The sequence below is a fragment of the Mastigoproctus giganteus genome, chromosome 3 (genome assembly GCF_048544385.1).
Source record: "Mastigoproctus giganteus isolate SK-2022 chromosome 3, ASM4854438v1, whole genome shotgun sequence".
NCBI lineage: Eukaryota > Metazoa > Arthropoda > Arachnida > Uropygi > Thelyphonidae > Mastigoproctus > Mastigoproctus giganteus.
Genome location: NC_143577.1, coordinates 251,464,717 through 251,753,074, shown reverse-complemented (window position 1 = coordinate 251,753,074; position 288,358 = coordinate 251,464,717). Strand labels below are relative to the sequence as shown.

Sequence of the window (288,358 nt, the reverse complement as noted above, 5' to 3'; positions counted from 1 at the left end):
GTGAAATATAAATGTAAGCGTATATGAATCATCGTTGATCCGACAGAGAATGTAATTTAATGATTAAAATAAGATTAAATATATAACACATACCACATATTCCCTGTATCTAGGACATAATGCAATAGTCGTCAAAATAATGTGGTGCCCCCTATGTGATGGATACGGTAAACATAAATATAAATAAATCATTAAAGTTAAGGCAAAGAGAAACATGCAGATAGTAAGAAGAAAAACTAAAGGAGTAGGAATAATAGAACCTGAACTCCACAAAGGCGAAATATAGTGGTGTAGATAAGAATAGTTTCTCCTACGTCCTCGGATTGCCCTAATAATTTCGGAGAAATAAAAATAAAGAGCGTAGGACAGTTTAAAGACATTACAAGATAAGTTGTGGCTCGGGTATGCCCGGGAACTCAAACCCGTTCCTATAGTAGGACCCTGAGCTGAATTTGCATGTTACCTCAGCGTTAACTTAAGTAAATTGAAAAGAATTTAACTATATATGTGTGTGTGTGTATATATATTTTAAAAAAAATGATACCCTGTAATTTGCAAGCCGGTGGGTACAAGTTTTCTACGCCAGACACCAATAAAGCAGTGTACCCTGTGTATATATATGTGGCATTAAATATGACAATTGTATAGAAAATTATATTGAAACAATAGGCTCAGAAAACAAATTTTTAAAGTTAATTATGTTTATCGCCTTTCTGACGTGATATTTGAGGTAAGCGATAGGGAAATTATTATTAATCAACTTGCCATACAACGCTGTTAAGCCCGCTGAACAGTTTTTATTACTATTACAAATATAAGCAATCCTTAGACATTGCGATAAAATTACATTAGCGTGTACTGATTTTGATATATTAGATCGATATATTCAATCTTATTTTAATCATTAAATTACGTTCTCTGTCGGGTCAACGATGATTCATATATGCTTACATTTATATTTTACTTATTTCTTACATTTGATTCTAATAATTCTAAAATTTCTTAACTTTTTATTTACATTCGATTTATTTATATTTGGCCTATACTGGTTTTTATATTTGGTTTAAATTACTTATCATATATTGATCATCACAGAAACGGAGAACCTCTTATCGTTTTTTTGCCCTCAGCCTGGGTGGTTGGCCCCAGTGGAAGTCATCTAGATTGTCGGTAAATGGCGATAATTTTTTTTTTTTTTGCGTTTTCTTAGGTCCCTAATGGTATTTTTATTGGATTGATTTAATTTTTCTAATAATTTTCTATTATCCTTAATATTTTATAGACATTATGGGTGTATTGCATGATTGCTTACAACTGCATTGACCCATAAATATTACTTACAGTTACTGTCGTTTTAACTTTCTTTTCTTTTTTTATCACTAATATAATTATAAACATATCTATATATAAAAATGAAAAACCTTACAACGCGCTCTTTGAGTGTCCAATACCACGCTTCCCTTTATTTTTTACAATGTCGTATACGGTTTGGTCAGCAACATTAAAGAAGGAAAGATCCTTCCTTATGTTAGATATTTGATTTTACTTCTTTTCTTGTGGGCCCACAGCTAGGTTTGATATAGTATTATGGATGTTGTTTGAGCTAATTAATAGTATTAGCTTATTGTTTTACGCAAATTATCATATGCTAATTTTAAATAATGTTTGCTATTTTGTGTTCTGGAAGTTTCCAGGATGACTTTCTGTTGATTTGATTGTTTAATTATTGAGTCGCATTAGTTTTGTAGCTTGCTTCCCTTGTTTGTTTTCATTTATTTTTAAAACATGTTGGTTGATTTGATTATAATAATTTTTTAATTCGTTAAGTTACCCTAAGATAAATAACAATATTGGTAAATATTTAATATTGATTATGGTTTTAATTGAAATACATCATTCTATAAGAATATTTTGTGTAATTGCTAAATAATGAATTTTCTGCCTGTCCGGCTTTCTGGCAGGCTAGAGGTTATTGTTCCTTGTTGAATTGATGTTTTTTATTAGTGTCCGCCTATTTAGGTTGACATTGAGTAGCCATCAGAGCTTGTTTGGCTGGTTGATTTTTTTTAATTAAAAAAAAAAAATTATATGATAAGTGTTTTGGGTAAAACTCCAGAACACGGTGCCCCTTTGAAAATCACGTGCGTAACCTGCTATGGTTAGCGTTAGTTAGGGTGTTTATCCCACCCTTGCAGCTGTTTTAAAATCGGGAACTCGTTTTCCTATTTTAAAACAGCTGGAAGAGGGGGAATAAACACCCGAAGACCATGGCAGGCTGAAGGTGCACCATGTTCTGGAGAATAGCGGTGTTTTGCTTCGCTGTGGGTACACAGTTCTGTATTCTGTTATTTTTTAATGCTTTGCAACAACTCATTTTAATTATCCTTCTTGAACTACTGGATTTTAAATATTATGTCATTTTATTTTTGACTATTTATTGGTTCTGACAGAATGTCTTTTGTTTTTTTTATTGGCTTCCTTTGATCCTTACTTTAGATTATTTAATTAGTTTTGGTGGGTTTGAACTCCTAACCAGAAAATTAACTCATAAACATCATTTACTTCCAGATACTCCGTAAATAATTTCTTACCTAGGTTTCTTTCTAAATTTCTTCACCAAAATACTACTCATTGTATTACGAATTCCTTTTGTTATCTGCTAATTTTAGGGTTACTCTGCAAACACATTCTCTTGCTGTTTCTGGTTGGGTATTCTTGTTTGCCATATGTCTTTACTGCTGTAGTTTTTTTTTTTTTCCGGGATACTAATTCAAATTCCCCCTTACTTCGGCTAGAGTAGTTCCTGGCTGCCTCCTCTTGGCTAGGGATGGGGCGTTTCTCTGCCCTCGACCCCCTGCTGCTAAAGCCAGGTGCCGGCAATACATACAACATATTACTGAACACTAGCTAACAAACTGTTTTTGATTACTATCACTCTTATAATTTTTTTTTTTTTTTTTTGACGGCTTTTGAAAAAATGCATTATTAATACTGCGGTTTTAGTATTAGTAACGGCCGCATGGTGCAAGAAAGCCTATGGCTTATGATGCACCAGCCAAAAAAAAAAAAAAAAAAAGGGAAATTAAACATGTCACCCTATGCGCTTTACTTAACCGAAAGTACTATCCAGATGATCTTTGAATTTCTCCAAACTGTCGGCCTCTACCACCCATGAAAGCAACTTATTCCAGTAATTTATAACTCGCTGGCTAAAATAAAACTTCCTGCAGTTCAATCTAAACATTTTCCCCCGTAACTTGAATTTATGTCCCCTAGTTGTAGCATCATTTATAATCTTGAAAATTTTGTCCTCATTCATTTTACTGATGCCTCTTAGAGCCTTAAACACCTCAATCAAATCTCTTCTAATGTGTCTAGTATCCAAACTTTGCAACCCACATATTCGAAATCTTTCTTCATAAGGACGCCCTTTTGCCGATTTCACCAGGCGAGTTACCCTTCTTTGCACCCTTTCAAGAAGCTCGATGCCTTTCTTTATGTCCGGTCTCCATACTTGAACACAGTATTCCAAGTGTAATCTAACATAAGCCTTATATAATGGGATTATCATGTCCCTATCTCTATTTGCAAAAGTTCGATAGATCATCGATAGGACACCATGGGCCTTCCTTTCAACCTGTTTACAATGCTCAGAGAATTTCATGTCTGACCGTATCGTAACACCCAAGCCCTTTCCTCCAGTACTGGATTTAGTTGAACTTCAAGTGAATAAGTTTTTTTGGGATTACTGTTTCCCAGGTGAAATACCTTACACTTTGTTGGATTAAAGCACAGCTGCCATTTTTCTGACCATTCCTGAAGTCTATCTAGGTCTCTCTGAAGAAGCCCAGCTTGACAGTGATCATTAACTACTCTACCAATTTTAACATCATCTGAAAATTTAGACATCACGCCCTCTATCCTTTCATGAATGTCGTTTTATGAAAATTAAAAACAACAATGGTCCTAATACTGATCCTTGGGGAACCCCACTTGTTACATCAATCCAATTATAGGGGAAACCCTGGTTGCCGCATTAACTCCACATGAATACTTTGCAACTTCTACATCCTAGACAACGAGAATGGATTTTAATAATGATAATTATTAAAATCCTGGCCAACGAGGATATTTTTAATAATCATAAACTTTCCTGCAACTTCTACACCCTGGCCAGCGAGGATGGTTTTCGGTATTGATAGTCTTTCCAGAAACTATTACGTCCATACAGCAGCGAGAAAAGATTTGATACTGATAATCTTTCCTTCAACTGCTACATCCTAGGCGCCTCAGTAGCCATGTGGTCAGGAGCGGTAGTGCGTAGCACACCCTTCTTGATTAGACTGGGTTTTGAGTCTGTAACCAGCAAATACAGAGGATGCGGAAAGGACAGGGAATGACCACCTCGGAGCAATATGGCCTTAGTTGCTAATGCTCCTGAAAACCAAATAACAATAGCTACATCTTAGACAGCGAGGATGCTATTTTGGTATGGATAATCTTTCCTTAAAATTCTACATCCTTCCCAGCGAGGATAGTTTTCTGGTGTTCATAGTCTTTCCTGCAACTGCTTTAGCCTGGCCAACGAGGATGTTTTTTAATAATCAAACTTTCCTACAACTTCTGGACAACGAGGATGTTTTTTAGTATTGATAATCTTTCCTGCAATTTCTACGTCCCGCCCAGCGGGTATGTTTTTTAGTATTGATAACCTTTAATGCAACTTCTATAACCTGGCCAACGAGGATGTTTTTTTTATTATTGTAAATCTTTCCTGCAAATATTATCCTGGCAAGCGAGGAAGTTTTTTAGTAATGATGAACTTTCCCGCAATATCTGGAGAGCGAGTTAGTATTTTAGTGTTGATAATCTCTTCTGCGAGAGTTTTTTTTTTTTTTTCTTTTCTTTTAGTATTCAAAATCTCTCCTGCAACTTCTGGCCAGCGAGAATGGTTTTTTCTGTAAGTTTTTTTCTTTCCTGGAACTTCAACGTACTAGCCAGCGAGGATGTTTTTTCTTATTGATAATGTTTCCTGCAACTTGTGGCCATCGAGGATGTTTTGTATTATTGATAATGTTTCCTGCAACTTGTGGCCATCAAGGATGTTTTGTATTATTGATAATCTTTCCTGCCACTTGTGGCCAGCGGGGATGTTTTTTTTTTTATTGATAATCTTTCCTGCCACTTGTGGCCAGCGAGGATGTTTTTTTTTTTTATTGATAATCTTTCCTGCCACTTGTGGCCAGCGAGGATGGTTTTTTTTTTTTATTGATAATCTTTCCTGCCACTTGTGGCCAGCGAGGATGGTTTTTTTTTTTTATTGATAATCTTTCCTGCCACTTGTGGCCAGCGAGGATGTTTTTTTTTTTTTATTGATAATCTTTCCTGCCACTTGTGGCCAGCGAGGATGTTTTTTTTTTTTATTGATAATCTTTCCTGCCACTTGTGGCCAGCGAGGATGTTTTTTTTTTTTTATTGATAATCTTTCCTGCCACTTGTGGCCAGCGAGGATGTTTTTTTTTTTTTATTGATAATCTTTCCTGCCACTTGTGGCCAGCGAGGATGTTTTTTTTTTTTTATTGATAATCTTTCCTGCCACTTGTGGCCAGCGAGGATGTTTTTTTTTTTTTATTGATAATCTTTCCTGCAACTTGTGGCCAGCGAGGATGTTTTTTTTTTTTTATTGATAATCTTTCCTGCAACTTGTGGCCAGCGAGGATGTTTTTTTTTTTTTATTGATAATCTTTCCTGCAACTTGTGGCCAGCGAGGATGTTTTTTTTTTTTTATTGATAATCTTTCCTGCAACTTGTGGCCAGCGAGGATGTTTTTTTTTTATTGATAATCTTTCCTGCAACTTGTGGCCAGCGAGGATGTTTTTTTTTTATTGATAATTTTTCCTGCAACTTGTGGCCAGCGAGGATGTTTTTTTTTTTATTGATAATCTTTCCTGCAACTTGTGGCCAGCGGGCATGGTTTTTAGTATTGATAATGTTTCTATCAACCCTACATCCTTGCCATCGAGTTTGTTTTTAGAACTGGTAATCTTTCCAGCAACTATTAGATCCTGGCTTGTGAAATTGGTTTTAGTACCGATAATCTTTCCTGCAAAGAGGTTGGTTTTTGGTACTGTTAATCTTTCCTGCAACATCTAGATTCGGACAAGCGAGGACGGTTTTTAGTAATGATAATCTTTCCTGCAACCCTTACATCCTAACCAGCGAACAATGCTTCAAATCGCTGAAATTTCTCTTTGAATTGATCTCCAGATAGTGCATTAATTGCGTTTAATATCGATTACCTTACCTCCAAATTCTGGCCAGCTCGGATGATTTTTCTTATTGATAATCTTTCCTGGAACTTTAGCATTAGTAGAGGCATGCATTTGATGCAAGAAAGCAAGCTTATGCAGCATCACCCAAAAAAAAAAAAAGTCTTCACTTCACCCCTCTGTTCGTTCAAAATACCTGTCCAGCTGAGCCTTAAACTTATTTAGGCTATTAACTTCCACGACAAGGGATGGAAGTCTGTTCCACCAACCAACCACTCGCTGGCTAAAGGCAAATTTCCGCACGTCTATCCTACATCTGTCTTTCCTCAATTTGAATTTATGCCCTCTCAGGTGATTATTCTGAGCAAGAGGAAAAAATCCCATCAGCATTGAGCATGCTCAAACTATTCAATGCTTTATACACCTCTATCAAATCCCCTCGTTGGTGCCTAGTCTCCAGACACTGTAATTGGCAAAACTTAAGCCTTTCTTGGTAAGAGCACCTCTTTGTTCCATTCACTAATCTTGTTGCCCTTCTCTGTACTTGTTCCAGCAGCTCTACATCCTTCTTGAAATGAGGCCTCCAGACCTGTATACAGTACTCTAGGTGTGGCCTCACCATTGCCTTATACAAGGGAATAATCACCTCCTTATCCCTGCTAGAAAAATTCCTATATATCATTGACAATACACCATGAACTACGTTTGCAGCCCGTCTGCACTGCTCAGAGAACTTCATATCTGCCTGCACAATTACCCCCAGGTCCCTTTCATTCTCTACCACTGTCAGTGTAGTACCACAGAGTTGATACGTTGCCCTGTGGTTGTGTTTCCCATGTGTAGTACTTTACATTTTTCAATGTTAAACTTCATTTGTCACCTCTCAGCCCATCTGCTCAACCTTTCCAGATCCTGTTGCAGCAGCGTAGTGTCCTTGACAACCCTGCCTACCTTTTGTATCATCTGCAAACTTCGACATTAAGCTTGATATACCATCATCAATATCATTTATGAATACAGAAAACAATAATGGACCCAACACTGAGCCCTGAGGGACTCCACTAATAACATTACTCCACGACGAGCAGTGTCCATTGATTACCACTCTGTCTTCTCCCCATCAGCCACCCCTTTATCCACAGCAGCAGTTTGCCTCCAATGTCACACTGCTCCAATTTGTGCAGCAGTCTTCCATGTGCAACAGTATGAAAAGCCTTTCTAAGCTGCAAGTATATAATATCAAAGTTATTCCCTGCATCCAGTTCTTTTGTGACTGCATCATAGTATCCAATCAAATTGGTCAGGCAAGACATCCCCTTAACAAAACCATGTTGTGTCCGAGCTATAACTGAAGTCTTGTCTAAATGATCCTGCAGTGCTTCTTTAACTAGTGCCTCCATTAATTTTCCTGGAACAGAAGTTAAACTCGCAGGTCTATAATTGCTTGTATCAGCTTTTGATCCTCCTTTGTGAATTGGGGTCACATTTGCACATCTCCAGTCTGTGGGTACCTCCCATGAGTCCAAGGAAGCTCATAATTATGGCTAAGGGTTTGCTTACTTCCTCTGCTGCCTCCTTTAATATAACTGGATAGATCCCATCCACCCCGGGTGCCTTTCTTGTGTTTATCTTCAACAATTTCTCCTCCACTTTACTCTCAGTTATTACACGATTCTCTAGCTTACTGCTAGAGTTGAATACACCTCTGGCTTTCCCCTCGGTAAATAACTCCTCATGTGTGAATGTCGATGCAAAATATTCATTTAGTTTGTAAGCTACCTGAGCAGGATCATCAACAGTTGACCCATCGATATCAAGTGGACCAATCTGATTCATCCCCTTCCTTCTAGAGTTTACATAAGTAGCGGCCAGCCAGGGTGTTTTTTATTATAGATAATCTTTCCTACAACTTGTGGCCAGCGAGGATGTATTTTCTTATTAATAATCTTTCCTGCAACTTGTGGCCAGCGAGGATGGTTTTTTTTTGTATTTATAACCGTTCCTGCAACTTCTAAATCATGGCCAGTGAGGATGTTTTTATTTTCTTATTACATATTTCGGAAAGGGATGTCACAACCCTCCCTTTGAAAGAATAGAAAATTTTCAATTTGACATTTTAAGAAGTCATTGAAATGTATGCCAAAATTCTGGCACTAACTCTCCATGGGCAAGGGAAATTCTTCCATTTTTTAAAGTCTATTGCAGAAAATCTTCCAGTCTGGATACAGGTCCACCAGTAGTAGTCTGCATTATTTTTGGGAAAATTCTATATATATTCCGTACAGGAGTTTGACAAATTGATTTCTGTAAGTGTTATGCGAGGATCTTTTTCAGTATTGATAATCTTTCCTACAACTGCTACATCCTGTCCAGCGGGAATGTTTTTTAGTATTGGTAATCTTTCCTGAAAATTCTACATACTGAGCAGCGAGGATGGTTTTTAGTGTTCATAATCTTTCCTGCAACCTCTATTGACAATCTGTGTAGCGTTTGCTTAGTGATGTTGTGTGGTACTTAGTGTCTTGGAATTTATCTCTTAGAACTAGTTTGAGGTCATCACTCCCTGTAAATTTGTGCGTTCGTGAAAGTGGAAGATGTGGTGAGTGAAGTGATAGTATTTTTGTGACCATCTGAGAGGAAATGACGTTTTGCTAAACAAAAACCATTCTTCAGTTTCATCGATAATATCTTGCTGCTTTAACAAAAAAAATGGCTGCTGGTTAACATGGATTTTCTTCTCAGACAGTATTATTTCTTGTGTGGTGGCTCTTGACCTCTGTACAGGGGTGTCTAGGATTTTCTTTTGTTTTCTGGCATACCAGGGTGGCTGTTAGTGGCACTGTGGTCCCAGTTTTGTGTTTATTTTGCACCAAATGCCTGCCGTATAGAAGATATAAAAAATTTTAAGCTTATTTTTTGCATTCCATTCCTTTGTCACTGCATCAGTATCAAATCAAATTGGTCAGACAAAAAACTATTTCGACAGCACGTACTGACGGCAGTAAGCTACCAAGACTGCAATTGCTCATGTCGCCTTTTCACCCCTCTTTGTGAATTGGCGATACATTCTACAGATGTGCAATCACAAGGTGTTTTAACCTTTACAAAAACAAAGTTAAAATTCTTGCTATTTTAATTTGTTGCGAAATTATTTTAATAGAAAACTGGACATTAAACTAAATTTTTAGATAATAGATTCACTCATTGGTAATAATCCTCTTGCGATTGATTATGTTCTTCAGTAGGGTAAAATGAAACTAAATATGGACAATTTCCAAGGATCAAGTTCCCGATATCTGGAAATCTTGCCCACATTCCAATTATCAGGGCAGTTATATGAAATGCAGTCTCGAATTTCGAAGAAACCTGAATGTCAACTCCTGCATCCTGGCCAGGGAGGATGTTTTTTTCTTATTGATAATCTTTCCTGCAACTTGTGGCCAGCGAGGATGTTTTTTATTATTGGCAATCTTTCCTGCAACTTGTGGCCAGCGAGGATGTTTTTTTATAATTGGCAATCTTTCCTGCAACTTGTGGCCAGCGAGGATGTTTTTTTATAATTGGCAATCTTTCCTGCAACTTGTGGCCAGCGAGGATGTTTTTTTATAATTGGCAATCTTTCCTGCAACTTGTGGCCAGCGAGGATGTTTTTTTATAATTGGCAATCTTTCCTGCAACTTGTGGCCAGCGAGGATGTTTTTTTATAATTGGCAATCTTTCCTGCAACTTGTGGCCAGCGAGGATGTTTTTTTATAATTGGCAATCTTTCCTGCAACTTGTGGCCAGCGAGGATGTTTTTTTATAATTGGCAATCTTTCCTGCAACTTGTGGCCAGCGAGGATGTTTTTTTATAATTGGCAATCTTTCCTGCAACTTGTGGCCAGCGAGGATGTTTTTTTTATTAGTGATAATGTTTTCTGCAACTCGTGCATCCTTGTAGTGAGGATGGTTTTTAGTATTGAAAATCTTTCTGTCAACGCTACATCCTTGCCATTGAGTTTGTTTTTAGAATTGGTAATCTTTCCAGCAAAGAGGTTGGTTTTTGGTACTGATAATCTTTCCTGCAACATCTAGATTCTGACCAGTGAGGACGGTTTTTAGTAATGATAATCTTTCCTGCAACTCTTACATCCTAACCAGCGAACGATGCTTCGAATCGTTGAAATTTCTCTTTGAAGTGATCTCCAGATAGTGCATTAATTGGCGTTTAATATCGATTACCTTTCCAAAACTTCTGGCCAGCGAGGATGTTTTTTCTTATCGATAATCTTTCCTGTAACTTCTACACCCTGGCCAGCTCGGATGATTTTTCTCCTGCAACTGCTACATCCTGGTCGGCGAGGATGTTTTTAGTATTGATAATATTTCCTGCATCCTGGCCAGCAAGGATGATATTTTGTATTGATTTTCTTTCTTACAACTATACATCCTGGACAGCGAGGATGGTTTTTAGTATTGATAATCTTTCTACCAACCGTACATCCTTGTCAGCGAGTTTGTTTTTAGAATTGGTAATGTTTCCAGCAACTATTATATCCTGGCTTGTGAAGATGTTTTAGTACCGATAATCTTTCCTGCAAGGAGGATGGTTTTTTGTACTGATAATCTTTCCTGCAATATCTACATTCTGACCAGCGAGGACGGATTTTAGTAATGATGATCTTTCCTGCAACTTTTACATCCTGGCTTGTGAAGATGGTTTTAGTACTGATAATTTTTCCTGCAACGGTTACATCCTGGCCAGCAAGGTTTGTTTTTTGTTATTGATAATTTTTCCTGAAACCTCTGGTGAGCCAGGGAGTTTTTTAGTATTTTTAATCTTTTCTGCAACCTCTACATCCACCAACTGGATGAATGGAAACTTTTGCACTTCTCTCTCTTGCAACCATTCTTACCCAACTTGAATTTATTGTCTCATTGCATATCCAGCTACATAAAGGAAATCAAATAATAACGTAGTTATCTGTTCTTGGCTCTAGATTTAAAGTTGTTGCTATCCATCTCCAGCCATACCACAATCCATGCGGATGGGGCAATTTGAAACCTGGTTCGAGTACACTCTGAATGACTGCAGGGTATAATCTCATGATTCCACCCATACTCTTAAGGAATTTGTAAGGACCCGTCCTTACATTAATTAATAAAAATTGTTAAATATTATGAGAATTTAACTGTAATACGAATAGTGGTTTTCTGGTAAAAACAACATGGGTTAAGAAGCACTGGAATTCAAAAATACCTTCCAGTCACTCCCTGTTTAGTTGTAGCTTATTTGTATGGAAGTTCTTTGACGAGTCAGTGAAAGTAATATACCATGACAAATCCCCCATTAAGACAGAGGCAGATGCACCATAGAAAGGGCCAAGAGTGCTTAAGCTGGCCCTCTTAAAGATTTCACGGTGAAACGCTATTAGAGGTAGGCGACGTCACCAGGTGTGCACGCGTGAGGTCACGGGAGGAGCTGTGACGCTTCTCAGTTGATCGGAACTTCCGCCTCTCTTTCTAGATTGTTCTCGTATGTTCGAAGCTCACGGAAGTTGGGACACAGAGTAAAGAAGACCCGCCCACGGAAGAGGAGAGGAGACAAATGAGAACACAGGAAAAAGGATGTGCAGATTTGCACATCCTTTTTCCTGTGTTCTCATTTCCTGTGTTCTCAAAAAGGATATTGGCCAGGAAGAAAATAGAGGGAATTTTGAGAAGGGCATTCTGAAAAAGTTTTCGCAGCATTCGGAAGAAGTTTTCGGAGGAGTCGGAAGAAGTTCACGGAGCGGTCTGGTGAATGAATTGAAGGAGTTGGAGAACGATACTAAACAGAGCAGTAGTCTAATTTGGGTGATAGCTGCAGACCTGAGGTAGATGGAAGCAGTGATAGAAATTCTGCATATCCCGACAGCCAGTAGGAATGTTCACCTGTAAACATGGAAGCCGTAGTGAGGAAGAAGGAAGAATCACACCCTGAGAATTATATTGGCAAAGCCAGTCGAATGAGTGGTCGAACCATTGACCTACTCGAAGACCCCTCTATCCACGGAAGAAGAAATGCTGACCTGTAAAGAGTATGCGACACTGATTGATTCCAGCCGTACAGTATCCGGTAGGGAACACACCGTAATCACAGAGATCCCCAAATGAGCGCCCCCGCATTCCAGTACCTGAATGACCGATATGAAAGGAAGCTGAGCAGGGAGGAAAGTTCCAGGCCAAGCACGTAAGTGCTGGAGAGTTTACCGAAATAGGTGTACTTAATTTATTAAAGAGAGGACTTTAGGAGAAATATGTATATATAGTTAAGGAGGGAAATTTAAGTAATGAATATATGTATAAAAGTGTAACGTATTTAAGACGGACGTAGCCTATAATTTGAAGTGAAGCTCCTCATATAAATGCTTGCTGGAAGGAGAGGGTATAATAGATAACTGAGAATTGTTTAAAGTTGGGAAGGGTTTTTATAATATGTATGAAATTGAAGGTTGAAGTTTCAATTTATTATGAGTTGATTTGTGGAGAGTATTTCTGATTTGAGTAGGGGCTAATTTATAAGTGATATATAAAGGTATAGAGGATTAACTGTTCTGAAGGGTAATGTTAAATTGAATTGATTAATATTTCCTGTTGACCTGATTGCAGAAAGGGTGTCTGATTGAATAAATGCTATTTTCTTACAAATTGAGACAAGAACTCTGAAGGTTTTGTGAGCCAGTTCATTGGCTGGTAGTTGTTGGTTTATTATACAGACTGTTCAGAAGAAGAGTGGGAAGAATCTATGTAAAGTGTAGGACACGACCTATTGAAGTCCCTGTAAAGAACATGAAGAGACACCATGTCATAATGAATAATAATGTGTATTAGAATAGGATATCTGATGATGAAACAATTGAGTTTGAACAAGATATTTACACATATAAAGGTTAATGAAATAACAAGTCACCAGCCAAATATAGTTTGACTAAATGCTATTGCTAGTCTCTGTATGATATGTTAATAAACATTGTTTTATTTTACATTCATGTGTTGGAGTCTGTCATTCCGAAACTCAGCCAATCCGGTAGAATAATACCTAAAATAATTGGGGTCCCCTTTGAGTCTGGTAATCTTCTGAGAACAAACAAGTCAGATGCTAAGTGGGAGGATTGGACTACGGGGATATACATATAAAAAAGGGGATAAATTACAATAATTAAAATATAAAGAAAATTAGGGCAACCAAGAAAAACAATAATACCCCCAGCCCCAAAATTGGCGAGAACAACCCCCACAAATTTCACCTGGTCTTCAATAACGCCATCTGAGTACAGATATCCTAGAGATCTGGAAAAAACAAAGAAAAATTGTTTTAATGCAAAATGTAATGCGAGACTGAAATTCAATTGTTGATTTAATATAATAACCAAATATTAATATTCATTTTTAAGTGCCTAATAACGTGCTAGGTGTATAGAAACTTTGATCTGAAATTAAAGTTTTTAAATAAGTCTTTATCTGTGGAAACCTACTTTAATAAAGCTCCATGGGTAGCATTGGTGTATCCAGGTATTTTCATAGGGGGAGGCATGGCAACAGAGCTTTCGAGTTTTTAGAATGCCTCTTGCAATCTTTCTTCAAATTTTTGGTTATGGGGCTGGTATTACTATCCTTCTGGTCACCTAGAACAAATGCTTTGCTTGCATTGTATTCCTGAAGGGCACGAATACAATACAAACAAAGCTTTTTTACTAGTCATTTGCTATACTAGGATGATGTTTTAACTGTGATAATCAGATGAAAATTAGTATGGCCGTCTGTCTCCATCTGATTGCCAAAGTTAAGGCAGCATTAGGTCTGATCAGTACTTGGGAGAAGTTACAATATGGGAATTCCAAGTTTCGTTGTTACTCTTTTTGCTAATGCCATATAAACTTTGCTTCCGTGCATATTTTGCAAAGACCAATATTAAGATACTAACCCACACTAAAAATATTATTTCTTTTATTAAAAAGAACTCTGCTCCTACAATGAAATGAATTTTACCACTTTCCCAGTATTTTATTGATCAAACACAGTGAGACTGCATTTAAGAAAAATAAACTGCTTTCCTGAGTGTTGGTGGTTGTTGTTCCTTATAGGCGAACACTGTAAGATTACACAGAATTATCCGAAAAAACAAAACAAAATCCTCATTTCACCATTATCGAAATCCACAACAACCGAAGTTGCTGCAACAATCAGTGACCTGTTGGTTGAAGAAAAATTCCCATAAATCTATTTTGCAAACATTGTTCCTCAATTTGAATTTACATCTCCTCATGTGCATAGTCTGAGCAAGGCGAAGAATCCTTATCAGTACTGAGTTTACTCAAGCCATTCAAAACCTTAAACACTGCACTCCTCTGTACTAGTTACAGCAATTGTACATCTTTCTTAAAACAATGAGGTCTCCAGATTTGTATGCGGTACTGAATATGTGGCCTACCCACTGCCTTAGACAACGATTCTGCTAATAAAATTCCTCCATATCAGTGAATAAACCGAATGAACTGTCCTGCAGTCTGCAGGTTAATCTGGGATTATCACTATCCATATGAAATTTAAGACGGGCTCACCATTTGTCAGCTCGTCCTTTTAATTTTTCTACCTTTCTTTCAGCAGCATACATCAGTAATAAATATAGAACAAAAAAGTAGACTCAGCAGGGAACCAAGGGGAATTCCACGAAGAACATTAGTCCAAGAAGAGCAAGACTATTACAACTGATAGCCCCTTTCTGCCTTCTTCCACTCAAATATCCCTTTCTCCACAGCAGGAACCTTCCTCTGAATGCCACATTGCACCATTTTGAGTAGCATTGTTTTTATGTGCAATAGTATCAAAAGCTTTTCGGAAATCTAAGTAAATTATGTCAAACTTATTTTTTGCATTCCATTCCTTTGTCACTGCATCATAGAATCAAATTGGTTAGAAAACCCTCCATTAATGACAGCACGCACTAACGGCAGTACGCTACCAAGTCTGCAATTGCTCATGTCACCTTTTCTTCCCTCTTTGTGAATTAGGGATACATTCCACAGATGTGAAAATTAAGGTTTTTTCCTTTGAGAAACAGCTGTTTTACCCTTTACAAGAACAATGTTTAAATCCTGGCTATTTTAATTTGTTTGAAAATTATTTGAACAGAAAACTACACACTAAACTGAATTTTTAGATAATAATAGTTTCACTCACTTGTAATAATCCTCTTGTGACTGATGTTCTTCAGGAAAGTAAAATTAAACTAAATATGGACATTGTCTATAAAAGTTTCCAAGGACCAAGTTCCCAATGTCTGGGAATCTTGCCCACATAATTATTAGGGCAGCTATGGGAAAAACCCTCTCAAACTTAGATGAAACCTGACTGTCACCTTGTGCCTATAATAAAATAAAAAGGTCAGCATTAAACAGTATAATGACTTTTATTAAATATTTAATATTTTAAATTGACAAAAAAAAACAACTACTTTTTGGTTTGTTATTCAGGGTGATTCACTACCAGTGCGACAAACTTGCAGGAGGTGTAGGGGGTACAAAGACGAATGGGAATCACATAGCATTGCAGGGTCCGAAATGCCTTCGTCATGCGGTAGAGGACGTTGAATGGGAGGTCGCGTGAACAGCGATCCCGCTGGAAGTCAGCATTATAAAAGCTGACGTTGATTGTCCTCTGAAAACAAGTGAAGAGATGCATGAGATACCAATAATTTAAAGCCAGACATTAAATACTTAAAGATAGATTATCTCTCCTGCAACTTCTATATCCTGGCCAGCGAGGATGGTTTTTAGTATTGATAATCTTTCCTACAACTCCTGCATCCTGGCCAGCGAGGATGTTTTTTTGTATTGATTTTCTTTCCTGCAACTGCTACATCCTGGCCAGCGAGGATGGTTTTTAGTATTGATAATCTTTCCTACAACCCCTGCATCCTGGCCAGCGAGGATGTTTTTTTGTATTGATTTTCTTTCCTGCAACTGCTACATCCTGGCCAGCGAGGTTGGTTTTTTGTTATTGATAATTTTTCCTGTAACTTCTTGTGAGCCAGGGAGTTTTTTAGTATTTTTAATGTTTCCTGCAACCTCTACATCCACCAATCAACCACCAACTGGATGAATGGAAACTTCTGCACATCTCTCTCTTACAACCATCCTTACTCAACTTGAATTTATTGTCTCATGAAGTGGAAGAAGGCCGTTAACATTCAGCTTATTGAAGCGAGGCTTTAAATACCTGAATCAGAGCTCCTGACAGGAGCTCTTCTAGAAACCGTGCAATTTGCTGAATTGAAATCTTTCTATGTAAGAACACTTTTGTTCCCTTCATCACTCTGGTTGCCCTTCTCTGCACCAGTTCCACAAGTCCTTCCTAAAATGAGTATTCCAGAAGTGTACCCAGTACTCATGACGTGACCTCACCACCCTTACTAAAGTGAAGCCTCCAAATCTGTGTACAGCCTAAGTAAGTCTATCCCAAATGGATAAGAAGCACCGACCATGGTGAAAAATTCCCACGGGCCTTGCAGAATCTCTCAATATACCTAATAAAAAAAAAAAGAGAGCGAAGAAAACCAATATACGCACAATCGTAATACCTAACAGAGTTGGATTATTACTTTCAGTATGCATGACCAAATCGGAGGGTGGCTAACTTCTTGATAAATATGCTTTTCTTAAAAAAATTTACAATTTAATCGAAATAAAATCTTTATTTTCCGTAAGGCTAAAATCCTTTATTACTAAATTAAAAATATACAAAGAAATTAAATCTTATATGATGGATTTACCAGGTTATGTTAACTAGTTATTAAATTTTTAATTACCTTCAACAGTTTCTTGATCAAGAACGAAGACTTCAGAAGTGTTTTTTTCCTTAATGTTTTCTGAGGAGTGCAGACACGGTGTGTTGCAAAAATTGATGATTGCAATTTATATCTTTCAATTTCTTTTGGAATCTTTGTGGTAGCTTTTCTGTATTAAAAAAAATGAATAATTTTTATTAGAATATAATTAAATATTTATATATTTTTGTTGAGATTTTAATTGCATATCCACATAATGTAGGCTCAGAAATAATGAATTTTAGCTTTTAATGAACTAAGAAGTGTACTATTATATTTATAAACACACACACACTACACTACCATTAATAACCAGACACCCTTCCATGGATGGGGAAACAGGTCGTGTGCACGCAAAACGTAATAGAAGCTGATATATACACACTGGGCTTCTAAGAGACATGAAAAGGAGGCCGCAGGATGACACATTCAACAAAATTAAGACTTCCAACGTGGAATAACAGTAAATTGCCACATAAGCAAGCTTTCTGTGCGAGACATTGCAGTCCCTCTGGGGATTTCTAGGTCAATAGTTAGTGACGTCATACACAAATAAGAAAGAATTGGGACTGAATCTGCCAAAAAAAAAAAAAAAAACCGCCTTCTAAACCCCAAAAAGTAACAGAACGGGACAAGAGAATGCTGTGAAGAACTGTGCGCCAAATCGTAATTTGCCATTGTGTCAACTCACACAAACCCTCTGTGAGAGCATTGAGACTAATGTCAGCACATAATTGTATCAGCGAGACAACGCATCAGACCATACTCCTAGGGTCGTAGCAGAGTGCTTTGAGCACTTAAGTGTGGAAAAGTTGGATTTGCCGGTCCAGAGACCTCATCTGAATCCTATTGAGCATCTTTGGAATGTATGGGATTGTCGGGTACGTGCACGTGAAGATCACCCAAAGAACATGGCAGAACTGGTGGCTGCGTTAAAGGTCGAGTGGAGGAACATATCACCTGACATTTATGAAAAGCTGGTTGAGATTAAGTCGAGAAGATTGAAGGCAACCATAAAATCAAAAGGTCTGTGTACAAAATAATAAATGACACAATAAAAACTCTTTATCTAAGGAATGTGTCCGGATATGCAAGGTTGGGCAGTGTATAAAAATATAGCATTAGGGTTAAAGCCAAATTTTAAATTAATTACAAAGAGGTCACATGTTTGTCTTGAAGACTGTCGGTAAAATGAACACAATGACACCAAATGCAATTAGTGACTCTCAATCAAAGGCACAAAGTCGCCACCTCTGTCTCAAGCTCTATTAAGAAATTAAAAATTAGAGTGGATTAATCAAGGAAAAATTAACATTCAACTGACACCCACATCCAGTTGTGCAAATGTGCGGCTCTGTGCTGAAGGAGACAGAGATACACCCTTAACAACAATCAAAGAAGAATATCACCATTTACAACGAACTAAAATAAAATCACAAGGGCTGCTTCTGTAGAGAAGATGTGCATTGGTGAATTCCTATACAATCTAAATACAGTATAAGAAAAATTTCAAACAAACTAAAGAAATTAGGCTGGCCATAAATCCCGTTTTCAACGGGACAGTGCTTTTATTTTATATATCCCGGACGTCTTGTCGTTTTAATAAAACGATCATTTTTCCCCGTTTTTTAAAAAAAACTTGAAAAAACGCTTCAACATCCACATAATGTGTGAATGTAATAACCACTTGTTATCACACTCGAACGTTTTTATTTTATGAATTGGAGAATATGGAGTCAAAAAGGGGATATTGCACATTAATCGAAGACCATCAAAAATAATTCAAATTTATTGAATTGAACAATTGGTATATTGATAAAAAAAAAAGAGTGGTTTGTCAGCATTGTAATGTTAAATTTTTCTGTTGCTCATGGAGCAACATCTACGTAACTGAGAAAACTTTGAATTCATTTCAAAGCATCAGCTCATTCCCCGTATGACGTGATGATGGAGAAAGATTGAAACTGTTTCCGATTTTTGAGAGGTACTTTTTAGTTAAGTGTAGTGTTAAAGTTAAAATTATAGATTTTATTCCTTTACCTGGTGAAACATCCGAACTACAAAGTATTCTGATGAAGAAAATAATAGCTAAATTGTCTTTACAAAAAAAAATCATTGCTCTGTGGTGATGAGGCCAACACAAATGTGAGGTTGTAAAGGAGTCTGTAATAATAATGTATGGAGAAAAATCGAAAATGATTTGGAGCGAGAAATTATTGGTGATCATATTCAAAATTGTCTCGAGTGTGCTGTTCACTGTCTACTTATTGATTGTTTTGCAGTTAAAATATACAAATACTTTTTCTGTCCATTAATTGACAGGATTCATTCATATTTTCTTTTTCAAGAGAAAATTATTTGAAAGTCCCTGTTTGAAAATATGGTTGTCATTCCCAAGATATCAGAATTCCAAACATCTGCTAGTTTTATCGAAAAAGATATTTCTATTATATATTAATTATGTTATGAATATTGAAAACCTTACGAACATGTTAGAAGACATGTTTTCTTAGAATGATGTAAAAATAAACTAAAAGATATTAATAAATGCATGTGGAATTAGTGTGGTCCAAGTTTTTGAAGTAGTTAAGAACTTTTATGGAACCAAGTTAGACTATGTAAACTAATGGAAATACAGCTTGGGAATACTGAAAAAATTAAATAGGTATAACTGGGAATGGTACCTGAATGGAAAGAAATACAGGACAGTTTTAAGGAGGAGCTTATTACACGAAAAGGAGCAGAGAAAACTCTCATGTTTGGTCAGTGGACACATAAAAACAATAGTTGTCAGGCACTTGGACACATGAGTAGGAGTGATGGCACTTTGAACCAAACTGACCACGGGGGGGTGTAAACTGTGTCGGGGTGTTCCCAGGCATATGCCCATCTCCACCTAATTCATTTAGATAACAGAAAAACTGTAAAGTGGGCCTGAAATATAGCTAAGAAATAGAATATTCAAAACAAGGAAAATTTTGAGATGGTTAGAAATTTACACAAATATATCTAAATATAATAGTTACATTTTGTATAGGAAAGATTAAAATTGTATTAAAGAAATGTTTGTGTATTTAGTGTGTTGTTAATGTCAGGTCACTTTGCCATCAGGAAGCAGCTGCCAACTGATGCCCGACACGTGGAGCGGGACCTGCTTCTACTATTATAATCTATAGTGCCAAATCACAATCCTCACCCAACAGAAGAAGTGCAATACTGTTGGGTGCCTACATCCCTGGTCTCAGGCCACCCAAACCCAAGAACCAAGGAGGAAAAAAAAAAAAAAAGTGGTACATGTTCAGGCACATCACCGGACAAATAGCCTCCCGGTCTGAAGCTCCCGAACCCAGATGCAATCATGCGTAATTCACATACTCTGCCAACTCAACATCTGATAACCTCTGCAAAGCATGGAAAAATAGATGCATCGTTCAAAAGGACCCTCACGTTATCCTCAGTAAAATAAGAAACCTCTTCAAAAAGACGCCACCGCTCAAACCCATAGAAAGGACAAATAAACAGTACATGCTTTCAAGTCTCCGCCTCACCGCAAGAAAACCACGGGTCCGGCTCCAGTCCTCTTGAAATATGGAGGCCAACCCTCCCCCTCTCCGAGCAGCGGTCTGCCTCCTTCCCCCTTCCCACCGCTAGGTGGCGCTGCCATAGAAACACTTCGAACCAAACTGACCAAGGGGGCACATGTCAAGACTTTCGCGCTCCACCCACCAACCCTCCTCCTCCGCGCTCGCGGTCTGACTCCCCCACCCTTCCCTACCCCTGCACACTTTGAACAGAATTTCACACCGGGTGGTCTCGAGACCCTCCACCCCTCCCTCTACCCCCGAAACATTTTGAACCGATTTTGTCAGCGGATGGTATTCCATCCTCCATCTCCCCACATACGCCGCCAGGTGGCGCTGCCATAGAAACACTTAACCAAGCTGACCAAGCAGTTTTCCACCCTCCCTCTTCTCAACCCCCGCCAGGCGGCGGCACCGTCGCACAGTGTTAAACACGTGTATATTTTAAAAAGAATTTTAAATGAGAAGACTATTTTAAAGAACATGTTATTTTTAGGCAATAAATTAATTAGTGCTATTCGTGAACAAATCAAAGGTATTATTTGAACATAATTAAAATATTCATGACGGATATTTTTAACCAATGGTATTTTTTAAAGTATTCATGAAGAAAAATCAATGGTATTTTGTGATTTGCAAGCGATTTTCAATATAATTTTTAATGACAGATTTTAAAGACAGATTTTAACGGATGACTTTTTTTTTTGAATACTGAACTACACTTGCTTTCGAATAGATTTGAATAAATTTGTACATGAACATCCTCGTGAATATTGTTGTTTGCCGTACAACGAACAGTCAAACACAATCATAACAAGATTTCACTGGTTCTCTTTATTATAATTTGATTAGTGTTATTACTTGAATGCAATTAATGTGTTTTTTCATAATTATAGAGTTCGAAATTAATTTAAAATGGTTGAAATTTAAAAAGTTAAAAGAAATTTATCAAAAGTTGTGTTAAAATTACAGGGTAAACATCGAAACTCCTAAGCTGTATAACATTCTTACTATTCTGGTTAGAATTCGAAAATCTTCATTGCAGACATGGTTTAAACGAGCTTTTATCGGAATTCTAAAGAGGTCTTTACTAATAATAAAATCTCAATTCAGATTACATACTGTTATGAGAACAATCCATTTTTTGTTTTCCCGTATGAAGTTTTCAAGCATAGTTCCAGAAAGTGTTCAGCATTTACAGTATGGAAAAAATTTTCGAGCACCACAAAAATAGACCGGTGATGCTAAATTTATTAGCAATTAAATTTAACTTATTTACAAAGTTTTCCACTCACCTAGTTTTATTAGTTCACATTTTGTCTTTTCAGTTAGCGAAATTTTTTACACACACCCAGCTGAACGAGAATGGTTTGAATTTGAAATTGTATGTTACCCAGAGCCACAATCCTTGGCACGTTGTCTTCCTTTTGCTGCGAATATTTTATCAATTCTGGACATTTCTTCTCCACTTTGATAACTACAACACAAGAATCTGAATGGAGCATTGAAAAATTCACTAAACGAACACGAGCAATCCATTTGAAGATACAGAAATTGTATTGATACCAACCCCACGACTAAAGGCAACTGAAATGCTATAATTATCACGTGGGAGTTTAACCAATCATAAACCAGCTTTGCACGATAACAAGCAACAATTTAAGTGATATCCACAATATTTTTCCAAAAATGTTTCCAACATTTGTGCGAAACGTAATCTGTATACTAATATGTCCATAAGCCTGAAAACGCAAGATAGAACGTAGAACTCTGAGAAAAAACCCCAAAACAGCAGTGCCATAAACCTCCGTTTACGTCATAATCCTTTGGTTTAATTCCAGGAACACAATTCCCAATTAAACATCATAGTTTTACATAATTGTAACATGTCTCTGTAGCCAATAAAAAATAATTTCATGTCTATATGAACGCAATAATAATTATTGTGATCCTGCGATTGTGTTTTTCCCAAAACACTAAGACATTAGTATCTATTATCAATAGTTTAACAATTAAAACTCATTTTCTCTCTCAATAATAGTACTAAGACACAGATAAAATTCGCAAATGAATAAAAACTTATTTCTCTATCAATAATAATGTTAAGGAACCATAAAGACACGGATAAAAGTTACAAAAGAATATCCTATTTTATTCTTAAAAAAACTAAAGAAAGATACAAAATACTTACAACTAAAGATTCCCTAATCTAAATAAATCAAGCTACTGTAACCACCATCTGTTGTTAAAACATCGTTACTCCGAACATGCCAGAAGATGGGCACGGTGGAAGCACCGGACGTGGAAAAACCGCTCTCGTCAACGGCATAGGGATTCCGAGGACAACCAACATTTACATTGTCCTCTTCTTCTTCATACTCCCTGACAATAATTATGTCCGGTGAATGAACCTCACGATCAACGTATGCCGATCCTATTGACACTTCCGATGCGACCGTGAGGAGTTGGATGCGGATATATCACCATCGTACGAAAGATGCAAACTTGCAGAGGTTGAAAATTTCATAGACACATCCCATGAACAGAGGCTATCATTCAGCAATAGAGATGAATTGGTGTAATCGATACAGGACTGCCCCGTACTAATGGGAGTTGAGCTCCGTGTTTTTGGAAAATATGTCGAGGCATTCCAGTCAAAGACCTCATAACGGTTAGCAACGTCCGAAAGGTCTATGTCGTCGCAGGAATCCAAGGGAGTTGAACTCCGTATTTTCGGAAAATATGTCGAGGCGTTCCAGTCAAAGGTCTCACAACAGTCAGCAACTTCCAAAAGGTCAACGTCGTTGCAGGAAACCCACTGGTCACAACACTCTGAACTTTTATCATAACAGACACCTGACCCTGAACACATGCACAAACTGTACCTACACAACATTGTAAAGACGGAAAGAACGTGAGAGTAGCATGAAGAAATTAACACAAAACTAGCCCTTTTAAACTCAAGCAGGTTCAAATGTTAACCCAATACAACCAATCAGATTGGTAGGGAAAGCTGAAAAATTTAACCAATGAGATGGGTTCATGAACGTGACTACGAGCCCGCGTGTACGTACCGAAATCATCGCATATAATACTGTTGCTAAAAACAACTTATTAGTTAACGTGCTCCTTTTTACATAATTTGTTAACACACATTTTGTTGGATCTGTGAACTGCAAAGATTTAGAACATATTTTTCTGATATAATTTAAAACTTCATAAATGAACGTTCTGTTATGGTAATAGAAATGAGAAAATACAGATGTATGGTGTTTTGCCCTCATCTAGTATGTTGTTTTTGTCTAAGAAATCTTTATTGCAATAATAATGATAATAATGATACAATTCGATAGATTGCAATGTTGCCCTTCACGGCCACCAGGCCAGGGGTTAACAGTAATAATACAATATAAATAGGGAACATTGATATATAAAACATAGGAAATGCATATGCGGAAGTACAATTCCAAACTCCAAGTATCATACAGTTATTTACAATACAATATATAAAGAAGATATGGGCGGAAACGGATAATTTCATATACATATAGTAGTATAAACAGGCAACGTTCTTTGCACTGAACAGAAGTAATTAGTGCATCATTACTAACTGTCATACTGAAGAGTTAGTATACCGTCTTCACATCAAGTGGTGTTGATGGCTTGCAGCATTAAGACGAGCTTCGAGGAGAAGGATCAGGGACAGGGACAGGGAAGTACAATTCCAGGGTGCGACGTCTGTATTCCCTGTCAGAGCCCAGATTTATATACTACCTTCCTCCTGTCGGGTCATGGAAGCATAAATGCAAGACTGCATGCTCTGGGGCTGGCTGATTCCCCCAACTGCAGATGCGGGTCACAGGAAACCGTACAACATATAATGCTCGAATGCATAAACTACACAGACCTGAGACAACCATTCCAGCTTGTAACAGAAGTGTATCACACTGAGGATTTCCCCAAAGTGCTGGAATCACCAGATAACTTTCAAGCATTAGTAAACTTTGCAACAAGTGCATTCAAAAGAAGAAGAACCCTCCTCGGTATGCCGAAGTAAAGCAAGAGGCAACACACAAGCCCATACCTAAAATTGGGAGAGAGGACACAGCATGGATGGAGACTAACCTACGGAAAGGGACTGATATATATTCTCAGTACCCATGCTAAAAATACCACAATAAAAAGGAATACATGCTGACTGCAGCACTGTCATTTCAGATAGTCATAACAATGGACATAAACTGTACATGTACCATAATAAACAGTACCAGGAACAAAAGACCAGTCAACCCCAACATGGCAAAAGTCTAAGACACAACAAGTGAGTAAGGGAAATGGAGAGTATACCCTATGCCACAGAAATATGACAATAACAAGAAGTAATGATTGCAACATGGAAAACAACAAAAATAAATTCAAGGGCATGGTACTGAACTACATCCTCAGTGCCCATGTTTCAGACAACACGGTGCACTTACCACACAAGTAGTTTAGCACCATTAAGAAAATACATGTTGACTACAATAGTACCTTCTTAGGGAACCTCAACAACGGTCATAAACCTTATATGTACCACAAATTATCAGTACCAGGCTCACTCAGACCAGTTAACCCTGTCAGTGCCTGGGCCTAGGGCACATCTGGTAGGTATAGGTAGCAGTGAATAATTGTCCTAGATCATGGTAGTAGTGAATAAGTGTCCTAGATCACAGTATGAACCACAAACTATTAGTGCCAAGCTCACTAAGACCAGTTAACCCTGCCAGTGCCTGGGCCCAAGGCTCATCTGGTAGGTATAGGAAGTAGTGAATATTTGTCCCAGATCACAGTAGCACTGCAAGAACAAGAAGGAATGATTGAGGCATAGAAGACAACAAGAAGGGAGGAAAGGGAAGGAAAGAGAGTAGAAGGAAAAGGGGAAGAAGAGAGACAGAATAAAATCAAGGGGCAGGTCACTGAATCACATTCCCAGTGCCCATGCCTCAGACATCTCACCCTGCAAGCAGTTAAGTGCCAATGAGAACAAAGCAGGTTGACTGCAACACTGACATCACAAATTACACCAAGGGCCAAAAACTTTGTACCTCACATCAACAGTACCAGGCACAATAAGGCCAGTTAACCCTAACATTGCCAAAGCCAAAGGCACATCAAGTGAGCAGAGGTAATGGGGTGAAATTCCCAGGTCACAATAGTATGACATGGACAACAAGCAAAGATTGAGACATGAATAACAACAAAGAAGAAGGGAAGGGGAAGAGAAGGAGAAAAGAGGAAGAAGGGAAGAGAAGGAAGAAGGGGAAAGGAGGGAAAGGGAAAGAAGAAGAACAAGAGGAAAAGGGAAAGAAAAGACTAATACCAAGGGGCATAACACTGAACAACATACCCAGTGCCCATGCTTAAGACTGCATAGGAAAAGGTACACACAAGGACATATCCAGGAGGAAAGAAAAGAGAGGGAAGAAGGAGGGAAGAAGGGAAGAAAGAAGAAGAAGGAAAATGGAAGAGAGGGGAAAAAGAAAGACAAGAAGAAATGGACACTACCATGCCAGATTGTGTACCAATATGAACTGATCACATCATTCCCACTCTTGGTCAGGATTGAGCCCTGCAAGAGATGGAATAGTACATCCCTCCCACTCTTGGCCAGGACTGAGCCCTGTGAGAGATGGGGTATAGGGATATCGAAAAGTAAATGATAGTCCTTATATTATTATAGTTTAATTTATTTTATTTTATTTATTTTATTTTAATATATTTTACTTTATTTTATTTATTTTAATTATCTTATTTTATTTTACTTTACTTTATTTTAATTGTTTTATTTATTTTATTTTACTTTACTTTATTTTAATTGTTTTATTTATTTTATTTTATTTTATTTTATTTCATATCTAAGGGGAAATAAAACCAAAAAAGTGTGCCCTGGTAATTCTGAGGGGACCTTCCCTGATGCATTACCCGGCCACACAGGATTAACTTGATGGGACATCAGACGTCCAAAAACTTAACCACAGGACCGGATCAGTCCGTGTCCTCTTAAGATAAAGTAGATCCTGGCTGCCTCCATGTGGCTAGGGATGGGAGTGAGGGGCTGTGACACAAACCTGCCACAGCCCCCTACTGCTAAATGCCAGGTGCCGGCTAACACACAACGCAAACACAACACTAATGCACACCTAATTACATATTTCATCTATCAGATGTATTTTTTTTTTTTTTTTTTTTTTTTCTTCTCAAAATTCAAAAACTTAAAAAATTTAAAGAATTTTTTTTTTTTTTTTTTTTGTGTTAAATATATACGTGAAATTTTGATGCTCTTTTAAGTTCTTTTCTAAGCCGGCAACTTGGCAAAAAGCCTAACAAACGGCGGATATAGGGGGAACCCTGGAAGCCGCTAATAACTTACAAATACACTTTCTGTACACATGTCGCGAATGGATATAAGTAGGAGTGGGGTCACTTTGAACAGAATTGCACAGCGGGTGGTCTGGCGACTTCCCCCCTCCCCCACCCCAAAACACTTTGAGCAGAATTGCACAGCGGGTGGTCTGGCGACTTCCCCCTCCCCCACCCCAAAACACTTTGAACAGAATTTCACAGCGGGTGGTCTGTCGACCCACCCCCGAAACACTTTGAACCGATTTTGGTTGCGGCGGTCGCCGCTAGGTGGCACTGCCATAGAAACACTTAAGCTAGCTGACCAAGGGCAGTATTCCACCCTCCCCACCCCCACACACAGATGTTGAATCTTTGATTGTGATGACATCACCAATCACGTGAATCCTTCCCATGATAATGTTATTTTTAGGCAATAAATTATTTAGTGCTATTTTGAATTGTTTTTACTTTAAAGTATTCATGAACAAATCAATGGTATTTTTAAAGTATTCATGACCGATATTTTTAACCAATGGTATTTTTTAAAGTATTCATGTACAAATCAATGGTATTATTTGAACATAATTAAAGTAGTTTAACCAATGGTATTTTTTAAAGTATTCATGAGCAAATCAATGGTATTTTTTAAAGTATTCATTAACAAATCAATGGTATTTTGTCAGTTGAAAGTGATTTTAAAATATAACTTTTAAGGAAGACACAGAATTATAATGAACGAAGTCTTTTATTGAACACTGTTAACAAAATTATTTACAAAGGAATCATTATTCTGATAAAATCTTGACACAGCTCTCTTTTCAAGGACAGTCCACAATTCTCCCATTACAAAAAGTATGAAAAGTACTATAAAGGTAAGTATCTTCTGTTCCAGAGTTAGTGTTGTTTTACCTGCAATAAAGAGAACATGTTAGAAGATTATTATAATCCTACTGTGGTGGGGAGCTTTGCTAGTGTTAATGCTTTACAAAAACATACAAAATTACCCAAACATACCGTGAAAAAATGGTTATCGGGACAGCCCACATATGTGAGACACAGACAGCAACGAAGAAATTTTCCTCGTAACCAGATGAAAGTTCCTGGTCTTCACCATACATTTCAATGTGATTTAGCCAACATGTCAAATCTTGCTAAAGCAAATAATGGTGTTCATTTTCTTCTCGTGTGTATTGATTGCTTTTCACGATATGGTTGGGCAAGACCATTAAAATCTAAACATTCACAAGAAGTAGTTAAAGCTTTCAAATCTATTTTTAAAGAAGAAGTACCATTTAATATTAATAGTGACCAAGGAAAGGAATTTACTAATAAACAAGTGCGTGCATTATTCAAATCTAAAAATATCCACTTTTACACCACTAGAAGTGAAAAGAAAGCTTCTATGGCAGAAAGATTTATTCGAACATTAAAAGAAAAAATTTATAAATGGGTTACATATTCAAAAAATGATAAATATATTCATGTGCTGCAAAAATTAGTGAAAACTTATAATGAAACTGTACACAGATCTATTGGTATGGCCCCTGCAGATGTCACCATGCATAATGAAGAAATAGTTTATGCTAAATTATATAGACCCCATCCAAAAGTTTCGGAACCCAAGTTTAAAATCGGTGACCATGTTGTTCTTAGTGATGATAGCCATAATTTTCGAAAAGCGTTCAGAGGGAATTGGTCTGAGGAGGTGTTTTTCATAGCTCAGGTAATCAAAAGGCACCCTGTAGTATATAAGGTTAAAGGGAGAGATGGTGAGGTGATAGAAGGTACATTTTATGAACATCAGCTACAGAGAGTTAGTTTTGATAACGAGGTACCTGAAAACGTGTATCTGATTGAAAAAGTACTTGGGAAGCGTACAGTGCGTGGCCAGAGACAGTTACTTGTGAAGTGGCTTGGATACCCTGCATCCTACAATTCTTGGGTACGAAGCAAAGATGTTTTACCTAACCCTACCAAGTAATGCAAGTATGGACATGTATCCCGATAACACCCAATCACGTTTCAAAGTTCAATTACCCCGGGAAATTAATCTGAGTGGGAAGTGGGTGGTGGCACTTTCTGAAATCCATCTACCAGGAGTGTGGAACAATATCACAAAAGGATACGATGAATTTCATGTACTTCGCGATGATTATGACTCTGAACAAATTTTACATGTGCTTTCTTTAAAGTATAAAGATTATCAACATCTTTTAGATGAGTTAAACAGTGTTCATCCCCTTATTTCATTTACAGTACACACAAAGACTGTTGCAAAATATCAATTTTCAGTGAATGTGCATGGAAAAGGTAAAATACAATTGCCCGAGAAACTAGTAAAATTATTTGGACTTCAAAAAGCAGGTGTACGGGGGAAAGGCTGCCGTGTATTTACAGATACATCTGTTGGTGAGAGTGTATTACCTATCAAAGGTCAAATTTCTTTTGCCCCAAGCGCAAGAGATGTTGTTTTTACTCTTGTTACTGGTGGCAGTTACCAGATGTGTGTGCTTCCACATGGAAACTATAAATCAATCTCTAGTATTCTTGATGCAATGTTGAGCATCTGCCCGAGTTTAAGTGGAAATGTTAATTCAGACGATACCCTGACTTTACATATAACAGAAAACTTTTCATTAGTGTTTCCACAAGATTCCCCAGGTTTAGGTCTTATGCTTGGCTTTCACCAGATTGGTACTAAATTGAGTGGAGCTGTCAGTGGGAAGTACCCTGCAGATATAAAACGGGGTGTCTCAGCGTATTTTGTTTATTCCAACCTGATTCAGGACCAGATTGTAGGTGATACGTGTGCTCCACTGTTACGTGTTGTTCCCTGTATTGAACAGAACACATTTACATACGAAAACCCAGACTATTACCCCCTTTTGAGACATAGGTTTCACACCGTGTCCATCAGTATTTGTACAGACAGTGGACAGTTTCTAGAGTTCAGAAGTGGGAAGACTTTAGTGAAGCTGCATTTTCGTAAAGATGAGTGAATACATTGATTACTACACGGTACAAGCGGGAGGTGGTAATGCATTTGCCGGACAACCTTTGCAGCGTGGGTATGGACTTGGTAGCATTTTTCGTTCAGCATTCTCTTTTCTAACACCACTTTTGAAACCCGCTGCCCGTTTTGTGGGTAAGCATGTTTTAAGAGCAGGTCAAAACGTGATTGGTGATGTTTTGGAGGGGGTGCCCCTCAAACGATCCTTTATAAACAGAGCATCGGAAGTCGGTCAGTCCATTTCAAACAAGGTTCTGAACCAGAAAGGAAGAGGGAAGAAGAGGAAGCGCAGAGATATTTTTTAAACATGGAGCTTATGATGTCAGAACTAGATCTATTTCAAAAACCGGCTATTAACCTATCTATCGAACGTTCATCTTATGTGACTTTTCAACCACTAGGCAGTGTGGATAGTGGAGGCCCCATCGAATTTTTTATTCCCGGTACTTCAGAAGAATATTTAGATTTTGGAAAAACATTTTTACGTCTGAAAGTTCGTGTTACACATAGTGACGGGAAAGAGATAGATGCCACATCTGTGAGTGTGGTGAACAATTTTTTTCATTCCCTTTTCAGTCAGGTCGATCTGTTTTTACAAGATAAATTAATCAATGCATCAGCGGATACTTATCCCTACAGGGCATATTTAGAAAAACTTCTGAATTACGATCGCGGTGCCAAATGTACCCAATTAACAACAGAACTCTACGTGAAAGATGACGTTGCGGATGTCAGTGAAATGTTCACCAAGACAGAATGCGGGATGTGTAAACGACAGGATTCAATTGCAAAATCAAGGAGTGTGGAACTTCTAGGGCGCCTACATCTGGATTTGTGTCACCAGGCAAGATATATCGTTAATAATGTGTCACTACGTATTCGTCTAGTGCGAAGTAACCCAGAATTCTGTTTATTGGCTGTCACCACAGACATGAAATGCAGAGTTCATATTCAGGAAGCAACCCTCTTCGTGCACAAAGTGAGATTAAATCCTAAAGTTCTGTTAGCCCACTTGACTGTGCTTGAAAAAAATCCTATTCACTACCCCATAAACAGGGTGCAAGTCAGCTATTACTCGATTCCTAAAGGTATGAGTGATTCTACAAGAGACAACATCTATCTGGGCGACATTCCCTCTCGATTAGTTATAGGTCTAGTTGCAAGTGAAGCATTCAATGGTTCGTACAGTCGCAATCCATTCAATTTTGCCCACTTCAATTTATGTTATCTGGTAGTGTCAGCTGATGGTATTCAGCATCCAAGTCAACCTCTGACACCTAATTATAAAGAGGGTCATTACACCCGATCATACCTCTCTCTTTTCACATCACTGAACAAGTGGACACGTGATGTGGGTAATGATATTTCCTATAAAGAATACCTAGAAGGTAATGTGTTGTATGGATTTGACCTTTCTCCTGACCATAATGCCGTAGGCGAACACATCAATACTCACAGACGAGGAAGTGTACGTATCGAACTGAAATTTTCTGCTCACCTACCCGAGAACGTTACAGTGGTGTTGTTCGCAGAGTTTGAAAACATCCTTTCGATCACCAGGGATCGCTCGGTACTTCTGGATTATGAACACTGAACAGATTGAACAGATTTTACAGATGGATGTCTACACACGGAAATTTCCATTGGGAGTGTGTGCACGTGATGAACTACCTACACGGATGCTACCAAAACCGTGTCTCCTTGTAGTCAATACAGATCCCTCACATCTACCTGGGCAGCACTGGGTTGCCTTATTTCTACAGGAACAATGTGGCGAATACTTTGACAGCTATGGTCGCAAACCAAAAAAGGACTTTGTGAAATTTTTAACTAAACAATGTAAAAAATGGACGTATAATGCTACTGTTATCCAACACAGGTTGTCTATAGCCTGTGGTTTACACTGTATTTATTTCCTTACACACAGGTGTCGTGGCTTAACCATGCACCAGATTGTTAATGTGTGTTATTCTCCCGATTTGTGGATGAATGATGTTATTGTAACTGTTGACATAACAGAACATTTGTTTCTAAATAAAAATAATTTTAAATAAAAAAAGATGTTTTTTTTTACTTACATTCGAACCCAATTCAGCTTTCTTGCTCTCAACCGCCTTGGGGAGGGTAGGAAAAAAGATGATTTTTTTCTTTTCTTCACAGGAACATCTTCAACAGGTGGGGGTGGTGGCATTTCTTCCGTGTGTACTGATGGTGCAAGCTGTCTTTTTAGACCTAAATAAGTCTGTAAAGTGGTTAAATATTCTCTAACTTTACTTTCAACATCCAAATCTTTCCTTTGAAGAACAGATGACATTTTGTCATCCAAAGTTTCAATTTCTTTCTGCTCTGGGGTGTTTAGCAGTGTGAATTTTTTATACAGCTGATTCATTTCCTTATGAGGGATGTGAGCAATGGTACTATTATGCTACCAAGTAGGGGAAACAAAGCACCACCGTGCTGATGAATAAGTTTTCGCCTTTGTATGAAGGGCACCTGTTTATTTCCTAATAATCTCAAGATTTTCTTTTTCTTGGAGAGCTGTGAATGCTGTTTGCTACTTAGAGGGATATTGCCACAAAGGAGATTTTTACAAATTTCACAAAGAGATGTGATTTGTGCTGGCGTAGTGTGTTTTAAGACAGCTGTGGCTTGTTTTGGAGTGGCTTCAGAAATAAACTTGATGAGGTTTTTGTGCTTTCGGAGTCTAGAAGCCATATGGGTACATAAACAACGTTGGGGGCCTCTTCTGGCAAAATATTACTTCGCAGACGGAGCACCTCAGGTGTGTCCTGTTTAAAATCTAGGAGCAAATAAGAATGTGCTCGACTTGTTGCTTCTTTATAAATGTCAATCAGCACACCCGACCGTCCAGGAAAAACTTGTGTGGCAAGATGAGAAAATTGCCGAGAGTCACGTGGGTTTTTGAAAACTATCAAATAGTGTGCGTTAAGACTGATAGTTCTAAACTGTGTACCCTGACAAAATAAATTTTGTGTTAGCAGAATCACACTTAGACTCCTGTGATGTGACCCTTTTATAAAAATTTCGGCTACTTCGGTATTGTCTTTAGCCTGATGAATTAAATCATCGATAATTAGCAAATTTTCAATACTTGGGTCAAACTGTGGTGGTTTTAACCCGTTTACAAACTCTACTTCTAGGAAACTGCTGAATTTTTGCTGGTACTCTGAATAGCAGTACACGATTCTTTTGGGTGGTGGGGTTATTAATAGGTTTCTATTACGAATGAGGGATAATACAAATGTTGTTTTCCCTGACTGGATGCCCCCTGGACAATAGATGTAAACGGATGTACAAACATTTTAAAACTGGTTGTTGTGAGTGGGAGGATATATATATATATATATATATGTGTGTGTGTGTGTGGATACCGTTGTAGGTGAGAAATCTTTACACACGGAAATAACCATAAGGGTAGGTTCGAGTGTCTTCCCCCACCACACGTTTTGTAAATGTGTACCTAAATTTCTTGGTTATGGAAGTTTCCAAGAGACGGCAATTCCACTTGTCGCGATGAACAGCAAAGGGGACAGGCACAGAAATATCTGTTGGTTCTCCCATAGCCGCTGAATACATGGATTCTATGTTAATCAACTTGTTAGCATAGGTGTTCAGCGTGATCCCCTTGCATTTTGTTACCATCTTATTCTTGTGGGTTCTGTAGGAATATGATTTAGGGCCTGTAGTGACAAACTCGACAATGTAATCACCACTGTCAAGTTCGTTAGTGAGCTCTCCTAAAGAATGACCAATTGGTGGAGCATATTCACCCGGTTTTTGTGTGAATATGACACTGTCGGTGTCTGAGTACAAGACACGTTCACGGAGAGAGTCTAGAGCCTCATAAAGCTTTATCCTACCATAGGCAGCAACAAACGAAGCAATAACAGCATTACCTTTCCTGTATGCCGGTTCTTTTCCAGCAACAGGAGCAGATGCAACCAACATTTTTTCTTCTGTAACAAGTCTGGCATCATGAATAATCTTTGTGTTGTCCAGAAAGAGTTCAACAAGGTTCTCATAAGAGGAAACAACCTGTGTATTCACACGCTGTGTCCTCATACCAAGTCTTCCCCACAGAGAATTAAGGCAAATTTTAGCAAGTGAACGCTTTGCTGGATTTTTCTTAATTTGGTCTACATCTAAAGTGACACCTTCTCTGTTTTTAAATTCCTGAATATATTCATCCCGATTCTTACCCTCGGGCCAGCCTGAAGCTTCTTGTTTCACCTTGAGGAAAGTGTCCATGTACAGCCCGAATAAATTTTCGAATTTTTCAGAAAAATGCCATACTTCATAAAATTGTAGCACTTTGTAACCGTGGGATACTGCAAGGTCAAGTTCAACTGTACACCATGTTCCTGTGAATGATCGATCTGAATGAGAGCACTGGGGTAAACATTCATTAGCACACTGACCACATAGTGGGAAAACAAGCTTACCATTGCTATTGATGGGCAAAACAGGTAACAGAAGCTGATCAGGAGCAACAACACGGGCATGGCAAATGCCAAAGTATGCCCCTGGTGCGTAATCAAAGTTTTCAAGTATTACTTTAGGGTGCCCACGAGGAAAAACACCATATTTGCACACCCATGGATAAAGGGAGCAGAAATCAAGATAGTGGATTTCTTCACCCTCTTCAACCTTGTGATAAAGTTTATAACAGTCTGTTCTTCCTCCTTTTAAGGCACTCCTAGGTGTCAGACCTTCGAAATGAATGGCCTCATCTGCATGTTGTTTTAGCGTTATATCAGTGTTAACCAATTCGTCAAACTGACACTCCCATATGGAGACCACCTGAAAACCTTGTGACTCTAAATATGCCTCTCTGTCTAATGTTGCTTCATAGAGAGCACCCATTGTAATATTTTGGTGTGACTGTTGTGTGTAGGGCTTATAACATTTTGGACACCCGTGATAATAGCATCCGTTAAATTCATACACCGTTTGTTTATACAAACCATCCACAAAGTATGGGCCAATTTTAACTTCTCCACCTACTCTGCGTGCGTGCTGAATTGTAATATTGTGCTTTTTTTCTAAATAAGTGAGCCATATTAAAGCTTTACGACTCTGTATGTTTTTTCCCTTGTAACCTGCAGGTGGCAAGATGGCCATCGTGTTATGAGGAAGAAATTTCTGAAGGAATACCCTATTGCAAACACCTGCAATGGTAATGTCCTGGTGGAAAGGGTCAACACCTGTAATTTCTAAAAAAAGAGAGCGGAACTTATCACAGGCACCTTTCAGGACCCTTAAGTCATCTTGGCAGTAGCGAAGCAGTTCAGATTTCAGATTGTAGGGCTCGTGTGTCCGCTGTTCGTACCATGTTTCAAACTCAGCTAGGGTCTCTTTCCCCATATATTCAGGTTGAAAATACTGCCTAGCAGGTAATGGGCCCTGGTAATCACCGGTCTGTTCAGTGTGAAATATGTAGGGGAAGAAACCCTTTCTGGCCTCTGGAAGTTCAAACATGGCAGGTAATTTGCGAAGTGGGAATGCCAAATAAGAAAAACTGTCGAGAAAGACTATATTCAACTGGTCATGGTAAATACCAAGGATTTTGGAACCATCGTACACCACTCGGGGTTCATAAGCCTGGCCGTAAAAATACTCAAGGACGAAATAGCCATCAAACCCCTTAAAGTTGTGGGCTAGAACCCTGACATTAGTATATTTTGGTCCGATGGTGCGAATATTCCTACCATCACGTGCACGCTTAACTGTTTCCTTGACAGCAAATAATTCATTCATAAATTGTCTAACACAGTCTTCTCCCCAGAAGACATGTTCCTGGCTCCCAAACACAGCCACACAAAGAACAGCCACGTGCTGACCCTGCTTTAGAATAGTCTCTGTATCAAAGTATATAACTGAGATTTTGTCCTTTGGTGGTTCTGGTTTGAGGACAAAACAGTGTTCGGGTTCATGTTCAACCTTACAGTAGTGACAATAATCCTGTGATATGCAAACGTGCTCTTTGTTTGATGAAAAGGTGAGCATACATTTGCTGCAGCGACGGAACTGAGAACATATATTGTTTGTCCTATGTGTTTCCAAACATTCGCGGCCATGAAAATATCTATTACAAGACTCACACAAGAGAGAGCGCTCTCCACTATGATAGGCTTTCGCCCTACAGCGTGTACAGACCTTGGGACATATGTGTGTGGTTAACCTCTCAGCTGTTTTAAAAGTTTTCAAGCAATCTGGACAGTAGTATACACCACCGAATAACGCTTTAGGGGATCGCACCAAATCATAATGACTACTGTGATACAGGAGACAGATTTGTTTCTTGGCCTCTGAACCCCTGTAAATAGTGTTAAAGCTGTCTTCGGCAGAAAACACTATAATTTGATATTCGGGGGCCAGATGTTTCTGAAATAAATCCAGCTCCTGCAATCCACACTTGATCAGAGGCACTCCTGCAACCTTATGGAGCTTGACAGCTCGATTTTTCTGAGCCCCTTTCCTGTCTTCCCGTACCTGTCTGTACGTTTGCTTGTCATCCTCAAAACCAGAAATACCCACCACAATCGCTCGGGCCATACAAAGATTATCCGAGTTTTTTATATGGATTACTGATTTTTTCGAAGACAAAAATGCTTCCAAATTGAGTATTGCCCTTGTTTTAACGTTGTTACGACCTCCTCCACGATTAGCAATATTAATTAAAATTATATCAATTTGCAAATCCTCAGCCAGGAGAAACTCACGTTTCGACTGCTCCACAGCAAAAAAAGCATCAAAAATGCGGTCAAGTGTGAGGTCACCAATTAACATGAAAGGTAAATTTATATTGGTGTCAAGTGTACTGGCCCTCACACACAGTCTAACATGGGAAAAGGTTCCTTCCTGGCTGAGAAGCCTAATAACCTCCTCAAGAACCTCTCTGAAAACTGAAAAAAATGTCCCTTCGGGCAACTGGTCAAGGTCTTTGTATTTTGTTGTATATGTAATGAATTTTGTTTTATATTTGTGAGAAATTTTTTCTACGCCAGCACAAATATCATAAAATCTATTAAAAGGGGGAGAAATAGTAACACTCTCACCGTTGTGGGTCCCTTCACTAGCATTATCATCTTCCTGCAACCCCCTGCCTGTTTGATTCTCATTACCCTAAAAATTAAAAAAACAGTATTAAATACCAAAAGAATTATTGTAAAAACCAGTATTAAATAACAAACTAAATCACAAAAGAATTATTTTAAAAAAATTAAGCAAAAAATAACAAAAGAAATGTAAATACACACCTGATCCAGAGAAATGGCCACCTCAGGGATTATATCACCTCCTGGTTGGTTGAGAGTCTCCATCTCATTATCCTAAAAAACAGAGCTGTATTAAATAACAGTCTAAATCACAAAAGAATTGTTGTAAAAAATTTAAGCAAAAAAAATAAAAAATTAAAAAAAAAAACACACACCTGGTCCAGAGAAAAACCAAGATTAAAATTGGGGGAATCAACCGCCAATATCAACTCTTTTTCAACCGCCGATATCAACACCTTTTCAATACCCTATTAAAAAAGAAATTCGGCAAAAGGTTATTCTATGAAAACATAAAATTCAAATCATTCTTAACATGCACAAAATCGTGAAATTTATTGGTTGAAAGTATTACCAATAATCCAGGTTTCTTAAAAACAATAACTATTATTTAATTGGGGGTTTAAGAGAAAATATTAGGAATAAACTAAAATTAGTTGAATAAATTTACACTTAGCTTAATACTAATTGTTCAGAGATGTTTGTAAAAAAACAAATTGCCTGTTCAAAGTTTATAAATAGGAATTTCAAACAATAAGATCGATCCGGAAATATAAACACAGCCTCAAGTGTTCTAAAATATAATTTACATTATAAAATTCACCCTTTAGCAATGCTTAGGTACGTAAAATAAATCTATGTAGCTAATTGTTCACAGGTATTTGTAAAAAAAAGCAAATTGCATGATTAAAGTTTAAAAATTTCAAACAATAAGATCGATCCGGAAATACAATTTCCGTTATAAAAATCACCCTTTAGCAATGCTTAGGTGTTTAAAATAAATCTATGTAGCTAATTGTTCACAGGTATTTGTAAAAAAAAAAAAAAAAAAAAATTGAACTGATAACCCACAGAATTTCAATAAATATTACTGCACACAATAAACTAGAGATGGTCACTAACAGAAATGTAAATGCGTTCAGTCTTGTAACCAAACGCTTCTATATTATCGAGACACAGACAAGTGTTAATACAATTTATATATTAGTTATAATTCTTGGAACGAATAACCAAAAAACAATGCGTTCACACGGTTTCAACTTTGAGCAGCCATAAAAGCAAAATATACTTACCACGTGTTTGGGATCCTCGTTCGCAGTAACAATTTCATTGTTATCAATAGGATCATATTCACTAACGGCATTAATTAACTGTTGTTCAACTTCTAGACTTACATCTTCAAAAATCTATAAAAATAAATTTTTGATTAAAGTACAAACCAAATGCTGAAATAACACACAAATTCAGACTTTAGAAATAATACTTACAGTGCTGGATTCCATAATTCCAAGTACAGCCAATATCCACCAAATAAGCACAAGCATGAAAGTAGGCAAAAACGAAATGTGCACATTCAGTCCCCCAAAGGTGTTTATATAGGTTATAGACCTACCAATCATCAACTACAATGACCATCAGGTGGTGTAATAGCGCTGGTCAATCATCAACAACTATCACGGTCACGTGATATATCAGCAGTGGTCAACGTCAACTACCCACAGGCAGTTCCAGGAAATGACTCAAAAATCAGCTGGGGATTGATATTCAAATGTTTCTAAATTCTCATGGAAATTATTTTATAAAGGATGTTGCGTTTTTTGACGGTGAAAATTTATTTAGCAAAGAAATGTACCCACCATGTGGGTGGAAATACCAAACGCAATTAAGAGACAAAATATTTGGATTTTTTAAAATTGCCATAAATTACCATTGAATTCGGGTTTCATTCAACATAAAGATTTAAGGACGTGGTTGGATATGGTCACTACAAAGTGTAGTATAATTTATGTGAAAGGGGAAGAAAAGAAACACATTTTGTCAAAATATACCAATGCATCTGTAATTAATTTAGAAAAAATGGTTGTCCACTCAGTTTGAAACGGTCCCTTATTTATACGATCACAATACTTATTTTTGCGCTCATATAAACGTGCAATTATTTTTTTATTGGCTACAAAACAAATTAAAATAAAGTAAAAAATAAACTATTTAATTATGAATTGTGTTGTCCCCCAAAGGACTATGACGTCATAAGACTGGTAATATACACTGTATGGGGAGGAAAACCTTTCTCTTTGAATTCCAAGAATTACCCCAAACGATTATGACGTCATAAGGCTTGTTACGCCGTGTTTGGGGAACAGGTTAAAATATTGGTCATGAATACTTTATGTTCAAATAATACCATTGATTTGTTCATGAATACCTTAATTTATTGCCTAAAAATAACATGTTTAAAATATTGGTCATGAATAATACTTTATGTTCATATAATACCTTTGATTGTCCATGAATAGTTTAAAGTAAAAACAACAATTTAAAATTAACATGTTGTTTAAAATAGTCTTCATATTTAAAATATACATCTGTTGCCATCCAGTAGCAAAATTTAAAAAATCACATTCAAATGCATGGGGGAACAAAATCCTCTCTTTGGATTACACCAAAGGATTATGACGTTTTAAGACTTGTTAGACCATGCAAAGGATTTTAATCACGACTGAACATGTTTGTACGCACCTGTTTTTGATTGGCTGAAAACTAGGGTGATATTTGGTTTAAAAGGGTTTATGATCTGTGCTCATTTCAGTTCTCTCTCTAGCCATGGCGTCTAAGTTTTGCTATTACAGTTTCTATCGCTCTGTGTCTTCAACATGGCTTGTCCGGGTTGGATTTGTAAATTTTAAACCCTGTGTTCAGTTGGAGTCCGATTCTCAAGTAATTGTTATTAAGTGTGAAGAATGGATGCTGTTTCAAAAGAAACTTCCGGAATTTACAAAATATTTGAACCAAAAAGAAGACGCCGAATGCAGAATAAGTGAAAATCTGGCAACAGTGTGTGGGAATGGTTTTTTGACTATTCGTTGTATAGAGAACAACGATATTCACGATGTTAAACTCGATGATTTAGAGGTGGAAATGTTATCAGTTAAAACCATATCCATTCAAAAACGACTGCAGCTTTTACAGGAGGAAGTGGCTATCTTCAAACTTATGGGTGATATTATTGTTTCACGTTTATATCAAGCTCGTGACGTGTTCCTAAAAAGGAAACTCTTCCAAACCAATACTTTCTTGAACGGCGCCGAGGATGAAAATTTCATCGATATTTATGAATTATATTTAAAGACTGTATATCCTTATGATGTTGTTCGTGAATTTGACGGGGAAAAGAAAGGTAAAGGACTCTTCTCGCAATTCGATTCTTATCAAATATTCAATGCTGTAAATTCGATGTTATCTGAACTGAGATCCATGTTGTTAGACCAAGCACGTGCTCATTTTTATTATTAGTTTCCATTGTGCGTATTGAAGAGAGAGCTGTGTCAAGATTTTATCAGAATAATGATTCCTTTGTAAATAATTTTGTTAACAGTGTTCAATAAAAGACTTCGTTCATTATAATTCTGTGTCTTCCTTAAAAGTTATATTTTAAAATCACTTTCAACTGACAAAATACTACCATTGATTTGTTAATGAATACTTTAATTATGTTCAAATAATGCCATTGATTTGTACATGAATACTTTAAAAAATACCATTGGTTAAAAATATCGGTCATGAATACTTTAAAAATACCATTGATTTGTTCATGAATACTTTAAAGTAAAAACAATTCAAAATAGCACTAAATAATTTATTGCCTAAAAATAACATTATCATGGGAAGGATTCACGTGATTGGTGATGTCATCACAATCAAAGATTCAACATCTGTGTGTGGGGGTGGGGAGGGTGGAATACTGCCCTTGGTCAGCTAGCTTAAGTGTTTCTATGGCAGTGCCACCTAGCGGCGACCGCCGCAACCAAAATCGGTTCAAAGTGTTTCGGGGGTGGGTCGACAGACCACCCGCTGTGAAATTCTGTTCAAAGTGTTATGGGGTGGGGGAGGGGGAAGTCGCCAGACCACCCGCTGTGCAATTCTGCTCAAAGTGTTTTGGGGTGGGGGAGAGGGGAAGTCGCCAGACCACCCGCTGTGCAATTCTGTTCAAAGTGACCCCACTCCTACTGATATATATGTGAGAATGTATATAAATTGTATATAAATCTTGTATCATGTACATATAAATGGATGTATATAAATCTTGAGAATGTATATAGAATTGTGTGTGTAAATAAATGTAAATGTCAGAAGCGAACTTGTTAAGGTCAGCATCCAAGGACTGGGCACACAAAAGTAGCTGAAAAGGCAGAAACCTATCAGATAGGTGGAGACGGCTGTGATGTGGGCATAGAGTTGGAGTCGCTCTGAGGGAAGACTGAGGGATTCTCCATGAGCACAGGTCCCAGAATGATGGTGCCGAAATCTCGCCAACCATCATTTTGATAGTCGTGGTAAGACGTTTCACCCTAATCAGCGTGGGGAGCCTGTGAATTTGAATTAAGCTGGCCATTTCGGTTGTCCTGAGCTGTGGAGGCAGTTTGTGTTTGTTTATGGCCCATTTTAAGAGCCAATATTCAGCAGAAAAAAGTGGCCTGATTGTGCTAGTTGCAGCTGATGCCCATATCTCTGCAGCGTATAAAAGCGGAGAGTATACAGTGGTTTTTATATATTTTCTAGTAGTTGTGACTTCATTTATATAATGTAGATGCTGTTTGGCAATCCATCGGAGTCGAGCTGCCAGGGTGAGGAGCTTGTCTATGTGGTAACTGAAGCAGAGCTTAGGATCAAACACAACCCCGAGATCAGTATGCTTATTGACGATGGGAATTGGAGAATTACCATCATTTTGATAGTCGTGGTAAGACGTTTCACCCTAATCAGCGTGGGGAGCCTGTGAATTTGAATTAAGCTGGCCATTTCAGTTGTCCTGAGCTGTGGAGGCAGTTTGTGTTTGTTTATGGCCCATTTTAAGAGCCAATATTCAGCAGAAAAAAGTGGCCTGATTGTGCTAGTTGCAGCTGATGCCCATATCTCTGCAGCGTATAAAAGCGGAGAGTATACAGTGGTTTTTATATATTTTCTAGTAGTTGTGACTTCATTTATATAATGTAGATGCTGTTTGGCAATCCATCGGAGTCGAGCTGCCAGGGTGAGGAGCTTGTCTATGTGGTAACTGAAGCAGAGCTTAGGATCAAACACAACCCCGAGATCAGTATGCTTATTGACGATGGGAATTGGAGAATTACACAGAATGGGCTGAATATAAGAAGGCGTTTTCTTTAAAGAGAATATCATAAATTCAGATTTCTCTGGGTTTATTTTTAATCCGAACTGGTTGAGGTAGTTTTCAATTTCCGTCAGTGTATTATTAATTGATCCTGTTATCATGAGAAGATCATCGTATGGAGAAATCGGTGTGAGGAGCTTTATATCATCTGCATAACATAAGATATCATACCTGGACTCAACAAGTGGAGAGATAAGTGCTGTGAACAAGAGCCCAGATAAGACACCACCCTGTGGCACGCCTGAAGAGATACTTCGCTCATATATGTGCCCATGGACAATAAGCTGGATTATTCTGTTTCGAAGGAGTGACGTGAGGAACTGTAAAGTGTCTCCCTTGATCTGGTAGTGGTCTGAAAGTAGCTTCAGCATTGCAGGAACGTTTATAGAGTCGAAAGCTGCTTCAAGGTCTACATAGATGACTGCAAGCTCTGCTTGGGATTCAAATGCAGAGAGGATAGAGCTGGTGGTGGCTAAGAGGTTAGTCACAGTGGATCTATGAGGAAGGGAGTAATGGATTTGAAGAGGCTGATGTGGAAGAAGTTGTTTAGTTAGAACGGGGAGAAGTACCTTCTCAAGGAGCTTTAGAAGACTTGAGGCGTTGGAGATTGGCCGGTAATGCTTAAGAAGTGAAGGAGATTGAGTTTTGGGGACAGGCTTCACAAGGTAGATGTTCCACTGCTGGGGAAAGAAGTCGTTTGACAAAACAGCATTAAAAATAGTTAGAAGGGGGTCCAAAATATATGGGCTGAGACATTTAATAATGAATTGGGGGATTCCGTCAGCACCTGCCGTCGCAGAAGCTGATGTAGAATTAATGGCGGCAATAAGCTGTTCCCTGGAGATTGATACTGCCGACAGAGTGTCAGGCGGGATTCTGGTTGTTGGAGTATGAAGATCAGGACATTGTTCCGTGTTCGAAGCAAATCTTGATATGAAGTCAAGCCACTGGTCAGGTTCAAGATTTAGGGGGAAATCAGAAGGCCGCTCAGAGTAGGGACATTTTCCGCTACGAAGGGTTCTATCCATATAATGCTTAATTGCTGTTGACTTCTGCTTATTAAATGTTGCGCGAGCTGTGGAGTAGGCTATCCTGTCTTGGATACTGTGCGACTGCTTCCACATTTTGTGCAGATGCTGCTTTAACTTGAAGCTCATGTTAAGATGGGGAGTCCACCATGCTCTGGACCGAGGCATGATGGAAATTCTCTTTGATGCTGCAAATGTCGCAATAGTCTTAAGCCAGCTAGTCAGCAAATTCACTGCAATTTCTAGGTCACAATTTTCTAAGACTGTCCATGGGATGACAGAGGCAGCCTCAACACATTTAGAAATACTCAAAAACCTGGGACTTACTATTACTTTGGTATTAGTCGAATGCACAATATTGAAGTTTGGAGCAGGTATGTGTAAAAGAACACCAATTGGCTTGTGGTCCGAATTGAAATAAGTCTCTGGCAGGTAATCAGGTGTGCAGGGAAAAGAAGCAAGGATGAGATCTAATTGGTTGTTACCTCTTGTCGGGAGATCGTTGATCATTTGTAACCCTGTACAAGATAAGTTTGATAGGAGCATTTGCTGAAGGTTAGCTAGCTGAGTAGGAAGATTAAAATCTCCACAGACGAAGTGCAAGGCTGAAGGATGAAGCTGGTTGATGATCCAGTTAGATATTTCATGGATGGCTTCGTAAGAAGGTGCTGGGGGTATGTATATAACAATTACATCTATGAGAACCCTATGGTAGCTGAGAGTAACGGCAAGCGCTTCGTACGCTGATGTTTGGCTAGAGACTTGATGAATGAGTGAGGTTTGTGAGCTCTTAAAGAAATTTGCAACACCACCTCCTCTTTGCCCAACTCTGGAAGTGAAAGCAGATTTATATCCAGCTGGAACACAGGATATAAAATATTCCTGGTCTTTATCCAGCCAAGTCTCGGTGACACAGAGGATATCGATATCACTGGCGAGGAGAATTTGGTCAACGGTATTCAGCTTATTGCGAAGGCTTCTAACATTCTGGTACAAGACTCTAACTGCATAATTCCGGGGGATCTTTTTTAAGGCACATGCCTTGTTTTTATTGATGTCAGGCTTTCGAGTTCGTCGAATCGTGACCCATGTTGGGATGAGCATTCCCGAACTGTTTGTTACTGGTGATCGCAGGGCTGGTGGAATCAGTTTGATGATGCCGATGTGGTTCACCACTAGTATAATTACGATTTATGCTGCGCACATTTTGAGACGATACCCGGAGCGTGAAGCATTCATACTTGTCTCCTTGAGGCCTTGATTGCTATAGATGAGGGTGAATTAGTTGAGATTGTTGATGGGGTCTGTTTTCCTCAGAAAATGGTCTGATATAAATTCCTTGGGGCCAAGAGGCAGGATCTACAACCTTTTTGTAGACAGCGGGTGAGCACATTATAAGGAAGGAGGCATAGGATGTTTGCCGACTTTTAAGCCGTTTAACCTGAACTGAGAGGTTATGCTCCTTAATAAACATTCTCTTAATAGATTCAGGAGAGGTTCCAGGTCCAAATCTGGAGGCGAAGATCTTGGCTTTGGTGGGAACGACGGAGATATTATATTTCTCGGCCAGTGTCAGACGAGATTTGGAGGCTGTTACTTGGCGGGATAAAGAGGCCTGGTTAGTGATAACAGCATGATGGGGAGGGCGGTCAATATTGGCAGCTCGGCGGCATCCTGAGGAATATGGGGCGGGGTTGGCTGCTGGAATGAGGGAATTTTGTATATCTCCAGATGGGACGTAGGTATAACTAGAAGGGCTGTTAGTAAGCACGCCGGCATATGAGGTAGGCAAAACATAATGGGCGTTAGTTAGATTATTGTTTTGTTCTTGAGCCTGTAGGGAGTCTTTATTTCCTGGTCGGTTCTCTCGCTGGGATACTTCTTCAATAGCATGAAGCTGTGGTTGCTCACCAGCCACTGAGTGTGTGAGTGTGTCTTTCTGATGAGTGCATGATCGGTCCGTGCTAACATGCTCAGTCGGAGTGTCTGCAGAACTCCCTAGTGATTGTCTTGATTGGATTTGGGTGTGGGAGCCAGGCTTTATAAGGCTAGGAGGCTTTACTGGATGAGTGTTTTTTTTCCTTTTGGGTATTATTGGTGCCTGAGATGTCAGCTTGCCATTTTGGCTGGCCAAAGAACAGAGGTCCGAGAGCATATGAGTGATGTGCTTATTTTGGTTTCTCAGTGAGTAAACCTCATCCTTGAGATCTTCAATTTGGGACCTTAATTGGTAAATTAGGTGGATCACGAAATCTGCACTGTCTGGCTGAAGGGAAGGCGTCGACATTGTAATTTCGGCATTAATTCTTGGAGAATTACCTTCGACTTGGAAAGTATCTGTTGTGACTAGTGACTGGCTTGAGGTGGAGAATACGTTAGCGTTCGAGGCACAATTTTGATCATTATTATGATCTGATTGAAAATTGGAGTAATTAGTGCTGCATATAACGTGATTGGCAGTGTCGTCATGTGACGTTGCGTTGCCCACTGCTTCAACGCCTGCGACGGTCATGAGTGAAGGTTCAGGCAAACCAGTATTTGACTGAGCGTGTTGATTTGGATCAGGGATTGTCTGGTCACTAGGGGCAGTTTCAGTCCGGGAGAGATGAAGTTCAGGTAATTCAGAGACATCTCCAAGGCATTTGTCACATGCGAACTTTTTCCGACGTTGTTTGAAAAGATGTGCGATGTCTGTTTTAACCGAGTGGGCACAAAAGGTAAATTTGCATACATGACATCGGATGGTTGGTTCCTTCCCGTCGCGGCAGGCTAGGCAGACTGATTGTTGCAAGTTATTCTGTTTTTGTGGCATGCCTGATTTCGGGTTTAAAATCACTTGGAAGCAGTAAACAAATGCTCACTTTTAGGAGTTAATCTTTAATTCCTCGTAGTTTTCTCCCTCTGACACTGTGAAGCTTGCAATATTCGCGTTCCACAGTGATGACTGTGAGAACACAAGAAAGCTTAAATGGTTGAGACAGGTGTACTTAACAAAAGATTGAGGAGAGGGAGTATTTCCCTAGGGATCTGGGTAATGCGATGCTTTGTGACTTGGTCAAGGTTGACGCATTGTCATCTTATGCCTTTAGGGTAACGGGGCGTTTGCCTGGTTCATGAAGGCTAAAGCGCTATGCATACAATGTAATGGAGGAATTCAAAAGTGAGCAGGAATATTTAAAATTAGAAATACTTGTTCATTATATCACGAAGATGATACCGTATCAGGCTTGAGCAGAGGAAGAGGAATTCACTGGTGGGCGAATCATTGTATAAAGTTAAGTATAACTATTTAAAAACTAAATTTATATCAGGAGCATAAACGGACACCGTATGCCACAACTCGCGCACTATCTGGATTCAGCTTTGTTAAATCAAGATTTTTGTCTCAAATTACTTTTGCACCTCTTTTGTATGAGTGTGTGCATATGAAAATTCATCAGTTGTTATACCGATAGATTCACAAAAGTATATCATAAAAGTTTCTGTTGTCATTGTTAATTTTACAGTGTGTTCTGTGTATTTTCTGCTCCAACAACAGATCCAAAAATTGTTAACATTTCAACTGTTCAGAGTACTTCGAAAAGTTTTTTTATTATTAAAAATATCATCTTTTTACTGTTTTGCTAGGTAAAAACCAGCAAAGTTATTTGTCTATATGTCGCACACATGCAAATTTTCAACTTTTGATTGTAAATAAGAAAAAAAACGCTTTTTTATTTGAAAAAACCCTATTATTTTTCACTAATTCTAATATGTTCCCTTGATTCCAAATGTGTAATTTTTGAAATTTTGAGGGATGATGGAATTCCTGGAAACACAAAAGATCTAAAATGTGGTTATTTCAATGATAATGGTTAATATTTTTTTAACCTTAGGTGCGTCTTAACACCATAATCGTTTTTAGGGGGGTTGTTAAGAACCTGTGTAGTTGTGGCTGGGGTCTGAGGGTTGAATAAATGTTGAAGCTGTATTATTTAAGATGTTTTTACTTAATTTTCTTATATTTCTTTCTCTTGACAGTGTTTTGTGTGTTTCCACCCTGATTGTACTGTGATGAATGAATTTCATGTTTTGACAGCACAAAAATGTTCTGATGTGTAAGTAAATTTTAATTAAAAATCTCACAAACACATCCCATGGGTACATGGGAAAAAGCCGATTATTTTCTCTCTTTCTGATCATTTTCTCTAATTTTAAAGGGTCCATTAATTACTTGTACACAGATTCCGTTGTTTTTTCATGTTTATGTGTAAGCTTACTGGAATTCTGAGAAAAAAAACCCAAGAACGTTATAATCGTTATTAATCCCCTTGAGTTGGTGATGACACTCTATATATTTTTGAATCATGAGGCTTTAATCTGCTGTGACACCGTAATCCTCTTGTGTGGGTGGGGGGTCTCAATCTTAAATAAATGTTGAAAAACATGTTATTAAGATTTTTTACATAATTTTTCTTAGATTTTCCAAGGTTTGGCTGTATTTGTTGGAGTTTTACGCTATTTGGGGATGTTTTTTATGATTTGAATGAGCTGTTCAAGTTCAAATTTATCTTAGAGTACACGGAAAATGCTTAAAATTAAGAATTTTAAGTTGATTATTTCACATTTGTTTTGAAAAGGTTACAAAGTATTGATGGATAACTGAAAATTTATTAAAAATCTCAGCTTTTAACTGTTTTGGATCCATTCGCAGTTGCTGAGATTGAATGTTATTTTTTCCCCTCCATCAGCTTGTCAACAAGTGTTGATTTTAAATTACCAGTCAATGTAGCTTTATGATATTTATTTTTCATAATTTCAATAATTCCGACGAGTCGGTTGGGAATAGTTTTACAGTCGTTTTGCGTAATTTTTTGAGTTGGAATGCATAAAAAACCTGAGGGTTTTCCCGTTGGACATGCAAAATATCTAAAGGTGCCATGTGATTTTTCTCAAACTTCTCCATTTTCAGTGAAGATCTTATGGACAAACAAAGGCTATCTTTCGTAAACTTTGTGAAGTTCCAAGCTGTGCTATCCCGTAACGGCTAAAATATACATTTGACACCTACAAATAGGTTGAGAAAATTAGAAAATCCTTATTTTTAGGGGTATATAACTGTATTTCTCATTTCTATTACCATAACAGAACGTTCATTTATGAAGTTTTAAATTATATCAGAAAAATATGTTCTAAATCTTTGCAGTTCACAGATCCAACAAAATGTGTGTTAACAAATTATGTAAAAAGGAGCACGTTAACTAATAAGTTGTTTTTAGCAACAGTATTATATACGATGATTCGGGTACGTACGTACGTACACGCAGGCGCGTACTCACGTTCATGAACCCATCTCATTGGTTAAATTTTTCAGCTTTCCCTACCAATCTGATTGGTTGTATTGGGTTAGCATTTGAACCTGCTTGAGATTAAAAGGGCTGGTTTTGTGTTTATTTCTTCATGGTATTCTCACATTTTTTCCGTCCTTAAAATGTTGTGAAGGTACAGTTTGTGCATGTGTTCAGGGTCAGGTGTCTGTTATGATAAAAGTTCAGAGTATTGTGACCCGTGGGTTTCCTGCAACGACGTAGACCTTTTGGAAGTTGCTGACTGTTGTGAGACCTTTGACTGGAACGCCTCGACATATTTTCCGAAAATACGGAGTTCAACTCCCTTGGATTCCTGCGACGACATAGACCTTTCGGACGTTGCTAACCGTTATGAGGTCTTTGACTGGAATGCCTCGACATATTTTCCAAAAACACGGAGCCCAACTTCCATTAGTATGGGGCAGTCCTGTATCGATTACACCAATTCATCTCTATTGCTGGATGATAGTCTCTGTTCATGGGATGTGTCTATGAAATTTTCAACCTCTGCAAGTTTATCTTTCATACGATGGTGACATGTCCGCATCCAATCCCTCACGGTCGGTATCGGAAGTCAATAGGATCGGCATACGTTGATCGTGAGGTTCATTCACCGGACATAATTATTGTCAGGGAGTATGAAGAAGAAGAAGAAGAGGACAATGTAAATGTTGGTTGTCCTCGGAATCCCTATGCCGTTGACGAGAGCGGTTTTTCCACGTCGGGTGCTTCCACCGTGCCCATCATCTGGCACGATCGGAGTAACGATGCTTTAACAACAGATGGTGGTTACAGTAGCTTAATTTATTTAGGTTAGGGAATCTTTAGTTGTAAGTATTTTGTATCTTTTTTTAGTTTTTTCAAGAATAAAATAGAATATTCTTTTGTAACTTTTATCTGTGTCTTTGTGGTTCCTTAACATTATTATTGATAGAGAAATAAGTTTTTATTCTTTTGCGAATTTTATCTGTGTCTTAGTACTATTATTGAGAGAGAAAATAAGTTTTAATTGTTAAACTATTGATAATAGATACCAACGTCTTGGTGTTTTGGGAAAAACACAATCGCGGGATCACAATAATTATTATTGCGTTCATATAGACATGCAATTATTTTTATTGGCTACAGAGACATGTTACGATTATGTAAAAAATATGTTGTTTAATTGGGAATTGTGTTCCTGGAATTAAACCAAAGGATTATGACGTAAACGGAGGTTTATGGCACTGCTGTTCTGGGGTTTTTTCTCAGAGTTCTACGTTCTATCTTGCGTTTTCAGGCTTATGGACATAATTAGTATACATATTACGTTTCGCACAAATGTTGGAAACATTTTTGGAAAAATATTGTGGATATCACTTAAATTTTTGTTGATTATCGTGCAAAGCTGGTTTATGATTAGTTAAACTCCCACGTGATAATTATAGCATTTCAGTTGCCTTTAGCCGTGGGGTTGGTGTCATTACAATTTCTGTATCTTCAAATGGATTGCTCGTGTTGGTTTTGTGAATTTTTCAATCCTCCATTCCGATTTTTGTGTTGTAGTTATCAAAGTGGAGAAGAAATGTCCAGAATTGATAAAATATTCGCAGCAAAAGGAAGAAAACGTGTCAAGGATTGTGGCTGTGGGTAACATACAATTTCAAATGCAAACCATTCTCGTTCAGCTGTGTTTGTGTGTAAACATTCCGCTCACTGGAAAGACAAAATGTGAACTTTAATAAAATTAGATGAGTGGGAAAACTATGTAAATAAGTTAAATTTAATTGCTAAGCACTTAAACTTAGCATCCGTGGTCTATTTTTGTGGAGCTCGAAAAATTTTTCCATACTGTAAATGCTGAACATTTTCTGGAACTATGCTTGAATACTTCATAGGGGAAAACAAAAAATGGATTGTTCTCATAACAGTATGCAATCTGAATTGAGATTTTATTATTAGTAAAGACCCGTGCGGTCTCTTTAGAATTCCGATAAAAGCTCGTTTAAACCGTGTCTGCAATGAAGATTTTCGAATTTTAACCAGAATAGTAAGAATGTTATATAGCTTGGGAGTTACGATGTTTACCTTGTAATTTTCACACAACTTTCGGGAAATTTCTTTTAACTTTTTAAATTTCCCCTTAAAATTCAACCATTTTAAATTAATTTCGAACTTTATAATTATGAAAAAACACATTAATTGCATTCAAGTAATAACACTAATCAAACTATAACTGTGTTCGAAATAAAGAGAAGCAGTGAAATCTTGCCATGAATGTGTTTGACTGTTCGTTGTACGGAAAACAACAATATTCACGAGGATGTTCATGTACAAATTTATTCAAATCTATTCGAAAGCAACTGTAGTTCAGTATTAAAAAAAAAGGTCATCCTTTAAAATCTGTCTTCATTAAAAATTATATTGAAAATCACTTTCAAATCACAAAATACCATTGATTTCTTCATGAATACTTTAATTATGTTCAAATAATACCATTGATTTGTTCATGAATACTTTAAAAAATACCATTGGTTAAAAATATTGGTCATGAATACTTTATGTTCAAATAATACCATTGATTTGTTCATGAATAATTTAAAGTAAAAACAATTCAAAATACCACTAATTAATTTACTGCCTAAAAATAACATTAACATTGGAAGGATTCACGTGATTGGTGATGTCATCACAATCAAAGATGCAACATCTCTGTGCGGGGGTGGGGAGGGCCGAATACTGCCCTTGGTCAGCTAGGTTAAAAGTATTTCTATGGCAACGCCACCTAGCGGCGGCGGGGGTAGAAGACCACCCGCTGTGAAATTCTGTTCAAGGTGTTTCGATGGCAGCTCCACCTAGTGGCAGAGGGGTAGGTCGACGGACCACCCGCTGACAAAATATGTTCAAAGTGTTTCGGGGGTACGGGAGGGGGGAGGGAGGCAGACCGCGAGCGCAGAGAGTGGAGGGTTGGCGGGGTGGGGAGAGGGAGTCTTGACAGACCGCCCCCCCATGGTCAGTTTCGTTCAAAGTGACCCCACTCCTACTGACGTGTCATTTGTTGTACCCGTCTCTAATTTATATTTCGCCTGTTCACTAATCTGCATAATGATACCTAATGAATAACCCCTCTTTAAAAATCTTTTTGTAAATTTGACATGTTTAAACAAATTATCTGATCATTGATAAGGTCCCGTATTACGTTAAGGGCATATTCTACGTGTACATTGGAAACAATATCTGAAGAGAATAATTCATCATCTCCATTTAGGGGTTTTTTTGTTTTAATTGGTGGAATAACATCTCCGAATCCTTTAAACTAAATTTTTAATGTTAATCGCAAAGGTTCGATAATGTTGTAAAGGCACGCCACGAACGATTTTCTGTAAGAAACAATTTGTCTGATAGGATATCCTATTTTAGGAAGTTTGACCAGTCCGAAAAGAGTTGGTACTGGCTTAGTCCTAGCATTAAGGGATTTTAAAATGCCATTCGAAATAGTCTTTTTTTTTTTTTTTTTTTTTTTCACTGTATTCAACTAACTTGCTGAAGTTGTCAAACACCGTTTTCTATACAACCTTCTACGTAGAACTATCAGATATAACATTACTAAGTTTGCCTATATAATCAATTTTATTCAAGACCACAACTGTATCACACTTGTCCACTTTCTGTGCAATAATATTGTTGTTTCGTTGTAAATACTGGAGACCAATCTCTCTTCTTCTGAGAACCAAGTTATGTACCGGACCCTATTCTGATTGATAAATCCATTGATCTGCTGTATCAACCCTTCCCTATTTATAGCGTTCCTTAAGCCAAATTCAATGACTGTTTGCTTTTTAGGAAGACGTCTAGGAGGTAAATTATAATTGATCCCCTTACGTAAAAGATTAATTTGTGGAATGGACAATTCATAAGAGGATAAATTGACCACACCATGGTTGGTAATATTCTCTTTTGTATGTGTTACACAAGATTCCGTCGTGTCAGCCTCTTCCTAATTGTAAGCTGTAGACCCACTCCCCCTTAGTCTTGCTTTGAATTATTCCCCCTACGCCAAACCTCTACTGCAGTGGTATACGAAGAAACCACTTCCGAAGTAACCGTTGTAGTTTATTACTAAGTCTCGTTGATTGAAAATTGATTATATAGGCAAAGATTTTTAAATAGGGGTTATTCATTAGGTACCATTATGCAAATTAGTGAACAGGTGACATATAAATTGGAGACTGGTACAACAAATGACACAGCGGATCACAAATATTTTATTACAGTTCTATATATACAGCATTGGTATAGACAATTTATTAACATATTTAAGAACACTGAATTTAAAACTGTTCCACAACTCATGAGCAAGCTCCATGCCGTCTAGAAATACAGGGCATATGTAGTTCCTACCATGGAAGCTCACAATACAGTTTACAATATTTCTTGTGGTGGGTGCAATTGTACTTATATTGGCTCTACCCAAAATTTCCTTTCGGTAAGAATACAGCCACATTTGGCACCAATTAGGATGAGTGCTTCTAAGCTTGCATTTCTTCCAATCACCGATGGACATGTTTTCCTTTTTAATGAAGGTTCTTTATAAACAGCGGGGATATTTTTAAATTATTAATTTCCGAAACATTAGAAATCAGATTAAATGTGAACTCTATTAATATATGCAGACCTATTAATATTTCTAACTCGTTAAGTCTTACGCGCATTATAATTCCTAGATTGATTTATACAAATCAATTTGTATAATCTCCTGTCAGGTGTCTTAAATTTTATGTAAAACAGGGTGGAATATCATTGGCGAACCAATTTTGTACTTCTTGTGAACGCAGAAACAAACTGAATAAGGTGGTCTCTTAAAAGAAGTTTTAAAACTATATTAATGTTTAATTTATGTGTAAATTAATTAATTTTTTTCATCGTTTTTAGAATTTTGTGAGAATTGTTTTTTTAATTCTCATGATGTTGGTTTTTTGAGGCCGCCACCTTTCTGATTCCCTTGACGTGATATGAGAGTTGAAGGCATGATTCTTTTCATTTATGACTATGCATGGAGTGTGTTCATATTATAATCATTCGCGATTGAGTGTTGAAAGATTAACAGTCCTACTGAAAAGGTAGGAGGGTTTCATCAATAAAATTTAAGATTAAAACAAACTAAACAATTCTTCTCTTTTTTTTTTTTTTCTTTTTTTGAGCACAGGGTATGAAGATAATGGGTACATTATCTCCCAATGACCACTTATAACGCGCCTCTTGATGCTTATTTACGACCTGCAAAACATCTATTTTTAATTTGGAGTTTTGAATCGTCCCAGTTAATCTGATCCCGGTAAATTGAGGGTCTGCTGTATGTTAGGGACCAAACAACAATGCCTCCTGTTTACATCAGCTGGCTACTGCCATAGATGCAAAGGACTTGAAGGGACGGATCACCGCAGTGATCGATACAGTTTCACTAGCCATGTTTCTGTGATTCTGACAATAGGCTGATTACCATTGCTTTCACCTTATTTCAAGGTTAGATCGAAATGTAATTGTTACTTCTAATGCAACTTGTGTGTACTAATTTTCTCCTAGTTCACCGCATAATAGCATTTCCCAGACTTTCCGGCATTTGAAAAACCTGCAAGGAGAGTGATGTTAGGAAGATTGTTGACTTGAGGTGTTATTGAACTTCAAACCTTTTAAAAACAAATAGAGAACATGGGCATTAATGTAACTAAATGGGGAGTTGCATCATTACTAATGCACTAATATCAGTTTGTATTTTTCCCAGTTTGAAGCTTTCTGCCCTAAAATATTATTAGTTTAAGAAGCACATCTTCTGGCATCTCACTTACTGTGTGAATAAATAACAACTGGGTTGTCACTGCTTATACCACTTGGGTATCCACCTGATCACTGATGAGAAGCAAAACAGCTTAGACACAGTGATATCTGAGTAGTGCTATTCAATTGAAAATAATTAAAGTAGTCTTCAAAATAAGCAACAGTAAGCATTATAGATGTAGAGGCAATGGGGAAGTGTTACATGTAATGATGGTGGTCCAGCTATTAAATGCGCTACGACTCAGACCTGCGCTACTAATCAGGATCACAATAACTTATCCTACAGCACTAATGCACTGAATTCAGGCCAAACACTAAATTGCCCCGAGATCCAGATAGCGAAAGAACTTCCTTGCCACGAAAACCAGACCAGAAACCCTGCCAATCTTACGGAAGAATCAGCTAATCCAGATAAACCACTTAGTGTCCCACTCCACAAATCACAGAAGCCATCTACTACATTGCAATGGAAACCCAATCCTGAAACTATCGTCGAGCCTTACTCGTACTCAAGCCGAGTGTATCTACCTACAATGCCGAAGAAACCTGAAATCCACAATTGCGGCCCCCCACTGCTAACATTGCAACCATCCCGGGCGGAAGTTGTAGCTGCACCTCCTCCTACACTTGTGGCCCAGAGTTACTGCAGTAAGCCTCGCCATCCTGAAGAGGGTAAAATGGGAACACCAAATGTACTAAAGAGAAGGCGATCATTTAAAATGGCACCTCGGCCACTTCCAGGCTGCAGGCGATGAATCCACCAACTGTCCGTCTTCGACGAAGTCTATTCGTTTCCCGACTGGCCCCAAATACAACTCCCGATGATATCGAGTCATACATAATGCATGAGCTGCACTTTACTGTGTCCGTCACACTTCTTAAGAAAACACCCCTGCATACATCGTTCAAAGTTGAGTGCGATGCACAGAATTTCAGCTCCATATCAGCGACTGCTCTCTGGCCGTCTGGATCACTACTCGGGCCATACTATGAACCTAAATCCAATATCACCCCACGCCTAGCCATGGCTAATGCGCTATCCCACCAAGACTGCTCCCAAGCGTGACGGTTTGATAGGCATTCCTATTCTCAGAAGCCCCAAAACCAGGAATCAGGGTCACACGATGATGAGCCCTATACATACCCCGATGACAAAACCTCTGATCAATCTCTGCAATACCACAGCTGCAATGAAATCCACCCTCAGCTGATACCAACTATTGTAACCAACCGTGCTAAAAAGCCAACAAAGAAAATAAATAATGTCCTCGAATCAGCACTCGTGAAGGTCTCGTGTCACCTTACACTTAAGATTTTTTATCAAAATGTTCGTAGTACTCGGAATAAACTCGAGACACTTGAGCAGATGCTTCTGCCCCAAATGGCTGACGTCATCTGCATGTCTGAAACCTGGCTGGAACCACAACAAGAATCAATTGCCTCCGCCCAAGCTGCTGGTTACAAATCTTTCTTCACCTCCCGCTCTCATACCTGTGGTGGGGGCGTTGCTGTTATCATAAATGCCAGTAGACTTGAGTTCGTACATGTAGTCTCCAGCAAATCCAATCTATTCGAAGCATTGATAGTAACGGTCAAGATCAACTCTTGCTTATTAGATCTCGGTGCAATATATACACCCCCAACCCCCGATGCTCAGACAATCAATGATATTGCATCCTGGCTAATAAATACGCTTCACACATCTGCTATCCACCTCATCTGTGGAGATTTTAACTTACCACCAAATCTCCAACATCTTCATAAATCACTCATGGCTAAGATTGTACCTAGTGGCCTCAGGATCATAAACGAAGGCCCAACTAGAGGTCTTCATCGCCTGGATCTCATATTATCGTCTGGTTCCTGTAGCGTCGACATTAAACCCGAAACTCACTTTGAATCCGATCATGAACCCATCGTAGTCCTATTGCAGCTCCCAACGCCCAACTTTAATGTCTCCCACTACGTCAAAAGGAAGATCATCATCTCTCCCACCTTCCTACAACCGAACAGATGCCTTTATGCAACAAGATTAATTCCCTGGGAAGTTCTCGAATCAGGAGATCCGGAACTGTCTCTAGACATATTAACTAGATGGTTGCACACTGTTACTATGTTCTCAGCAGCTGAACAGGTCAGTATCTCCGCTAGAACTAATGCTTGGTGGTCTTCGGAGCTAAATTACAGTTTCAAGCGCAAACAGTCCCTCCATAAACAATGGAAACAGTCTGGTACAGCATATGACCGAACTCAGTACTCCAAAGCTAGAGCACTGTTTAACAGACTGAAATCGCAAGCCATTAAAAAATACACTGACAAGACCTTATCCAAAGGCAAAGTGCCATATACCCGTAACTCTGAACCAGATTCCAATTTCAATCCAGTTGAATGGATCAACTATGTAGCCAGATTCCAAGAAAACATCAGACAACCATATGATTACCAACCAGACCCCATTTCAAGTCCAGATGATGAGCTGTTTTCCATTCAAATCGATCGACAGCAGCTTCGTCAAGCCATCAACTCGCTTCGTCCGTCATGCACCGCTGGCATCGATAATGTCCCACATTTCATCGTAAAGTGCCTCAGACCATATATCCTTGATCCTCTGCTCTACTTGTTCAACTCCATCCTCTCTCATAGAGTGTTTCCTGCATCCTGGAGCAAATACAGTCTTGCCCCACTAGCTAAAGTTCAACTCCTAAAGCTACTGGAAAATGTCCTTCTTCCGCATATCACACGCCATCTTCTTCCACAATCATCAAAACAACTCCATTATGTTGTCCCTAATAGATCAACTGTCTCCAACCTTCTGGCAGTCCAAACGGAAATTTTAAATGCATTTGAGGCCAAATCAGAAATGGCGGTTGTTTATGCCGATATTGAAGCTGCTTTTGATAGCCTCAACATCTCAGCCCTTCTGAATCTCCTAACCAATTTCTTTCGGATCAAAGGTGACGTTTTCGCTTTTCTGCACTCGCTCCTCCGGAACAGAACAGTGTACCTCACTCATCGTAACCTCTGCTATACCCGATCCATCAATGCTGGTGTGCCGCAAGGTGGCGTTTTATCGGGGTTACTTTTTACCGCCCTCCTTATTCCGTTTGTGTGTAACAGAGATGATGTCATTACCTACGCCGACGATATAAAGTTCCTAACGGAAATACCACCATCAGCCGACAGGGGAGTGATCACATCGGAAATCTGTAATAAGATCACAGCTTTCTCTAGCCATCTCAACCATTTCGGTCTCAAACTGAACCCCCAAAAATCCGTTATTATGGTTTTTTCTCTGAAGAAGTGTCCCACATCCATACAACCCTCACTGCAGGGTACAGTTATTCCAAGTGTTACTAAACACAAAGATCTCGGTGTAACCTTCGACCCAAACCCTAGCTTCAACTGTCACATCGAATGTGTTCTACGCAAGATCAACCGAATGCGCTGGATTGCCCGTCAACATCTTCTTCATAACACAGACGCAAGAACCACAATCAGATAACTGGAAACCATTGTGTATCCTACCTTTCTGTATGCCTCTGAAATATGGGCATCCGCAGTACCTTCTCTCATGAAGCCCATCTTCGCCAGTGAATACTGGATATTGAAGTGGGCAACCCACAAACATCGACGCCCCACTCAGCAGAGGACCACCAGCATGGCCGACCAACTCCAAATCCCGCGGCTGCCTCAAATAATTAGCATGAGGAGAACTGCGACCACAGTCAAAATGCTGGTTGGCAAAATCAACTCCCCTGACTTCTGGGATATATGCCAGTGGCATGTTCCACTTCCTTCCTTACGAGCCACCCCTCTTCTTCAGCTACAACGGAACAGGCTGAAGATCAGTGACAGATTCCTACCTGGACAAGTACTTCCTACAGTACAAGCCCTGCTAATGATCGGAGTTGACCTCCAGAAATTCGCTTCTGATCACAATTACAGGCGCTCGTTGGCCGAACTTGCTCCCCTTTTGTTTGGCCCCTGATGTCGACTCATACTGATATCTCCATCTGCTATCTCCTACGGGGCGCATAACGGCACGTCGCAGGCAAATCGACAAACTGTCTTCACAAGAAAATGCAATACCGAACAATAATTTGGCACTGTGAAATATTCTGACTTGTGTGAATATGCTTAAATATGTGCTTTGTACATATGAACGTGTACATACCTTGGTGTACTGTCTGCCTCACAACTGTGTACATACTCATATCTATTGAAAGATGAATGCTACGTTTTTAATTGTTATGTAATCTTTTATACTGCACAAATTTTTATACTGTACATATTTTTATATTACCCTATATCATTGTCAAACCCCTGGCCTCCTGGCTGTGGCGGGCACATTATTGTATCTGTATCTTTACTGTACAATAAAGATTTCTTCTTCTTCTACATATTTAAGGTATAAGTAGGTCAAGTTGTGAAGGATTTCACAATATGAGAGGTTACTTTGGTTTGTCTAAAATATTCAACTAAGCAGTAAAGATGAAAATACACCAATGAGAATTTTAGATTGAGGTTTTCTTTCCCTAAAATATTATTAATAAAATACATCAGTAAGATTACGTCCAAAATAAGTGAGGTTTACCGAATAAAATTGTATTTTTTAACTTGCTAAATATTAATTTACATAATAAGTTACACCACACGAGCATCCTGTAATTTATTACATCTTTCATACTACAGCACCATTCTTACCTCATCTGGTAAGAATAATCAGAAACGGAATTTTGTAGCTCTATATTCTTTTATGTCATTTACAGATAAATCTGCAGAATATTCCTGTTTTGTGTGTTTACTGTGACCGTAAGAGTTAAAATTACATGATGAAAAGTGCTGAATATCAAAAGAAAAAGTGTTAAAGGAGCTTCAACAGCAAAAGTTCTATTGCTGTTCCTTAAAAAAAATTGTATCATTGATAAGTCACGCAATGATGAAAACAATGTATTAAGAATATTTCGGTACATACAATATTTATTTACATATCTATAAGAATACAAATTTTTTAATCTGATATTTCAAAAAAAATCAAAATGTTTCTTCCCGTAACATTCCACGGGGAGGTGCAATTCCTCCATTTTGTACAGTCTGTTCCAGAAAAATTTCCAATCTCGATACAGGTCCACCATTACTATTCTGTATTATTTTGGGATAAAAGGCAATACATAGTACATGTAGGAGCTTCACAAATTGATGTCCATAGGCTTTGTGCATTGCATTTCCAGCTACATTAAGGAAATCATGTATTAATGTAGCTGTGATATCGGGCCTTGGCTCTTGATTTAAAATTCTTGACAGCCATCGCCAGCCATACCACAATCCATGCGGATGGGGAGATTTAAATCCGGGGGGGAGATCACTCTGAATGACTGCAGCGTATAGCCTCATGGTACCACTCATTCTCTTAAGGAATTTGTCCTGTTTTTCAAGAACACCATCCGAATATTGATATTCTAGAGATCTGGAAAAAACAAAATAAAGAAAAATTGTTTTAATGCAAAATGTAATGTGAGACTGAAATTCAATGGTTGACTTAATATTATAACAAAATATTAATATTCATTTATAAGTGCCTAATAATGTACCAAGTCTATAGAAACTTTGATCTGAAATTAAAGTTTTATAAATAAGTCTTTATCTGTGGAAACCTACTTTAATAAGACTCCATGAGTGTATCCAGTTATCATCGTAGAGGAAAGCATGGCAAAAAAAACCATGTATTACTACCCTTCTGGCCACCCCTGATGTGCAAGAATAGAATACAAGCAAAGCTTTTTATTAATCATTAGTCACACTAAGATGTTTTAACCGTGCTAATCAGATTAAAACTAGTATGGCCACTTGCTATAGCAGTTTACATCTGATTGCCAAATTTAAGGCAGCATTAGGTCTGATTAGTACTTGGTAGAAGTTACGATATGGGAATACTAAGTATAGTTGTTTCTCTTTTTGCTGATGCCATATAAGCCTTGCTTCCATGCATATTTGGCAAAGACTAATATTAAGACCCACACTAAGAATACGAGTTTTCTTTAAAAAGAACTCTGCTCCTAGAGTGAAATGAATTTTACCACTTTCCCAGTATTCTCTTGATCACACACAGTGAGACTGCATTTAAGAAAAACAAACTGCTTTCCTGAGTGGTGGAGGTTGATGTCCCTTATAGGCAAACACTAAGATTACACAGAATTAGCCAAAAAAAAAAAAAAAAAAAATTAATTTCACCATTATCCAAATCCACAACAACGGAAGTTGCTCCAACAATCAGTGACCTTGTTGGTTGAAGAAAATCTTCCATGAATCTATTTTGCAATAATTCTTCCTCAATTTGAATTTACATCCCCTCATGTGCCTAGTCTGAGCAAGAGGAAGAATCCTTATCAGTACTGAGTTTTACTCAAACCATTCAAAACCTTAAACACTGCACTTCTCTGTACTAGTTCCAGCAGTTCTACATCCTTCTGAAAACGACGACGCCTCCAGATTTGTATGCAGTAAAGAATATGTGACCTGACCACTGCCTTATACAAAGATTCTGCTAATAAAATCCCTGTATATCACTGATAAAAGCCCATGAGTGGTACCTGGCAGTCTTCATGTTCATCTGGGGTTATCACTATCCGTATCAAATTTAACAGACGGACTGACTATCTGGTCAGCTGGTCTGCTTAATTTTTCTAGCTTTCTTTGCAAAAGCATATATCATTAATAAATATAGAACACAAAAGCAGGCCTAGCACTGAACCAAGGGGAATTCCACTAATAACATTAGCTCAAGAAGAGAAAGAGCAGTACAACTGATAGCCACTTTCTTCCACTGAAACATCCCTTTCTCCACAGCAGTAACCTTCCTCCGAGTGCTACGTTGCACCATTTCGAATAGCATTGTTTTATGTGCAATAGTATCAAACGCTTTTCAGAAATCTAAGTAAATTATGTTAAATTTATTTTTTGCTTTCCATTCCTTTGTCACTGCATCATAGAATCAAATCAAATTGGTTAGACCAATTCCTCTATTAACGACAGCACGTACTGACGGCAAGAAGCTACCAAGTCTGCAATTGCTCATGTCAACCTTTAATCCCTCTTTGTGAATTAGGGATGCATTCCACAGATGTGCAAATTAAGGTTTTATATTTGAGAAACAGCTGTTTTAATCTTTAAAAAAACAAGGTTTAAATTCTTGCTACTTTACTTTGTTGCAAAATTATTTTAACAGAAAACTAGACATTAAACTAAATTTTTAGATAATAGATTCACTCACTTGTAATAATCCTCTTGTGACTGATTATGTTCTTCATGAGGATAAAACGCAACTAAATATGGACATTTTCCATAAAAGTTCCCAAGGATCAAGTTGCCGATATCACCAAACCTTGCCCACATTGCAATTATCAGGGCAGCTATAGGAAAAGCAGTATCAAGTTTCGAAGAAACTTGACTGTCACCTTGTGCCTATAATTAAATAAAAAGGTCAGCATTAAACAGCGTAATGATTTTTATTACAAATATTTAATATTTTAAATTGACAAAAAAAGAACTTTTTGGTTTGTCATACAGGTTGCGTGCTGTGAATATTCCTTTAGTTTGAGCGTCAGAAATATATAACATAATATAGGTAAAATTATTTGGATTAATCTATCAGTATTTGCTCGAATTTTACAACAATATATTGGAAAGTGCCTGCCATGCCCAATGCACATCAAATCTTTGGCTAATATCCTCCTAAAGTAAATAGCTTTTTCATATCTATTAGTGGTGAACATCTTGAAAATTTAATTCTAGTAATACTTTTTTCTGAATCTCCATAGGAACAAACACAGCTTTTCAATTAGCATAAACATAATTATTTTTATTTAAAAAATATTAAAATTAAACAAAACTTTGTAAATATATAAAAACACATACCACAAGTTTTTTAGCCAACAAATGCTTGCAGAATTTTACTGCAAGAGGATGGTTTTTCGTACTAATCATCTTTTGTCCAACTTCTATTTCCTCTCCATCAAGCAGTGCTTCCAGTCGACGAAATTTTTCTTCGAAGTCATCTCCAGATAACGTGTTTATTGGAGTATTTACTGCCTTGTGAAGGTCAAGTTTATATTGTTTCATCTAAAAATGACAATTAAAAAATATATATTTATATGACACAATAAAAATGCTAAGAAAAAGTTAACTTTATTAATCACTGTATCCGTTTACAAAGAAAACATTGCAAATTTTAAATAAGCTGCAATTGCAAAATAACTTTTTGGTTAGTGAGATTTTTTTTATGATAATAATTTTATATTATTACGCAAAATAGAGAAACTGTTGCCGAAGCAGAGCCTTCAGCAATAGAAATCGAAAAGGTATTGCCAGCACATGTTCTGCTTCTTGTCAATTAAAGATGAATATATCTATGGTATAGAAGGCACTCTGTAAAATAACTGTCATTTTTTGCATCATATCTCCCAGATTCAATCTGTTCAAGCACATCTTGACTTTGCATTATATTCCTTTCCAAGCAGGAGGAAGATTACAACTGACTCAACAGTATCCTAGAGATGATCTCCCTCTCTCATCATAAGCCTCAGGCTTCCTTGCAAGCCGACCGGGCTAGCCGAGTGGATAAAGTACCTGCCCGGCAACCCAAAGGTCGCGGGTTCGATTCCCGCCTCGGGCTTGGATCAAAGTACTGCAAAAACCTTGGGAGGTGCAATATGACCACAGAAGCCGATTCGCCAACAACTATCAAAATCAAATCAAATCGCTAATAATAATAATTTTATCCAAAACTGCCCTTTGATCAGAATCAAATGAATATTTCTCGTTCAATGCTCATTCTTGTTCCACGCATTTGAGAAAGTAATGGAGCAAGTTTCAAAAATGTGAACAATCATCACTGCCAGATTGAGTGGATTTACTAGAAGCAAACTGAAGTTTGACATATACACGTATGAACTGTTTTTTTACTGTGCTCGTCTGATTCGATGATTTCCAATGGAAGGATTGTCGGTTCTCTTGGATATAACAGTGGTATCTACTGTAGTCATTATAGAATAGAATAATTTTACTACCAGTGAAAGCTTGATTTTCAAAAGCTCTAACAATGTATTTTACTTTATATTTTTTAACTCTTTTTATTCAGTATATTTTTTAGAGTAACTTATTTTGTATATTATAATTTGTTTGGTGGATATCCTGAAAAAGTAGAAATGATCGTGTACTTTCTGGGTTAATTCTAAGGTTGAAAACTCCCTCCCAAATATTGAGTTTATCAACAAGATTTTAGAACCGACGTTTAGTAAGCACGGCCCAACTATTCTGGCAAATAGTCCATAAAATATCAGCACTTATCTACAGTTTGATATTTCCAAGCAATATTCAATAAATATTAAGCAAAAACAAGGGTTTTTTTTTTTTTTTTTTGGCTGGAACAGCATAAGCCATAGCCTTTCTTGCACCATGCGGCCATTACTAATACTAACAACTGAACTTATTTTTGTATCCGTAAACATTTAGCATGTGTTGCAAAAAAAGCTGATATTGTATATATTGGGCTGATGACATCAAGAGTAAGACAGTGGTGTAGCTACCATGTATGTGGGCAAGGGCAAGGTAATTGCCCCTGGGCCCGGCGTCTTTAGCTATCTTCTCTTTTTGCAATTTTCATAAATTAAGTAGGAGCCCAAATGTGTTCTTTGCACCCAAGCCCGAAAATGGGTAACCAGGCTACTGGAGTAGGAGACCTGCAGAATTACTTAAGTTCGGGTCAATGTTGACAAAAAGTCGCAAGTTTAGGGTTAAATTTGAATTTGTCTGCAATTCTTCCTAGACATGATAGGAGGAGTTGGACTGGAAAACTGCTATCTTGGGGGGGGCGATAGGGGGAATGCACTGCTTCTATTGGAATGAGCAACAGCCTGGAAGGCAAATTTCTGGGGATCTAAAAAGCTGCCAGGGGTCATCATGAAACAAATAAAAATGCGTGGGCTGTGTTAGAGTAACTAGGTGTAAGAACAAGTGCATGTATGTACACCAATACTAGGAGTATAGTAAATAAATTCTTGGTGTCACACAGAGATTTGGAATGTAGAATTGGGGAGTGCAATGCGTACAGAAAGGATAGCAACAAGGGAGGAGGGGTTTATGCTGTTAATTAAGAAACAAAATCTAAGGAAGTGCAACCAGTTGACCTAGATGGACAGCGCAATATTGAATCATTTTGACAAAATATAGGCAATGGGAAGGCAAAAACGTGGGTACGAGTTTGATATAGGCCTAATGATATTCATGAGAACAACTGTAGAGAGAAATAAGAGTAGGCCAGTAAATCAGATTTTCCTATAATGGGGGTTTTAACTTCCTATATATTGACTGAAACTTGTGCGTTGTTAAATCACAGATTAGCAAGACTTTTCTGGGATATATTGTCTACAGCAGCATGTTCGAAAGGCAACCAGAGGGAGTAATACTCTTCATCTGATTAGTGATTCTTCAAATTACAATATTCAAAGAAAGAGAGCTTTTTGTTAAAAAGACAAGTGATTTCGAGAAAAGTTGGCAGACATGAATTTATGCATATCTGCAAAAATCTCACTAAATTATAATAAGATAACAAATGTGTTAAATTAGATAACAAACGTGTAATTAAATGAAAAATTAACGATTACTTCAATTAATAAATTGAAGTATTATAAAAATTAACACGAATCCTACCTTTGGATCTGAAACAAAAGGCTGACACGATTCTGTCCACTCCTTCAAATACTCCATAACATGATCATATTCTTTTTTCATAATATTCTCTACAAAGGTAAACGTTAAATAGATTAATAATCAGATCAAAATAATAATTACATTTTTACTGTTGAAAACTATATAATATTTTAATTATTCATATTTTCCTTAATATTTTATGTATTGCTATTATTATATTATTTACATATTCAGATAAATATAGCAATAAAGCTTACTAAATATGAGCAGTTCAAATGACTTTTGTATTGCCACAGAAGGCAGTACATACCAATCTGATTATGAATTCAATCTACTGTTCCTTGAGAAAAATGCTAGATTTTCATCAGTCAGAAAAGTGATTAATCACTTATCTGCAATAGATGATTACAATGCCAGAATAAGGCACGGGCTAGCAGGGCCTTTGCCTCGGAAGTCAAATTTACAAATCATGAAAGAAATATATGTATACTTAGTAAAGGGGGAGCCCAAAAATACCTTGGTCCAGCACTGGATAAATAGTAATATTTGGTAACATGGCCGTAGAAAACATCTGGAAACTATGATAAAAGATTTATGCCTAAGGAAAATTACAGCCAAATATAGTCGATTCAGTGTGGAAATAAATTTTTAAAAATCTTGGAGAAACTTGGATTTAATCATAAACTTATTTTATTATTATTAGCCATATGGTGCAAGAAAGCCCGAGGCTTATGCTGCACTAGCCAAAAATAATTTCCGAGTTAATCTGAGAGAGAAAGGAATCACCAAGAAAGAGAAGAAGGATGATATCCAGCTCAGGACCCTGGGCGTGCCAAGCACTTACTCACCAGATTTGAGCCCCTAATGAGACCATATTATTACAACAACTCTTAAATATCATCCTGGCTCATTGTGAACATCATGTATTATCACCACAGATGGGTTACCCTTTTTAGGAACCATATTTGATGTTATGTTCCAACAGACGCCAGAGAATCGAACCCGCGCAGCAATTTTCACCAAATCCGTTTTTGTAGCTATTTTTAATAACACTCATTTATTTCGCACCAACCGAAATTTTCACTGACTTAAATTTATTTTTTTTATGCATTGTAACAACAGCTTTCACCTCAGAACTAGATTTAAGCCCACCTATCTGAAGTGATATCAACTGAACAAACAGTAGAAACTTCGAACAGTGTGTATGAAAGGGGAGGAATAGAATTTTTTCTCCTATGCGCGAATGTTACCTATTCAAAAACACTCTCCTTTTGGCTAGTGAAAACCTTTTTTCACTAGCCAAAAATGAAAGTATGTTACACGAAAGACATTCATACTTACGGGAAATCAGACCAACACTCACATATCACTCAGTCACAGCCTTTTTCCCTACACACTCCAACCCATTAAAAAACCCGATTCACCACAACATTCAAAAAGTAAATCGAATATAAACGAAACCAAAATAAAAAAAAAAAAAAGAAAAGAAGAATTCAACTTGTCTTACAATTGTGAACAAACTATCAAGTTTAAACTGATCTATTGCTACTTCAGGATCACTTTAAACGCCAATATTAAGGAAAAAAGGGAAAATATCGATTTGAATAAGAGAATTAATAAAAGTCACACGATATAAAACGCAACCCGCAAGAGCGAATAAGAAACAAAATTATACGTACAGACATATGATACAAGATTTCACCCATAACGTTTGTCGAGTTCTTCCGTGAAAAGTCAACTTCCACAACGACAGATGGAAGTTTGTTCCTGCAATCAACTATCCACAGGGCCGGATTAAGAATTAAATTTTTACTTAACAAATTAAGTTTAAGAATGCTTTATTACACGTTAATTTGATTTATTATTGTACTGGCGTTCAAAACTTAAGGACCAGCACTATTTCTAAAGGTTACAACCACAAAATCTTTACTTACGTACTCCTTATTGATGAGAGTAGATTCAGTCTCAGCAGCGATTCTGGATGTCAGCTAATCTGGCGAGAGGTTGGCACACGGCTGATTTAGTCCGTCTCAGGCATAGATAGCAATGTTTTCCCCCGCCCACCAGAAACTATTGTTTTTCGTCCAGCAAAACAGAAAAATCGACCCTAGGACAGACGTAAGACCTGTTACACGGCATGGCAAACAAATTTTATTATTCGGGTGTCCTAAACATAATAGTTTGGTTTTGGACCAACTAGCTTTTGCCTTAATTCTGCACTGCTGACTACAGGCAAATTTCCACACATGTATTCTTTAACTGTCTTTCCTCAATTTGAATTTATTCCCTCTCAGATTCGTAGTCTGAGCAAGAAGAAGAATCCCATTAGCATTTTAGTCTGCTCAAACCTTTCAAAGCCAATCACATCGCAAGAGCCTAGTCTCCAGACGCTGTAATTTGCAAAACCAAAGCATTTCTTCGTAAAAGTACACTTCGTTTCCCTCACCAATCTTTGTACTCGTTCTAGCCAATCAACCGGCAACCATCCTTCCTCAACTTGAATTTATGCACCACCATGTGTGTAGTGTCAGGAAGTGGAAGAATGCCATTAACATTCTAGAAACTCAACAATCTTCCTAAAATGAGTCTCCAGAATTCAAGGTGTGGCCTGACCACTGCCTTAAAAAAACTAATAACCTTCTCCTTACTAGCAAAATTCCTCAATATCATTCCCAAATTTTTCTATTATTAATAAAAACGAAAAGTAATTAACTAATATATAAAAAAATATTTTTCACTTTACTGCACATACTCACAACCATGTTCACTCACATTTTGAAATTATTTGCAGACCCAATACATGAACGTCAACCTATATTTTTATAGCACTGTTATTTAATAACAAACAGCAATTGTGTCTCAGATTGTAGAATACTAGTAGTACAATTTCCTGAAGCATTTTAATAACATTTGAAATCCAACAATCAACCACCAAATTGGTTGAATGGAAACTTCTGCACATCTCTCCTGGAACTATCCTTTCTCAACTTGAATTTATGCATCCTCATGTGTGCAGCCTGCTGAAGTGGAAGAAGGCCGTTAACATTCAGCTTACTCAATCGAGGCTTTAAATACCTCAATCGGAGCTCCTGACAGGAGTTAAATTCTCCAGGAAATCAATATAAGCACAATCGTAATACGTAAGAGTTGCATTATTACTTTGAGTATGCATGAGCATACTCAAAGTAATAATGCTTCTTGATAAATATGCTTTTGGTAAAAATTTTTATAATTTAATCTGAATGAAATTATTATTTTTCGTAAAGTCCAAAATCCTTTATTACTAAATTAGAAACATACATAAAAATTAAATGTTATCCGGTGGATTTACCGGGTTATGTTAACTAGTTATTAATATTTTTAATTACCTTCAACAGTTTCCTGATCAAGATCCATGACATCCATTACTTCTTCTAGAATCTTTTTTCTATTAAAAAAAAATGGATAATTTTAATTAAAATATAATTAAATATTTTTGTTGAAATTTTAATTGCACATCCACATAATGTATGCTAATGAACTAAGAACTGTCCTATACATATATATATATATACACTACCCTACCATTATTTTTCGGACACCCTTCCATGGATGGCGAAACAGGTCCTATACCCGCAACACGTCATAGAAGCTGATATAAATATACACACTGGGCTTCTAACAAACATGAAAAGGTGGCATGCAAGATGACACGTTCAACAGAATTAAGACTTGGAACGTGAAATAATAGTAGGATGCCACATAAGCATACTTTCTGTACGGGACATCGCAGTCACTCTGGGGACCTTTAGGTCAATGGTTAGTGACGTCTAATGCAAATGAGAAGATTGGGGCTGAATCTGCCAAAAAAAAAAAAAAAAAAAAAAAACCGCCTGGTAAACCCCAAAAAGTAGCAGAACGGGACAAGAGAATGCTGCAAAGAACTGTGCGCCATATCGTGCCTTTGTGAATTCCTATTCAATCTATGAAAAAGAAATTAGGCTGACATAAATCCTGTTTTCAACAGCACAGTGCCTTTTTTTTTTTTTTAAGTCCCGGCCCACTCTTTTTAATAAAAAGATCATTTTCACCGTTTTTTTTTAAAAACTTCAACATCCACATAATGTATGAACATAACCCATTGTTATCACACTTGAACGTTTTTATTTTATAAATTGGAGAATATGGAGTCAAAAAGGGGATATTGCACATTTAAGGAAGACCTTCAAAAAGAATTCAAATTTATTGAACTGGACAATTGGTATAGTGATAAAAAAGTAGTTTGTCACCATTGTAATGCTAAATTTTTCTGTTGCTCATGCAGCAACATCTACATATCCAGAAACATAAGGATGCTGCGAAAACTTTGAATTTGATTCAAAGCATCAGCTCGTTCATCGTATGACATGATAATGGAGAAAGATTGAAACTGTTTCCGATCGTTGGGTGGAATTTTTGCCTAAGTGTAGTGTTAAAATTATAGATTATTCCTTTACATTGTGAAACATCCGAACTACAAAGTATTCGGATGAAGAAAATAATAGTTAAATTCTGTTTACAAAAAAAATCCATTCCTCTGGTTTGATAATGCCAACAAATTTTGGAGGTTGTAAAAGGGTCTGTAATAAAAATGTATTGAGAAAAATCGAAAATGATTTGGAGCGAAAGATTATTGGTGAACATATTATTCACAATTGTCTCCAGTGTGCTGTTGACTGTCTACCAATTGATATTGATTGTTTTGCAGTTAAAATATACAAATACTTTTTCTGTCCATCAATTGACAGAATTTTCTGCATGTTTGACTGAATTCATTCAAATTTTCTTTCTCAAGAGAAAATTATTTGAAGGTTCCTGTTTGAAATTATGGTTGTCATTCCAAAGAAATCAGATTTCAGCATTCCAATCAGGTATTAGTTTTATCGAAAAAGAATTTCTGCTTCTTATTAATTATGAATATTGAAAATCATGCAAACATATTAGAAGCCATCTTTTGTTAGAATGACGTTAAAAATAAACTAACAGATGTTAATAGATGGAGGTGAAATTAGTCTGGTCCAAGTTTTTTGAACCATGTAAACTAGTGGAAATACAGCTTGGGAATACTGAAAAAAAGTAAGGTATAAACTGGGAATGGTACCTGAATGGAATGAAATACAGGACAGTTTCAACGAGGAGCTTTTTACACGAAAAGGAGCAGAGGAAACTCGCATGTTTGATCAGTGAGCACTTATAAAAACAATAGTTCTCAGGCTCTTGGACACATGTAATAAAGAAAACATTTCTGTATCTCATTGATGTGGTCAAATACTTTTCTGAAACGAGTGAAAAATGTTTAGCTTTGCAGAATTTTAGTAATGTTGTTGAATTTCTTCTTTGCTGCTTGGAAGTAAATCTTCCTTGGATATAATATTTTCCATACCATGTGGCCAAAGAGAAATCTAGATTAAGTGATGAAAACCTGTTAATTATAAAGCAGATATGTAATATGGAGTATGCTAAGTTTTCCGGCAATATCTTTATAGACCAAAATACGTTCAACTGAAAATTTTCTTGGTATGAATTTGATGTGCAGTTCCCCTCCACGACCTAAAAATATTAAACATTTTATCTGCTCTTTCTGAAAAGATTTCTTCTCCCCATCCCGTTTTGACCTTAAGGAATTATGGTCAGCCTATACAGTATGTATCCTGCGTGCATTTGTATGCAACCTATGCCATCATTCTTCTGAATAAAAAAAATTAAAGCAGAAAAAAGGTATCTGGGATGAAAACCCGAAAATAAATTAGTTCTTCTATTTGGTACTTACCATAAATAAAAATACCATGAATTTCTACAATTGTAGATCAAGCAATCATTATTCTTATCGCCTCATGAAAAACTGGATATATTAATGTTATTACTATATTTAATATCATGCGAAATGAATTATATACTTTAAGAAATCGTCTAAAACCACTATACATTAATGTGACGTTTCAGGCATGTTGCCGGTACCCATCACACCATGCTCAGGGGGAATGAACTTTAGAAAGAAAAGAAAAAGTTACAAATTTGATTTTATTACAATAACAAAGTTATTAATTAATTGTGAATTTTAGTTCTAAGCTGCTGACCGGGCTAGCCGGGTGGGCAAAATGCCTGCCTGGTAACCCAAAGGTCGCGGGTTCTATTCCCGTTTTGGGCTTGGATCAAAGTACTGTAAAAAAAAAAAAAAAAAAAAAAAAAAACCTTGGGAGGTGCATTATGGCCACAGAAGCCTATACGCCAACAACTACCAAAAAAAAAAAAAAAAAAATAGTTCTAAGCTATTAAATTTGAATTACTGTTACAATACAAAACAGATATTAATTTAATAAATGCAAATATATAAAGATTGAAATCCTTACCTCTTGACAGACTGTTACTTGCTATAAATGAACAGCTGGTATGATTTAATTTAATTTATACATATGGGATTAAGTCCATTAGCCAATAGAATGGTGCGAAGTTTACTATCCCGGAACCGGTGGTTCTTGTATGGTGGCAACGTGGGGTGACCTTTGCTCCCATACTCTGTACATCGGTGGGCAGGCTAGTTCTGGGGTTTTGAAGGGGGGTTGCACGTTGGGCATATAGGACCGTTCTTCTGGATTATTATTTTCTTAGTTTTTCATTTCCTCGTTTATTTTCTTATCGAAAAGGTAAAAATATATTTCGGGTTGAATTGGTGTTCTCTTGATTGCTGAGGCTCCGAAACATTTTATTAAGAAAGCGTCTTTAAAATTTCCCTCTGTTGTATTGGTTATCGGTAGAAAGGATCGTAGTTTTTGAAATCCCATGTGTCTTCACATTAAAATGCATATAGGACTGTGTCAGACTTTTGGACATTAAGAAATTTGCTCTGTCACGTCAGTAATTCTTACAAAAATAAGACCGAAAGTATTTGGAAGAGTGCTTTGGTATATTTTGTGTTTTTTCAGATAATGTATAAAAATACCAATAAAAAGAAAAGTAATACCAGAGGCTACGTACTTTTGCCAATATGGCCGCAAACTGGATTTCTTGTATAAGAGACTTGTTTAAACTTGCACTTTTTGAGTTCTCAGGCAGCGAAATTCCTTGGCTTTTTTTTAGGCGGTATTCAACTTTCATGTTAACATTTCATTTTCCTTGATGCGTTTTTTCAATTCTTTTGTATTCTGATTAGTTCCAGTCAGGTTATAAATATTCTCATTATTATGTAAAAGAACCATCCTATTGTAGATCTTCCTTGGTACTTTTCTCCCCCTTCCTTTTATATCCTGATTAATTTTCCTCCAGCACTTCAATTCAACTACCTAAATTAGTAATGGCCATATGGTACAAGGAAGTCTAAGGCTAATCTGCACCAACCAAACAAAAAAATAATAATTCAAGAGAGAGGAAAATTATAATAATAAAAAAGTTAAATAAAATAAATATTTCCCCTTTCTTTTATATCATGATTTATTTTCCTTCAACTACCTAAATTAGTACAGTTTTAGTAATGACCATATGGTACAAGGAAGCTTTAGGCTAATGCCGCACTAGCCAAAAGAATAAAAAGAGAAAATACCATAGCCCCTTGGGGGCTGTTCATTAAGTGCAATAACGGAAAATCAATTGGCCTAGTGATGTTATTTGTTTTTTGGATGTCTAACACTATTCTTACCCCACCTTGCGGTTTATTTACGACTAATATGGGACTATTCCAGTATGAGGTTAACCTCTATTAGCCTCCATGTCTTTCACCTCCTGCCCTAGTCTTTCTAACTGCGCCTGCGGTATTGCCTGGTATAAATCGGGTGCTGTTGGATGAGGTGCACTGTATGTTGCATTACCTTAGGGTGCTCTCACGTAGAACACAGGTGACCTCATACTTGGAACCAACAGACAGTTCCAGGAAATGGGTGTGTTACGCTGTTGAACAAAATTTTTCCATCAAATAGTTTCTTTTATAAAATAATTTTCCATTCCAATTGTCTTTATCTGAAATCTTTTTGTAGATGTGGTTTTCCTGGAAATGGCTCTCTCAGGAATGTCAGTTTTGTATCACGTAATTACAAGCTCAATATAAATCCGATGGTTCTTGGAGAGACGATCACTTTTTCTTGTTGCGTTTCGTGGTTTTTGCTGTTATTTGGTTGCTATCAGTTGTAATTGGTGATATGGAATCCAATACCGTAAGTATTATTTATAATATTTGAATTTTTATCTTTAGTTTACCTGTTTAATAAAAATTCATTTTTCAGAACATTCGTTTTTTTGTTTTTTTTTGTTGTTGTTGTTAACAATAGAAATAAGGTGAATGTGTTTTTCTATTGCTATTTTTCCATGGTAACAAGGTGGTTTTGAAATCACAACGATGTTATTGTTTATCGATAAGTTTTTATTACAAATTCCGCATTCTTTAACGGTAAAATTGTTAATCTATAGGATATTGTGTATAATATCCACCAAATTCATACGAAAAATGGGACGTGTAAAGGTGTGACTAAGGCATTTTTGATACCTTCGAGAACCTTCTAATAAGAAATTTAAATTTGTTGGTTTTGAAATTTTTGCTGATATTTTTATAAATACAAGATCTTTATGATTCATTGTTTTAGATTGAATTTTAGATTTATCGTAATTGAACCGCATGCATTTTTTTTTTCAACTAATAATAGAGTAGAAATAATATGCTTTATTTTTTCATGGTAACGATACGGTTTTGATAGCACAATGATTTTATTGTTTATCGATAAGCTTTAACTGTCGAATCGTTTATGTAACCTTTTGCAGAATATTGTGTATAATGCACACCAAATTCATAAAAATTGCGATGTGTAAAAGCTTGACAGGGACAATTGTGATATATATTTTATTTTTCTTTCCAAAAAGTTAAACAGCCTGTCAATATGGTAATCTTATTCTTTCGACAGTTTTTTTTTTTTTTTTTTCATATTCTTAGTTGTACATGTGAAATTTAACAATTCGGTGTTTGTTATCTTTTAGGTTATATTTGTAATAAATTACTGAAAAAATGTACAATTGTTTTAATAACCACTCTCTTTCTTTTAAGGTAATTGAACGTGTTGTTGTCGATGATGTTTCAAAGATCTGTATGATTATCGACATGGATGATTTTATGTTGAAATGTGGAACCACATCGACGTCAACTGACCACAGACAGTTCCAGGAAATGGGTCAAAAATCAGCAGTCATCGATTTCCAGATGTTTCTAAATTCTGATGGAAATTATTTTATAAAGGAAGTTGCGTTTTTTGACGGTGAAAATTTATTTAGTAATGTAATGTACCCGCCATGTGGGTGGAATGAATTACCAAACGCAATTAAGAGACAAAATATTTGGATTTTTAAAAACTGTCATCAATTACCATGGAATTCGGGTTTCATTCAACAAAAAGATTTAAGGATGTGGTTGGATATGGTCACTTCAAAGTGTAGTATAATTTACGTGAAAGGAGAAGAAAAGCAACACATTTTGTCAAAATATATCAATGCATCTGTAATTAATTTAGAAAAAATCGGCTGTCCACAAAGAAAGGAAATTCAGCTTGAAACGACCCCTTGTTTATACGATCACAATACTTATTTTTGCGCTCATATAAACGTGCAATTATTTTTTTATTGGCTACAAAACAAATTAAAATAAAGTAAAAAATAAACTATTTAATTAGGAATTGTGTTGTCCCCCAAAGGACTATGACGTCATAAGACTGGTAATACACTGTATGGGGAGGAAAACCTTTCTCTTTGAATTCCAAGAATTACCCCAAAGGATTATGACGTCATAAGGCTTGTTACGCCGTGTTTGGGGAACAGGTTAAAATATTGGTCATGAATACTTAAAAAAATACCATTGATTTGCTCATGAATACTTAAAAAAATACCTTTGATTGTTCATGAATAGTTTAAAGTAAAAACAACAATTTAAAATTAACATGTTGTTTAAAATAGTCTTCATATTTAAAATATACATCTGTTGCCATCCAGTAGCAAAATTTAAAAAATCACCTTCAAATGCATGGGGGAACAAAATCCTCTCTTTGGATTACACCAAAGGATTATGACGTTTTAAGACTTGTTAGACCATGCAAAGGATTTTAATCACGACTGAACATGTTTGTACGCACCTGTTTTTAATTGGCTGAAAACTAGGGTGATATTTGGTTTAAAAGGGTTTATGATCTGTGCTCATTTCAGTTCTCTCTCTAGCCATGGCGTCTAAGTTTTGCTATTACAGTTTCTATCGCTCTGTGTCTTCAAAATGGCTTGTCCGGGTTGGATTTGTAAATTTTAAACCCTGTGTCCAGTTGGAGTCCGATTCTCAAGTAATTGTTATTAAGTGTGAAGACTGGATGCTGCTTCAAAAGAAACTTCCGGAATTTACAAAATATTTGAACCAAAAAGAAGACGCCGAATGCAGAATAGGTGAAAATCTGGCAACAGTGTGTGGGAATGGTTTTTTGACTATTCGTTATATAGAGAACAACGATATTCACGATGTTAAACTCGATGATTTAGAGGTGGAAACTTTATCAATTAAAACCATATCCATTCAAAAACGACTGCAGCTTTTACAGGAGGAAGCGGCTATCTTCAAACTTATGGGTGATATTATTGTTTCACGTTTATATCAAGCTCGTGACGTGTTCCTAAAAAGGAAACTCTTCCAAACCAATACTTTTTTGAACGGCGCCGAGGATGAAAATTTCATCGATATTTATGAATTATATTTAAAGACTGTATATCCTTATGATGTTGTTCGTGAATTTGACGGGGAAAAGAAAGGTAAAGGACTCTTCTCGCAATTCGATTCTTATCAAATATTCAATGCTGTAAATTCAATGTTATCTGAACTGAGATCCATGTTGTTAGACCAAGCACGTGCTCATTTTTATTATTAGTTTCCATTGTGCATATTGAAGAGAGAGCGGTGTGTAAAGATTTTACTTGTAAATAATTTTGTTAACGGTGTTCAATAAAAGACTTCGTTCATTATAATTCTGTGTCTTCTTTAAAAGTTTCTTTAAAACTTTCAACTGGCAAAATACTATTGATTTCTTCATGAATACTTTAATTTATTGCCTAAAAATAACATGTTGTTTAAAATATTGGTTATGAATACTTTAATTATGTTCATATAATACCATTGATTTGCTCATGAATACTTTAATTATATTCAAATAATACCTTTGATTTGCTCATGAATACTTAAAAAAATACCATTGGTTAAACATATTGTTCATGAATACTTTAATTATGTTCAAATAATACCATTGATTTGTTCATGAATACTTTAATTTATTGCCTAAAAATAACGTTTAAAATAGTCTTCTCATTTAAAATTCTTTTTAAAATATACATGTGTTTAAAACTGTGCAACGGTGCCGCCGCCTAGCGGCGGGGGTGAGAAGAGGGAGGGTGGAAAACTGCCCCTGGTCAGCTAGGTTAAAAGTGTTTCTATGGCAGCGCCACCTGGCGGCGTATGTGGGGAGAGGGAGGGTGGAAGACCACCCGCTGACAAAATCGGTTCAAAATGTTTCGGCGGTAGGGGAGGGGGGAAGGTCACCAAACCATCCGCTGTGAAATTCTGTTCAAAGTGTTTCGATGGCAGCGCCACCTAGTGGCGGGGTTGGGTCGACGGACCACCCGCTGACAAAATCGGTTCAAAGTGTTTCGGGGGTAGGGGAGGGGGGTCGACAGACCACCCGCTGTGAAATTCTGTTCAAAGTGTTTCGGGGTAGGGGAGGGGGAGGCAGACCGCGAGCGCGGAGAGGGGAGGGTTGGTGGGGTGGGGGAAGGGAGGTTTGACAGACCGCCCCCCCTGGTCAGTTTGGTTCAAAGTGCCATCACTCCTACTATAGTAGCCCTTGCGCCAAAAAACAACAACAAGAAAGTCTAAGGCTAATCTGCACCAGTTAAGCAAAAAAATAAATAAATAAATAAAAATAATAATAAAATGAGAGTAAAACAATAAGAATTCAAAAGAGTGGAAAATTATAATAATAAAAAAATTTAAATAAAATAAATAATTTCTTCCACTTTCTTTTTATCCTGATTAATTTTCCTTCAACTCTTCACTTCAACTACCTAAATTAGTACAGTATTAATAATGGACATGTGGTACAAAGAAGCTTTAGGCTAATGCTGCACTAGTTAAAAGAATAAAATGAGAAAGGAAAAAAAAAGATTTAAAGTAGTAATAAGTTTAAATAAAATAAATAATAAAAAAGGAAATAGATAATAAATTTCCATCCTCTCGTAGATAATTTCCCAGTTGACCTTCGAATTACTTACTGTTTGTAAAAAGCTGTACGTGAAAGGTAAAAATGGTTTGGAATAAATAGCAATGATGCACCTAGAAAAGCCAGGAATATTGAAAACAAAAGTCTATGCAGACCACTGTAATCGAATGCGCATGAAACGTAAGACAATGCTGGGCTTAACATGTCAAAGGTCCTACCTGTATAACATGTTATGTCGCTGTCTGAAGATGGGACCATACAAGTTACAGCTCAACAAAGAAGATTGGGCACACCCGAACACTGTTTTCTGGGAAGTGGATTAGAAGAGGAGAACCGATTTTGTGTCCCAAATGATCTGATCAGACCGCTTCAGATTTTACTCTCTAGGGCACTGGTATAAGCCGGAGTGGCGCAGCACCTTAGGGTCCTACAACAACATTCTAGGGGTGCCAAGTAATTTGGGTTTAAGTTACTTAAACTTATTATCATTTTTTTATTTATATATTTATTTCATTATAAAAAGGTGTACGGCATCTTTTTAATTTTATGGTAATCTATAATTGATGCTTTTTTTTAATACCTCTATACAGGGTGTCTCAAAAAAAACATGGCATAACTTCAGGAATGAATTCCTCATATGTAGTCAATAATAAAATATTTTATATCAACATAGTTCAGGAAATGCTTGATTTTCGAGTTATTAACCGGAATGTCTTATCTTCTGCAGGTGATTTCCTTCATTACAAGGTACTGACAGAATATGGTGGCTTTCTATTGCGACCATGTACTCAAATCTGGAGCAAGCAGATATGAACTTTATATACGGTTTGACGGACGACAATGCTCTGGTGGCTCTTCATTTGTAGTACGAAAGGGCCCCAGAACGAAGATGTCCAGACAGGAAAACGTTTGAAGGTGTCCATCGCCGCCTTTGTGAACATGGGACCTTTACACCTCGTGCTGCCGACAGAGGATGACCAAGATCTACGACTCCGGAAGTAGAGGAGGAGATTTTAGATGTTGTTCATGCCACTCCTGGAATCAGCACTCGCACAATAGCAATAACGTTCGAATATTTGAAGAGTGTTGCGAGAACACTAACTGTATCCTTACCATCTGCAACGGGTACAGGCTTTGTCACCAGCAGATTACCCTGCTCGAGTAATGTTCTGCCAGTGGTTCTTGCAGCAGTGTGGTACAACCCTCACTTTCCTGCCTTAGTGATATTCACAGATGAAGCACAGTTCACACGAGACGGAATCCCAAACTTTCACAATCAGCATGTATGGACTGAGGAAAACCCACTTGCAATTGTGGCAGGTTGTGAGACAATACGAAACATGCCAGGAATTTGGCATCGTCTCCGCGAGTCCATGAGACGTCGATGTGAAGCCTGTATTCAGGCAGAAGGTGGACATTTTGAATAATTACTATAAGGTGATGTGAACAGTTGTGTGTCATAGACAGACCTTCAAAACTCTGAAACCAGGCATTTCCGGAACTATGTTGATATAAAATATTTTTATTGTCTACATATGAGGAACTCATTCCTGAAGTTATGCCGTGTATTTTTGAAACACCCTGTATAAAGCATAAAATTATTATACACCGAGTGATCACCTAATACTTCGTAGGTCCTCCTTTTGCCCTCAATAGAGCAGCTATCTGACGTGGCATTGATTCTACAAGATGCTGGAAGCGTTCGGGAGGTATGGCCAACCAAGCTGCGTGTAATGCAGTCAGCAATTTAGGTATGGAGGTGACTGGTGTATCCAGACACCTAATATGCCTTTCCATAGTGTCCAATAAGTGCTCTATGGGATTGATATCAGGCGAGTTCGGAGTCTAATCGTAAGTATACCGGTCTCACAGTGGCACCAGGACTAATTGTCATGTAGAGAAAAAAAAAAATTCCACTTAATCATATCGGCCTAAGTGTAAATGTGCATTTACCAGGCCTCTCTGCCATCAAGTGGCAGCCACCAGAATGGGCAAATACCACTCGATGCTAGCCCTAACACAAAGAGCCGAACCTGGGTCTATTCCTATGTCAGTGCTAACATAACACCAGAAAATTCCGATCCCTGGTAGCCCACGCCCGAGAAACAAAAAAAAAATTTCCTGCATCTGAGAAAATAAAACAAAAATCAGATGCCAGCAATCCCGCGCATCAATTGCAATGTGCACGTATTAGCCAGCAGGCAGTTGGCAATTGAGAGCCAGCAAGAAAAATAAAAAAAAATAATAATAAAAAACAAAATAAATAAATATATATATTATATAAAATAAAAATAAATAAATTTAAAAAAAGTCATATCCCCTGGAATATAAATCCAAACTGGAGATATATAATATCCCACGTACAGTTACCCTGAAACTACAGGCCAGCAAAAATAAAAAATAAATAAATAAAAATATTTTTTCCCTTCTCTTTTTACTGATCAGCAAGACCAGAAGTTGACATTACATGGAAAGACATCTGTCTCCGCTTATTAAAGACCAATCCTGCAAAATCTTGCAGGGCATTAAAATATTTTCTATTTGCGAGGCATAATTTTTCATTTCCATAACTTAACTCGACAGTACTGTTTCTTAAATCTTGTCTGTACTGCTCATAAATAATGCAATCATACAGTACATGATCCCAGGTTTCGTACAGTAGCAAAACGGGTCGGGTTTTAACCCACAATAACGCAGCTTTTGATTAAAAGATCCATGTCCTGTCATAAAATACGAAGTTTCCATTTCTGGAAACAACGAGCTGTGTTCTTTTTTTTTTCTTATCACAAAGTTAACATCGGGAAGAAACAAACGGGTAACCTAACCAGTCTCACTACTGCACCATCTGGCCTGCCAAAGCAGTCATTATCAATTTCTTATCCTTAGACTTAGTTATATCTAAATTATCAGTAATACCCATAAAAGTAAGTTCAACCCCCTTTCTCAAATAGAAACAAAAAAATCTGTAAGCAGCATGGAGATCTAGAGGCATACAACCAGATATAACCTGAGCAGCACTAGTGGAAACAGTTCTACACATTTTAAACAAAGATAGTGTCATTTTCCTTTGTATAGACAATAATTTCTATCTGAATTTCATGGTGAGTAATCTTGAATACCAAACATTAGCTCCATACACAATGATAGGCAGATATACTGCCTTAAAGTATAATACAATACAAGTCTTCTTACTCAGGCCCTATTCCTAATCCTAATAATAGACGAGGAAAAGTTTTTAATTTTTTCACCTAAATACCCTAAATGCTGCATAAAATTCAACTTACTGTCAATCAATATCCCTTGATGTTTTGTTGTCTTAACCATAGGGATTTGTTTCTGTTCAATTAACACCCTCGGATGCTTTCCCGCATCTAATCTATCTTTTTCATCATTACATTTTTACTAATAGATATCTGTAACTTATGATCTGATGCCCAAGATATCCATTATTTGCCTTAATCTCTGAATCCCGTCTTGATATGCCATTAAAACCCAGCACCAAACATATGCATATGCAATTCTATGGCATTTTGTAACCATGAATTCAATACTATGTTCCAGAAGGTTGGCCCCAAAACAGAATCCTGGGGACAACCTCTGGAAATATTCTTAGAGTACACCAACTGCTGAGATCTTACCAAAATCTTTCTACCATGCAAATCATTTGACAGACGTTTATATAACAATTGAGGACATTTTAACAAGCGCAAAGAATAAAGTATGCTTTCGTGCCAGACATTATCAAAAGCTCCTTCAAAGTCTATATAAATAACTAATACATATTTACTATTTGAAGAGCCAACATGATCTACAAGGTCCTTTTAGTGTATCGATATTAAAAAAAAATCAAATTATTATTTTAGGGTTGCCCGTGATTGAATACATTAACCCGTATTTGTGTTCATAAATTGCGTGTGTTCTATGGTCGATATGCCTGTTTTGCTGACCTCCAATGCTTGACGAAAAAAACCCTGTTTCTGGGGAGAAAAACCTTGTCATCTACGCCTGAGCCCGACTAACTCAGCCACGGAGTGATAAAAGCCCATTAAAGTTCCTTGCGCCATCGACGGGATTCGAACCCGGGCGTTTTCCACCCAGTGTGAGGAGGATGGTGACGATACCACTGTGCTACCGCGCAGACAGTGCGTCGATATGTAGAGTGTGTTTAGTGTCAAACGGCAACTGAGGTTCCCCCATCTCCACGTAGTATACATTGTGGGTGTGAAACAGAACACTGTCAATGCCAGAGGTTTAAAAGTGTATGGATTATGTATACGTGTAGTGTCGTGTACCGTTGTTCCTCTGGTGATTTAGCCGCTGGGCCCCTAATGGGACCCAACGTTGTCCACACTCTGCCCCGTGGAGGCAGACCACGTACCTAGTAGTTTAGATATTATTTATTCTGGCAGGTCCTGCCACCTAGTTTCCTGAGATTTCAGTGGCTAGGACCTTAAAAAAATAATAATAATAAATAAATAAAAAATAATAAAAAAATAAAATAAAAATGGGGAAAACGCTAGAATTGGTAGCCAAAAGTCGTGCGAGGGTTGAATTTTACATGATTCAATTTTGATGTTTAGGGCGTACTCTGGTGTTTATAGGTAGATTGGGGGAGGGAGACTGAAGACTGGGGGGAACGAGTGAAGACTGGGGGGGAAAGACAAGAATGGAGACGTAGAGAAGACGACCCTAGATGTCAGTGGGGCCGACCCAGGCCCCAACAGAGGAAAGGAGGGGTGGCAGGGAGGGGAAGAGACAGAGCACAGTCCCCCCCGCTGTGGAGGAGGGTATAAAGTAAATCGAGATAGGGAGCTCGATTTAAATCGCCAAGAAGGCGCTTTGCGGCAGAGTTGCTCTATCAAGTCCAGTGTTATCCGTCTAGCCTCCACAGTAGTCTGATCAGGTAGTTGTCGTTCATGAGATTCAGGTCCCGTCCATTCTGTCTTAACTGTAGTCTTTGTAAGTGGTAGTCAAGTCCAGTGTTTGTCGCGTTTTCATCACTCTTGTCCGGGAAGTTGAATTTACTGGCCGGATCTGTTGGTCATTCAGTAGTCATGTTTCAGTTAGTCACATTTCATGATGATTTGTGGGGGAAGTGGAGATCTCTGCATGCTCCGTTGGGTTCTGTAGGCAGTCTCTTCCGAATGTGAATCACATCCGGGGATAGGCGACTTAATCTGGGTTGCTCTGATTTTCGTGAGGGCGTCATCCTATCTTATTGTGGTCAAGTGCCTCTGTCCAGGTAACAAGTCGTTGCTGTTTGGGTTGGTTGCACTGTAGTTTTCATGGTAGCGGGTTGCTGTCTAGTCAAGTGGGTTTGGTGGTTGCGGCAGGGTCGATCGGCCTTCTTGTGAAGAGACTTTGGGCATATTTGGAGAATGCTGTGTAGGTGATGTCACTCTCTAGGATGTGGTGCTCGCTGTCTTTAGGGATAAACTGTAGCTCAGTGATGAATAGACTCCGAAAGTCCTCATAGAGTCGGCAGTCATACATCAGGTGGTCCGAGGTCTCGTGTGATCCACATGCACAAAATGGATTGTTGGCTATTCCCAGTGTTGTTAGCTTGCTGCGTATAGCACCGTGTCCTTAATAGGTAAGTGCAATATTGTCCGGGGGAAAGAACCACGAAGGCGATTTTGGATACGTTGTTTGTACGTCTGGAATGAACTTGCGAGTAATCCCCCCCCTTTTGTGGACTACATCCAACGTTGTTGCCATACGGATTGGAGGTAGTTTTCTAGTCGTTTCTTATCTGCAGATCGATTCCCAGCGGGGTCCATGATGTGGTCCCTGTTGTTTGGTTTTTTAGGAGCATTAGCAACTAAGGCCATATTGCTCCAGGATATGCGGTGGTCATTCCTTAACCTTTCCGCATCCTCCGTATTTGGTGGTGACGGGCTCGAACCCCGGTCTAATCAAGAAGCGTGTGGTGGTCCTTGTATGTCGTGCTCTTTCCTCGTCCAAGCTGGTACAGCATTCCTGTGCGTATTACCTCAAGAGGCAAGGTCCCCGTGATCACCTGCAGGGCGTGGGTGGAGTCGGTGTTTCAGGCACGCGTCATGGGAAGAAGAACTGATCGGTGAATAATATTGAGTTTCCTGCTATTTGCTGCTTTTGTAGCCTTGTTAAACCACACACCTGAGGCGTATGTAGCTGCTGGAATGAAGACTGTTTTGTAGAGGGCGAGTGTGCGCCTCTTTAGGCTCCAGTCCCGGCGAACGATCCTTGCCACCATTGCTGCGTATTTCTTCATCTTTTTTTGGATGTAGTTCAGATGTGGTAGGAAAGATAGTTTACTGTCGAGAATGATTCCCAGGTGCTTTAGTTCCATGACCAGCTTTATGGTTTTGTTGTTAATTTGTGCAGGCCTTGTAAGTGTTAGGTATCCTTTGAGGAGAATGGATTGAGACTTGGTTGGAGATATTTGCAAGTGGTGCTTTCTGGTCCATTCTTGAAGGACAGATAGAGCTCCTTTTGCTGTTGTTTCCATCCGAGCTCTTGAGTCAGCTTCCAAGATCAGGGTTAGGTCGTCCATAAAAGCCAGCGCCCGGACGTCCCCAAGGTCCATGGAGAGGAATTCATCCAATACATAGTTCCAAAGGAGCGGTCCAACCACAGAGCCCGGCGGGCATTCGCTGTAGATCTGTCTTTCAACTCTAGAGTAATTTGCCTGGATCATCACTCTTCTCTCGGTGAGATAACTCTGCAGGCATTTGTTCAGGTTCATGGGAATGTTTGAGCACTTCAGTCGCAAAAAAACGCTCGGCCACCAGAGGGTGACAAACGCCCCCGCAAAATCGACTGAGATGACGAGGAGGTATTTACTTTGGCAGATTTCAGCTGCAGTGATGATTTTTCAAGTGCGTCAGTGGTGGATCGGCCTCTCCTAAATCCAAATTGGTTCTGTGCAGGAAGCTGTGCTGAGTTGTAGTAAGTTTCTATCCTTTGACGTAGGAGCTGCTCAAAGACTTTGCTTAGTACAGAGAGAAGAGCGATTGGGCGGAATGAATCAGGCATGTGTTGTGGCTTGGTTGAGCTTTTCAGAATCAGTTTAATGTTGCAGTTTTCCAGTCTGTGAGAAAATGGCCGCTTTGTCGACAGTGGTTGTATAGGTCTAGGAGAAGATTTGGGGCATGCTCAGCCACCTTTTTGACTATCGATATGCTGGAAGTGAGAATTGTGTTCCTCAAACCATTCCTGCACAAGTTCCCGATAGCTCGGCGCATTGTCATCTTGGAAGACACCATCGCCATTCGGGGAAAAAGTGTAACTTATCGGAGTGTACACAGTCAGCAAGCAGTTGACGATAGCGAAGACCACTGTTGGTTGTTCCACATGTACAAGGGCTCCAAGTTCCTGCCAGTGAAACGGCCCACACCTCATCATTTTTCATAAGATCGAAAATCCTTTATTACTAAATTAAAAATACGCATAAAATTTACAAGGTAGTACTTTAAATCTTATCCGCTGGGTTTGCCGATTACTTCAGCTAGTTATTCATATTTTTAATTACCTTCACAGTTTCCTGATCAAGATCCATGAAATCCGTTATTTCTTTTGTTCTTTATTAGGTTTTCTGAAGATGATAAGGAATGGTGTTTTGCAACAAATGATTACAATTTATATCTTTCAGTTTCTTCTAGAATCGTTCTAGTAGCCTTTTTCTATTTAAAAAAATGAATATTTTTACATACAAATATAATTATAAATTTATATATCTTCGCTTAGAATTTATTTGCACAACCACATAATGTATGCTCAGAAGTAAAGAATTTTAGCTTTTAATGAACTAAGACGAGTACCATGTAGTATATATAGACTGCCCTAGCATTAAATCCAGACACCCCACCATGGATTGTGGCGACTCCGTAGCCAGGTGGGTAGGAGCAGCAGTGCGTAGCACACGCTTTTTGATTAGACTTTTAGATTAGGGTTCGAGCCCGTGACCACCAAATACGGAGGATGCGGATGTGTCAGGAATGGCCACCGCATATCCGCTTAGTTGTTAATGCTCCTGAAAACCAAACAACAACAACAACAACCCTCCATGGATGGGGAAACAGGTTCTATGCATGCAACACGTCACAGAATCTGCTTTAAATATGCACACTGGGCTTCGAACAGAGAATTGCAAAAGTGGGCATTCAACAGAATTAACAGACTTCTAATGTGGAATGATAGTAGGATGCCACATAAGCAAGAGTTCTGTACGAGACAACGCAGTCACTCTGATGATTAATAGGTAAATCGCTAGTGATGTCATGGGGGAGGAATGGGACTGAATCTGCCAAAATAGCGGCTTGATAAACCCCTGAAAACTAACAGAATGGGACAAGAAAATTCTTCAAAGAAATGTGCGCCAAATCGTAATTTGCCATTGTCTCAAGTCGCACAAACCATTTTATGAGAGTATTGGGACTAATGTCAGCACTAATTACAATACGAAAGATGGCCAATGACATTGGTTACAATGGTAGTGCAGCTGTTCACAAACCATTTATCACCTCAATAATTGCTAGACGCCGATTAACGTGTGTAAGGAGCGCGAATCCTGGACTGTAGAGCAATGAAAAACAGTTCTATGGACAGACGAATCGAGGTTCGCACTGTGTGGCGAATTCCAGGAGAACAGTTCCTTCTTAATTGCATCCTCCCAACAATGAAGTTTGGTGGAGGCAGTGTCATGATATGGGGCTGCTTTTCATGGTTTGGCATTGGCCTTTTAGACGTTATCGACAAGACCGTGAATGCTGTGCCAATGCCAGGACAATTATACATTTCGAACATTATGGCAATACTTTGGGTAAGGCCATACTTGTATTAGAAAGACAACAGGCCATGCCATACTACTCGGGTTGTAACAGAGTGGTTTGAGGACATAGGTGTGGAAAAGTTGGATTTGCCAGCCCAGAAACTTGATTTGAACCTTGTCGACCATCTTTGGAATGTATTGGATCGTCGGGTACGTGCACGTCGAGATCGCCCAAAGAACAGGTCGAACTAGTAGCTGCGTTAAAGGCCTAGTGGAGGAGTATCACTTGACTTTTATAAAAAGGCGGTTGAGAATATTCCGCGAAGTTTAAGCAGTTATAAAAGCAAAAGGTCTCAGCATAAAATATATTAAATGACAAAATGACACAATAAAGGCTCTTTTTTTGACTAAAGGAATGTATACGGATATGTTTGGTAAGGCAATGGAAATAAATATACTGGCATGTAAGAGCCGTGCAAGACTCTGCGCAGGCACCACTCCACCACCACCGCCTCAACACTGGCTCTCTGAGTATCTCTTTGCCGGGACCACCCCAGCTTTGAAAATTGTTAAAAATACTTCTGGTCGCAAATATATAAATGACCTTTATAGAATTATTAACTACTTAGCAAACTTTTTGTCACCAAAAGGAGTTATTAGTAAAAAGAGGTGTGCTATCCAAGTGCAATAAAAAATTATTTTTTAATTTAACACAAAAATGAATGATAGATTTCAAACGGAATAGTTTTCTCTTGATAAGCATCGAATAACTCATAGCTAATGTGATTTTAAATTTTTAGCTCCGTTAGTGACGGAAATAGAGGGGGACATGAAAATTACTCATATTTTCCTGTCTGGCGCCGCCATTTTTAAATTTAAATTATATTTTAAACGTACTTGTTGAACTCTTTCCAATGGTGTAGCTATAAGTTGTCGACAACATTTTATCCCTCCTCTATTTCTCAGACAAATTTTGTCAACAATGATCAATATGGCGTTATGTTGGCCACTTGATGTGCAAACTCATGCAAAATTTCTAGTCAATAGGTTGAGTGGTTCCAGAGATACAATACTGTGACAGAAAGACGGATGGACAAACAGACAACCGAGTGACATTTTAAGGTTCCTTCGTTAGACTATGGCCCCTAAAAATAATAAGTAAAAATAAATAACATAAGTAAAAGTAATTTTATAATAAAGTTTTTGTAGAATTTTCCAAATTTTTATTAAGTTTTCATCCGACACCCTATGCCGACTTCTTTGTGTGTGTCGGTTGCTAAGTGACGTTTCCAAAGCAGCCACGAATCAACATATTTTGCTGGATCGAAGCGGGTCAGCGGTGGGTATACAATTTTAAGAAACAGCAGTGAAGAAATTGTTTTTATCATCAACGAAGCTCTGGTTGGGCTGACAATTAGATTCATTGTGAAAATCCTCGTTCATATTCAATCGTTGAAATTGGTATCATACTCAGAGCGTCCATAAAATTCATTAATTCTTCCGAAACCATCTTTTCAATTAGGTACCCCCAGAATTGCATTTAACTGTAACCTAATTGACAATTTTCGAACTTCATTTTCACCAAATACCAACAATTCATGCTTAGAAGGTTTAATATCTTCGTTGTCCTCGCTTACCTTCTCATCATCCCTACTGTCAATAGTTCTTAAATTTGAATATATATATTTTTGAAACTTTGTCCAAAATTATCACAAGAATAGACGCGATGCACTAAAACAAACTAATTCAATTCAAAAGGGACTACGAAGCACAATGTCGTATTATAATAATCTTAAATTACAGGTGAAAACCTCATATCTTTTTAGTAGAACTGTTAATCTCTCAACACTCAATCACGAATGATTATAATATGAACTTACCCCCGTGCATAGTCATAAATAAATCAAGTTAAAATAGCTATCAATTAAAATAATCATGCCTTCAATTCTCATATCACGTCAAGGGAATCGAAAACACGGCGGCCACCAACCTCCAAAAACCAACAATCCAACATCACAAGCCATCATGAAAATTGAAAAACAATTGGCTCAAAATTCTAAAAAGGATGAAACAAATAAATTAATTCACACATAAATTAAACTTTAAACCGCTTTTTAACTTCTTTTAAGAGACCGCCTTATTCAGTTTGTTACTGTGTTCACAAGAAGTACAAAAGTGGTTCGCGAATGATATCCCCCCCCCCCCGTTTTATATAAAATTAACACCTGACACGAGATTATTTATATAAACCAATGTATGAATTATTACTCATGCATGTGTATAAGCGTCCACAAGTCCGAAATACTATAAGGTCTGAGTATATTAATCGAGTTAACATTTAATCTCATTTCTAATGTTTCAGCAATTAATAATTTTAAAATATTCCCGCTGTTTATTAAGAACCTTCAATTCATTAAAAAGGAACATATGTCCATCAGTGATTGCATGAAATGCAAGCTCAGAGGCACCCATCCTACCTGCCCTAACTGATGCCAAATGCTGCTGTATCCTTACCGAAAGTAAGTTTTGGGTCGAGCCAATATAAGTAGACTTGCACCCACCACAAGAAATATTGTAAACAGTATTGTGAGCTTCCATGGTAGGAACTACATATGCCCTATATTTCTAGACGGCATGGAGCTTACTCACGGGTTGTGGAACAATCTTAAATTCAGTGTTCTTAAATATATTAATAAATTGTCTATACCAATGCTGTATATACGGAACTTTAATAAAATGCTTGTGATCGGCCCTGTCATTTGTTGTACCCATCTATAATTTATATTTCGCCTGTTAACTAATCTGCATAATGGTACCTAGTGAATAACCCCATTTAAAAATCTTTTTGTCAGTTCCATGAGCTCATCCAATAAGGCTTCTTGAGTAGAGCTGTATCTACAGGGTATCTCAAAAATATTGGTACAAACGTTTAGAGGAGGTAAGTAACATCTAAAGGAATGTGAATCGCATAGGAACCCATATCCGGAAACGTCACCGTAAGTCAGTATACGGCACTGTTCATCAGTTCGGGAAAGGGAAAATTTCTGGTTTACTCATTCAAGCAGTAGTCGCCACACGAAGAGCATGCATCGATATACGAACTGTGAGCTGGCAGATATGCACATAGTGTATGGATTACCAGAGGGCCCTCACGGTGTCCGCCCCCATGCGACACATCACTTCGCAATAAATGTGGGCATGTATGGTCGGTGACTGCTTAGTCGGCCCACACCTGTTACCGTCCCGCATGAACTCCGCTAAATATCGGATCTTTCTTGAACAAGTTCTACCAGGGTTACTTTACGATTTTCTAGCAAATGTGAGATGCAACATTTGGTTTCAACATGACGGGGCACCTGCCTATTATGGAAGGTGTTCGTGACCATTTGAATAGGCGTTTTGGGGTTAGATGGATTGGCCGTGGTGGACCTGTTGCCTGGCCCCCACGCTTTGATTTCTTTCTGTGGGGCCCTCAAATCTATCGTGTATGAATCGCCTGTGGAGACGGAAATGGATCTCGTGGCGAGACTTGTCTGCGCTGCTGCTACTGTCAAAAAACTCCATGTGTTCGCCTATCCATGCTGCATCGGTATCATGCAAGCATCTGTTGTAACATCATGAAATGCATCCATCTCACACTCCATTGTTAATATTGTCAAATTAATGTTTGCTACTAATTACTGTCTTGTGTCATTTCTGCTTCTTGTGCCTCTGCTACTTTTCCATGACGTTTCCGGTTATCGGTTCCTATGCGATTCACATTCCTTTAGTTGTTACCTACCTCCCTTAAACGTTTGTACCAATATTATCGAGACACCCTGTATATGCATTATGAAACTGATTAAAAATAATGCTCCTTTTATACTTAAAAGCGTGGCAGCTCGAACGGTCCAAAAAATTTTCCAGTATTCATTGGCTTCCTATAAATTTTAAAAAGTATGTTTTCATTAACTCTGGTTAAAGGAAAATTTATGGATTTGTGATGCAGGATTTCCATTTCTAGAGAAAACTTAAGTCGAGTATGAATGTTATTAAATGTATCCAGGACCTCCGTATTATATATTTATTAGTAATTAAGATATCAAGATATTTACTGTAGAATGGTATCTTAGGGAGAAGTGACGTTAAGTAGACCTGCTCGATCTTATTTAGATAAATTTCAGCAACCAATCCACTCAAGCTAAGCCCCATCGGTAACCCGAATATCTGCTTGTATATTTTATCTTGGAAATTAATATAATTGGTTTGTACAAGAAATTTAATCAAATAAAATATTTCATTTCTGGGTAAATTTGACACGTTTAAACAAATTGTCTGATCATTGATAAGGTCCCATATTACGTTAAGGGCATATTCTACATGTAGATTGGTGTACAAGGTAACATTTAAAGAGAATAATTCATCTCCATTTAGTATTTTTTCTTTTAATTGGTTGAATAACATCTCAGAATCCTTTAAACTAAACTTTAATGTTAAACAATGTTGCAAAGGCACGCCGCGAGCGATGCAAAAGTTGTTTCTGTAAGAAACGATAGGTCTAATAGGATATCCTATTTAATGAAGTTTGACCTGTCCAAAAAGAGTTGGTACTGCATTAGTGCTAGCTTTAAGGGATTTTAAAATGGCCATCGAAATAGTCTTTTTTTATCTGTACTCAGTGAACTTGCTATTAAATTGTTTAAGTTGTCAAACACCACTTTCTCTACAAGCTGGTATGTAGAGAAAGTCTACATAATTTAGATCTAGATAATCAATTTTCTTTAAGACCACAACTGTATCACCCTTATCCGCTTTCGATACAATAATATTGTTCTGTTGTAATTTTTGGAAACCAATCTATCTTTTTTTAATAACCTAGGTATATATTGGTCCCTATTCTGACTGATAATTCCATTGATCTGCTGTATCAACCCTTCCCTATTTATAGCGTTCCTTAAGCCAAATTCAATAACTGTTTTGCTTTTTTTGGAAAAAGTCTGGGAGGTGAATTGTAATTGAGCCCCTTACTTAAGAGATTTTGTGGAATGGACAATTCATAAGAGGATAAATTGATCACACCATGGTTGATATTCTCTTCTGTATGTGTTACACAAGATTCCGTCGTGTCAACCTCTCCGTAATTATAATCTGTAGACCCACTCCCCCTTCATCTTGCTTTGTATTATTTCCCCTACGCCAAACCTCTACTGCAGTGGTATTATTCCTCATATGAAGTAAGCATTGAAGTTTATTAGTATGTCTGATGTTGATTGAAAATTGATTATATAGGCAAAGATTTTTAGAGTGGTTATTCATTAGGTACCATTATGCCAATTAGTGAACAGGCGACATATAAATTGGAGACTGGTACAACAAATGACACAGCGGATCACAAGCATTTTATTAAAGTTCCGTTATATACCGCATTGTTATAGACAATTTATTAACATATTTAAAAACACTGAATTTAAGATTGTTCCACAACTCAAGAGCAAGCTCCATGCCATCTTGAAATATAGAGCATAAGTAGTTTCTACCGTGGAAGGTTACAATACTGTTTACAATATTTATTGTGGTGGGTGCAATTCTACTTATATTGGGTTGACTCAAAATTTGCTTTCCATAAGGATACAGCAGCATTTAGCATCAGTTAGGGCAGGTAGGACGGGCACCTCTGGTCTTGCGTTTCATAAAATCAATGATGGACATGTGTTCCTTTTTAATGAATTGAAGGTTCTTAATAATTAATTGCTGAAACATTAGAAATGAGATTAAATGTTAACTCTATTAATATCTAGACCTTATAATATTTCGGACTTGTGGACACTTACGCGCATGCACGAATAGTAATCCATACTTTGGTTTTATTATGAATCAACAGGGCTTACCTTTATTTTTTTATATAGGAAGCTTCTTTTCCAACTCGCTAATAATTCATGGGGAAGGCGATATCAATTTTGCAAAACATTGTCATAAAGTTAGATTTTGGAGGTCTAAATGGGCTAATAATTAAGGATCGATTTTTCTTTTTGGTCCTGTGGCTGGAATTTTGAGTTAAATTTAGGGGTCTAATAATTGGGTAAGGGGCGGGGTTAGGGGTTGGGGGTTATTCTCTACATTCCTTAAGTTGGACTAGAACTTTTCGGGGCATCATATTCACAGGAAGAGTTACAATTAATCCGAAACTTTTTTTCTTTCCTTATGTTGTAGTATTTGTTCTTCACGCATGCGTATAAGTGACCAATCGTCGGACAATAGGAATGGCCTACGGATATTGATTGAAGTTTCATGTAGTTTCATCTCTAAGGTTTCTGCAATGAGTAGTTTGTAGTAGTTGTGTTGAATATTTATAATTTTTGTTTCAGTCAAGCTGAATGTATGGTTCCGATGCATTTGAACGACCCGCCCGCACCGAAGCTTCGTGTTGTTTTGCTCGAAGCCGTGCCACTCCCATGGTGGATCCTACGTAGACAGCGTCAGAATTTTTGCATGGTATACTGTATACGAGGTCATGCTGTGATTGGAATGTGGTGTTTGAAGGCCGATTTCTGAAGAATGTACCCTACGCATTAGACATAGTCTGGGCCTACTTAAACGATGATAAAACAAAAAATAACACCAGACTCCCCAAAGACAGAATATTCGAACTAACAAAACTATTAGTAAATGCAAATTACATTCTATTCCAAGAAAAAATATACAGACAGATTTTTGGCCTCCCAATGGGCTTAAACATTAGCAGACTCATTGCCGAACTATACTTAGACAAAATAGAAAAGATCCATCTTGATCCATTTATACCACAGATCACATATTACGGAAGATATCTGGACGACATCCTAATCATCACAGACCATTTGACCATAAACAATATTCTACAGGTTTTTAATAACATCAGAGACTAAAATTTGAATTAGAAACTGAAGCAGAATCCCATTCCATAAATTTCCTTAATTGTACCATACACAGATTAGACCAAAAACTAAATTTCAGCATATATAGAAAACCCACTAATAAAGGGATGCTTCTACACTTCCACAGTTACCACCCCCAACCATACAAAAAATCGGTCATGCTGAACCAATTTCAAAATGCCTATAAATATTCTTCTACCCAGATTTCTCTAACCACTGAAATAAATGAACTAACTAGAAGATTCTCATATAGAGGTTACCCTCTAACCTATATAAACAAAGTCAAAACAATAGCCTGTGATAAAATAAATAACAACCTCGCAACAAACATAGCAAAAAAATCCGACAAGACCAAAAAAATATATTTCATCACCATCTCATATATCGAGCACTGGTACAATAAACTTAACCAAATATGCAAGGGAACCAACATGAAAATCATAGCAAAACCCATGAACAAACTATACACATTCTTCAGAAATCGGCCTTCAAACACCACATTCCAATCACAGCATGACCTCGTATACAGTATACCATGCAAAAATTCTGACGCTGTCTACGTAGGATCCACCATGGGAGTGGCACAGCTTCGAGCAAAACAACACGAAGCTTCGGTGCGGGTGGGTCGTTCAAATGCATCGGAACTTTCGTTCCACGCAATAAATGAACGACATACATTCAGCTTTACTGAAACAAAAATTATAAATATTCAATACAACTACTACAAACTACTCATTGCAGAAACCTTAGAGATGAAACTACATGAAACTTCAATCAATATCCGTAGGCCATTCCTATTGTCCGACGATTGGTCACTTATACGCATGCGTGAAGAACAAATACTACAACATAAGGAAAGAAAAAAAGTTTCGGATTAATTGTGAGTAACTCTCTTCCTGTGAACATGATGCCCCGAAACGTTCTAGTCCAACTTAAGGAATGTAGAGAATAACCCCCAACCCCTAACCCCGCCCCTCACCCAATTATTAGACCCCTAAATTTAACTCAAAATTCCAGCCACAGGACCAAAAAGAAAAATCGATCCTTAATTATTAGACCCGTTTAGACCTCCAAAATCTAACTTTATGACAATGTTTTGCAAAATTGATATCGCCTTCCCCATGAATTATTAGCGAGTTGGACAAGGAGAGTTGGAAAAGAAGCTTCCTATATCAAAAAATAAAGGTAAGCCCTGTTGATTCATAATAATAGAATATAGGAATTATCGAGCACGTAATAGCTCTCTAGTACCAAATACTTTGGTTTATATAAATAATCTCATGTCAGGTGTGGTTAATTTTATATAAAATGGGGGGATATCAGTCGCGAACCACTTTTCTACTTCTTGTGAACACGGTAGCAAACCGAATGTTGGTCTCTTAAAAGAAGTTAAAAAACGGTTTTAAAGTTTAATTTACGTGTGAATTAATTTATTTGTTTCATCGTTTTTAGAATTTTGCGACAATTGTTTTTCAATTCTTATGATGGCTTGTGATATTGGTTGGTTGGTTTTTGGAGGTTGGTGGCTGCCATCTTTACGTAATTCTTTCTGATTCCCTTGACATGATATGAGTCGAAGGCATGATTATTTTAATTAATGGCTATTTTAACTTGATTTATTTATGACTATGCATGAGGGGTAAGTTCATATTATAATCGTTCGCGATTGAGTGTTGAAGGATTAACAGTCCTACTAAAAAGGTGAGGTTTTCACCTATAAAATTTAAGACTAAAACAAACTAAACATTTTTTTTTTGAGCGCCAGGTGTGAAGATAGCAGGGGTTGCAAGATAATGGGTACATTATCTCCCAATGACCACTTATAACGGCGCCTCTTGTTGCTTATTTACGACTTGCAAAACATCTGTTTATACCTATTCTAGTTATTATTTGAATTTGATGATTTATGGTTGATTTTTTTTTTTTTTTTTTTAATTTGGAGTCTGAACTGTCCAGTTAATCTGATCCCGGTAAATTGAGAGTCTGCTGTATGTTATGACCAAACAACAATGCCTCCTGTTTACATCAGATGGCTACTGCCACAGATGCAAACGACTTGAAGGGAAGGATTACTGCAGTGATCGATAGTTTCACTAGCCACGTTGCAGTGAGTCTGGCAATAGGCTGATTACCATTGCTTTTGGCGCCTCCGTAGCCAGGTGGGAAGGAGCAGCAGTGCATAGCACACTCTTCTTGATTAGACCGGGGTTCGAGCCCGTCACCACCAAATATGGAGGATGCGGAAAGGCCAGGGAATGACCACCGCATATCCCGGAGCAATATGGCCTTAGTTGCTAATGCTCCTAAAAACCAAATAACATAACATAACATAACATAACATAACATAACATAACATAACCATTGCTTTCACCTCACTGCAAGGTAAAATCGAAATGTAACCATTACTTCTAATGCAACTTGTTTGTACTAATTTTTCCCCAGTTCACTGTATAAAAGCATTTCCCAGATTTCTGGCATTTGGGGTATCTGAAAAACCTGGCTTGGAAAGAGAGTGATGTTAGGAAGAGTGTTGACTTGAGGTGTTATTGGACTTCAAATCTTTCAAAAAGTAATAGAGAACATGGCCATTAATGTAACCAAATGGGGAGTTGCATCATTACTAATGCACTAATATCAATTTGTATTTTACAAAGTTTGAAGCTTTCTGCCCTAAAATATTATTATTTTAAGCAGCACATCTTCTGGCATCTCTCATACTGTGTGAATAAATAATAACTGGGTTGTCACTGCTTATATCTGATTAGGGATGAGAAGCCAAACAGCTTAGAAACAGTGACGTCTGAGTAGTGCTATGCAATTGCAAATATGTAAAAGTAGTCTTCAAAATAAGTAACACCTCCCCATTATAGATCTAGAGATCTGTAATGGGGAAGTGTTACTTATTTAAGGTATAAGTAGGTCAAGTTGTGAAGGATTTCACAATATGAGAGGTTACTTTGGTTTGTCTAAAATATTCACTAAGCAGTAAAGATGAAAATACACCAATGTCATAGTTTAAATTTTAGATTGAAATTTTCCTGCCCTAAAATATTATTAATAAAATACATGCACATTAGCAGGCAGTCCAAAATTAGTGAGGGTTTACCGTATAAAATTTTTGTTTTTTAACTTGCTAAATATTAATTTACATATAAGGTACACCACACAAGCATTCTGTAATTTATTACATCTTTCGTAGTACAGCACCATTCTTACCTCATCTGGTAAGAATAATCAGATACTGAATTTTGTAGCTCTATATTCTTTGATGCCATTTACAGATAAATCTGCAGAATATTCCTGTTTTGAGTGTTTACTGTGATGGTAAGAATTAAAACTACATGATTAAAAAGTGCTGAATATCATTAGGAAAACTTCTAAAGAAGTTGTTTCAACTGCAAGAATTAAAGAATTCTTGAATTATTCTTATTGCTATTCATCAAATGGAATACTGTACCATCGATAAAAGTCATGCAATGATCATTACAACAAGATATTAAGATTTCATATATACAATATTTATTTACATATTTCTCAACGGGATGTCGCAGTCCATGAGAAAGAATAGAAATTTTTCAATTTGAAGTTTTAGAAAACATTTCAGATGTTATCTGAATGTATTCCAAAACTGTGGTCCTAAAACTCCATGGGGAGGTGAAATTCTTCCATTTTTTAAAGTCCGTTGAAGAAAATCTTCCAATCTGGATACAGGTCCGCCAGTAGTGGTTTGTTTTATTTTGGGGAAAAAGTCTTTACATAATGCATGCAGGAGTTTCACAAACTGATTTCCATAGGTTTTTTGCATTGAATATCCAGCTACATTAAGGAAATCATATAATAATGTAGCTGTGATATCAGGTCTTGGCTCCAGATTTAAAATCCTTGCTAGCCATCTCCAGCCATAACACAAACCATGAGGATGGGGAAATTTGAATCCTGGTGGGAGATCGCTCTGAATGATTGCAGCATAAAGCCTCATGATACCACTCATTCTCTTAAGGAATTTGTCCTGTTTTTCAATAACACCACCTGAATACTGATATCCTAGAGATCTGGAAAAAACAAAATAAAGCAAAATTATTTTAATGCAAAACGTAATGTAAAACTGAAATTCAATGGTTGACTTTTAACCGTACAAGACATGAGTGGTTGAGTAGAGCCTGGCAATTTTTTTAGTTCTTTTGTGCTTTTCAAACACTATCCATGCAGTTGAATATCAACCTATATCAAAGAAGGAAGTTTTCTTTAATTTCTGTTGAAAAAACAGGCAAAATGAAAGAATGGCCCAATAGAGACTAGTGGACAGTATGGAAATGTGGTAGCACAAGCATATGAGTTTAGTTCCCTGTGACCGCTAAATATGGTAATGATTGGTTATAAACTCCTCTGACTGTGGTTGTACTAGAGTATGAACACACCAAGTAGGAAGTGTCAACCAGTATAAACCCTTAGTGAGGTAGCATTTTGTGTTTTGGCTAAAAAAAAGTTGAAGAAAAGATAGTGTCTACTACTGAAAAATAGCTTAATGTAACTTTATTTTGAAAGTGTGGTATTTGTGCAGTTTTTACTGAAAAAGCACTAAAACGTTTTGGTTCAGTGTTCATTGAAAAATTAAGTTTCAAACAACACAAGAACACATGCTTAAAAAAACATTGCTAGTTCACTGCATTATCATTGGTCGGTTTCATGTTTGTTATAGATATATATATATTTTTTTTAATTGTGTGCAATGATAAAATTGTATTTCATTTGAGAGCAGACATTCCAAATGAGTGTGGCACAAATATTTAAGATTCAGCATTAATACCAAGTTTTGCTGATGTATTGCTCTTACTCTCACAGCCAATGATTGGCATAACTGAATACAGTGCACTGTTGAATATAATTTGGAATAGTTAATACTGGAGATCACAGGTGGTTCTTGCTGTATTTCCTAGAGATAGTAGTGGGTTTGTTCCTGAAGTTATTTTTGCTATGAAATATTTGTGTTGCTATTAAAATATACATACATTTAGGATTATTAGTGAGCTTCCTACAGTTATAGCAGAATTGTGAGTTTGTGCCAACAGTAATGCTCAAATGTAATTCTTCACTGTATCTGCTACATAAGTTTTTGGTAAAGAAAAAAAAATTAGACAAAGAATCTGATTTCCTTTGTCTAATACCACATAAAAAATATGCTCTGAAATATGCTTTGATCAGTTATTTTTCTCTCTATATCTGCAAATGATATGAATGATTGATTACACTTGTATGACTTTTCTACAGTCTTCTTCAATAATGATTCCAAATGCAGTCTTGTGAAAATGGAAGACCTTATCAAATTATCTTGTGATACAATGTTTAAATGTTTAAAGAGAAAGATCATGAAATTTCATGATCTTTCTCTATTTCCAATTTGGCTATCTCTGGATGAAGAATATCCTCCAATATCTAGAGAAGCTTTGGATTATTTTGATACCAATTTCTAGCCACAAAAATACTTATTGCAAAACTGCAACATATGGAAGATGATCTCTGTGTCTGCTTATCTACTGTTAAGCGCAGCATTTAATTCTGAATTTAGTTAGTTTGGGACTCTAGCACACAGTTGCTCTAGTGCTTTGTAACTTTTTGGGGACATGCAAAAATTATGTCACTGCAACCAGGTAAATTTCACCTTGCCAATGCTGAATGATTTTCATGCCCAACAGTAACAAGTCCCCGCATTAATGATGAAAAATATTCACATATATTTTCGTGTAAAGTAAATTGTTAGCGATTATTAGTTAAAATAAAAATGATAAAATAAAGTGGTTTTGTACTCAGAGAGACTGTTTAATTTACATTAAAATTTTTTAACAAATAAGATTTTAATCAACACTGAATACAAAAGAGGAGAAGGGGGGGGCAAAGACAAGTGCACAGTACACTCTCATTCACACTCTGAATGAGAGTGTACTGTGAAGTTTTTGCTCCAAGGCACTGGACTACCTAAAATCTGCATTGATCCTTGATAAATGAAATGCACAGTATAAACTTACATCCACATCATGTTGCATGTGCAAAATCCTTTGACTTTGCACCCTGTTGGGTCAGAAGGTGCATGAAATGGGTTACTAGTACTTTTAAATTAACTAATAGCAGTAAAAGTAGAAATTATCTTATTTCTAGAATAGTCATTAAATGCAATCACTGAAAAATAGAATGTTCTTGGCATCAAAATGGAACAGAAAATAATAAATTTTGTTAATGGTTCCCAAGCATAAATTATATCTGTATAAGTGTATTACATATGTAGATGTGTGTGTGTGTGTGTGTGTGTGTGTGTGTGTGTGTGTGTGTGTGTGTGTGTGTGTGTGTGTGTGTGTGTGTGTGTGTGTGTGTGTGTGTGTGCTCACAGGCAGATTTGCATGATGTGTGTTGAAAAAGCAAGAATACCTTATGGAGGAAAACCTTACACCATCTGTCTGGGACTGGCTAACTACAGACTTGACTGAAGAGAACTTTAGAAATTTCTCAGTGGGAAATGAACCCACACCTCTCCAAATGAGTGACAAGTGGCAAAACCACTACATGGAGACTACATCCATATGGTCTAAATAATAAATTTAATCAAAAATATATGACGAATAATTTAAAAGATATTTGCGTTTATAATATGTTTCAAATTGCCAAACTTCGTAAATATAATCGCAATAGGAAATATAGTAAATCCAACACATATAAAAGCAACCGAGAACATCTAGGAGACTTCATAGATTTATTCAAAATGTGGGACACGGATCCTATAAATATTAGTAAAATACATAACACTTTTCAGTATTAAACTTAGTGTACTCAAAGCTCTAAATAGAAAAACCAATGATTACGTCTTTGCATCTTCTCATCTTATGCACATCATATCAGACATTGTCAAATTCAGATTTCATATTTTGAATGTTAGCAAGTAGCTGGAAAACTCTGTCCTCATCTTATACTTTCAAAATAAATTAATGGATGATTTAGATATACATAAAACTATTAATTTACGTAATGACTTGCTGCCTATTAATAACTCACATATTAATATCAGATTTAGATATTCTAGACCATTTGGTCTTAAAGCGTGTAACTATAAAACAATAGCTACAAACCTTCACAATATTAACATCGGACAGGATACATGTGTTTGCCACAAACCTTCATTTCATAGATACGTGGATCCTAACCATAATCACATTATAACCGGCAATTTAGATATAATCCCATATCCCGAACTTAGAGATATTTTATCACTGGGTTTTAAATTTCGACCTAATTTACCTATTAATAAATCTAACTTTAAAAAATTGTTATATCTAGATTTACTTAAATACTGCATAAGATCAGCATACAACCATAACATACCGGTTGAAGCATACCACATGTGGTTATTTACAATGCTTAATATCATATCTAGCAAATATAATCAATTGAAATTCATACAGGATAATCTATATAATACCAAATTAATAAATAGGCAGCTCAAAGATATACATGAACATTTTGTAATTACTCCCGTTGACAAAGCTGCTTGCAATTATGCAATCATATGTAAATCATATTATATAGAAATTTTAAAAAATGAACTACAGTCTAGCCATACATATAAACAGATAACATCTTCCTCTAATATAATAATCAAAAAATTAATTGCATTGCATAAAAAATTAAAGTTAAAGTATAATAACCTAAAATATCCATTTATATATGGCATACCCAAATTTCATAAAACACCGATTGCTTTTAGATTCATAACATCATGTAGAGATAGTTATGCTAAATTTCCGGGAAAAACGTTAGAAAAGTTACTTAAAATTATATTAAATAACTTAAATAAAACTATTATAATAAATAATAACTTACCTATTATAAATACTCTAAAAAATAACAATATTCATCAAATACAAACATTTGACTTTAACAGTCTATTTACGAGCATTAATCTTGATAACTTAAAAGTTGTCCTCCAGAAACTATATTTAGAAAATAAAAATGCTATAAAGGTTGATTTAACCTATTGGGATTCTCTAATAAAATTATGCATCTTTAATAATTATGTATATGACGGAACATCGTTATACTTACAAGTGACTGGCACCCCTATGGGAAGTCCAGCATCAAGCATAATTGCAAACCTTTATCTATATTATACAGAAAGAGAATTCCAAGATAACCTACTTATATATAGATACGTAGGTGATAAATGTGTTTTTAATTGTCCACATTTTGTCCAGGATTACAGTAAATTATATCCAGTAGAACTTGTATTGGAAAAAACTAATAGTTCCGATACTATAGCAAATTATCTGGATCTTCATACAGAAATATTCCATAATAATAATATAGACGTAAACATATATAATAAAAGAGATGCATTTAATTTTAACATAGTCAGCCTTACAAACTGGAGATCTAATATATCAAAATCAGTGCATGCTAATATAATTTTATCGCAATGTCTAAGGATTGCTTATATCTGCAATAGTAATAAAAATTGTTCAGCGGGCTTAACAGCGTTGTACGGCAGGTTGATCAATAATAATTTCCCTATCACTTACCTGAAATATCATTTCAGGAAAGCGATAAACATAATTAATTTCAAAAATTTGTTTTCTGAACCTATTGTTTTAATATAATGTCAATATAATCGTTATATTTAGTGCCATGTATATATGTAAATAGGACACACTTTGCATTCTTGGTGTCTTATGGCGTAGAAAACTTGTACCCACCGGCTTGCAAATTACAGTGTATCATTTTTTTTTTTTTTTTTTTTTTTTTAATATATAGTTAAATTCATTTAAATTTACTTAACTTCACGCTGAGATAACATGCAAATTCAGCTCAGGGTCCTACTATAGGAACGGGTTTGCAATCCCGGGCATACCCGAGCCACAACTTATATCTTGTAATGTTTTTAAACTGTCCTACACTCTTTATTTTTATTTCTCCGAAATTATTAGGGCAATCCGAGGACGTAGGAGAAACTATTTCTTATCTATACCACTATTTTTCGCCTTTGTGGAGTTCAGGTTCTATTATTCTTACTCCTTTAGTTTTTCTTCTTCTTCTTACTATCTGCATGTTTATCTATGCGTTAATTTAATTATTTATTTTTACCGTATCCATCACATAGGGGCACCACATATTATTTTGACGACTATTACTTTATGTCCTAGATACGGTCAATATGTAGTATGTATTACATATTTAATCTTATTTTAATCATTAAATTACATTCTCTGTTGGGTCAACGATGATTAATATATGCTTACATTTATATTTTACTTATATTTCTTACCTTTGATTCTAATATTTCTAAATTTTATTATCATCTTTCGATTTATTTATATTCGATTTACATTCGGCCTATACTGGTTTATATTTGGTTTAGATTTAAATTACTTAGCATATATTGATCATCACAGAAACAGAGAACCTCTTGTCGTTTTTTGCCTTCATTCTGGGTGGTTGGCTCCAGTTGAAGTCATCTAGATTGTCGGTAAAAAGCGATAATAATTTTTTTTTTTTTTTTTTTGCGTTTTCTTAGGTACCTGATGGTATTATTATTGGATTGATTTGCTTATTCTAATGGTTCTTTATATTATCCTTAATATTATAGACATTATGGGTGTATTGCATGATTGCTTGCAACTGCTTTGACTCATAAATATTATTTACATATTAGTTACAGTTATTGTCGTTTTAACTTTCTTTCTTTACTTTTTTTATCAATAATTATAAATATATATATATATTCAGAGAATCACATAAATATGAATGTATAAACAATAATAATAAATAATAATTACACTGATGTAGGCTGAATAGGTATGCGAGTGGCATAATCAGTCCCATCATGTAACTGGGCTCATCACAAAACAAGACATTCTGGAGGTGGACCAATGGAAAATTTGGAATCAGCATCCAAAAATCTATCTAGTCTGGATATATATTTTTTTCGATAAAAAATACTTGTTAACCTGTGTAATATGTTTTCTTTCTTAATGTTAACTACTCATATAATTAAGCTATGTTATTAACCCGTGGCCTGCATGACATATATCTTTATTCCTTTCTAATAAAATGTAATCTAGAACTACCGTTAAAAGCAAGTAGTGTCAATAACATGGTGAGTTAAGCTTAATCCTTTTTCAAATATGCACATACATACATATATATTTTCATATGAAGCCTGAAAGGGCTGTGAACTTATATACATATACTTAAGGTTGTTTCACTGCAACATCAACAAATTATGTCTATGTATATAGATTATCTTGGAACTTCTACAGGAATGCACAGGTGACTACCTATTAATTGTGTTTAATAGCAGCCCATTTTATCTTTATGAATGATTTGTGACAATATGAACTTTATGCAAGAGAAACTGAATATTATCTGAAATTCTGATCCTGAAATTATCTGAAGTTTGATCAAACTGAAGCAAATGATACACATACAGGGTGATCCATGAAGATTTGGCATAACTTCAGGACCTGATTTATGAAGCAATTTTGAGTTAAAAAGTGCACACAAACACAGGTCAGATTCTGAACAATCTGACCAGTATCTGAACAGGTCAGATTCTGGTCGAGGTTGATGATTCAGTTGCTCCTTAAACCTGAAGATACTGGTTTAAGGTGAAACTGGACAAGTACTCTCTGGCAATGTAAAGAGTATGATAAGAGGGATACAGGTCACATAGACAGTTTTTTGGGTTTTCTTTGGCTGATACAAGATTTCACTTCTTCAAACCTTCTGCCCCCATGCCAGAAAAGTTTCAGTTCTTCTCATAACCTCCTTATTGTCCATGTTTCAGTCTCATAAAGCATGCCACTCTATACAAAATATTTAACAAAAACTTTTTTAACTAAATAGTCATTCTCCCTATAATCCGTTACTTCTCTTTCTTCTCTTTTATTCTTATCCATTGCAATTGTTCTTATTTCCTGACAACTACGTCAGTCACTTGTTAGTAGACTGCCAAGATATTTGTATTTATCAAATTTTAATATAATCTTATCCATCATTTTACTAGTTATATGCTTTTCATGCCTTCTTAACATTTTTAGTTTCATGAAAAGTTATTCTCATTCCACATTCTTTAAGTCTTCCAACAAAATCTGCAAATCTCATTGTCTGTACAGCTTTATCCCTTATCTTCACATATCATCCTCCATCTCTATTTTTATTCAAAATTTTCATCCTTCTTACTATTATTACCTGTACATACACATTGAACAATGCTGGGAAGAGACAACTTTGCTACACAAATTTTGACATTACCCTTTGATCCTAAGAGAGTTCCTCTACCAATATTCTATCTCTCCAATCAATTTCCATATCCTCCAGTATCTCCAATAAACTTTTTCCAATTTACTGTATCAAATGCCTTTTCTAACTCCACAAAATAAACACAAATTTTTTTATTAATCCCAATACTTCTTTCCATCAAAATTCTTACCATTCCTATTGCATTCCTTGTTTCCCTCCCATTTCAGACTCCACATTGTTTTCATTCTCACTGTATTATTTTCTACATTCTTCCCTTTAATGTTCTGTTCAATATTCTCAACACCCCTTCTGCTCACATAATATCACATTAACTATTCAGAAATCTTGGCATTTCACTGTATTATTTTTCTTCTCAACCAGAATCGTATTAGTATAAACCCTGGGGCCACTGTCCTTTCTTACATATCTGTATACATATTTCTGTTAGTTCCCATATCCATGCATTTCCCAAACTTAAGTGTTTCTATCAGTATTCCATTAATTCCAAGTGGTATTTTCCTTAATACAGTTCTACATCATAACTATAAAAAATTTCCTCTAAAACTACTGTGGATTAAAATATTGCAGTTTGACCCTATATAGGTTTGTCTAACTTATTAATATTAATTATTGTGCTTTTTTTGCATCTTGAAATGTAAATATAATGTGCAGTAGGTATACAATTTATTAACTACAGTTCAAAACTAAAGGTGAAAACCCTTTAATCCTACTTAAATTCTCACAATCTTTCATTGTGAAAGCTTGCTTCGGTCCTTGTTGTCATCAAGGACTGAACTCTATATAAAACTAAAAGATAACGACAATTTCCATCATTGCAGAATTATCAAAAAACAGGATAGATATCAAATGATATTACAACTCATTTATGTGTAAGAAACAAGAAAATAAGGTTTCTGCCAATTGTCCTGTTACATTTACCAATGAGGTGGAAAACAACAATAGAACTAGAAATTCAAGTAGCACAGAGCAACAAAGCTGAAACGTAGTGATGGGATATTTGAAAGTAGTCGTTTCTCTTGAGTCAGAACTACATTACAAGCCTACACGAAGCATGCTTCTAGCATGATTACAGCTACGTTTGAATCATTACTTTCTTCTGTATGATATAGTGACAGATGCTTACCCATTAACTTTAGCAACATTACTAAAATGTTGCAAATAACTGATAACATAGTTTTTTTTTAGTGTTTATTTATTTATTTTTATTCAGAGTGCAGTGATTGAAAACTCAGGCATATGAAAGACTAATTTTATCAGAAAAAACAGTATTAGTATTAATAGTGCAAATGATGCAAGAAAGCATGGTTATACAGTGAGACCTCCAGACTTGTATGCAGTACTCAAGATATGGCCTGACCAATGCCTTATACAATGAGATAATGGCTGCCTTGTTCTGCTAGCAAAATTGTTGTATATCACTGATAAAAACACATGAGCTGTCCTGGCAGCCTGTCTGCAATGCTCAGCAAATTTCCTTTTCATTTTCCACTACCCTGACTGTAGTACCACACAGTATGAATGTTAATCTAGGATTGCTGCTATCCATATGAAGTACTTTGCATCTGTCAATGTTAAACTGTAATCTTGATTTTTCAGCAAATCTAACTAATTTTCCTAGACCTTGTTGCAGCAGCATACTTTTACTGTCATTAACTACCTTTCCAACCTTTGTATCAACTGGAAACTTAGACATTAAGCCTATTATACCTTCATCAATATCATTAATAAATAGAGAAGACAACAGTGGGCCGGGCCCAGCACTGAACCCAGGGCAATTCTACTGATAACATTAGTCGAAAAAGAGCAGTGCCCATTGAACTTCCTCTCAACCATCCCTTTATCCACAGCAATAACCCATCACCAATGTCATATTGTTATAGCAGCCATTTATGTGCAACAGTATCAAAAGCTTTTCTGAAAGCTAAGTAAATGATGTCAAAATTATTTTTTACATCCAGTTCCTTTGTCACTGCATCATAGTATCCAATCAAATTGGTCAGACAAGATCTCCCCTTAAAGAACACATGATGTGACTGACATATAACTGTACTCCTATCTAGATGGTCCTGCATCACTTCTTTAACCAGTGACTCCATTATTTTCCCTGGAACAGAAGTTAAGCTAACAGGTCTGTAATTGCTCATGTAATTACCCTAAAGTCTGCCTTACTTTAGGTACTATCACTCTTTGATACCTCTTTGTGAATTGGGGATACATTCACACATCTCCAGTCCAGATGTGTGAATGTATTGTTTTAACCTTTAAAAAACAATGTTAAAAGGCTTGCTATTTTAATTTGTTTCAAAATTATTTTAACAGAAAACTACATACAAACTGAATTTTTAGATAATAATAATTTCACTCACTTGTAATAATCCTCTTGTGATTGATTATCTTCTTCAGGATGGTAAAATGGAGCCAAATATGGACATTTTATGTAAAAATTTGCAATAATTAAGTTTCCAATCTCTGGAAATTTAGCCCACATTCCAATTATTAGTGCGGCTATAGGAAAGGCAGTCTCAAATTTAGATGATACTTGACCATCACCTTGTGCCTGTAGTTAAATAAAAAGGTCAGCATTTATAAGTATACTAATTTTTATTATGAATAATTAATATATTTTAAATTGACAAATAAAAACTACTTTTTGGTTTATTATACAGCTATCGTGCTGTGTATATTCTTTAGTTGTCAACTGTTAGAAACATATAACATATTGTAGGTAAATTATTTGGGTAATGTATCAGTATTTTCTCTATTTTCTCTAACAGATTGATGACTTTAGATTATCAACACTTAGCACAAATTTGACTAAACATATTTCATTTAATTTAACACTTTTAATTTTCCCATAGTTGTCAGGTTGTTCCAGTAATATTTAAGATTAAACCAGCATAGTCTGAAGTTTACAGCATGGTGCAAAGTTGGAATCCCAGGATGACATTTTTTTTTGAGGACTCATTACAATATATTCATTTATTGAAGGTGTTTTTAAAACATAACTGATATTTCTTCAATCGTGTATGAAGTCTGCAAATTATTATTTTGCAGAAATTCAGCCCGACTTTTGTTGTTAATCACCCCACCTGAATTTTATATCATCTGCTGCTGTTGTTGTTGTTTTGGTTTTTTTTGGAGCATTAGCAACTAAGGCCATATTGCTCCGGGGATATGCGGTGGTCATTCCCTGACCTTTCCACATCCTTCATATTTGGTGGTGACAGGCTCGAACCCCAGTCTAATCAAGAAGCGTGTGCTATGCACTGCTGCTCCTTCCCACCTGGCTACGGAGACGCCTATATCATCTGCAAATTTCTACATCATACCAAAAGTATAGCATGCATGCAGCAAACTGGTGTAATGCATTCTTACATTGAACTAATAATACTAATGACAGGGTCTCAAAAAAAAAAAAAAAAGTTTTGGCACCCAACAAGAATCTTCTATGCCCTTTATTCAAGAAGATGAGAAACAAAAGTGGTATTAGCCCTGTATCTTGAAGTACTCCATTTATAATCGTGGTCCACTCTGAAGAATGATCATTTAGAACAACCTCTGCCTTCTGTCCTTTAAGCCATCTCTCCAATCCACCTCAAAATATAGCTTGTGTCCCCAATAGACTCTAGCTTATACAACAACCATTCACATGGAGCAATGTCAAATGGTTTGCTATGTTCAGGGATATAATATCAAATTTTTTTTTTCTACCATCCACCTCTTATATGGCTTCATTTATACCCAATTTAGGTTTACAAAATCTGAAATTCTTTGGACTCCAGATCCAGAATTGAATCAAGTGACAAATTGTGTAGAGGATATTAATAAACAAAAAAAAAAAAAAAAAAAAAGTTTTTTTAAAAATATTTTTACTCTCTAATGTTGGGCAGGTCAAAATAAGAGCAAATTTCCAAACTTCAATGAAGAAAACTCAATATCACAGGCTCACTTGTGATAGGGTTAATGCTCAGAAATGACAAACATTTTGCTGTAAAGAAGTAGGAGATACAAGAATTATTTGGATGTGGGGTTTGGTGTTTCCTGATTCAGAAGATAACCCAGGCTTTACATTATTTTCCAGAGCACTTAGGTTTCTTTTAGTAATACATGCTTGGGATGCTGAAATCAGTCAGAATTTTATAATTTGAAATATACAAACTTCATAATAAGTTCAAGTTTAGTTGATTATTAATTTTAATTTGAATAGCAGAAGTAATTTGAAATATTAGAAGTCCAATCAATAGTCTGCAGGACAATTTGAACTAACGAACTATGGAGCCTGTTACATTGCAACATTTCATATTATTCCTTCCCACAGGTGTCTATGTTTTAAAATGTTTGAAAGTACTGTTGGTAAAATCCAAAAATATGATGACACTACACACTATGGTAAACTTACTTTCCTACTGTGTGCGCATAGTGGGAAAGTAAGTGGAGAGTGTCACTTTATTTGTAATATGCTCACCACTGCCTTCAGTGTTCACAAAATTTTAGTGGCAAAGAAATTGTCATTGAGAAATAAAAACTAAGTTTTGAGTGAAAAAGGCTGAATTTATTAAGCTATGTATTATCTTAGGCTGTTGGTTATTGTGACAATATCATCATATTGATGACTAGCAAATGTGTTTAACTTTTTGATAAAAAGCAGTTTGTATTAGAATTGCATTTTCACTTATTGCATGGAAATGTTTTCCCAACAGCCCACAGGAGTACTCCTTAACAAAGGAACAAAATTTAAATGCTAGATATCATCTTATGCCGTTGATAAGAAGAAATTCCTACATGATGTGGGAACAATGTGATTATACCACTCTATGGCAAGCATGTCCGACTTCATACACAAAATAGTTTCAACAACATTCAAAGGGGATGCTACACACAGGAAAAAGGAATTCAAAAAGCTAGGCATCCTTTTATCTACTGGTTAAAACATGACAGTGTTCAGTATGTATCTATCACTCTGTGTTGCTCACGAACATGGTGGGCTAAAAAAATATTTGCTGTGAAACATAGCCATAATGCATGCATGAAGAAGCAGCTCCGATGGTAGGCATGAAATAAAAACTTGCAGAAAATTAGATTTTTTAAAACTTTTGTTCGACACAGACAAATAAAAGTTAAAAGCTAGGTATCTTTTTGTGTCACTGGTAAAAGTTTGATGGTGTAAATTGTGTCACTTTTCTGCCAATTGATAAAAAGCCCACATGATGAGCATGTGGGCTACAAAAATATACTGTGAAACATATCCGATGGCAGGGCGGAGCCCTCTTGACTTTCACATGTAGAAAAACAGCTCCAATCAAAAGTAGAAAGTCATGTATGTTGCTTGGAATTTTTTTTTACAGTGAAATGGTCAAAATGGTTATGCATCCTGAAAAAGGCAAAGATGCTGATAATGATGAAGGGATGAATGAAGGGGAGAAAAAAAAAAATTTCAATTGACACAAATGAATTACTTTAAAACTGAAGTACGTATTGGGAACTGGAAAGTAGCCTGACTTTTAAACATCATAATCTCAGTAGTTCTCAGCAATAGGGAAAGGTAGTCTGAAGTATAAAACAATGTTATCTAAATATTTTCAAATTAGTCTATAAGAACAAGCTAATTTATTCAGAGTCCAAAAACACAATACAGAATTCAATCAAATAGAACACAATTTCTTAAACTAAATTTTAATGTGATTAAACATTAATAATTAAGAATTTAATTACCATATTTTCAAGACTACAAGATGTACTTTTTTTACTTAGAAAATTTCATCTAAAATTCCTATGTCTTATGTTCCAAAGGTATACTAGTAATGTATTATTGAAGTATTATATAGTCATTGAACATCAATTAACAAACCCTTTAAAGCACTCATGTGTGAGGACTAAACCAGATGGATGGAAGCATCAAATCATGTTTTTACAACAGGATGAGTAAAGTAGCCAACATTAATGCTGCATGGATGTTTTAATCGTGCTGTCTCTAGTCACAGCTACATTACTAGTATATCTTCGGAACATAAGACATGGGGGAAATTTTAGATAAAATTTTCTAAGGAAAAAAGGTTTTCCCCAGGTGTGCAGATGGGTGTATATATTTTCAAGTTAGTCTATAAAAATAAGCTAATTTATTCAGAGTCCAATCACAGAATACAATATTTAAAAAAAATAAATTTTAATGTGGTTAAACATTAATCATTACAAATTTAATTATCATATTTTCAAGACCACAAGATGTACTTTTGTCCTTAGAAAATTTTATCTAAAATTTCCCCCATGTCTTATGTTCCAAAGATATACTAGTAATGTAGCTGTGACTAGAGACAGCATGATTAAAACATCCATGCAGCATTCTGAAAAAAAGCTCTCTTTTATTGCATGATCATATTAGATCACACATACCACAGACAACAAAAAGGTAAGATGCTGAATTGAACAAGTAGTTAGCTGTAATACACCGTAATTAGCTAATTGCAGTCATTGAACATCAATTAAAAAACCCTTTAAAGTACTCATGTGTGAGGAGTAAATCAAACCGATGGAAGCATCAAATCACGTTTTTACGACAACAGGACAAGTAAAGTGGCCAACCATTTCCCAGGTGTGCAGATGGGTGAGAAATGAGACAGCCACCACATCTTTCAAGAAATATGGAATCAACAACGTTCTTGATGACCCTGAAGATGGACTCTTTGAAGTAAGTGAAACATCAGATCATAACGCCACTAATGACGAGTGTGACAATAGCAATGGCCAGTTATTTGCTATGTATTATGTGATAAGTAAAAGCTTCATTTCACGCTGACATTTTGTTTAATAGGCACTTGTGAGTTTGTGTTTTTCAAATATATGATGCAATAAAATATTTTTTCCCAGAATTTGCCATCTAAAGCATGGACATATATTATGGTCCATCTTATCATCCAGAAAATACATAGAAAATACGAAGTCCCTCCCCAATTACATTGTTTTCTTTCCTTTTTTTTTTTTGAAGAAATCAGAAATTTTATTTTGAGCAAAGGTTCCACTGTACTACCATTTTTTAATGTTGTCCTTCATTTTGCTTAGAGCAGTGCTTCCCAAACGTTTTTGCATCGGGGCACATTTGGAAAATTATAATTTTTGTATGGCACACAGAGATAAACTGGGGCAGATTTTGGGGTGATTTATAAGGACTTTTGTGAAAAAATTTATTACATTTGGGTTATATTATATATATATATATATATATATATACAGTTTGATTCAGAACTACGTTTCAGAAATGTGCATGGAGGTCAGGAACACAATAACAAGCAAGAATCATATAGGAACATATGGTCGCATGCACAACCCAGACGTGCTACATGCCCACAAAGAGACAGGAAGACGCAAGACAGGTGACACATAATGATAATTTATTAGACAAAGAGGAGTTTACACAACATGTTCGAATGTATGCTTGGACAAGTTTGATTGAAAGCATGAAAAAAATGCTTGCTACATGGATGAGTGATTAAAAAATAAGAAACACGTTAAAATTAGCTTAGTGTAAATGCAAGAGAAAGTTTGTAGCCTTTATGATGATTTAAAAGAATGTGAGGATGGAGAAGTTAGGCCCATTCGTAAAGTTCAGGATGGTTTGAGAATTTTTGCCAAACGGTATGGTTTTCATAATGTGAAAACGGGTGGAGAAGCTGCATCAGCCAATGAAAAATGCTGTGGATGCATTCACTGCAAAACTGAAGGTGATGATAGAGGTGGGGGAATACATAACTAAACAGGTATTGAACCTTTACGAAGTTTATATTGGAAAAATATGCCTGATCACACTTATATTTCCATTGCTGAAAAGACTGCACCTGGCTTTAAGGAGGTTGGTTGGTTGGTTGATTTTTTTATTGGCGCATTAGCAACTAAGGGTTTAAGGAGGCGAAAGATCAGCTAACACTTCTGTTTGGTGCTAATATGGAGGGTCATAAACTGAAACCTATGTGCACTTACCTCTATAGATGTGAGAGTTACTCACATAGGCCTATTATCACATTTTTTGGTGATTATTTATATTATGTGCAAATTTAAATTGCACAAGATGTTCTGGAATGTAACCCTTGCACAAATTAAGAAGTCACTGTACATTGCCAAATATGTGTAAATAACTAAAATTTGAGTTATAAAAAGACAATCTTCTGTCATGCAGTGCTTTAGGGCTACCATATGTTCTTCAAGAAAATGAACACAAACGTTCTAGCCAGTATCTCAAATAATAATAAAATATTATAACCGGAATTTCTTCAACTAAATACAATTATGAGCCAAAGTGCTTTGAGAAATGAAATATAAACAGAAGCCAATGACAAATCTAACTGCAAAAAAGCCTTGAATCAAAAAAATACATTTCACTTTCTTCTTGTCATTTTGTGTCTATTTCCTCCCCCCTCACCCTCCAACTTCTGCAGAAAGAAACATTTTATTTTTTTTATGGTGCTATATAAGCTTGACTCCTTACATCATTTTGCTGATACTAATAATCAAAAATTTTCTGCAAACAGAATTGTAAAACATTAAAAAAAACAAACAAACATTAAGGTATGTTTTTTTTGTTCAAGTTGTTGAACCCACAACTTTGGGTGCAACAACTTGAAGCCATCTGTCACACATTTAATTTCTCTTGAAAAACAGGGTTTGTGTCTCTTTATATGTATGCAAGGTGTAGCATTTTCATTTAAGTTTAGATTTTTACTACAATATATTTATTGGAAAGAAAGTGCCTGCCCTGCTCAATGCATGCCACCAATTTTTAGCTAATATCCTCCTAAAGCAACCAGCTTTTTTACTGGTGATCAGAAATGTGCAATGTGTTACATCTGTTAGTGGTGATTATATTGAAGGAATGTTGCAAAGTTGACACTATTAATATATTTTTCTGAATCTGCATATGAACAAACTCGGCTTTTCAATACACATAAACATAATTATTAATTATTTAAAAAATATTAAAATTTAACAAAACTTTACACTAAAAAGTAAATACATACCACAAGTTTATTAGCCAACAAATCCTTGCAGAACTTTACTGCAAGAGGATGGTTTTTAGTACTAATTACTTTCCCGGCAACTTCTACATTGTGGCCAGTGAGCAGTGCCTCAAGTCTCAGAAATTTGTCTTTTAAATGAGCACCAGATAACGAAGATATTGCATTAATTGGTGAATTAACTGCTTTCTGAAGATCAAATTTATATTGTTTCAGCTAAAAAAATAATATATATATTTATATTTTTATATAATATGCATAGGACACAATACAAAATGCTAATAAAAATTTAACTTTGTTAATCATTGTATCAGTCAACAAAGAAAACACTGCAAATTTTAAATTAGATGCAATTATAAAATAACTTTTTCAGTATTGAGATATCCAACTGGATTTATACAATTGCCTAGTTTGCTTGTTTCTCCCTGTAATAATTTATTAATAAGTGCAAGGAACAAATCCAATAATATAGCAAACGACACATGGTATGCTGGTAAAACATTTGTAGTGTATTGCTATGCTATAAAAATACTGATACATGTATAGTCTTCAGTGTGGTCAATATTTCTTTACCATATTACCTGTATGCAATATGATAAAGAAACTTGTAGCAATGTGACAGGCTCTGTGCAAAGGAAAATGTTGTACCAGCAGAGAAACTATTACCAAAGCAGAATATTCAGCAATAGAAATTGAAAAGGTACTGCTAGCACATGTTCTGTCTCTTGTCAGTCAAAGGTGCCTGTATCTGTAGTACAGTAGGCACTTCATAAAATAGCTGTTATATTTTTGCATCAGATCTTCCAGGTTCAAGCCCATCAAGTACATCTCGACTTGGCATTATATTTCTTTCTAAGCAGGTGGAAGATGACAAATGATTCAACAACATCCTAAGGAAGATACAGGTCTCACTCTGTCAACTGGTATAAACACACAAAACTGCGCTTTGATCAGAATCAAACACACTTTCATGTTTTGTATGGTTCAATGCTCATCCTTGGTCCATACTTTTGAGAAAGCAATGGTGCAACGTCCAAAAATGTGAACAATCATGACTCTGCAATAAGTACAGGTTATCTGTAAGCGTGGCTTCCAGATTCACTGGATTCACCAGTAGCAAACTGAAGTTTGACATATACGTGTGTTAACCTTTGCTGTGCTCATCTGACTCGATGATTGCCTACGGAAGGACTATGGATTTTCTTAGATGTAAGAGTGGGATGTACTATAGTCATTACAGAATAAAAGTGAGTTTACTACCAGTGAAAGCTTGATTTTCAAAAGCCCTAACACTTTGTATTTTACTATATATATTTATATTTTAAATCTTTTTATTTAGTGTATTTTTTACAGTAACTTATCTTTTATTATATTTTGTTTTTATGTGATTTTCATTTGTTTGGCAGACATAATGAAACAAGTAGAATGGATCATGTACTCAATATTCTGGTGTTGAAATGTTCTGAATATTGAGTTTATCAACAAGATCTGAATTTCTGAACTGGCATTTTGTGAGCACTGCCGAAGTATTCTGTGAAATGGCTCATAAAATTTCAACACTTATCTATATTTTTATATTTTCATGCACATTAAAAATACAGTAACATGCCAACCACTAATGAGTAAGCCAACAAGCTTCGAAACACATCTGCATTTAATCTCAGTGATGCCCACTGAGAATAAATAACAGTAGCCTTTACTAGGGAAGCATTATTTATGTGAAGTAGTGCAATACCTGGTATCTCATTGTGAAAGTAGCCACAATATGAGATACAATTAAACGATGCCTTTACACTACAAATGCAGTTAAATTTATGGGTAAACTATGGTGTATCTACACCGATGCCTTGTGCATTTAGTCTTTAAATAAAAAAATTAAAAATACAGTAAACTCTTTTCATTCCGGCACCCTCAGGGATTGAAAAGTGCCAAATTTTAGAGGTGTACGTAGTGACTGAGCAGTTTCAATAAATATTAAGCACAAATATCTGAACTTATTTTCGTATCTGTAAACGTTTATAATAACTTGGTCTTTCATTTGTTTTTGCAGTCAGCAGGATTTAAACTGCATAAAATGACAGAATGCACTGGTTCCACAGAAGCTAGTTGTTGTCAGTGACTCTATTGTCAGAGAAACGGGAAATATATTATGCAAAAATGATAGGTGGAATAGGATCAGGTATGGCTGCCAGGGACAAAAGTTGATTTGTTGTACACATCACCAATGTTGGAAACAAAGTCGTGAGATAGAGTTAAATTTGAAAGTGCTTGCAATTCTGTCAGACACAACAGTTGGGAGTATATGATGAGAGCTTTGTCAATCAATTTGGTCCTGAAGAGATTGTGCAAGGCTCATGGAGAAGAATTTTTCTCAGTGTGGTCTGTGCCTGTTAACAGGAGAGACTGCATCTACAGGGATGGGATATACTTAAGAAAGAGTGCAAGAATATTTGCAGATACTATCAAGGTAGTGTAAGTTGGGTTGGAAAACTGCTAGCTTGGGGAGATACAAAGACTAATAGATTAACAATAGCCACAGGCAGAAGTGAAAGTGATTCTTACAGTACTACTATTGGTACATGCAGCAGCCTGGAAAGCAAGGTGTTTGGGATTTTAGGCCCTGCTGTGGGTCATCATGAAACAAATGAATACATGGGCTGTGTCAGGGTAACTAAGAGTAAGAACAGGTGCATGAATACTTGCATGAACACCAATGCTAGGAGTATAGCATTTAAATTTGATGAATTTGAGGTGCTGGTGAAGACATCAGAGGTGGATATTGTTGGGATATTAGAGAGTGGTGCCACACAGATATAAAAAATGCAGAATTGGAATTTGGGAAGTACAATGTGTATGGAAAGGACTGACAGGACAGGAAGGGAGGAGGGTGTTATGCTGTTAGTGAAGAAACACAAAATCTAAGGCAGTGCATCCAGTTAACATGGGTGAACAGAGCAATGTTGAATTAGTTTGGTGTGACATAAGCACTGGGAAAGCAAAATGAGAATAGGAGTGTGTTATACACTTATTGACTGATGAGTACAACAAACAACTGTAAAAAGAAATAGAGTGGGCCAATAAATCAGAATGTCTTATGAAAAGGGGGTACTTGTGGGTTAGTCACTTGTACACTAGCAAGACTTTTGTGGATTTACTGGATGACTATTTTCTACAGCAGGATGTTCCAGAGGAAGTAATACCCTTGATATGATTATCAGAAGTGATTATTCATGCATTAAGAATCTGCAGATAAAGGAACCACTAGATGGCAGTGATCACAGTGTACTAATGTAGGAGTCACTTAAAGATGTAACTACCATCAGGGAAAGGGAAGGGTTTTTGCTTTCGTAAAGGTGGCTACAGTGGCCTGAGCAATTTTTAAAATTCTATACAGTGGGATCAACTAATGATGTTACCAATAGGAAATTCTAAATGGGAAGCATTGAAGGAATTAATCTTGGAAGCTATGAGGCTTTTCATACCAACTAAGAAATACTGCTCAAGGTTCTTGCCAAATTGGATGTCACATGAACTAATGAGATTCGTGGCAGAGTAAAAAAATGCATGGGATGCATATAAATCATCAGGTAACACATGCTTGTAGTAGATAGAATCCAGTCTGTAATCAAGTCACAAAGCAAGAAGGCAGATTATGTGAAATTTTTGGCAAAGGACACAAAGAGAAACCGCAAAGACTTCTTTAATTATGTAACCTCTAGAACAGGGGTATTAAACTCATTTGGGCTGCGGGCCATTTCCCGTATTAGTGTACCTCACGTGAGCCGCACATGACTTACAAACCTTGCCATTGCTAAGCCTGAAGGCACTTTTTATTTGCTCAGTTGCTACTTGATACTTTCAGCTGAGAATGCACTAATAACTAATTGAAAGGAAATAAAAATCTGAATAAACAATAGAACAAATAATTAAAAACAAGTTTATTCCATATAATACAATATTTCAAAGAAGGAATATACATGAAATTAGGTAATCTAAGTCATTTTGCCAGACACTTGACTCGGTTTTCTTGCAACCAGCTTTGTGAGATTTGGAGTCAAAGATTGAGAAGACACAACCTTCATTATAGAAGAAAGATTGGCATCACTTAGCCTTGATCTGTGGGCTGTTTTGTTAGCTTTCGTATGTGAAAACAGTTGTTCACATAAATATGTTGGTCCCAAAGTAACATAGAATTTGTGCAGCAAACTTTCTTATCTCTGGGTATTTTTGCCCTATATATGAGTAGATTTTTGCGACCCCAACTTCTCGGTATTTCTCTTTTAAAATTGAGTCATTGTGCAGATCAATTAGTTCCATTTGTATGGAAATGGGAGCTCTCTCGACATTAAAAGAAAAAAAAGGACCCATGAAAAATCTTAGTGCTCCTTGAAATCTTTAAAGTGCCTATCAAATTCATCTTTAATCTTTTCTATTCTGTCACAATATTTTGAAAAGTTAAGATTGACTGATTTTTCAACTGTTCACACATAGAAAAGTAAGTCAGAGTACCCTCTTTTAATTGATTTTGCCACACATCAATTTTTTTTGAAAACTAGCCAGCGCATCATGCATGTCTATTATCAACTGATCTTTCCCTTGTAGTTTGATGTTTAGATCATTTAGGTGACCTGAATATCTACTAGGAATGCCTGACCTTGTACCCAAAGACTGATCCTTCAGAAGCAATACATCCTGACTTTTCATTTCTAGGAACAGTATTATTTCTTACAAAAGTAAAAAAAAAAACAAAAAAAACTTCTTTAGTACATTGTGGTAAGACAACCAACAACCCTCTGCATAGTATGGCAGCCCTTCAAATTCACTTTCCAAGTCCTTAAGAAGGAGTGCAAACTGGTGGTGATTCAGTCCTCTGGACCAGATGAAGTTCACAGTTTTCGCCAGTCTAGTGACATAGTCCATTTTCATTATTTTCGAACACAGAACCTGCTGATGAATAATGCAGTGGAAAGATTGCAATTTTTGTTTGTCCGGATACTCGTCCTTCGGTTTTGCTTCTAGTGTTGATACAAATCTTTTGACTTTGCTTGTCATCACTGGAGCACCATTGGCAATCACAGCCAAGAGTCTTGAAAGGAAGCTTGTATTTCTTCAGAATGCTCCATACAGCATTACAAATGTCTTCTCCAGTAATAGTTCCATGGATGGGAATCATTTCCAAAAACTCTTCAATTACTTTCAAATTGTCATCACATGCTCGAAGAAGAAGAAACAGTGCAACTAGCACCACCCCTTGAATATCGTTACTTTCGTCAAGTGCAATTGAAAATCATCGCAATGTTGCGGAAGCTTCCTGCAGTTGTTCACACAAGTTGTCTGCTATCTTGGTTATCCTCTCAGCTACTGTGTTTCTTGACAACAAAATTTCTTGGAACACTTTCACATTTCCAGGACAGACATTTTCAGTGGCTTTTAACATGCATTCCTTAACCATGGAGCCTTCATTGAAAAGTTTGGAATTTTTTGCCAGTAAATAGCTGATTTCATAACTGGCTTTCACTACCGATTCACTGCCTTCATTAATTTTTGTAATTAAGTTTTGCTGCCTTTGAAGTGAGTTCTTCACAGCCTTTAGTTTTTCTTCTCTCAATTTACCCTCGAAGCAGGAAAATTTTTCTTTGTGAATTGATCATACTGTCATTTAATATTGTACTCTTTGACGACACTAATCGATTCATTGCAAGTAATATATGCAGTTCTACCTTTTATCTCTGTGCAAAAGTAACTCAATTCCCATCTTTCTTGGAATTGTGTGCCCTCATCAACAACCTTTCCTTTTCTGGTTGGCTGGGAAAGTGACATCATGTCAGAATCACGTTTATATAAGAGTCACAACACAAAACTATTTGCCTACAGACTTTATTAGATTGAAACGGCAACACAAATATTAGCTCACTTGCATTACGATGTAATCGACTCGAACAGTATGAAAGTCGCAGTAAAACTAACTGTCATCGTGCGAAACGATCGCTTAAATAGGCAATGGAAAATTCTGGAAATTGCACGATCACAGAAAGCAGTAGACAGCAGTGGAAAGTGGCAGAAACGCATTTTAGAAATGTCATTTTCCATGGAGGCGGCATGGGTTACAAAAAAAAAAAAAAAAACCCATCGCAGGCTGTCAGTTTGACACCCCTGTTCTAGAAGGAAGGGGATGAATCAGATTGGTCCACTTGATATCAATGGTTCTGCTGTTGATGACCCTGCTCAGGTAGCTGGCAAACTGAACAAGTATTTTGCATCTATATTCACACATGAGGAATTCTGTAGGAAAGGGGAGGCCAGAAGTTTATGAAACATTAAAGGAAGCTAAATGATTTTGTATTAATTGACAAAGTGGAGGAGAAATTGTTTAATTTAAACTTAGAATTAGGGCAGTAGCACAATAGCTCAACATTTCACCAAGAAGAAACAGCAATTTTACGGCCATAAACTATCCATAATAAAGTTCTTTGTTCTATCATTCGCTGGTACCTATACAAGATCCATATGGGGCAACAGTTAATATAACTGATCAACATCAACATAATGACTTCGCTCTATAGTTTCCAGCAAGGATGGAAGTTGGTGACATTAGACAATGAACACCTTCAGGACTTATGCAGCTCATTTCAGGTTAAGTGGAGGTGTGAATTAGGATAACTGTCAAGTGTGGGTAACACTATCCCCAAGTGTTGTCAATGAGATGCCTCTCCATTCCCCCACATTACCAGTTGGTGTGGATTTATAGCAAATTTCTTAATTGGCCATTCTTTTTTTTTTTTTTTTTTTTTTTTTGATTTGGTAGTTGTTGGTGCATCGGCTTCTGTGGCCATATTGCACCTCCCAAGGTTTTTGCAGTACTTTGATCCAAGCCCGAGGCGGGAATCGAACCCGCGACCTTTGGGTTGCCGGGCAGGTACTTTACCCACTCGGCTAGCCCGGTCGGCATTGGCCATTCTTCTTCAAGGAGGTTTGAGTTCATGGGCTAGAGAGGTGTACCGCTAACTCATCATTCTGTGATCATTGCTCTTCAGGAGAGAGAAGTTTGGAAAACAACTGTTTTTATATAGGATAGGACTCTTCTGCACGTCACTAGCCAGCCTATAATTCAGCTCCTACATAACACATTTGATAATGACCGCATCATTTCCCATCACTAGGAATGTTTGGCCATCACAATTTCCAGACCTCACTACTTGTATGTGGATACCTTGATGTATCCAATCTCTGGCTAATCTGAAAGAAAGCATCACAAGGCATGCCACTAACATTCCCCATAATAAGCTTCAGGTAATAGCTGACCATACCATATTGCACTTTCAGTATTGGACACAAATGGTCACTACACCGACCATCTGAATCTTCACATATAACAGTTCATATAAACCAGTAGTTCCCAAAGTGGGCAATGGGGTTACCTAGGGGATGCTATGAGGCAAGGGGCAGCAGGGGTACACTGGAGGAGGTGGGCTTCTCTGAGCATGCTGATTGCTTATTTATGATTGACTAGGCTAGAGCCCAGGACAAAACACCTTCTTCACCTTGTATTTAAAGCTTTACTGCTCATTGCTTTCAAAGCTATTTCCTTGGGTCACTTTGTTTGTATTTAAGATTGAGTTGTCACAAGGTAGCCAATTATTGATAATAGCTATCGATTTTCTTAAAAATTAGTACACCTGTGGTAGGTGACGGTTTGTATATGCTTCATAAGTAGTTATATATAAATACTTTATGCTAATATAGTGTGGTCATTCAACTTTTCTACAAGCAACGAAATCGACTTCAAATTACAAAATGTGACGATTTAAGAATTACTAAGTGACTTTAAACAAGTTGGGAATGGTATTACTTCATCAAGCCCACCAATTTATTGAACAGTGAAGTAGTTACTAAATGTGGTATCTAAGACTCTTTCTAAATGTCTTTGGAAAGCTGGTATCATGGACCAAGTTCATAAATTTTGTCGAATTAATTATATTAAAAAGTTTTAATTAGATTTTGAATAAATGTGCAATTAATTGTTACTTTTTTGTATGTTACCGTGTTATTATTTTCCTTAGTGGGCTGTGCAAACTGCTGGTCTGAAAAATGATTTTAATAGGGTAAGGAAGGGGGTTCATTAATGGTGATTGGCTGAACAAATTTGGACACCACTGATCTAAACAGTATATTACCATTGTGGCACAAAGCATCAATTTCCCCTTGGTGGCATGTTTGGATCTTTTTTTTTTTGCACTTTCCATTTTGTCTTTTTACCATTAACAGTTTTCTCCCTACAGCCAGCTGAGATCATGCACTGCATACTCAAAAAAGCATAACATATATACATATTTGAAAAACCCACCAACTTAAGACTGAAACTGGAACAAAATGAGAAAATTAATCCTGTTAAATTGTAAAAAGACAAATGATTTTTCAGAAAAAAAGTTGGCAGATATGAATTTATAGATAAATATATATCTGTAAATTTAGATTTAATACATTATATCATATAAGATAAGTTAAAATGTTTTTTGTATATCTGTAAAAATATCACAAAATCATATTAAGTCTAATTTAACAATCATGTATCATTAAATGAAAAATTAATGATTAAATTACTTATTAGAAAAATTAACACGAATCCTACCTTTGGATCTGAAACAAATGGCTGGCATGATTCTGTCCACTGCTTCATATACTCCATAACATGGGCATATTCTTTTAGTGTTTGAGGACTGGCATAATGAGATATTTTGGAAATAATGTTCTCTACAAAGATAAACAATTAAATAAATTAATAATCAGATCAAAATTATAATTACATTTCTACCAGTTAAAACTATATAATATCATTTAAATTATTTATATTTTCCTCAATATTTTATGTATTACTATTATTATATTATTTCCACTTTCAGATAAAGGGGAAAATAGAAATAAAACTGACTAAATATGAGCAGTTCAAATGGCTTTTGTACTGCCATAGAAAGCAGCACATAACAATCTGATGATGAATTTATTCTATTGCATCTTGAGAGAAATGCTGGTTTTTTTTAAAAAGTATCAGAACAGAGGCACATCAAGAAAAGCAATGTATATTAAGTAATGTTGCTTTCAATTTCATCAAGCTTAATTTGTGCAAGAAATGCAAAAAAAATTATTATGGCCAGTGATTAGATTTCTATCAGTAGTTTAAATTCTAATTCTATTAGCCAACATATTGTACAGTTCTTTAGCTTAAAGAGCTTCCCTGGACTCAGTGGAGGTATCCATGGACTGGAGATGTGCAAATGTGACCCCAATCCACAAAGGAGGACCAAAGGGAGACACATAATTACAAGATTTAGGCCTAAATGGATGTCAGATGAACTAATTAGACATGTGACAGAGAAGAAAAATGCATGGGATACATATAAATTAACATGTTACACAGAAGCCTATGATAAATATAAGCTGGTCTGGCAAGCGAAGGCAGCTTACAAGAAATCTTTGGCAAAGGATGCAAAGAAAAACAGCAAAGAGTTCTTTACTTGTGTAAACTCTAGAAGGAAGGGGATGAATCAGATTGGTCCACTTGATATCGATGGTTCAACTGTTGATGATCCTGCTCAGGTACCTAACAAACTAAATGAATGTTTTGCATCTACATTCACACATGAGGAGTTATTCAGGGAGGGGAATGCCAGAGGTGTATTCAACTCTGGCAGTAAGCTAGATAATCTTGTAATAATTGAGAGTAAAGTGGAGGAGAAATCGTTGAAGATAAACATAAGAAAGGCACCTGGGGTGGATGGAATCTATCCAGTTATATTAAAGGAGGTGGCAAAGGAAGTAAGCAAACCCTTAGCCATAATTATGAGAGCTTCCCTGGACTGGAGATGTTCAAATGTGACCCCAACCCACAAAGCAGGATCAAAGGGAGACACAGGTAATTACAGACCTGTTAGTTTAACTTCTGTTCCAGGATCATCTAGACAAGACTTCAGTTATAACTCGGACACAGCATGGGTTTGTTAAGGGGATGTCTTGTCTGACCAATTTGATTGAATACTATGATGTAATCACAAAGTAACAGGATGCAAAGAACAATTTTGATATCATATATTTGGATCTTAGAAAGGCCTTTGATATTGTTGCACATGGAAGACTGCTGAACAAATTGGAGCAGTGTGGCAAATTGCTACTATGGATAAAGGGATGGTTGAGTTGGAGAAGACAGAGAGTGGTAATCAATGGACTAATGTTTTAGTGGAGTCCCTGACCACCTCAGGTCCTCAATTAGTGGAATCCCTCAGGGTTCAGTGTTGGATTCATTGTTGTTTTCTGTATTTATAAAATATTGATGATGTATATCAGGCTTAATGTTCAAGTTTGCAGATGATACGAAGGTTGGGTTGTTAATGACACTACACTGCTGCAACAGGATCTAGAAAAGTTGAGCAGATGGGCTGAGAGGTGGCAAATGAAGTTTAACATTCACAAATGTAAAGTACTACATATGGGAAGCAGTAATCCCAGAGTAATGTATCAACTCTGTGGTACCACACTGACAGTGGTAGAGAATGAAAAGGACCTGGGGGGTAATTGTGCAGGCAGATATGAAGTTTTCTGAGTAGTGCAGACGGTCTGCAAGGGTAGCTCATGGTGTCTTGTCAATGATATACAGGAATTTTTCTAGCAGGGATAAGGAGGTGATAATCCCCTTGTATAAGGTAATGGTCAGGCCACACCTTGAGTACTGTATAGAGGTCTGTAGAGCTGTTGGAACGAGTACAGAGAAGGGCCACAAGATTAGTGAACAGAACAAAGGGTTGCTCTTATGAGGAAAGGCTGAAATTTTGCAAATTACAGTGTCTGGAGACTAGGTACCTGCGACGTGATCTGATTGAGGTGTATAAAGCCTTGAATGGTTTGAGCATGCTCAATGCTGATGGGATTCTTCCTCTTGCTCAGAATAATCACCTGAGAGGGCATAAATTCAAATTGAGGAAAGACGGTTGTAGGATAGATGTGCGGAAGTTTGCCTTATAGCCAGTGGGTGGTTGATTGCTGGAACAAACTTCCATCTGTTGTAGAAGTTGATAGCTTAAATAGATTCAAGGCAGAACTTGACAAACATCTGGAGTGAGGGGATGAGTGAAATAAGGTTTTTTTTTTTTTTTTAGGCTGAGGCTATATAAACTTGCTTTCTTGCATCATGTGCACTTGCTAATGCTAATGCTTTAGCATTAGCATGTGCAGTCAAGCTTAATTTGTACAAGAAATGCAAAAAAATTATTATGGCCAGTGATTAGGATTCTATCAGTAGTTTAAATTCTAATTCTATTAGCCAACATATTGTAGTTCTTTTTGCTTAAATAAAAAAGGACAGAAGAAACGGGGATGCAGAAATTTAAAAATATTAGTAGCAGCACAAAACAGTCAAATTTGTAAAAAAACAGTCATAAGACGAAAATGGATATAGAAGTTATAGAGTTATACCTGAATAAAACAATTTATCAACAATCCATGCACCATTAATAATTCAAAAAAAAAAAAAAAAAAAAACAGTTCTTATGTACAAACAAAATATATAAATCTGCAGAAAAAGTCTGCTAGTGATCAATGATATCCAAAGATAACATTTTATTTTCATCTCAGCTCTTTTGTATATTTTACGACTTCACTTATTTGCTTCGAATGATACACACTTTCAAGCTTTATATAACAGTGCCATAACAGCATTTAAAAAATAATCAGATACAGTAAATGACCTTATCTTATGGATGGAAGAAAGATGAGTCAAGCTTTATCAAACAAAATAACATCAACAGGTTATTTCTTGTTTTTTGACTCATTCTCCAGATTAAAATGGATTGATTATTATACCTTAATATGGATAAATTTTAAGGCATAACAATCTGAATCTGAATGAAAAAGAAAAATTCTTAGGCTTGCAACTAATAGTGATCATATCAATCCTTAATGATATACCAGAGAATTTGTTTAGTGTTACATAATTATACCGATACATTTAAGAATGTCTGGCTGTACATGTATTGCATTTCATTCTAAACAAAGAACATGCGATTTTGTATATTTTATGCCTTCACTTTTTTGCTTCGAATGATGCACACTTTCAAGCTTTATAACAGTGCCATAACAGCATTTATAAATAATCAGCTATAGTAAATGACTTCGTCTTATGGAGGAGGGAAAGAAGAGTCAAGCTTTGTCAAACAAATGAACACCAACAAGCTATTTCTTGTTTTTGATACACCAAAACATCCTCCCCAGTGCCTTTTACAAATTAAAATGAATGATGAATGCTCAAGGGGCAAACAAAAATTAGATAGCAGTGATGTAGACAATACTATAATGAATTATAAAATCTAAAAAGAGTATGTCGCACTCATCCTTGTTAGTAGGATATTATTATTCGAAAGAGTGTTCTTTATTGTTCATGGAGTGAGTTTATCCAATTATGCATATAATTTCAGAGGAACTAACAAAAGGAGATGTAATTCACAAGGGGTAGATCCTAATAATGATATGTAATATGAAGTAAATTTTGCATCTTGAGGGGGTGATATCAACGATTTTCGTTAAATAGGATGAAATTTGTCGGTCGACAGGACAGTATTTTTTATTTATTTTAAAAAAAATTTATAGTTACACTTTTTAAATTGAAAATAATATAACACTGCATTTGTTTAATGCAGATAAAAGTAATTATTACAAAATAAGCTATTAATACATTAACTCACATTTACCTCCTGTAGGTTTCCTTCAATTGAAAGGGCAACAGAGCAGGTTAAAACTCAAAGAAAAGACAGCAAATAGAAAATAAACGTATCGACAAACACATAGGAGATCCTTCATGGAGCAATATTTGACAATAAATATTACAGATGGTCAAAGCCACAAAAGATCAGGATAATTAATTCAAATCATGAACAAAATCCTGGAATTTCTGACTCTACTAGAAACAAATGAAATGCAAATTTCCGAAATTGAAATAAATATATATAGGAAACCTAATGCCTGGAAGCCATCATAACACTGAGCCAAAGAGCCTTTTTTGTAAAGTTTATTATCATAATGGTTTGGAATGCATTTTAACTAGAAATTTGGGTTATGTTGTTCTCAGCTGATCTGTGTTGCATTCAAGGTTCTGAGGGAGTTTAAGCAGACTATACATCACTTGTCAAACCACCTCAGAAATATGAAAGCAGCCATGTTTCTGAGATAGTTTGATAAGTGATGCACAGTCTGCTTGTGTCAGTTGGTCACCTTCCTCTAGACCAGCATTTCCCAAATGTTTTTAGTCACGGAACACTTTTCCTCTCACAATATATTTATGGAACGCTTACGAAACACAAGTTTAGCAGGAGCCAAAGAACTGTTTGCTAATATTATATTACATATGACGCAATGTGTATTAGGAGCATTTTTATTTCCAACATATGTAAAGCCAAAATTCAAATAACTGTCATATCATACTTTCGTTTTGGTCTTTTATTAGTTGGTTCCTGTTTTTTCACTTTGGATTTTTGGGGGAAAAGAATTTTCAGATTTTTGGCTGTGATTGTTCATACTCACTTTGAAGTGTGACAATATTGTGTTTGTTTTCATCGACCACAGTTGCAATACTAGAAGTACTTGCTTCTTGTTCTAAAGTTCTTTTTTTAACCAAAAATCCATTTATTTATTTTAATAATAATAATATTTTGAAAATTATAAAAAAAAATTATACAAAGAAGTGAGTTTAATTATGATATTGGTTCGCTTCCCCCTCTCCATCAATTCGTGTATTCCAGGTTAAATCGCATATGAATGGCATATTAGACCACTGCATTGCTACTTTTTCGTAGATGTCATTACCTCTACACATACTTCTCAATGCAAAGCCCGCCAACGTAAAGTGTTATGCAGTCTATTTGTTTATTAGTCTATGCCAGTATATTAATAACAAAAAAAAATAAATAAATAAAATAATAATGTTAAAATTATAATGATACAAAAGTGGTATATGCTACAAATATGCAAAATTTATTTATTTTATTATTTTTTTTTTAAAATTATTACTTATGATTTTTCACAGAACACAGTTTGGAAAACTCTGTGGTTATGATGGATTGGATCTGCTCTCCCCTCTGTATGAGATCATTAAATATGGGTTTCACACTGACAGCTCTCTCTCTCTCTCTCTCTCTCTCTCTCTCTCTCTCTCTCTCTCTCTCTCTCTCTCTCTCTCTCTCTCTCTCTCTCTCTTCACTTGATGCTGCCAATCTCATTCTTTTATTATAATGGTCATTTCAACCACTTAATGGCATAAATAACAGAGAATGATCTTCATCTTCAATAATATAATAAACCACTGTTGGGGACATAAGTGGTTTGCTTCTAGCAGAACCCCTCTTCAAATCAGTAGAAAGTAACAAGAGCAAAGTGCATTCCACGTGCAGAAACAAATTAAAGAAAATATATTAAAAGAGGAATGAAGCATTTTAGCCCATATGAAATCTACATATTGGGTTATTTCCTGTTGGTAATTATGTACAGATGAAAACCAGACATTTTCTAGTGTGTTTCCATCACTTCTTCAGTGACTGCAAAGATAGCAGATAAATAAAATTCAAAAATGAAAGAAACCTTGATATTAATGTACCCCTCCTCCCAGAAGTGTATGTTATACAAGAATACAGAAAAAAAAAAAAAAGAACTTCCAATTACACATAGCAATAGCGACATAGTTTGCCAGTAGCAATGTGGGAAGAGGAAGCTAATGTCTCGATAACTATTCTTTTGGTAAAAAAAAAATTGAACAAAGTTCAATTTTTTCAATTAATATAAATGACATATACAAATAGAGAAGTATGTCTCGGAAGGGAATTTACTGGAAATTTATTTTTCACCTTTATAACCAATTTCTATAGCATTCTGCAACCAACCTGGATCACAAATATTACAGAAAAGTTGATCACAGAATCCGGCATACCTCTTTAAAGCAAAACAAATACTTTGCATATGTGTTGTAGAAGTATATTAAATGTAATAATAGTATTGACTCTTAATATTTATAACACATATTTTCAAATGTCTTTTAATATACAGTCAACTTTCACAAAAATCCAGTAATAAATTAAATCATTTTCCATAAGGCCCAAAATCCTTTATCATTATATTAAAAATATACATAAATATTACAAGATAGTATTTTAAATCTTATCTAGTGGTATGATGGGTTATGTCAACTTCTTATTAATATTTTCAATTACCTTCGACAGTTTTCTGATCATCATTCACAACACTTGTTACTTCTGAAGTTTTGTTCTTCTGATCATCATTCACGGCACTTGTTACTTCTGAAGTTTTGTTCATTATATTTTCTGTAGATGTCTGAATATCTAAGGAATGGTGCTTTGCAACATTCGATGATTGTAATTTATATCTTTCAATTTCTAGGTGAATCTTTCTGTTAGCCTTTTCTATTTAAAAAAAAAGGAATATCGTTTTTAATAAAAAATTTCACATATGTTCATTGAGATTTTAATTGCACAGCCACATAATGTATGCTTAGAAGTAAATAATTTTATTTCAGAGAATATATTTATACAGGGTGTTTCAGTTAAACATTTCAGAACTTCTAAGAGGGGTAGGGTACATCCTGACAACTCGAAATCATATAGCAATGTGGGGTCGGAAATGCTTTCCTGAAGCGGTGTTGTACACAGAAGCACCATAAAGAAAAGAGACCGTAAGTGAGAAATCGTTTTAATAATACATGAAAAGAAGCAAAAGGTACATGGATTAAAGTAAGTGTTCGAAGTTTCTTCCACGGGCTACAATGCACGCCTCACATCTCCGACGCATGGACATCCGAACATTCTGGAATACTCCAGGCGAATTTCGAATTTCTTCGGCAGCTACTGCGATTCTTGCAACCAGCTCCTCAGCATTGTCAACAGGGGTGTCATAAACTAGCGATTTCATATGACCGTGAAAATTCCTTCACAAGGGAAGGAATTTTCAACACGCATAACGACCATATCTGGGCGGTCGAGAACCCGCATGCAATATGACGTCGTGCAGCACAGATTCGATTTTCGGTCGATGTATGGGCCGGTATTATGGGAGATCACCTCATCGGACCTTACCTGTTACCGTGTCGTCTAACCGGACCTATCTACTTGATCTTTCTGCAGCAAGTATTGCCACAACTTTGAGAGATGAACAGATTTCTGCATCGACGCAACAGACAATGTGGTTCCAACACGATGGAGCCCCTGCCCATTATAGCGGAGATGTTCGTAACTAGCTGGATGTCACATTTGGTCAACAGTGGATCGGACGTGGTGGTCCCGTGCGTTGGCCTGCTCGGTCACCCGACCTATCATGTCTTGATTTTTATTTCTGGGGTCATATGAAATCGCTAGTTTATGACACCCCTGTTGACAATGCTGAGGAGCTGGTTGCAAGAATTGCAGTAGCTGCCAAAGAAATTCGAAATTCGCCTGGAGTATTCCAGAATGTTCGGATGTCCATGCGTCGGAGATGTGAGGCGTGCATTGTAGCCCGTGGAAGAAACTTCGAACACTTACTTTAATCCATGTACCTTTTGCTTCTTTTCATGTATTATTAAAACGATTTCTCACTTACGGTCTCTTTTCTTTATGGTGCTTCTGTGTACAACACCGCTTCAGGAAAGCATTTCCGACCCCACATTGCTATATGATTTCGAGTTGTCAGGATGTACCCTACCCCTCTTAGAAGTTCTGAAACGTTTAACTGAAACACCCTGTATACATAATACACTAAGAAGTGCAGTATGTATATCTACACTGGTGTTCAAAGAAAGTGCATCACTTAGGTATTTCACATTTTTAACCCTTTTTCACCATTGCATGTTACATTAATCACTAGCATCACAAATAGAAATATAAACAAAAGATATTTATTAATAGCTTAGGCAAAGCTAAGTAATATTTGACAGGTGCTTTCAAAATATAGGCAGTTCCCGCTTTACGAGTTTTTTTTTTTTTTTTTTCAAGTATTAACAAAATCGAAAATATGAACATTATTGCAAAAAAAAAAAAAAAAAAAATTAATGTTAAACATTCATAAATACAGCATTTCAAACCACGCCGCTTGCAGCTATACAATACAGTGCACTTCGCTTTACAATATTAATCTGTTGAGAGACACCACTGTATCGTGAAAATATCGTAATGTGAACCCAATAACATGTGGTGTTTTGGTAATTCATTCCACAACCTCGGAAGTTTACAAATTTTCGTTATACAACTCTCTAAAAGGTTGTTTTTATAGCATAAATTATATTAGTTACCAATTAAAATCATTAAAATGCACTACACTTTCATCGTTATCATATGTTCTGTTATAAGAACCAATTTTGAACGGCTTTGTGATATTTTTCTAAAGCACACTTCTGGAGGTCACGACCATAAAACAATAAAAACAATTTGCACTTTCAAGTTTACTGGGCTTTTCTGTTACAGTAATCAATTATAAATGAGTGGTAAACTTCATGTTATTGCATTTGAGAAAATACCGATAGCTGGAATTGTGTGGTTTTTTTATGTTGGTGAAACGTGTTTCCCCTTTACTGAAATCTTCAATCGCATGAAAAACATAATAAATTTTCAGAATCTTCTCTGCATTCCTTTTTTTTTTTTAAGCTTCATAAATTTGTTACTCCACGCAAATCATGTTATTTGCAATTTGCGCGTTTCGTTAAAAAATGCTTATGCATGCTATTGAAATTTATAAATTTATAAACCAGAGCTGTAATGCTCGATATGTGCTTATGCTTATACATTGGTATCAATATTTGTAAAATAATAAGAGAAGTTTACCTCAATATAGTACGTAGAACACTTCCGTATGATACTCATCAGAAATTAAAATGGAAAAATCGAAAAACTTACATTAGAGTAACAAATAGTTTAAAAAATAATTAAAAATAAATTTAATGCAATTAAAAATAATTAAAAGAATTTAACAAAAAAATTGTAAAACAATTTTTCTTCCTGAAGCTGAATGCTTTTCGACCGTATGTCGTGATCACAGGAATGAAAATTACCGAATAGAGGTGAGTATGAAACTTTATGAAATTTATAAAGAAAACAGAAGATTTTCTTTGAAATAAAATGCCTCTTGTAGCATTTCTGAAGACGACGACTCCTTGTGCAACAAACCAACAAGTGCCGAGCCAATAATGAGTGATAAACAAGTGTGCATTTAGTCGATGATGATGATGAATAATAAACATTCTTTGACATTTGTAAGTCATAAATAATTTCTCTATTATTATAATTTGCTTGATTTTACAGGCTACATTTTCATTTCTTTGGATAAATCAATCATTGTTTAAACATAAACTAATTAGCTAACTAATTTCATTGTTGATAACGTAACCCCTATTCTTAACATTAGGTCTAAGGAAAATAAATTCTCACTTTATGAGCACGTGTTAGGAACGAATTAGCTCGCAAAGTCGGAAACTACCTGTAAACAAGAAAAAACTGTTGTGTTTACCAAAACGACAATCACGGCTGAAATGTTATCAAAAGCCCTCAATTTGCTATCATTTTACATGGAAAACAAAATAAAGAATTCACATTTAGGTGCAAACTAATATTTATTTGGCTGGTAGGGAATTTCACTGTAGACACCATACAGTCTGGATGGTATTCTTCATTTCTACGTCTACGGCGAATCATGTCTCCCATCAGAGCCATGCAGGTTGAATTTCTTCTCATCCGAGAAAATAACTGACTTCCACTGCTTGGGAGTCGATATAACAGGTGCAAACTAATATTTATTTAGTTATAACAGGTGCAAACTAATATTTAGTTGAACCACCTCTGGCCCTGATGACAGCAGCACACCGTCGAGGCATTGACAAGATCAATTTCTGAAGATAATCAACTGATAGTTCGTGGTTCCAATTACAAATTATGGTTTCCTGAAGTTCAAGAAGGGTCTTTGGTTTCTTTCTGGCAACTGCAGATTCCACACGATACCACAGTTCCCCATAGGATTCAGGTCCGGATTGTTTCCTGGCCAGCTAAGAGTTGTAATGGACCATTCTTCCAACCATTTTTTCCCACCTGTAGCAAATGCAAACACATTATTGTCGAACCTTTAATGCAGAAATGAAGCTAAAGTAACTACAGAAGTGCCTACTTAAACTTTGCCCGATGACAAGGAGCTTGGTTTGTTTGGTTTTTTTTTTTTAGGAGCATTAGCAACTAAGGCCATATTGCTCCGAGAATATGCGGTGGTCAATCCCTGACCTTTCCGCATCCTTCGTATTTGGTGGTGACGGGCTCGAAACCCGGCGTAATCAAGAAGCGTGTGCTACGCACTGCTGCTCCTTCCCACCTGGCTACAGAGGCGCCTAACAAGGAGCAGTCATCCTGAAAGATACACTTACTTGGCAGGTTGAAACTGTCTCAAACGGTTGGCAGCAATTTGCCTTCCAATATAGTAGCCAGATATCCATTGGCATTTACGGAACCTTTTATAAACTGCACGTGACCTACTTTGCAATACAAAATGCACCCCCATATCATTTGGCTGGTAGGGAATTTCACTGTAGACACCATACAGTCTGGATGGTATTCTTCATTTCTACGGCGAATCATGTCTCCCATCACAGCCATGCAGGTTGAATTTCTTCTCATCCGAGAAAATAACTGACTTCCACTGCTTGGGAGTCGATTTGACATGCTCCTTAGAACCACATTAATCGGGACTTTTTTTTCCATTTTTATGTGAGGAGGGGCTACAAGTCCATTTTTGAAGAGGTGTCTTCTGACTGTTACTGCACTTGCTACCACTCCTGTATGTTCTCCTATTCTCTTTTCAGCTCAGATGAAGAAGCTTTACAGTTTTTAAGGCATAAGAGCGTCAAAATGCGGTCCTGTTTTGGCATAGAGACTCATTCGTGCCCGGTTCCTATTTTTCCTATCAGCAGAACCAGTATTCTTCAGTTTGTAAAGAAATCTACTCACTGTCAACTGATTACATGACACTCTATAAGGAATATGACAGGAAGAACATCGTTCCTCGTGTAAAGCAACAATAGCACTCTTTCTTCGTGGTGTCAACTGCACATAACTCACCATCCTGACACAAGCAAAGAATGACTGCAACTCTTGCAGAGCGTGCTTATATAGCTGAAAGTAACAGCTGATGCAATATTACGTCATCACCAACGCATGTCAATCTTATCTGATGTAATCTGTAAGAAATATTGCCATATACTTACGTTATTCGGACGACAATTACAATTTTAAGTGGTGATGCACTTTCTTTGATCACTAGTGTATATATATAAAATATACCATTAGGTTTAAAGACAAATTTTAAATTAATTACAAAGAGGAAATGTGTTTGTCTTGAAGACTATGTTAGAGAAATGAACACCATGACACCACATGCAATTAGTCACACTGTCCAAGGCACAATGTTGCTACCGCTGTCCCAAGCTCTCCTAACAAATTAAAAATTAGAGTAAATTAATCAATGAAAAATTAAATGTGAATGCCGACACCCACATCCAGTAGTGCAAATGTGCAATGAACATCAGGAACTGCAGCAAAAAAACTCTTGTGTGTGGCGACTGTGCAATCACTGGCCACAATTTTAAAAACTGCAATAAGAATCAGCAGCCAAAATATGTGCTACTAGTCAGTCAGCCAGGCTGTCTGACTATTTGCACAGTATCAGGGATGTTATCAGAAAATGATAAAACTTCTCCAATCTAGAACCAATTATGGGTCAGAATGAGAACATGAATGTGACTAGGGTTTTAAACTTCATCCAACTGAAAGCTCAGAGAGCATGTGCAGTTGTTGATCATATTAAACACAAACTAGAGGAAAATGATATAGACATCTTGGTACTCCAATAACTCTACACACATATAGGTAGAGTTCAAGGATACCGAAGAAGCTATAAGATCATAGAACTAGGGCTCACAATACCGGTATTTTTAATTTATGAAACTGGGATACTGGTATTCCAAAAAAAAAAAAAAAAAAAAAAAACACATTTTTCTCAATAAATTTTGATGACATTAGGTGCAATAAGGTAAGGAAAAAAAAAAAAAAAAACAAAAGCAAGCAATTACTTGAATTCATCTTTTAAATCAAACTTTTATTACAATAATAAATATTCTAACAAAAATTCATTAAACGTACAGTTATTCTAAAAAAATAAATAAATAAACATATTGAAACTGCAAATTTGGTTGTCTAAGCATCCACACTACCTGTCCAAATAAAGCAAGCTCTTAAGAAACATAAGCAATCAATAGTGTTATCATTTAAACTGGATCTAATTTTGGTACATATTTAATTAGCTGCAGAAAACGTCCTTTTGGATTCTGTGCTGGTTGTTGCAATTGTACTGAGATAGTCGTAGACGAGTTGCAGTTTACTTATTCCCTCATCTTCAAAAAACCTTTTTTTCTTTTTGAATTTTTATGGCATGATATCCGTATTAGTGAAAGAAAGGGATTGACGTTTAAGCTTGGTGAGGAAACCAAATCTAAGATGTGGGGATTATTTATTTATTAATTTTTATTTCCCTGTATCTTAGTATTGCCATCACTGGCTACTGTTATGAATTACATACAGCAGCTCCCCTCAAGCACTAAGGCTCATGCAAGCTATCTGACTGCGTTAAAAAATCAGAATTTGCAGGAGCTGAGGGATTTGCCCATAGTTTCTCATGAGCAATGACACAAATGTCATTTATCATATAAAACTACTTACAAGTACAATCGGTCCTCATATAACAAGTGTTTACACTACAAAAATTCGATCATACACGATTTATAAATAGGGGAACGATATTGTATATAACACAAACCGAATTCGCTTATGCACAATTCGCCGTTGTGTTTACAAGAAATGGCAGTTGAATGCGGAATCGCCCCAACTGAACGCAACACAAGAAGATTCTGAAAATGCCTTTGTTTTTTATATTAGTGAAGGGGAAAGAAACACATTTCACCATAATAACGTAAAAACCCACACAATTCCAGCTATCATTATTACCGCAAATGCAATTAGATCGAGTTTACTACCAGTTTATAATAGATTCCACTAGCAGAAACTTAATGGTAGTGACCTCCAGAAATGTGCTTTAGTAAAATGCGAGCTAGTGAGGTGTTAATAGTGTCTCTGCCTTTACGGTTTCTTTATTCAGTTGCTACATGCAGGCAGCTTTGTTTATGTGTATCAAGAATGCCTCCTCATTTTGTAATTGTGCTTTATTCCCTAAAAATAAGTAAAATACTTAAAAGGTGTGAAAAGGAAGCATCCTGGTGAAGCCACTACAGATTCAGAGAAAAAAAAAAGAAAAGCAATATCGACAGACAGGGTCAAAAATTCTTACCCGGGAATATTTGTAGCGGCCGCATACTAGCATTTATGGCCAAAATCACACCAGCCTCCATTGCCTTCTGGCCTCCGGGGTTTCCCACGCAAGGCTTATGGCCAGTCTGCCTCTGTCGATAGAGAAAAAATATGAAATTGTGAAACACTTTGAGCGAAATGAAAGACCATGTGATATTGCATGTGCTACAGGCCCAAATGAGGCAACGCTGAGAATTAGAAAGAATGCAGAGAAAATGATAGAGGTGTATAAAGCCTTGAATGGTTTGAGCATGCTCAATGCTGATGGGATTCTTCCTCTAGCTCAGAATAATCACCTGAGAGGGCATAAATTCAAATTGAGGAAAGACAGATGTAGGATAGATGTGCGGAAATTTGCCTTTATCCAGCGGGTGGAACAGACTTCCATCCCTTGTCGTGGAAGTTGATAGCCTAAATAAGTTTAAGGCTCAGCTGGACAGGTATTTTGAACGAACAGAGGGGTGAAGTAGAAGTGGTTTTTTTTTTTTTTTTTGGCTGATGCTGCATAAGCTTGCTTTCTTGCATCAAATGCCTCTACTAATGCTAATGCTAAAATAAAAACCTTCACAGCAGGAACAACTCAAAGTGTAACAAAATCCATTAAACCAAGACAAAGAATTGGAAGAGATGGAACGGCTGTCATCTGTTTGGATAGAAGATCAAACAAAGAACAAGTTTGCTTATGACAGAAGCAAAAGCATTAGCAATATTTTATTACATAATAGTTGTAATAAAATACGTATTTTATAACGATTATTTATTGTGTTTGGTAATGTTTTGGTTACAAATGTGGATTCAACCTTGGGTGGTCGGCACCTAACCCTATTTTTTCCATCGGGTCTGTTATTTATATTGCACGAGGGTTTTTAGGAACAAAACTATTGGGCTATACAAAGACTGACAGTATATACATAATTGATATTCATTTACATCTAATCTATTAATTTTTCTCATTTAATCTATTAATACATGCTATCATTTCCATAAAATATCTCTCAATTAACAATATCAACTCTCTCTCTACAGCTGCAAACACTAAACTAATTCAATCTTAATCACTTCTCCATATTTCTCTTCATCAGCAATATCAATTCTCTTCACAACAGCAATCCATAAGCTGACTTAATACTAACAATTCCATATATATCTCTCTCTTAATTTAGCAATATCAATTTTCTTTACAACTTCAACCAATAAACCAACTCAAACTAAACATATCTGTAAATTTCTCGTAATTTCTTCAACTTCATCCTTACTTTAAAATAATTATGGTTTAATCTAAGCAACCTTTTCAATACAACACAGTTCAGAGGATTTACCTTCCTTCTCTTTCATGGTGGGATTCCGTCCACAGAGTGCGGTGAAGTCTTCGGGAACAGTTCTCTGTTAATATTGAAGGAAATTACCACAGCAGTAGTAGAAGCCAGGGCACTATCTGACTGGCTCGTTACTCAGCTTCCAGATTAACTTCTAGCACAGGCACATGCCTGGCAGAACTCTTCACTATATAGCGGACACGCCCAGAATTGGACCCCGAACTGAACCCAGAACTACCACTGCAAGTCTGCAACCCCTCCGAACAACAACCACAACCCACTCTTTTGGAGCGAGAACCTTATTTATTTCCTTTTCATTTATGTATCTCTGCCTACCTAATTTAATTTCCTTTTCATTTATGTATCTCTGCCTATCTAATTTAAACCTGACCCAATCACGGTGTTATTCTTTAAACTCACTCTTCTTCCTTTCCCCACACATCGAAACTATTTAATCTTTTACCTCTAGATCACCTGCTGACAATACATTTGAACTGCTCCATACTGAGGCCATTTCCCAAAATGCACCAAGTGACACATTCTCAAGTAGCAATGTAATAGAGGGAATAAACTATTGTTCAGAAGCTTTTAATTTTAACCCTTCCACGCCATTGTTTGCCATATTCCTTAAGTGCCATACCAGGCCTACTCTAATGGAAATATTTCCGTAATGATGTTTTTGTTATTCCTTAAGTGCCTTACTTCCACACAGTAAACATTTCTTACTAAGAGAAATATATTTGTAAGATTTTATGATTTTAGTTTCATGACGTTTTCAGGTTTCCGTTGAATTTTTATTGTGCATAACAATCCCTCTGTTACACATTCTGTAATATTAATGATTTATCATTGTCGATTTTATAACCTTTATGTGAATAAATCATAAACAATTATTTTTTTTAATTAGTACCTAAAAACCAGTACAGGCAATCCCCGAATAACACAGTACTTCTACAACACGGTTTCGCTCTAACCCGATTGATAAATTGCGGCAATCCTCACACAACATGGTTAGAGAATTTCAGTGCATAACAGGGTATTTTTGGGCTTATGTTATGTCTAATTTTTCAACATTTCCACTCTCCCTGCTGTTGATCCACTAGTCAAAAAAAAAAAAATTGCGAAATCCCTGTATTTTATTTTGTTGGGAAATCCCCATGTTATGTTCTGTGCTGTTGACCTTCTGGAAAAACTTAGATTTCGAAGTTTTATTACTATTGGATAGCACGTCAGGTCATCCAAATGTTGAAGTTGTTTCTACCACCACAGTTGTATACTAGGTTAATACAACTTCTTTCATTCAGCCATTAGGTCAAGGTTTCATTCAGGAAATATGGTCAAATTGACAGAAAACGGAAACGGTGGGATAGTAGAACTTTCTATGTCGGTAGGAGGGGAATGTTTTGATGATATGACTATTGAAGCCCTCGTGGGTAGCACAGTTTGTAGAATTGCCATCCTCCCCACACCAGTTGGAAAACACCCGAGTTCGAATCCCGTCAATGACGGGAGGAATTTTTATGTTTTTTTTTCAGAAAGTGGCTGAGTCAATCAGGCTCAGGCGTGGGTATCATGGTCTTTCCTCCCAGAAACTTGGATTCTTTGTCCAGCAAAACAGAAAATCAACCTCAGGACACACAATTTATAGACAATATACACAGAACAACATTGCCTTAGTTGCCAATGCTCCTAAAAAAATATATGATTACTGAAGACGTTCAAGAATTACTGGCAGAAAGAGGTTGGTGAAGTGGATTTGGTGGAAATGGCATCAGAGGCAAATAAAATCAATTCAGAGGATGATAGCGCAGATGAAAATTCTAAACTTCCAATTTTACACTAAAAAGCACACGGGAAGGCATAAACTTACCTGAGCAATTAGAATCTTATTTTTTAAATGCAGATTCCTGAATGAAAGAAGCCCAAAAGGGAGCTTCAAAAATAATTAGTTCCATACGATGAAATTCACAAAGATTTATCAAGCAAAAGATAACAAAAACAGATTACTTATTTTTTAAAGAGAGCAGAAGATACACGAAATCTAGAATGGTGTATTTTTGTTAGCTTTTGGAACATAACCACCCTTTTTGTACTTTTTTCACTCAAATATTGTGTTGTGTGAAACCGGGTTATACGGTTTCACACAACACAATATTTTAGAGGAACCTAACTACCGTGTTATACAAGAGTTACTGTATTTTTGTATCAATACTGGTATTTCAAATCCTGAAAAAAAAAAAAAAAAAAAAAAAAAGAAAAAGACCAGGATCCTGCAATCTCGGTATTGTAAGCCCTACATAGAACACACCACATGTGTCCCTTCTACTGCAATGGTTGTAAAAAATATTGACCTTACTGTCACAAAGGTGGGTCACTTCTGCTCTCCTCTGGCAGTGTTTACACATGTCACCTTTAGGACAGTTTTACATTATTTCATTGTATTCCAGACCAGGTGAAGATATAAATCTTACCATTTAATATCTATAAACAGTTACAGCTCTATTGCCAAATGCTAACATAACAGTTTATGCTGATGCTAACTGCCGGTCACTCTTATGGCACAGAAGACAGAAAACAGAGCAGGCACCCATAATGGTCAACCTGTCAGAGTATATTGCTACCTCCTCATTTCAGGTGTTAAATCAGTCTCACAACCTATCTAGTAGGGTCATCAATTAACAGAAAACAAGGAATCAGATTCAACCTACAATATTTCCACCTTTTTAACAAGAAAATAGAAGAAGAAATGATAAAACAGGAAAAGAAAACAGTCCAGATATCTGGAAGAGCAGCCCACATACAATCTCCTCCAGACCCCCAAGAACCAGTCTGCACAACAACCACAGATGATCGGAATAGGAGAGCAAAGTTCACCCCAAGGCTTCCACTCCAATAAGAACCACTGGATCCAGGGTAGTAAAACTTGGCATCTTTCTATTGGCTAACAGACTTAATCCCTCACCTATAAATTGTGAAGTCAGATATTAAATTCTCTGAGCAGTGCAGACATGCTGCCAGAACAGCTCATGGAGTTTTGTCAATAATATACAGAAACTTTGCTAACAAGGATAAGGAGGGTGATTATCCTTTTATATAAGGCCATGGTTAGGCTGCATCTTGAGTATTGTATACAGGTATAGAGGTTTCACTTTAGGAAGGATGAAGATCTGCTGGAATGGGTTTAGAGAAGAGCAACCATATTGGTGGAGGGAACAAAACAGTGCTCTTACCTAAAAAGGCTTCGGTTCTGCAAATTGCAGTTTCTGGAGACTGAGCACCTGTGGGGTGATCTGTTTGATGTATTTAAGGCCTTGAATGTATTGAGTATGCTGAATGGCATTAAACACCTCAATCAGGTGTCTAGTCTTTTGCCTTCAGCCAGCAGTTAGTTGGAACAGACTTCCTTCTTGGAGGGTATGAATGGGAGAAGTGTCTAGTGTTTTTTTTTTTGGCTGATGCTATATAAGCTTGCTTTTTTGCATTATTTGCCATTTATACTACTACTACAATAATTGATGGAGTCATCAGTACCTACAGTGATCTATGCATAATCTTTAGTACCCTTGAAAAATGATCACATCATCAATTTTTGCAACTTTTTTGAATTTGATTTTTTTTCAGAACATCTTTTGATTTCAGTTAGAAGGCAGTTATGGGGCTACACTACTGAGGAAGTTTTTAAATTACGCTATTATCCACGAATATTGTTTTAATTTACACTGGCAGGAAAAGGATGGATGGAAATATTACACTTTGTCTTGATCAGCTCCAATATCCAAATTAAAAAGTGGCTACACTTCCAAATTCTAAATTGAATTCCAGCTTCAAGCAAATAGGTATGGGACCTGAAGGGTACTTCTAGGACATCTTGAATGGAGAGAATAAATTGGCAGGGGAAGAGAATTCTGGATTTTCCAGAATAATCACCTTCTATATCAATGAAATAGCTGCAAGAGACAGTAATATTCTTGATTTGATAATCAGCAGCAATTCATGTGTTTAGAACCTTAAAGAAAAGGAACCACCAGGCAGCATTGTTATTATGTATTGACGTGGAATTTATAGTAATCCCTCCTCAACTGCAGATTTGATTTAATGTTACAGTTTTACATTTGTGTAAAAATTCTACAAACTGTACTTATTTTATGTATTCCTGTATTCAGTCTAGTGTCCCTAAACAAAAGAACATGGCAATTATTGATCCTGATTGTCATAGATCATATGAGTTGGTGTAGTGGGCAATACTGGATTTAGGCAGAGTAGAGGGGTCCAGGTGCAACAATAACTGTGCCCAAAAAGGATGCCACAAGGCAGCAGTAATTATGGCATATGGATGTGGAATTTGCACAAATCCCTTCCTAAATGCAGATTCGGGATAATGCAGTTTTATATTTGTATAAAAAAATTTGGTTGTGGGGCTCTGGACCAATAGTAACTGCTCTGTTCTGGGAAATTCATAACCTTAGGAAACAAGGAGTAACCAGAGAACTGCACTTCAGTAAATGTCTTGCTATTTTGTAGCACAGAGGCAGTGGATTTGTTTATGCTGTTCTACCCCCCATGACACACTCATCAGTACCATACATGCAGAGTTGTACACGGACATGTCACCATTTCTGTGTTACCCCATCAGTATAAGATTTAAAAATAAGTAGCTTTTCTTATTTTTGACTAACACTTCCATTTTCCACAAATTTAAGATTTGTTTTTATAACACTTTGAAGGTTACCATGTTTGTTATATACAGTAATGTCCTCTAAATGCTCACTAGCGCCGAGACTGAATGTATTTATGTATATCTTGTCCATCACTTTGTTCACAGTTTGTTTTTTAATTGTGCTGTCAACCCTATCATTTTTTATGATGCATAAATGGAAAATTCAATTTATTGTTTTTCCTCTGATCTTAAATTTTCAATGGGCCCTTATCCCAGTCAACTGCAATTCCTTTCAGGAATGTATCTTCCACAGTCGGTGAAGGATTCCCGCATTCAAAGAAATAACTAGAGGCACCCCTCGACTTACGTAAATTCAACATTATGTGAGTTTTTGCTGGCCTGTGCAAACTTAAAAAAATCGTGAAAATGTAATTTGCATTCCATAGGAATAAATGGAGGTATTGTGAAAATATCGAAATATACAGTGTTTTTTTGTTAATTCCTTCCAAGCCCTTGGAAGTTAAATTTTTTTGCTATATAATTAAGCTATTTATCTCTCTAAAAGGTCATTTTTTTAACTGAATTTGCACTATACTTTCATTATTATCATATGTTCAGTTATAAGAATCAATTTTGAACACCTTTGTAAAACATTTTTCTAAAGTACATTTCGGGAGGTCATGACCATAAAACAATAAAAACAATTTACACTTTCCAGTTTACTGGGCTTTTCTGTTCGTGCAATCTATTATAAATGGGTAGTAAACTTGATCTTATTGCATCTGCGATAATATCGATAACTGGAATTGTGCAGATTTTTAAGTTATTATGGTGAAATGTGTTTCCCCTTCACTGAAATCTTCAATCATATAAAAAACAAATAAATTTTCAGAATCTTCTCTTCATTCCTATTTACTTATTACAATGATGAAGGGAAAGTGACCAACGAAAAGTGCAAGTGGTGGCAGTTCTAGGAAATGCAAACAACAAAATTGATTTAGAAATAAAGATGAAAATGATTAAGAAGTACGAAGCAGGACAAAGTTTGTCATCTATTGCGTGGGAATTAGGTCTTGCTTTTTCAACAGTGAATACTATTTTAATGGACAACGCATATAAAAGAATATGTTAAAGGATCAAAAGTGATCACAAAACTGCATTCAGGTGCTATATTGGAGGTGCTATTAATAATAAGGATGGAAAATCAAATTCAGAAGCGTGTGTCCCTGAGGTGTTTGTACTGGCACTTGTCTTAATCTTTTGATTGTACATTTTGAAGCACACTTTTCCAATTTTTCCTGCATGTGAGATAAAAAAAATTGAATAAATAATTCTATTTATATGTTTCTTGAACATTTCTTTTTTGCTTCAATCAAATTCAGTGCGCATAGCTGGGAGTGCTGCATAAGCATTTAGGGAAATTCTGACTTACGTAGAGTTCCGTGGAACGCAATCTTTATGTAAGTCGGGGAGTGGCTGCACTCTCAAAGAGTAATGGAAAAGGATTTTGTTTTTGATTGACAGATGTTTTTTTTTTTTTTTTTTTTTATATAAGATACAAATGCTTATAAAGGACTTAAGGAATAAATGGTTTCATATCTACAGGAATAATTTCACTGGCACAATGTCAGCAAACATTAGGATGAGAAGATTTAAAACAGCAAACAAGAAAAAGAAATAGAAATTATACCATTCATCACATTTTGCGTCTTGTAATGACAAACAATACAAGGCTGAAAAATTAACCATGGGAAAGAGGCTTCACTGAAAAGACCATTGCCAAATTGTGATCTGAGATATTAAGATCACAAATTGAACCATTAACAATAATTGTATACATTGAAGTATTGCTTGGGAAAACAATTAAGAGTGTTTGTTGTCTGGTATTGTAGTAGGTAAAACGGCAATAGTAATTGCAAAAGCCTCTGCATCTATACCAAATGGATCAGTGCAAGAAAAGTGAAACCCAGCTGGAGTTGTGAACATTAAATTAAGAAAGAAAGTCAAAAGGTTTTAAGAGATCAGTAGGGTTGGAAGACTAATAGAGGCAACAGATAAATTTTACAGAATGGGGTATGAAATTTCATATAGCTTTTTTCAGACGACATTATTATTAATTGTCTGTTGGTGGATGGTTTACAAGCTATCATTCTTTAAAAATAAATGTAACAATTTTATTTTTAATTACAAATATAAATGCTACCTACTGAAAAAAATAATAAACTTATAAAACATTTCTCACTCACCAATATCCTGTATTACTTCAGAGTGATAATTTCGGGCAGTTTCCTGTAAAGTATTCATTACGTGAAGACATTCTTTAGTGATCTCATTTTTTTCTTTTTTGCATTCCTCAGTTAACCTATCTACAGAATTTATTAATTCTTGCATTTTCTGCAATCTTTCATTCAGAGATACACTAAAATAATCTGGTTTTGCAAATGAATGCAACTTTTCCATGGTTTCAAGAACTATTCCTCTTATTTCCAAACAGCCTTTAGACAACTGTTGCCGTTTCTGTTCTTCTTCTTCTTGCCTGCTTAGATACATAAAAAAGTTACCAATGACAATATGAACCCATAACAACAAATGACAAACCCTGTACACAAAAGCAAATGTGTACCATTGCTTACAACTGCACTTTCAATGTAAGAATAACTAAAATTTTCAAATATATTAATTTTAAAGTATCATCCATAAGCATAATCTTGTGTTACAATTGTCCAATTATATCTTTTATTAAACTTTTTCATTATCTGTTTTGACTATTATCTCAATTCTGATCGGTATCAATTTCACTTCTAACAACAGAATTGCAAGATACTGTATATGGGTAGCAGTAATCCCAGATCAACATACCAACTGTGTGGTACTACAGTCAGCATATTGGAAAATGAAAAATACCTGGGGTAATAATGTGGTCATATATGAAATTCCCTGAGCAATGCAGACAGCCAGGGCAGCTCATGGGGTTCTTTTAAATAATATACAGGAACTTTGTTAGCAGGGATAAGGAGGTGGCTAACCCATTGTATAAAGCAATGATTAGGCCACATCTTCAGTACTGCATTACTCTGGGAAAACAATTAAGGAGGCCTCATTTTAGGAAGGATGGAATGGGTATAGAGAAAGACAATGAGATTGGTGAAGGGAACAAAAGGGTGCTCTTAGCAAGAAAGGCTTCAGTTCTGAAAACTGCAGTGTATGGAGATTAGGCACCTGTGAAGAGATCTGACTGAGGTGTTTAAAGCATTGAACGGATTGAGTAAGCTCAATGTTGATTGCATTCTTTCTCTTGCTGAGACTACACACAAAACGGCTATAAACTCAAATCGAGGAAGGATGGCGGCAGGATAGATGTGCAGAAGTTGGCCTTTAGCCAGAAGAAGATTGACTGTTGGAACAAACTTCCATCTACTGTTGTGGAAGTTGACAGCTTAAATAAATTCAAGGAAGAACTAGTAATAGTATTCACCATATAGTGCAAGGAAGCCACAGGCTTTTGCTGCACTGGCAAAAAAAAAAATCTCACCAAGCAGATAAGAAAATGCAAATTATATGCTTCCCTCCTCACACAGGTAATTATCCAGCTGACTTTTGAATTTATTCAAACTGTGAGCCTTAACTACCTTGTGAGGGCAACTTGTTATACCAATCAATGACTCTCTGATAAAAGAAAACTTCCTACAAGCTAATCTAAACCCAACTCCTGTAAATTTGAATTTATGGATGCTCCTAGTTCTGGAATTCTTTATAGCAGTGAAAATTCCACCTTCATTCGTTTTGCTAATCCCTCTCGGAGCCTTATAAACCTCAATCAGGTCACCTCTGAGGTGCCCGGTTGCCAAGCTCTGTAGCCCACACAATCTTTCCTCATATGATTGTCCTTTTGCTGATCTCATCATTCGAGTTGCCTGCCTTTGGACCCTTTCAAGAAGCTCAATGTATTTTTTTAGATGAGGTCTCCATACTGTCCTCAAAAACACAGTATTCCAAATGTAGTCTTACAATTGCCTTATACTCTCTACAAGATAAAATTCAATAAATCATTGGCTTTACTGGCTGCCAGTTTACTGTAGAAAATTTCATATCTGCCCCGTATTGAAACCCCCAGATTCCTTCCCTCCTGTACTGTTTTTAAATCAACTTACAAAATATATAATTTATTTGGAGGTTGCTATTCCCTAAGAGTATATGCCCTTGCATTTAGCAGAAATTAAAGCTGCCACTTCTCTGACATTCCAGAGGATATCTGCAGGGTTTTGTCCTTGGACCTCCTCCCTACAATGTGGTGCTTGACCAATGGCTGGTTCACCCTATCGACTAATGTACCAAGTTTGTGTATGCAGATGATCTATTTCTATATATATTCCTGGAAATTTTTGAAGAATTTTGGATGATAGTGCACAAACCACTCTTGATAATCTTATTGCTTGGGCAATGTTAAATAAATTAAAAGTTTCTCCAACTAAAAAATCAAGTTAACAATTTTTAACAAACATCTAAATTATCAAAGGCCTCCCAGACTTCTAATAAATGGAAAAAAATTTAAAAAAAATAAATAAAACACCCTATGTTCCACGACAGAAGTATTTAAGAATTATTTTAGGTGACAGGTTGTTTTCTGTTTCACGTAAAAAGCCTATATACTAAAGTCAAGACTTTTACGGCCAGCATTATTAGAATTTTTCACACAGAATGAGGTTTAACCAAGAAGACACTTTCTTTACTATAAAACAATATTATTGCCTATTGCCTATTATGCCTCTGCAGTATGGTTTCATAGTATAGATAAAGTTCAATTTAAGGCTAAACTTCAATCACTCCAGCATTCTATGTGGTAACAATTGTTAAAGCCCCCATGCAGTGTCACACAAATGCACTTCAGGTAATTACTGGCTTTCTACCATTGGATTTATATACAGCATAATGAGGTTTCTTTATTTTCTCAAGAAAGGCCATTCTACTTCAATACCAGGGATAACTTGCAACCCATTCAAAAATGTAAAACATGAAGAAATGTTGATATGGAATAAATTCAATACACTATGGCAATCGAGATGGAATGCAAGCGAAACAGATTCAACTACTCGTCATTTTATACAAGCTGCCACATTTGCAACTAGTAACTCTATAAGGAAATGGTTTTAATCCCTCAATGTATATGATTTATTTACTTATAGGCCATGGATCATTAAAAGACAAACTGTTTAAACTTAGACTCAAGGGCACTCCTTTTGTTTACGTCAGGCATGGCCAACCCATGAGCCACATGCAGCCTGCCAGATGATTTTTATATTACACTACATCATTGGGAAATCATTCACTAGCTTCACTAGGCATGACAAATAACAAGAAATATAATACTAGAATTTTGTTTAATTTTGCTTTGATCTAATGAAATGAAATCTATGGTTTAAGGGTAATTATTTATTGATGGATGCAAAAATCCTATACTCAGGTCACCGACCCATGCCTGGGCAACATGATTATGGGGTTTTTGCATCCACTGGTTTAACACTAGCTCCAGTGGATGCTGATTTGTGCACCTAACACAGAAAAGGACTAAGGCCTGGCTCCTCATTACCAGGCAGCAACTTCCCAGGTGTTGGCCTTCTCCCTGGTGGCAAAGAGGTCCGAAAAAGCACTCACACAACAGTACACACATAAACTTATATACATACACAGTATTTATCAGGCCTGTTTTACAGGGTTTCTGTGCTACCACAGAGATACTAGGTGGAGATGGATTTATGTCTGGAAGCCACAGGATACACATACATACATGTACACATTGTACTCACACGTCTTTGATATCCCTAAATTTGCATTTCATGACTTAATCAAAATCTATTTCAAATCCAATGAATTCCTTACATCTATTCTATTTAAGTGTATTCCATTCCTGCAAAAACAATCTCTCTCTCTCCTGTTAGCAATTACAGATAACTCTGAGAAAAATTCTACTCCATGAGCTTTGCACACTATATCCAGGACCGAATTAATTCACAAGGCTCACAACAACTGACAAATTTGATTGGATATTATGATGTGGTTACAAAGGAACTGGATGCAAAAAATAATTTTGATATCATATACTTGGATTTTAGGAAAGCTTTTGACACTGTTGCGCATGGAAGACTACTGTACAAACTGGAGCAGAATAGTATTAAAGGTAAGTTGCTACAATGGATAAAAGGATGGTTGATTGGGAGAAGACGGAGGGTGGTAATCAATGGGTGCTGCTCTTCGTGGACTAATGTTATTAGTGAAGTCCCACAGGGTTTGGTGTTGGGTCCACCGTTGTTTTGCATATTTATCAATGATATCGATGAAGGTATATCAGGTTTAGTGTCGAAGTTTGCAGATGATACAAAGGTTGGCAGGGTTGTTAATGACAGTAATGGCAGTGTGCTACTGCAACAAGATCTAGAAAATTTGGGAAGATGGGCTGAGAAGTGGCAACTGAAGTTTAACATTGACAAATGCAAAGTACTGCATACGGGTAGAAGTAACCCCAGAGGAACGTACCAACTGTGTGGTACTACACTTAGGGTGGTAGAAAATGAAAAAGACCTGGGAGTAATCGTGCAGTCAGATATGAAGTTTTCTGAACAGTGCAGACAGGCTGCAAGAGCAGGTCATGGGGTTTTGTGAATGTTATACAGGAATTTTGCTAGCAGGGAAAAGGAGGTGATTGTCCCTTTGTATAAGGCAATGGTCAGGCCACGCCTTGAGTACTGCGTACAGGTCTGGAGGCCTCATTTTAGGAAGGATGTAGATTTTCTTGAGCATGTACAGAGAAGGGCAACAAGATTGGTGAGGGGAATGAAGGGATCCTCTTACCAAGAGAGGCTTAAGTTCTGCAAATTGCAGCGGCTGGAGACTGTGAGGTGATCTGATTGAAGTGTATAAGGCCTTGACTGGGTTGAGCACGTTGAATTCTGATGGGATTCTTCCACTTGTTCAGATTAGAAACCTAAGGGGGCATAAATTCAAATTGAGGAAAGACAGCTGTAGAATAGATGTGCGGAAATTTGGGTTTATCCAGCGTTTTGTCTAGTTTTGCTGGAACAAACTTCCATTTGTTGTTGTGGAAGTTGATAGGTTAAATAAATTAAAGGAGGAACTGGACAAACATTTAGAGGGAATGGTTGTGTGAATTTTTTTGGCTGATGCTACATAAGCTTATGTAGCATCAGCCAAAAAAAAAAAAAAAATGCTTGCTTTCTTACATCACATACCACGATTACTATTACATGTATTCCTGCTCTGGTGACTGGGCAGAATCACAGACACTTCCAAATTCAATCCTAAGTTACAACTTTTTCCCAACTTGCTCTGTACTTGTTAAGTAAGTCCTGAGATCTCCTGTTCTTAATATCATTAGTGCCGACATGAACTATATCACCTTCTGCACCCTGAAAATATGATAACTGCTCCCCCAGCAGACATACCCCTGAGTCACTGACAATAACTATCTCTATGAGACCAGTGTATTCTACTTTGGGGATTGCTGCTGTTCTGTCTGATGGATCCTCTCCATTTTAATTTGTCACATGCTTTGCACCAAACATGCACAAGGACACCCCTGATCCCACACTGCATCATGTTCCACATATACCTGCAAACATCACACAAGCAGCATATTTTGTAAGACCACGAATCGTAGGAGAATCACCCCTTAAGTTCTCCTTTGAAAACTGAAGGGGTGTTGCAGCTACTACTTTGAGGCTGTTGCTTTGCTGCATAATTTTCATTTAACTTGAGAATACAACACTAAACTAATGGATATTTAAATTCAATAATATGTATTATGCTATCAAGTTTCTATTGCCCTATACTATTACTAAAAATATATGCCAACCTATGTGAACCTATGAGATATTTATTTACCACAATTAAAACCCTAAAATTCCACTGCCATGCATTATACGACTAAACGTAACCATGATGCGATTTTTGACTGTAATCACCAATACAAAAGCTGGCTGAAGAACCCTTTGAGGTTGGATACATATTATAATTTCTTGCATGCACTGACCAAGAGAAAATAACTTTAAATAAAGTGAGAGGGTACATTCAGTTAAACAAAGCATATAAACTGACACAGGCACAAACATTCAAGATCGAACATATTTAATTTAGCACAAACACAGAAAACAGAGGTATTAGCTTTCGGCTAGGATACCAACTGACTGAGCACTGAATGGTGGTGGTGGTTTTATGTGTGGGTGACCTTGGAGTGCAATAAGCACATGAGAAGGAAGAAGGTTGAGGTGGGTGACTGGCAATGGCCAACCTCATGGAGTAAGAGAGGCTAAAAGGCGGGGTGTATGCGGGTGTCATGGTCTCTGTTGAGTATAGTTTCAGTGGTGCCAATTCCAACCAGTGGCAGATCTTGAAATTACATGAAAATCCTATGGTTTTAGCATGCTGCCAACAGAAATTTACAAATGCAAAGATTTGCATATCGGTAGGAGTAACCCCAAATAAACGTACCAACTGTGTGGTACTACACTCAGTGCGGCAGAGAATTAAAAAAACCTGGGGTAATTGGCCAGTCAGATATGAAGTTTTCTGAGCAGTGCAGACAGAGCAGGTCATGGGGTCTTGTCAATGATATACAAGAAATTTTGCTAGTAGGGAAAAGGAGGCAGTTATCCCTTTGTTTTAAAATAAGGGTCAGGCCACGCCTTGAGTACTGTATACAGGTCTAAAGGCCTCATTTTAGCAAAGGGTAGCAAGATTGGTGAGGGGAAAGAAGGGGTCCCCTTACCAAGAAAGGTTAAGTTCTGCAAATTGCAGCATCTGGAGACTAGGCACCTGTAAGGTGATCAGATCGAGGTGTATAAGGTCTTGAATGGTTTCAGCAGGCTCAATGCTGATGGGATTCTTCCTCTTGCTCAGATTAGGAACCAGAGGGGGCATAAATTCAAATTAAGGAAAAGACAGTTGTAGAATAGAATAGATGTGCAGAAATTTACCTTTAGCAAGGGGATAGGGGACTGCTGGAACAAACTTCCATTTGTCGTTGTGGAAAGGTGTGGCCTGAGCATTGCCTTATACAAGGGGATAATCACTGCCATATCCCTGCTAGCAAAATTTCTCTATATCATTGACAAGACCCCATGAGCTACATTGTAGCCTGTCTGTACTGCTCAAAAAACTTCATGTCTGACTCCACAATTATCCTCAGGTTTTTTTCATACTCCACTACCCTGAGTGTAGTACTGCACAGTTGGCATGTTATTCTGTGGTACTGACACTCATATGCAGTACTTTGCATTTGTCAATGTTAAACTTCAGTTGCCACTTCTCAAACTATCTGCCCAACTTTTCTAGATCCTGTTGCAGTAGCACACTGCCATTAACAATTAATTAATATCTTTATTGCAGGCAGTGAATGGTTACATGATTGCCTGTTGCAACCCTACCAACCTTTGTATCATCGCAAACTTTGCCATTAAGCCTGATAAACCTTTGTCAATATCATTGATAAATATACAAAAAAACAGTGGGCCCAACACACAAAACTCTGGGAGACTCCACTAATAACATTAGCCCACGAAGATCAGCATCCATTGCTTACCACTCTGTCTTCTCCCACTCAACTACCCTTTTATCCATTGTAGCAACTTGCACTTAACACCATACTGCTCCAATTTTTACAGTAGCCTTCCAGGGGCAAAGGTTGATGACATTGTAGAGAAGATATCATTTTTTAAGGGCACAAAAGGTGATATTGTACACGTTGGCACTAATGATATTAAGAGTAGGAGACCGGTGGAATTACTTAACAAGTACGGATCAAGGTTAAAAAAAAAAAAAAAAAAAAAGCTGTGAGTTAGGGTTGAATTTGAAAGTGTCTGCAATTCTGCCCAGACACGATAGGAGGGAATATACGATGAGAGCCTTGTCGATCAATTCAGTCCTGCAGAGATTGTGCAAGAATCAAGGAGTAGAATTTTTCTCAGCCTGGTCTGTGCTTGTTAACAGGAGAGACTGCTTCTACAGGGATGGGATACACTTAAATAGAAAGGGTGCAAGAATATTTGCTGATGCTATCGAGGCAGAGTTAGGTGGTGGGTGGGAAAACTGCTAGCTTCGAGGGATACACAGACTAATAGATTAACAGTAGCCACTGGCAGAGGTGAAAGTGATTCTTGCACTGCTTCTACAGAAATGCAATTGAGCAGCAGCCTGGAAAGCAAGGCAATGGAGATTTCTAGGACTGCTGGTAATCATGGTGGAACAAGTAAATACATGGGCTGTGTTAGGGTAACTAAGAGTAGAAACAGGTGCATGCATACTTGCATGGACACCAATGCTAGGAGTATAGTTAATAAATTTGATGAGCTTGAAGTGCTAGTCAAGACATCAAAGGCAAATATTGTTAGGATATCAGAGATATGGTGTCACATAGACATAAGCAGTGCAGAATTGGAATTTGGGGAGTACAATGTGTACAGAAAGGACAGGAAGGGTTATGCTGTGAGTTAAGAAACACAAAATCTAAGGAAGTACATCCAATTGATGTTTGGTGGACAATGCAATGTAGAGTCTGTTTGGTGTGATATAAGCACTGGGAAAGGAAAAATGAGAGTAGGTGTGTGTTATAGGCCTAATGAATCTAATGAGTATGAGCAATTGTGCACAGAAATAGAGTAGGCCAGTAAATCAGAGTGTCTTATAATGGAGGATTTTAATTTCCCAGAGATTGATTGGAATTCATGGGTTGGTCACATACACACTAGCAAGGCTTTTGTGGATTTATTGGACGATTGTTTTCTACAGCAGCATGTTCGGGAGGAAACTAGAGGGAGTAATACTCTTGATCTAATTATCACTAGTGATTCTTCTTGCATCAAGAATCTGCAGATTAAGGTGGTAGTGATCACAGTGTGCTGAAGTGGGATTTACTCAAAGAGGTAACTAACTCAAAGTAACTAACTCACTTTGAATTAACTCAGAGGTAAAGGGAAGGGTTTTTGCTTTCTTAAAGGTGACTATGGTGGTCTGAGACAGTATTTAAATTCTTTACAGTGGGACAAACTGATGATGTTACCAACAGCAAATTCAAAATGGGAAGCATTCAAAGAATTAATCGTGGAAGTTACTAGGCTTTCATACCACTAAGAAATATTGTTCAAGATTTAGGCCTAAAAGGACGTCAGATGAACTAATTAGACATGTGACAGAGAAGAAAAATGTATGAGATATATATAAATTAACTGGTGACACAGAAGCCTCTGATATATATATAACTGGACTGTAACCAAGTCACAAAGGAGGTTAGGCAGGCAAAGGCAGATTACGAGAAATCTTTGGCAAAGGATGCAAAGAAAAACAGCAAAGAGTTCTTTACTTTTCAGGGAGGGGAGTGCCAGAGGTGTATTAAACTCTGGCAGTAAGCTAGATAATCTTGTAATAACTGATAGTAAAGTAGAGGAGAAATTGTTGAAGATAAACATAAACATAAATTGAAGCAGTGTGGCATATTGCTGCTATGGATAAAGGGATGGTTGAGTGAGAGAAGACAGAGTCGTAATTAATGGATGCTGCACTTTGTGGACTAATGTTATTAGCGGAGTCCCCCAGGGTTCGGTGTTGGGTCCATTGTTGTTTTCTATATTCATTGTGCGTAGCACACGCTTCTTGATTAGACCGGGGTTTGAGCCCATGACCAACAAATATGGAGGATGCAGAAAGGTCAGGAAATGACCACCGCATATCCAGGGAGCAATATGGCCTTAGTTGCTAATGCTCCTAAAAACCAAACAACAACAGCATTCATTAATGATACTGATGATGGTATATCAAGTTTAAATGTCCAAGTTTGCAGACGATATGAAGGTTGGCAGGGTTGTTAACGACAGTACGCTGCTGCAATAGGATTTAGGAAAGTTGAGCAGATGGGCTGAGAGGTGGTAACTGAAGCTTAACATTGACAAATGAAAAGTACTGCATATGGGAAGCAGTAACCCCAGAATAACGTATCAACTGTGTGGTACTACACTGGCAGTGGTAGAGAGTGAAATGGATCTGGGGGTATTTGTGCAGGCAGATATGAAGTCTTTTGAGCAGTGCAGACAGTCTGCAAGAGAGCAGGAGGTGATTATCCCCTTGTATAAGGCATCTCATCCTTGAGTACTGTATACAGGTCTGGAGGCCTCATTTTAAGAATTATGTAGCCCTGTTGGAACGAGTACAGAGAAGGGCAACAAGATTAGTGAATGAAAAAAAAAAATGGTTGCTCTTACGAAGGAAGGCTTAAGTTTTGCAAATTACAGTGTCTGGAGTCCCGGAATCTTTGAGGTAATCTGATTGAGGTGTATAAAGCCTTGAATGGTTTCAGCATGCTCAATGCTGATGGGATTTTTCCTCTTGCTCAGATAAATCGCCTGAGAGGGCATAAATTCAAATTGAAGAAAGACAGTTGTAGATTAGATGTGCAGAAGTTTGCCTTTAGCCAGCGGGTGGAACAAACTTCCATCTGTCGTTGTAGAAGTTGATAGCTTAAACAGATTCAAGGCAGAACTAGACAATCATTTGGAGTGAATGGATGGGTGAAATGAGAAGAGTGGGTGGGTTTTTTTTTTTGGCTGATGCCATATAAGCTTGCTTTCTTGCATCATGTGCTCTTGCTAATGCTAAAAATATCAAAATTATTTTTTGCATCAAGGTGTGGCCTGACCTTTGTAACCATATCATAGTATCCAATCAAATTTGTCAGACAAGATCTTCCCTTAACAAACTCATGCTGTGTCCGAGCTATAACTGAAGTCTTGTCTAGATGATCCTGCAATGCTTCTTTAACCAGTGACTCCATTATTTTCCCCAGAACAGAAGTTAAACTAACATCTGTAATTACTCGTGTCATCCTTAGGTTCCCTTTTGTGAAATGGTGATATATTTGCACATCTCCAGTCAATAGGGACGTCTCCTGAGTACAAGGATGCTCTCATAATTATGGTTAAGGGTTTGGTTACTTCCTTTAATATAACGAAAAAATCCCATCCACCCCGGGCACCTTTCTTATGTTTAACTACAAGAATACCTCCTCCACTTAGTTCTCAGTTATTAGAAATATCATTAAGCAACCAGTTAAAAATTAATAAAGTTTTGGCATTTCCTCCCTTAATAATTCTTCATGTGTGAATGTAGATGCAAAATACTCATTCAGATTGTCAACTATCTGAGCAGGATCATCAAGAGTCAAACCATCCATATGAAGTGGTCCGATCTGATTCATCCCCTTCCTTCTAGAGTTTATATAACTAAAGAAGTCCTTGCTGTTTTTTTTGCATCTGGTGCCAAAGATTTCTTGTGATCTGCCTTTGCTTGCTTAACCTCCATTGTGACTTGATTACAGACTAGCTTATATCTACCATAGGCTTCTGTGTCCCCTGATAATTTATATGCATCTCATCCATTTTTCTTCTCTGCCACGATTCTCAATAGTTCATCTGACATGCATTTAGACCTAAACCTTGAACATTATTTTTTAATTGGTATGAAAGGCCTAGATTACTTCCTTTAATGCTTTCCACTTAACATATGCTGTTGGTAACATCATCAGTTGGTTCCAATGTATAGAATTTAAAAACAGTCTGCGACCACTTTCATGAAAGCAAAAACCCTCCCCTTTACCCCTGATGGTAGTTACACCTTTAAGTAAATCTCACATTAGTACACTGTGATTACTACCACTAGTGGTTCTTTTTATCTGCAAATTCTTAATGCACGAATAATCACTGCTGATAACCAGACAAATAGTATTACTCTCTCTAATGTGTTGCTATAGAAAACAATCATCCAATAAATCCACAGTCTTGCTAGTGACCAACCCACAAGGTCCAGTCTATATCTGGGAAGTTAAAATCCCCCATTATAAGACAATCTGATTTACTGGCCCAATCTATTTCTCTGTACAACTGTTCATTGTACTCATCAGTGTAATTAGGCTACAATACACTCCTACTCTCAACTTTGCTTTCCTGGTGCTTATGTCACACCAAACTGACTCAACACTGCACACCCTTGTCAACTGGATTTGCTTTCTTAGATTTTGTGTGTTTCTTAAGTAACAGCATCACCCCTCCTTCTTTTCTATCCTGTCCATACTCCCCAAATTCCAATTCTGAAATCTCAACAATATCCACTTTTGATGTCTTTGCCAGCACTGCAAATTCATCAAATTTATTTACTATACTCCTTGCATTGGTATATGCAAGTATCCACACCTTGAGCACTGTATACAGGTCTGGAGGCCTCATTATAAGAAAGATGTAGAACCATTAGTACGTGTACAGAGAAGGGCAACAAGATTAGTGAATATAACAAAGGGTTGCTCTTACAAAGAACAGCTTAAGTTTTAAAAATTACAGTGTCTGGAGACTAAGCACCTGTGAGGTGATCTGACTGAGGTGTATAAAGCCTTGAATGGTTTGAGCATGCTCAATGCTGATGGGATTCTTCCCTTGTTCAGAATAATCAACTGAGAGGGCATAAATTCAAATTGAGGAAAGACAGTTGTAGGATAGAGGTGCGGAAGTATGTCTTTAGCCAGCGGGTGGTTGATTGCTGGAACGGACTTTCATCTGTAGTTGTAGAAGTTGATAGCTTAAATAGATTCAAGGCAGAACTAAACAAAAACATTTGGAGCAAGTGAATGGGTGAAATGAGAAGGGGGTTAGTTTTTTTTTTTGGCTGATGCTATATAAGCTTGTTTTCTTGCATCATGTGCCTTTGTATGCACATGATAATGTGCATACAAAGGCACATGCAAATGCAAGTGCTAATGTATGCACTTGCATTTGCTTTGCATGTGCTTTGTATGCAAATGCTAATGTATGCACTTGTTCTTACTCTTAGTAACCCTAACAAAAGCCGTGTATTTACTTGTTTCATGTTGACTCCCAGCAGTCCTTGAAATCACCAGCATTCTTGCTTTCAGGCAGCTGCTAATTCCAATAGAAACAGTGCAAGAATCACTTTCCTCTGCTTGGGGCTACTGTTAAGCTAGCAGTTTTCCAACCTGCCTTGATAGCATCAGCAAATATTCTTGTACCCTTTCAATTTAAGTGTATTCCATCCCTGTAAAAAAAGCTCTCTTGTTAACAAGCACAGACCACGCTGAAAAACCAGTGAGCCTTGCACAATCTCTCCAGGGCCGAATTGATTGACAAAGCTCTCATCATATATTCCCTCCTATCTTTGTCTGGCCAGAATTGCTGATACTTTCAAATATCACCCTAACCTGTGACTTTTTCAACAAAATTGTTCCGTACTTGTTAAAGATAGTAATTAAAACAAAAACCAGCAAAATTTTCCAAAAAACTTATCTGTTTCGAAATCTGAAAATTCTTGGTTGTACAGTTCATAGCCTTGAAGTAAATGTGTTCAGACTCATCTATCAACAGGTAGTGGGTGGTCTCATAATACATCTCTGATGATGTCTGAATAATGAAGGATTCTCTGAGTTGCCATGTGGTACAAAAAAGTTTGAATTAGTTGAAATCACTTGTTTATTTCCTTGTATAAAAGTATGGGCAAAGTGCACTAATTTAAAACTGATCTGCATGTATGTGTGCACAATTTGGTCATTGTCCTGCATGGGACACAACATTCAATAAACTATTGTAGTGTTTCACGATTTACTTGGAAAATGATGTTAATGCTGTTTTTTTATAATTGTAATTTAGCTACAATACAATATATAGCTGTACTTCCACCAATTCAGTGACATCAACATGTGCTTTACTTTTCATGTGAATACAGTGATTAAGATATATTTGCTTTTCATTTTTTTTTATAGCATTCCAAATGACAGACCAAAATACAATGGATGCAGCTTACTGTGATAACTTTGGGACACAGCCTAATTGATAACAATAACCAATGAAACAAGAATATGGCTCTTCAGAGTTGTTTACTAATTCAGAATGAAAATGTGTACATAAAAAGGTTCAAGTGTACAGAACGAAAACACGAAAATCAAACAATATAAAATACTTTTGATTATTCACTATTTCTTCAAGAAAGTAAAAAATAAAAATGAAATTGTCATAATGTTTCTTGAAATCCGTACAAACTGTTTAAAACAAATAAAGAAAATATTAAAATTGAGAATTAGAAAAGAGTTAATGCTCTACTGTAAATCAGTCAAATTGGTAGGAGTACAGATACAATACTTTCTTTCATGGAGTAACAATATTGACAAACAACAGTTGGAGTAGTTCAAGACAAAACTGGAATATGTAATCACTTCTACTGCAGCTGCGTAAACCACAACAAGGGGTAAAAACAATAACAAAAACTGAAGTGCTCATTGCAAAAAAAGTCATTTCCCCTATGTATTAGTATACATCTGATCAAGACTCACGATAATGTTACACAAATGATAACATTATCCATGACCACAATAAGCAGCACTATAGAAGTTTGTTATTGTTTGTTATTTGGTTTTTAGGAGCATTAGCAACTAAGGCCACATTGCTCCAGGAATATGCAGTGGCCATTCCCTTGACCTTTCCGCATCCTCCGTATTTGGTGGTGACGGGCTCGAACCCCGGTCTAATCAAGAAGCGTGCTACGCACTGCTGCTCCTTCCCACCTGGCTACGGAGGCACCCACTATAGAAGTGCTCCACTTTTTTGAACACCTTGAAAAACATCAATTTTAAAGAAATAATATCACTGAAAGACTATTTTTTATTTGTTTATTTGAAAATGCCCACTAGCTTCGAAATGATCATCTGGGTGGTGGTATCCTCTGAAAATAAATAACAGTAGTCTTCTCTACTAGACAAGCATTATTTATTTGAAGTAGTTTGTTGTTATTTGGTTTTTTAGCAGCATTAGCAACTAAGGCCATATTGCTCCGGGATATGCGGTGATCATTCCCTGACCTTTCCGCATCCTCCGTATTTGGTGGTGACAGGCTCGAACCCCGGTCTAATCAAGCGATTTGAAGTAGTGCAATACCAGCTATCTCGCTGTGAAGGCAACCACAATTTGAGATACAATTAAAACGATGCCTTTTACACTACCTATGTAGTTCAAATTTATGGGTTAACTATGGTGTATGTACACCAATGTTATATAGTTAATTACCAAAACCCATAAGGATTATGCCTTGTGCATTTCATTTTCAAATACGTTATTAACAACACCATTTGGCATCTCTCATATTGTGGATATAACTGCAACTGTGATGGCATGTTGCATTACCAGGGTACCTTCCTGCTCACTAATGATGAAGCCCACTAGCTTCGAAACAATCGTCTGGGTGGTGGTGATATTCTCTGAAAATAAATAACAGTAGTCTTCTCTACTAGAGAAGTGTTATTTATTTGAAGTAGTGCAATACCAGATATCTCGTGAAAGCAACCACAATATGAGATACAATTAAAACGATGCTTTTTACACTATCTACATAGTTCAAATTTATCGGTTAACTATGGTGTATCTACACCGATATTATATAGTTTATTTGTTTAAAATATGAGATAGTGTTATTGCAGTTTGTTTTAAGAAAAATAATTAAATGTTTTAACTTACTTGTCCTTATATCATTTGTGTTAATGTACTAATATTTTATATATCAGTAAAATATTTTATTAAAAGGTTTCATATATTACTTATTGTCTTATGTTTGGCCTGTCAACATTCTCAACACAGTGTTTTGAATCAAGCCCAAAATATGCATCACAATCATCAATGACCTATTTCAAATTAGGAGATTTGGCAGGAACAACAAGCAGTTGTGATGTATGCTGAATTTGAAAGTTAAGAAATGCAACTATTAGCTTAAATAAGTTGTAAAATTTTAGTGACAAATGAAGTAATAATTATGAAAAGAGAACTTTTGGGAGGCAGCAGCTCAATTCTGAGGCTGGTAAATTTATATAAAAAAAGAACAATAATTACATAAGTAAAATACAGCACTACTTTTAACTTTATGTACATTCCATGATTTATTAACTCAGACCATTCTAATATACAAGAAAAATCATATTATCATGAAAACTTTAATACCGCATCCTTTCTAATTCCAGCTGTTTCTGTTTCATTTCATCTTCTTTAATCTTAGCAGTTAGATTCTATAAAAAAATGTGAAGAAAAAAATTCAGCTTGCAAAATAAGCTGATAATAGAAAGTTCTATGGAAATATTAAAATATAATTGGCAACAAAAATTCAATTTAATGCAATGTTTATTATTCCCCATTTGGCAGACTAGTTATATTAGTTTATGTATATGTTTGCAAGGAAAAAGCAAACACCTAAAACATTCATTATGGTAATCAAAAAATACAACTTCATAAAGTACACATAACCCTCGATTTGCATGGTACTCGAATTGCACAATTTCAGTTTTTCACAGTCAAAAAAAAGTTACAAATTTCCATTTTACACAGTACGATTTTGGTATAACACGGTTAAGTAATAGCAAAAAAATACGTGTGTTGTATTAAAAAGCTGTGCAGGTGCCCTATACTCACTGGTAGCATAAAGTTATTGAGTATGTCATGCCAGTAGTTATTTGGCTGTCACTTATAATGCAATCATAGTTTTGCGGCATAAGAAAGGAGATAAATCAGAAATTCGAAATTATAGAAGGGAACAGGCATTCTGTGTGTTATCAGACACTCAGTCTAAAACACTGATGGAACCAATATTTTTCTATTTCAGAAGATTTAGGAGAAGTCCGGTTGACCTGCCTCCCTAAAATCCACTCATGCATACCTTCTCGACGGTAAACCCTATCACATCACTTTAGTGGCAACGAACGTGTAGAGTGGTTCTCTTCAAGACGCCTGGTCAGTGTGAAGAGAAAAAGACCAAACCCTCCAGCAAATGACAGCAAGACAAAACAAATGGCCCTCACTCCCCCTCTTACGGCAGCGAGAGGATCAGAGTGGAAGCAGGGGGTGCCAAGAATCTCTGGGTATGACCAGGCTGCCATGCATGGAAACTGATCTTGGCCTGTTACAACGTAAGATTGCTCATCAGTGAATACAGGATATTAGAGCTGGAAAAGGAACTAGAAAATGTGAATTGGAATATCATCAGTTTGGCTGAACAAGAAGAAATGAATCACTTATAGATTTATCAAGTGGAAATCTGCTGTACACCAATGGAAAGAGTAAAAGGAGCGAAGGAGGAGTTGGCTTTCTGGTCCATAAAGGTATAGAAAAAAAAAAACATTTTGGAATTCAAAAGTACATCATTAAGAGTGTCAAGACTACTACTCGGGATTTCTAAGTGGTACGAGCTAAAGGTTATAATGATTTATGCACCAAGCCATGATGATGAAGAGGTTGAAGAAATGTACACCGAAATTGAGTCTTCTAGATGAGCAGAAAACCCACTACACTATCATTACGGGGGAGGGACTTCAATGCTAAGGTTGGAAAGAGACAAAACAGCGCAGAAAGAGGAACTACAGGAAATTTTGGAATTGGTGAAAGAAATTAAAGACTTGTGGAATTTGCAGAATCTCGAGGATTGTCAGTAATGAACACTTTTTTCAAGAAAAGGGTGAACAGAAAGTGGACATGGAAGAGCCCAAATGGATTAACAACTAATGAAATTGAATTCATCCTCACTAACAGAAGATATATTGTGAATGATGTTACCGTCTTGAACAAGATAAATGTTGAAAGTGATCACAGAATGGCAAGATGCAGACTTGATATAGATGTAAGAAAAGAAAGGAAAAAAACTGACTGGAGTAAAAAATAATAAGGTCTTTGAGATAACAGAAGAGGAGAAAAATAATTATGTACTAGAACTTAAGAACAAGTTGGAGCTTCTGCAGACTGCTCACGACCAAAATATTAACGAGAAATATTACAACTTTTGAAAGTGATAAAGCCCAAGAAAAATATAGGTAAAAAGAAATTCAAAGAAGAAAAAATGAGTCAAGGAACATGCCATGATGAACCGAAGACAACAAATGAAGAACAAGATAAACACTGACAAGGACAAAACTGAATATACTGAGTTATGCAAAGCCATTAGAAAGAGACTCAGAGAGGACATAAGAAGAATTAACACAAGAAAAGTAGAACAAGCATTAAGGGAAAACAAAGGATATAAATTAGCAGCCATGAGCAGTAATACAGAAAGACAAATGATACTGAAACTGAAGAATAGTGATGGTGTACTTATAAATAGCAGAGAAGGCATAATTCAAATAGCTGAAGACTACTGTAGAGAATTATACAAGGAGCGAGGGAATGACGCCAGCACTGGGGAAGATGGATTGCAAATTAGTAACACATACGACATACCCAATATCCTTCCTGATGAGGCAGAACATGCGTTGAAGAAAATGAAGAATCAGAAAGCCCCGGGGGAAGATGAGTTACTGTAGAGTTGTTAAAATTGGGAGGAAGATACATGACACAAAAACTGGCAAGACTCTTCATAAAATGCATTAGAAAAGGTGTGATGCCTAAGGAGTGGAATAATGCAATCATAGTTCTGCTGCATAAGAAAGGAGATAAATCAGAAATTGGATATTATAGACCAATTAGCTTGTTATCCCACATTTACAAGTTGTTCACAAGGGTCATTACTAACAGATTAGAAAGAATACTTGATGAGAATCAACCGAAAGTGCAAGCTGGGTTTATGACAGGATTCTCAACTATGGATCACCTTCACGTAATATCACAGCTAATGGAGAAAGAAAATGAATATAAAACACCATTATGCCTGGCATTTGTGGATTATGAAAAGGCATTTGGCTCCATACAGCATAAGGCAATGTTTTGGGCACTGGAAAGACAAGGCAAAGCACAGATACCCCATATATTATTTTGAAGAAAATATATGAGAATGCTACCCCTTTATTAGACTAGACAAAGACAGTAGCAAATTTAAAATTGAGAAAGGAGTTCGACAAGGAGACACAATATCTCCAAAGTTGTTTACTGCTGCCCTTGAGGAAGCATTCAGAAGATTAGACTGGTCGCAGAAAGGAATCAATGTGAATGGAGAGTACCTAAACCATTTACGATTTGCAGACGGCACTGTGGTCATAAACCACAATCCCAAAGAATTAGAGGAAAATCTTAATCAGTTATGCAGAGTTAGTAAGGATTTTGGATTAAAGATGAATATGGCTAAAACAAAAGTAATGATGAACAAGTATGCCACAGAAAGGGATATAGTGATCGAAGGAGCAGTAATTGAAAAGGTGGAGTCACATACTTATCTGGGACAAGTCATTAGCTGTAATAATGATAAATGGCTGGAAGTCAAGAGTTATATTGGGAATCAGACTGTTAGATAAGAAGAGAAACACATGGATTAGGCAGCAAACTCAAGTAAAGGACATTCTTATGAAAACTAAGGAACTAAAATGGTCTTGGGCAGGACACATAGCTCAAAGACATGATGACAGATGGACGAAAAAAAAATAACAGAATGGTACCCAAGAGGAACTAGAAGAAAACCTGGAAGACAATGATGGAGATGGACAGATGAAATTCATGAGTTTGTAGGTAGTAAATGGATGGCCATTGCACAAAACAGAAGGAACTGGAAAGTTGCTGGAGAGGTCTTCATCCTGCAGTGGATTGAAAATGGCTGATGATGATAGTGAGGTATCAGTCTGGCAGACATATGCATGCAATATTTAGATGTAATAATTAAGCTTTAAATAATATTATATTCTACACAATGCAGATTTAAATTATCTATTATTATAAGCATATAACTGGTCCACTAGCTAATGTAAATACTACTGTATTATTTATTAACGTAAATTGTTTGAAAATAATACAGTAGAACCTGGATAACAAGTTTTCCAAGGGAGTGGAGGCTTAGAAGGAAAAAGACCTTAAGAGTATGATATATTAATTACACAAATAAAAATGAAAAAAAAAAAAAAAAAAAAAAACCTCTGTCTATGGAAAAGGAAACATTTTTAAACTGAGGATTTCTCATTGCTTAACATCCTGTTCATTAAACTCATTACCAAGTTGAAAGAATGAGCTCTTTTTGAGTTTCAACATACCTTAAAAGGTCACAATTACAATAAGACAGAGCAACAATCCACTAAGTAATTCAGAACTGTTCACACCCACCAGAACTTAACACTTAATATGGTCAACATATCCAATTATGGATATCGATGAAAACAATTGCAATACGTCACTTCCATTATATTAAAATGTTTATATTAAGAAGGTTTTAGCGTCGAAAGCCTCTGACTACAGAAAATTCACTAATCGAAGAAGTTAGTGCGCAGTATCATTTTGGTTCGTAGTAAATCCCTGAAGTAGGTGAAATGGCATTGTTTTTGTTATATCTCATATTGTGAATAGCTTCACAATGCGTTTCCATGATATTGAACTACCTTCAGCAGTGGATTCTCAGCAGATAACACCACCCAGGGATGCTTGTATCTGCCGAGAATAAGTAATATCAGCCTTCTCTAGTGGCAAACAGTTGCTTATTGGAGGTAGTGAAATATCACGGCAACTCATTGTAAAGGCATTCAAAATATGAGCTGGAAAGAAAAAAAAAAAAAACCCAATGCCATTTCACCTACTTCAGTGGTTTACTACAAACTAAAATGATGCTATGCACCAACTTGTTTGATGACCAAAATGTTTATATTGTTTAATATTTTTTTAATACAAAATAAAGAATTTCTAATTTAAAAAATGTATTAAGTGGGAACACGTTATAATAATACACTGTGTATTCTTTATCCCGAACTTTTTTGAGTGGGAAAGCTTTTTACCTGGGAAAACTTCTTATGTGGGAAAATAATACATTACAATAGGAATATTATATACAATAGGATAATGGGAATTAAGAAACCAAACCTAATAATGGGGAAAACTTCTTATGCAGGAATTTCTTATCCAGGTTCTACTGTATAAGCAGACAATTGTTCAAATATCGCTATATATACTGTACTGTATCTTTAATTATAAATTGTCTAAATAATAATAGTATTTGTTTTATAGTACATTTTGAATGTTACCCCTTCTTGTTAATAATACTGTAATGATATTTGCAGTCTTATAAGTACAGTATTATGCAACATACAATACATTACAAACGTTTAAAGCAAGTCTGGTAGCATGGGCATGAATTTTGGTGTGGCACAGAACATGTTAAGCACATGCACAGACAACTTTCTTGTTTCATCTCGATGCTTTACTCATTGTTGATCACTTGGCTTTTTCACACGTAACTAACAGTTCTGTTAATATTGTGTTGTGACAACAGATTTTGTTCAGCCAATTCTGACAATCTCTTTTGAAAAAGAGATTAAAAAAAAAAAATAATTCTGCAGTAGATGAAGTTAGCAGTAGTAGTGGTTGACTTTCAACTGAGAGGGAAGAAGAAGATTGTTTCTATACTGTATTAACAAGCAAAGAAGATACAGAATAAAGTTCTCATACATTTTGAAGGTTTCCCACCTTCATCCTTTATCTTTAAATTTTTGTTGTGTATCTATACATAAAAATAAAGTGTTAAATTTATTTTTAAAAATATGCAAATTATTTAATTGAGTGTTATGGAACCTATCCCCTCATTTTCTATACAAATTTATTATTATTATTATTATTAGCCATAAGGTGCAAGGAAGCCTGAAGCTTATGCTGCATCAGTCAAAAAAAAAAAAAAAAAAAATTCCCAAGTTACCCCGAGAGAGTCAGAAGTAGAAAGGAATCACCAAAAGAGAAGAATAATGATATCTAGCTCAGGACCCTGGGTGTACCAAGCCTATACTCACCAGATTTAAGTCTCTATTCACATGATTTGCAATTTTTTTTTTTTTTTTTAATGTAAACCCCAAACGAGAGGTATTAGAACCTATAGTACTTAGGTTGGAGGTTGAGAAGACGAAAGAAGATATTTGTTGACATTGGACTTGAACTTCTGTAGACTGTAATTTTCAGGAAATACATATGAAGGAAGGTTTTCATTCTAGAAAATGGCAGTTGAATGAATAAACGGGGAAGATGGAAAACTTGGTTCTGTGAGTTTGAAGTTGGACTGTATATGGATGTTGGCGTCATGTGTTCGGACTGTTTTGAAAGAGAGAGTGGGAATTATAGAAGCCAATTCAGAAGAACAGTGCCCATGGAAATATCTGTAGAGGAGGCGTGCAGCAGAAACAGTACGTATATGAGACAGAGAGACTCTGTTACAGACGAATGATTAATTAACCTAACTGCCCTCTTCTGAATGTAATCAAAAAGCCTGAGAGAGGTTTTGGGGGCACTACCCCAGATGTGGGAACAATATTCCATAGTAGGGTGGATTTGCGATTTCTACAGAGTGAACAGCTGTTTGGAAGAAAAGTAACGCCGAGAGCAAAAGAGAAAACCAAGTTTTTTAGATGCAGAGAAAGCAATATTTGTATTGTGCTTGTGCCAAGAAAGATTAGAAGTCAGGGTAATCCGAAAAAAGAGATATATCATTTTGCCTAGAAATCGGAGTGTCACCAAAGATAAGCATAGGAGCAGAAGAATCCTTTTTGTGAGATATAAGACAAGGTTGAGTTTTAGAAGGATTGAAATCAACTAAGTTGTCTTTGCCCCACTGGAGATTTACCTGGAGATTGGCATTTAAGGAATTGGTAGCAGATTTTCGAGAAGTTGAAGTTGATTGAGCAGGGCAAGGTTTCTCAAAATGGAAAGTGGAATGCAACATGCTATCATCGGCAAAACTATGGATAGGATTTCCAGTCAATGGAAGAAGGTCATTAATATATACAAGGAAAAGAGTGGAGGAAAGAACTGAACCTTGGGGGACACCAGCATTAGTGGAGAAGTTAGAAGACAGAGAGCCATCTACCATCACTGTCAGTGAGCGATCAGAGAGAAAACTGGATAACCAATTACAAAAAACAGTTGGCAAACCATAAGATGGAAGCTTCTTAAGAAGACCTTTATGCCAAACATGAACAAAAGCCTTTGAGATGTCAAGAGCAACTGCCTGCATTTCACCAAACTTTTCCCATTGAATTTGTCCATAAATGAGTAACATAAGCCAGAATATCACCAACACTGACAGAATCCATATTGGCGATCGTTGATCAGATGGAAGGTTTCTAGGTAGTTTAAGAGTTGGCGGTTAATTGATTTCTCCATTACTTTAGAAAGAGTAACTGCAATAGGACGATAACTGGATGGGAGGGATTTGTCACCCTTTTTAGGAACTGGCTGGATATGAGCAAATTTCCAAGAAGGAAACACATCTTTGGAATAAGAAAGTGAAAAAAGGCGGCAAAGAACAGGAGTAAGTTAAAGAGCACAGGTTTTGAGAACAAGTGGAGAAATACCATTGGGACCTCGAGCTTTCTTAGCATCAAGATTCGTCAAAATCCTTCTGACATTCTTTTGACGGAAGACCACAGGAAGCATTGAATGGAGCATGTTGGGAATGGTGGAAGGTGTTTTACCAAGATCATGAATACATGAGTTGAAAAAAAAAAAAAAAAAATGGGATGCTAGCTGGTCAGCTTTATCCTTAGCTAAAGTGACAACAGAACCATCTGGTTTGGACAGAAGTGGGAGCAGATGTGGGCAAAAGTTGCAACCAATAGCTTTGGCAAAAGACCAGAATGCTTGGCTACCATTAGGGCAAGAAGCAAGTGCAAGTTTTCTACTCTTAGACTGTTCAAACTCTAGTTTAGACTGATTAATAACTGCTTTACAATTGTTGCGAGCTTTGGTGTAGGCAGAAAATGAAACTGAAGAATTAGAAACAAGCCAATTACGATATGCAACATTCTTCTCTTGAAAAGGCTTAGCACATTTATTGGAAAACCATATTAGCACATTTATTTATTGGAATAAAGGACGAGATTTTCAAGTGGCATGTGGGATAAAGGATTCCATTGCTGCAAGAATAATTTCACTGACACAATCTGAGCAAACGCTGACATCAAACGTTTTGAAGGTAATCCGACCAAGGAAAAGAAATCTTGCAGGTCATCCCATTTTGCATTCTTGTAATGCCAAACAATACGAGGTTGGGAATAGCCATGAGATAAAGGCTCCATTGGGGAAGAGACAATCACCAAGTTGTGATCTGATGTGCCTAAAGGACCTCTCACTTTGACCATGTACTTAGAAGGGTTGTTTGTGAGAAAAAGGTCAAGCGTGTTGGCTATATGGTTAAGATTGTCTGGTATTCTTATAGGTAAATGAACAATCTGTGCAAGGTCATTAGTAATTGTAAAAGCCTCAGTATCTCGACCAGCTGGGTCGGTGTGACTAGAAAATGGAAGCCAGCTGGAGTGAACATTAAAATCACCAAGGAAAATTACTTCACTGTTAGGAAAGTTGAACTGGAGAAAGTCAAAGAGCTCCAAGTGATTAGTGGAGTTGGGAGAACAATAGAGACAGCAGATGAATTTGACACAATGAGGTAGAGAGATTTTAAGCCAGAGAAGATCGAAAAGAGGAGATTCTAAATGACTAAGTCTCTGACAGCGAATGTCAGAACGGACATATGCACAAGTACCACCTTTGAGGTGAAAGGAATCATACAGCAAATAATTTTGGCAACTCAGATGAGCAGTAGTTGAATAAACTGATAACTGAGATTCTGTAAGAAAAAGTACATGGGGTTTGGCAGAGTGCAAGTGGAAATGGACATCGTTGAGATTAGAATTGAGGCCACGTATATTTGTGAAATGAACTAGGAAGTGTTTGGGTGGTTTAGATCTTTTCTAGGCAGATAAGCTTACTCTATTAGTTTGACAATTCATGGTGTATTCAATAGAAAGAAAAAGTGGACAGACATGCTGTATGAAGTAATGAAATTTTTGGATATGGTGTATGCATGTTAAGAATATACCCAGATCCTTGACATAACGTGGTCTCGACAATGCCCCCCACATACACACTACTTGGACTCCCTCTAGTCACTATCTGGCAGAGTAGTGATAGCAAGATTATACACTAGCTGATCCAGAAGCCTCCTAAAGAGTTACCAATAGGTTAGGTCCGGTGTACTAACTAGCAGCTGGCCTGCTAACACCGTTTTAGAGCTGTTCCCTCGAAGTGTAAGGAAGACTGGATCTCGCCATGATGTTCATCATAACCTCAAAAGTCATGTCATACTGCATGACTGAAGAGATGGGGAAGGGTTGACCGGAACTTAGCTCTGGAGACTAAACATGGGTTCCACCCCTTCAAGCCTCCAATAAGCAAAGTGGTGGTATTGCACCGGTTGATGAGAGTCATCTACCACCATCTACCACACAGAGGGGCGGCATTCCTCCATGTGGTGAGGGCGCCACACCTCGACTCCTGCTTACGTTGGTTCACACCTATGTGGTGCCGACCGGGCTAGCCGAGTGGGTAAAGCACCTACCCGGCAACCCAAAGGTCGCGGGTTCGATTCCCGCCTCGGGCTTGGATCAAAGTACTGCAAAAACCTTGGGAGGTGCAATATGGCCACAGAAGCCGATGCGCCAAAAACTACCAAATCAAAAAAAAAAAAAAAACCTATGTGGTCACCCACCGTGTGCGTGTGCATGGAGGATATACTCAGGATTACTAACAGTCCCACCATCGTGAAGGTGCAAGCAGAGGATCTGGCTGTCACAGACCGTCCGGACTTTGCCGAAATTGGGTCCACTTGACTTAGTATCACCTGAATATCAATTCCATCAGAGTTTTAGACTCCCAGGTAGCAAGTACAGCTTGTCTGGCAGATCTGAGAGAATGTTTGTGACACCCTCAAGGACCATTTACACAGTACTTTTGCAGAACCAACCTACCCTGTAAATCAACGGTTAGTTGTTTTAGAATACACGGTCAAGCAGCTTGGGCCATAAAGCCTAAATATACTATGTCTATAAACTGCACATATTTTATAATCATAAAATACATGCAATTTCTCCTGGAACTAAAATTTCAGGAGAGAATACTATCAACCTTTGCCTGAAACCAACAACTTGCCACAGTGTCATGAAAAACCACGTTTCTTTCAGAAAGGAATCAAACCCAAGTTTGTCTATATAAGTAAAGAAAAACAGTGACTGTAGTCAGTGTCAGTTGTTTACATTCTGTGTTCAGAAAAATCTTTTTCATTTTAAATACATTTGTATTGGTTTAATCAAATAATGAAATGCAGTTCGATGAAGTTCTGTAGTTCTTGCCCAGATTTTTAGTGTCACTAGTTTAATTTTTACATCAAATCATCTGTGAATGCTTAAATGAATGATGGATGTGGCAAAAGAATAAGCATTTCATGGTGCATGATGGAATAAATTTTTGGAGCCCCCCCACTTTGGATTGCCCTCTCAAACTTCTTGTGTTTAAATGTAGGTTTAGGTTTGATATAGCTGAGGGGCCTCCGCAGCTGAGTGGTCAGCAGCACATGTTTTTTGGGTAGACCGGGGTTTAAGCCTATGACTGATAAATAAGATTGATCTGCCAACCTGCACTGGACCAGCATGGCAGATTATGGCCCATTTCCCTCAACATGAATTGTTGAGGAGGCATCCATCCTGCAGTGGATTGATAACGGCTACTTACTTCTTCTCTTATAGCTGAGGGTATAGTAGTATATGTGTCTGAGTGTAGTTCGATCTGATGTGACCACTAAATATGGCCAATGTTCTTGTATTCTCTATCTTGTACACTCCTGTGATCCTATGTGGCCATCTCATCTCAATGTGGATAAACCAGGATTTATCCACATTGGGTATCTGACCATATTCCAAGATATCAGTGGCAAAACTATGATATTGCCAGGTCTGTCACTGCAAGAAGGATGGTAAAGTGGGACTGCTGGCTCATTTGTTTTGGTTGCTAAGGACACTTTGGCAATCATGTGGGGATGCACATCATAATTTATAGCTTCATTTCAGCAAGATATCCATAAAAATAGTCACTTGGTTATCCCAGAAGACTCTTGCCATAATCTTAAGGGAGATGAGATGCCATAACTTCATTAATTATCTCAGTCTCTGGATCATACAGGTACACTCATATTTTACCATATATAAGAAAAGCTGTCCTAATTTTTAAACAACATATCAGTGCACGCCTCTGTCCTTTTTGACTTCATATCCTCCCCTAAGTGATAAGGAATAAACTAAAATAATCTCACTGACATCTATTTGCAAGAATTGTTTTCTGCAATGTCATTAAAGTAGGTTTTCCAAATCATCACTATTGTCTTTCAATATTTCTGGCATCAATTATCTCTGTGCTATATACAACTGCTTTATTGTCAGCCTGTTTATGAATGCTGATACTGGTACATGACTCGATGAACATGAGTTAAAAATTAAATGTTACATTTTAGCTAAAAAATCATGGTTAATGTTCCCATCCCTAGAAAGAAAAATATAGTGCACTCTGAATTATCTAGACCAGGCATGTCAAACATGCGGCCCTTTGCAAGCACACCCGCGGCCCACACAAAGGACACTGTAGCGATTCGCAAAATCTGTGAATTGAAGTAATTTCGGTAATTTAGAATATCCCACACGGCTGCCTTACGACAAGAATTCTAGCATTCTTGCCAATTTATTGGTGTAGATACCTGGTGCTGATCCGAATTCCACACCCCACAAGTGGAAAAGGTTCCTCTCTCGTTAAGGTAAACCGCTCGGCCTGAGTGAGAGAGTGAAACCAACGAGCATGAGATAAAATCCCATTTATCTCGTTCGTAACAATACATAAGCTGGCCTAAATTTCGTTTTAGTTTTTTAACTGGTGATTTTATTTTTAATTTAATTTTATTATTTTTCAGATTGCACAACATCTTTAAAAATGGCTAGCACTTCTCCAGCTAAGAGAAAAAGGAAACTGAACGAAGAAGGGCGAGTGTTTCAAGAAAAATAGGAATTACAATATTTTTGCACAACGGTGAATGGAAAGATACATTGTTTAATTTGCAACAAAAACATTGCCACACCAAAAGAGAACAACATGAAAAGACATTATGAAACGAACCATCGAACTTACGATAAATATGAAGGCCCAATGCGTGTCTCAAGACTCAAGGAATTGAAGGCTAACGTGAGACAGCAACAGACTTGTTTTACGAAAATTGAGAAAGAGAATGTCGCTTCCGTTACTGCAAGCTATGAACTCAGCCGAATGATCACCACGAGTGGGAAATCTTACAGTGAAAGAGATGCCTTGTAAAAACGGCTCAAATTGTGTATCCAGAGAAAGCACACTTATTCAAAGATATTTCATTAAGCAGGAACACTGTTGCTGAACGGATTGATGAAATGTCAAGTGACTTGAAACAACAGTTGAAGGCCACATCATCAAGAGTTGACATTTTTCTATTGCTATCGATGAGACCGTTGACATCACTGGAATAGCACAGCTTGCGGTTTTCACCAGGGCTTGTTACAGTGAATTTAATATTTATGAAGAACTGATCCATGCATGACACTACAACAAGCCAGGACATCTTTGAGAAAGTCGAGCAGGTTCTGCATGGATTTGAGTAAACTTGCATGCTTATCTAAGGTGCTGCGAATATGGTTGGCAAACATAATAGTGTTATTGCAATGTTAAGAACAAAAATAGAAAACTCGCATCCAGATTCATCATTTGCACATTTTCACTGCATTATTCATCAGCAAAATTTGTGTTCAAAGATTTTAAAACTGGATCATGTGCTTAGTTTGGTCTCAAAGACAGTGAACTATATTAGAGGCCGTGCTCTCAACCACCGTCAATTCAGCCAGTTGTTGGAAGATATGGATAATCAGTTTACCGATGTTCCATTCTACACAGAAGTCCGCTGGTTGTCATGTCACAAAGTGCTGAAAAGATTTTATTTTTTGAGACAAGAAATAATTATGTTTTTGGAGATGAAAGGTCAAAACACAGATGAAATAAAAGATGAAAGTTCGCTCCAGGATCTGGCTTTTGCTGTGGACATTACTGCACAATTAACTGATCTTAATTTGAAATTACAAGGTAAAAACAAACTCATCAATCAGTTGTATGATGACATCAAGTGCTTCATTACAAAACTAAGCTTATGGAAGTCACAGTTGTCAAATGAAAATTTAGTTTATTTTCTTAAGTGCAAAGAGTGAAAAACACTGCCAATACTGAGTCTGTACTTAGCTTTGCTAAGTATGATAGTCACTTGAAATTGTTGTCAAAAGAATTTCAGGAAAGATTGTGATTTCTCATCTTTTGAACACCACTTTGCATTATTCTCAGCACCATTCACCTTTGATGTTGCCAAGGCAGAAGAAAGACTGCAGATGGAACTATTAGAAATGCAGTCGGATTTTACACTCAGAGCAAAGTATCTTGAAGTGGGGATGCCTCATTTCTTTTCATACCTTCCTGAAAAGTTTAAAAACTTCAGAAAGTTTGCCACAAGGATTATGGCAATGTTTGGTTCTACCTATGTGTGTGAACAGTTATTTTCCTTCATGAAATCAACAAAAACTTCTCAGAGAACAAGACTGACTGATCAACACTTCTCATCTCTGATGAAAGTCAGAACTGAACAGACATTTCAGCCAGACATAGCAAAAAATGCTAAAAATAGTCATAAATAAATGTTCATTTTGAACTGTTGTAATTTTTGTACAATATATCTGTTGCTGTTGCATACAAGTCTATGTTGCCGTTTAAAATTTCTTTTTTTTTCTCTTCTGTTAAACTACTTCATTACTTTGCATTCATGACTGTGGCTAGCCGCTAAACCATTTTTATGCACATTGTATGTTTCTAAGTTTAAGTAATAAAAATATTCTGTATAACTTTTATTAAATGACTTCAATTAGTTGTCGTGTGCAGCCCTCATGACAACACAAATGTGACCCATATGGCCCCCGGGGGACCCTTAGTTTGACATGCCTGATCTAGACCCAGACACAACTTTATTTTCTAATTTAGGCAATAAATTAGATTAATTGTAATTTTCATAAAATTACACACATGTAAATATGCATGTTGCTGTTTGGTTTTTAGGAGCATTAGCAACTAAGGCCATATTGCTCTGGGAATATGCAATGGTCATTCCCTTGGCCTTTCCGCATCCTCCGGATTCGGTGGTGACAGGCTCGAACCCCGGTCTAATCAAGAAGCGTGTGCTACGCACTGCTGCTCCTTCCCACCCGGCTACGGAGGCGCCGAAATATGCATGTTAACATGTAAATTAGATGACCCGCTCTCTCATGCATCTCCCGGAACAAGGAATGTTGACCTTTTGCAATCTTCCTCTAGCTGTGGTGACAGTCACTTGTGTCAAGATTATGGGTATTTTTTAGCCTGCATCTAGCCACATCATTAGTCAATGTATGTACTGCAGTTTCCTTTTATATAACTTTTAAGAGTGTGGAACCTAGATAAAATATATGAAAAACTGAAGAAATCTGTGCTCTTGAGTTAACTGAAAAATTTTAAAAAGCAGGAAGCTACATCAAAAATTGCAAAAGATGAATGCAATGGGGTTTCAAACTGTTTTAAACATAAACAAAAATAGGCTGGAGAAATTTACAAGGGACAGTAATAGTTGTGCTAGTGTCTTGAAACAAAAATAGTCTGAAAAAGTGATCTCATGAAGGACTTGGAGTCTGCCCTATTTCAGTAGTTAAACCAAAAATGAGAAGGAATATCATGTTTCTGGTTCAACAGGTAAATATGCCTTTATGAAGCACTGGGATTTAGAAGGAGAATTCTCTGCTTCATTTGTGTGATTAACTAATAAATGGAGGGGGAAAAAATCTCCAGCTTGATAAAATCAAGCTGGAGACCTGCCTACAAGAACACTTGAAAGCAAAAACTGAAGATCATTTAGAGGTGCCAAAGCAAAAATTAATCCTGTGTACTATTATAACCAAGAATGAGAACAAATGGCAGTGGGGAGGGGAGGGGAGGGGTGGGGAGGATATTTTTGAAAATTGGGCTAGGCTTTACAATCTGGTACCCCTTCTGATTGATTATGGAAACTTATATAATACTTGGTTGTCCTCTGTGATGATCCTACATAGTTTAACAAGGGGAAAAAAGCGGAAGTAAAACAGGGGTAAGTCTACAGAGGTATAACAAAACATTCCAGTCCATTTCTCAAAATGCAGTTATAGTCAAAACTAGCATATGATCCGTTGTTCTAGAGAACTTACATTGCATTTACCTCCAGGTCACAACGTTTTCCCTGTTGCAATTCATACAGTACCATGTGGTGTGTTATACCATATTTTAATCATTAATATTGATTCAAAATCTGTCTGGGTCAAATATGAAACACTCATATTTTTAAACCAGCTACGTACATTAAAATGTTATCATAGCCATTAAGAAAGAAAAGATGCACAACTATCACTGTGAGTTTGCAGAGATCTAAAGACTTAGCAAATAATTAAATTTGAAATAATAAATAATACTTACCCTGGCATGGTTTTGGTGATCATCCCTTAGCCTTTTTTGTCTCTCCTTTATATCTTCCATCCTGCAGGAAGTATAAGTGATTAATTATAACGAAGTTGAAAATATGATTACAATTTTTTTTAAAATTTATTAGTATTACAAAGTTCATGAGTTGTCCTACCAGCCTGTCTACTCTGTTCAGAGAAATTTATCTCTTTCCCAAGCGATATATTGTTCCAGGATTAATGCTACCCAGATACAAGCCCTTGCATTTCTGATGTGAAAACATCTTTGATGGCACTTACTAAATTTCGGACTGAAGTAAAACCAATTTGACATGAAAATGTGATGCAAATTACATCACTACCCAAATGATGATAACTGAGCAAAATTGAGGCCAATAGCCTAATTACCCATTTGAATGGCTACAATCAAATGGCAGCTACAGAAAGTATGATTGTGGCATTGTAATCATGCTTGTATGATTGCAACAATACAAGTTACAACAATTTGCTTCTGGTGGAAACTGCAAATGACATTACTTCTGCGTTGCAATTTTTGTGACTGATCCTATACATTTCTTTTAGGTATTTTGATTACGAAATAAAGCTTTGTGTTGTAAATATTTTATTGATCATTCACAAATGTTCCATAATTTCAGTTGGAAGACAAGATACAATGGATTTACGATAGCTAAAGTTAGGGATGTGTACTTGCGATTGCAACATATCTAAATGTCTCTGGAAACCACCATTGATTGAGGTACCTGATCTTGTAGTTGAAAATTGCGGGAAAATGCGAGACGAAAAAAGAAATTGCTGACAAATACGAGTATTGTTGCAATCATACTATTCAACAAATAACTACAATCAAATGGGTTATTAGGCTATTGGCTTGGATTTTGCTGACCTCTTCCAAGCCAAGGATGATTTTAAATAAAACATCTTTTCTGCATACAGGGTATAGACATGCGTTTTTTTTTCAGTGTTTTACCTCAATTGCCATTTTTTAATCCATTCAAATAATTTATCTAGGCCTTCCTGAAGAAGAATAAACTGATTAGGGTCATTAACCATTCTGCTTGTCTTTCTATTTCACACATTAAGCTTGAAATATCTACAAGTATTACCATAAAAGTCCAAATATTTTTGTGTATTATGTTTGGCACTTTGCCAACCATTTTCAAACAACAGGAACTTTACTGTCTGATGCTAGCCTATTACAATGTAATTGTGAGGCCATACTGTGACATCATGGTATGTAACATTTGAAGAGTGCTTTGCAGTACATGAAGCACTTGCTTAGCATGCATGCTAATCAAATATGGATTGTTGTGATTTTATTGCAGTACAGTCCAGTCAGAGTTTTTTTTTTTATAATTACTTCAAAGCATTAGTAACTATATATTAATGCTTGACTGATCGATCATCTTCAGCTATTCTTTACCATATTCCTTCAGTCAGTTTACCCTATATTTTCCCTTTCAACATAGTTTCATATTATTGATACTTAGGCAATGCTTATACATGCCATATTGAACAACAGCAAATTAAATGAAAGTTTAATTGAAATCATTTCCTATCTAGTGCATTATGTGCCCTTGAATCTTTATCATCAAATCCTTTAAAACAGCACAATGCACTGCAAGTAGTAGTGGTAGTAGTGGTAGGAGTGGCAAATGATGCGAGAAAGCAAGCTTATATTATTATTATTAGCTATATGGTGCAAGCCTGATGCTTATGCTGCACCAACCAAAAAAAAAAAAAATTTCCAGAGTTACCCTAAGAGAGAGAGAGAGAGAGAGAGAGAGAGAGAGAGAGAGAGAGAGAGAGAGAGAGAGAGAGAGAGAGAGAGAGAGTCAAAAGTAGAAGGGAATCACCAAGAAAGAGAAAAATGATGATGTGCAGCTCAGGACCCTGGGTGTGCCAAGCCTATACTCAGCAGATGTGAGCCCCTAGGTTTATAGCATCAGCCAAAAAAAAAAAAAAAAAAAACCCAGTTCACCAATCCATACCTTCCAAGAATTTGGCTAGTTCTCCCTTGAATTTATTCGACTCATCCACTTCTACAACAACAACAGATGGAAGCTGCTTCTAATAAACAACCACCTGCTGGCTGAAGGCAAACTTGCAGACATCTATCCTGCAACCAACCTCCCTCAACTTGAATTTATGCCTCCTCATGCGTGTACTCTCAACAAGAGGAAAAGCATCATTAACATCCAGCTTACTCAATCCAGTCAAGGCTAAAAACACCTCAATCAGAAGAATCCACAGGTGCCTGGTCTTAAGACACTGCAATTTGCAGAAATGAAGCTTTAGGGACAAATGCAGTACATTGCATTTGTCCCTTCACCAATCTGGTTGCTCTTCTCTGCACCTGTTCCATTATATGTACATCCTTTCTTAAGTGGGGCCTCTAGACCTGTATAGAGTACTCAAGATGCAGCCTAACCATGGCTTTATACAAAAGGATAATTACCTCCTTATCCTTGCTAGCAAAGCCCTATGAGCTGTTCTGGTAGCATGTCTGCACTGCTCAGAGAATTTCATGTCTGACTGCACAATTAACCAGAGGTATTTTTCATTCTCCACTATCTTCAGAGTAATACCACACAGTTGACGTTACTATGGGGTTACTGCTACCCATGTGCAGTACATTGCATTTGTCAATGTTATACTTCAACTGCCATTTCTCAGCCCATCAACCCAAGTTTCCCAGATTTTGTTGCAGTAGCTCACCCTGATGACTGTCATTAACCACCCTGCCAATCTTTGAATCATCTGCAAACTTAGACATTAAGCCTAGTACAGCTTCATCACAAAGTTATTTAGTTTCAATATTTATCAATGATTCTCTATCATTGATAAATATTGAAAAAACAATAATGGACCAGCACTGAACCCTGGTGAACTCCACTAATAACATCAGTCCATGAAGAGCAGTGCCCATTGATAACCACTCTGTCTTCTTCCACTTAACTATCCCTTTATCCATAGCAGTCTTTTATAGGCAACAGTATCAAAAGCTTTCCTGAAACCAAAATATATGATGTCAAAATTATTTTTTGCACACAGTTCCTTGGTCACTGCTTCTTAGTAACCTATCACATTGGCTAGACAAGACTGCATGTTAACAAATCCATGCTGTGATTGCAGTATAATTGCATGACTGCCTAGATTGTCCTGCATTACTTCTTTAACCAGTGATTCCATTATTTTCCCTGGAACAGGTGTTAAGCTAACAGGTCTGTAATTATTCATCACCTTTTGACCCCCCCCCCTTTATGAATTGGAGATATATTTGCACTTCTCCAGTTCACAGGGACCTCCCCTGAATCCAAGAATCCTCTCATATTTAAGGCTAAGGCTTTGTTTATCATCTTAGTTGCTTCCCTTAATATAGCTGGATACATTCCATCTGCCCCAGAAGCATTTTTTTATGCCCATCCTCAATAATTTCTCCTTTGCTTTCCTTTCAGTTATCACAAAGTTATTTAGTTTCTCATTAGAGTTTGACAAACTTCTCGCATCCCCTTCCCTAAAGAATTCCTCGTGTGAATATACATGCAAAATACCTATTCAATCTGTCCACAACCTGAGCAGGGCCATTAAAAGTTAACCAACAGACATCAAGTGGCCCAATGTCATTCAACCCCTTCCTTCTATTATTAATATAAACATCGAAATTGTTGCTGTTTTTCTTTGGATTCTTTGCCAGAGATTTCTAATAATCTACCTTAGCTTACCTAACCTCCTTTGTGACTTGATTAAAGACTAACTTATATCTACCATAGGAGCTTCAGTATCACCTCATAATTTATATGTATACCATGCACTTTTCTTCTCTGCCATATGTCTCAATAGTTCATATGAAATACGTTTAGGTCTAAGCCTTGAATAGCATTTTGTAACCACATCATAATAACCAAATTTGTCAGACAAGACTTTCCCTTAACAAACCCAAGCTGTGTCTGAATTATTGATGCAGTCTTGTCAAGATGATCCTGCAATGCATCTTTAACCAGTGACTCCATTATTTTACCCGGAACAGAAGTTAAACCAACTGGTCTGTAATTACTCGTGTCACCCTCCAATCCCCCTTTGTGAATTGGGGATACATTTACACATCTCCAGTCCGTAGGGACCTCCCCTGAGTCCAAGGATGCTCTCATAATTATGGCTAAGGATGAAGGTTAAGAAATAATTCTAATTAAGTAAAGATAACTGCAGGGTGAATGTAAGAACATGTCTGTAATCAGAGGATCCAATGTCAACAAACGTTTTTTACCTACTCAGTCTTCAATCAACTTGTAGAACTGAGTAGGTAAAAGACAAGAAAACTTTGCAGATTTAAAGAGGGATTAGATACATACTTGGAAGAAGTATACAAAAATAAAAAATTTTGGAAAAATTCAATTTAATTTTATCTTATTATCATTAGCATCAGCCAAAAAAAAACACCCACACACCCTTCTCATTTCACCCATCCACTCACTCCAAATGTTTGTCTAGTCTGCCTTGAATCTGTCTAAGCTATCAAATTCTACAACTGCAGATGGAAGTTTGTTCCACCAATTAACTACCCACTGGCTAAAGGCAAACTTCCGCACATCTGTCCTACAACTGTCTTTCTTAAATTTGAATTTATGCCCTCTCAAGCGATTATTCTGAGCAAGACGCAAAATCCCACCAACATTGAGCATGCTCAAACCATTCAAGGCATTATACACCTCAATCAGATCACCTCGCAGGTGCCTAGTCTCCAGACACTGTTGTTTGCAAAATTTAAGCCTTTCTTTGTAAGAGCAACCTTTTGTTCCATTCACTAATCTTGTTGCCCTTCTCTGTACTTGTTTCAACAGCTCTACATCCTTCTTAAAATGAGGCTTCCAGACATGTATACAGTACTCAAGTTGTGACCTGACCACTGCCTTATACAAGGCAGTGGTCAGGTCACAACTTGAGGGGATAATCATATCCTAATCCCTGCTAGAAAAATTCCTTTTTATCATTGACAAGACACCATGAGCTACCCTTGCAGACATTCTGCACTGCGCAGAAAACTTCATATTTGCCTGCAAAATTACCTCCAGATCCTTTTCATTCTCTACCACTGTCAATGTAGTACCACGCAGTTGATACGTTACTCTGGGGTTACTGCCACCTCTCAACTTTTCTAGATCTTGTTGCAGCAGTGTACTGTCATTAGTGTCATTAACAACTCTGCCGACCTTCATATCGTCGGCAAACTTGGACATTCAGCCTGATATACCATCATCAAAATCATTTATAAATACAGAAAACAACAATGGACCCAACACTGAACCCTGGGGGGACTCCACTAATAACATTAGTCCACAAAGAACAGTGTCCATTGATTACCACTCTCTGTCTTCTCCCACTCAAGCATCCCTTAATCAATAGCAGCAGTTTGCCTCCAATGCCACACTGCTCTAATTTGTGTAGCAGTCTTCCATGTGCAACAGTATCAAAAGCCTTTCTAAGATCCAAATATATATCAAAATTATTCTTTGCATCCAGTTCTTCCTTTGTGACCACATCATAGTATCCAATCAAATTGGTCAGACAAAACTCCCCCTTAACAAACCCATACTGTGTCCGAGCAATAACTGAAGTCTTGTCTAGATGATCCCGCAGTGCTTCTTTAGAAAGTGCCTCCATTAATTTCCCTGGAACACAAGTTAAACTAAAAAGTCTGCAATTATTTGTGTCACCTGGAGTCACATTTGCACTTCTCCAGTCCATGGGTACCTCTCCTGAGTCCAAGGAAGCTCTCATAATTATGGCTAAGGGTTTGCTTACTTCCTTTGCTGCCTCCTTTAATATAACTGGATAGATTCCATCCACCCCAGGTGCCTTTCTTATGTTTATCTTCAACTATTTCTCCTCCATTTTACTCTCAGCTATTACAAGATCATCTAGCTTACTGCCAGAGTTTAATACACCTCTGGCAATCCCCTTCCTGAATAACTCCTCGTGTGAATGTAGTTGCAAAATATTCATTCAGTTTGTTAGCTACCTGAGCAGGATCATCAACAGTTGAACCATCAATATCAAGTGATTCAATCCGATTCATCCCCTTCCTTCTAGAATTTACGTAAGTAAAGAACTCTTTGCTGTTTTTCTTTGCATCCTTTGCCAAAGATTTCCTTATATCTATCATAGGCTTTCGTGTTACCTGTTAATTTATATGTATCCCATGCATTTTTTTTCTCTGCCACGTCTCATTAGTTCATCTGACATCCATTTAGGCCTAAATCTTGAAAAATATTTCTTAGTTGGTACGAAAAGCCTAGTAGCTTCCAAAGTTAATTCTTTGAATGCTTCCCGTTTTGAATTTGCTGTTGGTAACATCATCACCACATAGAATTTAAATACTGTCTCAGACCATCGTAGTCACCTCTGTGAAAGCAATAACCTTTCCCTTTACCCCCGATGGTAGTTACCTCTTTGAATAAATCCCACTTCAGCACACTGCGATCACTGCCACAATAGTGGTTCTTTTATCTACAGATTCTTAATGCATGAAAAATCACTACTGATAATTATATCAAGGGTATTACTCCCTCTAGTTGCCTCCCAAACATGCTGCTGTAGAATACAATCATCCAACAAATCCTCAAAAGCCATGCTAGTGTGTGAGTGACCAACCCACAAATTCCAGTCAATATCTGGGAAATTAAAATCTCCCATTATAAGACACACTGATTTACTGGTCCACACTATTGCTCTGTACAGTTGTTTATTATACTCATCAGAGTCATTAGGCCTATAACACGCTCTTACTCTGTTTTGTTTTACCAGTTCTTATGTCACACCAAACTGACTCGACACTGCACTGTTCAGCCATGCCGACTGGCTGTACATCCTTGGATTTTATGTTCCTTGACCAATAGCAAAACCCCACCTTCCTTCAAAGTAGAGATCAACAGCATAACCCCTCCTCCCTTCAAATTGACCAATAGCAGAACCCCTCCTCCTTCAAATTTGACCAATAGCATAACCCCTCCTCCCTTCAAAGTAGAGATCAACAGCACAGTCACTCTACATTAGGCAGGCGAAGGCAGATTATGAGAAATCTTTGGCAAAAGATGCTAAGAAAAACAGCAAGGGTTTCTTTACTTATATAAACTCTAAAAGGAAGGGGACGAATCTGATTGGTCCACTTGACATTGATGGTTCGACTCTTGATGATTCTGCTCAGATAGCAAACAAACTGAATGAGTATTTTGCATCTACATTCACACATGAGGAGTTATTAAGGTTTGAAAATGGCAGAAGGTTATCAAATTGTAGCAGGATGCTTAATGATTTTATAATAACAGAGCAAAGTGGAGGAGAAATTGTTGAAGTTAAACATAAGAAAGGCACCTGGTGTGGATGGGATCTATCCAGTTATATTAAAGGAGGCGGCAAAGCAACTAAGCAAACCCTTAGCCATAATTATGAGAGCATCCTTGGACTCAGGGGAGGTCCCCACCAAACTGGAGATGTGCAAATGTATCCCCAATTCACAAAGGGGGATCAAAGGGTGATACGAGTAATTAGAGACCAGTTAGTTTAACTTCTGTTCTGGGTAAAAAAACGGAGTCACTGGTTAAAGATGCATTACGGGATCATCTAGACAAGACTGCAGCAATAATTCAGACACAGCCTGGGTTTGTTAAGGGAAAGTCTTGTCTGACAAATTTGATAGGATATTATGATGTGGTTACAAAGGAACTGGATGCAAAAAATAATTTTGATATCATATATTTGGATTTCAGGAAAGCTTTTGGCACTGTTGCGCATGGAAGACTATTGTACAAATTGGAGCAGAATGGTATTAAGGGTAAGTTGCTACAATGGATAAAAGGATGGTTGAGTGGGAGAAGACAGAGGGTGGTAATTAATGGGTGCTGCTCTTCGTGGACTAATATTATTAGTGGCATCCCACAGGGTTCGGTGTTGGGTCCACTGTTGTTTTGCATATTTATCAATGATATTGATGAAGGTATATCAGGCTTAGTGTCGAAGTTTGCAGATGATACAAAGGTTGGCAGGGTTGTTAATGACAGTGCTACTGCAAAGAATCTAGAAAATTTGGGCAGATGGGCTAAGAAGTGGCAACTGAAGTTTAACCTTGACAAATGCAAAGTACTGCATATGGGTAGAAGTAACCTCAGAGAAACGTACCAACTGTGTGGTACTACACTTAAGGTGGTAGAAAATGAAAAATACCTGGAAATAATTATGCAATCAGATATGAAGTTTTCTGAGCAATGCAAACAGGCTGCCAGGGCAGGTTATGGGGTTTTGTCAATGATATATAGGAATTTTGCTAGCAGGGAAAAGGAGGTGATTGTCCATCTGTATAAGGCAATGGTCAGGCCTTGCCTTGAGTACTGCGTACAGGTCTGGAGGCCTCATTTTAGGAAGGATGCAGATTTGCTTGAGCATGTACAGAGAAGGGCAACAAGATTGGTGAGGGGAATGAAGGGATCCTCTTACTAAGAGAGAGGCTTAAGTTCTGAAAATTGCAGTGACTGGAGACTAGGCACCTGCGCAGTGATCTGATTGAGGTGCATAAGGCCTTGAATGGGTTGAGCATGCTGAATTCTGATGGGATCCTTCCACTTGTTCAGATTATGAACTTAAGGGGGCATAAATTCAAATTAAGAAAAGACAGATGTAGAATAGATGTGCGGAAATTTGCCTTTAGCCAGCGGATGGTTAATTGCTGGAACAAACTTCCATCTGTCGTTGTGGAAGTTGATAGGTTAAATAAATTTAAGGAGGAACTGGACAGACATTTGGAGGGAATGGTGTGATTTTTTTTTTTTTTTTTTGGCTGATGCTGCATAAGCTCATACACTTGCTTCCTTGCATCACATGCCACAACTACTACTACATAAGTGTCGAGAGAACCTCACGCTGCAAATAAGATACAAATAGAACAGTATTAATGTTAGTTATTACTAACATATATAACTATATACAGGTTCCTTAGAGGAACACATTCTTCAGTTTTCAAAAGTTACTTTTCTAACATATATGTTAGAAAAGTAACCAGTTTTCATCAATTAGAAATTTGACAGTAATAAGAAAACTAAAAATGAGAAAGAGAGTAATATGTTCACAGGAAGAATATTGTTTCATAAAAATACTTTATAGTTATATATTTTAAGGAATAATAATCTATAAATATTTTTTTCACTATTAATTAGACTTCATTGATAAGGTCTAATTAATATTTTCACTGCAGAACTATTTATTTTGTATCTAAACTGAAAAATATTATACTAGCACAGAGGTCACCAAAAAGAATGCAATAGAAAATTGAGATAATCTGTAGCAAAATATTTAATATGGTACTTACATTCTAATTCTGAATTGTTTGTTTTTTTTCCATGTTTTTTGGCCATAAACAAAATAAGACACTAATAACAAAATTACAGATAAACTGGTATTATTATTATTTGTTACCCAATACTAAATACTTCAATACAAGCTCCATTACAGATCAATGAGCATTATGCCTGTACAAGTATATCACAGCAGTGCACTTAAAACAACTGATAACCTAATAAGTGGCTGCAAGCATTGATAAGGTTGCTTAGTGCAATTTAAAGAATTATAATAAGGCTATCAAGCAAATGAGTTTCAGATCCAAGCACCACTTGCAAACTTAGGGGTGCCTCCGTAGCCGGGTAGGCAGGAGCAGCAGTGCATAGCACATGCTTCTTGATTAAACCCGGGTTCGAGCCCGTGACCACCAAATACGGAGGATGCGGAAAAGTCAGGAAATGACCACTCCATATCCCAGAGCAATATGGCCTTAGTTGCTAATGCTCTGAAAAACCAAAAACAACAAAAAAACAACAGAAAACTTAGGTGCCAGGTTTGCAGGGAAAAAAAAAAAAAAACATTGTAGCAAGTAGAATGCCAATTGAATATACAGGAATATCTCGCATAGTGCGGTTAATTTGTGCCAAAAATATATCACGCTAGGCAAAACCACGCTGATCGAGGTATTATTAGTATGTATTTTAATGCAATATGTTCCGACAATTTGATTATATGGGTTGAGTTTCAAAAATATATGGGTGTTTGTTTACTATAAATTGATGCACACAAAGTTCTTGCAAAAAAAGAAACTAAAATGATAAAAATGAAAACTACTAGTAAATACAGTATAAATGATTTTTATTGCAGTATGTACATACCAAAAGAATATAAGTGAAGTATGTACTGTATTTTTATTTTGAAAAATAACTGATCAGCTTAGTTTGCACAGTTTTTTTCTTTTTATCTGCATACATCTCTTCATAACATCGAATGTCATTTTGCAACCCCTGCGTTACTTTCATACCTCGTTTGATGTTTGGATCTAGAAGAACACTCAGCACCATTACATTTCTTCTTTCCATTCATATTTGTGTATAATGGTGTAACGTTTTTATCAGAATGGCTTTGAATCCATAATGCATTGGCCTACGTGCTGGCATATAATACATACATACATATAAAATGTATTGGTGCGTAACGCAGTTAATTTCTTTTTCAATTTGTAAACCGCACTATAGCAAAACCCGAGTTGTTCGAAACCGCGCTATGTGAGGTATTCCTGTAATATCACATTTCAAATCTATACTTGGTTTTAGCTAAGCTGACAACACTGAAAGAGGTACAAGGTCTTCTCACAAAACAATTGCTGTACTGACTGTCACCTGATGAATACATTGTAGGTATATCAGAAACATGGGATGCTGAATTTGAATATAGCAAGTACAACATGTACAGAAAGAACAGAGAGGAGGAGCAGGAATTATGCTTTTCATTAAGAAGAACACAGAATCTAAGGTAGTGCACCAACTGAGAAAACAAAAATGAGAGAAGACAGAGAGTGGTAATCAATGGATGCTGCTCTTCATGGACTAATATTATTAGTGGAGTCCCCCAGGTTTCGGTGTTGGGCCCACTGCTGTTTTGTATATTCATCAATGATATTGATGAAGGTATATCAAGCTTAATGTTGAAGTTTGCAGATGATACAAAGGTTGGCAGGGTTTGGTTTTTTTGTTTTTGGTTAATGCTACAGAAGCTCATGTGCTTGCTTTCTTGCATCACATGTCTCCATCACTACTACTACTACTACTACTACAAAATGGGCCAGTAAATAAAAACATCTTATAATGGAGAATTATAAATTATCAGAAGACACAGAATCCTATAGTAAGTATAAATTAAACTACCTTGAAATCAAGTTACTAAGGGGGTTAGGCAAGGTAAGGCAGATTATGAGGTATTTGGCTAAGAATGCAAAGAAATTACCCCAAAGTTGTTGCTTATATTAACACTAGAAGGAAAGGAACGAACAACATTAGCCCACTAAATAAAAACAACGTAACTATTCACAATTCAGTTAAGGTTGGTGAAAAGGTGAATAAATATTTTGCATTTACATTCATATGTGAAGAAGATTAAAAGGGATACCAAAGTTATACAAAAGTTATAACAAGAAGCCGAATGGTTTTGTGATAACTGAGTAGAAAGTGAAAAAGAAACTGCTGAAACTGCATCAAACGAGGTATGAAAGAAGTTGGGACAGATGGGGGTCTATCCAATTATGTTAAGAGAGGCAGCAAAGGAGGTATGCAATTCTTTAGCCATAATTATGAGGATATTTTTTTGATTCATGGGAAGGGTCACTATAGATTGGATGTAGGCAAATGTCTCCCCATTCACAAAACAGGAATCAAAAGCTGAAGTGAGTAATTACAGACCTATAAACTCGACTTCTCTTCCAGGAAAAATAATGGAGTCAGTGGTTAAAGTAATGCAGGTTCATCTTGATAGGAGTTGAATTATATTGCAATTGCAGGATGGATTTGTTAAAGAGAGATCTTGTTTGACCAATATGATCAGCAACTATGATGTAGTAACAAAGGAACTGGAAGAAAAAATAATTTTGACATGATGTACTTAGATATCAGTAATCCTTTTGACACTGTTCCACATGAAAGTATACTCTACAAATTGGAACAGCATAGCATTAGGGACAAGTTATTGCTATGGATAAAGGGATGGATGAGGGGCAGATGACAGAGTGGTTATTAATGGGCACTGCTCTTCTGGTACCAATGTTAATTAGTGGAATCCCCCAGAGTTCAGCACAGTCCCTTACTGTTTTCAATATTTATTAATGATACTGATGAAGGATCAGCAAGTTTAATATCTAAGTTTTCCCAATGACACAAGGTTGGCAGCATGGTTAATGACAGGAATCTAGGCTTACTACTGCAACAAGACCTTTTTGCCAGAATAATTAGGCATATGGTCTGGGAAGTGGCACTTGACATTTGAAATTGATAAATGTAAAGTTACGTATATGGGTAAGTAGTTAATTAATGGATAACAGAGCATCAATGGCTCAATAATTCTACCTTATAAGTAAATTAGTTTAAAAATGGAAGAATTACGGTGTCTTGCAGAACACTTCGGTGCTGATACTCTCCATAGTTGGATAACTATACAAATCAATTAATTGTATTCCACTCTCTCATACACAAGATCAGTGATCCAATGCACCACGGAATCGGGAACCCGTGGACCCCAAAATACATCAAATCACCACCCCAATCTTGAGCAAGAGAATACAAAACGTCCATATTTTTAAAACAATTTAACCGCTATGGGACCAAATAGATACACAGTGAACGTATACTTTTAATATTTTAAAACTAATATTATTAAGACATAAAAACATTAAGAATCCTCTGAAATATTAAGAGGCTAAGGAATTTTGCTACTTCACTGAAGCGGACGGGGCTTTTTGATGAGGGTCATGATCACAGGAAAGTGAAACCGCAGGTATTACGGGGTGAATTTTATAGCATGGGATTAGTTGCAATCCTGGCGCATGCGTGTGAAGGACCATGAATCTGAGATGGGGTAGGGCCGACGTACATTGAATGAATTTTGATGTAATTTAATTTCAAGTTTCTCCGAAATTAATAGTGTGGTGTAATCATGTTGGATGCTGAAAATAAATTTGGTGTAACCATGTTGGATGCTGAGAGTATTAGCACCGAAGTGTTCTGCAAGACACCATAGAGGTAACTCTTCCATTTTTAAACTAATGGGGGTAAGTAGTAAACTCAGAATAACAAACCATTTGAGTGATACCACACTCAAGGTAATGGAGAATGAAAAAAAACATAGGGGCAACTGTACAGTCCAACACAAAAAGTTTTCGGAGTAGTTAAAATTATATATAGTGCAGATAGGCTGGTAGGACAGACCATGGGTTTCTATCAATGATATACAGAAATTTTACCAGCAGGATAAAGGAGGCAATTATCCTGTCATGTAAGGCAATGGTTAGATTGTACCTTCACTAATGACATAGATCTGTTGGAATGGTTGCAATGTGGAGTAACAAAACCAGTTAAGGACATAAGGGTACTTTTATTTGTACTATAGGGGTACAAGAAAGATGTTCAGTTCTGCAAATTGCAGCACTTGGAATTAAGCACACATGAAGACAGTATTGGTTTTTAAGGGCATCTGTAACTTACACCACATTGCTGCATTGCTTTCTCTGAGGTTAGCTAACTACAATCCCAACTGAAGAGACCTTTTGACATTCCTCTAATCCAGCACTTCCCAAATATTTTTAGTCACAGAACACTTTTCATCTCACAACATATTCACGGAACACTTACAAAACAAGTTTAGCAAGAGCCAAAGAATTGTTGCTAATATTTTATTACATACGGCACACTGTGCATCAGGAGCATCTTTATTTCCAACACATGTAAAGCCAAAATTCAAATAACTGTCATTATACTTTTGTTTTGGCCTTTTATTAGTTGGTTCCTGTTTTTTCACTTCGGATTTCTGGGGAACAAAATGCTGCGATGTTCATCCTCACTATGAAGTGTGACAATATTGTGTTCATTTTCATTGAGCAAGCTGCACTAATAGAAGTACTTTGCTTCTCGTTTTAAAGTTCCCATTTTCAACTACAAATCTATCATCACATATTTTAGTAATAATATTTCAAAATACTAATAATTATCAAAAAAATTTATACAAGGGAGTTTAGTTATGATATCGGTTCGCTTCCTCCCATGTACTCATGCTAAATCGCATATGAAGGCATATTAGATCACTACATTGCTACTTTTTTTGTAGATGTCATTACCTCTACGCATACTTATCTATGCAAAGCCCATCAAAATAAAGTGTTTCGCAGTCTATTTGATTATTAGTCTATGCCAGTATATTAATTGAAAAAAAATTATGTTAAATATTATAATGATACAAAAGTGGTGTACGCTAGAAATATGCAAAATTTATTTATTTTATTTTTTTAATTATTAATTGCGATTTTTTCACGGAACACAGTTCGAGAAATGCTGCTGTAATCACTGACTTGATGTGAGACTGCCAAAAAATGCCTTTCTCTGTTTTCCAAGACAAATAAATAATGGGAGACATTAACCCTTTTAGAAGTCCACATGCAGATCTACACTCAATGTGGGTTTTGAAGAAGTATGTGCATAAATCTATGTTTTGAAGGTCATTTTGAATGATTTCTGTTAAATGTATGAATTGTTTTTTCGCATTGGCTCATGCACGATTTCGTCTGCGAGTAACACTATGTGAATGCAAAATGGCAAAAATCTGAATGTGGTGAACTGCGCAGCAATACATACAAGTTTATGAAGCATAAAAAATGTCAAACATCAAATGTGTGAGAGCTATATTTCCCATTTACTGTAGTTTACTGGTCAGAGACATACTGTTGTCATTCACTGTATTCGCAAGATAACACGTGATATTGCAGGCTGAGTCAAGTTTTCAGGAGCATACGTTTTTCTGTTTGAACAGAAATTTCATGAGGCGTAATAGTGCCAGAAATAACTGGCACTATTACTGCCACAAAAAAAAGCAGTTTTAACTATTTATTATGACACGTCTTCTCGCACTCATGGTCTCGCTGCAGTAGTTTGATGTGTTTCAGGGTCAAGTTGGAGCTCTCGGCTTTCGATTCCGTTGCGCATCAGATTTGGTCATATCTCTATGAGTGAGGGAATTCATTAATTCGTTTTTTCACCTATTTCATCTTATTTTATTCGTCACATATGGGAGAGAATTGACTGGAAGCATTCCATGGAAGTTGTTGAGCCCTATAGCTCTGAATTTTTTACTAATCAGTATTTAACGAACTGGTGGCAGATATCTGAGAAGATGTAACCTAGACCATCATGACTTTCAGAAAGCTGTAAATTTTTTTTTAAATCCACACTTTGGACTTAAAATTAAAATTCACTGACAGCATCCAAATATATTTTTTTCATTCATTGATGGAACCATTAATTTTTTAAAGTAAAATATCATGTTCATAACTGTGGTAGTGTTTTTAAAAATAATTTCACAGCCCAAGTGGTCACAACGGGCAATTTTTGATTGATTTATATATTGATATAAATCAATTTTTTTCTAGTTATCAATTCCATGCTCATATTACTCTAAATTAACATATTCATAGTTTCAATGGTTAAAATTATATATAAAAAAAAAAAGAACAACAAAAAAAACTTTCTTATAAATAATCATAGACATTTTTACATTTGCAATATTTACCATTTTATATGGCACATATTGATGTTTTGTGTTAATTCCCCCCCCCAACAATAACAATACTATACTCATGATAAACCTATAATAATATTTTTCCATTGGAAATAATTTTTTTAATTTTTATTTTAACTAAATTGGTTGTGCTTGCTAATTTTTGCAGACTAAGATTTAAAGCCTATAAACATGGCTATGCATCATTATTTCTCACTAAAATGTTTGTTTTAAAAAAATAAGTAAAAAAATACTAAAATAAGCATAATATAAGTATAAATACAAACACATAAATCTACTAACTCAATCTTAAAATTTTAACACTTCAAAGGATGACCAGAATAATCAATCAATTAATACCAATTTATTGCCAAAGCTTTGTGTACAGTGGTACATACAAAGCTGCACAAGTAACAGTGCTGGAACAGGTTGCGTTCAAATACATAACAAACCAAGTGTTCCTAGAGCAAGTCACAAGAACAACCAGATGAATACAAAACCAGTAAAAAAAGGCATGCCCTGAAACAGAACAGCATTAAAGTGAACAGGAAAATGATAGAAACAAAGAAAAAATAATAAAAACAAGGTTAAGCATTAATAACAAAAACATTACATAAATACATAGAGCAGTATGAAACTAATACCATTATAATGACAAATATACAGATTACATTTTTCATTATAAATGTACACATTAATGACGAAAACTTTATGGAGAGCAGTATAAAACTGATTACATTATATGACAAGCAATGAGTGTTGTCGCAAATAATAAATTTACAGGGGAAAAGTCAAAGTCAAATAGAGAAAAATAAAGTATAAGGGTAAATGATCCTATATATTAAGACTAGATTGCACAAAGCACATTTTGGAAAATTATTTTACATGTCAAATTAAAATAAGTCTAATGAGAAGTGAGAAGGACAGGATTAATGTTTAATGAGTTAATGCTTGAAATTAAGCAGTGCATATCAATTCAATGAAGTGTGTCGAGTAGATAAATTAATTTAGGCTTGAATTTATGAGATCTGTGAGGAATCTGCCACCCAATCAAATAATAGGGCGATCAACTTTTGAATTATTGAGTTTACTGAGCAGGGATAAATTTGACTTCAGAATTTCGATATCAAAAGGGGAGTAGTTTAAGCACTCAGCCATAATTGCTTATGAGATGATTTCCTCAAATTTGGCTTTGAAAAAGGTCCATTCGAAGAACCTATATTCAAGAGAGGAGAGTCTTTAAAATTGGATTTGCCAACTTCAGTCCAAATTGGGAAAGTATAAAGAATGGTTGGTTTTATGAGCAGATCACAATATTCAGTAATTAACTGGGGAAAGGTGATATGTAGCAAATGATTTTTAAGATCTAAATGGTTTTTGCAAATGTGAGGAGCAAAATTAAATCTGGAGTCAAAGAACTCCAAGGTCTTCAGGAGTTTCAACTTTAGCAATGACAGTACCATCCAAGGAGACAGTAATGCCAAAAGGCCCCTCTCTGAAGGAAAATTGAAAATGTTTGGATTCAAAAGGGTTTATTGGGAGATTGAAGAGGAAACGATGCACAAATTCTTTTAAGGTTTTGGAGAGTAAATTTTCTGAAAGGGAAGAAGTAAATGGAAATCACAAATTGGACAAGATTTTTACATAATCAGCATAGGAGATTATATCAGGGTGGGTTTCAAAAAAGGCCAAAGAATGAGGGGAGCAGAGGTGCACATACCACCTTGAGGAATGCTAGATGATACAGTCAATTTCCTCTTAAAACCATTAATGTCAATTATTAAAGTTTGAAGGTTGATTACATTAGCAAAGAAATTGAGGATATTCCCAGAAATTGTTCAGAAGAGTGAGCACTGAAGGTGGGTAAACTGCACAAAAAGCAGTGATAATATCAGTATAAATAATGAATAATGCCTACTTGACATTTATCATTAAGTATTTTTAGGATAAAAAAGTTTTGTAAAGGAAGCTGGTTGCAATTGAACAGCTGAAATACCATTATGTATACTGAGCACGTACACTGGAAATCGTTGTTTAGATAAGAAAGGCAATAAACACCATTCAAGAACTTTTTAACTGTAAGAGAATATTGTGGAGGGTAAGCATCTTTAAGAGCTTTAGGATTTTTACACTTTGGAAGTGGAAAGAGTTTGACTAATAAGAGGGCAAGTAACTGGTTGTCAAAGATAGGTTAAAGAAGCGAGTAAGGAAGCCTTAGATACACAAATTTGAGGATAAAAAAAATGGGATTCTATCAACTCCAGCTTCAATGGGGTTAGAGTCACTTTTTTAAATTTGATCCTTTTGTGTAAAGGGGAATTTTTTATAACTATGAAATAATTCTTGCTTCTTTTGGAAGAGAACAGTAAGGTGAAAAAGAGAGTAGGATGTTTTAAAAAGTTCAGCAGGGAATCCCAGGGATTCAAGAGTTCAGCAAATACATGCTATTTATATTTGTATCATTATTATTATTATTACTGTATGTATTTCAATTTTGCTATTATATTTGTATTTTAAAAGATATTTACTATAAATATATGTTATTCATTATAAACTTGTTGTAGTAATTTACAGAATAACTATTCCAATTCTAACTTAAATTTAAAGAGAAGAAGGATAATTTAATTACTCACTCTTGTTCAACCATTTCAAGGAGCTCTTTGGTTCTTTGTTTCTTCTCCTGCTCATACTTACAAAGTAAATGATGCAGCTTAATTTCCAGTTCACTTTTATATGCAAGATAGAATTTCTCCACTCTGTTTCTCCTTTCTTTTATTACCTCCTATTAATTAGAAAAAAATGAATAAAATAGGATATCAAAAATTACTTAATGCAGACTGAAAAATTAAATGCAAAAAACTTTGGGTAAAGTTTTTGCTTTCTATTAGTTTTACAGGATATTTTTAATAATTCCTTCACATATTAAATATTCCATTCTAGCACAATAAAAAAATTTAATGATTAAAAAAAAGAATTAAAAAGTTAAAATTTTTTGATCTTCAAAAACAACATAAGCTAATTATCACACAATAACAAACTTTTGATTATTTCTATATGCATGTTTGCATGCACAATCTATTATCAATGTATTGGTATGGTAACAAGTAAGCACATTTTATGCAAATATTGCAGAGGGCAACATAGTGACATAGAAGTATAAATGATGTTACAGAAAGCAAAGGAGTGTCATTCATACGCATTTTGCCTCAAGTAAACATGCTCAGAAAATTTGATAACATACAAAACAGATATACAGGGGTAGATTTAAACACAACACATTTTGGAATTTTAACATGCCAAAATCCCTGCCTGGAATATCATATGCAAGTGGAAAGCAACTGCCCATGAAAAAAAATAAAGGCTATGCTGAGTTGCAAAACTACCAAGAATCACCCAAAGGTCCAGTAATTGTACATGGGCAGGTGTTAGTATGCATTACATACACAAAACAACATATCAATAGGGTTCCACAGACAAGCTACTGCTCACTCAAGTTTTTTATGACAAATATTAATGCACAATGACAGATGTAACATCGTTACATCTGTCGTGCATATGTTCAGAGGGAGTCAAAAATTGCCCAGGATTCTTTTTTAAAGAATCAGCTAAGAACAACGACATTCTATAAGTATTCACAGAATTATGCAAGATGTAGAAGCATTCAAAAAAAAAAAAAACCCCTAAGTCTAACCAATGTCATCTTCATTCTACTATTTACACTTTTCGATTTACCCATTTCTTTCAAGAATTTGTCCTGTTTAAATAAATTTCAACCTCCACAAGAGTAGGCAGGAGTTTATTCTGCAAGGATAAACAAACAGTCCAGGCATAATTATTATATTTTCCTGAACACTCCACATACGTTTTTATAAAAACGAGTAACCAAAAACCCGAATGGGCAGCTTATGAAATTAATCAGAAGCTTGAGGTTTTCCCTAAGGCTACAGCTGATTAGCATATAAATATGTGGCATTTTTATTTGCTCATCTGGCTGTAGTCTAGAAGGTCCATTTTTTTAAAACCAATATTCATTAAAATGACACTTGGAATGTTGCATTGCATAAAAAGTGGGATTCTATCCCTCAGAGATGAACATTCTTGTTTCTTACAAATGTGCATGATTCATTAAAATATCAGGGTTGTGCAATTTTTGATGGAACTGAAACAGATTGATAACAAAACCAATACTGTTTACTGTACAAAGTGTGTCAGTTGCCTGATGGCACCAGGGATTAACCCCCATCTCCACATTGTGTACTCTGATTGTGTAGCACAGAACTCTGTGTAGGTCAGAGATTTAAAAAGTGTGAAGAGTGAAAGGATGTGTAGTGTTGTGCACCGTTCTTTTGACCATTTAGCAGTTGGACCCCACCATTACTGCACTTTTTTTTTTTTTTTTTTTTATGAAAACCCCAAATACAAGAGGTATTAGACCCTATAGTACTTAGCACTGTGCTTGGGTTGGAGGTTGAGAAGACGAAAGAAATATTTGTTGACACTGGACTTGAAAATCTGTAGATTGTAATTTTCAGGAAATACGTATGAAGGAAGGTTGTTCCAGAAACTGGCAGCTGAATGAATAAACAAGGAAGATGAAAAGTTGGTTCCATGAGTTTGAAGTTGGACAGTAAATGGATGTTAGCAGCACGTGTTCGGACTGTTTTGAGAGAGAGATAGTACTAATTATAGAAGCCAATTCAGAAGAACCAAGCCCATGGAAGTATCAGTAGAAAAGGAATACACCAGAAACAGCACATCTATGGGAAAGCAAGTGGGGAGACTCTGTTAGAGATGAATCATTAATTAACCTAACTGCCCTCTTCTGAACGGAATCAAGAAGCCTGAGAGAGTTTTTGGGGGCACCACCCCAGTTGTGGGAACAATATTCCACAGTAGGGGGATTTGTGATTTGTACAGAGTAAACAGCTGTTTGAAAGAAAAGTAATGCCGAGAGCAAAAGAGAAAACCAAGCTTTTTTTAGATGCAGAGAAAGCAATATTTGTAATGTGCTTGTGCCAAGAGAGAGAGAGAGAGAGATTAGAAGTCAGGGTAATCCCCAAAATAGATATATCATTTTGCCTAGAACTCAGAGTGTCACCAAAGATAAGCATAGGAGCAGAAGAATCCTTTTTGTGAGATATAAGACAAGACTGAGTTTTAGAAGGATCAAAATCAGATAAGTTGTCTTTGCCTTACTGGAGAATTATTTGGAGATCAGCATTCAATTGGTAGTGAATATTTGAGAAGTTGAAGCTGATTGAACAGGACAAGATTTCTCAAAATTGAAAGTGGAATGCAACATGCTATCATCGGCAAAATTATGGATAGGATTTCCAGTCAATAGAAGAAGGTCATTAATATACAAGAGGTAAAGAGTGGGGGAAAGAACTGAACCTTGGGGGACACCAGCATTAGTGGAGAAGTTAGAAGATAGAGAGCCATCTACCATCACCCTCAATGACCGATCAGAGAGAAAACTGGATAACCAATTACAAAAAACAGTTGGAAAACCATAAGATGGAAGCTTCTTAAGAAGACCTTTATGCCAAACACGATCGAAAGCCTTTGAGATGTCAAGAGCAACTGCTTGTGTTTCACCAAACTTTTCCATTGAATTTGTCCATAAATGAGTAACATAAGCCAGAATATCACCAGTGCATCGACACTGATGGAATCCACAGGCAATCGTTGATCAGAAGGAAGGTTTCTAGGTAGTTTAAGAGTTGGCAGTTAATTGATTTCTCCATTACTTTAGAAAGAGTGGAAGTGATTGCAATGGGACGATAATTGGATGGGAGGGATTTGTCACCCTTTTTAGGAACTGGCTGGATACGAGCAAATTTCCAACCAGAAGGAAAAACACCTTTGGAATAAGAAAGGGAAAAAAGGCGGCAAAGAATAGGAGTAAGTTCAGGAGCACAGGTTTTGAGAACAAGTGGAGAAATACCATCAGGACCTGGAGCTTACTTAGCATCAAGATTCATCAAAATCCTTCTAATATCCTTTTGACGGAAGACCACAGGAGGCATTGAATGGAGCGTGTTGGGAATGGTGGAAGGTGTTTTACCAAGGTCATAAATACATGAGGTGGAAGAAAAATGGGATGCTAGCAGGGCAGCTTTATCCTTGGCTGAAGTGACAACAGAACCATCTGGTTTGGACAGATGTGGGAGCAGAGATGGACAAAAGTTGCAGCCAATAGCTTTGGCAAGAGACCAGAATGCTCGGCTACCATTAGTACAAGAAGCCAGTTTTCTACTCTTAGCCTGTTCAAAATATAGTTTGGACTGATTAATAACTGCTTTACAATTTGTTGCGAGCTTTGGTGTAGGAAGAAAATGAAACTGAAGAAATGGAAACAAGCCAATTACGATATGCAACGTTCTTGAACAGCCTTAGCACTTTTATTAGAAAATCAATGTTTAGATAAATGACGAGATTTTAAAGTGGAGTGTGGAATAAAGGATTCCATTGCTACAAGAATAATTTCACTGACACCAGAAGTTTAGAAACAGTAATCTGACCAAGGAAATGAAGAAAAGAAATCTCTCAGGTCGTCCCATTTTGAATTCTTGTAATGCCAAACAATAAGAGGTTGGGAATAGCCACGAGATACCTGAGATGCCTAAAGGACCACTCACTTCAACCATGTTCTTAGAAGGGTTGTTTGTGAGAAAAAGATCAAGCGGGTAGGCTGTATGGGTAGGATTGTCCAGTATTCTTGTAGGTAAATGAACAATCTGTGCAAGGTCATTTATAATTGTAAAAGCCTCGGCATCCCGACCAGCTGGAGTTGTGAACATTAAAATCACCAATGAAAATTACCTCATTGTTAGGAACGTTGTACTGGATGTTGTTATTATTTGATTTTTAGGAGCATTAGCAACTAAGGCCATGTTGCTCTGGGGATATACGGTGGTCATTCCCACCGTATATCCCCATAAATATGGTGTACACATGGTAAGAATATACCCAGATCCTTGACATAATGTGGCCTTGACGATGCCACCCCCACATACACACTACTTGGACTTCCTCTAGTCACTATCTGGCAGAGTAGAGGTAGCAAGGTTATACACTAGCCGATCCGGAAGCCTCCTAAAGAGTTACCAATAGGTTCGATCTGGTGTACTAACTAGCAGCCGGCCTGCAAACACCGTTTTAGAGCTGTTCCCTCGAAATGTAAGGAAGACTGGATCTCGCCATGATTCACCATAACCTCAAAAGTCGTGTCATACTGCATGATTGAAGAGATGGGGAAGGGTTGACCGGAACTTAGCTGTGGCAACTAAACATGCGTTCCACCACTTCAAGCCTCCAATAAGCAAAGTGGCAGTATTGCACCAGTTGATGAAAGTCATCTACCACCTAGTGCTGCCTGGTAACACAGAGGGGCGGTTGTTGTTATTTGTTATTTTTGGTTTTTTAGGAGCATTAGCAACTAAGGCCATATTGCTCCGGGATATGCGGTGGTCATTCCCTGACCTTTCCGCATCCTCCGTATTTGGTGGCTCACGGGCTCGAACCCCGGTTTAATCAAGAAGCGTGTACTACGCACTGCTGCTCTTGCCCATCTGGCTATGGAGGTGCCAGTTGTACTGGAGAAAGTCAAGTTGCAAAGAGAGGAAGTCAAAGAGCTCCAAGTGATTAGTGGAGTTGGGAGAATGGTAGAGACAACAGATGAATTTAACACAATGAGGTAGGAGATTTTAAGTCAGAGAAGATCGAAAAGAGGAGATTCCAAATTACTACCAAGTCTCTGACAGGGAATATCGGAATGGACATATGCACAAGTACCACCTTTGAGGTGAAAGGAATCATACAGCGAATAATTTGGACAACTGAGATGAGCAGTAGTTGAATCAACCGATAACTGAGATTCTGTCAGAAAAAAAGTATATGGGGTTTGGCAGACTGCAAGTGGAAATGGACATCGTTAAGATTAGAATTGAGGCCACGTATATTTGTGAAATGAATTATTAAGTGTTTGGGAGGTTTAGTTCTTTTCTACGCAGATAAGCTTACTCTATTATTTTGACAATTCATGGTGTATTCAATAGTAAGAAAAAGTGGAGGGACGTGCTGTATGAAATAATGAAATTTTTCAATATGGTGTACACATGGTAAGAATATACCCAGATCCTTGACATAATGTGGCCTTGACGATGCCACCCCCACATACACACTACTTGGACTTCCTCTAGTCACTATCTGGCAGAGTAGAGGTAGCAAGGTTATACACTAGCCGATTGGGAAGCTTCCTAAAGAATTACCAATAGGTTTGGTCTGGTGTACTAACTAGCAGCCAGCCTGCAAACACCGTTTTAGAGCTGTTCCCTCGAAATGTAAGGAAGATTGGATCTCGCCATGATGTTCACCATAACCTCAAAAGTCGTGTCATACTGCATGATTGAAGAGATGGGGAAGGGTTGACCGGAACTTAGCTGTGGCAACTAAACATGCGTTCCACCACTTCAAGCCTCCAATAAGCAAAGTGGCAGTATTGCACCAGTTGATGAGAGTCATCTACCACCTAGTGCTGCCTGGTAACACAGAGGGACGGTTGTTGTTATTTGTTATTTTTGGTTTTTTAGGAGCATTAGCAACTAAGACCATATTGCTCCGGGATATGCAGTGGTCATTCCCTGACCTTTCCGCATCCTCCATATTTTGTGGCGACCTGCTCGAACCCCGGTCTAATCAAGAAGCGTGTGCTACGCACTGCTGCTCCTTCCCACCTGGCTACGGAGGCGCACACAGAGGGGCGGTATTCCTCCATGTGGTGTGGGTGCCACACCTTGACTCCTGCTTACGTTGGTTCACACCTGGGTGGTCACCCACCATGTGCGTGGAGGATATACTCAAGATTACTAACAGTCCCACCATCGTGAAGGTGCAGGCAGAGGATTTGGCTGTTACAGTCCATCAGGACTTCGCCGAAATTGGGTCCACCTGACTTGGATATTACCTGAATATCAGTTCTATCAGCATTTTGCTGGTAGCAAGTACAGCTTGTCTGGCATATCTGAGACAATGTCTGTGAAAACCCCAAGCACTTAAACCAGGGAGGCAGGTCAGGTACCCAGTAATTTTATTTTGTGCTCTGACAGGCCCTGCCACCTAGTTTCTGAAGATTTCAGTAGCAAAGGCCTATGTGAAAAAAAAAAGGGGGGGTTAAACTCTAGAATATAAAAGGCAGAGAGAGAGGTTTATGCAAGCACAGTTTAAATTTGGACATTATTATTAATTTGATAAATTGTGTGGGATCTACACTGGCGAGTTAGACAGAGTGGGGGGGGGGACTGAAAGCCAGGGGAAAGATAGACACATGGGTATGATAGAGAAGGCGACCCCATAAAGTCAGTGAGGCAGGCCAATGCCTAACCAGGCAGAATAAGAGGTTGACAGGGGGAGACAAGGACTAGTCTCTCACCCTCCAGCCAGGGAGTGAAGTAAAAGGAAACCAAACTCTCGCCTGGTTTTCTTTTACTTCACTAAACCTTTGATTGCCAGTGTGGCTTGTGGCAGCAAAGCTGCTGGTGTCGCCTATGTTTGGAGTCTTGCGTGGGATCAGGTCCTGTCTGGGATTTGTAGTCACTTCCTTGTTTCTTCTAGTTATGGTGACAATTTGGTAGACAATGTTTCATGGGATGCAGTCCTGTCCATGGTTGTTTTTCTTTTACGTTGTCGCATATTCAGGAACAGTTAATATACTTGGGACAGAGTCCCACCAAGTCATAATCAAACTTGTTGATTCTCAACCCAGATACTGGTTTTAGGTGTGTCAATACCTTTTCTTCTTTCAAGTGAAGGGATAGTCAGGTCCTGTGGTTTCAAGCTTAAAATCAGGTAATGTCACAACCCGATTGATTGATCCTGCCTGCAGATATCAGCACGATGGCACTTGTATGCAAGAAGTGAATCCCATTCCAGATGAGTGTCGATGAGGTTGGCGGTTTATGCTACTGGGGAGGGGTGTCCAGATCTGTCTCAAGTTATTGGTCTTGGTGGTTTAATAGGCTCCTTAATGTTCTTTGTCTGTTGAAGACATTCTGTGCAAAAGTAGTGAAGTATTTATAGTTGTCATGGGTATGAATTAGTATATGTTCTTGGTCCTTTGGAAAATTAATAATCTTTGTGATGAAAATAGATCTCAAGTCTTCATAGACTGTCCTGTACATTATTCACCAGTAAAGGGTGTTAAACTTAGAAGAAATCTTGAGCTGCCCAAATTGGGCTAAGCATTTCATGTCATTATGTCAGGGAAGATGACGAATCTGCTCCATTACCCACTACCTATCATTTCTGCTGTACAGTAAATACACCTTACACCAGTACAGTAATGGCACCATATAATGTATGACTGTTTCCCCTGGCCTGTACATAACATACCTCCTTACAGGCCATAGGTTGAGGTGCCTCCATAGCCAGGTGGGCAGCATTATTACTGGTGAATAATGTACAGGACAGTCATACATTATATGGTGCCAAGATTTGTCAGTGCCACAGTGGCAGCGTGGATCATCAATGATGCCCAACTACATCAAATTTTCTTGTATCAACCCATGGCTTTGTTTTTGTTTTGTTATTTGATTTTTAGGAGCATTAGCAACTAAGGCCATATTGCTCCGGGGATATGCGGTGGTCATTCCCTAACCTTTCCGCATCCCCCGTATTTGGTGGGCACAGGCTTGAACCCCGGTATAATCAAGAAGCATGTGCTACGCACTGCTGCTCCTGCCCACCTGGCTACGGAGGCGCCTCGACCCATGGCCTGTAAGGAGGTATGTTATGTACAGGCCAGGGGAACACAAACATTAATTTTTGGGATGAATTTCTTTGTAATTGCTCCCTTAGTGGAAGGTGAATTTACTGTACAGCAGAAATGACAGGTAGTGGGTAATGGAGCAGATTCGTCATCTCCCCTGACATAATGACAGGAAATGCTTAGCCCAATTTGGGCAGCTCAAGATTTATTCTAAGTTTAACACCCTTTACTGGTGAATGTAATCTATAAGGTATTGTATATTGTACAGGGGATCCTTGTTATCCAATAATCGTTTCCAGAATATTCCACTTAAAAGGTAAAGGTTTTAAAACGGGGACCAATTTTCATAATGTTTACTATTGAAATAAAACTAAACGCAATTAGGCATAATATTTTAAGAGTTTAAGATTCTATATCTATATAATATTGGTGTAGATACACCATAGACAACTCTTAAAGAAAAACTATGATAGTAGTGTGAAAAGCATCCTTTCATCTGTATCTCATATTGTGCTCATCTTTCACAATGAGTTGCCCATGTATTGCACTACCTCAAATAAGTAATGCTTCACTAATAGAGAAGACTATTGTTGCTTATTCTCAGTGGGCGCCACCACCCAGACAGCACTGTTTCAAAGCTAGTTGACTTTTCATCAGTGGGTGGGCAGGTACCCTGGTATCGCAAGTGAAGTGTGTCTTATTCGATGTAGTGCAATACATAGGCAGCTTGTTGTGAAGGATGAGTAGATATGGTGATCTACACCGATATTATATAGTAATGGTTATTATGTACTTTTACATAGTAAAAATTGGATGAAGGAACTGAAAAATGGGAAAATTATTTTATTAGACATTTTTTATTTTAAATATGATCATTCTCACAAAACACTATTCAGTGCTTCGTCAATTTTCTCAAGGAAAAAAGCTTTAATTCTTTAATTTTCAAATCCTCATAACTGCAGGAACTTGGATAATGAATACTCAGATACCAGGGACCCCCCCTCTGTATATTCTGCTAAACATGAGTACTATAGGTATGCTGTTACAATCTTTCAAAGTTAGTGCAAATAATTCAAGAAGCAAAAAAAAAATTAACCTGTTCAGGTGATGCTATATAATTTAAAAAGATATTAACAATTCAGGAAGAGCCATGGATAATGGTATTTGTCTCTAAGCTGAATAAGTCCAAAACTTTAGCACCAAATACTATTTCAGTCTTCAATAAGAGCAGAATAGGAGAAAAATCAAATATGGTAAAGCATATGAATTTTATTTGTACTGCAATGGCAGATAACATTATTTCTAATGGCTGTATGCATAATGAATGGATCTGAACTGAACTGAATAAATTTATACAGTAAAACCTTGCTGATTCAAAGTCAAAGGGAACAAAATAAGTTTGTTCCAATTTAAACAGGTTTAAAGCATATGTACAAGTTCAGAATATGTTGGTATTAATTAATGAAGAGAAAATTTTGGTCACTCTTATTAAAACTGTAGAATTTTTATAATTCTCATTTAAAACAGATGTTTGTGAGCATACAGAATTTAGTATAATATAATACAGATATAATGTAATAGTATAATTCAATTCAAGAAATATAATAACAGTAAACGATGGTTTGTTTATTATATATAATTGTAAGTACCATCTAAAAAGAGAAAGTATTCATGTTTTTGGATGTTATTTGCCATTTAATACTTGAATCTAAAAAAAAAGTAATATCGCTCTTATTTTTTTGCATTACAACTTTCGGCAAACTTTGTTAATTGCTTTTACTACATGACCAGGTGATTAATTGCATGTCACTTGAGAAAAGCCAAGAGTGGTAAATATAAAAATGCCCAGTGCCTTGGTGTGGAGTTAAATCTGCTTTTAAATCTCCCATACAACCAAGGCTGTAATCAAACTTTTTAAAACTCTGCCTACTCACATTGGGCCCTTGCTTAGCTGCTCTATGACTAGCTTATGTAGTTGTAATTAGAAAGAGCAGTTGAGCTCATGTTATGAGGTTTATGGAATGAAGCAGCAGTGCTAGATAAGACGATAAGTGTCACCATTTTTTGTACAGATTACAAGTACTAAACAGGAAATAATATCCCAAAATATGGATACCCTTTCTTTAGAAGGCATGTGCAATTATTCATAATAAACAACATAGCATTTTTTTTAATGCACAGCTTATATACATTGAACTGCATTATGGCAGCAAAAATGAAACTCAACAGCCTTTGTTATTTGCAAGAAATTAAAAAGAGATTTCACGTGCCTTGTTATAAATTCCTTAAGGAGAAGAATTTATTTATTTTTTTAAATCCTCCAATGTGAAAGTTTTTTCACGTCTCTAGATACATTCTATTATCATTATCTTTAAATCGAGCATGTACATTCAAACATTTGAAGTACTGATATTCAGAAATTGGGAATTTTGTATCATTAGCAATCAGTAGTGATTTTTTCCCCTCCTTCCTGCAGTGTAAATGAATTGGATTACGTGTGCACAGTTACATGAATTGCCATTGATTTCACATACAGTTCTTAGGGAAATAAAGAGAAATATAAAATTTAAAGGTGACTTATACTGTATAACGATACTAAATCTTGCAAGACACTGGCAAATTTATTATAATGATGTTTGTCTTATGGGTTTCAGTAGTCTTTTTCAAATTATATAAGTTATTCACAAGTCGTCATATTTAAGTCAGACTTCCTGATGATTGTTCCCGATGGATCAACAGTTTCCAGTCCTTTTTTATCCAATAAAGAATGGTTATTAACAAATGACTTACTTGTCAAGTATATCAACCAGTAAATCAAGCTTTTTCACCAACATTTATGTAAATTCTTGAGCATTCTATTCTCTGTTGCAAAATTGACTGCACTAATCTGTTCACATTTTATTAGCCATGTAGTGAAAGGAAGCCACAGCCAATAAAAAAAAATAATAATAAATAAATAAACAAACAAACTATTTTCCTCCTCCCGTACGAAAGAAATGTGTGTTTTAATCCAGATTGAGATTTCTCCTGAGGCTAAGAGAGAATAAAAAGACCACACTTTTATTAACTTCAGCATTTTTATTTGCACATCTGGCTGAATGCTAAAAGAGGTATTTTGTTCATTACTGATAATTAACACAATTTTAAATACAATCAAACTTGTTTATAATGAGCACAAAAATAACAAGATCATGGCTGAAATGGGCAAAGAGCCATAATAATTTTATTTTTCGCGTACAATCGCATTCTCTGTTATAACGGGCATACTACACGGATATACTGAACAAATTTTGGCAACTATGCAAACATTCTTAATTGCTTGGTTAGTTGAAAAACCCAATTCTTGGAATAGACAAAAATGAAAAGGGCAACTTAGCTTTTATGACGACTAAGAATTTCTAAGAACTTTGTATGCAGATCACTTTACTGTCATTCAAAATAAAATCAGTTAGAAATGAACCCTTCTTTCGGAAACATGTCTACTAACAAAAGAAAGTGTCGCTTGATTCGCAAAAAGGTCGAAATTATTCGTGAGTTAGAACGTGGTGCAGAAAATGTAGAAGTGTGTAAAAAGTTTTTGTACTCTTCAACAGTAATGACATTGTGGAAGAATAAACATGTTGGATAAACTCCATTGGTATCACTTGTATCTCTGTGTAGTGGGCATGGTTGTTGTTTGTTTGTTGTTTGGTTGGTTTTTAGGAGCATTAGCAACTAAGGCCATATTGCTCCGGGATGTGCGGTGGTCATTCCTTGACCTTTCCGCATCCTCCGTATTTGGTGGTGACGGGCTCGAACCCCGGTCTAATCAAGAAGCGTGTGCTGCGCACTGCTGCTCCTTCCCACCTGGCTACGGAGGCGCTGGGCATGGTTGTACAATGGAGTGATTGCATGGTCGAGTTCTGTGATTGGGTAATTATTGTGAAAATATTTTCTTGCTGATTGTTTTGTATCATCAAGGAGGGGGGATGCTTTCCACACCCACTACCTCCTAGGTTGATATGCCTCTTCTACGCATATCAACCTAGGAGGTAGGGTGGGGGGAGACAGAAAACTGTCTCCCCCCCACCAGGGAAGAAAGGGATGATAAGGACAGGCAAGGGAGTGTGGTTTGGAGGGCCAGTATGGCCAACAGCAGGGCTGTGCTAGGTCTTTGTGATCTTCCTAGGCTCAGGTGTTCGTAACCTCGCACTTTCTAATTCTTTTTTTTATTTTTTTCAGTTATGTTTTTTTCCAGTGCTGATAACGGTTGGCTGGAATACAAGCATATTAATACAAATAATATGTAGGCACTGTATTATTTTTTCTCACATAATATTTCTTTTGTTTTTTTGAATCTATCTTTTTATCAAGTTATTGAGAATTAAAAAAAAAAAAAAAAAAAATCGGAGGTAGTTTAACTCATCACGGATATATTGAGTAATGGTTATAACAAAGAAATTTTGTCAGTCCCTCAATGCTCGTTATAACCAAGTTCGACTGTATTATACAAAGATGGACATTCTTGTTTCTCCGGAACACGTAATTCATTAAAATATCGGCACCATGTGATTTTTGCAGAAAATAAATATATATCAACTGAATATTGTTTATTTCTCAGTGGAAGTAAACTGTATTGGGTACTGGAAACATTCATTTGTTACCTTTCCTCACCCACAGTGGTTTAGACAGAAATTGTCTAACCCACTTCACGATCAACATTCTATACCAACTTAATAAGATATTAATAAGATATATAAGATAATATTGAAACTATAAGATATTATGTACTGTTTCACTATATATGGGTATTAAAAGTATGCATATTATTTGTCACAGTTTGTGAAAAAATGAAAATAATTCAAGGCAGAAAAAATTGAATTGTGTTGCTGTTATAAAATAAATTCACATTTTTTCCCTTTTCGGTGTCTTAAAAAATGGGATGTGCATCTTATTGAAACAATATTTTGGTGCAGGAAATAATATTTATTATTAATATTATTTCTTAAAAAAAAAAAAAAAATATATATATATATATAGTAGAGGCATTGATAAAAATTTTAGAATTCCTTTGTTACAGTTCTGACTTTAGCATTAGCAAATGATGCAAGAAAGTAAGCTTATATAACACAGCCAATCTATCCCCCTGACAAATCACATCTCACCTATTCATTTCCCTCAATAGTTTGTCTGGTTTTTCCTTGAATTTATTTAAGCTATCAACTTCCTCAACAACAAACAGATGGAAGTTTGTTCCAACAATCGACCACCGGCTGAAGGGAAACTTTCGCACATCTATCCTTCCTCAACTTGAATTTATGCCCTCTCATGTGTAGCCTCAGCAACAGGAAGTATCCCATCAGCACTGAGTTTGCTCAATCTAACCAAATGATCAAATCAATCAGATCACCTCATGGGTGCTAGTGTCCAGATGCTGCAATTTACAGAACTCAAACCCAGTGGCGGCTCGTGACTCTGATGTATGGGGGTGCTGCTTCTTAAAGTTACATTAAATTGCCTTGGTTATAAGACATGTAGACATAGATGGTAATAATAATAATAAGCAAGTTAAAAATATCACAAAGTATTAACTGGACGCTTACCATTAACAGACTTGTGTAATCTTGAAATTTTATTTAAAAATAAAATCCATTCTTCAGTTTTTATTTGTTGAAAATAGATTAATAACTTTTCATTCAAGTTTGGTGCACTGTTCAAATCAGCACTGCTCGTTCCGCAGTTCCTTTGACTCGTTTTATCACATCTAACAAATGCGTATTGGCAACCTGCCAACTAAAGATTGACTCAACCACTGGGGCCAAAATGTGGAACTGCATAGCACACAATTCCACCTATGGTTAAACTTCAGAGTTGAAAATGATTTCATGTTTTGATTCATTTATTATTGAAATGATTATTGGAAATAGAGGATGAGTATACTATATGCGGCACCTGTTAATAAAAATATTCATTGCGTTGCATTGTTCTTCCAAAATTCCATATAACTCATACAACTCAGTTGACTGTATATTTAGATTTAAAATGCCAGGGGTACTGCAGTTCTGCAGTGCCTACCAACGAGCCACCCCTGCTCAAACCATTCTTAGTAAGAGTACACCTTTATTCCCCTCATCAATGTTGTGGCACTTCTCTGCACTTGTTCCAGCAGCTCTACATCCTTCCTAAAATGAGGGCCTCCAGAACTGTATGCAGTAATCAAGATGTGGCCTGACCACTGTCTTATACAATGAGATAATCACCTCCTTATCCTGCTAGCAAAATTCCTGTATATCATAGACAACACCCCATGGGCTGTCCCGGCAACCTGGCTGCACTGCTCAGAGAACTTCATGCCTGACTGCACAACTCTAGATCTTTTTCATTTTCCACTACCCTGAGTGTTGTACCATACAGTTAGTACATTACTCTGGGATTACTGTTGCCCATATGCAGTACTTTGCATTTATCAAGGCTGAACCTCAATTGTTTTTCAGCCCATCTGCATAACTTTTCTAGATCCTGTAGCAATAGCACACTGTTATTAATCACTCTATCAACCTTTGTATCACCAGCAAACTTGGACATTAAGCCTGATATGCCTTCATCTATATCACTGATAAATATAGAAAACTGAGTTCAACACTTAACCGTGGGAGACTCCATAACAATCAATATCCACTGTCTTCTCCCACTCAAACATCCTTTTATCCATAGCAGCAACTTGCATTTAATGCCACACTGCTCCAATTTGCACAGCAGTCTTTTATGTGCAACAGTATCAAAAGCTTTCCTGAAATCCAAATATATGATATCAAAATTATATTTTGCATCCGGTTCCTTTGTGACCACATTGTAGTATCCAATGAAACTGGTGAAACAGGATTTCCCCCTAACAAACCTATGCTGAGTCTGAAGTATAATTGCAGTCTTGTCTAGTGATTCTGCATTATTTCTCTTACCAGTGACTACATTATTTTCCCTGGAACAGAAGTTAAACTAACAGGTCTGTAATTACTCTTGTCACCTTCTGACCTCCCTTTCTGAATTGGGGATATTTTCGCACATCTCCCCTGGATTCAGGGGAGATGTGCGAATTATCATCCTTGGATTTTAGAATCCAAGGATGCTCTAATTTGTAACTAGGAATGTTTTCTGTGGAAAATACAGATGAAATAGAACCAGAGTATGTCTTTCTGATGCCAAGATTGAAGAATATTATAAATCAGTCATTAGTTCTTGAGAGAACCAAAGGTTCTTTTAACTGTCAGCTGATTATACAGTAGATATTAATGATTAAAAGCATAAAGAAACTAATGGTTTTGTGGCCGAAGTATAAAGCCATAGCAAAAGATCCAAGAGTCTAGCCAAAATTTCTTGTGTTTACAATTCTGTCTGGACATGACAGGAAAGATCTTGGGAGTTTTGTGAATTAAATTCTGACTTGAGGAACTCTTCTAGGCTTACTTGTTATCTTTCTCAGCTTGATGGCCTAATTGGTAAAGAGGATTTATTTAATAAAGGAGGCATAAGGATCTTTGCCAAAGTGATTTAATTAATGGCAAACATCAAAGTTACACTTGTATTCTTCTTGATAGCAATTGAGAAGCATTAATATAACATATGCACGGTTAAAGATATTGTAAAAGACACATCAAACAAAACTTACACAAGCAATTTTTTTTTTTTTATGAAAACCCCAAACACGAAAGGTATCAAAACCTATAGTACTTAGTACCATGCATGGGTTGAAAGAAAAGTATGGGGGGGGGGGGGATGCCGGAAACTTTGCTCTAGAGACTAAACATGGGTTTCACCACTTCAAGCCTCCAATAAGCAAAGTGGTGGTATTGCACCGGTTGATGAGAGTCATCTACCACCTGCACTATTAATGGCTGTATGTATAAGGACTATTAATGGCTGTATGTATAAGAAGAAAAATGTCAGATTTTTATCAGTCTGGCAAAAGTGACTGCCCAATTCCATGTGGATGTAGAATCAGTGTAGTGTCAGTTGTCTGGGATAATATAAAGTTTATAGATATGCTACTAAATTTTTATCATATTTACCTAATAAATTTAGGGAATATTATAAGAATCTCCAGGGGTTACTTTAATGGGAAAGCAATGCCTCATTAATGCCATGTTAACTCTCCCTCCCCATGGCCAAGCAACATGCCAAGTGAAGTTAGTTTAACCACCTGGATGACTAGTACTTATTCCAGTATGTCAGAAAAGAGATCCAAATATCTTTATATAAGACATTGCCATAACATCCTTATATGACACTGTTACATATGAAAACTCTAAACAGATATGTCAAGGCGCCTCCATAGCCAGGTAGGCAAGATCAGCAGTGCGTAGCACACGCTTCTTGATTAGACCGGGGTTCGAGCCCATGACCACCAAATACGGAGGATGCGGAAAGGTCAGGGAATGACCAACGCATATCCCGGAGCAATATGGCCTTAGTTGCTAATGCTCCTGAAAACCAAACAACAGATATGTCAGGATAAAAGTATTATCAAAGATATATAATGTGCTGGAAGCATTTGCAGTTAGTACCACAATGTCATCAAATGGATAGAGTCTTGAGGAAATTTCAGGTGTCAAGGATAAAAGTGAGACTTCAGTTTTAATAGGACAAGGGACTTCTTGGGGTGCTGTTAATTGGTAGAAAGTACAGGTTGCTAGATGCAAGTATTGTGTAGGAAAAATTAAGTGAATTATTCTGGAAGCTACAAACATTTGTTCAAGTGGTAAAGTATCACAAAAGGAAGATGCTAAAAGGGATGAAAAGAGAGTTGACAGATCTTTACACAGCTAAAGAAGGAAGTATTCCTGTTCTGTCCCTGCTGCTTATGAGAACTGTAAAGCAGCAGGAACAACAAGAATATACAGTCTGGAGCAAGAAAGGTTGTTTGGTTGTGTGCTAATAGCTTTTATGGCACCAAGTTGAAATGTGTACATAATGCAACATTCAAAAATTTTTTAAAAAACTGTACGTATAACAGTGCAATATTTCTTATTTATATTTATGGCTTTTCATTTTTTTAATTGCAATAGTATTGATTTGGCTGTAAGTGTACTGTATAGACATTTAACCACCATTGCATATTAAATAGCAAATACAAAAATTATTAAATAGCTTGCATGGGCTACTCTGATGTACTAACTATTATTTATAATAGCATTTTTCAAAGTGTGGCCCACACCTCAGTATATCCATCTTGTTCTTGGAGAATTGGGGGGAGAGAGGAATGCTGTTACTCAGATAATTCTATGATATTATTATTTTCATACAACATTCATGAACACAGCACCTGGTTTGGAGATGCTGTGTTTTAAGAAGGGGCCTCATTTTATGAAGGATGTAGAGTTGTTGTAACCCATGGACTACAGAGAAGGGTAACAAAGGGTTGCTCTAACCAAGAACGTCTTAAGTTCTGCAAGATGCAGCATCTGGAGATTAGGCACCTGCGAGGTGATCTGATTGAGGTGCATAAGTCCGTGAAAGGTTTGAGAATGATCAATGCTGATGATATTCTCCAACTTACTCAGATTATGAACCTGAGGGGGCATAGATTCAAACTGACAAAAGACAGTTGCAGAATAGATGTGTGGAAATTTGCCTTTAGCCAGCAGGTAGTTGATTGCTGGACAAGACTTCCATCTGTTGTTGTGAAAGTTGATAGCTTAAATAAATTTAAAGCTGAACTAGACAAAATTTAGAGTGACTAGATGGGTGAAATGGGAAGGGTTTTTTTTTTTTTTTTTTTGGCTAATGCTGTATAAGCTTGCTTTCTTGCACCATATGCCTCAACTAATGACTTAATAATAATAGCAATAAGAGCTTAATTGACGGTTATTATTATAAGTTGATTACATAACGGTACGTTAAGAAACTCTATAAATCAGCTAAGTCTCAACTAATACTAATAATTATGGTGAAGGGTTTGCTTACTTCCTCTGCTGTCTTCCTTAATGTAATTGGATAGATTCCATCCACCACAGGTGCCTTTTAATTTCTCCTCCACTTTCCTTTCAGTTATCAAAAAGTCATTTAGCTCCTTCTTAGAGTTTGATAAACTTTTGACATTCCCTTCCCTAAAGTGTGAATGTAGATGCAAAATACTCATTCAGTTTGTCATCAACCTGAGCAGGATCCTCAGCAATTAAACCATTGATAGAGTGGACCAATTTGATTCATCCTCTGCCTCCTAGTGTTTATATAAGTAAAGAAGTCTTTGCTTTTTTCTTTGCATCTTTCACTAAAGATAACTCATAATCTGCCTTCATTTGCCTGACCTCCATTGTGATTTCATTACAGACTAGTTTATTTTTCTGTGTCGCCCAATAATTTATATGCATCCCATGCATTTTTAATCTCTGCAAAAAAGTTTCATCAGTTCCTCTGACAATCCTGACTGTGTGTGAATGGAAGTATAGAGGTAAAAGAATCAGTTAAAGCATGTTCTCAGGAGAGAAGCAATGTACATATTTTACCCTGTGAATGCTAATTGATTTACTCAGTTCCGTATTATTCAAAATAATACAGAACTCATCAAATCAATTTCAAAAGGAAGTTTCAAAACACAACTGTTAGATTATGCGTAGAAATTACTATACCATATAATTTGTCTGTTGAAAGAACTGCAATACATTTCAATTTAATTCTTGTTAATTCCTGGAAGAGAGGAGATAGGGTAGGGAAGATAAGCTTTGTTCATGTTCAGTAATGGTAAACAAAGAATTGAACGCAGCCAGGTCTTTATAGAGCTCCTGAAAGGATCGGCCAATTTCAGTTTTTTTGGCACATAAATATAATAATAAAAAATTGTGTGGGAGAAAAAAAATTACAAAATTTGCTTCATTGGACCTACCACCCCAAGATCGAAATGATGACCTAGGCAGAGAGAGTGACATATGCCATCTGCTCCTCCTCCTAATAACAATCGCCACTGAACGCAAAACCCAAAGGTCCACCTCCACAGCTGCATGAAGATGAGAAGTAGAAATATTGAACATACTGCATCGAGTGTGGTGCAAGATAAAATCACTTGCATTCAGGCAGATGGGTCGGTTTGAAAAATTGGAGAGTCTCCCGAGAAAGACAATGGAGCATGTAATGCTGTTCCCAATATGGCTACCACAAGGGAAGGGTAAGACCAACTGGAAGTGCTTCCTATGCAACTGCATTACACCCAGGAAGGAAGAAAAAGCCAATGCCTGAAGTGATATGAATACGTTCATCATGTGAGCATACTATGAAGTAAGAAAGCAAGAGACAGACATGACAACATACAGAATAAAACTACACTCCAAGCGGTTGGAATGGTTCCTGACCGTTCAGGTCGGTGAACAGCAAATGGCAGATGGACCATAGTCACAAAGAATCTCCTGCAATCTTGGTAAAAATATAAAGCAGGTTGTGAGTTACTAACTACAAAGAATATGGACATAACCGAACCAAAACTGGAGGAGGAAGAATAGAAAGTACAAGAACTACACCCCAGAGCAGTTGAAATGGAAATAAACAAGGTTGTGATATCAGGAATAGAAGAAGAGTGGGAGAACTCAAGGGAATGGATCCCACAAAAATCCACACCATACCGAAGCAGAGAACCAACAGAATCCTGTGGCAAGTCACAGACCACCTCAATTAGCAAATAATACCGGATTACCTCAATAACAACAAAGTAACACTAGATACCATCTGCACAGCCATTTACTGTGCCACTGTAGCAGTCACCAGGATGAATGGAAGAGAAACCAGAGACCAACAAAAAACAAAATGCAAAGACAAGGAACTAGTAGCCTGGGAAAGAAGGCTACAGCAGAAGAAAGATGAGTTAAGAGTGAAGATAGGCCAAGTGAACCAGTACTAACGGAATAACAGAAGAAGCTGATCAGAAAAATAGACCATCCTCAAAAAAAGACAACATCCACAGCAAACATGAGACCTATAATCAGAGGACCGAAGAATACCTGGAGACACTCAAGTAAAACCTCATTGCACTCAGTAGGAGACTTCAGAGATATAGGGCGTATCCCTAGAGAAAAACAGACAACAAGAATATTTGATGAAAACCTGAGAGCCTTGTACAGAAACATTGGTCAAGAGGAGGACAACATATCCTACCCCCTGACCAGAAACATTTGAAGAGTTCTGGAGAAAGTGTGGCCATTATGGCTAATTTCGCTACTCCACAGGTTACCCCCACAACTCCTCGAGTGCATTCTGGTCAGGGAAGATGAGCAGAAGGCACATGGCTGATGAGTGGGAGGCTCTTCCCCAAGACCAAGTAACCAACACCTGAAACAACAGAAAATACATTGCCATGGACCCCAGAGAAACAGATGACACATATTGAGCCCAAGAAACAATTCAGCACATGATCGCAGGATGCAGGGTGATCACTCAGATGGAGTGTACTCACAAACACGACCAAGTCGCTAGAATAATACACCGTAAGCAAGCAAAAATAATACCAGTTGAACAAAGAAAGTATACCATGTTACAAGTACGAACCTTAGGCTGTACTAGAGATCCCTACTCATAGCGATTGATATAGCAGTGCCCAACACCAACAACCTGCAGAAAACCTACAAGGAAAAACACAGACCCAAGACAGCAAGTTAAAGAAATGTGGCATATGGAACAAGTAATGACCATCCCAATCACCTTGTCAACCACTGTCATGGTGCTAAAGAGCCTCCATGACAACCTCGTAGCAACAGGCCTCCCAGAGAACACTTATGTGGAACTCCAAAAGCAGTGATCCTGAACACCTGTAAGGTGGCAAGAGAGCTCCTTGACCTACAGTAATAATAATAAAATAATAATCGGACACAACCAACCACCCCATGCACTTGATAGCAGTACCCATTAAGAGGTGGAAAAAATCCTATAAAGGAGATAAAGTTTATAGTAACAATAACTTAAGACAGTGGTCTCAAACTGGCAGCCCGCATCCAGCCCCAGAAGCAATTTTACACGGCCCGCGAATACATTTCAATTATGTATTTGTTGTAAATACGGTGCTTATATTCACTCTCATTTTGTTAAAAAAAAAAAAAATTCCGGACCGTCAGCTGCTTTCAGATCATGCATTCGGCCCACATGCAATTTGAGTTTGAGACCACTGACTTAAGATACACAAAAAAAACAGGGTATAAAAAAGTGAAACAAAATTTGAATGCATTTTTTATTCAACATTCTTTTCTAGCATTTTTATTTGTAAATTCATTAATATTATAGAGTTAAAATCCATTTGAAAAACTAATAATTTTAATTCTTTTCCTGTCATTAAAACAATATTAATGTGGTAAAGTAAATACTTTCTTAAAACTTATTCAGTAGTGTATACAAGTAAATTTTCTTTTCTATAAGTCAAAAAATTAGCAAGATAAGATATTTTGAATGTAAAAAAGTGTAAATGCACAATGTTTTGTTCTTAGAGTAAGATTAACAGTACAGTACTGGATATTTAAGTATAATGTATTAAATACTACGTGCACATTAGAGATAAGAATTTGACCCACCTGAACTTTTTGTCGTCGCTGTTCTTCATATTTTATAATGGATATTTCTTCTGGAGAGAGAGTTGTTATTTCACTTAAGTCTTCCAACTGTTCCTCTCTAACAGGAGATGATGTTAATGGCTGATGTGACAATGCTACATCACTCTCATCGGAATATGCTGTGTCATTATGCTTCAGTTGTGGACTCTCATTTATAAATTTTTGTGGGCTTATGGAAATTGATGTTTGTAATACTTTAATCTCATCCAAAATTTCCTTAAATAAAATAAATATTACATATTAAAATTTAAGAACGAAAAGCAGGGTAGAACGTTTTTTTTTTTACTTATATAAATCTCTGTTTAATGGTAATTCATTAAAACAAGTGGTAATAAAATAGTAATTCATTAAAATAAAATATGCACAAATTCAAACATAGGGTGGTCTGAAAGACTTGTTACCTCATATGGATATAATGTTGTGGAATGGGCATAAGGCAATTGAAAATGAAAGAAGAAATCACACTGCCACATTTATACTAGCCACAGGAATCTTTTTAAGGATCCAGCCAGTCAGTAGGAACAGCATCATTTTTCATGATTCAAAATGATCCTGCACCATATCCTGTGAGATATTTTGTGGAGCATAGCCTTGTTGAAGCATATGCAACACTGCACAGGCTTCACTCCTTTTTCTGCTGATGAACGAAGGCTTAAAGGATTTCAATTTGAGATCAGTTTTCATACGTATCAGCACCTGTGGTTTTGGGAATTCCAATTTTGGACAACTGTTTCCATAGTGACATTTTGGCTGATCAGAGCACTGATGTGCACTGTTCCTGACAGGTCTTTCCCCCCCCCTTTATATATACACAACATTGATCCTGCTGCGAACAGCTTATATTCCCACTGCAATACTGTCTTTTATACGAGGAGTTTGAGAGCCCATACACTTACAGTGATCAATTTCATTGCATTATAAAAACTTGTGTAAGCCATCTGAAATGAAAGAGAACACAGGCAATCTATATATGTTATTTATTTATTATTTGGTTTTTTTTAGGAGCATTAGCAACTAAGGCCATATTGCTTCGGGAATATGCGGTGGTCATTCCCTGACCTTTCCGCATCCTCCGAATTTGGTGGTGACGGGCTTGAACCCCAGTCTAATCAAGAAGCGTGTGCTACGCACTGCTGCTCCTTCCCACCTGGCTACGGAGGCACCCTATATATGTTTCTTCATTGAAAATGTAGAGGGGTGACAAGATTTTCAGACCCCCTGTATACCATATTCACATGGTATAAAATGCTCCATTAGGAAATGATGCATTTCCTTTAATGTAACTAATTTTTAAAAATTTCTATGCATTTTTTCTTTAACCTTTTTACTGCTCTTTATATTTCTTTTACCTGTTAAATCTATATGGCTAAATTACATTCTAACAATATGGATTTAAAAGGAGAATTTCTTTGATTAATAACACATATAGCAACATACTAATTTAACTTCTCAGAAACTTGAAAATGTATCATAAAATAAACTTTATTAATATGTTTAAGTATATTAAATTTAAAAAATTATATAACCAAAAGTGAAAAAAGAATTATCTTTGAAACCATATAAACAGAATTTTATTCCTTGTTAAAAATCCTACTTATGGAATCAGCTCTAGAGATTTTTTTTTTTTAAATTCAGCAAAATCAATAGTAGTAGAATAGTCATTATCTAAATCAGTTTGGATTATTAGAATTGTTTATTTGCAAATCATAATAATAACAATTGAAATTGCAATATTGGTAACTGAATCCAAATTTTTGCTCCCCCAACAGCATAGTCTGATGATGGGTATCGATAAAATACCCAAAACGTTACCTTAACATAGAGTAGTTTAGGTGAATAGCTTAATAAACTTTATTATAAATTCATGTGGTATTAAATTTAGTAATAATCCTATTATTATTATTATCAGCCATATGGTACAAGGAAGCCTGAGGCTTATGCTGCACCAGCCAAAAAAAAAAAATCCCGAGTTACCCTGAGAGAGAGAAGTAGAAAGGAATCACCAAGAAAGAGAAGAATGATGATATCCAGCTCAGGATCCTGGGTTTGCCAAGCCCATACTCAACAGATGTGAGCCCCTGGGGTTAATTTTAATGGAAAACAACAACGTAATGTCTTTCCCCAACTATATTTAACAAGATTTTCAATACAAGTGTTAGAAGAAAAGTAGGAAACTAGCAGGTTTTCTATTGGAATGAGCAGCAGCCAGGAACACAAGATTGAGGGTAATTCAGAGACTGCTGGAAGTCATTGCAGTACAAGTAAACACATGGGTTGTGTTAGGATAGCTAAGAATTTGAACAAGTGCATGTATACTTCATGTACACCAATGCTAGGAGTTTAGTAAATAAAATTGATGAATTTGAGGTATTGCTCAAAACATCAAAGGCAGTTATTGTTGGGATATCAGAGATATGGTGTCACACAGATATAAGGAATGCAGAACTGGATTTTGACAGGATAGGAAGGGAGGAGGGGTTATGCTATTAGTTAAGAAACACATAAAATCCAAGGAAGTGAAGCCAGTTGACATCGCTGGACAGTGCAGTGTCGAGTCAGTTTGGTGTGACATAAGATTTGAGAGATCAAAATTGAGAGTAGGAGGGTGCTATAGGCCTAATGACTCTGATGAGTATAATAAGAAACGTGTATAGGGAAATAGTGTGGGCCAGTAAATCAGAGAGTCTTCTAATGGGGGATTTTAATTTCCCAGATATTGACTGGAATTTGTGGGTTGGTCACTCACACACTAGCAAGGCTTTTGTGGATTTATTGGATTCTCTAGTTCGGGAGGCAACTAGAGGGAGCAATACTCTTGATCTGATTATCAGTAGTGATTCTTCATGCATTAAGAATATGCAGATAAAGGAACCACTAGGTGGCAGTGATCACACTGTGCTGAAGTGGGATTTACTCAAAGAGATAACTACCATTAGGGGTAAAGGGAAGGGTTTTTGCTTTCGTAAAGGCAACTACGATGGTCTGAGACAGTATTTAAATTCTATACAGTAGGACCAACTGATGATGTTACCAACAGCAAATTCAAAATGGGAAGCATTCAAAGAATTTATCTTGGAAGCTACTAGGCTTTACATACCAACTAAGAAATACTGTTCAAGGTTTATGCCTAATTGGATGTCAGATGAACTAATGAGACATATGGCAGAGAAGAAAAATGCATGAGATACGTATAATAATAAATTAATGGGCGATATGGAAACCTATGATAGATATAAGCTGTGTCTGTAACCAAGTCACAAAGGAGATTAGGCAGATTATGAGAAATCCTTGGCAAAGGATGCAAAGAAAAACAGAAAAGAGTTCTTTACCTATCTAAACTCTATAAGGAAAGGGATGAATCAGATTGGTCCACTGGATATTGATGGTTCAACTGTTGATGATCCTGCTCAGGTGGCTAACAAACTAAACGAGTATTTTGCATCTACATTCACACTTGAGGAGTTATTCAGGAAGGGAAATGCCAGTGGTGAAGTAAACTCTGGCAGTGAGCTAGATGATTTTTTGTAATAACTGAGAGGAAAAATTGTTGAGAATAAACATAAAAAAGGCACCCGGGGTGGATGGGCTCTATCTATTTATATTAAAGGAGGCAGCAAAGGAAGTAAACAAACCCACAAAGTGGCAGGAGTGCTGTGACTCGGGGGAGAACTGAGGGGGGGGGGGGGCGATTCTCCAACACATCACAGCCTAAAAAAATGTGCAACTTGTGAAATGTTTGCCGAACTCTCTGAGACAGAAGATGATCTAGCCAAGGAGGATGTCTTTGTGTGTGCCAAGTGCAGAGAGTGTCTAGAAATTAGGCATGAACTCAGAGTTCCACTGAGTATCTATGAGAGCTTGAGGTGCAGGGCAGATGCCCTAGAAGAAATTAATATGAAGGGCCCGTCAAGCACTCAGCAGTCCAACTCAATGGCAGAGGTCACTCCTGGGCATCAGGCAACACAGCAGCAATCTTCAAGGCAGAATGCGCTGGTCCCAAAGGAACTAGTTATTGTCGGTGACTATTGTCAGGGAGACGGGGAATATATTGTGTACAAAGGATAGATGGAAGAGGACTAGGGTATGTCTGCCAGGGGCAAAAGTTGATGACGTTGTAAAGCATATATCATCTTTTAAGGTCACAAAAGGTGATATTGTTGTACTCGTTGGCACCAATGACATTAAGAGTAGGAGATCTGCAGATTTACTTAACAAGTACAGGTCAATGTTTCAAAAAAGTCATGAGTTAGGGTTAAATTTGAAAGTGTCTGCAATTCTGCCCAGACACGATAGGAGGGAGTACATGATGAGAGCCTTCTCAATCAATTCGGCCCTAAAGGGAATGTACAAGGCTCAGGAGGTAGAATTATTTTCAGCGTGGTCTGTGCTTGTTAACAGGAGAGATTGCTTCTACAGGGATGGGATATACTTAAATAGAAAGGGTGCAAGAATATTTGCTGATGCTATCGAGACAGTAATTAAATTCAGGTGGGTCGGAAAACTGCAAGCTTGGGGGGGATTAAAGGTTAAAAGTAGCTGCAGGCAGAGGTGAAGGTGATTTTTGCACAACTTCTATTAGAATAAGAAGCGACCAGAGCGAGGAGTGCTGGGGATTTCAGGGACTGATGGCACTCATCGTGAAACAGGTGGGTATATGGGATGTGTCAGGTTAACTAGGAATAGGTGCATGTACCAATGATAGAAGTATAGTAAATAAATTTGAAGTGTTCGTCATGACATCAAAGGCAGATATTGTTAGGATATCAGAGAAGTGGTGTCACACTGATATTAGAAATGCAGAATTGGAATTTGGGGAGTACAATGTGTACAGAAAGGATAGGAAGGGAGCAGGTGTCATGCTGTTAATTAAGAAAAACATAAAATCAAAAGAAGTGGATCCAGTTGATATAGATGAACAGTGCACTGTTGAGTCAGTTTGGTGTGACGTAAGCACTGCGAAAGCAAAAATAAGAGGTGTGTGTTATAGGCCTAATGACTTGAATGAGTACAATGAACAATTGTACATAGAAATAGAGTGGACTAGTAAACCAGAATGTCTTATAATGGGAAATTTTAACTTCCCAGATATTGACTGGAACTTGTGCGTTGGTCACTTAAACACTAGTAAGACTTTTGTGGATTTATTGGATTTTCTGCAGCAGCATGTTCGAGTGGCAACCATATAGGGTAATACTCTTGATCGGGTTATCAGCAGTGATCATTCGTGTATTAAGAATTTGCAGATAAAGGAACCACTAGGTGGCAATGATCACAGTGTACTGATGTGGGATTTACTTAAAGATATAATTACAATCAGGGGTAAAATATAGGGTTCTTGCTTCCATAAAGGTGAGTACAGTGGTCTCAGACAGTTTTTAAATTCTGTACAATGTGATCAAATGACGATGTTACCAATAGTAAATTCTAAGTGGGAAGGAATTAAAGGAACAAGGAATTAATCGTGGAAACTACTAAAAGTGTCATACCTATTAAGAAATATTGGTCATTAAGAAATAATGGTTCATTTCATAACCATTTAAGCCTAAATCAAGATTTAGGCTTAAATGGTTATGAAATGAACTAATGAGACTCGTGACAGAGACGAAAAATGCATGGGATGCATATAAATTATCAAGCGACTCAGAAGCCTATGGCAGATATAAGCTAGTCTGTAATCAGATCACAAAATAGGTTAGGCAGGCGAAGGCAGATTATGAGAAATCTTTGGCAAAGGATGCTAAGGAAAACAGCAAGGATTTCTTTACTTATATAAACTCTAAAAGGAAGGGGATGAGTCTGATTGGTACACTTCATATCGATGGTTCGACTGTTGATGATCCTGCTGAGATAGCAAACAAACTGAACGAGTATTTTGCATCTACATTCACACATGAGAAGTTATTAAGGTTTAAAATTGGCAGAAGGTTATCAAATTGTAGCAGGGTTATTAATGATTTTGTAATAACTGAGAGCAAAGTGGAGGAAAAATTGTTGAAGTTAAACATAAGAAAGGCAGGTGCCGTTCTTATGTTTAACTTCAATATAACTGGATAGATCCCAAACTTTAATATAACTGGATAGATCCCAAACTTTAATATAATTGGATAGATCCCATCCACTGGGGTGGATGGGATCTATCCAGTTATATTAAAGGAGGCAGCAAACCCTTAGCCATAATTATGAGAGTATCCTTGGACTCAGGGGAGGTCCCCACGGACTGGAGATGTGCAAATGTATCCCCAATTCACAAAGGGGGATCGAAGGGTGACACAAGTAATTACAGACCAGTTAGTTTAACTTCTGTCCGGGTAAAATAATGGAGTCACTGGTTAAAGATGTATTGCAGGATCATCTAGACAAGACTGCAGTAATAATTCAGATACAGCATGGGTTTGTTAAGGGAAAGTCTTGTCTGACAAATTTGATAGGATATTATGATGTGGTTACAAAGGAACTGGATGCAAAAAATAATTTTGATATCATGTATTTGGATTTCAGGAAAGCTTTTGACACTGTTGTGCATGGAAGACTTTTGTCCAAATTGAAGCAGAATGGTATTAAGGGTAAGTTGCTACAATGGATAAAAGGATGGTTGAGTGGGAGAAGACAGAGGGTGGTAATCAATGGGTGCTGCTCTTTCTGGACTAATGTTATTAGTGGAGCCCCACAGGGTTCGGTGTTGGGTCCACCGCTGTTTTGTATATTTACAAAAGTGGCAACTGAAGTTTAACCTTGACAAATGCAAAGTACTGCATAAGGGTATAAGTAACTCCAGAGAAACATACCAACTGTGTGGTACTACACTTAAGGTGGTAGAAAATGAAAAAGACCTGGGAGTAATTGTGCAGTCAGATATGAAGTTTTCTGAGCAATGCAGACAGGCTGCCAGGGCAGGTCATGGGGTTTTGTCAATGATATATAGGAATTTTTCTAGCAGGGAAAAGGAGGTGACTGTCCCTCTGTATAAGGCAATGGTCAGGACACGCTTTGAGTACTGCGTGCAGGTCTGCAGGCCTCATTTTAGGAAGGATGTAGATTTGCTTGGACATGTACAGAGAAGGGCAACAAGATTGGTGAGGGGAATGAAGGGATCCTCTTACCAAGAGAGGCTTAAGTTCTGAAAATTGCAGTGATCTGATTGAGGTGTATAAGGCCTTGAATGAGCACGCTGAATTCTGATGGGATCCTTCCACTTGTTCAGCTTACGAACCTAAGGGGGCATAAATTCAAATTAAGAAAAGACAGATGTAGAATAGATGTGCGGAAATTTGCCTTTAGCCAGCGGGTAGTTAAATGCTGGAACAAACTTCCATCTGTCGTTGTGGAAATTGATACGTTAAATAAATTTAAGGAGGAACTGGACAGGCATTTGGAGGGAATTGTGTGATTTTTTTTTTTTTTTTTGCTGATGCTGCATAAGCTAATACACTTGCTTTCTTGCATCACGTGCCACTACTACCCTTAGCCATAATTATGTGAGCTTCTTTGGACTCAGGGGAGGTACCCCTAGACTGGAGATGTGCAAATGTGACCCCAATTCACAAAGGAGGATTAAAGGCTGACACAAATAATTATAGACCTATGAGTTTAACTTCTGTTCCAAGAAAATTAATGGAGGCATTGGTTAAAGAAGCACTGCAGGATCATCTAGCCAGTGGGTAGTTGGTTGGTGGAACAGACTTCCATCCCTTGTTGTGGAAGTTGATAGCCTAAATAAATTTAAAGCTCAGCTGGACAGGTATTTCGACCGAATGGAGGGGTAAAATTTGAGTGTTTTTTTTTTTTTTTTTTTTCGGCTGATGCTGCATAAGCTTGCTTTCTTGCATCATATGCCTCTACTAATGCTAATGTCTTTCGCCAACTTAACAAGATCTTCAATACAAGAGTTAGAAGAAAAGTAGGAAGCTAGCAGATTTACTACTAGCCGATGGTTATATCTATCTCGGCTTTATCTTTAGCCGAGGTAGACAAAACCACGGGTTTTATCAGTGGGATGGGCAAAATTTGTGGCCAAAACGTCAGCAAGAGCACAGAATGCTCAATTACCATTTGAACAAAAAGCAAATTTTGAACTCTTAGCCTGTTCAAATTAAGTCTGAACTGATTAATAACAGCTTTACAATTGTTGTGCATCCAAATCTCCAGGTTCACTTTGGTGAATGCAAGTCAATTGCAATATACAACATTCTTATCTTGAACAGCCTTAACACATTTATTGGAAAATCAAAGTTTAGATAAAGGACATGATTTTAAGGTGGAATAAAGGATTTCTTCCCTACAAGAATAATTTCACTAACACGATCTAAGAAAACATTAATATCAGAAGATTTAAATCAGTAATTAAAACAAGGAAAAGAATAGAAATTTCGCGGGTAATCCCATTTTGCATTCTTGTAATGCCAAACAACACAAACTTCAGAACGGCCACGAGAATATGAACCTTTATCGCAACAGATAGATGATTATTCACAATAGCGTAATTGAGTTGAAATTTAGTTTAGGGTACTTGTCGTGTTACACAATGTGACGAACAGAAAGTTGCGTGAAGGACGTGTACTGAGAAAAATAGTTGCAATTAGAAGGGAAAAAAAAAATTATAAGAGGGGTCATGTTTTTACATGACTTCGGGAGGGATTCAAGCAAAAACTGGTTGTTGGCCACGGCGTACTGTAAACTAAAGTTTATCCAACTGAAAAAAGTAAAATAATAAGTAAATTAAATAAAGTACTAGAAAATGAAAAAAAGAAATGAGTATACTATATACCGAAAACGTTAGGTGAGTGTATAGACCAGGAGTGGTCTACTTAATTTGTGATGTGATCTACTTTTTTCTTTCAAAATGTGCCGCGATCTACCATTTCAAAAATTACATTGCACAAGGTGAGGGATGACTGTACAAGTATATTTAAAATTCGTCGTGATCGACTCGTTGGCCTCCCCTGGTATAGACCATTAGTTACAAAATACAGACTATAACATTGAATTGAACCGATTAAGATTATACATTGTTCGCGACACAAAGTGATCAGTCACCTCGATCGTGTACTTAGAAGGATTATATGTGAGAAAAAGTTCAAGAGTGATTAGGATTCTAGTAGGTAAATGAATCTTCCAAGGTTCAAAGAATATCATATTTACTTACTTTTGTTCGTCCCTCTTGTAAACAGTAGCGATCATATACAAGTTTGCCTTTTTTGGTTTCCCGAAGTGCTTTAATGACATCATTCATGATCTCGACTTTATTAAATCAGTCGTCAAAATGAGAGAAACATACACAATACACACTTCAAACCGAAAAACAGCCCTATCTTCAAAAAAGCACTACAACCATTCAGCTGAAATTCAACACAACGTTACAAAGATTGAATGATTACACAGCAGCCAATCACAGCGACATCTATGACTTAGTATGATTCACAAGCTTTAGTTTTGTACTGTATGATATTTTAAAAATTAATAAATAAACATTATCTAAAAATAAATGGTTAAATTTATAATATAATGATAATGCAGTAATTTGCTTTTATTTTATATCTTATTTCAATAGATTACTCAAAACTCAATTCCAAGCGCCTGTGCAGTTGTGCTGGGTTACCACGTGCAACAGCTAGTTGAAGAGTTTTACTTCCTTGCTTGTGTGTAGCGGCTTTGTGTGAAATAGTTCTGCACTTCTTTACATAAAACGATTAAGTAAAGCTTAAAAAAATTACCAGAGTGAAAACATTCACGTTAGCAGGTAGGATGGAATATAGCGTTCATATTATTTACATATTTTATTTGAATTTTTTTTTTTAAATGTTGCACTTTATCGTGGTGTTGAACCACTTTATCAAAATTAGTGTATCTGTTTAGAGTAAACGGATTTGTTTGTGTAAAACCAGATAAAAAATGTAATAAAAAATCTGGTAAATGTATGGAAATCGAAGTATCTCTTATAAATATTTGTAAAACCGGCCACAGCATTCCGGCAATGAATGGCGATCTTAGTTGAGAGTTAACCGCAGCGTGGTTAGTAACACACGTGGATAACGGCGAAGTCCAGATTTAAACGAACTGTAAGCAGCTGCACCAAGTTGGTTGGGAGGGAGGGATGAAGTTATCTAAAAAAAAAAAAAAAAACGTTCGAGATAGGAAAGAATCAAGCTCGAATTTTAGAGTTAAACAAATAGCAGTTCTGAACTACTGGGATTCACTAGTAAGTCATAGTTGAAGACTGCTTCAAATAGTCTGGTTTTTAACTAAGCAGTGCACTACTGTAATTTCAGGGGCGTCAACAGCCAGCATGTGCAGCCCTGAGCAAACAGCTTCACCAAGTCTACTTTTTTCCACCAGTTTCTCTTTACCTCTCCAGTTCCGAACGCCTCTACACATGGCCCCACCGACACTCTCGCTAATTATATTATTTGATCATAATTGAATTGAAACAAGAATTATTAACATAAATTAATATTTTGTGAGATATGATTAAGGAAAGCAGATTGGAATCTGAACCCAAATGGCTTTATCATTTTATAAGAAATATATTCGTATATTAAAGGAAGCCACATGCATTTTTTTTTTTAAACGAAAACCGCAAACACGAGAGGTATGGGAACCTATAATACTTAGAACCATGCATTGATTGAAGGTTGAGAGGACAGAAAAAACTCGACTTTAGACTTGAATTTCTGCAGATTGTAGGCTTCAGGAAATACATGCGAAGGAATGTTGTTCCAGAAAACAGATGGGATAAATAAAGAATAGGAAAAGTTGGTTTTCGTTAGACAACGAATGGATACTGACAATTTATCACACGTTCTTGGAAAAGAGTGGGGAATTACAGATGCAGATTCTGAACAGTGCCAATAGAAGTCTCTAGAAAAGGCATGCAACAGAAACTTAACCTGATTACCCTCTTTTGAATGGAGTCTAGAAGCTCTCCCCCAGATGCAGGAACAATTCCATGGTAGGGTGGATTTGAGATTTGTATAGAGTGAGTAGTTGTTTAAAATAAAAGTAATGCCAAAAGCAAAAAAGAAAACCAGTTTGATTTTTTTTATGCAGAGGAAGCAATATTGTGGCATGCTTATGCCAGAGAAAGTAGAAGTTAAGGTAATTCCTAGTAGAGATATGATTTTGTCTAGAAATCTGTGTCATCAAAGATCAGTATAAGAACAATATACTTTTTTTCTTTGCAAGAAATAACATAAACCTGAGTTATAAAGGGATTAAAGTTAACTAAGTTTCATTGTCCAACTGGAGAATTGGCATTTAAGGACTTGGTGGAGGATATTCAAGAAGTTGAAGCTGTTTGTGCCGGACAGGGTTTCTCAAATTTCAAGGTGGAATGTAGTATGCTATCATCAGCAAAACTGTGGATAGCATTTACAGTCAGTACAAGAAGGTCATTAATATAAAAGGAAAACAGTGGGAAGAACTTAACCTTAGAGAAAACCAGCATTAATGAAGAAGTTAGAAAACAGCCATCTACCTGCACTGGTTATGAGCAGTAAGTGAAAAAACTGGATACCCAATTGCAAGAAACAGAATCAATGCGATGGAAGTTTGTTTGGAAGGTCTTTATGTCAATCAGGAACAAAAACCATAGAAATGTCAAGATGTTGGTATTGTAATCCGAATATCACCAGTGGACATTGAAGAAATCCATTTATCAATACAAAGGTTAAAAGAAAAGTAGGATACTTGTAAGTTGGCTTTATCTTTGAGGATGCAATGCAAACCATCAGGTTCTAATAGATATAGGAGTATAGATACACAGAAGTTGCAGCCAATATCATTGGCAAGTGACCAGACTGCTTGAATACCATTTGGACAAGAAGCCAGTTTTCTACTCTTAGCATATTCAAAATCAAGTTTGCATTGATTAATAACTATTAAAATTGTTGTTTAGTGTAGGCAATAAATGAAGCTGTAGATGTGGGTGCAAGCCAACTGTGATGTCTCCTTATCTCGAACAGCCTTAGCACATTTATTAGAATTAGAAATTTATTTATTAGACGTATGGAATAAAGGATTTTATTATCCCTACAAAAATAATTTCGCTGACATGATAGATTTAAAACATTAATCCAACCAAGGAAAAGAATGGATATTTCAGAGATCTTCCTATTTCACATTCTTGTAAAGCCAAATGACATCAGGTTGAGAAAGGTTCCATTGAAAGAAAGACCATCACCAAGTTGACATCCGAGGTGCCTAGAGAACCAGTAACATTCATCATGTAATTCAGATTTTTGGTGTGTGGTTAGGATTGTCTGATATCCTGGTAGGTAATTGAACAAGCTTAGTGATGTTACTAATTGCAAAAGCATCTGCATTCACCTGCAGTTTTCCCCACATGCATGATACTAAGACTTGCTGCAGTCACTATCTGGCAGAGCAGAGACAGCAAGATTATACATTAGCTGATCCGGAAGCCTCCTAGCATTAGCATTAGCATTAGTAGAGGCATTTGATGCAAGAAAGCAAGCTTATGCAGCATCAGCCAAAAAAAAAAAAAAAAACCCACTTCCACTTCACCCCTCCGTTCGTTCAAAATACCTGTCCAGCTGAGCCTTAAACTTATTTAGGCTATCAACCTCCACTTTTTCTGGTGATATTCTCATGTGATTCTGTTTTTCCCAATTCTGCAGTAGTTACCAATAAGTTCAGTCCATTGGACTATCTATCACTCTGCCTGCAAACATCGTTTATTAATGTAAATCTTCCTTACATTTTGAGAGCTGTATCCTCAAAAGGTAAGGAAGATTGGATCTCAACATAATGTCCATAATAACCTCAGAAGACATCAATCATACTGCATGATGGACGAGATGGGTGGGTTGCTTCAACTTGGATCTGGAATCTAAACATGGGTTCCACCACTTCAAGCTCCATATTTCACTGGTCAGTGTCATCTATCACCTAGTATTGCCTGGTAACACAAGGGGCCATATTCCTCTGTGTGGTGTGGGTGCCATACCTCGAACTCTGCTTACATTGGATTCGAGGTACTATCATGAAGGTGCAAGCAGAGGATTTAGCTGCCACAGACCGAATATACCTCACCAAAATTAGGTCCACTTGACTTGAGTGTCACCCATATATTAACTACCAACTTGTCCTCAAGGACTCTCTCTCTCTCTCTCTCTCTGATATATGTGAGGTGTACAGTGTCTGTTTTCAAAACATTCGGTGTTAGTGTCATGTACATGTTAATGGCTAATACTTTCAAAAATAAAACAAATAAAAACTATTGTTATAATACTTTAATTGGTACAATGTCCATTTTTGATAAAATATGGGCATATTTTTAACACGAGAACTTGCTCTAATTGCTTTGCTTTTGGATGATCATAATGATGACAGTAACAAGAAGAAGCACATTTAGGTCCATTTATAACAGAAGGTTACAAACAAAACCAGAAAACAATGATTTGATCATACTGACTACGTGAGGTTTTTGTATAGTTTTACTTAAAAATTTTGACAATAAATATCTTCAGGAATTCTGTTGGTAATGCCACATCAGTAGCGTTCCTCCATAGCTTTACTACTTTTCACCTTGGAGAGGGTGATAGGTTCAGAGATTGGAGGAATTCTTAAAGGCAATCTTCAGTTGGAGGTGAAATTAGCTGATCTGAGGTAGGTGTCTGGTTTTTCCTTTTGAGTTATTCTCTTGTTTTCTAGCATCCACAATATGCAAATCACTCCATGCATCAATAAGACTTTGGATGAAAATATAATATAAAAATAATAACAATAAGATCAAAATCTACTGAAATATCTTTGAAAATATACTAACACAAGGTGGAAACGCAAAGCAACAAACTTCTCCGTTGTGGAAATACTGCAAGCTTTTATACCTTAGGCACAGGGTATATATCATGGAAAGAAAAAATATAAATAAGATATTTATATAGTTTAGCGATAGTAGAGGCATATGATGCAGCAAAGCAAGCTTATACAGCATCGGCCAAAAAATAAAATAAAAATACCTTCCCATTTCACCCATCCATTCACTCCCAAAGTTTGTGCATTCTTTCAATTTATTTAATCTATCAACTTCCATAAGAAAGAACAACCTTTCTTCTGTTGTTGTGGAAAAACACCCACTGGCTAAAGGCAAATTTCTGCACATCTGTTCTACAACTGTCATTCCTCAATTTGAATTTATGTCTCCTCAGATGTGCAATATAAGCAAAGGAAGAATCCCATCAGCACTGAACTTGATCAAACAATCAAGGCCGTATACACCTCAGTCACATCACCTTGCAGTTGCCTAGTCTCCAGATGCTGTTATTTGCAGAACTTAAGCCTTTCTTGGTAAGGCCAATCTTGTTGCCCTTCTCTGTATGCAGTACTCAAGCTGTGGCCTGACCATTGTCTTATACAAAGGGATAATCACCTCCTTATCCCTGCTAGCACACTTCCTATATATCATTGATAAGATCCCATGAGCTCCTCTGGCAGCCTCTCTGCACTGCTCAGAAAGTTTCATATCTGACTGCACAATTACCCCCAGGTCTTTTTCATTCTCCACTACCCTTTCATTCTCTGCTACCTATGTGCATTTGGCAAGGTTAAATTTCAGTTGCTACCTTTCTAACCTTTCATCTGCCTAACTTTTCTAGATCCTGTTGCAGTAGCATTCTGTTATTACTGTCATTTACAACCCTCGTAACACTTACAAACTTGGACATTAAGCCTGATATATCTTCATCAGTATCATTGATAATATACAAAACAACATGGGCCCAGCACTGATCCCTGGGGACTCACTAATACCATTAGTCCACGAAGAGCAGTGTTCATTGATACCCACTCAACCATCCCTTTATCCATTGCAGCAACTTGCCTTTAATGCCATACTGCTCCAATTTGTACAGTACAGTAGTCTTCCATGTGCAACAGTATCAAAAGCTTTCCTGAATCCATGATATGATATCAGAATTATTTTTTGCATTCGATTCCTTTGTGACCACATCATAGTATCCAATCAAATTGGTCAGACAAGACTTCCCCTTAACAAATCCATGCTGTGTCTGAACTGTAACTTCAGTCTTGTCTAGATGGTCCTGCATTACTTCTTTAACAAGAAACTCCATTAATTTCCACAGAACAGAAGTTAAATTAACACAGCGGTTCCCAACCTTTTTTGACTTGTGAACCCCTTTCAACATTGTTTTTATTGTGAACCACTTTTAACAATATTTTAAATGCAAACCACAAAGCCTATATTCTCTGAATTCATATAATATTTCTGAATTTTTATTATGAAATATTTCCAGTACTACATTTAGTGCATTATAGCCTAAGTTGCTGATACACCAACAAATCTAACAACAACGACACTACGTTTCTATATGTATATTCATGTTGATGGTGGCTCCTAGGCTTCTGCCCATCTCTACCTGTGTACTCCGTAATTGATGTAAAACTTTTACAATGGGCTGAAAAGTGCGAAATGCATGAATGTTAGTAAAGTGTGATATGTATTTGTTAGTCAGGCCTCTTTGCCACCAGGGAGCAGTCACCATATGGGCAAATCCTCCTTGGTGCCCGACCCTGTCACAAGGAGCCGGCCTGAATATACTATTCTGTCCATGTTGACCAGCACACTATACCTCACCCACCAGAAGAAATGTCAGCCTTCCCACTCTCAGGCAGCTCAACCTGGAAGCCAGCAAAAAATATAGTGCCAGCAAGAAAAGAAAGATAAATAAATAAAAATATGCAAAAAAATAAGATAAAATAAATAAACAAATACTGATTAATAATTAATAAATAAATAAACTGTTTCTATAACCGAAACTGCGTAATAATAAAATTTTTATTAAGAAGAAATAGTCTCAATTCTAATCTCAATGATGTCCATTTCCACTTGCAGTCTGCCATACCCCAGGTACTTTTTCTGACAGAATCTGTTATCAGTTAATTCAACTATTGCTCATCTCAATTGCCCAAATTATTTGCTATATGATTCCTTTTGACTCAAAGGTGGTACTTGTGCATATGTCTTTTCCGATATTCCCTGTCAGAGACTTGGTAATTTGGAATCTCCTCTTTTCGATCTTCTCTGGCTTAAAATCTCTCTACCTCATTGTGTCAAATTCATCTGTTGTCTCTACCATTCTCACAACTCCACTAATCACTTGGAGCTCTTTGATTTCCTCACTTTTGCAACTTGACTTTCTCCAGTCCAAATTTTCTAACAATGACGTAATTTTTCCTTGGTGATTTTAATGTTCACAACTCCAGCTCGCTTCTGTTTTTCAGTCACACCGACCCAGCTGGTAGATGCTGAGGCTTTTGCAATTACTAATGACCTTTCACAAATTGTTCATTTACCTACAAGAATACCAGACGATCCTAACCAAACATAAAGGATCAAGCCAATATGCTTGATCTTTTTCTCACAAACAACCCTTCTAAGTATACGGTCGAAGTGAGTGGTCTTTTAGGCACCTCAGATCACAACTTGGTGATTGTCTCTTCTCTAATGGAGCCTTTATCTCATGGCTAGTCCCAACCATATTGTTTGGCATTACAAGAATGCAAAATGGGATGACCTGCGAGATTTCTTTTCCTTGGTCGGATTACTGTTTCAAAACTTTTGATGTCAACGTTTGCTCAGATGGTGTCAGTGAAATTATTCTTGCAGGAATGGAATCCTTTATCCCACACGCCACTTTAAAATCTCATCCTTTATTTAAACCTTGGTTTTCCAATAAATGTGCTAAGGCTGTTCAAGAGAAGAGTGTTGAATATCGTAATTGACTTGTTTCCAGTTCTTCAGTTTCGTTTTCTGCCTACACCAAAGCTCGCAACAATTGTAAAGCAGTTATTAATCAGTCCAAACTAGATTTGAACACGCTAAGAGTAGAAAACTTGCTTCTTGCCCTAATGGTAGCCGAGCATTCTGGTCTCTTGGCCGCAACTTTTGCCCATCTCTGCTACCACCTCTGTCAAAACGAGATGGTTCTGTTGTCACTTCGGCCAAGGATAAAGCTGACCTGCTAGCATCCTATTTTTCTTCCAAGTCATGTATTGATGATCTTGGTAAATCATCTCAAACCATTTCCAGTACACTCCATTCAATACCTCCGCCGACCGGGCTAGCCAGGTGAGTAAAGTGCCCTGGCAACCCAAAGGTCGCGTGTTCAAATCCTGCTTCAGGCTTGGATCAAAGTACTGCAAAAACCTTGAGAGGTGCATTATGGCCACAGAAGCCGATGCGTCAACAACTACCAAAAAAAAAAAAAAAATCAATACCTCCAGTGGTCTTCTGTCAAAAGGATGTCAGAAGGATTTTGATCAATCTGTTGCTAAGACAGCTCCAGGTCTTAATGGTATTTCTCCACTTTTTCTCAAAACCTGTGCCCTGAACTTACTCCTGTTTTGTGTCGTCTTGTTTCACTTTCTTATTCCAAAGGTGTTTTTCCTTCTGCTTGGAAATTTGATCATATACTGCCAGTTCCTAAAAAGGGTGACATATCCCTTCCATCCAATTATCATCCCATTACGATGACTTTTACTCTTTATAAAGTAATGGAGAAATCAATTAACCACCAACTCTAAACTACCTAGAAACCTTCCGTCTGATCAATGATCGCCAGTATGGATTCCATCAGTGTCGATCCACTGGTGATATTCTAGCTTATGTTACCCTTTTATGGACAAATTCAGTGGAAAAGTTTGGTGAAACATAAGCAGTTGCTCTTGACATCTCAAAGGCTTTCGATCGTGTTTGGCATAAAGGTCTTCTAAACAAGCTTCCATCTTATGGTTTGCCAACTGTTTTTTATAATTGGTTATCCAGTTTTCTCTCTGATCGCTCACTGCGGATGATGGTAAATGGCTCTCTGTTTTCTAACTTCTCCACTAATGCTGGTGTCCCACAAGGTTCAGTTCTTTCCCCCACTCTTTTACTTTTGTATATTAATGACCTTCCATTGACTGAAAATCCTATCCATAGTTTTGCCGATGATAGCACATTGCATTCCACTTTCCATTTTGAGATATCTTGCCCTGCTCAATCAGCTTCAACTTCTCAAATATCCACCACCAATTCCTTAAATGCCGATCTCCAGGTAATTCTCCAGTGGGGCAAAGACAACTTAGTTGATTTCAATCCTTCTAAAACTCAGTCTTGTCTTATATCTCACAAAAAGGATCCTTCTGTTCCTATGCTTATCTTTGGTGGCACTCCGATTTCTATTCAAAATGATATATCTCTTTGGGGATTACCCTGACTTCTAATCTCTCTTGGCACAAGCACATTACAAATATTGCTTCCTTTTCGTCTAAAAACTTGGTCTTCTCTTTCCTCTGCATTACTTTTCTTCCAAACAGCTGTTCACTCTGTACAAATCACAAATCCGTCCTTGCATGGAATATTGTTCCCACATGTGGGCTGGTGTGCCCAAAATCTCTCTCAGGCTTCTAGATTCCATTCAGAAGAGGGTGGTTAGGTTAATTAATGACTCGTCCCTAACTGAGTCTCTCCACTCATTGTCTCATAGACGTATCATTTCTGCTGTATGCCTTTTCTACAGATGCTTCCATGGGCACTGTCCTTCTGAATTGGCTTCTATAATTCCCACTCTCTCTTTCAAAACAAACCGAACACGTGCCGCCGCCAGACAACATCCATTTACTGTCCAACTTCAAACTCACAGAACCAAGTTTTCATCTTCCTCGTTTATTCATTCAACTGCCGTTTTCTGGAACAACCTTCCTTCATAAGTATTTTCTGAAAATGAGTCTACAGAAGTTCAAGTGTAATATCAAAAAATATCTTGCATTTTCTCAACGTCCAACCCAAGCACAGTACTAAGTACTATAGGTTCTAATACCTCTCATGTTTGGGGTTTTCATAAAAAAAAAAAAAATTCTTTATTGTACAATAAAGATGCAATATATGCCCGCCACAGCCATGAGGTCATGGGCTTGACAAGGTTATGGGGTAATATAAAAACCTGTATGACAAATAGATGAGAATTAAACCATGACATTAAATTAAAATAAAATAAATTTAAAAGTATAATAGAATTATATTTTAATTAAATTACATTAAATTAAAATATTATTTATACTTTGTAAAGCAGTTATTAATCAGTTCAAACTAGATTTTGAACAGGCTGAGAATAGAAAACTTCCTTCTTGGCCTAATGGTAGCTGAGCATTCTGGTCTCTTGCCAAAGCTATTGGCTGCAATTTTTGCCATTTCCTGTTCCTACCTCTGTCAAAACCAGATTATTCCATTACCACATGCCAAAGATAAAGCTGACCTGCTAGCATTCTATTTTTCTTGCAAGTCGTATTGATGATATTGGTAAATCACCTCAAACCATTTCTGGATCACTCCATTCAATGCCTCCAGTGGTCTTCCATCAAAAGGATGTCAGAAGGATTTTGATGAATCTGATGCTAAGAAATCTACAGGTCCTGGTCGTATTTCTCCACTTTTTCTCACAACCTGTGCTCCGAACTTACTCCTGTTTTGTGTTGTCTTGTTTCACTTTCTTATTCCAAAGGTTTTTTTCCGTCTGCTTGGAAATTTGATCATATACAGCCAGTTCCTAAAAAGGGTGACATATCCCTTCCATCCAATTATCATCCCATTACGATGACTTTTACTCTTTATAAAATAATGGAGAAATCAATTAACCACCAACTCTTAAACTATCTGGAAATCTTTCATCTGATTGCCAGTATGGATTCCGTCAGTGTCATTCCACTGGTGATATTCTGGCTTATGTTGCCCATCTATGGACAAATTCAATGGAAAAGTTTGATGAAACTGAAGCCATTGTCCTTGACATTTCAAAGGCTTTTGATCGTGTTTGGCATAAAGGTCTTTTAAATAAGCTTCCATGCTATGGTTTGCCAGCTGTTATTTGTAATTGGGTATCCAGGTTTCTCGCTGCAGGTGATGGTAGGTGGTTCTCTGTCTTCTAACTTCCCCACTAATGCTGGTATTCCCCAAGGTTCGGTTCTTTCTCCCACTCTAACGACCTTCTTCCATTGACTGAAAATCATATCTGTAGTTTCACTGATGAAAACACATTGCATTCCACCTTCCAGTTTGAGAAACCTTGCCCTTCTCAGCTCACCTTCTCAAGTATCCACTGCCAAAATTTTAAATGCTGATCTCCAGTGGTACAAAGATAACTTAGTTGATTTCAATCCTTCTAAACCTCAGTCCTGTCTTATATCTCGCAAAAAAGATTCTTCTGCTCCAATGCTTATCTTCGATGACACTCCAATTTTTAGGCAAGATTTTGGGGATTACACTGACTTCTAATTTCTCTTGGCATAAAGCACATTACAAATATTGCTGGCCGACCGGGCTAGCCGAGTGGGTAAAGTACCTGCCCGGCAACCCAAAGGTCGCGGGTTCGATTCCCGCCTCGGGCTTGGATCAAAGTACTACAAAAACCTTGGGAGGTGCAATATGGCCACAGAAGCCGATGCGCCAACAACTACCAAATCAAAACAAAAAAAACAAATATTGCTTCCTCTGCATCTAAAAAAACTGTTGTTTTCTTTCACTCTCAGTGTTACTTTTCTTCCAAACAGTTATTGACTCTGTAGAAATTGCAAGTCCGGCCTATCATGGAATATTGTTCTCACATCTGGGGCAGTGCCCCCAAAATCTCTCTCTCAGGCTTCTAGATTTCATTCAAAAGAGGGCAGTTAGATTAATTAATATCTCATCTGTAACAGTCTCTCCACTCTGTCTCACAAACTTTCTGTTTCTGTTACATTCTTTTTCTATAGATACTTGCATGGGCACAGTTCTTCTGAATTGGCTTCTCTAATTCCCGCTCTATCTTTCAAAGCAGTCCGAACATGTGCTGCAACCAGTCAGAATCCTTTTACTGTCCAAATTCAATCCTACAGAACCCACTTTTCTTCTTCCCCATTTAATAATTCAACTTCTGTTTTCTGGAACAACCTTCCTTCATACAAAATTAAAATCTACAGAAGTTCAAGTCTGTTATCAATAAGTATCTTCTTTCATCTTTTCAACCTTCAACCCATGCAAGGTACTAAGTACTATAGGTTAAAAAAAAAAGAAAAGAAAAAAAGTACCTATACATAACAATGATCCTTGAGAATGAAAAAAAAATTTTGTATAGAAAACATTTATTTAACATGATATACTGTAAGATAGTAAAGTAATTATAAGGAATTGTAGGAGATGTGGTTTCTTTCTTTGGCAATTATTTACTTTTTATTTGATTTTATGTAGTTTACAATAATATACCTTTGTAAATCTAAGCAGATGCCATTACACAATTTTTAGTGTAAACCCCCTGGAACCCTATCGTGAACCCCAGGGGGTTCGCGAACCACCAGTTGAGAACCACTGAACTAACAGGTCTGTAATTACTTATCACCTTTTGATTCCTTTGTGAATTGGGGACACATTTGCACATCTCCAGTTCATGGGGACCTCCTCTAAGTCCAAAGAAGCTCTCATAATTATGACTAAGGGTTTGCTTACTTCCTTTGCTGCCTCCTTTAATATAACTGGATAGATTCCATCCACCCCAGGTGCCTTTCTTACATTTAACTATAACTTCTCCTCCAATCTGCTCTCAGTTATTACAAAGCTCCGTGTTACTTTGATAAGCTTCTTGCTTCCACTCCCCTACAGAATTCATGTGTGAATGTAGGTACAAAATACTCATTCAGTTTGTCGGCTACCTGAATAGGATCATCAATGGTCAAACCACCGATATCAAGTAGACCAGTCTGATTCAACCCTTCCTTCTAGAGTTTACATAAGTAAAGAAGGCTTTGCTATTTTTCTTTGCATCCTTTTCCAAAGATTTCTTGTAATCTGCCTTCATTTGCCTAACCTCCTTTGTAACTTTATTACAGAATAGCTGATATCTACCATAGGCTTATGTGTTGTCTGATAATTTATATGCATCCCATGCATTTTTCTTCTCTTCCATGAGTCTTATTACTACGTCTGACATGCATTTAGGCCTAAACCTTGTACAGTATTTCTTAGTTGGTGTGAAAAGTGTAGTAGCTTCCAAGATTTATTTCTTGAATGTTTCCCATTTAGAAATTGCTGTTGGTAACATCATCAGTTGGTCCCACTGTATAGAATTTAAAAACTGTCTGAGGCCACTGTACCTTTGTGAAATCAAATACCTTTTCCTTTGCCACTGAAGGTAGTTGGATCTTTAAGTAAATCCCACATCGGTACACTGTGATCACAGCCACCTAGTGGTTTCTTTATTTGCAGATTGTATGAGATTTGCATGTTATTTATATATCACAGGTTATTTTATTATTTAATTTGATAATTACACAAATAGTGAATTTATTGATTTTTCTTGCCTGTCAATTTGATAATAATGGTTATGTTGTGGAAGTTGATAGCTTAAATAAATTGAAGGAATACACCGGACAAACTTTCAAAGTGAATGGATGAGTGAAAATAAGTGTTTTGTTTTTTTTATTGACTGATGCCGTATAAGCTTGCTTTCCTGCTTCACATCCCCTGCTAATATTAATTTTCTGCTTGAAATTGCTATCAAAGTACTTAAGATGTATTAAATAATGCAGTTCTACAAGTTTCTCATCATCCATAACTAAAATTAAAATTAATTGGGTAACTAGGTAAAATAACAGTAATTTAACTGAATAATTAATGTATCAATAACCACAATTGTAGTTCAGCCATTTATTTTTATTATTATTTATTTATTTTTTGGTGTGGAAAAAGCCTGTGAATTCCTTGCACTATGTGGCTAATACGGATAATCTTATTTTCTGAAAGGCTTAGATATTGCTCTCCCTAAATCTCACACATTTGCAAAAATCCTTTTTGGTGTTAATAATTCATTAAACTTTTCAGTGAATAAAAGCTGATGGAAAGTTACATCATATGGTTACCTTAATTGGGTGAAGTGTTTTTTCAGTTCTTGTGTCAAGGTTTTCTCTAGCCCATATGTGGTAATTTCTGCTTATTATTGAACTTAGGGTGAAAATGACCTTCATCTGTCCATAGGATGATTAGTAATCAGTCTTTGTTTTGATCAATGTATTAACTCATTCTTTGTGCCTGATTACAATGATCTCCGTTCTTTTTAGCATTGTTTAATCTTATGCAGAAATTTATGTAAACTTACTCATAAGACTTAATGAACCAGTAGTGGAGCAGTGTGTTTGCAAGCACTGATTTAGCTTGCTGCCTATTGGCCATTTTTGAAGTAATTTTGTTAATTTAGAACCTGTGGGCACCAAAATTTTAAATCTACTTTTAATATCTACACTGTGCTGTCACCATAAAATATTTTTAAATCTAAGCAGTGATTGTTGACATGATGTACCTCATTAAATATCAAATTAAAGGATTTCTTATTATATGCTAAAAAAAATAGTATCATAAAAAAAAGTCCAAACATGTATATTGCAGTCCCACTTGAAAGTATCTAATTTTATAATTGTGCAAAATATAACAAATGCTATTACGAATTATTAGTTTAGATGTAAACCAGTAATGTATAATAGGAGAGCTTATTTTCTAATTCTCAATGACTGTTTGATGTGATGGTGTCATGCACATTTCTACTCTTTTATACTATTTATGAAATTTCGTTTTTTTTTTTTTTTTTTTCTCCCTGGAGAATTACATTATTTAAATTTGTATATTTATATCATTATACCAGTAATCATGGTAAAAATGAATATTTTTATACTTAACAGCATTTCAAAGATGGGAAAGTTATTTGTTACTTGAGATTTTACTCTCAAGTAACAAAGAATGCAAATTAACAAATGTTGCAACACCTGGATAAGGATTGTTATGGTATCTAGTTACTTCACATTCAAAACTTGTAATTGATGCAGGGGGAGGGGGAAAAGAACTGTTCATTAACAATATGATTAAGAGAGTTGGTCATGTTTTCCATTTGGGAGTGGAGAAGTTGCTGAGTTCAGCACATTTATTTGTGAAATAAACGGTATCCAAGTACCTTTGAGGGTTGGAAAGCTGTGGTTGCATGAATTTGCTGCTTGGATGAACATTACTTCTATAGGTAGCACCATGGGTGTGATACTCTTTGAACCTACATTACCCCTCTGTATAAGGCAATGGTCAGGCCACGCCTTGAGTACTGCGTGTAGGTTTGGAGGCCTCATTTTAGGAAGGATGTAGATTTACTTGAGCGTGTACAGAGAAGGGCAACAAGATTGGTGAGGGGAATGAAGGGATCCTCTTACCAAGAGAGGTTTAAGTTCTGCAAATTGCAGTGGCTGGAGACTAGGCACCTGCACGGTGATCTGATTGAGGTGTATAAGGCCTTGAATGGGTTCAGCACGCTGAATTCTGATGGGATCCTTCCACTTGTTCAGATTACGAACCTAAGTGGGCATAAATTCAAATTAAGGAAGATGTAGAATAGATGTGTGGAAATTTGCCTTTAGCCAGCGGGTGGTTAATTGCTGGAACAAACTTCCATCTGTCGTTGTGGAAGTTGATAGGTTGAATAAATTCAAGGAGGAACGGGACAGGCATTTGGAGGGAATGGTGTGATTTTTTTTTTTTTTTTTTTCCCTTTGGCTGATGCTGCATAAGCTCATACACTTGCTTTCTTGCATCACTTGCTACTACTACTATTACCCTACAATTGCTAACACTTCGAAGTTTTACCTTGCATCACTGCATTTTACTGTATAGTCTACACTATTCAGTCAGAATGCCATAATACGAAGCAAAACTTTAAAGTGATAACAATTTAAAGTATACACTACTTTATTTCCTTTGGTTTAATTTGAAATTACCCTGTTGTTTAAATTAAGTTTTATTATCACTTATTGAAAATTTATCACTAATTGTGTTTTTATATCATAAATTGTTGAAAAGCTATCCCTTTGTGAGCACATTATAGTTGTAACCTGTTTTCCAGTCTTCTGCTGATATCGAGTTTGTTTTAAGATTAGTACAACAGGTCTACATTTTTTTTGCTAACTTTCTGACCATAACAGATGAATGGGTTATGGGCACAATGATATATACTTCCCCATTTAATGGATATTTTAATGGCAGTGGCTTGATGAAGGACAAAACAAAGTGCCCTGCTGTGACTCAGTGACATTGTGCATATTCCTGCACTTTTACACTATATGTGAAATCTTTTTTTTTTTTTTTTTTTTTTTTTTTGATATAAATTGTGTGTGTATTATGTGGTCAGTTTGCATAATTATAAAAACCAGGCCAGGATTCCAGAAAAAAAAATCTTATCTTCCTTCATGGATTAGGCGATCTGCCTGTTCTGATCTTGAAGAGGTTTGCCCATCTTTTCTTTGGTCTTCCTCTGTCTCTTTTTCTGTATATGTATAAGCTAATTTAGGGAATCTGTTATCTTCCATTCTTTCTACATGTTCTTTCCATGTTTGTCTATATTCAATAATATTCCCATTAATTGAGTAAATCTTTAATTCTTTTCTAATATTTATGTTTGGTATTTTATCTAATTTTGTACATCCTTTAACATATCTTAAATTTCATTTCTGCAGCTTGTATTCTATTAATGTCTCTTTGTTTTGGTATCCATGTTTCAGAACCATAAAGAAGTGTTGGTATTGCCATTACTTTGTAAAATTTCAATTGTTTCTTTCCTTGTTTTCTTAGCCAGAATTCTTTTTATTGTTCCACATATATTTTGAAATTTTGCCAATTTCTGGTTCACATCTTCTTCGACATCATATGTTATATCACATCCTAGATATTTAAAATGTTTTACTTGTTCCAATATTTTTTTGTCTATAACTAATTTTGTTCTCATCGTGTTTTTTCCTTTAAAAGCCATTGTTCTAGTTTTCATCGTTGATATTTTAACTTTATATTCTTCTGTTATTTGGTTTAATTTAAATACTGCTCTTTGTAAATTATCTTCTCTATCTTGCATAATTACTTGATCATCTGGAAATAACAGTGTATTAATCCTGTTCTTTGTATTTAAATCTATGCCTGTATTAATTTCTTCTTTCCATTTACATATCATATCCTCTATATATATTAAACAGCATTGGTGACAAGCTACATCCCTGTCTAACTCCTTGATTTATTATACTTTCTTCTGTTAATTTATTACCTGTATCTATTACTATTTTTGTTCCTTGATATGAACTCTATTATTTTTGTAAGATGCTTTGGGTATCCTTTTATTACTCAATATGTCCCACAGTTTTTGTCTGTTTACTCGATAAAATGCTTTTTTATAATCTATAAATGCTAAATGCATTTCTAAATTAAACTATTTTCGTTTTTCTATTATTTGTTTTAATATAAATATATTATCTGTACATGATCTTTCTTTTCTGAATCCTGCCTGTTCGTCTATTAATATTTCATCAGAGATAATTTTAATTCTCTTATTTATTATTTTGCTATACATTTTATATACCGTATTTAGTATGCTAATCCCTCTATAATTCTTTGTATCATTTCTATTTCCTTTTTTAAATATTGAAGTAATTTTTGCTATCTTCCATTCTTCTGTTATTTTATATTTTTTTTTTTTTTTTTTTATGAGAACCCCAAACACGAGAGGTATTATAACCTATAGTACTTAGTACCGTGCTTGGGTTGGAGGTTGAGAAGACGAAAGAAGATATTTGTTGATATTGGACTTCAACTTCTGTAGATTGTAATTTTCAGGAAATACGTATGAAGGAAGGTTGTTCCAGAAAACGGCAGTTGAATGAATAAATGAGGAAGATGAAAAGTTGGTTCTGTGGGTTTGAAGTTGGACAGTAAATGGATGTTGGCTGGTGGCGGCACGTGTTTGGACTGTTTTGAAAGAGAGAGCGGGAATTATAGAAGCCAATTCAGAAGAACAGTGCCCATGGAAGTATCTGTAGAAGAGGCATGCAGCAGAAACAGTGCGTCTATGAGAAAGCGAGTGGAGAGACTCTGTTAGAGATGAATCATTAATTAACCTAACTGCCCTCTTCTGAATGGAATCAAGAAGCCTGAGAGAGGTTTTGGGGACACCACCCCAGATGTGGGAACAGTATTCCATGGCAGGGCGGATTTGCGATTTATACAGAGTGAGCAGCTGTTTGGGAGAAAAGTAACGCCGAGAGCGAAAGAGAAAACCAAGTTTTTTAGATGCAGAGGAAGCAATATTTGTAATGTGCTTGTGCCAAGAGAGATTAGAAGTCAGGGTAATCCCCAAAAGAGAGATATCATTTTGCCTAGAAATCGGAGTGTCACTAAAGATAAGCATAGGAGTAGAAGAATCCTTTTTGCGAGATATAAGACAAGATTGAGTTTAGAAGGGTTGAAATCAACTAAGGTGTCTTTGCCCCACTGGAGAATTACCTGAAGATCGGCATTTAAGGAATTGGCAGCAGATTTTCGAGAACTTGAAGCTGATTGAGCTGGACAAGGTTTCTCAAAATGGAAAGTTGAATGCAATGTGCTATCATCGGCAAAACTATGGATAGGATTTCCAGTCAATGGAAGAAGGTCATTGATATACAAGAGGAAAAGAGTGGGGGAAACAATTGAACCTTGGGGGACACCGGCATTAGTGGAGAAGTTAGAAGACAGAGAGCCATCTACCATCACCCTCAGTGAGCGATCAGAAAGAAAACTGGATAACCAATTACTAAAAACAGTTGGCAAACCATAAGATGGAAGCTTGTTTAGAAGACCTTTATGCCAAACACGATCAAAAGCCTTTGAGATGTCAAGAGCAACTACTTGTGTTTCACCGTACCTTTCCATTGAATTAGTCCATAAATGGGTAACATAAGCCAAAATATCACCAGTGGATTGACACTGACGGAATCCATACTGGTGATCGTTGATCAGACGGAAGGTTTCTAGGTAGTTTAAGGGTTGGCAGTTAATTGATTTCTCCATTCCTTTAGAAAGAGTAGAAGTAATTGCAATGGGACGATAATTGGATGGGAGGGATTTGTCACCCTTTTTAGGAACTGGCTGGATATGAGCAAATTTCCAAGCAGAAGGAAAAACACCTTTGGAATAAGAAAGTGAAAAAAGGCGGCAAAGAATAGGAGTAAGTTCAAGAGCACAGGTTTTGAGAACAAGTGGATAAATACCATCAGGACCTGGAGCTTTCTTAGCATCAAGATTGATCAAAATCCTTCTGATATCCTTTTGACGGAAGACCACAGGAGGCATTGAATGGAGCGTGTTAGGAATGGTGGGAGGTGTTTTACCAAGATCATTAATACATGAGCTGGAAGAAAAATGGGATGCTAGCAGGTCAGCTTTATCCTTGGCTGAAGTGACAACAGAACCATCTGGTTTGGACAGAGGTGGGAGCAGAGATGGGCAAAAGTTGCGGCCAATAGCTTTGGCAAGAGACCAGAATGCTCGGCTACCATTAGGGCAAGAAGCAAGTTTTCTACTCTTAGCCTGTTCAAACTCTAGTTTGGACTGATTAATAACTGCTTTACAATTGTTGCGAGCTTTGGTGTAGGCAGAAAATGAAACTGAAGAATTAGAAACAAGCCAATTATGATATGCAACGTTCTTCTCTTGGACAGCCTTAGCACATTTATTGGAAAACCAATGTTTAGATAAAGGACGAGATTTTAAAATGGAGTGTGGGATAAAGGATTCCATTCCTGCAAGAATAATTTCACTGACACGATCTGAGCAAACGATGACATCAGAAGTTTTGAAACAGTAATCAGACCAAGGAAAAGAAGAAAAGAAGTCTCGCAGGTCATCCCATTTTGCATTCTTGTAATGCCAAACAATAGGAGGTTGGGAATAGCCATGAGATAAAGGTTCCATTGGAGAAGAGACAATCACCAAGTTGTGATCTGAAGTGCCTAAAGGACCTCTCACTTCAACCTTGTACTTAGAAGGGTTGTTTGTGAGAAAAAGATCAAGCGTATTGGCTGTATGATTAGGATTGTCCGGTATTCTTGTAGGTAAATGAACAATCTGTGCTAGGTCATTAGTAATTGCAAAAGCCTCAGCATCTCGACCAGCTGGGTCGGTGTGACTAGAAAACGGAAGCCAGCTGGAGTTGTGAACGTTAAAATCACCAAGGAAAATTACCTCACTGTTAGAAAAGTTGGACTGGAGAAAGTCAAGTTGCAAAGAGAGGAAGTCAAAGAGGTCCAAGTGATTAGTGGAGTTGGGAGAACCGTAGAGACAACAGATGAATTTTACACAATGAGGTAGAGAGATTTTAAGCCAGAGAAGATCAAAGAGAGGAGATTCCAAATTGCCAAGTCTCTGACAGGGAATATCAGAACGGACATATGCACAAGTACCACCTTTGAGGCGAAAGGAATCATACAGCAAATAATTTGGACATCTGAGATGAGCAGTAGTTGAATCAACTGATAACTAAGATTCAGTCAGAAAAAGTACATGGGGTTTGGAAGACTGCAAGTGGAAATGGACATCGTTGAGATTAGAATTGAGACCACGTATATTTGTGAAATGAATTAGGAAGTCCTTGGGAGGTTTAGATCTTTTCGCAGATAAGCTTGCTCTATTATTTTGACAATTCATGGTGTATTCAATAGTAAGAAAAAGTGGGTGGGACATGCTGTATGAAGTAATGAAATTTTTGGATATGGCGTACATGTGGTAAGAATATACCCAGATCCTTGACATAACGTGGCCTCGACAATGCTCCCCGCATACACACTACTCGGACTCCCTCCAGTCACTATCTGGCAGAGTAGAGGTAGCAAGATTATACACTAGCTGATCCGGAAGCTTCCTAGAGAGTTACCAATAGGTTCAGTCCGGTGTAGTAACTAGCGGCCGGCCTGCGAACACCGTTTTAGAGCTGTACCCTCGAAATGTAAGGAATATTGGATCTCGCCACGACATTCATTATAACCTCAAAAATCATCAATCATACTGCATGATGGAAGAGATAGGGAAGGGTTGGCCGGAACTTAGCTCTAGAGACTAAACATGGGTTCCACCACTTCAAGCCTCCAATAAGCAAAGTGGTGGTATTTCACCGGTTGATGAGAGTTATCTACCACCTAGTACTGCCTGGTAACATAGAGGGGCGGCGTTCCTCCATGTGGTGTGGCCGCCACACCTCGACCCCTGCTTACGTTGGTTCACACCTGGGTGGTCACCCACCATGTACTTGTGCATGAAGGTTATACCCAGGATTACTAACAGTCCCACCATCGTGAAGGTGCAAGCAGAGGATTTGGCTGTCATAGACCGTCAGGACTTCGCCGAAATTGGGTCCACTTTGACTTGAGTGTCACCCGAATATCAGTTCCATCAGCGTTTTAGACTCCCAGGTAGCAAGAACAGCTTGTCTGGCATAACTGAGAGAATGTCTGTGACAACCTCAAGGACCAAACGTTCCCAACGTTTATTAAATAAATTTACTATCCTGTCTTTTAAAAAACTTACTCTATACTTGATCTGTTCTGCATTTATACCATCCATTCCTACTGCTTTCCTATTTTTTTTTTTGTATCTTTCAGTGCCTTTTCCAATTCTTTCTTCGTTATCGGATCTATGTCACTAACTGGGTCTAACTGTATCTCTTCTGTTTGATATGTTGGGTCTTTCCACAATTCTTCATAATGTTTTTTCCATTGTTCTTCCTTTATTATATTTATTCTTGAAGTGTCTTTCTCTGTGCTATTCAAGTGTTTCATCATTTTATATGCCAAATTTCGTCTTCCATGAACATCATGTTCTATTGTGCTTATAAATCTATCCCATGACTCTGCTTTAGCCTTCCTTATTATATCTTTAGTTTTATTGCATTCTTGTTTATATATTTCTTCATTCTCACTTGTCCTGTTTTGTATATATTTAAGATATTTATCTTGTTTATCTTGTACTGCTTTAGCTATTTCTTCATTCCATACCTTTACCCCCCCTCTTCTTATAGTTTTTCCTGAATTGTCCTAGTGTCTCTTTTGCTATTTTTTGAATTATAATTCGTATATTATTTCATTCTTCTTCTATTTGTTTTCTCTTCGATGTTTCTTATTTCTTCTTTAATCCTTTTTTCATATAAATTTTGTATACTTTTTTCTTGGAGTAGATATGCTTTATAACCGAACTCCTCCTTCCCCTGTTTAATAGCTTTTCTCTTCTTCCATTTAGCCCATAACTCTATTTTTGAAGCCACTAAAAAATTATCTGAATTAATATCATATCCTGTAAACACCCAAGTATCTCGACATTGTTTTGCTAATATTTGATTTACTATTACATAGTCTATTATTGATTGTGTACCTCTTGCCAACCATGTATATTTATGTATATCACGTTTTCTAAAAAATGTATTTGTTATCTTTAAATTATTAAATGTTGCAAAATCTCTTAATTTATATACATTTACTTTATTTTCTCCATAACATCCCATAATATTTTTTTATTGGCTTATTCCCTACCCGAGCATTATAATCTCCCAAAATAACTACATGGTCCTTTTTTATATTCTTATCTAGTTCTTTTTGTAACTCTAAATAAAATTTATCTGTTTCTTCCTCTTTCCCATCTTCTGGATCATAAATTCCAATTATACATAAATAGCCTCTGTCTAATTTAAATCTTACTATTATTATTTATAAATGTGTAGCTCTGTATTTTGGGTTTCCATTTCCGATCTATTAATATTCTACCCCTCCACTAACTCTTTCCTTTTGATCTACTCCACTGTATATCGTTGTATAAGAATCATAATCTTTAGTACCATTTAATTTTTTTCTTTGTTTCTGTTATTACTACTATATTTACTTTCTTCTGTTTTAAATGTTTAAGTAGTTCGACTTCTTTATATCCTAATCCTCTTATGTTCCATGTTGTGCAATATTTAAAATGTCTGTTATTCCTTTTTCCAGTCCGAGTCGTATCCTTTTGTCCTTCCAGTTTTCCTCTTTGAGCTTTTATTTTTTTTACATGGGGAGGGAACCAGCCTCCCGCACAATAATAAATAACCAGGTGAAGAACAGATTTCATTTATTTGGTGGCCAATATTGATGTAAACAGTAAATATAATATTTTGTAATATTCTAAAACATTTTCTTCAAGCTAACTTTTTTATATAAATTGTGTTGTTATTTAGTGCATTTTTGTAATGTTTAATTATTTAGTTTGGTCTAAAGGTGAATTCCCACCCTTTTTTTTTAAGTTTTTTTTTAAATGTGCCAGTTACATGAGCTTTCCCGATTATTGGCAGATAGCTGGGCATTTACTATAAATAAAAATGAACCAATTTTCACTTTCCCCCCCTTTTACCACCCAGTTAGCTAATGGGCACACCTATCATCAAGCAGATCATAATATTTAAAAATTATGATTAAACAATGCAACACTTTGCCATTTATAAATTATGCAATTCCTATATTTTCTGTTTATGATGTCCTGTATTTTCACATGATCTCAAATTTTGATCCTGATTTGATTAACATGGTTCCTGCCAATTGCTTGAGACCCTTTTTTATGTTCGTTTGGTCCATGTACATTATGTTCTATATTTCCTATATGGTTTTATAAGATTTGAGCTTAATTATGAAAAATGGGATTAGTTGGGAACACAAATGGGCATTCAACCAGAGAGAGAGTTTATTGGAATAAACTTTCACCAAGTGTTGAGGAATTGGTTTAAAGTTAACTCTGAGCAGGGCATGTAGTGTCTTCAAGATCCCAAGGGCATTCTGTGATGTCCTGTACTTCATCTACTTAATCCACAGAGCTGAAACTTGCAATACCTTTCAATGAACGTTTTTCCTTTGGTTTTGCACTGAACATTCCAGAAATCTTTATTAAGTTATCATGCAAAATGTAAAAATGCATGACTATGTTAATCCATGTTGATAATTAGCATTAGCATTAGTGGAGGCATTTGATGCAAGAAAGCAAGCTTATGCAGTATCAGCCAAAAAAAACCAAATAAATAAATAAAAAATAACCACTTCCACTTCACCCCTCTGTTCATTCGAAATACCTGTCCAGTTGAGCCTTAAACTTATTTAGGCTATCAACTTCCATGACAAGGGATGGAAGTCTATTCCAGCAACCAACCACCCGCTGGCTAAAGGCAAATTTCCTCACGTCTATCCTACATCTGTCTTTCATCAATTTGAATTTATGCCCTCTCAGGTGATTATTCTGAGCAAGAGGAAGAATCCCATCAGCATTGAGCATGTTCAAACTATTCAAGGCTTTATACACCTCTATCAGATCACCTCGCCGGTGCCTAGTCTCCAGACACTGTAATTTGCAAAACATAAGCCTTTCTTCGTAAGAGCACCCCTTTGTTCCATTCACTAATGCATCTCCAGCATCTCTACATACACTTGCCAAAAAAAATATGAATTTAAAATTAACATGTATCTCTCATGTCCAGTTATTGAAGCACATGCTCTTTACAGTGTATAGCAGCTTATCCTGTTGTTACATACTCCTGTTTTATATCATGGAAGTCTAGCTTTTCTACAGTTGTTGAAGCATGTGTTTTAATTGAAATTTTGCTAATTGTCAGTCATGGATAATAAGAGAGAAAATATTCAAATCTCCCAAATAAAAGGATAAAAAAACATGTCTAAAGTACTACAGGCATTTTATTTAAAAAAAAAAAAATGAATGAAGGTTTTTAACATAAAAAACAAATTTTTCATAGTTGTGTTCAAAACAGATTAAAAATAAAAGTGGCATTTAAAAGTAAACAGTTTTGAATTATTTTGTGCTGATTTTTAAGATTATAAATTTAATTACTTTTTACCCCATTTTGTGAATGTGCATGCAAGGAAAATAACAGAAAAATCACTGGTGCAACCAAAGCCAGGTTAAAGGAGGACTGGACAAATTATGAGAAGGGATGGGCAGATGATTTTTTTTTTTTTTTTTTTGGGTGTGTGGGGGTGGGGAGACAATGCTATATAAGATTGTTTCCTACATTACTAATGCTAATGTAGTACCTCTTACCAAGCGTTATTTCAATATCTTTTGACACCTCATCAGTAGGAGAAAGATACCTATCAGTGCATTTTTTTTTTTTTGGCTGATTCTGCATAAGCTTGCTTTCTTCCATTGTATGCCTCTGCTAATGCTAATGAATCTCTTGTCTTTGGGCTCTTTGAAGAAGCTTTTTTCCCCCTCAAATATGGACTTCAAGCCCGAATGTAATATTCCAAATGCAGTTTCGCCATTGACTTGTATAATGGAACTATAACCTAAATTATCGATAAAACACTGTTTTCCTGGCTATCTTCTTACAGTGCATGCTAACCTTCATGTCTGACTTTATCAAAATGAACCAATTTCTTTGTATGCTTTTCAGCTCTAATAAGTTACTATTTGGTTACCATTTCCAAAAGGTAGGCCCTGCCATTTCTCTAACCATCCACAAAGCCTGTCCAAATCATTCTGAACAGTGATCAGCCAGAGCTGCATTATTAACCACCAATCCAACCTTTATATCATTGTAGGTTTCAACCCTGTACCATTTATTCCCTCATCTATATCATTCAAGATCAGAAGAACGTGTCCCTAGCACCAAACTTTGAGGGACAGGACTCTGCCTCCTGTTCAGCCATCCCTCAATCTGCCTCAGGATCTTGCCTATAATCCTAATACACTGAAGCTTGTAATGCATCTCCAATGTGAACTGTGTTGAATGCTGTTGTATAGCTGCTCTGTTCCTTTTTATGTATTTGGAGACTTTGACAATTCTCTCATACAATCCAAGGAAATTACCTCTTGAATCTAATGATAACTTTGACTAATTTAAACATGCATTCCTTTGCAATATGAGGGTTCAGGAGGGGGGGGGGGTTGTATATTACCTGTACCCGGAGTCTGACCTACTTTCAAAATCAGTAGTATTTTGTTATATTCCCCTGTGTAATACCAATATCACATATCTTACAGTGCTCTGGTATATTAGCACATCATTCCCCACCCAAAAAGGGACTTTCTGCTCTGAAGATTGATACAGTATCTATTCAAGTTGAATTTGAGATATTACTTGCATCTATTCAGCTCACCAGCAACATCTGCTGGATTATCAACAATTTTTCCTTTTCCATTGAGCAATAGTCCTATGTAGTTCACTCTTTCTATTCATATTTACATACCATTCTTGTCACAATTATTTGCTCTCTTTAGCCACTGCTTTCTCACCCTCATACTTTGCCTTCCTAATTCCCTCTGTGTCCTTGTTACAAACCAACTTATAATTATTATACACTGAGTGCTACATGTAATGTTATTCCTGAGATAGAATCTGATCTTGTCTAGGAATTAAGTCATTAATAAATGCATACGAAAAAAAAAATTCTTTATTAGAAATAAAACAATTAAGCTTTGCTAGTACTGAAACTTGGGAATAAATCAATTCTAAGAAGTCTTATGGTATCAATGGCAATTGAAATTAATAAACAATTTTTAGATTTTATTATAAAGATAAATGTAGTTATGCCTCCAAGACTATCGATAGAAAAAAGTAACGCTATTATACTGAAAAACTAATGCAACAATTGGGTTATACTTAGCTACCTGATTATGAAGTGATTCTTTGCCTATCAAGTACCAAAACAATCAAACTAAAATAAAATCAAAAAATAAAAAACAAACTAAACTTCTCTATCTGTGCAAATTCATATCACGATGACTATGAGATGTAATACTCACAACCATCAAAGGAAGAGTGCCACATCCACAATAAATTTATTTTTTTAAAATTATAATAAGTAATTTGAATAAAAGTATTTATTTTATTACATTTAATGTCTTTATTATTTAATTAAAGTCATTATCTGTATATTATTTAAACTGTTATTAATATTTAAATAAAGTATTTTTTATTTATGATGGATGTGGTACTCTTCCTTTACTGGGTGTGAGACGTTGACTCCTTGGGCAGGGAGTTGGGTTCACACTAATAGAGGCAAATATTAGCTACTGTTTTAATTACTTTTTTTTTATTTTAATTTGATTTTAGGTTAGAGTCCTAAGGTAGCAGAATTGCACTTGCACATATAACCATATTTCTTACATTAATATGCTGCATTAGTGTTTTTCCCCCTCCCCCATCCTGCAGTTTTTAGATTTCTTTGATGAATTACAAAAGAAATATGTGAAGGCTAAAGTTACAACCTGCAAATGAGATCATTAACATGTGTCATGTCACTCTGGGATGCTTGGCAATATTTTCTGTATTTCCTGATTTCAAGGTCTTGGATAGCAAGCATGAATCTTTCAGTCTCGAGGGAAGAGCATCCCACTTGTGAGACATATATTGGAATTGTAGTGTCAGGGGTTTCAACAAGTGGTGCCACTTGTCTATCTTTCTTATGGCCTGGTAGATTGTGCTGTGTTTTTCCGGAAGTAATCCTTTGTGCACGAGGGGGTATCAAAAAGTTCGTACCCTTACCTAGAAATAATAGACCTAGAAAGATGAAACTTCACAGGAACTTTAATCCTTTTTTATGTACTCTGTGTGTAGTAACACATTTCTCCCATCTATGGATCAGTTGTTTAATTCCTTGAGGTCTGCACTTTTTTGCCTGAAACCACTATTCCGATTCATTGATGACTTCCTGAGACAAATCAAAGCAGCATCCATGCATGTCTTTAGTCTCTGGATCATACTGGTACACCCAGATCATTTGTCACCAACTGATCAAAAAAGTTCTCAACATCTGCATTACACAAATCCAACAGTTGGTGAGAACATTGCATTCGACATTGCTTCTGCAAAGGATTCGGCAAAAATGGAACCCATCGTGTGGAGACCTTAAACGTGTGCAGATGGTCATGTAAAATGCTGTGGGCAGATCCATAACTAATTACTACTGCATTTGCAATGAAATAAATTGTCACTCAGCACAAGCTGCTCAACATTTGCAACTGTCTGTGGATGCTGATGGCTTTCCTTCTCTTGGCTCGTCAAAGACATTTGTATGACCACACTGGAATTCCAGTTTCCGATTTTTTACAGTGTCATAGGATGGACAATTCTGCCCATACACAGCTTTCATTTCTTCATCAATTTCCTGAGCTTTCTTGCCCTACAAATGCAGGAACTTTATCACTGCTTGATACTCCACTTTGTCAACCATACCATCCTTCCTCAGATTCTGCACTCCACCTCTAGTGTACGATCACCTACAAGAATGAAATTTTGCATATTAGTTATTGAATATGTAGACAACTTATATTAAAAATGGCATCTTCCTACTGATGTGTCATCTAGGTCAGGGTGCGAACTTTCTGATACCTCCTCGTACTCATTTTCTTTCTTCTGTTGTTTGATGAGGTCTGTCAGGCCTATCCTCAGTGTCTCCATGGCCAACTTCTGGTGGTGTTGGTGGCTCATGGTCATCATTGTTCTCATCTTTCTCATGATCTCCTCCAGCTTGGTGTTAGCACTTTCTGTGATTCTGAAGGAGTGTATTAGCACTGGGACTGCATAGGTGTTTATGGCTTTAACTGTGCTCCCTCTGTTTAGTTTTGCTTTCCAGCATACTTCTGAGTCTGATCATATTTTTTAGTGAGGCAGGCCTTGATCTTCTTATGCTTTAACTGCTGTGCCTGCACTAATCCCAGGTATTTGTAGGTCTCCCCCCACCTCCCCAACATAGTGTTGATTTCTTTACTCGTCTGCAGCTGGTAGTTTTTTGACCAACTAGTTTCTGTGATGCAATCTGAGGTTCTTGCATTTGTTTAGTCCAAATTCCATCCTGATGTCATAGCTGAATTCTTCACTGAACCGAAGTGGCTGTTAGAGTTGCGTGTCGGTTGCTGTATAGAACTTGATGTTATTCTTTCCTTCTTTGAGTGTATATCTATACTTTCTGTTGCTGAGTGCTAGACAGAACCATAGTGGGCCCAGGGCATTCCTGAAAGATTCCTCTTTTGATGGGGATTGATCCATCTGATTGTAATGTTTTTGATCTTGACGATCATCCATTTTGCCATGGTTGCTTCTAGGAAGATTGTAACTGTTAATTTTGTAGATCTCTTCAGGTCTCTGTTAGCCAGCTGTGAGGTACAGATTTGAAGGCCTTGCAGTAGTTGATGTAAGCTGTGTACAGGTTGTGGTGCTTCATGTAGGCTTGCTCCATAATTGCCACATCAATTGCTCCTGTCATCCTTTGCTCATTTGCTTACATCCTTTCTGCTGCTCAGTCAGGATCTTGTACACTGTTGGGAGACAGGTGATTAGCCTGTATTTTGTTGGGTTTCTTATATCTTGGTATTTAGACTTCAAGTAGGCAATTTCTTGAGTAAAACTCTGGGTGAACTGCTCCACATTGGGTGGGTGGGTGGGTGTGTGCGTGCACAGGTGAACTTCTTGTACCAAAAATTGTGGATATTATCTATCCTTGGGGTTCACTAATTGTGGGACTTCCTGATTGTCTGTTGTACTTCTGTGCACAAATCTCCCTTTGTCATCTCTGTATGTCATTGGTTTTCTTCCATTCTGATTCTGTCTGTGGGGGGGAGGGGATGTTGCCACAGCAGTCCATGATTGCCTTATGCTTTCTTAATGAGTGGTCCATTGCCTTCTTTCTCCTCTTGTCCACTACTTCTGTAGAAGGCTCTTTGGTTTTCATCAAAGATCTGGTTGTTTGTTTTCCTCTGGGCACTCTTTTTGTATCACTGTAGTTGTTTAATGCAAGAAGGTTCCACTTCAGGATGTCTAGCGGAGATGGGGGAAACCCCTGGTGCTGTCAGACAACTAATACACTTTCAGGGGTGTCTAGGTATTCTCTGATATTTGGTCTTGTGCTTGCTTGGGACGTCTTTCTTGAGGATGCTCTTCACTTTTCCAATCAGCTTCTTAATCCTATTACCTTGTTGGAACTGGATCAATTGTCCTATCATGACGCTTAGTTCTTTTATCTTTTGCTGAAGCTTTCTTTCCCATGATGATGGTTCCTTGATTTTTTTTTTTTTTTTTGTTGCTTCAGCTGCTGGTCCGTATCTCTTCTTTTGTTTCTGGTGGCTGCTGTGGCAATACACTACACAGTTCTCTTTTCTTTCTTTGTTGTTGTTGAGGTAATTCGGTATTATTTGCTGATTGAGGTGGCCAGTAGGGATTATCACAGGATTCTATTGGGCCTCTGTTTCAGTATTGTGTGGGGCTCATTCCTACAAATTGTGCTAGGGCCTTCTTTCATTCGTCTTCTATTTTGGATATCACGAGCCCTTCAGCTGCTCTGGATTGTATTTCTTGCTCTTTCTTCTCTGTTTTGATGTTGTCCATGTTCTTTATAGTTGATTGCTTGCATCCTGCTTGATTTCTTCCAGGATTGCAATCTGGTTCTTCGTGATGATGATCCTTCTGGTCTGCTATTTGCGGTTCTGTGACCTGAACAGTCGGGAATCATTCCAACCACTTGGTATGTGACATTGTCCTGTACATTTTAATATCACTTTTTAGTTTGGTTGCTTTGTAGTATGTTTGTATGAGGAACCTATTCATTTTGATGCTCCATTTCATGCAGTGGCATTTCTTCCTATCCTGTGTGGTCACTAGCACAGTTGGGCTGGATTATTTGCCCTTTCCTTGTGGTAGCCATACCAGGGACAAGTCCCACTTTCTCCACTGTTTGTGTTGGAGATTACAACCAACTTTTTGAACTAACTGCTCTGCCTAAGGGCCAGAACACAAGTGACTTTATTTTGTGCCACACACCCAATGCAATATGTTTATTCCTTCTCTTCAAAATCTTTCTCCCTCTATGGATCTGGATCTCTTCAGCTTTGGCTTGCACTCAGCGGCAGGGTGTAGTTCTTTGGAGCGGCACCAGATGGCGCCACCATCCACATCACCCGCACTTCCGCCTTGGGGAAAGCAGACCGATGACGCGACTTTCGCGATTTTTTTATTTTCTCATGTCGGTCTACCAGTGTGATGCACATTCACTCGCTACCGCCAAGGTGGGACTGGAACCCGGGTACATTAGGCTGGCAGTCCAGTATTGTAACCACTGGGCCATTACACCCCAATATTATAATTATTATCTATGGCAGTTGTCTGAGTGACCTATACAGTGTCCAGGCGAACCACTTGCTGCCAAGTTTATCCTAAGGAGGCTGCTGGACTACCTGTGTTTTCATTGAAGGCTTGGGAATTAATGCATATGACGCCTAGTTCTCTATTTCTTCTTTAATGGAGACAGTAGTAACACAACCGATGGCGTACATTTGGGGTTCTCCCTTCCAAGAAATTCGTATAATTTACTATTATCATTTCAAATTATTACAAACTTCTTACTGTGTGTTACTATCCACTTTAAGATATTATCTAAAAAGAAGGGAAACTGTAGTTTTACAGGTTAAAATAGAAGCTTATTTTTGATATGTGCAATAAAAATAATAATTTCATAATATACTCTTTGAGCAAACTGGATTTGCTAAACAGTTCGTCAGTCATGGAGGAACTTCGCTACGAGTTGCCTTGTTATTGCTTACTTTAAATAAAAGGTACAGATTCCAATTGAGAAGTATATTGCTTTTTATTTAGAGTGTATGCAACTACTCAGACCCAGGTTTGATCCTTTTTTGGGGTCTCATCGGTTGACAGGTCGGAATTGTAAAGACCTGAAAAACCCAGTAGTGTGATATATCCATAACTGTGAGGTACGAAATGGTTCAGTAAATGAGTAGGCATGGCTAAGTCTAGGATAGAAGCCTCAAGTTATGAAATCTGTAAAAAGACTTTGTACATGGATATCCTCTTTCTGTTCATGAGATTTCAAAAACGATCGCAACCGGGGTATAGGTAGTGGCATACACTTTAAATAAAAAGCAGTGTACTTCTCCATTCAGTAGTGCAATACCAAGCAACTAGTGGCGAAGTGCCTCCAAAATATGAGATCGATGCACTAAATAAGAAACCCAGTTTTCTCAAAGCTATGGACAAAAAGAGGCTTTTGTCCTAGGGTTAGCAGTACACACACACACACTGTACCCCAGTACAAGTTTTAATTCCACCCACAACCATGAATTTAGGTTGTTCCAGTTAATCGAGGGACACTAGCTCTGCTACACCATCTTACCACATCTATTACATCTGTTACGTCATCTATCAAGTGCAGCTACTAGGCATAACACCAAAAAATCAAAGTTAGAGATATCTAAGAAGTCCATCTTTAAAAGAAGTATGAATTTTACAAACAAGTATGAGTTAGATTTTGGATAGTAAAGAGTAAATAGTGCCGTCTGTGTTAGCATATACTGATGGTTGATTGAACATGAAGCAGTTTTCATATGTGCTGCGGTATTACTGGTGCAGTTTTGATATGACTGAAATTTTAAATGATGCTGAATCAGAGAAAAAATCCAGCGAGTCGATAGACTTCCACATTCTCAGACTGGGTGGACTGATTTCCTTCTAGAATCTGTACTATCGCATTGACTTCTATACTTTGGTCTTAATTTTATGTATCCAAACATATTGGACTGCTTTGCTGTTTACAATATTGCGAACGTTGTATAGGGTGGTTGAGTGGGAGAAGACAGAGCGTGGTAATCAATGGATGCTGCTCTTCTTGGACTAATGTTGTTAGCGGAGTCCCCCAGGGTTAGGTGTTGGGCCCACTGTTGTTTTGTATATTTATCAATGATATTGATGAAGATATATCAGTTTTAATGTCGAAGTTTGCAGATGATACAAATGTTGGCAGCAATGACAGTGTGCTACTGCAACAGGATCTAGAAAATTTGGGCAGATGGACTAAGAAGTGGCAACTAAGTTTAACATTGACAAATGCAAAGTACTGCATATGCGTAGAAATAACCCCAGAGAAACGTACCAACTGTATGATACTACACTTAGGATGGTAGAAAATGAAAAAGACCTGGGAGTAATTGTGCAGTCAGATATGAAGTTTTTTGAGCAGTGCAGACAGGTTGTAAGAAGCAGGTCATGGGGTATTGTCAATGATATGTAGGAATTTTGCTAGTAGGGAAAAGATGTGATTATCTATTTGTATACGGCAATGGTCAGGTCACGCCTTGAGTACTGCGTACAGGTCTGGAGGCCTCATTTTAGGAAGGATGTAGAGTTGCTTGAGCGAAGTACAGAGAAAGGCAACAAGGTAGTCTTACCAAGAAAGGCTCAAGTCTGCAAATTGTAGCGTCTGGAGACTAGGCACCTGCGAGGTGATCTAAATGAGGTGTATAAGGCCTTGAATGGGTTGAACAGGCTGAATTCTGATGGAATTCTTCCGCTTGCTCAGATTACGAACCTGAGGGGCATAAATTCAAATTTGAGGAAAGGCAGTTGTAGAATAGATGTGCGGGGATTTGCCTTTAGCGAGCGGGTGGTTAATTGCTGGAACAGACTTCCATTTGTCGTTGTGGAAGTTGATAGCTTAAATAAATTCAAGGAGGAACTGGACAGACTATTAGAGAAAATGGATGTGTGAAATTGTTTTTTTTTTTTTTTTTTTGCTGATGTTACATATGCTCATACATTTGCTTTCTTGCATCACATGCCTCCATTACTACTACATATCTGTAGTGTATTTTAGATTGAGCGATGTTAATAATTGTTTATCCAATTTATATATATATATTTTTTTTTATTCATAGTGGACTTTCAACCTCATCTAGTGATATCATGAACAGAACCTGACACTTGACTTCCTTCCATTCATATTAGAATAGCCATTAATTTTTTGTGTAACGAAAATTCGCTGTTTCGAATTGTCTTCGTTTGTATGCTTTCTTAAATAGTAGCGTTTAGTGAAATTTCAATTTAAGATGAATAAAAATACCGAATCTGAGTAATTCGGAACGTCCAAGAGAGCGACTGCCTGCTTTTTCTTAAAAGGAATTTAAATTCTTTATGAGGGTGACATTTGGAATGAAAGCCTTCAAAGATAGATAATGTCTCAGTTCATCTCATTTCTTTCGCTTTCTCCATTTCTCTTTTTTTTTGTCACATTGATTGACAGTAAAGAACTTTCGGATTATTATCGCCAGAAGAGACCTTGCTTTCAGCAGTATCATCTCTGTTCTTCTTCTTTCTAAGATTAAGTGAGATTTCGAAACCTGATGGTGATGGTCGTTAAAATGACGTGATACCGTTGTCGATAACCACTCTCTGGTACGTTGGTCGTTTATTAAACTTTTGCTAAAGACACCTTTCTCTTTTGTCGTTTGAAAATGTTGAAGCACATAGCATGTAAATGCGTTCTGTGACATTGAAGATAGTGAAACTTTTGAATTTACACGGTGTCGTGGTACAGGAATATCATCCGTACTATAGCAAAACATTATAAAAGGTCGCTGAACTTATCTCCACCCTTTGTTTAGATAGGGAAAATGAACACTCTTACAGAACGTTTAGTGTGGTTGGATTGTTTTTAGTAAAAGTTGGAGAAAATTCAAAGTGTTGTTATAGAGTAGGTAGTTCTGGTGGGGAAAAGACCTGAAAACCAATTTGAGGTTATTAGTTTATTTCATAGCAAAAGACAGTCTTCCCCCCCCCCCCCGAACGTTGTGTTGCATATATATATATTCATATGTTAAAATTAGCGGACCCCCAGGGTTTCCCCTATTAGCCGCTCGTAAACGCCTTGTGGTGAAGCCAACGCAAATGCCGGCCAGAATCAACTTACATCTTGCCACACTTACAGAGGTCGAGGCTCTGTAAGTGCAACTGAGAAGAAATAGAAAGGGTATATATACAAGTTAGGTAAAGTATGGGTAATGGATGGGATTGGGCAAATAGAGTAGAAAAGAATTATTATCATAGATTCCTCTGTGATCCTTCTCTTTTCTACTCTATTTACCATTACGGCCTGGCAGATACCTTACTTCAAATTTTGAAGTCTATTTTACTTCCTAGACATCTGTCTGTGACCCACAATGACTTTCAAGTAACTATTGACGTCTCAAGAGGCATTCCACAAGGAAGTGTACTGTCAGCTATCCTGTTTGCAGCAGTTTTGGAGCCTTTCCTTGCTCAGAATCCGAACTTTGTCTCTTATGCCGACGATCTGAAGTTCTACGTGAGCTCAGATCATAGTCATCAGATTCAACATATCAACGAACAAGCTTCTAGGCAGATATTAAGCTTGGAAAGTTATCTTGCCACAATTGGGCTGCATCTGAGCCCTTCCAAATCAGCGCAACTGACGATAACCAAGAAGAAAGTCAAAAATGATATCCAAATCTTTGTTAGTGGGGAACCGGTGCAAAAGGTGACCTCTCATACTGATCTTGGCTTCACCTGGGATGTTGAATTCACTTTTCAGCCTCACTTTGCCAGGATGAGGCAGAAGACGTACGCTGCTCTTTGGGCAGTGCGTCAAGAACTCGGTGTGCATCAGCCAGCGCTGCTTGTTCGGCACATCCTGAGGTGTATTTCGCCGATTCCTCTCTATGCTTCAGAAATTTGGTCATCTGCCCCTGCCTCATACCTTCAGAAGTATCTCAGTTTAGAGTACTGGTTGCTTAATGGATGAACAGGGTGGTAGGCCACCCCCTAACTATCTCCAGATATATCCTACAAGCAAATCTGGGCACCACTCCCTGGAGACATATCATCATGACAAAAAATGTCTTCACGCTCGCACGGCTTCTAACGAGGCGAATTGATGCTCCATCGGTATCCACATTAATCTCTGGCCCGGGGAGGGCAAGGGGGGAAGCACCCCGACTCCTGTCTCCCTCTACGTCTTATGCTGTCAAACATTGATTCCCTGAGGAACATGTTTCCAGCCAATTGTCTTCGGATCTTCAATAAATTTAGGATCCACCCTGATAGGTTCTGTGAAGACAAGCCCTACAGGAAGGAAATCCTGAAGAACTGCTACCAGATTATGAAATTATAATACTCACCTGCTCCTGGATATGACAGACTTTTTTTTTTTTTTGTATATTACTGTATATCTTGTATATTATTGTATATTTAATCCTGTAAATGTCTCGGATCGAGCACGCATGTACTCTTGTTTATTGTGCATGTGTTCCTCGCACCTTAGTCTGTAAATATTCACACCCTTCTGGCACAGAGCCGTCCCAGGGTGACCCAAGGTTTCTTGGGAAATAAACTGATTTAATAAATAAATAAAATTACATCAAACTTGACCCCATAAGACTGTACAAAAATGACAAATTAAATAGACAATTCAGTTATATCAATAAACTTCAGATGTAAGTAATTAACATATGGTAGTTAACTCAAGTAAAAAAGGTAATAAAGAGGTTTAGCTAACAAATATTCAGGAATTTTTCTAGCAGGGATAAGGAGGTGATTATTCCCTTGTATAAGGCAATGGTCAGGCCACACCTCGAGTACTGTATACAGGTCTGGAGGCCTCATTTCAAGAAGGATGTAGAGCTGCTGGAACGAGTACAGAGAAGGGCAACAAGATTAGTGAATGGAACAAAGGGTTGCTCTTACGAAGAAAGGCTTGAGTTTTGCAAATTACAGTGTCTTGGAGACTAGGCACCGGCGAGGTGATCTGATAGAGGTGTATAAAGCCTTGAATGGTTTGAGCATGCTCAATGCTGATGGGATTCTTCCTCTTGCTCAGAATAATCACCTGAGAGGCATAAATTCAAATTGAGGAAAGACAGATGTGCGGAAGTTTGCCTTTATCCAGCGGGTAGTTGGTTGGTGAACAGACTTCCATCCCTTGTTGTGGAAGTTGATAGCCTAAATAAATTCAAGGTTCAGCTGGACAGGTATTTCGAACGAACGGAGGGGTGAAATGGAAGTGGGTTTTTTTTTTTTTTTTTTTTTGGCTGATGCTGCATAAGCTTGCTTTCTTGCATCATGTGCCTCTACTAATGCTAATATCCTATCAATTCAATTAATACCTCACACAAGACCAACAACTAGCCCAGCCAGAGTGTGGTCCAACAATTAGCCCATCATGATCAATTTAACAATATTATGTATGTCAGACATTTGCCAAAACAACTAAAGAAAAATTGATTGTAATACATAGCAAATACAGTATATCATCTGTATAACGCATAGCAAAATACCCACGGCTTCCAAAGTGAATGTTCGACAATTTCCCATAGCTTCCAGTAGGTGAAAGTTCCGGTACATAATATACATACAGTAACAAGGTATCACAAGATCTAGAAGGATCAATTCAATAACTTATAAAACTCATCAAAAGTCCTATAGTCGACTTCCATATATGAAAGTTCGAGGGGAAGATGAGTACCAGTATATTCAGAGCTATATGATAGGCAGCTGCAATGACTTCCAGTAGTCGCGAAAGTTCATGCGCACCGTGAGATTCACTAGATCAGTATAGTAGCCACATATGTAAGTGATGCCTTCCAAAATAATCCAAGGAACATTAAAAACATTTTCCCACATGTAATTCCAAGGTTGAAATTTTTCATAAACAATTCACCATATGCGCATATCAAGAAGTTTGTTGCAAATACTCCCTTCTTTTGAAAGCACGATTTGCAAATGTATCGAATTTTACAAAGACAGTTTCAGAAGCAACCAACACCATTTTATTGCCATGAGAAAAGAAAAGTCATCAACATGATCCTCTAAGTCCATCCACAAGTCACTGTAAGATGAACAGTGATACAAGATGTGATCTACAGTTTCTTCTTTACCACAATGACATAATGGCTTTTACCACAATGACATAATGGCGAAGTTGCCAGTTTAAATTTATACAGTTTGCTGTTTAAACTGCCATGGCCGGTAATTAAAACGTGGTATGAAGGCTCGGGAATAGCCAGAGGGAATCTTTCTTTACAAACCTCCCCCCCCCCCTAACAACTGTGGGGGGGAACCCTTTAGTGATTATACTGACATCAGTTGCAGTCCAATCCGATTGCCATTTATTGACAAAAAACATCCGAAGCCTTTTCCTTTCTTGGGTTTGGTTATTCTCCGAGTTAAGACTGATGCCACCAATTGTCACAGGAATTTGTTTCCTATTATGATAAACTAAATATCTAAATTGAACCTGGTACTGTATTGGAAGTTTATCAAGGAGCACTTGAAAAGCTGCAGTAGAAGTGGCTTTGCGAGCTCTAGACATCAGGAGCATGGCTGCTCTCTGAGCTTGTTGCAATTGTTTATTATCACTTTATCAGATCTATAGCCCCAGACATCGGCCCCATAGGTTAAAATTGCCAAAAATATTCAGTTATAATAGAACCTTAAGGTGCCACTCTTCAAATCCCATTCTTTACGCGTGATTTATCGTAATTTGTCCTTGACATATTTTACGTGCTGTAAGAAACTGCTTCGATCGTCCAATAGCATGTCTAAATATTTCACTATAGCCAGTGGCGGATTAAGGATAGTTGGAGTCCCTAGGCAAATTATATTTGGGGGCCCCCAAAAAAGAATAAAAAATAAATAAAAGTTAGGTGGCAAATAAATGAAATTTTGTACTTTTGAATTTTTTGCTTAAATTTTCGTTTAAATTAATCAAGATTTTTATTATGTTTACTGAAAACATTAATCTATTTTAGAACACTATAGGAAAATGTCTTGGCTTGGGGGCCCCTAGGCGTGCCCCATTGCCTTAATGGGTAATCTGCCACTGACTATAGCACCATATTTGATTACCCTCTCATTATCTTTAATGACAGGAGGACGTCCAGGATTCACCTTTCCCTTTAGAAGCATTTGATGCGTCTTCGTAATAGGGACCTGAACTTGTGAATTTTTGTCCAGTGCTGTAAATCAGCTAGTACAGTACAAGATTTGCAGTATCCTCAAGTTTTCCTCGAGTTACTTTTAATCAGAAGTACAAGGTCATCTGCGTAAGCAATCATGCTTACACCTGAAAAACTCTTTCCCAGCCATATATCGAAAACAATGTTCCAACACAGGGAACCCAAAATGTGTCCCTGTGGACATCCTCTTGAGACAGACCTTGTAATTTTTTCAAATTTATTTCTAACACTTATAAAGCGATCAGAGAAGTAACTCCTTAAGACATTATAGAGTGGTGCCGACCGGGCTAGCCAGGTGGGTAAAGTGCCTGCCTGGCAACCCAAAGGTCGCGGGTTCGAATCCCGCCTCTGGCTTGGATCAAAGTACTGCAAAAACCTTGGGAAGTGCATTATGGCCACAGAAGCCGATGCGCCAACAACTACCGAAAAAAAAAAAAAAAATTATAGAGTGGTGCGGACACCTGGGCCTCCCGGAATCTCTCCAGGGCACTTTGCCACGAAAGTGTGTCGAAGGCCCCTTTGAAGTCCACAAAGAGACCAGTAGATATTTTGTATCTGTGTTGTCACAACGCTCAAGTAATTCGTGAACAGCATCCTCTGTTCCACGCCCTTTCACAAAACCAGATTGACAGTGGGATGAAAGACTTCTTGAGTTATATGCCTTAGTAAGTCTACCAGCTATTAGTTTTTTAAAGACTTTACCCATTACGAGCAGCAGAGCAATAGGTCTGTAGGACAGGAGTCATTGTCTGGTCCTTTCAAGACAGCCCTCTTCCACATCTTAGGGAACAGACCTGCACGAAGGGATGAATTGAATACTGTAACAATTGTCCTTGGGATAATTTTCCACGCACGCTTCGAGACCTCAAGTCTATCGAAACCAGGGCATTTACCCGATCGCAAAGAATGAATTGCATGTCCAACCTCTGTAGAAAAGGGAGACTCATGAGGAAGGCCAGAATATTCACAGTTCCTTACTATAATAACTTGTTGTTCAGGGTCACTAGCTATACCTTCATCTTGATGAATTATTATATCCAAGATTTTAAGTGAGTCAGGGGGTCGAGTTCTTATGTGCGGACGGACATTGTAAATCAAAATAAGTAAATTTTTAAACTGCTTTTTTAATTTAATTGTAATTAATTTATGGTCTACACTGGTGTTCAAAGAAAGTGCATCACCTAGAAATTTCACATTTCTAACCCTTTTTTGCGATGGTATGTTACATTAATGACTAGCATCACAAATACAAATATAAACAAAATATATTTATTAATAGTTAAGGCAAAGCTAAGTAACATTTCACAAGTGTTCTCAAAATATTCCAAAATGAGCATTTGCAACCTTTATACAACAGTTTTTGTAAACATGACAATTATAGCTGAAACGTTATCAGAAGCCCTCAATTTGCTTCAGTTTATCTTTTTAAATGGAAAACAAAATGAAAAGTTCACCAGGTGCAAACTAATATTTAGTTGAACCGCCTCTGTCCCTGATGACAGCAGCACACCGTCGAGGCATTGACAAGGTCAATTTCTGAAAATAATCAACTGATAGTTCGTGGTTCCAAACACGAATTATGGCTTCCTGAAGTTCACGAAGGGTCTTTGATTTCTTTCTGGAAACTGCAGATTCCACACGATGCCAACTATAGTTCTCTATAGGATTCCGGTCGGGGCTGTTTCCTAGCCAGCTAACAGTTGTAATGGACCTTTCTTCCAACCATTTGTTTTACCTGTAACAAATGTAAACACATTACTGTCGAACCTCTAATGCAGAAATGAAGCTAAAGTAACTACAGAAGTGCCTACTTACGTTTTTCGCCCGATGACAAGGAACAGAGTCGTCCTGAAAGATGCAGTTACTTGGCAGGTTGAAATGGTCTCCAATGGTTGGCAGCAATTTGCCTTCCAATATAGCTAGACATTCACGGAACCTTTTATAAACTGCAGGTGACCTACTCCGCGATGCGAAATGCACCCCCATATCATTTGGCTGGTAGGGAACTGTAGACACCATACAGTCTGTATGGTATTCTTCACCACGACTATGGCAAATCGTTTGTCTCCCATCAGAGACATGAATTTCTTCTCATCCGAGAAAATAACTGACTTCCATTGCTCGGGGGTCCATTTGACATGCTCCTTACCACAAATTAATCAGGCCTTTTTCATTTTTTGTGTGAGGAGGGGCTTCTTCTTTGGACGACGGGCTACAAGTCCATTTTTGAAGAGGCGGCCTCTGACTGTTACTGAACTTGCTACCACTCCTGTCTGTTCTTCCCATTCTCTTTTCAGCTCAGATGAAGAAGCTTTGTGGTTTTTAAGGCATAAGCGCTTTAAAACGGGGTCCTGTTTTGGCGTAAAGACTCTTTTGCATCCGGTTCCTTTTTTCCTATCAGCAGAACCAGTATTCTTGAGTTTGGAAAGAAATCTACTCACTGTCGATTGATTACAAGACATATAAGCGATATGACGGGAAGAACATCCTTCCTCACGTAAAGCAATAATAGCATTCTTTCTTCGTGGCGTCAACTGCACGTAACTCGCCATCCTGACATAAGCAAGGAATGACTGCAACTCTTTCAGAGCGTTGCAGTCATTCCTTGTATATAGCTTATATAGCTGAAAGTAACAGCTGATGCAATATTACGTCATCACGCGTGTCAATCTTATCTGATGCAATCTGTAAGCAATATTGCCATATACTTACATTATTCAGAGAACAATTACAATTTTAAGGGGTGACGCACTTTCTTTGAACACCAGTGTATATTGTTATAATTAATTTATAAATTTGATTTCTTACTTAAAAATTCATCTTTCTTACCTTTATTTCTGCAGAACTACTAATTAGTTCTTTAACGTCTATTTTGGCAGCTTTTTTCTTTTGTGTTTAGTACTATTAGAGAGAGATCATTTAATCAGGTTTTGTCTTGTCAAGTTTCTTTTGTATTCTTGTTAATTTTATTTAATTTACTAAACGACCTTCCCATCTTGTCACCGTTACGGATCACATAGGCCCCCGCCCCCACGAGCGCTTAAGTTTTGTTGATTCTTGCATTGTGGTAGCTACGCTCCTATGGTTATTTATAATTGGAAAAATGGACATACTATACTCTAGGTTCTCTAAGATGCGTACCTCATATCTATGGCACAGTTTTTACACCAAGGTAATGTTATTTCAGTTTTTGCAAAAAGTACAGTTTAATATAGTTTTGAATGTCGAAAGAATCGACCATTATAAGTGGTGACTTCGACTATCCGACTTGGGAGGAGGGGGGTAGACAGGTGTGGATAGCCAGTTACTTCGGATTAAAAAAAAAGTTTTAAAATCTACTCCAGTTTTTTCTTTTTTTTTTTTTATTCAAAATTGTCCTTTACTTCTCCATTTACTGTCGTCGGCTGTTACCATTAACACCTTTCTTCAATTTTTCATATCTGCTTTGTCATTGATGGATGGACGCGACTCGACTCTGCCACAGCTATAGGCTGCAGTACAGAGAACCTTTGATTAAACTAATACAGTATATAGTATTTTTAAAGACTAAAGTACCCAACGAGGTACTTATTTATGTTACTGGGCATTTTCGTAAATTAAGTTCAGACGAAAGCAAAATAATACTAGTTTCATTCTGGCAGAAACCCTAAAATTACCCTTTCCACGCTATAAATAAGACGGAGAATTTGCAAATATTGGTATACAGTTCATTAAAACTAGTTAATGTTCATTCATCACCTCCAAAATTTAATCATGATCTTGAGGGGGGGGGGCGATACTAAACAAGTCTTCTGGAACAGACATTACGTAGTAACAGGCATTTACGAGTAAAACACTAACTGATATTGCTAACGAGAAGTAAGCCTGATCTTCCCTCTGCCGAAGGCTTAATTCGCTTTATTGCTAAAACATTTTAATTAGTGTATTAGCGATGCTGTTTGTCAATTCCCTGATTAGTTTGAATAATCAAAACAAGGCCTTTAGATTCTGGACGAAAACAGAGGGAATTAAAGATTGCATAGCCTCCAAAAAGAAGCAAGCCCAGTTCTTGAAAATGAAAAGACCAGCACATGCCACCCTCATGAGTAGCACAGTTGGAAAATAAATCGTAATTGAAACGAATACAGTTATAATTTTCCAACATTTATTTTAAAGATATGCAGACCCTTCATTGTTGACACCATTCATATCATATTCTCATATTCTAAAAGAGGGAAAGGTACCGCAAATTTGGACCACATGTTGAATGAAACCAATTCCGAAATTTAAGAATCCTAAAGATTTCTTTCCTTAGACCAATTGCAATTGGTTGTGTTCTCATCAAACTTTGCTTTGGACATTGGTCTCCCGCTTACAGTTATCAAGAAAATATTAACCCTAATCTTGTTAAAAAGTTAACACGAAAAGATAAGTTATCAAGAAAAGGTTAACCAATACGAACCTCCTGGACATGCTTTTCAGAATTCAGGGAGCCATTAATATTGCCAAAACCATTTTTGATAAAACACCCTGGTTTCTGTTATACAAGTGGCCTAAAGTACTTCACTGTATCAAAAAATCCGAGAAATGTCCTAGAAGTCAGAGACAAAGCTACCAAAGACCTCGGAGAATGCAAAGAGTATCTGTAGTGTAAATATAAACCCTGAGAAAACTGTGCAGATGGCCTTCACCATCGAAAAAATTAAAATGATGTGGCGATATGCATCAATGGCACGACTGTCGCCACCAGGTCAGTGGAGTTTACAGTAAATCAATCAATACAAACGTTAATCGTATTTAGCAGTCATACGCTTGAACCCCGGTCCACTCAAAGATCGTGTGCTACTGCACTCTCTCTAATGAGCACTCGGCTACGTCAGGCCTAAGTTGATTCCCATATCAACCTGGGTCTTCCATATTGAAATACTTGTCAAGGCAAGAACTCACAGTAAATTTTATAATTTATTAAAGTAGTAATAATTTTAAAAAATAATAATAAAATAAAACTCTCGCTGTAATATGATGATGAACTTGAAATTTAACCATTAGACTGACTTCTGCCTGATTTAATGGTTTAATTTCAAGTTAATCATCATATTACAGCGTTAAAGAGTTTTATTTTTATTATGTGATTCTAGAGGCGATTATTAATTGCATATGCAATTATAACCAGGACAAATAGATTTATTAGAGGCAAAAGACTACTCCACACAGCTTATCAACTGTTTTTCAGATTTTATGAATTTACTGCAGATTTAGTTAATTTATTCATTAAATTTAAGTGATTATTAGTAATTTTTGAAGAGTATTTCAAACATGTTCAAAAACTAAAAATATTTCTTGACTAAATGTGTAAGAGTATGAAAAGGTTGTTTTATGCATGGTTAATACGCTTCCATCATTTCTACTACCCAGGTAGTATGCATACATCGTTTAATTATATCTCATATTGTGAATACCCGTACTTCACAACGAGTTGCTTTGAATAAGCACTTCACCAGTGCAGAAGACCAATGTTTTTTTGTTCTCGTAGGATACCAGCAGTACCTTGGCAATTCGTTGTGAAGGTATTCACAATATGAGATATAATTAAATGATGCATGCATACTACCTGGGTAGTAGAAATGATGGAAGTGCATTTACCCATGCATAAACAACCTTTTCATGTTCAAAAACTGCTTGTAGATCATAACCCGTTATTGGAGGAAGTCGTTAGGTGAGTACTGCAGGCAGAAGTGTTGAAAAACTGTCATTTCTATAGCAACTGTTGCCACACCTCCCTGTTCAAGCACTTCCTTGTTCGTGTGTTGCGCAAAAACAGCATCGTCTGCTGAAAATTTTGAAGGAGGGACAGACGTAAAAAAAAAACCTGCAATAACGCAATGGCTGATTTAAATGAGCATTAAATCAGCTATATTTAGAGTTTGCATTCTTGAAATAGAAACATTTAATATTAATTATACATTTTAGAGGCAAAAACAAATAGATTTGTCCCGTTTGAGTGTATTTGTTTTTCTTGTGGATAATGAATTATAATCGTGTGTTTTTACATGAAGTTGGAAATTGCTCCCTCCCCCCTAGCAATAGTGTTTCTGCTTAAAGCCGCTGAATTTATTATTTAATTAGAAGAAAATAACAACAAAAGTAAAAAAAAAAAAAAAAACCCATCGGAAATAAAGCCAGGATTGAAGTGTGACGGCAGGATACTGAAACAAATTTCGAAAGTTTCTTCCTTCTGTTTAACTTCTGGGTTGTTACACTTACTCATCGATCTGAACTGGTGTTAGGCGCAATCTTTTTCAGTACGGACCCCTTTTGATTCATAGTATTTATCAATAAACAAAAATTTTCTAATCCACCTTCAAAATTTGCCCATCTATTCTTCAAAATACATATTGGTTGTTGAAATCAGTACCGTTTGATACATTAATCACTTATATATTTTCACTTTTAGACATACTGAAAAATTTACTCCTTATTTTTTTTTTCTGTATAACTCATTGTGGCACATATAATGAAGAGAAAGTCTACCTACTTGTAGACCACTCTTTTGCGTGCCATAATCAAAATTATTACTGATAATCAAAATTATTTTCTCTGGTGGATTTTTCTTTTCAATAGAGCAGTGATGTACCACCAGTGGCCACAAGATAGTAAATCTAAACAAACTGATTTATTTGACTGTGTAGTACTTTCTTTGTAACGTTAATTCATTTATGCTATGTGCGTTGGAAGGCAATTTGGTATAATCCATATGTAAAGAAGCAAGTTTATCAACTAATATATCTAATCTGCGTAATTTTCTGCCAGAGAATGTATTACAAAAACTCAAGCGAGAGGTTGCGTTTACATAATTAATTTATTATTGATAAATAAAGCAGCGAAAGGGTTAAAAAATATTTATATTCCCCAGAAGTAGTTGTCGTAGAAGTCAGATTTCTTCCTCTTTCTTGCCCATGGAGCAAGAAAGAGGAAGAAATCTGAGAGTGCAAGATCGGGCGAATGCAGGGTGCGGCAATATTACAGTTTTTCCTGGCACATCGACAAAATTTCATGTACACATTGTGCCCTTTCCTATTTCTAGTGAGGGATCAGAAGTCTGGGAAACCATCTAGCAGACACTTTACTCATATGCAGCTGTTGATGGATGATGTTTTCAACAGACCCCATACCAGTTTGGGGCTCTGCAGCTAGTTCTTTGACGTTAGCACGGCAATCTTCCAGGATTAATGCCTCGATTTTTGCCTCTTCTGTTAAGCAGTTGATGAGCGTACTGGGTTTCTTCATCATGCACTAAGGTTCTTCCATATTTGAATTGTTGTTTATACCAGTGTGTAACAACATTGTAACCTGGGCAGTCCTCTCCATAAGCAGCAACCATTTCTTCTGGATTGTTTTGGGTGTTTTCCTTTGCAGAAAGTGGAACCGAATCACTGATCGATATTCCACTTCACTCAGCACTGCAAATTAAAAAAAATAATAATTTTCAGATGGAAACCAAAATTTGTAGTTACTGTAGAAATACTAAACAAAAAAAAAAAAAATCTTTTTATCACAACTACTGGGTAGATACAAACCTTTTTTAAGCTCCTTTCCCCTTGTAAATATAATACATTGTAGTGCAGTGTTTATTTATCACCAATGAAGAGTAATCTGTATAATGCAAAAAAATTGGGAAGGTCATGTCCGAAGAATGCAACACAGTTGTTCTGGTTTGTTGTGTATATAGTCGCCATTTTGTTTTGTAGCTGATAGCGACGCCACTTATCAATCTTGCATTCAGTGTGACACGATTAAAAATAATGCTTTGAATCAGTATAATCTTTTATAACGATGAAAACCAAAATATTTACACATGTACAGTGGCCCATTTTTTCTATTTTCTGTTCTTTTTTAATTATAAAGTATAAAATCTCTTTAACGTGTTTAGTGTGAAAGCGTCATGAAAACTTCATATCATGAATGCCACTTTAAAATGATTTAATTAACTTAAAGCAGTGCGGTCCAACGTTTTTGGCATACCGTCGCCTTTTGTATATTTTTAAGAAGTTGGAAGACGAAAATCAAACCACTTGGCTGCTTATGTTATTTTCTGTTTTATATTAAATTATTTTGTTTTATTTTGTGCTCTTATATTAGACATATAGCAAGATATGTGCAGGTCTCCATGCAAAAAAAAAAAAAAAAAAAAAAAAAAAAAACGTTTACACTTTAATTAAAGGAAATTAATTAAATGAATTTTTTTTAAATCGACTATTTAATAAATTTACTTATACAAATTTCTAGACAGATTTTTAAGTATTTTTAGTTTATTTTTAACAATTGAAAATTGCTTTGGTAGTATAGGCAAGGAGAAAGAGGAAGTTTAGATGCTAAAAATATTTAAATTGACAAAATTCTATCAGTCGGAATGATTAATTTCCAAATATTGCATCCTAGAATTTCCTCAGGGAAAAAAGGTGCTTGGCAGGCGAGGGCCCTCAGATCTTAACGTTTGGATAGCTCTGATTTAGAGAATACTAAATGAAATGTTAATTATAAGAATAACTAGTACTAATACAAAATTTGTACTAATACAAATTTTGTATTAGTACTAGTGGTGGCAAGGCGATGCAAGGAAGAAAACTTTACAGCATCAATCCTTAAAAAAAAAAAAAAAACACACACAGTTTACTTGCCCATCCCTTCTAATAATTTGTCCCATTCTTCCTTAAATTTATTCGAACTAACCTTTCGCTAACAATAAGTTTTCGCACATTTCTCCTGTAACCTGCCTTCTTTAATTTAAATTTTGCCCCCTGATGTTTATACCTTCTGAAGTTGTCTGAGCAAGAGGAAGGATGTCATCACTATTTAGTTTATTCAACCTTTTAAAAATTCTAAACACTTCAGCCAGGTATCTTCGCACGTGCTTAGCTTTATACTTGGTTGCCTTTTAGCATTAGTTATCAATAAAGACTTGTTCTTCCCAGAACGAATGTCCTTCTTGGTAAACGTTACCATTTGATTGGCTGACTAATCTTGTTGCTCTTCTCTGCACCCGTTACAACAGATCCACATACTTCGTAAAACGTGGTTTTCATACTTGTGTACTGTAGCAAGGTGTGGCATAACCATTGCTTTATACAACAGGTATAATCACTAATTTATCTCTACTGAAAAAATTCCTGCATATCATTGACAAAATCCCATGAACGGACTTAACAGCTTGTTTGCACTGCTTAGGGTACTTCATGTCAGACTGCACAGTCTGTTTTCTCCTTGGTCGCTTTCCTGCAGGCGAAGTGTCTGACCCCTTTTTTTGTGAATATCTCACATCAACGATGGTAAGAAAAGAACGACATTTATCTCTAAATAAGGAATCTAATTTATCCTCCTACACCTGAGGCAGTATTATTCTTCGCATAATTAGCATCTCTCTCTCTCTCTCTCTCTCTCTCTCTCTCTAACACCAAATGACATCTGAGATCTGTGCATTCTGTATATTTGTTGGCCATGATAGATAAGTAATTCAGTATCGCGTGATCCTTATGTTTACTGCAGTTCATTTTTTACTGCGAGGAATGAATGAATGCTAGGACGTTGATTAAATCCAATCCGAATTTATTAATCGATCCGGTCGTGGGGATAGACAGGTGAATCTTCTGATTTTTAGAAAGGTGTTATGGTTGGAACACATTTAACAGGAGTCCCAGTTGGGAACACAAAGGAAATCACTAGTGTGTAGAAAGCAACCATCTGAAAAGTATACAATGAGTGGAAGACGAAACGAGAATGCAGCTCTAAAAGAAAGAAATGCGACAGAAAGTTGGTACGCCAAAAACGAGACTGCAGGAATATAAAGCGAATTGATTGTGCATCAGAATAGAAGGTCCCTATGCAACAAATGACAAAAATTCAGTTTAGGCACGGAAAGAGATGTCCTGAACTATACTGCAGTGGTTGAAAATGTAGGAATTAATAGTCGTAAAGCCACTTTTTTCTGTAAAAAAAAAAAAAAAAAACGAAAAAATTGGACTAGAGTGGTGCAGCCAGCGCCATTTCCACTATTGCGCAGCCCACTACTGGGCTGTGCAATAATGGAAAAAGATCATGTGCTCTGACGAGTCTCAATTTACATATTTGTGTTCGGTCCAGTGGTAGAATGAGTGTGGCGTGAAGTCACGCATCCAGGCTACCTCCTCCTGTCCAACACTGAAGCAGCTGCAGGTGGTATTATGGTCTGGGGTATGTTCTGTTGATAAGAATTGGGTCCGCTCGTACCATTAGAAGGTCGTGTTACTTCCTTTGAATATCTTTCTGTCTTATCAGACTAACTTCATCCTGCAATGCTTCCCCCCCCCCCGACTGAGGTGGATTCTTTCAAGACAACGCAACAATCTACCTTGGAAAAATTGTATCTGAATGGTTCAAGGAACATTTTCAAGATTTCAAACATCTACCCTGTCCGCCTAATTCACCACGCCTGAATCAAATTAAGAATGTCTGGGATATGTTGGAAAGGGCAGTTCGGGCTCGCGGTTCTCTATCGACGACAGTACAACAGCTGACCAATATCCCGAGGGAAGATTGCCAAAAATCGAACTCTGTAGGTATCGTAACTTAGTAGATATTGGATAACTGCTTCTAATTTTTCGGCCAGTGGCGTACACTGTTTAGTTTCTACTAAATCATTCAACTGCTTGACAGCGACTTAATAATAATTGTGAATATTAATAAATTGGAAATGATCCATGTCATTCTGGGTAATGATTCACATAAATCTCACTTGTATCACATTACGTACAGTGTTTATACCAATTAGCAGACCGTATTTACCAGCTGTTCCGTGGTGGTTTCTAAGAATCCGAACCCCACCTTAGAACTCAAGGCCATGTAGGAAAAGGAATAAAGATACCTTACCAGTTTCACAAGTCACGAACCGTGATGACATTCTAGGAAGATGACTCTGCAGTAAATTGGCGATTGTTTTGTGTGCTCATTTAAGCGTTTGAATACAACAGCAGCCAGTACTGGTAGTTATAAACGTTATTCATTCGGTAATATCTGACGGATTTTGCAAATCGGAGATATTGAGGAAGTTTCTACTAAAACAAAATAAAAACAGTCGAACTGTGTTCTACATGTATTAATCGTATTGTAACAGATTCCTGCATTTCATTACCCGATGATATTAAGTAAAAAGAGCTTCTATAGTGTGTGTAATGGTCTCCCTGACATACGGAAAGATCTAGATTAAAGTTATGCAAATTTTATGAAAATTAATACTTAGTCAAAATTTACTCCTTGGAACTGTTCAGAAAGGTCCCGATTTGAATACAGTCAATGCAAAAGAACCTATTATTGCTTTATCAGCCAGTCTGAGGAGCTCAAGGGCTTTGTGTGGGCTTCTTACATTTTTCTTCCTGTAAATACTCATCTTTTTCTTCCATCCGATCATGGAAACAAGATACATTGTTTCTTGTGGCCTTGGTATTGTTGGAAATGAGAATTTTTCTAACACAAATGTAAATTGAATCTTTATTGTAATTCACTGATTGGCGACTTTATTAGGTACAACTACTTAATAGTAAGTTTCATTGTAGCCATCAGATCAACCTGGATTCGTCGAGGCATGAGCGAAAGGAAGCGATGAAAATATGCCACATGGATGCAGGTCCCTGTTGATTCTTCAGCTTTCTATATTCGTAGAAAATTAGATATCGCGAATCTCTTCTTCAAAGAGCTCATTCCACGTCATTCATATTCCAAATGCTCAATTGGATTGAAATCTGGTCACTGACGAAGCCACTGCAGTAGGCTGGATTCACTCTCCCCGAACTGAAATTCTGGCCTTGTGACATGGTCCATTACTCTGTTGGAAGAACCCATCCGCTGATGGATATACTGCAGTCATGAATGGATGCGCCTGTTCTGATACAATTTTCTGGATAACCGGTGGTATCTAATCTTGCTTCATTGCAATCAAGGGATGCAGTGTACAGCATGAAAACAAACAATCCTTGCACCATTAAGCCGCCGCCACCAGCATGCATTGTTAACAGGATGTATTTATAGACTTATAATAAGGTTCTTTATTAATTTAAATTAGGTATAATCATGATTCGTATATGACCAGAGGAACGTTACAATAAATTTTCTGCAAATGAACAACACAGAAATTCAAGATTTTACACTCCCATCCTTCCAATAGTATAGTCAAAAAGCATCCAGTTACGTTAATATAAAAAAAAAAAACAATAAAATAAATAACAAATTAAAGTAAATACAGGAAATGGAGAAAAAAAATTACAGTAATTGAAATAAAACAAATTAATCACAACATTAAATTGCATTAACAGGCTTCGACTGGCAGTGTTCACATACAGAAAGATAGTCCAAAATGTCATTGCGATAGGAATTGTTAGTTGAACATAGATCCGGGTCGATGGTGTGTCGAGTCACATTTGGGAAATGTCTATGGAAGCCATGTAACTTCTGGAGCTTTGAGCACAAAGGAGAGGCGTCTTCCTGGCAACCTCCACTCCACATGTTCCAAATTATTATGTGATCGTGTTTGGATCGAGTACAGATGAAGAAGCGCCTTTATTTTCAGCACATGGAGTGTGGGCGTGTATCCGAGATTGCAGTAGCATGCAGTTTTAGATGTGGTGGTAAGTCTATTGGTCTACTTCAGAACCCAGAATTCGAGACCCCCATTATTTCTTCAGTATGCTGGGAGGAGCAGCAGACCAGACTTCCGCGGCGTAGGAGAGCATACTAGGTTGCGATGTATTTTCTGATGATTTCTTTATTGTGAGTTTTACACAAATCTATTTTTATATCCGATTAAAAAATAGTCTTTAGAGAATTGAGATTGGACATGCAGTTTTTAGGTCAGGTCCCACAAATACTGGCAAATTACTCCTAGGAATTTGATTATTTGTGGTAGTCGTTACTGTTACTGCTAAGACTAGAAGTAAGGATGATGAAATATAGGCAGGACCTTCTGCGACGATAATGGGACATATCATCGGGATTGCTCTCCAAATTCGCCCGACCTCATTGAATTCCTGTAGGATGTTTTGGAACGGGAAGTGAGGCTATGGACGTACAGCCGTCATCTGTTCCGACACTGTGGAAAGCCTTGCAGGCAGTATGGCTGCAGATCCCTACAGAAGCGTTCAGACATCTATTGGAGTCTGTGCTTAGGCGAATAGCGGTCCGTGTGAACGGTGGCCCAACACAGTATTAGGTGCGTGTTGCATACAAACTGTAAAGGTCAGAGAGTATAGGTTAGTGTGGGTTGTGTTATGTTGTTTATTTGGTCTCTTAGCTTGGGGTCTGCGGAACATCACCAATCCTCTATTGCACGTGGAGCCGTACCGGAAAGTGGGGTTAAGACAGCTGTGGCGGGGTTGTAGATAGGATGTAACAAGTGATCCTAGAAGTGGACTACCAAAAATGACCCCGCAGCCCCGAATTAGTGGACAAAGTGCTCAATTTACTAACCAGTGAGTTAGTGAATAAAGAATCGACAAGATCCATAATTATCATATTTGTGTGCAGTTTGTTTCACACCGTTTGTGTAATGAGGGAAAACTCAGACGATTGGATGGTTGAAAATATTTTGTTGAGACAACTGATAGTAAACCATATTTCAACAGCATTATTACTCATGATGACAGTTGGTGCTTCAGTATGATTCTGAGGCCAAAAGACAAAGTACAGATCACAATGCTCACCAAGTCACAAAAAATAAGGTTAGTTTCCGAAAATCGCGTATGAAAATCATGCTGATCACAAAGGGAGAATTCATAAGTAAGGACTTTTACCAGCAATTACACTTCAGAGGTCTTAAAACGTTTGTTGGTGAGAATCAAGCGTGCAGCTAGATTTGAAGCACTGTTTGCCAGTTGTTGCACGACAGTTTGCCTTCTTAAATGATGAGCGTGCAGACATTTCTGGCTCACAATCAGGTTGCAGTGCTTATCACCCTCCTTTTTCTTCAGAATTTGGCTCCAGCAGTTTTTTCGTCAAAGTTGAGATTGAAAAGACTCCGATTTGCTAGTGTTTGACATTGAGAAGAATGTGGCAGCAGAACTAAATGCGATCACAGCAGATGAGTTTCCAGAGCTTTCCAACAAGTGTTTTCAGTCCCATCTCATTGAGAGACTTCTGCCTAATTTTTAGGTACCTAAATAAATGCGAATTTATCTCTTTCATAACCAACGATAACAGTTTCCTTTTATCAGGCTTTTTCAGGTGTGGAGTTTGAAATATATCTATGACACTTGAGGCGATTGCAGTTTATTAAAATTCTGTGTGGGTTGTGGTAGCATGTGGGAGGCGCTAATTATTCACTCACGAGTAGCGTGCTTGTTTAATTACCGTAATGTCTACTACCACACCTAAGTTCGCTTTGTTCTAGATTACGCAATCCTGCTCTCGCGTAATGGTAAAGGGCTAGTTGTAAAGATGTAATGAAACTGTGCCACGAGTAGCAAGGTCATATTTGAACTCGCCCTTTCTCTCTGTAAAGAATTATTTATCGAAGCGCTATGCGGAAGTTGGTATTCAAATTCAAAACACATCGTTCTCCTTGATAATGTGAATGTTATTCTGTACATTTGGTATATCCAGTTTTATTATTGGTGCTTTTCTTCGAATTGTTTATTTTATTATATGCCCTTAGTTTTGGCAAATTCTATTTTGTTCTTTTATATCATTATATAAAGTACGAGTTGGTTTACAAAGTACGAAATGGGTTTTAGCAGGAAGTGGAAATACATCAGATAACTTTTATTGGCTAAAGACCCTTGGTATCACGAGGAGGATTAAGGAAAGAGCTGTAAATGTCATTTCCGCAAGCACTTCTTTGGGAGATGAGTTGATATAACATTAGGAGTGTTGTCAAATGGACACCTTGCGTGTTTTCTCTTTGAGGTCAAACAGTTGGACATTCTGCCAATTGGGAACAAAATGACTCGAGGAGGAAAAAAACTTGTACACTTGTTACCAAAAGTATTGGGATACTGAAAGAGAATATAGCAATGCTTTAAACATTAGATTCTTCCACTTATTTATTATTCATAGCAGTGGAATAGTTCACTATTTCTCCACCAGGACAGTTTAACTGGCTAAGCGATGTTGGTTTCCATGGACTAACTCTCACGTGTTATTATTTATTTATTTATTTTTTTATTTATTTTTGTTTTTCAGATCGGATCTCTGAAGGAGCCAATCTATCGGGTCTCATTATTTTCCCCAAGTAAATTCAAACATAACAGAGCTTTGCGAAGAGGCTTTGAAGAAGTCTAGGTTCGAATCCGAGGGGATTATAACTCAGACCCCTCTCTCTCTCTCTCTCTCTCTCTCTCTCTCTCTCTCTCTCTCTCTCTCTCTCTCTCTCTCTCTCTCTCTCTCTCTCTCTCTAAAGCCTCTTCCATCGGGGCTGTAGTTAGCTAATCTTAGCAGGAGCGAGCAGACTCCTCCTCTCCACCCTGAAAAACCATCTTGGTTTTTCAGGCCGCACAACATGGAAGTTAGCCCGCAGATATCTTACAGATATACGAGGTCTTTTCAAAAAGTATCCGGATTATGCGGGTTGTTCAAGCATAATCCGGAGGATGAGACACGTCTAAGCACATTGCGGCAAAGCATAATGTACTTAGACGTGTCTCATTCACCCCTCCCCCTCGCTGATGATCTAAAAGTCTTGATTTTTCCAAAAAAATTCAATACAGATTCAACAGCTAATTGAGTACCTGTGTAGTGGACTCCAACTAAACAATGAGGTCAGCCCACATGTCAATCACGAAGAGGAAGTTTAGCAGTGACCAAGTTTCACTGTGTACAAATTCGAAAAGTTTCATCCCATGCAGACCTAAAATAAAATGTAATGCTATGGTCACCCGGAATATTAATTCAATTACCCAAGTGTATTATGTTCGTAAGTTTTGTGTTCTCTGGTCGGTTTTGCTGGATGAAAAACCGGCGTTTTCGGGATGGAGCACCTTGCTATATACGCCCGAGACCAACTAACTGAGCCATGGAGTGAAAAAAAGTTCCTGGCGTCATTGATGGGATTCGAACCCGGGCCTTTTCCACCCGGTGTGGAAAGGACGGTGACAACGGCACCCGTGCAGACTCCATACATACCGAAGGGTAACTTGGGAGGGAGACCTAAATTTCAAAGAACACTTCCAAAACAAGACACGTGCTGTGTTCTGGGCCATCCGCCAAGAACTCGTAGGTGCCACAATATTCAACTGACAATCAGTACATCAATAGGTTGAGAGATAGATCTTACACTTTTACCTTCATATGCAGAATCTTGTGCTCTGCACCAGCCTCACATCGTAACAGTTTTCTGTGGCATAGGTCCAGGGGAGGGCTACTTGTGTACGTTTTGTACATGCCTCTCAAACTATACAAAGCGATGGAATAGCATTAGCATTAGTAGAGGCATTTGATGCAAGAAAGCAAGCTTATGCAGCATCAGCCAAAAAAAAAAAGAAAAAAAAAACTCACTTCCACTTCACCCCTCTGTTCGTTCAAAATACCTGTCCAGCTGAGCCTTAAACTTATTTAGGCTATCAACCTCCACTACAAGGGATGGAAGTCTGTTTCTTTCACCAACCAACCACCCGCTGGCTAAAGGCAAATTTCCGCACGTCTATCCTACATCTGTCTTTCCTTAATTTGAATTTATGCCCTCTCAGGTGATTATTCTGAGCTAGAGGAAGAATCCCATCACCATTGAGCATGCTCAAACCATTCAAGGCTTTATACACCTCTATAAGACCACCTCGCTGGTGCCTAGTCTCCAGACATTGTAATTTGCAAAACTTAAGCCTTTCTTCGTAAGAGCACCCCTTTGTTCCATTCACTAATCTTGTTGCCCTTCTCTGTACTCGTTCCAGCAGCTCTACATCCTTCTTGAAATGAGGCCTCCAGACCTGTACACAGTACTCTAGGTGTGGCCTGACCATTGCCTTATACAAGGGAATAATCACCTCCTTATCCCTGCTGGAAAAATTCCTGTATATCATTGACAATACTCCATGAGCTACTCTTACAGCCCGTCTGCACTGCTCAGAGAATTTCATATCTGCCTGCACAACCACCCCCAAGTCCCTTTCATTCTCTACCACTGTCAGTGTAGTACCACAGAGTTGATAGGTTGCTCTGGGGTTGCTGTTTCCCATGTGTAGTACTTTACATTTGTCAATGTTAAACTTCATTTGCCACCTCTCAGCCCATCTGCTCAACCTTTCCAGATCCTGTTGCAGCAGCATAGTGTCAGTAGTGTCCTTGACAACCCTGCCAACCTTTGTATCGTCTGCAAACTTGGACATTAAGCTTGATATACCATTATCAATATCATTTATAAATACAGAAAACAATAATGGACCCAACATTGAGCCCTGAGGGACTCCACTAATAACATTAGTCCACGATGAGCAGTGTCCATTGATTACCACTCTCTGTCTTCTCCCCCTCAACCACCCCTTTATCCATAGCAGCAATTTGCCTCCAATGTCACACTGCTCCAATTTGTGTAGCAGTCTTCCATGTGCCACAGTATCAAAAGCCTTTCTAAGATCCAAGTATATAATATCAAAGCTATTCCCTGCATCCAGTTCTTTTGTGACTGCATCATAATATCCAATCAAATTGGTCAGGCAAGACTTCCCCTTAACAAAACCATGCTGTGTCCGAGCTATAACTGAAGTCTTGTCTAAATGATCCTGCAGTGCTTCTGTAACCAGTGCCTCCATTAATTTTCCTGGAACAGAAGTTAAGCTCACAGGTCTATAATTACTTGTGTCAGCCTTTGATCCTCCTTTGTGAATTGGGGTCACATTTGCAGATTTCCAGTCTATGGGTACCTCCCCTGAGTCCAAGGAAGCCCTCATAATTATGGCTAAGAGTTTGCTTACTTCCTTTGCTGCCTCCTTTAATATAACTGGATCGATCCCATCCACCCCGGGTGCCTTTCTTGTGTTTATCTTCAACAGTTTCTCCTCCACTTTATTCCCAGTTATTTCAAGATTCTGTAGCTTACTGCTAGAGTTGAATACACCTCTGGCATTCCCCTGAATAACTATCGCTGAATAACTCCTCATGTGTGAATGTCGATGCAAAATATTCATTTAGTTTGTTAGCTACCTGAGCAGGGTCATCAACAGTTGACCCATCAATATCAAGTGGACCAATCTGATTCATCCCCTTCCTTCTAGAGTTTACATAAGTAAAGAACTCTTTGCTGTTTTTCTTTGCATCCCTTGCCAAGGATTTCTCGTAATCTGCCTTCGCCTGCCTAATCTCCTTTGTAACTTGGTTGCATATCAACTTGTATCTATCATAGGCTTCTGTGTCATGTGTTAATTTGTAAGTATCCCATGCATTTTTCTTCTCTGCCATATGCCTCATTAGTTCATCTGACATCCATTTTGGCCTAAACCTTCAACAATATTTCTTAGTTGATATGTAAAGCCTAGTAGCTTCCAAGATTAATTCTTTGAATGCTTCCCATTTTGAATTTGCTGTTGGTAACATCATCAGTTGGTCCCACTGTATAGAATTTAAATACTGTCTCAGTCCATCGTAGTCGCCTTTACGGAAGCAATAACCCTTCCCTTTACCCCTAATGGTAGTTACCTCTTTGAGTAAATCTCACTTCAGCACACTGTGATCGCTGCCACCTAGTGGTTCATTTATCTGCAGATTTTTAATGCATGAAGAATCACTGCTGATAATCAAATCAAGGAATATTGGATTCTGCGGTGGTTGAACAATTTGGGAAGAACCCGTTCACCATCTGGAAATCTAGCCAGTTTAGTCATGCACCCCTTCCTCAGAAGCTCACTGTTCTCCGTAAAAAACCTGCCTACATTTGCTAATTTGCAAACTCTTCGGATTTGATGGAAGATATTTCATTCCCGAAAATTGCTCTCGTGGGTGACATGATTGGCAGGATCGCTATGGTTCTCACACTGGATGGGAAAGACCTGAGTTGGAATCCCGTCGATGACGGGAAGGATTTTTAAAGGTCTTTTCACAACGTGATTGAGTTAGTCGGTCTTAGGCGAGGGTAGCATCGTTTTTTTCTCCCGGAAACTCGGGTTTTTCGTCCAACAAACAGAAAATCGACCTCAGAATATACGAAATTTACAGACAGTATACACGGAACAACATGGCATTAGTTGCCGATGCTCCTAAAACCCAACAATACATAACAAATGATATTCCCAAAAATACGAGGGATAATCATTCAATTCGCAGACTGGTGCAAGATCTTATCTTAATTGTCATCATCTGAGCCTTCTGTGGATTACATGCTTCTTGCAAGCCATTTTTCGAAAATCTGCGAAGTGTTTCCGTTGTGTTTTGTGTCTCTGCGAGCATCTTTGTATCGGACGCGAAACGCTTGCATTTCAGAGCTTTCTTCAGACATGAAAACAGGAAGAAATCACACGAGGTTAAGTCCGGTGAATAAGGGAGATAGTCCAATTGCGTCGATGTGCAGTATATTAGTCGGGCCACACTCCCATACAGTAGAACTACTTAATAACTGATGACATTGCTGGATTCTGTTTTGAATTTGTCATCGATCCTGACTAGGAAAGATTTATGGCTGTTCCTAACTACCAGAGAAGAAAGTTTGTCGGTAGTATTTTAACTCTGAAATTAGAAGTTCTAGAGTTGTTGTTGGAGTGAGATTTATTGGCGCAAGGGCTGCTATGACCATACTGCGCCTGTTCTAGAATTAGAAGAGCCATCAGATCTTTCCTGGTTACACTTGATGACAGCATTCAATATGGGGTAGGGAAGCGTCGCCAATTATTATGTGGGAGTTTAATAATCCTTGTAATACTTTTTACAAAATAAAATTCACTTTAACAACAATTCACTAGTTTAATTGGTAATAAACATTTAATTAGTTCATTATGAACATCTTTCCTCCTCCTCTCAAGGGTTAATTTTTTTTATAATTAGTAAACTACTTTATAAATTCTAAAACTGAATTATTGGAGTGTAAAAAAAAAAAAAAAATCCTGACGGTTTTGTTCCATCTTACTTAAACCCTTAATGATTTGGTATGCTGCCATTTCACGATTTGAAAATCTGGTCACCCTTCAATTTTCCCAATCCACTATCAGAAAATTGACATCAGAGCGCTTCATCTACGACTTGTAGTTTGGTATCTTCAGGAATCCAAACTTTCTTTCTCTTCTTATGTACACAAAAGACGATTTTTTAAAATTAAAATTTGGTCAAACAGTTTCATATCATTCTATTCTTCACTTGATACTTACATCGACAGTAATTTATTCTTGTGTTAAATTATGCAAACGCAACTTGTTGCGTCCTGTTGGAGAATTATTTTCATTGCCTTGGCAGCTTGCCATCAAATGCTTAACTTGATTTGCGAATCATGTAATGGACTGCTAATATATATAAATACTCATGAGTTTAAAAGCTTTGTATTGGGAATTCAAAAGTATTAGTATTATCCGTTAAGGTGAAGATAACAGAATTATTAAAAGAACTACAAAAAAATCAGTTTATGTTGCAGATATTCACCACACTGTATTTGGTAATTTCGGGCATGTACCACTGTTGAGAAGCACTGTGTTAGGTTATAACCATAACGCACAATAAGTAAATATGTTCTAAACAGAACGAATGGCGTGAACAACACGTTCCAATTCTTACAAGATGGCAGTTCTATGTGAAAATGACGTTTTCAAGATACCTTAGGATTCTTGGCATGTAGCGACAACTTTTTAAATTGATGGGCAGTATTTACAGTTGGAATGTCAGTCGTCTTGTTCTAAGATGACCTTCCACAGTAAAAATGGCTTCAGAATAAGTTGGTAGTTATTCAGTGGGGACCATCTTATTTAGGAACAGCAATTTTTGTTGTGATTTTACTTCCACTGCGCCCTCGCGGGTAGCACGATTGGTAGAATCGCCGTCCTCCCCACAATTGGTGGAAAATACCTGAGTTCGAGTCCCATCGATGACGTGAGGAATTTTTATGGGCCATTTTCACAACTTGGCTGAGTTAATCGGTCTCACGCGAGGGTAGCATGGTTTTTCTCCCGGAAACTCGGGTTTTTTGTCCATCAAACAGAACACACGCAATTTACAGAGAGTATATACAGAGCAATATGGCCTTAGTCGCTAATATTCCAAAAACTTGACAACAATCACATATTCCACTGCATTTCACCACTCAACTAAAATTTCCCACATCAGGATGATTTCATACTCTTTGTATGCGTCTTAAATTTGACTTCAATCGAACTATAAGCACGAGTTCTAAGTAAATGATGCTTATGATTTGGGCGTTTCGCCATCATAAATAAATAAATAAATCTTTATTGTGAAGTACAGACTTGCAACACATTATCCCATCACGGCGACGAGTGCCAGAGGTTCACAAGCTTCAGAAAAAACAGAAATAAATACTACACACAAATACAAAACAGAATGAAATTCTGCACACAAAAACAAAACAGGAGACAAAATGCAGCGTACATTCAAAAAAGATACAGTTACAGCATACAAATACAAAACTGAATACAGAAAGATAGAATATAGTATGGCTTAGCGATGATTCAGCAGGGCTCCAGTGATGAGAGATTTAAACTAGGGATGAGAGCATTGTGATCCTCTTTTAGTGGATCAGGGATCAAGAGCTTTGATAAAGTTGTATCTATCCTTGTTGCTTATTAGCCTGTCAAAGTCGGCGTCCACGCAGTTCAGAGCGGCGGGAGAAACCTCTCAGTGAGTGAAAGCCTCTTGTGAGCCACAAGTGCAGATGACGATCTTAGGATTGGCTGTGGGATCCTCCAAGAGCAACAAGATGGAAGATTGCAAGGAAACTCTACATAATCCTTTTCACTGATTCTGTAAATTTGGTTTAGATCAGGTTTAAACACAAATTAATTTGTAAGACACTGGAGTTCATATGATCGCCTTCCATTTATGGCTTTTAAAATGACGCAGAATATGGACAGTGTCCGATCTAGCTGGGGATTATCATGTTTGGAATTTGTTTTCTGGAAAGTGCGACTTTACTTTGTGCAGTCTCCTCGCTCGTGCTCTGTTTTGAAGAGGATAAAGCGATTAGATGGGTTTTATTTAAGTCAAGAGGAAAAGGTGAATCGGTTGAATTTGGATCCAGACCTTATACCTCGGACTCCTAATAAATAAGAAGGTATCTATTGGATTGTATTACTTATAGGTATCTAATTGGTATGTATTGCTTATTTGATGTTCTCAGAATACCGAGTGACTACTGTTTTTATTTTATAAGATCCCGATGACGCAAGATCACCATGCCATATGCACTCTGGCTAAAATGGAAAGACTCTCTGATATTATCACAAAGGGGTTCAACTTGCACAGAGAAATTATTCGTGCACAAATTCTCTGCCCCAGATATATGAGGAATAATCGCCAAGAGGATTCCCCAGTCTGGGCTTTGATTCTCTCCATGTCACATACCAAGTATAGACTTCATTAAACGGGCGATTTCTCTTTACACAAATGCTCCCTCTTCGTGCACCTCTCAACAGATTCTTCATAGACAGTTCCTATCACTTTGGAGTATTAGAAAGAATAATTAGCCCTTTTGCATTGAAGCGAAACCGCCGGCTTCCTTGTTATGAAAGAACTAGACTTACTTTTCTGGAGTGCACAACTTTTTTTATTTGTATGTACTATATCTAGATATCTCTGTTCGTATTTTATATATAATTAATATCATCCGTTATACTATTTTGTTTGATTTAAAAACGTATCCGAATCCTCTGGCCAATGTTTATCCTGAAGGGAAATTTATATACTTTGAATAGTTCATGGCCGGAGTATGAAAGGGTAGTGGTACAGTGTTAAAAATGTCTATACTTAAATGTATAGCACTTCAGATAATAACCCACTAAGTTTCATCCAATTTCAGTAACGTCTTTTTTTAATTACATATCTTGAAGTCAACAAACGTGAATGAGGTGATGTAAAAAAGCAGTCACCGTGCATCATCCAATATTTGGTTTAAAAAAATGGATTAATGCCAAAGGCAATTCATGAGGATATGGTTACAAAATTGGGATGGTTGCTCCTTCTCATTCCACGGTTAAGAAGTCTGCAGTAGAATTAAGACAAGGAAAGGAGAACCTGGAAGCTGACCTACACTGTGGAAGACCTGCAACGTCCATAACTCCAGAAATTGTTGAATTGGCGTCCGTTAACCTCTCGAAATGAGGACACAGTTGCAAAAGTCCGGGAAATTGGCGCAAGAGATCGGCTCTCAGAATGATGGCTGATGAGTTGAATAGGAATAAAGCAGACGATTCGTCGAATTCTGCGTGAAGATTTAAAGAAAAAAAAAAGGCTGCACAGCCTAACGTATGAACAGAAGCAGTGAAAAGTGTCATCATGCGAAGACTTCATCCAGACTTGTCAAGACCAGTCCTAATTTTCACAACTGTATTGTTATTGGAGATGAGTGTTGGGTTTTGGTACGACCTGGAGACGAAGCGTCCGAGTATGCATTGGGCTTTAAAATGATCACCAATGCCCAAAAAGTTTCGTTTACAGAAATCCAGGATCAAAACAATGCTGATCATGTTTTTCGAAAAACGCTGTGATTCACAAGGAATCTGTAGCTGAATGGGGAGAGAGTCAATGCTGCATTCTTCGTACAAGTGCTTCAAAGACTATTGAAGTGCATTTCCCGGGTGAGGCCACAGCTTCGAGAGAAAGGCAGCTGGTTCTTATTGCACGACAATGCCGCCACCACCACCACTCATTCCGCACTTGTGAAGGCATTTCCTGAAGGTAACGTGGCACCCTACTCCCCCGATCTGGCAACAGCGGACTCCCTCATTTCCAAGGTGACAAGTGCCCTTAAAGGAAAGAAATTTCAGGATGTTAAGGACGTGAAATAAAAAGTAACCGCCGAACTGAACATCGTTTCCTTGGGTGCCTTCGCTGACTCTTTAGAAACTTTTAGGAGGGTGTAATAAATGCATTCAGTCATGTGGTGATTACTGTGAATAAAAATAAAACTGTTTTTGAGCTCCTTCGCTTTATGTTCTTTCCATTGTAGTTTCCTGGAACTGTATTGCTACACCTCGTATGTTAACACCCCTAAAAATAATTGAAGTATTCTCGTTTTTACCTATTTGCTAAAGAATGTGTGGTGGGAGGTCTGGTACAGATTTTACATCATCAGAGCTTCAAGAGGTACACTTAGATTTTTATTGATGTTCTTCAAAACTTTTTGAGCTGTTAGTGTAATTGTGAAAGCAGTTAACGTAAATGCCTCTGCTCAAAAGTTTTCTGCGAATGAAATTTTTTTTCAGACATTGTTTTAAATGTAATATTAACTTTAAAAACGAAAACTTAAGCCATTTTAAAGAGCGCGATATCTGGTACAGTTTTGTACCATTTACACTGCCATAAAACTAGGCTGTTGTGACACTCGGAAACTAATACGGCCAAAAAAGAAATCGTGTAATGACGCAAATGTGTGGTGCCAAATTGCTTAAAAAGGGAGGAATTTTTGCACATGCTTTGCTTATCGGTGATGCTGCCATTATGTCCTTAAGCGAGAGTTTGTTTATACGATGGGTAATTGTACGAAGAGTGCCCAGATGGCGCTGACGGTCGAGAAAATAGAGGCTATCCAGCGAGCCCGCGGTGTTAACGCTTATTGATCTGCAGCCTAAAGGAGTTGACCGAGATACACAGGTGCATTGCTCGATGAAGTCGGAAGAGGTGGAGGAGTACCTCTGTATAACTAGGACAATGCGTTTCCGATTATTCCAGCATCATCCCTCCGTGGGGAAGGGAAGATGAACAGAATAGATGACGTTAGTTATTTTTGCGGTATTGGCGAAACCATTATTGCATTGTAAAAGTTTTTCTTGGTGATCCATGAAAGGAGTATGATTTATTTAAGCAACACCCATCAATAACCCATCTTCGTAGAAGCAAGAAATTTTGAAAAATATTAATAATTTTCTGATAACTTAGTTTTATTTTTCAGATTATTTTTCGAAGAATTTGTTTTAAAACAGGTTAAATGTTACAAACTGGATGTTAAAAAAAATGGATAGTAGTCAGGAGCAGGACTGTCAAGCCTTATAAGCACCTGGATATAAATAGGGAAGTACCCACCTTCAGTAGTACATAAAAAAAATTTCAGTAAAATTACCTTATTTTCCCTCTTCTAAGAGCTGAATGCTGTGGCTTCCATGTTAACACAGCCCTGGGCAGAAGTGTTCACTAAGGGGAAGTCGTTTCTTCCTGGGTTTTAGAACAGCGAGTAGTCACCCAAGCATTCATGGTGGGCCTACAAGTATCAATTGGATCCTTGGAGATCATC

General features: G+C 37.0%; 4 protein-coding genes across 4 annotated transcripts; 2 read left to right on the top strand and 2 right to left on the bottom strand.

Moving 5' to 3' along the window:
- The first annotated feature begins 28,614 nt into the window (after positions 1-28,614).
- LOC150089032 (uncharacterized) lies at positions 28,615-29,058 on the top strand. Its single transcript, XM_090370388.1, has one exon. It carries the CDS (start codon positions 28,615-28,617, stop codon positions 29,056-29,058), a length of 444 nt encoding a protein of 147 aa, XP_090226514.1.
- A 1,336-nt stretch (positions 29,059-30,394) lies between these two features.
- Positions 30,395-31,681, top strand: LOC150089031 (uncharacterized protein F54H12.2-like). The gene has a single exon (XM_090370387.1). The coding sequence runs from the start codon at positions 30,395-30,397 to the stop codon at positions 31,679-31,681; it is 1,287 nt and encodes a 428-aa protein (XP_090226513.1).
- Positions 31,682-59,776: 28,095 nt separating this feature from the next.
- LOC150089030 (mRNA export factor GLE1-like) lies at positions 59,777-75,338 on the bottom strand. Its single transcript, XM_090370386.1, has 6 exons — positions 75,325-75,338; positions 68,818-68,876; positions 65,450-65,538; positions 62,657-62,860; positions 62,013-62,203; positions 59,777-60,209 (listed from the first exon to the last, which is right to left on the bottom strand). Exons 1-6 carry the CDS (start codon positions 75,336-75,338, stop codon positions 59,777-59,779), a joined length of 990 nt encoding a protein of 329 aa, XP_090226512.1.
- A 21,596-nt stretch (positions 75,339-96,934) lies between these two features.
- On the bottom strand, positions 96,935-224,692 carry LOC150089029 (uncharacterized). Its single transcript, XM_090370385.1, has 11 exons — positions 224,494-224,692; positions 215,313-215,567; positions 193,658-193,806; positions 175,402-175,462; positions 160,060-160,124; positions 144,265-144,554; positions 128,873-129,082; positions 122,260-122,381; positions 113,634-113,846; positions 106,995-107,185; positions 96,935-97,379 (listed from the first exon to the last, which is right to left on the bottom strand). Exons 1-11 carry the CDS (start codon positions 224,578-224,580, stop codon positions 96,935-96,937), a joined length of 2,088 nt encoding a protein of 695 aa, XP_090226511.1. The 5' UTR covers positions 224,581-224,692.
- Positions 224,693-288,358: the final 63,666 nt, after the last annotated feature.

Coding starts and splice junctions, on each gene's coding strand:
- LOC150089031 (XM_090370387.1), top strand. CDS start 30,395: ATGGAGCTTATGATGTCAGAACTAGATCTATTTCAAAAACCGGCTATT.
- LOC150089032 (XM_090370388.1), top strand. CDS start 28,615: ATGGCCCCTGCAGATGTCACCATGCATAATGAAGAAATAGTTTATGCT.
- LOC150089030 (XM_090370386.1), bottom strand. Junction 62,861..65,449: donor CTTTTGTTTCAGATCCAAAG/GTAGGATTCGTG, acceptor TGTCATTTTTAG/ATGAAACAATATAAACTTGA. Junction 62,204..62,656: donor TGTTGGCTAAAAAACTTGTG/GTATGTGTTTTT, acceptor ATTTAATTATAG/GCACAAGGTGACAGTCAAGT.
- LOC150089029 (XM_090370385.1), bottom strand. CDS start 224,580: ATGAATGATGTCATTAAAGCACTTCGGGAAACCAAAAAAGGCAAACTT. Junction 175,463..193,657: donor CTTGAAATGGTTGAACAAGA/GTGAGTAATTAA, acceptor TACTTCCTGCAG/GATGGAAGATATAAAGGAGA. Junction 129,083..144,264: donor TGAAGTAATACAGGATATTG/GTGAGTGAGAAA, acceptor TTTTTTAAATAG/AAAAGGCTAACAGAAAGATT.